This window comes from Dromaius novaehollandiae, chromosome 4 (genome assembly GCF_036370855.1).
Source record: "Dromaius novaehollandiae isolate bDroNov1 chromosome 4, bDroNov1.hap1, whole genome shotgun sequence".
Classification (NCBI taxonomy): domain Eukaryota; kingdom Metazoa; phylum Chordata; class Aves; order Casuariiformes; family Dromaiidae; genus Dromaius; species Dromaius novaehollandiae.
Window position 1 is genome coordinate 74580578 of NC_088101.1, and position 249158 is coordinate 74829735.

The following is a 249158-nucleotide window of genomic DNA, read 5'->3' on the forward strand; positions in this document are numbered from 1 at the left end:
CTTCCTCAGAACGGAGACTTTCAGGTTGGTGCCCAGGGACACAGTCTCTCTCGACTGCGTAGGGAAGTCTGGGTATCTAAGGCTGGTGCCACATATGGCCTTGCTAGTACCAGACTGCTAGTTTTCAAAGAACACAACTCTTAAATTAAGGACCCACAGTAAGTAGCCTGAATCCTGCCTCTTGACATTACACCAATGTATTTTGAGCTAAAATTAGATCCACTCATGTAAAACCAGCTTACGTTTTGCAAAATCCTGTGACATTTGCTGTGATATTTCACCCCTGTGTTTCACTTTACATCACAACACATAAAGACAAGCACACCTCATGCTCTGCATTTGTTCCCAAATGTACAAATGCATCACCTTTCATATAATTCCCCAATTAATTTAAGTTGTATTTACAATTATATTTTAGAATCTCCACCACCATTTTAGCATTAAAAATAATTAAAATTATAAAGTTTTTAATTTAAAATATGCATACATTTAATATACAAAATTATACAAATTATACATTTAACTAACATAGAAAAATACATCTTGTTAACAAGATAAAATGTCAACTTATCTTACATAATTTAAGTGAGAGTTACAAATCTGTGGTAATCATCAAGTAGACTTTTGTGACTGCATTACAGTTCTGTATCCTCCCTAGTTACACTGAAAATTAATACATATGTACATTTGATATCTGTGACAAATGTCTTAAAGTGAAAGTCACTGCTGAAAAGTTAACCATCAGGTTTTAATGGAATAGATCAAAACCAGACTGGCATCTTTCATATTACTGAAACATTATCAGTTAGCTTCTCTACCTTGACACCCGGCTGCAGGGCAGTCATGAGTAATAGTTTAAATTTTTGTACTTATTTACAAAAAAGGAACCAAACCAAAACAAAAAAAACCCAGCTGGTTCATTTGGTTAATAAGTATCAAACCATAAACCCCAAGCTTTTAACGCATTCTTTGGCACTTCTTCAAATGGATCCCAATTTGTGTCCCTAACAACTGCTGTTCATGACTTCTGGCTAGCATCGCTGTTGGCTGTGCAAAAGAGTTAAACAGCTGCATGGCACTAGAGCTCAAAAGCCAAACCCTGCATATATTATGCATCCCAGATTTTTCATTAATACCAAAGGAGGTGGGGAAATATCTTTTTTTCCAGTCAAACAAATGAGTGTAGTAAGTCTTATTTACATGATTACTTTTTCAAAGTTCCAAACAAAAGACAGAAGCTTAATTTGCAAACAAGTCATAAAAATTTGTTCCATGCTGAGTCTTGTCTTGCATACTGTGAGCCATGGTCATGGAATGATTTTCTTTTAACTATTTACATAATTCTTTAAAACTCGTTTCTTATCACAGGGAGCAAAATAGAAAACCACCAGCACACTCACTTCCAAACCCTCACTTTTTTTTTCTTTTTTCAGCTCTATACCAATAAATTGCTCTAAATTACTAAAAGGTAAAACTCATCCGTGAGCCAAGGGCCTATTCAGCTTCACCTAAGATCTGCTTAGGATCCTAAATGAGTGCATGAATTGCCTCACACAGGCTTTTTGCACAGGAATGGTTTTCACCTGCTAACTACATTTTCCTTCTTTTTAAAAAAAAAGACAAAACCACAATTCAGAGAGCAGAGAAATGCGGTTGTTCAGAATCCGCTAGTGCACACTGCGCGGTAACCTCTCATGCTGGAATTCACATTTGCATATTCATATTCCCACAGCAAGAGTCTATGTTACACAGAGAAACAATAGTGAAGAGAGATTTATACCACAGATCCCAACTCCAAATCAAAGCAGGCTTCCACAACTACTAATCTCTGTTTTCCTCTCTCTTATGTGCATAGAAAACATTAAAGAGAGCATGATGCTTAGGTATCATACGTGAGCATTTTGTAAGCCAAGTAGGAGAAAGCATGAAATCTTGGTCCCAGGGAAGCCAGTGGAAATTTGCCAGTCATTTCAGTGGTACAAGTATTTCATCCAGTACATTTAAACTTCATCTTTTTCTTGGTTTTACCTCGAACTTGCAACATTCCTAGTTGTCAAAAAATGATTTACACATGGATTCCAGTGGTTGAACCTCAGTTATCTATATTTTTAATTCATGTTCTATATAAGAAACATTATACTCTCTTTCCTAAGATTAGTGCAGGGACAAAAATTCCTGTCCATAATCCCATGGCTACTGATTTCTAATGCAAATATGTTTGGAGCCAAAGGCACAATATATTTTAAAGGAATTCTGCTGAAGCAGGAAAGAGGTTTGAACAAGTTTCTGTAATCCTAAGGTCTGTTCCTCCTCTGCCTCCTTAAGGCACTAAAGGATTTCCAAAGGATTAGTGGCAAAACCCAGCATGCACATGTCCCTCCTCCCTCCACCCACAACCATGCTAAATTCAAATACTAAAATCCTTCATCTACAAGCTACAAATACAGATAGATTTATGAAATACAGATCAGGGTTTCCACTTTTTAAAAGGCCACAAGGACAAACATCAACCGTGCCTCAGCAGGAGGTTTATCTTGGGAACTCTACCGTGTGTGTGAAATATTTCCCAGCCAATTGTATTACTCTGAATGTAACACGATTATCATGCAGTGACTCAATCTCCATACTTCCAGCGTCTGCCATCCATGGTGGTGTGAACAAGAGATTTTGGGCTTTCCAGGTTGTGTAAGGAGCTGTGGAAACACTGTAAGCTATATTTTCAATATCCTGCCATGCTTTATACAGTGGAGTATATGGAAATAAGTGAACTGAGAAAGAAATCATATTTCACATGTAGCACTGCCTGTTTCGTCCATTTGGGGTGACAGGAGAAGGTTGTATTTACATAAGCAGAATTTATAGCAGCATCTTAATGTTGACTGCAATGAATTTGGTCAAAGTAATACTGTGCATATAAAGCAATTGAAACAAAGTGCCCAATTTTGCATTCTGAGAAACAGTTTAACATGAAAAAATGATACAAGTAAAACAGTCCCTGAAAATCAGCACCTTTACCATATATAGATAACATATCCGAACAAGTTAACTCTGCTTAATGAAAGAAAATTGAACAGACTATAACAACTAGGCAAGACTTTTCTCCTCACCATAAGGCAACTAGAAAATAATAGCTAGGCTCTCTGTCTCAGCTAAGAACAATCTCACATTAAAAGCTTTACTGCTTTATTACAGTGATTTGAGGTAAAGCTGGGATTTTAATTCCCCATCCTCAGCCACATGAAATGTATCCACTGCTCTATCAATTTAATTAATAAACAGAATTTTCCAATATTGGTAAAACAATTTTCATACTAGGAGGTGGCTAATTTTAGGGGAGATGAATGTTGTATGAACCACAAAGAGAATGAAGGACATTTTATGTTCCTTGTGTTAATCATTTTAAAATGGAACCAAATGGCAGAAAGCCTAAGACGTTACAAAATGGACAGGTTCATTACCAACATTTATAATTCATGGTAGGAGATTATGCATAAATACTAGAAAAGAGGCACGATATTTTCATTGAACACTTGAAAGTAAGAAATAGGGTTTAATTGCATGTGTGTTGTGGAAACGATATGTTTTCAGGTGGATAGTATGCAAATGGAGAGAAACCCACACATATGTTGTTGCTTTATTTTAAGAACTTGTAGATAAGCTTCAAGTGTTACCATGCCAACATGTCATCTTGTTACTAATCATAATCTAGAAATGCACTTTACATTAATCTGACTTGGGATTCCACAATTTATTATCCTTCTGCTTCCTTTCAAAGGATATCTGGAATTACTGGGAGACTAAGCACTGTAAAGAGCAGCACATTCTAGCAAATAGCTAATTTAAAAAAAAATTAAGAGTAAATGCAAGTTGCAAAATGGTTATCAAAACTGGAAGTGCATTACACTGTAAGGGATGGTTTGGAAAAGTAGTTGTTCCCATTCAAAGCAGCAGGAGTAATGCCATTGACTTCAACAGGGCTGTGTGCAAGCTTTTAGTTAGAGGAGGACTGTGCATATCTGTATGATCCCTTATGCTCAAGTCTTGTGCCTGTGTCTGCATCTCCCTGCATTCACAAATAGGTACTCAGGTAGGAATAGCAGGGGTTATGGGTTCATAAATCTGTGTTGCACATTGTGGTTGCATATGTGTGTGCACTGCATGAATTGTTACCAGCCTGTGTGTACAAAAGCACCTCTTTCAGAAAAAGCACATATGCATGTGAATGCCTTATCTGAAAGTTAAATTCAGCGTGGACTATTCATGTGATTGAAATAAACGATCTAGAGCATTAGGACACAGTCCTTTGATGTTCCAAGTGCTTCTCAGTGCACATTAAGTGCATCCTCAACTCCTACTTACCCTTGTAAAGTGCAGTTCTGTCTCATTTCCTTGGGATAGTTTGTACCTTCAAGTACCCCATCCTCAGAAACACCGAACATCTGAACTCAGATCAAAGCCAGCACCTCTTTCAGGAATGCTCAAAGCTGTGTAAGGCTATAGCTATGACATACCCACATAAGCAAAGACTGAGATTTGTGCTAAACATGACAATTCCTTTAAAATGCAAATGCTGAGATTCTAAGGAAACAAAACGGAAAAAACTCTCAAACCATACACTTGCTTTGCTTGTGTCACCAACTTCCATGACAAGATGCAGCTAACTCATTGCAGTTGGTAAGTTGGTGCAGCTTTTCATAACAATGAAATTTTCCCATAATGAAGCAGCTGTGGTAACCACGAAACCAAAAGCACCTTTCATCATTCCTTCAGAGCAGTATTGCTTCTTCTGTGTGCCTGATACATTCTTCCCTGGAAAAGAGGAAGGGAAAAATACAAAGCGGCTAAAACATACAATAAGTATCTGGATTTCCACAATTTAAAGAATTGCTTTTCATTCAAGGCCAAAATAAAGCACTTGAAAAGTAGTGTACCTTAGTGCTCCCTTTTGAACATTAACATAATGTCCATGTTGAGAGAACACAGCATGGAAACTGAATTGTTATCCTGTGATTGGATGTTCTCCTGTGATTTACTAATTCTAAGAAGAAGAACACAACCCATACTTTCCCACTTTGCTCTTCCTACTTCTAAACCATTTCCTCTCGTCCATTTATCAGTATGAGAATGAACACTCACTGCATTTTCCTAACACCATTTCATGATCCCCTTGGCAGCGATCACAGTAGACTCATGGTATGTTGATGATTCTTGGATAAAGTTCATCCCAAGGATGACAGCCATCACAAATCCAACCTTCCAAGTAACTCCTATTCCTATGCCTCTTCCCAGAGCAATATTCATCTTCTGAATTCTTTTTCAGATATTAAGTTTCAAAGCCTGCAAAACATTATATCTGGCTTTGAAATTTCCACTGGCTGTCATTATAATTATTATTGTTGCTAAACACCATCAGTGATGCACTGCCTACATATTAACCCTGGCTAAAACTTGATGTCTATTAGAGAAATATACATCTTAGTACATCAGGAGTATAGAAAATGATAACGTAAGGATTTCTTTTAACTACTATATCTTAATTATTATTAGAATAACAGGCTGGTAATAGTAATTAACTGTCACTATTAAAACATGTCCCATCCACTGACATTCCCCCTGAAAAGAGAAAAAATTAAAAAATGAGAAAGACAAGAGCCTCTGTGGCTTGTACTTTCAGATGGGCAACTTTTTCCAAGCGTGAAGAACAGAACTGAAAAAATCCTGCAGAGTGAAGCAGAGTAATAAAGGGGAGACCACTATTTTTTGGAGAAGCAGCTAGACAGGATACTGTAGGAAACAAAACCAGCGAGGTATGCAAGAGCCAGTAACTTAGCCAGGAGACAGTTGTGCAAGAGCATGTTTATAAGCCCAGTGATGAGAGGCATTTGGAGCCCTTCCACACTCTCTAGTTCCAGTTTCCAGCTTGGATTAGAAGGTGGCAAAAGTTCAGAGTTGCTTCTGATTCAAAACAACACCAGGAGCTTTTTGCGGCCTTCTTAAGTTGTTATACCTTCTCTCTGCATCCTTTGGAGGTGGATCCAAACAAGACAGGTTTGGAAATCCCTTTTCTCTTCAAGGTCAGACAGAGTCCAGGCAATATTGTAAACAAGCAGAGTCCACGGTAGTTCATTCTCATCCCCAGACAATAAAGGGAAGGCTACTGGTGTGCCCATATGAAAACACAGTCTCCATGGACTATCTTCTTGGTGTACTTAAGTCCTTCTAGGCTAACTGCAATTGGAACAGGAGCCAACAGCACACATTTATAGCACTTGCTATCCACAGTTTCCAAGAATCGTTTGCAGGACACCAGGCACTTAACCCTTTATAATTAATATTACAAAGAAAAACATGATGTGGTAACAGCAGAGCTAGTCTTGCGTTTTGGGATGATCTGAAATACATTCCTGTCTCTACCTTTCCACTCATACACAAATTCTGCCTGCTGCGATCCCATCACTGTTAGGGAGGATCAGAGGGATGAGATTTCTCTGACCTCTCTCGCTCTAGGACCTCCTAAAACTTAGCATTACTTTAGAAGATAGAGAGTTTACACTTTTTGTCCTCCTATTGCTCACAGAGGAGCCATCTGTTGTTGCCAATATTTACTGACTCTTTCAAAGGGAAAGCAGTCCCTAAAGTAGTGGGTCTGAAAGCTGGTGTGGCCAGAATAGCGGAGCCAGATTCAAACTTCATTCTTTCAAGGATCACGTATCTTTTGCACATTAGTGACCACATCTTTTGCCATCCACCAATTTAAATTTAAACCAAGTTCCCAATCCTTTTTCCCAAACAAGGATAAAGGATATTTGCTAAATGTACTGTGAAACACAGGAGGATTCAAAAATTTAAAAGTCATCCTTCTGCATATTTTTTCCTTCCATTTTTATGCTTTTTCTTAATATATTCACCAATTACATATCTTCTCTCATTTTTGTCTGACTCTTTGCCTTCCCCTTCACACTCTTTCTAGCTAAGTCTGTCCTTGTTCCCTCCTAAGTGACTGTATTTATCTATCCCTTTTTTCTGCTCTCCAGGTGTTTCTGAACCCTTTTGCTCCTTACAGTCTTATTTTGCTGATATCTTTATCATTCATCCTTATTTTTTTTCTTCACACCACTTTTCTAACTCTAAGTAACACAGCAACATAAGCCACTACTGAACTCTCTTGTAATTACCTATAATCCCTCTCCTCTTGTCAGGAAGGAAGTCTTTTTTGTGAAATGCTTGATGCAAATAAAAAAGGTCTTCACAATGTCATTTTACCAGAGAAAAATACTGACCAAACATTTATAGTGCTTAAGCACAAAGGTGAAGTTTCCAACTGTGCATCACTGAAAACCAGCTGAGTCTTTATCAACAGTCCTGCTATCCAAGACCTTTAGCCTGGGTATTTCTGGTGCTCAGAAATCTGCTAGCTTCCTTTTCTTTGTTAGGGCTAAAGCACATGCTTGAGCAATGATGCAGAGACTGGGCTCAGGCTCCTTCACATCACAAGATGAGCAAAATCAATTTTAGTCACTAATGCAAAGAACTGCTAATGCAGAAGGCCATTAAACAAAAGTGGTTTCTCCTTAACATTGGAGTCTTAAAGGGAACCTTAGGAAATAAAACTGATAAGGTTGCGCCATCTGAGCCCTGAACCCCGTCAGAATCTTGGGACATTGCAAGGCAGATGCAAGGGAAGTTAAATCAACAGCGAGAACTGTCACACTGGGCACAACAAAACTGCTTATCTTACAGGTGTAACAGGTAGGTAAGGATAGCTGATGCTAAAGGGAAGCTAGAGAACATCTTGTAAGCTGTAGACAATTTCCAGAGGAACATAACCTTAAAATACTAGTCAGGACTGAATCATTTCCAACACAACAAAAATCAGTGATCCACTTTCACATTCTCACTTGACATTCTCCAAATCTTCTGTGACCTCTGTGAATTGCCTGCATTTATTTGATCTGGCTGTTCCCAGCCTTCCTCATCTATCCCTGTTCATTGTGTACTAAGTCTCAGGAAACTATAGGATCATAGGAAGGGACATCAGAACATCATTTAGTCCAACATCCTACTCAAAGCAGGGTCAGTTATGAGATCAGACCAGGTTGCTCAGGGCTTTATCCAGTCAAGTCTTGAAAATCTGCAAGGACAGAGAATGCACAACATTTATGGACAGCCTGTTCCAGTGTCTGACTGTCCTCATGGGGAAAACGGCTTTTTCATATCCACTCTGAACCTTGCTCCTTTCAACTTACACCTGTTGTGTCTTATCTTCCCACCATGTGCTGTGTGAAGAGCCTGGATCTGTCTTCTCAAAGACCTCCTCGTAGGCACTGGCAAGCTGCTATTAGGTCCCCCTGAGTCTCTCCGCCAGGTTGAACATGCCCAGCTCCCTCCACGTCTCCTCACAAGACATGCGCTCCAGCCCCCAACCATCCTGGTGGCTCTCCATGGAGCTCAGTCCAGTTTGTCAACATTTTTGTTATACTGGGATGCATTTTTCTAGGTGTGAGCTAATGAGCGCTGAGTAGAGAGAGATAATCACTTCCCTCAATATATTGGCTGTGCTCCTGCTCATACAGCCCAGGATACTGTGCAAAAATTAGTAACATTTTGACAATTTGTTCCCTTCTTATATTTCAAACAAATCTTCTTTTGTCTCAAACAAGACAAGTTTGCCCCATATGTTGACAGGTAAAATAAGTGATATAGTGATATTCACCAGGTTTCCAATTTCTCTTTTTTACATGCATTCACATAAGGTGATGAGAGGAATGAAGCAGATTAGAATACACTTATTCTGCAGTGGGATAGTGCTATGAAGTCTGTATCTGAACTAACATTTTTACAGAATCTCAGAGAACACCAGTACTGCCAGCCGAAGGTGTTATCACCTGACCAGTTCAGCTTGTTCAGAGACAGATGATCTAAAGAAGACAATGATAGAAATGGTACTGACCAGCCCATACAAGCACTTCCATCTCCACTCATAATGATGAAGCAGAGACAGTGCTCACCAACAGCATCTTCTTCTAAACACATTTCTCCTATCTAACTCCTCCATCCCTTTCAGTCCTCCATGAATCACAGCACCATTTTCACTACCAGGGTCAATGGTGACTGTCCCTTGCAAGGCACATGGTATAAGCCACCCTGCTCCCTCGCTCAAATAGGTACAGCAGTAAAAGCTCTGCAAAAATGTTTGAGTGTGCATCAAGGTCAGAAGGAAACAAACCAATACAGAGAAGTGTAAGATAAACAGCAGGGTTGTAAGAAGAAAAAAACCGCAGCAGGACTGTACACACATTTCTGTCCGTGCAGAACCTGCAGCAGCAAAGCAACCATTCCTAGAGTCTCCACATCATGTTCAAAGAGTCCCTGTTCTGGGGGGGATTTGTTTGTTTGTTTGTTTGTTTTTTCAAATTAATGAATACACTCACAAGATTTCCAGCTAAAGAGGTCTTTCCATTGGAAAGATAAGGATGGAAAAAGAGAGGCATTACTTTCTTCTGATTCTCTCGAAGAGTGCATGAAATAAGGTGAAACCTCTAAGAAAGCCCATCAAAATGATGTCTGCTAAATTTTCCAAGTATCTCCGGTGGGTTTAAGCAGTGAACCAGCTGCTTCACTCTTGCCTCTACTCTCAGTCAAAATGTACTGGGAACATTTTCTGATAATATATACAGAATATGACATTGAAGATCTGAAGTCACAAGTCCATAGCAAGTGCTTTATGCCTCTCCCCTGCTCTACAGGATGGTTACACCATATTACCATTGCTTTGTATCATTAGAGGTACTTAAAGGGAAGAAAGTGCAACAGTCAACATATTAATAAATCTCTTTATACCCAACAAGAATGTACATATATTTTGCTATCGTGAACAAACATTTGAAGAAGATGCTATACAACAGCTGAAAAGGGTTCTTGCTGCAAAACGTAAGAGAATTACTCTGCTCTATCCCTGCCCTACCAAGCACTGCATATTATCCTCACTTTGGTATCACTGAAGCTCAGCTGGCTCCTAACAGTGTTCCTGAGCTACAGAAGAACAAATGACAGAAAAATGTCAGGAATTAAGACTTACACTATTCTTCAATATTTGATAATGAGGGAACACATATTTTGCTTAGTCTAACCAACACATTCATTAACATTCAATAATCTTACCATTTATATTAATTACAGAAAGTAAAATGTGTGTGGCATACATACCTTAATAGAAAATTATCTGTTATACTATTTCATATATATTTTATAGTACATCTTTATTTCATAATATAAACATCTTTAGAAAAAAATATGATGGCCTGCATATTGAAAAAATGTAAAAAAAAAAGAAAATGACTGCAGAAAGGAAATATTGCAAAGCTGTGTTTTTCATAATACACATGGGATCCCTCAGCATTTCTGTGAAGAAATGTTGCGTAACAAAGACCATACTGATCCTTATGAAAACTTAATTTCCAGATTTCCATGTTTGAAAAAAAAAAAATCAAATAGCAGTTAGTGTACTCTTCTCACGAACAACTTGCTATTCATAAAGTTCATATCTAATTGATAGATTCATATCGTGAGATGTGAGAATCTCATTAAATTCTGAATGAAGATGTATTGATCCCAATTACCACGAAAGGCCAGAGCTTCCCTATATCTCACAGTAAAGCAAAAGCTTTGTCAGCTGCATCCCAGGAAACTGCATCCCCACCCCAAAAAAACAAAACAAAACAAAAAGCAGCTAAAAAACCTGGCTGTTGAAAACCATGAAAAAAGTATATTCTCTTCTGTTAGAAAATTAAATTATATTATTCTGAATTTTTGTGCTTAAAAAAAGGTATTATATAGTAAATAGTATAACATAGTAAGTGGTATTTACTTGTACAGCATGTACAGATCTGACTGAACATTGTTCCTTTAGCTTTATACTAGTTTCTTTCTTATGAAACTAATATAGTAATTCTGGTAAAATGAATTCATGCAGGGTGGAACGAGGCTTGTTTTAATCATGCTGTGTGCAAAATACATTAATTTCATAAACAGTTGAATCCACAGTGTGATCAATATGCACCCTATGACTAGTGCTGCTATTTACTGTTATGGAACTCTTCAGCAAAATGTCACACTGCTTGGAGAACAACAATTTTATAGTCTTAAGTAGGTTTGGGTAAACCCAGTGAGCAAGAACTGAAAATACAGAATCTCACAGACATGTGACAGATGAAGTCACCGCTGTGCTGAGGGCCATTCTGAAGTTTACCTGTTTTATTCATGGCCTATAAAAATACTTAAAAACAATATATTTGCTTTCAAAAATATGTTCTAATATAACATCCTTGAAAATGTTTCTTGTTCTTGTGAAAGGCACCCAGCTTGGAGAGGCAAATGCTTACAGGGGAATCCTGATGTCTAACCTCTTGCTCATCAAATTTTCCAAAACTTTGCAGGCAGGCAGCAGTAACATTTAAACTGAAGAGATCAGTCACCAACTCAAAATCGCGAAAATACAGACAAAGCAAGCCAGCTTGCCAATAAGCTTAGGGTGAAACACACTGATATAAAGCAGTCCAACACTTTAAAATGGCAAATGAGGAAACATCAAAGTCTGGTCACAGATTGTTCAGAACACACAAAAAATGAAAACCCCACCTGGAACCAACTTCATTTTTTAATGATAAAGAGGTTTGCCCAGTGCTATTCCTAATTAAAGAATGGCCCTATTCCAACTTTAAATAGGAAACAATTAAGACACCCTTATATTCAAAGTATCTTTCACAGGACCCCCTTTACTTTACTGCTTCAATTTTCATGTACAGTCATCACTCCATTTATATACCCCAGAGCTTTTCCTAGCCTTGAAAATCTAATGGCACTTGTTAAGTATGGACTTTTTTTTTTTTTTTTTTTTGTGCTAAGGTAAATTGAGGACATGAACCCAGTGTTATTTACATCTCTCCCGCTAAGACAGTTATAATGGATTTAAGGGCTAATGCAAATGAGTTAACTTCATACTGTAGAGACAATAACAGCATGATACCTCCAAATACGATATTAGTATGTCACCTTCTCTATAGTAGGCATATTGGTTTCAAGAAACATCTCAAAATAATAACATATCCCAGTACAATGAAACAGCATATTTTAAAAGGATTGTCTTTTAAAGTCAAGAATGGAGACAATCCCCATCATATGCATATTTCACTGAGGTTAATGAAAGAAGTGAGCATTATCAAAAAATTACCAAGAGTAACAGACAGTAGCAACAACCACAACAAATACTTCACATCTAACACATTTCGCTGCAAAGCCCCTGTGTGCTTCAGCACCACGATACATCCAGTTGCAACAGGAATGTGTGCTGTTTCTTCCAGTGCTGAAAATGCAACACCCAGGTTGACATACAACAGCCCCAAAACAATTTGCAGTAATGATAAGGTTCTGTTGGCAATGTTTAATACAGTTTCACAGACCAGCTGTAAATCACCAACGGAACAGATGTAATTGCAACATGTAACAGCTACAAAGCTTGTAAAAATGTGCTTCATTTGCTGGACTTGATTGAATCTCCTTACAGCAAGGCATTGCAAACTGGACTGACAGACTATGAGGGAAAACCCTGTGCCTCAGAATAACACCCTGGCCTGAGGGTGATGCTAGAGAAGCAGAGAAGATTAAGGGCAACCATGAAAATCTGAAAGATCTGCCAGGACAGAAAGAGTACAAGTTGCGAGCAGGACAAAATAAGGTCCTTGGAAGCAGAGATCATTTGAGACCTTCAGTCCCTGGGACATGCTAATTTTTTTACCAGATGATCTTCCAGCCAGTCGTGTCCACATTTGCATGGGGAAAGGCTGCCCAGAAGAGCAAGGGTTGCATTCCTCCAACCCACAGCAACATTTGCTCCACAGGAGCTTTGTCCTGGGGAGAGCAGCAGCACCTCCCAATGTGGGCCTGTTTGTCCTTCAGGTCTTTTGATAATCTGAAAAGCACTATAAATGTCCAACATAAAACCATTTATATAAATTATCTGATTTAGGGGGAGTCTGTTCACAGGCATTTCCTTTAAAAGTCAAGGTTATTAAGAATGGCTTGCTCAGTACGAGACAAGACTTTTATGACTTACAGCAGACTGGAAAAAGTCATCAGCAACACTGCATATTTGGAGTATAATGTTTAGTCACCAAAGACAGTTTCAGAGTTATTGCCACCTCCTTAGACACATTTTTTTTAATTGCTGTAATGGAGCTGCAGCAGTTACAAAGAAATATCTTCCCCTTAAATGCACAGTCATGTGAGTAACTCCTCAGCAGCTTTGCCTTGCTGCTGTCAGCCTAAGAAAAATGTTCAGGTAAAATCGCATTTCAGCAAAGCATTTCCATAGCCCACTCCAGCCATGCAGGGAGAAATGATGTATGGTCACCCAGAACAGATGAGGTAGAGGATTTCTAGATGCACTGCACAACATTGCAAAAGCATAGGAAGACAGGAGCACAAAGATTTGAGCTTTTTTTTTTCCCCCTTTCACCTGATCTTTACAAATGCCTGTTGAAAGCCAGAATAACTGCTGGAGTAGCTTGGATTTTTTCTTTTCCTTTTAAAGTAGCAGTCAAAACAATATCACCAGAAATCGGGGAGCTTATTAATAGCAAATGGCTTTCTGTGGTTCCTTGCTCACCCTGTTGCCAGATCAACCTACAGGAGATTTCTGTACCAGCCAGCACGGCCCTGTCTGCCAGTCACAGAGGATACCTGGCCATGGCCTCAGGGGTGCCATGGGGTAATACCCTGGGACATCAGCTGGTAGCCCAGGTATCATCTGGAAAATCTCCAAATTAACAGTGAATTTCATTCAGATGCAGCAATCTAAAGACTGCTGAGTTTAGTAACTGCAACACAATGTCACTACAACATATTTTAATGCCTCACCAACGGTAAAAATCTAAGTAATTGTACCCCAATTCTAACTGCTTGAAAATTATTAACAAAAAAAAAAAGCATTTGCTATTTCCATCAATATTTACAGAGGCAGAGCAAGCTTCTATGGTCAAGTTTTACACCCTGTAGTGAAGGATTCAGCATACAGCAAATGACCTACATAGCAGGAAGTCAACTTTGTTACAATCCTGTCCCCCAGAGCACCGAAAAATTCAGAAATCAGACAAGATGAACGCAGTGGCCCAGATTCTCTCCTTCATTCGGGCAGCTCTGCATTGCATCAGTAGTCATAATTCACCCTACAGGGGCCACAGTCACAACTGCTGTCCACAGAGCTTGTGGTACTATCATCTTCCTGATCATGCTCACTACCAGTGACCGCTGACTGCTGACACATCACTCTGTAGTCGTGGATTATAAGCATAAATTAGAGTAGCCTTCAGGGTGCTATAACTGACATGGGGAATGTCTGCATTAAATTTTAAGTGCGTGCTTGGGACACACGTGCCCAGACAAGTCTCCTGTTCACATTGTTTGGACCAATATCTCTACTCAGACATGGGCTGTAAGGTCAGCCATAAGGCAGGCAAAGGAAAAAGCTCAGAGTGCCAACATGTATTTCATCTGTCATCGCAGTACCATCATATCAGCCAGACAGGCCAGTCAAGAGACTTTCTGAACAACCATGTCCTCATATGCCATGAGGGCAATTGGGATTTGGAGGTCATCTGATTACAGGCGACTTAGCACTACATGAAGAGCTGCAGCTGACTTGCATTCCTGCTACGGAGCTGCGTAAGGGGGGCAAGGGAGTGAGCTGGTTTCTAGCCTGGCCCAGCCAGAGTTATGTATGGACATAACAAATAAATCCCAGAACAGTGCAGAGACAATCCAGAACTAGCAGAACGGCTAGGGCGGTGCAGAGATCTCTTCCTGTTCTCTTCCTCCTCACTGGGCTTTGAAACAATATATCTATAGCAAGAGGTTGCAGGACCTCCAGAATCAGGCACTAAAAGTAGTCACAAACATTTTACACAGAACATTTAATTTTGATGAGGCTGCAGGAATCATGCCTGATTTCCTGCCAGGTCCCTGACCCTGTTCTTCAGCAGTACTCCTGGCAGGTTGACAGAGAGTAGGAGTTTGAAAGAAGTTATTGCTCCAGGATTGTCTCAGAGATCTCAGAGCTTCTGAGCTGCTGGCTCCGCTACAGATCTCATTAGGCAGGTTGCCAAGAAACTCGGAGTGGAGGATCCCTGCCCATAAACTCCGAGGCTGCCAGCTCCCTGTTAGCCCACCAGGCAGAGACAAGAAGCAAGTTTGGAAGCTTGTGCAACTCCTTGGCAGTCCAGGCAGCCAGAGTACCCAGACAGCCTTGAGCTGGGGAACCCAAGGTTTCTGATGCCTCCAGTTCCAGGTGTCATTAACTTAAATAAAACAAACAAGCAAACAAAACCCCCTCATTTTCAGTTCAAATCAGAATAAATCCAAACTAAATAAATCTATCAAAATCCTCTGCAAAATGGAATGATATTTTTATCACACTGCTCCTCTTAGAGAATGTAATTCTGGATGGTGTGCAGCACATCTTGTGGTCCAGACCCATATACCTACAGACTGTCCCACCACTCAGCTGACTGCACTTTCATAGCCTTCATAACCTCCTTGCCCTTCCTCCTTACCCAAAGTATTCATCCCCTCCCAGTTTTATTTTCAAATGCAAGCCCTTCAGGGAATAACAAGTTTTGTATTTTTTTTCCCCTTAAACACATCCTGTATAGCCATTTAACTCCAGAGAAAGCAAACAGAAAGCAACAATAAAACTTAAAAAGACACTATTTTCACATCTGCACGTTAACTGAGTTGAAAATGATTTATTCTTCTCAAATTCCTATTAGCACAAAGCTCTATATACAGGTCAGCAGGCTTATGTAACAGTGATGCATCTGGCACTCTGTCCCAAATAAGCAAGGCAGAATATGGCGTGACTGCTACATAACCTTGTGCTCTACTCAAAGGCTCGTATCTCTCTCCCCCCCCACCCCGTTAAAGGAGACCCACTGAAATCTCAACCTTCCATTTTCCAGACACATGTAGCCATTATATGTTCACACCCTGGTGCTTACAGAGACACCAAATTATTTCCATGAGACTTTTTTTTCCCACTACTGCCCATCAGTCCAACTATGACTTTGTTTCTAGAGAGAAATTAGATTTTGAGTTATTTCATGTTAGTTATATTTTAACAGACTCTTTTAAACTCAATTGTTAACTTGCAAGCTCACTCCATCACATTTTCTTATTGCTGCTCCTTGCACTGCCTTTTTCTTTAACCTCTCAAATTTTGTCGCCCATCCACCAGTCATCCCTGCGAAATGGTCATGGCAATGGTCAGGGACTTTATAGGTCTGCCCAGAATCCAGCACTAAGAAGAGTCTATCTGAACTCAGATGTTGTCAAAAACTTCTCTCCATTGTGAAGTGGGGAAGATTTGCTTAGCATTACTCCTGAGTTTGAGGCTTTATGGGAATCCATTCTGTAGATATCACGTCATTCTGCAGATATGATCCATTCTGTAAATATGGCTTCAACACCTCTTTTTGCATTTGTTTCCATTTTTCATCATCAATTAAAATACTGACAATGGAACAGGACAATAATTCAATACCAACTTCATAAAAAACCAGTGGCTTTATCTGCAGGGATATAGCTCTAAGACTTCCTAAATTTGCACCTGTAATAACTTCCATAGCATGGCCTGTTAAGTCCATCAATGCTTCATGCGTTGTCAGTCATGCATTTCCTCAGGACTAACAACAATTCCCTGCTAAGGTAACATATGCAGTGCTATACTAAGCCCAGTTAATCAACACTATCTCTGCTGAAAGCAGGAAAAAAATGTCTCTGTGTCTATCATGCTCTATCAGCTTTCCCCACCCATTTTAATCGATTAGTTCCAAAGACTTTCTGACTAAATTTACATAAAATTCATCCTTCCCTCCTTCATCTTCTTAATGCTTTAGACCATAATTTTATAGGGAGTTCTTGGAGATTACCAGTGGCAGACAGGTATCAGAGATCACACTATGCCTTGACCCAGGAGTTTATAAGGGCAGCACGTTCCTGGATCCCCTAGTCACCTTCAGGACAGTTAAACTCCTGTGGAGCAAGGATGCTATTTATTATCAGAGATCCTCTAGGTCTGTCTGCAGAGAGAAGGCTACAGATGCAGATAATATCTGCATTTTTAGGCTCTGCTTTGAATAGGTAGATGAGAAAACAAAAATTGTCAACAGATATAAAGCTGCAGGTAAGAGATAGCAAGACTTGCTGAAAAATCTCTGAAAGTGGGAACTTGAGCCATTTGCAAGGGTAAAGAAGATGTGAGAGAGAAGCAGGTGGAACAATCTGTCTGGATAGGATTTGAGAAGTGCATTTCTTTGGCCAAAACGTTTGATTACTAGGTGCTCCCAGCCACAACTTCAGCTGGCATAACTTCATGAGCTAGCTCAGTTCTAGACTGCTTAAGCAGGTGACAACATATTTGTAGCTTTCTATTAAGGGGCTTGGTCTTGCAAACCCTCCTCACACAGATCTTCTGTTCAGGAGTATTGGAATGGGAAAAGTGCATTCAGAAGGCTCGTAGCATTACGAAGTATGAGGAAACAGCAGTTCTGTTGGCAATAAACTACTGCAAACAGTTGCATCAGCTAGAGAAAAGCAAGAGCAATAGTTCCAAGCGTCTGCTTTTAGCATTATATTTGCAGCCTTTCCCTGACTGTGCATATATTAAGCAGATTGCAAACTTGTAGTGAGTGGAGGGAACAATCTGGCTATTTATAAAGCAGTTAACCTTTAGGAATGACCTCTGTATTAACATTAAAACCAGTCATCTTCATGTTTAAAGGACCAGCATTTTCATCATTTGGAAAATGAGAAAATACTCCATAAATATGTGTGAAGATAGCCAGAAAGGAGTTTTCAGCCTTACCATCTGAAAAATCTTGGCTGACACAGACTGCATAAGATGGAAACAATGCAATCTTGAGATGGTGACAAAGCACAGTCAGATGGTGGCAGAGCAAAGCTACTCAAGATTGCATGCCAGGATGGGGAAAAAATATTCTTTTTATGTTTTTAATGACACAGTGACTCTTCGTTACAAAGTATTCATGTTGACTTTCTTCTAATTAAAACAAACATACCATACTCGTCTTTATACATAAGTTATTACCTACCAATATCTGCTAACAGTTGGACTTGGCAGCATCATTTATCCAATATTAAGCTGAGATTAAGAAACCAGAAACAATGGTTGGCATGATGCCATTTCTCTGACCTTATTTCAATGTTTTCTTGTTTCCAGGGAAACTCACAAAACTCATGTAATAAAATTCTAAGCAAAAATGAAGATTTTTTTTTATATTTAGTTAACTCACCCATGAAGAAAAGGAAACAAAAATCAAATGTAATTGAGAGCTGCAATAACATTGACATAGGATAAACACAATGCTGTCATTGACTACATGTGTAGAAATAACTAAATGGAAGTGTAAGACACTGTCATTTACAGAGGTTACAGACAGATTTACTAAGGTTACTTTCTACCTTAGCAAGCTATTTCATAAAAATATTTCAAACAGACATTGGGAATACTGTACCTTCACTACACCTTCTTTCATTTTTGTGGCTGATCCAAAATCAACTTCTGGATGAAAGACCATGGGAGCCAAACCTTGCCTTCCATTCACCTTCGAAGACACAAAAACAGTGAAGCAAGCTTTGGTTGTCTCCAGAAAGAAAACACAATGGTCCCAAATGGCATACTAATACCATGAATTGTTCAAAATCACAGCAGGTAACACAAACATTTTGTTAGGTCTAACGATACAGCTACAATATTAAAAATCATAAAAGGAATATAATTAACAACTAGAAAGGCAGAGTTCAGTTAAACAGCAATACCAGTGATCTTATACATTTTGCAGGTGGATGGTTTGTGCTACTAAGCCCAGTTTTCAGCAGTACCTAACTATTCTATCCCCAGGAGCCACCAGCCCTCAAAGACCACCTCCTTTTCCATGGCAAGATAAATCCAGAGGCCCATAAAGGAGGCCAGCTACATCTCCTCCTCACAACCAGTCCGGCTTCAGTTCAGCAAGCAGGAGACAAGAGACAAGGCTCTGTCCCTTTCCAGTTTGTTTGCTTTCACTGGGAAACATTTGGGGAGGAATTTGAGGCAGGTGATACTCCTCTCCAGTACAATCTTGCCCCAGCTAACTAGGTTTCACTACGTTATAAACTATTATGGTCAATAACATTAGCCCTATTTTATTGATGTGAAAAATGAAGTGCAGAGTTTAAGAAACATGCCCACTGTCACTCCGCACAGCAAAAGGGATACTTTTCAGGATGAATTAATACCTCTTCTACACTGTTGGATGACTCAGCTTAACATAAGATATGTTTCAGCAATGTATCTGGAAGAAAAAAAAAAGTTTTAATTCCACCATAGGAACGTGGATTATGGGAAGTGTGGCTTAATCTAAGCGTGGTCTCCACTTTTCACACAGTAATTACACAGAGAGGAGATTGTTCAGAAAAGAAACTAAAAGGAAAAAAATCACAAGACTCTGAAAAACTGGTGAAGATCTTTCAGCATGGAAGCACAGATTCTCTCCTTTCTCTACTTATGAAACATAAATTATATCACAAGATAATACAATTTAGGAAGTTTAACATGAAGTCACAGCACATATCTCCTCAGAAAAGTGTTGCAAGGATGATGTGGAGAAAATCCAACTCAGAAAAGAATGAAATGGTGCAGTGCTCTTTAACAATAACAGATGACTTTCTCTTTTGACTGAAGGCCTCAGAGTAGAGATAATACAGATAATGTATCACCAGCTCTGCCACATTCATTTCCAGTTTACATGTTGTATATCCCCAGGTAATCATTATTAAGCAATACAGATAAGACAATTCAAATCTTTCTGATACCCAGAAGTCATTTTATTCTAAGTGATATGAATTAAAGGATGTTGGCAAGCTCACAGGGAAAAACAGACCTTCACTGAAAGCATGAACTAAATTTCAATAAAATGGTTCATTCACCCTTATTTCCTTCCGCCCCTCCTCAATCCTATATATAAACAGAAACTCATGTGATGCCTTCACAGGACTCATCGAGAGTGCTGCGATGCAACCGGCTGAGCTGGCAGGCTGCTCCGATGGAGGAGAGCCCCATGAGCTGCAGCCTCCTCCATGTCTCACGTCTCCGTGCTGGCAGTGATGCTGAGGAAGATGACTAGGCATTCGCTCCATTCAGATCCACAGCCAACATTTGAACTTGAAGTACCAGACGGCAGAGACAAAGGTCAATTCTTTCAGTCATTTTAGCCAAAAAAGCTGGAAGGAGATTACTAGGACTAATTACCCAGACATTCTGCATCCTATACCTTGGCATGAACATATAAAATTGCTGAGGATTACATGGCTCTTTACCTTGAAAATTCATAGCCTTGAACTTGAGAAAGGGCACAGAGCTTATAAAGAAAGAAATTAGACAGCCTTCCAGATACAATCAATACTTTAAGATTTCTTATAGAGTCATTAAGTTTTCTTTCTTTGCTTCAAAGTACGTAAACCATCGTCTTCTGTGGCAGCAAAAGAAAAGGAAATATATGAAGACTTTCCTCCTAACTTCCTCGACTGTTGCACAGAGGATTTAAGCACAGATCTGGGCCTTCAAAATCAATTACCCATTGATTTTGGTGCCTGAGCCCCCCAGGGTACACAGGCCATGCCTACCTCCTTCTCACTGTAAATGAAACCTTGAAATGTGCTCAACAGTGCTTTGCGTTGGGCTATCTTTTCATAAGACTAAATACGCAAAACACTCCCTTGTACTCAAGATACCCACCTCATGTCTGAGAGGAAGAAGAAGAAAGAAGCAGATACTTCTCTAGTTCTGCAAATCCTTGATTACCCAAGGAACAAGTAGTTAAAGTAACACCTATGTGAATAAGAGGTTTTAAGGATCAGAACCTACTTTATCAACAGAGATTACATACCAATGGGACCACTGGGATATTTTTTGTTTTAAATATGTCTAATGTTATTCATTCTGCTCAAGTAATGATCGTCTCTCTATAGGGTTAACTATTCCACCTCTCTCTCATCCTTCTGACAGCACCTAAAATTCGGAACCGAAGCAAATATCAATGTAAGCAAAATACAAATACCCTGCCATTTCTTATATCCCACAAATGAGAGGAAAGTACCTTTTCTGTTCTTTCAAGTCCTCTCCTATCTAATCATATCACAAGATTATTTTTGTCAAGAACTCAGAAGAAAACAACTGCTGTCTTACTAGCCGCTCTGCAGCTGTGTGGCACAATACAATAACCAGCTAACGCTAAAGCCATTTTTAGTGTGAGAACCGGCGGAGGGGGTGGGTAGGAGTTTGTCTCCAGCAGCCACAAGCCATGTGCTCTACCCCTTCCCTCTTTTCCAGAGGAGGGCTCATTTCACAGCCAAACTTTTTTAGTAGGATCTTGAGCACAAACAAACCAACCTTTGTACTGGGAAGGAGGGAAGGAAAGCAATACAAATTGAATTGCTGATGCAGAATCGTTCTTTTCCTTTTCCCCGTGGAAAGCTGTCACTACCGTGCTAGGCTCTCTCAGGGAGCAGGCTGACAGTCTCAACAAAGCAAGTCACAAAACTGATCTGGCTTTTCAGGGCAAGACAAAAAGAAAAGAGCTGGGACCCTTCTAAAGGAATGAGAGGTTTTCTTCGTAGAACAGAAGACTGAAAGAAGGCTCACAAGAGACTACAACTTTAACTCTTTTTTTTATTTCGATGGCTTAGACTCGAGTGTTATTTCACAGGCTTAGCCTGAAACTTCAATTGGTAGCACAGCTGAGCTGTGGCCACACGAGTACTTTTTAGGCTTGGTTTCCAATGGAAACAGAGCACTCGTAACTACTGGATCCATCTGTACCGGCCTCCCTCCGTTTTGAAACCAGTGGCCACATTTAACTAAAACCAGCTTTGGCAAAAAGCCTCAAAGGTCCTACAAGTTTCACAGAATGAGGAGGCCCAGTAAAAGAAACTCACTCCTATAGTGAGTTTCCTCACTATGGGAAAAACTACAACATAAATTATAGCTTTTTCCCTGAAGAGTTCACACAGGTCCTCTGTGTACCCAAATACCTGGGGTTCACACCACCAGAGTAACTGTCAGAAACCCTCAGCTCGGTTTCAGAGGCAATCCGATTCCAAAATCTTCTACTTCTTCCCACTTAAAATTTCTCATTCTTTTACCATCAGTACATGTCCCTGTGATAGATCAGCATCACCATCAAATTATTGCTGTTATCTAACCACTGTGAAATGCAGTCTTTTCTCTGAAAGAAGTTGCCTAGTCTCTGCTAGTATTGGGCTGTGTACTTAACAATTGTATTTAACAACTTAGACTTACTTCAGCTTCACAGAAACCGTCCTTCCTTGGTTTTCCAAATACCCAAACCACATCTCCTTCCCTGAGGGCAAGTTCACACATGGGGTCAATACTGGCACTGCCTTCTGATGGTGTAGTTGTAGACTGCAAGAAACAAAAATAATATGCCATACTGTAAGGGCGTTTGCAGTGAATAGCACCTTTGTAACTACTAACTTGTTCCACATGAAATTGGCTTCCAGCGTCAGCCTTTTCTCATACTCCACAAGCCAAGGGCCTAATCCACAAGGGACTAGGTACTCATTCAGTGAACCTAAGCCTTACATTAATCAAGTCATTGGTTGCAAACACCCCTTGATTATTTTATTTATATAGATAGCCAGACTCCTCACTGTCACTAAAGCAAGGTTACTATAGCAACCTCTGTGTGACCTGCATAATCAAGATAGCAGCAAAGAGCTGATCGCTGAATTTATGTATTTGTAGCCTCAAATAGGAAATTGTAAAGATTAATGGTCTACGAAATTATTATCTACTATACTCACGATGTCACATTTATCCCATTTCATCCCTTCTTTGAAACATGTTTACTTTTAAATGTTAATCTCCAGTCAGTGATACAAAATATTAAGACAATCTTATTCAAATATGCTGTTTCTTCTTTATTTTCAGTTTAGCATGCAGTTAAACTACTTCACAAAGTCCACAGACTAATGCATATTTTACAATATGGCTGACCAAATTATTAGCACCTTGTTAGGAGCTAGAGTTCTAAACCAGATTTGCAGATTACGTACATTTCCACAATATTTGAAATAAGAAAATTCAGAACTAGTTATCTAGCTCACAGAATATTAAGCACAGAGATCATTTTTTTCACTTTAATTTGCATTTGATTTTAATCTACTTAGTTTTTTTTTTTTTTAAGTCACTGACATGCATTCAATTAATGACTTGCCTGCCAGCAGTATACTACAAGTTCGTAACACATCAAAATAAAATTTAAGTTTGCTTGACAGTTCTTCAGCACACAAACAGATGATGTTGCTCCTCAACCCAGGACTGGACAAACGCTACTCACACAACCAGGACAGTGACTCGAAGGAAACGCACTTTGGAGGGAGATAGCAGGGAAGTGAAATTATTATTGTTTTTTCTTTCCTTTGCTGGAGTGTCATTACAGTACACATTCAACTGCTATAAGAATGACAGACTGCCTGCATAGTTTTTGTCTGCTATTCCTTCATTACCACTGTACAAAGTGCTTGAGTGTACACACATGATCTTAGATCAGAAAGGCATGGCTAACTCTCTCTGGCTATTATTTAACTGTGTCAGTGCCAGGACACGCAAGAAACTCTTGTTCGTAGTAACCGTACAAGCAAAACACACACGAGTGGGGTTTCAAGTTAACTCTCAAGTGAAGTAGCATGAGTCACATGGTGACCTTCCATACAGACATGAGGCTCTGTCTCCATGAGACAAGAAATCAGATGTTCATTGTCCTCTCTCACACCAGTTCCTTTTTCTTATATATGTTATGCTAATATAATTCTTCTCTGAGCCAACTCCTTTTCCCAAAGGCAGTAGGATTATTTTTCTATCTGCAGGAAGGAGGGAAACTGAGCTTCAAAGTGCTGTGCCTCAAAGCAATATACTGTAAAAAAGCCACCAATATCAATGGAGTAACTGCCGGGGATGAACTAAATCCACTGTAGGAATATTCTATCACTGCAGTCTTGACACAAAACACAGAAGCTTTTTGCCCCTGGAGTCTCATAAGGCAGACATGGGCTTAAGGGATTCTTGGACTGAATAGCTCTGTCATCCAATGGACAGGTGGGATACTTTCAGGGTTGAGGCGAGGGGGTGTTTTGGTTTTGGTTTTTGCTTTATTAGATTTCTTACTGTGGGTGATCTAGCTAACTAAGAGCTTGTATATGTTGTGTATTTGACCATTTTAGTTTTACTGCTTCTATAGCCAGGTGTAAACAGTATAGGAAAGATAGGCCTTCACAAGCTCGGTAATAAATTTACCTTTACTAGTCCACAGCCATTTTGCAGAAAAAAAACACCAGTTTCAAAGATATTTAGGTAAGGCTGGGGAGGGAAGAGCTCAGAACTGGTTAAATTGGTTCCATCCACTTGCTTTCCCAGTATTAATAGAGTTCTACCTAATTGCCTCAACTTGCATAATTGGCACCAATCCAAACACCATCACGCCATGTGCCTAACTTCACACTTGTAACATTTAGACTTATTTCTCTTTGATATTTTAAGGCTTTTAGGTACAATTTGTAAAACTTGCCTTCCTCAGCCTATCAGCTATATTTAAATGGCCTTGTTTAAAAAGTGTTGAGTATGTCACACTGTCACAAAGGACAGAATGGTGCTTAGCTTTTCCTGGTTGCAATGTCATGTCAAGAGTTAATGTACAGAAAAGTCTAAGGCTCCACTTTTTGCAACACCCATATCAACTACCAAGGAAAAAAAAATCTGCCTTCACTCCTAGAGCAACAGAAAAATGAGGTTTTCTGGGCCTATTACCATTGCATTTCCTCGTGCTTTTGGAAGAGAATATTACATCTCCTTAGCTAATATGACCATACATCAGTTCTCTTCACCTCTTTGCACCTTCCTGCTTTCTAAACCTTTCCTTTTAACTGACTCAAAAAAAGGTTTCATTAAAGAGGACAGCATGGAAGTTATCACTTAAACTATATCAACATCATTTCTGCAACCTTCCTTGGAATCCTTTCCTGTCTCTCTCACTTTCTGCAGAAAAGAGTCAAATAGTCCTTAAACAACACCACAAAGAATAAGGAAAAATATCCACAGCAGATGTATCAAAGTTCAGCCTAACCCTTTCATAAACTATTTTTGTGCCAAAGGATTCAGTCACTTTTGTTGACAAAACTAGTCCAGAAGAATATAAAATTTGAGATATATCTATCTAAAAACATGTCCAATGAAAGCCTCTAGTGTTGCAAACACTGGGTCTTTTTCCAACTCACCAACACTTGTGTTGACAAATAATGACGCTAAGATGCCGTCTGCATTGGAAGAATGACTTTGCAGATCATTCTTGCATCTAATCTAGTGTTTAAAGCACTGGGAAACTGGCTTCAGCTTCTTTCTCCTCCACAGACTTCTTGTGAAATGTTGGGGAAGTCACCTGGCCTCCCTACGTCTCAGTTGTCTCCTTGTAAAAATAATGAAATCTCTCACTCTTGGGCTGTACTGCTCCTGTTTGGATCAGAGGTTTCTTCAGGACCAGTCCGTTACACATATGCACGGGGCTGAACACTATGGGTTGAAGCTCTCTCAGGGCTTCAGGGCACTGCAGACATCAAACCACGACCATGAGAGCTGCAGCGCTCAGTCACCATGTCACGGATCACCAGGTGAGCGTGCCTGATGATAGGACCAGACTGTGTCCAGCTCAGACACTTTCAAACAATCCTTTAAACTTACATTTTCAAGAGATTTTTAAAATGTACATTTAAATCTAACTACTACTAGTACTATATTTAAAATGCTTCTTCCTTCTTTAATCTCTCTCCTTTGTAGGGTATGAACTCCTGTATCTTTTTGCTCATTCCTTCTACTACAAAGTTTTATAACATTACTTCTATTTTGTACAATGGCTAGTTCAAAACCTTCTCTAGCTAAAGGGAGGTGGTAGACTTGGAGTCCATCAGTCAAATCACTTAACATTAAATAGATGTAAAAACTACTCTAATGTTTAAACACCTGCTTAAGTCATCAGTTTACCTATAACTTTAATTATGTGCATACATTTTTTGCTATTGCAGTTCACGAAATTTCATCTTATGCTTAAAGTTAATCATATATTTAAGCAGTTTTGCTGATATGGGACTACATTGTACTAGCATATTCCTATCTCTATGGTGATATTAAAAATATCTTAAGGTAAATAAGAATGCATTTTAAGATCATGAACCAAGTCAGTATTTTCTTTCTTAATTCCAAAGTAATCATGTCCTTTCTATCTTTGCTAAAGAATGAATGTGGCACTTGGCTGAATGTGTCCAAATTGAAGCCATTAATCTCTCCTGTTTGTGACCTCCAGATTAAAGTGGTTTTGCAACCAGAGATACTGTGGAGTGCTCCTGCTGTTAAAGCTGCAGGTCTCTCAGGAGTCTCTACTTATGTGCAAAGGATAAAAGTCGAATGTTTTATGAATAGTACCTCAAGTAAGAAGGAAATTGTGTGTGTATTCATTCTGCCAAACTGAAGTGAACTATAGCTATTGACTTTAGCAGGAGCTATTTTATTGCTATTAACAGCATGCAAGTAAGTATTTAATAAACCATTAACAGAAAATAACCTTTTGGTGCAAAGTTACCACAGCTTTTCTAGATTGCATGTTCATGAGAACAAAGACCATGTGTTTACAACCATCTGAAAGGTACCTGATTACACTGTTTATTATTTTAATATTTTTTTAGCAGATACCTGTTTTTAAAGGTATTTTCTATTTTGTGAAACATATTTAGAAGCAAGGAAATACATTTTTGTTTAGTAATTTTTTTTATATTTTGGTAAAGAGCACTGAAAATGAGTTTTTTGTGATAAAGCCTGACCTACTGAGGTGTTCAAAGGTACCTTAGGTGATTTACAGAAACATGCAAAAGTCAGTTAAAGCATTGAATTCCCTTGCATTTCAGTAATGGCTATGTTTACATTAGCAAGTAATGAAATGCAATAGGAGCAGATTAACAGAACAACACAGCTGGTGTTGAGGACCCAGTAGCCACACTGTATGGGTCTGGGGGGATGACTTCAGGGTACCTTTGGTCTGGTCCCATGGACTGAAAGCCATTAGCAGCTGGAGACTGTTTTCCAGTTTAGATTCAGTCTAACAGGAATCTATTTTGCCCTCCCCCTGCACAACAGTAACCAAGGCATAGCAAGGAGAGGATGACCAGGAATTTCATTTCAGGGCAACTCATCCAGTTTGAATGCAAATTAAGGACTTCCAGCATGCAGAAACTTTTATATACCAGCTGGCCATCTACCTACATACCTTTGTAAATTTGGCACTGCAGACCTTTCCCCTCGCAACCTGGTTCTGAAAACCTGGGAACAGGGGAATCATTAGTAAGCTGCACTGTGTACACAGTGTCATATGCACTTGTATACATTTTAAGGACACACCCTGACAAAAAAAAATACATTTCCACCAGAAAAATATTCAATCTACTATAGCTAAAAGCAAAACCCATGTTGCTACAATTAATGTAAATATATATTTCTTAGCTTCTCTTTCCAAGACAGTGGTCAGTATGATCTGACATAGCTCAGATGAGACCTCTGCTAAAAAAGGGTCTCAAACTACTATCTTTTTTTAATCTTAAAACTGCTTCTGTTGAATAAACTATTGAATATAATCAGAGACTTTAAAGATCTTGTGTGACGAGTTTTGATTAAAGCATTACAAACGTTAATTACAAAGCAAAATTAAACCTAACAAACTTGCAGAATCCATTGTGTGGAAATAAACACCCAAGATTCACTGTGTGCTTACGGTTAGCTGAGTAAGACTATCTCGCTTTGACTATTGTACAGCATAAGCAAGTAAAACATCCCTCTCATTTGTTTTGATCAAAGTTATCTCCTTTTATTTCGTCAGATTTGTCACTAAGGGTAATATGATGCCTGCAACTGTGTGAAATGAACAGTTTTCCTGTTCTGATTTCGAAGATTAAAAGCAAAACCAAACCAAGGTTGTGTTTCAAAGGAGTAAATACATGTTGCATTTTTAATCAAAAAGCATGATTGATTTCATTTACGCGGAGACTTACAGCCCAGCCAGCACAACCCCAGGACTCTGCACCCAGGACACAGGCTTTGCAGAGATACTTAACATGGGGAGGCATGTCTAGGAGTGATAAATTGGAGGATCTCCTCTCTGTAGAGAGGACAACAGCAAGAAGGGAACATGATAAAGGGTGTTCACAGCTGAACACTTAATCTCTGATCTGGGTAAAAATCACCTTTAGACCCCAATATCTATTTATAGATAAAAGTTACAGTGCTGTATGTATTTTTTAAGCTAAAGGGAACTTCCATAGCTCCCTCCTGCTGAAGGGCTGGCTTTATGGCATTTCAAAAGCACAAGAGGTGCACTACAGACAATTTCAAAAACAAATCCAATAAGAACATTTAAACGACCATTGTTAGTTATTGATGTCAGCCTATGCACACAGGGACATGTAACAGCAGGCACTTATTGCTTCCTTTTGCATTCCAGGACGTCTATAATGCATAATTTTCAGGTAAGGGAGACATCTCTGGGTGGCCAGTGCTGCATAAGAGTGCTGCAGCAAAACCCACAGTCAAACTCAGATGCCGTATCTCACAGACCAGATTTCCTTGGTGAGAAAATCTCATCTTTTAACTCTCTTCCTTCATGCCCTGCAGGAACCTGATGACTTTTCCAGATCCAGCGTCGAAGGTCCTGACTCAAATCTCCATTTGAAAGACATTCTCTACCCAGCCTGTGTTTCTCTCCACTCTTCACTGATACGTAATGTTCTGCCTCTTACTTTCCTCCCTAACAGAAGTTGTACTTTCTTAACAAAGTTTCAGAAGATCCTCCAAACTTTTAACTCCCTGTGTTTCCAACCCACAAGTCTTTAGATATCAGTTTTCCTAATTTCTCAAAGTGAATGTCTCCACACCTGAGCACACTTCTATCGTGCCATTACTAACAGTCTTTCCATGTTACAGTGAATAAAATCAGGTCCTAATCAGGTGATCTGAGGTTGTTCTTTATCTCCCCACTCTGGTAATCTCCTTATCAATCTGTATCAAATCTCCAAATATCTCAGCATTAACCAGGGCAGGAGATTCGATCCTTAATATTGAAACCAAACACCCTTGGCTCTCACTTTCCTTACAATTAATCCTAGCTCCAACTCCATCTGCTGTTGACTGTAACTTGCCTTTAACCAGATACTGAAACTCTCTTCACCCAGATATATGATATCTAGTCATGAACCACAAACAGATGCTTCAGTAAAAAAGGTAGCAGTAACATGCTTTGCATTTCTGCAGTTACTTTAATGTACTATTGACCCTTTATAGGTTCTTTCGTATAAGAGTGTCTCCCTATTAGAACATGCATATATTTAAGTTAAAGATGTTTTTGAAACAATAGCAAGGATTCAAGCAGAGACACTCAGAGGATAAATACCAATATTCACTTTCACGTGAAGAGAGCAGTGCTTCTGGTTGCTACTGCCTTACAGGAGCTGGCAACAGGTCGTCACTTTTCAGAGCAAAAGTGAGTTGCAAGCAATGGCACTTCTTTCCAACAACTGAATTGAACACACATCTTCTGAGAATGCAAGCCAGAAACACTGATTTGAAATGGTACAGAGAGATCAGGATTTTCTAAGATGGTCTGCAAAGAGAGGAAACATTAGTTACAAAATGATTTAATATTTCATACAACCTTTTTAGCAATATTATTCACTATGCACTGTTTACTGATACATCAGTAGACCAAGCTTTCTGCTGGAATAAATGTACACGTCTCCTTTGACTTGAAAGGAGTTTTACCTGTTTGCAGCAGCAGAGGATGCAGTACTTTGTGTATAGTGTATGCATGATATGGGACGTAGAGGAGAAATAGCATAGGGTTTTAATCATTGATTTTGGAATAGTTACGTTACTCAGGAGTGTAAGACCACTTGTGAGGTCTTCCTAAATTCTTACCAATTAAATCTCTTATTCTCTATTTGTCATTCTTTAGAAGTGTTCAAAATATATTTTTGCCAAAGCACTTCATAGCATCACCGTTCTAGGATTTGCATCTGGACTTCTGCTGCCAGGAACTCACAAAAGTCATGAAATTCTTTAAAACTTAAATTAGTTCTTTCATGCTAAAAATTATTATGATTTCAAGTCTATCATCTCTGTCTTTTAGGAAACAAAGTGTTAAATCACACTGAAAAACATCTCCCTTTCCATTGCAGACAATGCAATATTCTGGACTTTAACAATTATCCCAGACACAAAAATGTTTATATTTAATGACTCTTGAGAGAATCTTGCCCTCTTTATAGGACCCGCAAAGGAACAATTTGTATCTGTGAGGAGAATTTCACATGAAATAAGTAAACATTTATCTTGCACATTGTATTTTTTAATGGCAGGTCTTTGCTCAGTGGCACAGAGTGCTGGAAAAACCACATGGAACAGAGATCAGCTGGAGTGACCAAAGGTGCAAGACGAACTAATTTATCATATGGCTGTATGGTTTATGGCATTTCCACATTCTTTATCATGTTCCTATCACCTCCACATATGGTCGACACATAGGCTGGAAGACAGAGAAAGGAACAAATATCTCCAGTAGGAGAATTACCCCACTGAATTTTTAAGGACAGGTACAAGGCACTCACAGGAAGAAACAATAGGTCAAATAAGCTAATGCATTTTGAGACCATGGACTGAATCAAGTAATGACAGATAGTTAAAACATCTGGAAAAAGGGACTTACAGGTCAAGCTACATGGATGACTGTTTCACATAATTTGCTTTGAATAATATTCAGGGTGAACTTCTCTTAGTAGGTCAGAGAAACAAATACAATCTTGATGTACTTGTAATAGCAACTGGAAACTGCTATTAAAGAGCTGCCACAACAGACTCGGAAGCTGCCTCAGCATTCAGATCAAACAAGGAGCATGGAAAAACCTAACCAGGAAAAACACCACCACGAGCAAACTGATCTAGTCTCACCCCACCAGTTACGAAGACTTGGTGTCTGCTAGCATTTTTGGAAGGAGTTGCTGGGAGGAGACACACAAATCCCAGGAGAAGCTAGTGTGTGTCCAGGAAGGCACATCACACACCAGGAAGCATGAGAGCATTGGAAGTATTCAGCGAACAGCACACCCATCTCTATCAAATTATGCAGTTCAACAGTTCCTCCGCATTAAACATTTATAGAATAAATAATGTCTTTCAACAAAGACTTGGGTTACCTCAGTACTTGCTGAACTCGCAGCAGACATGCAATTCCTTGTCTGTGTATAACTGTGGCACAATAGAAAAACAGGTAAAATGTTGATGAAAGAAACACAACTTGCTTAAATGATTTAATATAGGAGAGATATTTGCCTTTTATGGTAGTGAAGTCTGAGGTGCTTATTAAAGGCTGATCTACGTTTCATAATATTTTGTTTATCATGACTTGATTAAACAGATTCAGATGATAAGCAGATTTTCTGACAGGCTTAGAAAGGAACCACATAAAAGTGTCTCTGACCAGAACATAATTATGGTATTCACATGCGTGACTAGAAATTTCCTATCAGGGATTTCTAATACCTAGTTCCAAACTCATCTTCAGATTCAGACTCACCAATGAGTGCACAAAGGCAACCAGAGATAGTAACTTATATCTCAAAATTTAAAGTCCAGGCTTACTATATTAGGCTAAATCCTGCAGTCACTGCTCTTTCTCCCATCCTTCCTCCATCCATATTTAGGTAACCGACTAGATCAAGCATCTTTAAATAATTTAACGCCTTTGACATTCAGGCAACTTCCATTCTATGTTTAAGCAAAAGGTACATTTCCGTCTTCCATAGGAAGACGGAAGCAAGCTTGGTCTGCCTGTGCCCTGCATTACGGAAAGCTGCAGGAATGCCTCTGAGTTGACCTAAAGCTTCCTGAGTAAAGGAAGTGGTACATGGTCCTGACGGTTCCCCTCTGCATGGGGCTATGCAGATATATCCAAATTCTCTTTTAAGTTGGTATCTACATCTACAATCTAGTCAATTCAATTCAGTCTATTCGGATTCAATTACACCTTTTTATGGCAAGCTGCAACTTGATCCTCCAAAAGCAACGGATGTCAAGGGGACTGCTCAAAGAATCAGCCCTTAGGATAATGCTGAGCAAGCGCTTCAGCTACAAAACTATAATTTTTACTTGCAGAAAATTCTCCTGAGTACCACAGTGTAAACACTGACCATAAAAAAGATAAAAACACAGAGTAACAATGAGCAATAATAATTCTTAAACTAGTATCTTAACACAATGAGGCACAAAGAACAATTTAAATAAAATAATATAAATAATTTAAATTTAAGAATGGCTCCTAAATGTGCATGTAGATACAGGGACACTTACCTTAAACTGCAAGTTATGGAATTTATTGCATTATGGAAACTGTTCTGAATAAAGAAAACAGGTCTACTATTGTCTTTAATAAGCCAGGATCAAGCCTCAGATAAGAAGGTAAATACAATATCCCTTTAAAAGTTTGTAAGTCAGTTCAGATAATACATGCATAAATCCAAATGACAAAATGACTAGAAGTAGTGATGTTACACTCACTGGGACTATGTTTAGAGAACTGGAAAAGGAAATGATGGCATATCTTTAAAATTAATTATGTATAGAAAGATGTGGAAGCACTGCTAAGAGCACTCCCTTTTAACTGCAGATAGCAGTAGCAGAATAGTCTGTGTGTCCTTAACATTGCATCTTTCAAATTCATATAAAGATAATTAATGTATGGAGAGTTTATATATGGATGACGGAAAAAGTTTTCAATGATTAATTGGTAAGGGATTTCATTTTTCAGTAAGAGAAAAAGAGGCAAACGATCCTATATGAGTAAAACACTTTGATAATTAGTTATTTATTCCTGAAAGTAACAGCTCAGAACTACTACTACTGCTATCAAACAATAGCAAATTAATTTTCTTCATAAACTTACAGCTTCCTCTTATCCTGAATGGTTTATTTATGTGACATGCTCCTAGTGAAGTAAACTAATTTTGTAAGAGATCGTTACAAACTTATTCACCAACAACATCCACTGTGTTTTATCGATGACTGTGATAAACAAAATATGTCTCCCTCTTAATTTTTTTTTTTATACCTGGTTTCTTTAGGAAATGAAACTGGTGGTATTGGGCTACTTGTCTGCCTTTCCCAGTAACTGCAGAACCACAAAAGCTAGGCAGAAAAGAGCACTCAGACACGCGCACCCATAAAGAAAATGCAGCGCACAAGTCCAGCAGTTACCATTTGATCTTTTAGCGAGCTAGTCAGCACATACGTGCTAATTAAAATAAGCACATACCTATACCCAAATGAGCTACAGCAGGTGCCGTCTCTTGCCCAACCAGTTGTTAGGGGATAGGAGGGAAGACCAGGAATGTTGCAGGGTCCCTGGAGGAATCGAAATGGGGAGAGGGGCATAATGGGAGGGACCCGAGGGGACACTGATAGGGAAAAGTGAAGCAGCAGGTGGGCAAGAAATACTCATAATCTTAATCTCCGATAACCATAATCTCCCATAGTGAATGGAATAGCATGTGTCCCCCATTAACAGTAATGCAAACACTCAGACAAAATGCAAATCATCATATCTATTGTATTTATCAGTATAGGAATTCTTCATCTTCAGGGCAATCAGTCTGGCACCTTTCACAAGAATTTAATCTGTTTAATATAAATACACCAGTTTTCCATTAATACTACATGACAGCCTTCACTATATTTTTCTGCATTGGATAGCACTTCATTTCTCAACTGTCCCTCCCTGACATAAGAAAGTCAAGTGATTAGTGAACTAGCCCTGGATTTAGGAGACCAGATTGATACTCTGGTTTGCTACAGACTATGCGAGACCTTAGGCAATTTATTTAATCCCTCTGTACCTTAGTAAAAGATTAAATTGCTGTACCTTAAAAGCATGCTGAAAGGAGAACCACCTTTAAGAGCATGAGGGTTGTGAATGTGATCAAAGGAAGCACTGTGGAGTTCGTAAGAGGCAGACAGATAAATACTGGAAAAAAACTGGATGACTCAGCAACAAAACGTACAACCCAGAATAAGAATAGTAGATTCAGGGTCTCTGTAATGATTTTATTAACTACTCTGTCTAAGCCCAAGTTTTGGACCAGAACCAATCAAGAATTAGAAATCTAACCTTCTAGTGTGAATAGGAAATATAATTAAATTTGGTATTTCAACTAAAAACATAATATTCTTAAGACGATACTTAAAGAGCTGATTTTAAAACTATCCTGATGACATAAATTTTCTACTTAGTTTGTTGAATTTTGGGGGGAAGGCAACACAATAGATTATATGTCAGTGAACATTGTGCAAAAAATGTCAGATGTGCCTTTGTCATCAGAAATGGTTATATTGACTTTATTGAGTGTTTTAAGATCGATGAGCTGTATTTGAAAATTAACATATCTAAAAATTAACATACAATCTTTTTCCATTCAAAGGAAAATACCCATATATGAAAAAGCAACATGACAATGATATAAAAGTTATTTAATGTCTTTTGAGATATGACATTAAATTTTAATTTGTATTAAACCTACCCTTTATCCTGTAATGAAAGTTACATTGCTATGTCCTAATTCAGCATCAGGTCTCTCCAAACTAACCAGCAGGCTGCCTTTCCTCACTGTTTTAATAATGTAGAACAAACCAACTGGCAAAGCAGTCCCTGAAGATAGAACAAAAAACATACAGCAAGAATACTTTGTTCATTATCTTTTCAAATCACTGACATAGCACAAATGCAGATGCTGGAGCTTTTCTCCAATTTAGTGAGGAGCCAATTTAACATTGTGTCCCCAGTTCAGCGCAACATTTCAACTGAATTCTTACTAGTAAGTCAATTGTTAAGCCCCTGGCAAATACAGCATTCAAGTTACAATGCAATTTCAGCATATGCTTAAATGTTTTGGTTGAACAGGGGCATATCTTTCTAGTATCAACACTTCTTTATTAATACTGTGATTTTCCCTATTATTTCTATATTTTGGGAATCGAAAAAACTTTAAAAGTTACTCATCTTAGTGACCATCTTCTGCATTAGCTACACAGGATGTAAATCATTTTCATCAAAATGTTGAGTCACACCTGGTAGTAGATTACTTCAATGAAAGGGGACTTTCATTTAACAGACAAAATTGTAAATAAAAAGAAGCAGGTGTAATGGTAGAGCACAGAAAAAAAGATCAAGTTTGAAAAAAAAGCTGCTACATTCACCGGACAGCAATTTGAGAAAAACAACACTTCACCAGGAAAGTCTGACTGCCTGCCGTAACATTCAATAGCGGAACTATGATTTCCCCACATAGGAGTAGAAATAGGACTTAAAGACCTAATGACATTGGCTTTAAAAGTTCATTGCAGAGCTGGTAACAGCCAAAAAAGCAGGAGGAATCACACGAGATACTAACTGTGCACACACAGCTTTAGCGAGCTGACAGGAAGAGATTCTCATTCTGTTTTTCCCATAACCCCAAAATTCACTTTGTCACTGGCTTGCATTAAAATGAAACAATAACTTTTGAGGCTGAGGATTTCCAGAGCACAAAAGTACTCCAAAGTTGTACAAAGGAGACAGAAACATGATAAATTTCAAATGGAAGAATTTATCTGGACTAGAAAACAAGCTGTACCCCCTTATTTCCTGTGTTAGTCCACCTTCCGCACTACCTATCATTGTCTGATTTATCTAACAACTCCAGATAAGTAACATAGCTTATGCTATTAGTCATACCTCCAAAAGCTTTTGCTGTGCTCTGGAATTGGCCCACTGTGTATTTTCTTATCTAAAAAGAGAGAGAGAAAGAAAGAAAAAGTAGTGAGTGGCCATCTACATTACAGCCAGCAGTTTTGAACAGGAAAGGTTTTAGGACTTTTAAAATGCTGAAAAATGTTCACTCTGTGTTATATGACCCAAAAAGGCTTTGGAAATTTGGCTCCAAAAGCCAACAGCTAACAATGCCACTGTTCGCTAGGTAAATTCTGGTGTAAATCGTACGCTCTACAATGAAGACTCTTATTTTGGGTAAAAATAAATCTAAGTGGAGTGGGAAAGCAGTAATTGCAAGAGACAGGGTGTGGTAACAGGTTCTTAACAAAGTGTTTCTCAACATGTAGTTAAGCTGTGGGCCTCCTTTCCATGGCATAGTGCAAATACAAAAAGTTTATGTGGGTTCGGAGAGAGACTTGACAACCTAATGGATGAGAAATCCATTAAGGGTTACTGAATGAATAGATGCCACCTTTGCTTTGGTCTTGAGCTGCAAATGATTAAAGCCTTGGAGAGTATCAATTTGCCCTATTCTTTTTCCCAATGTATCTGCTCTCAGCTGCTGTCTCATTTTTTATGGATCATCCTTTTCTATCCAAAAGTACATTTCCATTTTCTAAGCACAAGAAACAAGCATAAAAAAATGGCTTTTTGCCTTCCCTAGGTGTGTCCTAGTATACACCTGCAGAATACTTCATGGACATTACCTCTTCTGTAAGCATAAATCCAATTTTTAGGAAGTTACTCCTATAACAACTGCATCAATAATCTGAAAGCTGTAACTCACTTGCTGAAAGGATGTGACTTTGCTTCTATACTGGTCTATTGACAGAGCTCAGCTCCTCAGCCTGTTGCCCTGCCTCAGCCTGATGTCTTTTCTGCGTTTCAGCTCTTCCTGATCTTTTTCCTGTTTTGCACGTGCTTATGTGAATGATGATCCTAGAGTAGTGGCAAAGGTACTAGAAACCAGGACCTCCCCACAGCTGGCTACTGACTGATCCATTCACCAGTCAGTCCAATGGCATCCGAAGGAGCAAGATCAGAGTATTTGTCCCCCTTGCTCCATCCCCTCATTTGTATCAGCAGCAACAGCCACGTAGATAAAACTGTTACAGTTCTGAACGCATATGGAAGAAATAGACAACAAAATTGCTCCAAATCGCCTCTGAACCACTTAATAGTGATGTTAGCTGCTCCACAGGTGACTTCAGTCTGTACTGAGTTGCCCTGTCCCTCACCCCATTGCTCCTGTGTTCTGCAGCCAGGCAGAGTCCCTGCCCACCGCAAGCCACCGACCTGGGAGCCGCAGCACTGCAGCAGCAGTTGGCACCAAGCCCCGTTTGCCAGCAGAAGCCTCTGTCGTCTCAAAGCAAAAAAGGCCTTAAAGACATGAAATAAGTTCTTAATGGTGATGTCCACTTTAATAACTCATTAAGGTCTTAGATATTAGCCAGATGAAACTGCCGCACGCAACCAGGATTGAAACAGCCAAGATCTGTCTGGATAAAACCTTAGAGAGCACAGAAAGAGCTCTAAGGGCTGTTTAATCTATGTTAGCCAACCAGATATTATTTCTGTCTCACTGAAAGCTACTATCAGAAAAAGAGAAGAGGAAAATCCCCAACCATCACTGAAGTGACACAGCAGTAACAAACATCAGCGCTCTCCATGGAAAACAAAGTATAATGTTTGTCATAGCTAAATCTTATAAAAAGACTGTCAGCCAAAAACATATGTTCTTTTTCAAAGGGTTTCCTTGATAGCTAGGTGAGTAAACAAAATGAATGCAAATTCCTGCCTAGACAACATCTGTTCCTTCATTTTGACCCATTTCCTCTCTCCCTCCCCACGATGCCCTCCAGCACCTGGGCTCCAGGCAGCCGTGCACACGTGCTTCCCCGCGCCCCGAGTACCCAGCACACATCACTGGCTCATCCTACCAGCTCTGAGTCTACCTACTTGAAGCCTCCTTTTTTTTTTTTTTTTAAATCATGGCTGTGTACAGTGGAGAGACAAAGGCCTCCAAGCATTATGAGACTGAATTTCACGTGAAAAATGTGTGCATTAACTAGCTCAGCCATGAATTCTTGAAACTCTGGGGAACAGAAAGCAACACTACGCATCCTCCTCTTTCCGTCTTTTAAAATATAGCCTAATGCATCTTATGACATTGCCTTTCTAAACTGCACCCAAAAGACATCTAATCAAAAACATCTCCCCTGCCCCTTTATAATCACTACGTGAGCAGCATACACAAGGTGATCCACAGTATTTCTGGTGCTAAAGCGCTATACTCTTTCAACAAACTGAAAGCATTTCTTGGAAATAGTAACACCAAGAAAGACAAGCAATTACAGTACTTACAGTATTTGTTTCTGAGGTGTGTCATTTAACAGTATAAAAAGCCCTTCCTTGCTGAAAGAAGCTGTTCAAATCCTCACCACAAATTGCAATACCTCTGGCTTTAGCTATGCTTCACTGGAGAACTAAATACATGCTAAAGAGTTAAGAATATGTACAGATTTATAAAACAATATCATCAGAACTGAAACTGGGATTCAAGTGCAGACGAAACAAACACAGTTAGTCCCCTCAGCCTGCTAGGCCTAAATCCCTAGCATTTTTCATTATGGCTTAACAACCTCAAGAATAATGAAATTTCACATCACCAGCACCCCACCAGACTCTTTTCAGTCATCCTTCTGCCACCACAAGAGCTTGGGAGCACCCCTGAGGGAGACGGCAGGTCAAGCCAGCATGGAATTTAGGCTAAATCCTTTATTTCCAGCCACAAGGAAGCTCAAAACTTCTCAGCAGAGAGAGACTGATCTGGTTCCACTGTACCAGCAAAACCTTGTCTTCGGGGACCTGGAGCCAAGCTCTGGCGGGAGCCCCAATTCCCGTGTAGGAAGTGGATCAGAGGCAGGCTGTGAAAGAGCTGAGTGCTTTCTACTACCTGCCCGGGACACAGCTCTGTTTCTTGGTGCATATTGGTAAAGGACAGAACAACAACAACAACAAAAGCCTTTCTGGAAGTTAAAAATTTTGCCTGTGGGGTCTTTTGGATTGCGTATCCTAAACAGGAGTGTCATGGCCTGGACTTGCTTTAAGCCCACAAGGTAAACAGTCAGAGCTTGGCCCCTCTCACATCACTTGTGTCCCATCTGATCATAGCCAACAAGTAGCAGATATAATAAAAATAAAATACAGGCATTGAAATCCAAGTGAACTATCCTAAAAATTCATGCCTCATTGGTGAGATAGGTGAATGTAAGTGCACTAAGATCCCCTGAGAACCAGGCCATAACTCTGATATTTATCTGAATCTATATAAGCCTCCACATAAACTGGATTGCAATCATCTTTCACACACTTCTTTAGAGTATGTAAGTATTTGCAAGCTAGAGGGTTTACCTTACAGCTGTTTGATAAAGATTAAAATTAATAGCACTTCCAGATGCAAAATGGTATGGAGCGGTTGCTGCTAAAATCGCAGCTGTGATGCTGAATTAGCACAACTGGAAGCCGTCCATGCTGTCATGGATCTGATGTTGGGGTGCGAACTTTTGCTGACAGAGCAAATAATTATCAACAACAAAAAAGCTATTTTAACTTAAAAGCACTCTGTGGATAAACCTCTGTATGAGCTGCCTGGGCACATCTAGAACAGCAGTATCCACTACGGATGCTGTCTGCGATATAGGAAAATCCAAACTCACTGCTGAAAGAGCCCAGTAAGTTGAACTAAACTGAAAAAGACAAAATGAACACTATGTAGAAACTACTAGCAAGATGATGATGAAGAAGGTGTGGCCCTAAAACATAAAGCTATGGCCAGGGATGACTCTGCTTGTTTTCTTAATTTTCTTCATTTCTGACCATTTCCTTCGTTAGGCCCCATTCAATCACACCCTACTCTGTTTCTGCAGGATGGTATCACGTGGGTTTTCTAAAAGAAGAAGTTTTCCAGCTTGTTTTTCCACCTCCAAGAAAATAGGCCTGTCTTCTCAAAATACAACCAGCAGAACAGCAATTCCTACTGCTCCTTCCTGCTCTTATACACTGGAATATTAAGAGGAGGTCTGAGTAGTTTTTGCAAAGGGTTTAGACACCAGCAATACTTCCTAAACCATTACGATACAGAGAATCACTCTCCAAATAAATCACTCTCCAAATAAAACTATTCCAAGGATAAAACATTGGTGCCTAAGGGCTGGCTGTCATGCTATTTTGTTCAGTGCAGACTGCGGGCTTTACTGTCTACCCAGAGCACCAGAGTGAAGCAGCTCTGATCTTTCTCCTCTGATCTCCAAGTCTTCTTAAAACAAACGAATCAAAGGACCCCTGCTGCCTCAGACAAAAAAGAAAAATAGGAAAAGACTGCTGAAAACTCACAAGAGCCAGTAGTTCCACTGCAGTGGCAAAAAAGCAGTATTAACCAATGTTACCTCATCGTATTAAGAAGATAATAGTTTCCCTTTGGTCAGCCAAGATGAGGTTATGATTATAATGATTCACTTGACATTCAGAATATTTCTCTGTTCTGCAGGAGAGGGAAGCCTGAGAGAGAGCTTGCTGAATTCATGACAGAGACTGTAAGACTCAGATCGCGTGATGGCAGGGAGCTAGACTTGAAGACCTATATTTCCACAGCACTGTCAGGCCCAGAGAAATGACTATACTGCTATGCTCATAGCGATCTTGTTTTCCCTGCCCTCAAGTAAAGCTGCTCTTATCTTACAAAGTTAACTATCACCTGTATATACAAAACAACATGGGCCTTTCCCCTCCCCTTATTGATTTCTGGAAGAAAAAAAAAAAAAAAAGATATTCAAGCCCCATTCCAACCCACCCAGGAATTAAGACTACTTAGAAGGTCTGAATAAAATGAAAGATGAACAACATGTTTGTTAGATGTAATAATGTATGCCCATATGGAAGGATTTGCTAAACTGTCCTCTCATGCAAAAGAAACTGAACAGATTGTCTAGAAATAGGCAGCTCCCCTTCTCTTCAGCGAGGGAAGCAAATGCCATCCAGATGGAAATTATCAAATGGATCAAACAGCTACATTTTATTCCCAAATGATCTTTGTTCTACTTATCACTCACTATACCAGAAAAACTCTTTTGCCTATATCCCAAGCGTAGGCAAGAGAATACTATTCGTCGTATGCTCATTCAAAATATTCTATATCGAAAGGGTTCCCCAGTGAGATATTGATCTTGTCACACAAAAAGGGTGAGAAGAAAAAGCATCCTTCCTAAAGAGCACATTCATTTAAGATCCCTGGATTCTGCTGTTTCCTATTAAGTCCAACATTTGACGGAGGATTACACTGACTTTGTGATACAGCGGTCCCCTTCCTGATGGCCAGCGTGACCAAAAGCCTTTCAACAATCCTATTGCTTGCTGAATTTTACAAAGATGAATTTTACTAAGTCCCAGTGAAGCAATCCTGAGGTTCTTCATCTACTTTTATTTTATACTCAGCAATCATTAAATATTTTAATGGAAGTTTGAATAAAAACAGAATTAAAAAATCACCAAGAATCCTCATGTTTGGCCCAATGTGATTATATAATCACATTCAACAACCTAGGGGAAATTTTCGAAGGCGTAAGTTAGTTACCAACTAAAATGGAAAGCCATCGCAATTTCTGTATCAAACCCTTACTTATGTCCTTGAAAAATCTCCATAACATTTTACACAGTAAAATCATATTTCTTTAAACATATCCTCCTATAAATTTCTAATTAATTTTATGGATGCTTAGCTGCTGTCCTACTGAGTTCTATATACTTTGGCTACATGATTTTGTTATAACATGATTTTCTTTAGCCTGGAAACCTACTATACAGCACAGGTACAATCTTTAAACAAGGACTGTCTTATGTGTACAGCTGTGGCTGCATGACAGGATTAGATCAAGCGCATCCAAACTAGCTGGCCATGTAACACTACTTTTTATCCCATTAATCTTTGAACACACATTCAACTTGTGTCGTAGCTCTTTCAGGTGGGCCTAGATCAATAAATCAGAAACCGTTTTTTAATGGTGTGGTCATCAGCAGATAACACTGAGTTCAGCTGCAGCAATCCAAAAATATCAAGGATCCCACCACTTCAGAAATCAGGAGGACAAAGCCAGGAAGATTTAAGTGAAGATGGCAGCAGCACACCTGCGAGAGTCTCACATCTGTGACTGATGTTTTACTCTCTTTCAGTGTCGATGGATGGATGTCAGCTATGCAAGAACGAGGAACAGAGTGGCATCACTGCCAAGGGAAAGGCGCGCAAGGCACCCTGACTGCAATAGTAGTATCAACTCTCTCCTAAGAGACGGAGGGGAGACTAATGTGCATAGGACACCCAATGTAAAGTGCACAGATGGAAAAGCGGTAATCAAAGAACAGACTGACAAGCAGATTCAGAAAATTTGTACAATACCATGACTTGGTAGTCAGTCCCATAACAATCATTTTGGAGCAGAAAAGAGCCAGGAAATATTAAGTTTCCAGAATATCCAGGTGAGACACAAAACAATATATTACTACAACCTGAGAGCAAGCACCTGAGAGCATATAAGTCTTAGGGACAAGACAGCCTCTTCTGAGGGAAAAGCTAGCTTAGGGAATAAAATATGAATGTTTATACATTCAAAAAGAGTCAGATTTACCCACAACACAAATTATTACTCCTAATCATACTGATTTCAAGGACTATTATTAAGCCAAGGCAGAACTTTCTACTCAAAATGGTATATGAAGCTGAAGGATGTCTTGACAATCACAATACTCTTTCCCCAGCAGCCTGTCTGCCACTGCAAAGAGCAGCGATCATTCTTAGCAGATATGGCATCTTCTGGAGACTTGCAGCAATTTGAGCAATTTCTTTTAATTTAGAAACAGCAGAGACTACTTCCCTCCTCTACTATTTGTAAAGCTCCCAAGGAGGTATACCAACAAAATTTGCTCTAATATCACCTTACTTAGGACACAGGACTTAAGGAGAGGAAACACCGGCCTTTTGCTGCCTCCCAGAAGAACGACAGTGACTGCAGGTACTAAACCACTGAAGGAAATTCAGAACAGTTCAGGCTTAATCCATGCATCTGAATATGCTATTTTATAAATTGTTTCCCTCTCTTCTGCAGTATCCTATTTCACACTAGTGAAGGGGAAGCACGCACAAGTAAAGAGCAGTGCACAGCTCACAGATGAATAACAGTGACTTCAGCTTATTTTTACGCAGAAGCTCCTGAGTATTAGCACTAGACCTGGCATATGTTCAATGCCTCACTTGATGAATGCAGTCTCTGATCTTCCATGGCCCCAAGCAAATTTATCTCAGGTCAACAAGGCTTGGAACTACAGACACATTTCACATTTTATTTCCTGTTTAATGCATTTATAAACTGGTACCTAAATGCCTCACAGAGGCAGAGCTGGTGAAAATACATAAACATAAAACTACATAGTTAATCCAAACTATAAGTACAAAGGGAAATGTCCTCAGGCAGAATTTTCAAAAAAGACAGAACAGCACAAAAGAGAGGGTTCCTGAGTGTTGCTGTCAGTTATCTCTTAAGACAAAGGCTAGTCCAGTGTTTAGAGCAGTTGCCTAGGACACAAGAGAAGGAGGATTTCAACTCCTTGTCCTGCTAGGCACTACCAGGATTACCGGCAGTCAAGACACACAGGGTTAGGCTCACATTAACTACTAAAGCAGGAGGCTTGATGTCCAAGCTAGTTCCTCTTGGCTCATCTTTATAGCCAGAGAGACAAAAGCCCCTCTTGAGCGCAAATCATCTGACCTGCTTTAGAAGTTTATGTTAGGATGAGACGAATTCTGCCCTGTAGATAAAGTACTGATTTCTCTTTATGACCATCAGGGACCCTAGGACTTATATTTGGTCTACAGAATCTGACTCCCCAGAGAGGGAAATAAGCAGAATTCAAGCTCAGTTCTTGGCAGGCGATCAACAAATTTCTTGTCTAGAGGACACTTGTCTAACATTCACCTGCCGTGAAGGCCCACAGCCTTGGCTGAGCTGTGCTAAACTGGTTTGGGATTCACAGTGAGACCTCTGTGATCAAGCCTCCTGGGACTCAAAGGAGTGAGCTTGTCCAGTCAAGGAACTATTTCACTGTAAAAGCAGAGCTCATGGAAGAGGAAGTGCCTTTAAATAAAAATCCGTTTTAAGTTGCACAATTGCTTACATGGTGCTTTTCACCCCTTTTAAGCCTAAAGGGGGTCAAGCCCACAAAGCTCTTGGCTCCCAAGGAAAGTAACTTAATTACAAGCTAGCTTTGCACTAGGGGGGACACAATTTATCCCCTCCCCTTTCCAAGCTCTGTCATGTTTTCAGAAGATGTATAAGTTTCATGGGAAGAAAGTAAGAATAACCAACAAAGAGCTTAACTCTGTAGCCTAGCAAAGATGTCATTTCACCCGAGAAACACCATGAAGTGTTGAGTCAGTTATCTATCCACATCCAAAGGTAAGTGCAAATCCTAAACTCGCAGAGGCATTTGAACAGGGACTGCAGGAACGTGCTGTTCTGGGACAGATGCACGTGTCAGATGTAACAAGTAGCTTTTTTTTTTTTTTTTTTTTTTTTGGCCCTCCTAAGCATCAGGACACTAAGTGATGCCTGGTCTCTCTGAACCCAGCTCAGCACACCTAACACACTGGGATACTTGCTCTAGCCAGCTGCAGCTTTATTTCTTAGGTTTTAGAAAACTGAAGAGATTATTGCCTCCTTCACCCTCTCCAAGACCCACTTAGGGCCACTCCCCTGCCAGATGTTACCAACCCCACAGATCTTCTTGCAGAGCTCCTTCTGTGGTCAGTTGTTCTTAAGCTGGTTCATTTTGACAGAACGGTTTTAGAGATTTATCACTTCAGCAGACAAGCAGACAAGCTTGAGAAGGGGCAAATTTTTATTGATGGATAGGAGACACTGGGGCAGCGATGAAGTATCTAAATTAGGGGATGAAAACCTCTGCAGCTATCATAAGAAATGTGTGATCAAGATCTCAGCCTCCCAACTCAGGTTTAGGAATTGTCCTCCATGAGACAGTGCCTAAATTTAGTGGTGGTAACACTCACTGTGGTTTTAACTAAAGCTCTTTGATCGGCCTTGGCTTCTCTAAACTTTTGCTCACAAGCTGTAGGACGCTGGTAGCGGTATACTTCTGTCCTACAAAATGATGAGGTATTCAGACTCTGTATGAACCGTATAAAATAGATTTATTAATTATTTCCACCATAGCTTATTTCAGCCTGGATTGCCCATCCATAAACCATTTTTTGTAAAAGATCCATCATCCATAAAGGAGCTCTAATTTATTGTTAATTCAGAAGCCACATCCTTTTGGTGATCACATCCAGAACAGAAGAGGCACCTAAAATTGTAAAGGTGGCAGGGATGAGCAGGTCCCAGCCCCTCACTGTCCACAAAGCAGCCACATACTGCACTGCAATTCCTCCTAAAAATCCAGTCCTGTGAGAGGCAAAACCAGCCTTGTGCCCCTCAAGCAAAGCTCCAAGCGCAAGCAGTCATAAAGCGCCGGTACCCTCCAGCTACTGCCAAAGGCAGCCTCGCCCCTCGAATTTAAAGCCCACTCACCAGCAGGGCCTGTCTGCAGCCAGCTGGGAACAGAGACGTGGCTGCGGAGAGACAGAGCCCCCCACCCGCAGATGGGAAAGCAGGGAGGCGGCACGCAGCAGATGGCGAGGGCAACGGAGAGCAACGGAAGATGGCCCCGTTGTTCCTTCCTAGCTGTTTCTCTTGCTAAAAGCGAGAGAGAACCTCTCGCAGCTTTCAGGTTCGGAGCTGCGTTACAAAAAATGACAACGTGTTCCAGTAGCTTCCCACTGAAACTGCCTGGCAGCCATAACCTGAGAGACTTCAGCACTTCCAAGCACCTCGCTCTTGTCCAAGTACAACTAAGGCAAGCACGACCCAAGTGGACTTCAAGGAATCCTGTATCGAAATTCGCTTATTTTCTGATCCATATACTCATGCCATGACCAATACTACAGTAACTAGGCAGTTATTTCCATTTCACAAGGACAAGGAATTCTAAAGCATCTCTATATGCTCCTCCAGCCCAGTGATGTCAAAGTGGGAGCTGACTGTCCCAAAGAAAGGAGTTTGATGAATAGAGGATATCTTGATTTCTGACTAATTTAGATTAAGTGTTCCCAGTAACCCACAAAAAAAGAACTCTTTCCATCCTTAGATGATTGACCTGATTCACTAATGGCTTGAACATAAACACAATTTAACTGCCTGAGAAGCCAGGCGTGCAGCTGCTCCAGGTCACCAGAGTGAACCGGAGCTCATGAGGCACACAGATGAACCTGACCCCATCATCTGTGAAGCGATCCCCTAGCAACCTCCTTTTTGAGCTGCTTACTTCACAGGTTGTAACTTTCTCTCTCAAGAACTTGCCACACTACCCTGAGCTTCATTTGCGTGAAATATGACAGTGACTAGAGTTCAGAAGAGCTTTAATAAGGGTGCAAGTCAGTGTAGCTTGTAGTTCCGGAACTTGGCATTTTCCCTAGTGGTGCCACTCCTACCTAGTGCAAGTACAATAGATTATGCTTATTTTTATAAGCAAAGCAAAAATTGCTGAGAACATTTTATACAACCACTGATTTTTTTTTCCTACCCCTCTTACAGCAGACATGAGGCCAAAAGAGGGAATGGGGAACTAAAACTAAACTACAGGGCAAGTCTCACCTGTTGGCCTGGTCACATAATCACCTGGACTTGGGCTGACATGCTGGAGCAAGCAAATGAGTTTCCTTCCCATGGAAACTGGAGTATTTGAAGAAGGGAAGACAGACTGATACACACCTGAATTTTAACCTGCAGTGAAGTCAAGGTACAGCCAGAACGTCCACTGAGTAGCCTAAGTGCCCTCCTAACGTTTAAATTCAGCCTTTAAAAGACAAAAAAGTCTCTTCTCTTGTCTTCACTTCTATTACCAACTCCCAAGGAGAAGAGTAAAAAAGAAAAAAGGACAAAGATCTGCTGAAAGCAACTTCTTCCTATTTTTTTATACCACCTTCATTTATGCCAGCCCCCTGACATTTATACATTTGTAAATGTACACATTATCCTACAGCTCATACCATTATCCTGACTGATAGGATCACGGTCACAGACTGGGGAAAGATGATATTCCTAGCTAAGTGTTCTGGGCCAAGTCTTCCAAAATATTCCATTTTCTCTTCTAGCCCCTCCTGTTTTTTTTTTTTTCCCAAGAAAAAGCTGCTGCAAGAAAGATGGACTTAAGTCAAAGCTACCAGCTGTCCGACCTGCTGAAAATGTAGTTGTACAAGCAGATGTGGGAATTTCTTGATTTAATCAAGCCTTAAGAGAAAGGTCTGCACTGTAAAAATCTTTCATGCCTTATCTGGTTTTAGTAAGTAGCTTTAATATTCATCAGCTTAAGGACTAAATGAAGAGGCTGTTTCTAAGACAAAAATATATAGTGCTTTTCCACATCAGAATTGCTACCCAAAAGATACAAGCATGATTTATTCAAGGAGCACAGAAAATTTAAAACATGGGCAACTCATTTTTGTTCTGAGTTATAGCAATGTCAGTCCTGAGCATGCGGCTGACTTACTATCAGCTGAGAAACAGATGTGATTCCCATGTCTCCTATGCACATATTTTTCAGAGCGCAAGATAAGCAATATATGAGGAGTGCGAGACTTCCAGAGGAACCACTCTCCATTTCCCACAAATGCTTAATCTCCAAGTGAACCTAGAATTGATGTTCGTGTCATTTATACAGAATAAAACGGATGTTGTTATCTTCCCTAGTTTCCAGTACCTTTCAGGTCTTCTGTGCACTGATTCTCCAAGGGGAACACAGACCAGGTTTCTTCCATGTCCTGGAGTTACTGATTCTGACCAAATTGTGTCTGTTTTAGAGATTCCTAAAATGTAACTGGCAATTAGCTTTACCTTTTGAACTTACATAGTGAATTCTTGGTAGTTAAAGGAGACTAGAGGCACAGGTGAATCAGACAAAATACAGAGCAATTTATTATTTTTAAAATACTATGAATGGGATTTTTTTTGAAAAATAAGGGGAACAGAATTAATTTCTAGTTGTCTGATACAAGAAGCATATTGACTTTTATTTAAGAGAATTTTCTTAACATACACATGATCTGTCATGGTTAGTGTTCACTTTCTTTATGTCTGACCACAAAACCAGGCTTAACATTCCTTGTTTAGTCTTTCCTATGAGGAAAGAGCAAAACATAAAGGAAAAAGCATGATTGCAACTTCAGGGGAAGAGTAAGTTTTCTTTGATAACATAAAACTCCTCCCGCAGTGTTGGAAGAAAGTTTTGTGTTTGTTGTTTCTTACCGCTGTCTTAAGAGAATGACTATTACTACCAGTGGTTTTTGACTTTCAGATTGCAATTTTTCCCCCCCAGTGGAGGCACAAACAGTGCTTTAGCCTTGTGTACACCATGATTTTCTTTTTTAAATTTACCTTTCACTTCACAGAGCCTCTGAAAAGCACTACTTAACATGCACCATTCTATTTCTAAATTATGCTTTTGTTAAACTACAGAGAGAAAAGAAAGGACTTTCTCACTAAAATGAGCTTTAGTGGCTTTAGTACTGGGGAGTTCAAGTGTAGAAAAGAGAACTGGGCAAATATTGCCAAAAATACGTTAACAGACGTTTGTTTGATCCTAGCTGTTTCTGTTCTGTGCTGTTTCTAACAAGTTCTTTGCAAGTGGAAGAATTTGAATAGGAAACAAAGGTTTTGTGAATGTCTGTTGGTAGGAAACTTACTGACCTCCAACTTCCTTCTAAGCGCCCTGATCATCTAGTCAAGAGGCACATATAACACCATTTGACTGGGATGGTCCATGGAGAGCAAACAGAAGAGAGCAGGTGATTCAACACAAGTCTACTGTTCAAATGTGTTCTGAAGGCATATTGCTACAGATCACCCTCAATTTCAAAAAACCCCAAATCATTCACAGAATCAGGGGCAATATTCATTATTTTCCATTAGGCATTCACCAAGCTCAGACTCTGAAAGGATATCAGCTTGGCAGGACACCAATATGCAAGCCATCTAGCTTGCCTCTGCACATCTTGGAGCTGGCTTCTATAAAAGATCGCATTTAAAGAATTTGAAAGCCCTTGTTTGCTGGTGTGCATCATCTAATCTTCTTGTACATCAATTAGTACATAATTATTTAGCACAATCTGACTATCACTTCTCACCTCCACATTCAGTAGTAAGACAAAAATGGAGTACAATGGAACTTTAAGACAGAAAATCTTGAGCTGACCCACCTTTTCTGATGCTGTTGCATGCAGCACTCCAAACTGACTGTTATTAAAACATTAGCATTTCTCCACTGCAGTCTTTAAGACTTTAAGATCTTGCGTTTTTACTTAAGAGAGAGAAAAAGCAAAAAAAAAAAAAAAAAAAAAAAAAAAAGGCCAAATGACAACTGTGGTATCTGCACATATTTAAACAACCCTTTGTAGTAGGAAGAAAGGATTTCTTAAGGAATTAAAAACACAAGGAGCTATGGGATTTTAATTGAAATCTACTGCTTGCAGAGCAATGCTATGAAGTGCCAGGAAAGAATCCATTTGCCTGAGGAAACGAAACGTTTGAGTCTCTCTTGCATTACAGTGGCTCCATTCAGGTGAAATGCTTGTTTCCCTACCTAGACCTGTGTGTGTCCGCAGCCTTTATTCAGGGAATTATTAATTCCAGCAGAAGAAAGAATTGGGCCAAATAACCTAATTAACTTTAAGCTGAAGCTTGATAGTTTATAAGTTACATGAACCTTTGATAGAAAGAAACAGGACTCTGGAAGGCTTAACATCATAGTGAATTACTATGGTCCAAATCACAAAGTGGATAATTATGTTATTATAACAAAGACTGTGTGATTATCACATCAACACACTTCATGTATTACAATCTGACCTCCAGCCTCGGCTATCAGGTCTTGTAATCTACTGTCAGGAAGACAAACCTCCAATAAAAGTTTTCATAAGTACTGATTCTTAGAGCATCATTAATTTACCAGCACAGAAGTTACAAATATTTACAAGTGCTTTCCCACACCAGAATATCTTAGCATTAAACAAGACAGCTGGGTATCAGGTATATTCATCTTCAGAACTGCTTGCTGGGCATTAAGAAAAGCAGAAAGAAATTCAATAGCACTGTTTCCCAAGAAGCAGCAGAAGCCTGAAGTTTGGGACCTCGCAGGCATCTTCTCTGCTTAGACAGTGCTCCAAAACACCTGCTCCAGGGCCTAGTCCCCTTGGCATCTGGTGCGTATTTTCTAAAGAGGCGTTGGATGAAGACCAATTCAGCTACTGCTGTAAGCGACTGCACTGCTATCTTAACTGAATAAATGAAGATGGGTTTCCCACAGTAAAGTGTAGCCTCTGGAAATGTGTGCGTTAATATGACTTCAGATCCAGTCAGCGCCCATTCTGTCCCTGGCTTCTCAAGAGCAGCATCAAACGTAAAGTAGTAACATACCACATGGGGGTGAAGGCAGAGAAAGCACACGTGAATAGTGCCACATACTACTTACTGTATGTAAAAATTGCCCTTTTTTAGTAAAATGGATTAAAAAAAGATATCTGGTAGATTTGAATAATAGAGGATCTCCAAAAATGTTAACTCTGGAGGGATCCCAATATAAAAAAAACATTTCAGTGCTTCTGGCAATTTACAACCATGCTCAGTTGTTAAACTTCCCAAACAGAGTCAACTGGTGTTAGTGTACACACACGCTCGCACGCTGTTCCCTCTTCCCTTTCATAACCAGGATCCATCAAAGGTTTATGTAGGCCAGACCACATCTATTTTTCAGTCAGATGAGGAAGGAAATACTGTCAAAGCTGTCCTACTGCAGGTGGCCTGACACAGCACTCACTTTAATGCAGCTCTGGGGGTGGCCGCACAGGATGACATGCAGTCTGCATTATCCGTCTCTTAGCTCAGATGTTCCTGCACTCATGAGGCCCAAGCAGTCACCTAAAGAAAGTGGTCTGAAAAAAGTCCAGTAAGACCACTCAAGTGAAACTGCTATTTGAAAAAGGGCTTACAAGTCACAGCTGAAGGATGATATTTTATAGATACTACCACCTACAGGAATACATTGAGTATCCTGTTGTATGTCAGCTTATGAAAAACAAACAAACAAATAAAAAAAATCCCCAAGGCACTGAAGGTATGACTAAGAATAGCAAAACTACCCCTGAATTTCTGTACAAATGAGTTTTTAGGAAGCCCATGATATTACACTTCCTTAAGTTCCAGAGGAAACTGTCACTAAAGTCAGACGTTCTTTCAAACTTGCCACTGTACACTGAAGTTATACATAAAAGTAAAAGTGATTTAATAGATATTTCAGTCTCAGTTAAAGGAAAAAGAAATCATAAACAAACGGTAAAAGGAACACTGGAAGGCAGTCTCGCTATTGAAAACTCCATAGGTTTCAGTGCCCTTAAATGCTCTAAGAAAATTTGATCATAAAAAGTGTTACAAATTTTTCTCATGTAAATTTTCCAGTCATCTCAAATGCTTATGAGAATAATTGCTAGGTCATGCTAACTGATAAAATCCTTTTGCTTTAAAAAAAAAATTAGTACTTTTATAACAATGAGGAAATCACGTTGCTAAGATGTTTTACCTTGTTTTATTTCTGAGGTTTCTAGTCTTTCCAGTGCAGCTGATTTCTCCCCACAGGATTTCGACCTTTATTACTTGCTGACAACACGTCTGACAAATAGCTTTTTGCTGTGGTAGCTGAGGTTGAGCCATCTGGTTTTTCTCTAGAGATCCATGTGTTATTCATAATGACATTTTTCTGTTTCATTCCCTGGGGAATAGCCCCTGCATGCTGATTTCCTATTTGACCCAAAAATACATCATCACATTTCGACAACTGATCCCTCCCCTTTACGGCATAGAAAGCACTACTCTCGGGAAGTTTCAGTGCATCATTCATCTTTGATGGTATGGGCCAGGAGGCTTCCTCTCGGATCCCGGGCAGATTGCAGTCAGCCTTCAGATTTGAATTGGAGGAGACAAGCGAAGGTATCTGAGGAGGAAAGAAAAGAAGAATACGTAACTTTGGGTGTCCCAGTATGCTTCCTAAGACATGGAAACATGCCATTCTGTGCACTGCGGCTAATTCCAGCTGTAGCTTTCCATTTAACTGTACAATAGGTCTGTGTCATGCTCTCACTGGAATTAAATTAAAGCACACATGGTGTATATAAAAAAAATCCCTGAGCTTGCAAAATCAGATCAATCAAAGAGATATTTGTGCTCTGCCCTTCCTAATAATACTTTTTAATGACAATATTTTCATTGATCCTTTTTATACATGACTGTGATAAAGACAATGACCAGAAAACCAGAGTTGAACTGTCACAAGCATCCTCTGGATTAAATATCTTAAGGATTTCATATGTTATCAGAGTTCTATTTGAGTTATCCTTTCATTGTATCATGGATTTCTTGTTTAGAAAGAGACATTTGTATCTTGCATGATTTTTTCAATTATTAACGTAAAAAACAGAAACATTGCTTTAACTTGTTTTCTTCCATTTATTTTAATCCAAGATTATAAAGAAAATTCAGTAGAATAATGCTTATAACTACTATAAGTAAGTGGCTCCAATAATTGGATATTTTAATTTTTTTTCTGAACAGTTAAGGAGAGGTTATATTGTTTCAAAGAGGATGAAATCTCCTGCGTGTTTAGTTTAGCAGCAGACTGTCACAAATGCAATTGCAATTGATCAGCTCTGTTCTTAACAGGATTCCTGCAGTTAATGGAAATTACTATAAAGAGCTTCAGGGTACAGGAATAATTGGATCACTAAAAAAAGGAAAAAAAAAAAGGAATTGGAGGAAAAAAGGTAGGACAGGATCCACATGTTGATGACTTTTCTTTAAACATCAAACAATTTTCAAAGATGGTCTTGCCAGAATATATCATCATGAAAACAAAAACTTGAACTGTTTTTACATGCCCCAAGCCATTCTTAAGCAATGAGGAAGAAAATGCATAATGAAAAACACTAAATGTCCCTTGTCCTCAGATTGTTTAAACTAAAGAAGTGTGCATTTCTGGAAATGATCATTTAAATATTTATATGATCTATAAAATGACTACCCAGAATAATAGATTTCACCAAATTAAAAACTACAAAAACAGTTTTACTGACCTGGCAACTACTGTAATGGTTTTGTCTTAGTTCCCGATGCAAGGCTATGATCCTCTCCGGACTATTTAATTTTATAGCAGAACTAGCATACATGTTTGGAGTGAGGCAAGAACTGTGGAGGCCATCCCTGTTTTGTAGGGGGTCTGTAGGCATTGGCCCAGTCATCTCATTCACTTTAACATGTGTCTCATGATCCTTTGAGTCTCCATTGGCCTGTGAAATATCTGCAGAAGGCGGCAACATCTGCAAGACAAAACACCATTTTAAGGAATTCAGCTTAGATTAAGTTTTCCAATACTGTTTATTTTGGAGCCTCTTGGATTAATTTATGGCAACAACATTCACTGAAATAAAACACAACAAAGCAATATTTACAGAAATTTTAAAAAGGATGATACACCAATTATACTAAGAGTATTTCTTAATCCCCTGGAAGCATTCCCACATCTGTCTAAAATGGAAAACAACATTCATCAACTCTGCCACAAAACAAAACAAAACCCTCTAAGATTTAACTATATCCAAAATTTAGATCTAGATACTAAGGAAAAACTGGAATAAAGCAGAAAAAATACTAATTTTAAGAACTGCATAACATTGAGTCTCCTCTTGAAGGATCTCAAAATTTATAACGTGTTTTTCTCACACCTTCTCTCACCCCACATTACATAAGAAATTCAGGCTTGTCGACCCATGAATGCTCAAGGAAGTTAAGCTAAATAGACTACATAGATATAATTGTTCAGCTGCACAAACTCTTATGCAAACCCTCTTATTCTGAATTAAAATACCTTAAATCGATTTATCTTATTTTGCCTCCAAATCAACTTTAACGTGACAACAAAGCTTTCAGATAATTTTCCCTGAATATCCTCTTCACCAAAATGAAGCCATCTTTAGAGAGAAATGTGTCAGTTGTTTGATTATGCGGCTTTTTAGAGCAGCTGCAAGAAGGAAGAAAGGATCTCCCCAAAAGTAAGTGACTATCATAGGGCAAGAGCACTTCATAATCCAAACATAAATGCACTAAGGCAACAGAATTAATGCCACATTTTTTCTTGTAATTACACACAAAAACTAATTTAAGATTGTCCACAACAGTTTGACCTCTGGAGTTCTTTTTAATTATCTACAAAATTAATAATCTGATTATCATTTATTCCCTCATTATCATTAGTCCTCTTGCAAAAGCTCAAGAAATGCAAACACTTCTAATATTCCAGGTCAGTAATGGTTATTTAAGATAAAATGCATTTTAACTAAAAACACATATTGTTTTTCCTCTGTACATCTTTAATGAGCATTAGCTAGGTCAGTTGTGTCCACTCAAAGTCAGCAGATTCTGAAATGTCATGGTGGCATAAGATTGCTCTTAAGTGACACCAGTAAAGGAAGAGCATTTGCTGACAAGCTCATGCATCAAAATCTAATGCTGTCATGGCATGAAAGAGAATGTATGGTGTGTAAGCTGCTGCCATTGCCAAGAAAAAGAAGTTTTACTCTCTTGCAGGAACGATCAGCCTGGGGCTTTATAAGAAACGTATGGCTTGCATGCAGCTCAAGAGCAGCTCCAATGCCAGCGTTACATCACATAGATGTCAGTGGCACTGAACTGGTCCATAGCCTTGGTGACGACCCTGCATCCCAGCTGCTGAGGTGCACAAGCTAACCAGACATGAAAAAGCTCCTTTTTGCTTTATACCCTACCCACTCTCCACCCAAAACAGAGAACCAGACACCACTGTGATCTCCTGCTGGCAAAGTGACTCCCAGAGCGCTTGGGCTCCTGAAGCGTATGTCTTACGACTTTTAACTACACAAACACATGGGGAAGGGTCAGGAAGGTGGGCCATGCCTGCTGATCTCTATACCCTGTGCATTACAGGACACGACTTTCCCAAGGGTGCACTGTATGAGAGAAAGTGAATGACAAACATGAGCAACGAACACTGACTTTGATCCCATTTCATCTTCTGTTCTTGGCTACCCACCATAAGGGGAGGAAACTAATGTTGCTGAATTCTGGCCATTGCTTCCATTTAAGTACCCAACACAAGCCAACTGAGGCACCTACCACTCCTCAGTAGTAGCTACCACCTGGCTCATTTACTTCAGGCTGAGCAGCAGGCTACGGAACAAGATAATGACATCCAGTAACTGAAGAAGCACTCGTATCACCCAACTTTAGGCACATGACTGAGATTACTGCTCTTCACTAAAGGAGTTTCTTTCTCTACACTGACTGTAGAGGGAGTCTGGCACACTATCTGGATACAGACAGTTTATTTAGGTAGCATGGCACGAATACCCAATCATATCCTAGCATCACAGGCACAAACCAGTTGCAAAGTGAATGCTATATATTTGGATGGTCCTGCTATAAACGCTGAAGCCAAGGAAGGCCTCAGAAATCCTTGTTTTCTAGGCAGGCTTATGAGCATGGTATCTTCTCCCAGCACTCACAAAGAATGTCATCTGGCTGAAGGGGACAGAGGATTTGCGAAGGAGAGCTCAGAAATCTTCTGAGGCATGAAAAGATTGGTTGTAAAATTATTTGATGAGAATTTGCTCTCTACAGGAAGCACACTAGGCATCCCTAGTAATAGAGGAAAGTCAGCAGGAACAGTACAAGTTCTACAGTCCGATGACCTGCACCAAGGCAAATCACTGTCCTCCTCAGGCAGCAGGAGAGCTGGTGAAGCTACCAGAAAAAAAAAATCAGCACGAAAGCAAAGCTGTGACACTGGTACATTTCATTTCTAGAAAAATAACTTCCTTGAAGGGTCTTTCCTTTCCTTCTATTATAAGACCTTTGACCTATAGATTATTTTGCGTGTCAGGATTACTGAATTCTGGAATAAAGTATTGAAACTCAGTAGAAAGGTGGGTTCATGAGAACCCTTACGAATGAAGCTGCCACAAGAGTGATAAAAGTTTTCAGAGACAGCCCTGGGTTATATTAGAAACTTGATATGACTTTCTAGGAAAAGCTCTTCTTCAGGGTATTTTAAGACCCTGTAAGACAGTAAAGAGCATATTTTCTGTAAGACTATGGACATAGCTGAGCATTTAATTCATGAAACCAAAAATCATGCATTTTGACTTATGATATATACTTTTTCCTTAAAATGCTATATCTTAATTTCTTCCATTAGTTAATTACTTATGATATTGATCTATTTTCTTTTTATATTTTTTGTTTTCCTCTGAAGTTTTCAAAGGTTACCCCCCCTCCCCCCAGGAAGAGAAAAAAAGTATTGCAATATTACATTGAACCTGAAAAAGTATAAATTTGAACACTAGCAAGTTCGAGAAAGCAGGCACACAACAATAATAAAAATCACCTTCCACCAAATTAAAAAAAAAAAAAGACAGTGGTTTCATAGATATGAATAAAAAGTTTTAATTCCTCTGAAGAACTTTAATTGCATGTTTTGTCTTAATCTAAGATTTAACATCTATCAGAAAAAAAGGAAGGTTAATTTTTAAAGCTCTGTTCTAATCATGGCTTTTGCTCTAGTTGCATTTACTGTTCTAGACCAACTCCTCCTGCTGCCCATGTATTTGAGCAAAAACCACTGCTAAAATATCTGTATTATGTACACTGTCAGGAAACAGTTCTAAATATTTCTCATCCCAAACCAATTTTACTTTAAAATAGCAGTAACCTTAAATAGGTACCATCTCCTCAGCCACTATAAATTCTTGAGATTTCATCTGTAAGAAAAGACATCTACAGAATTATTGAACAGCTGAATCAGTTATTTCACTGCACAGGACAGGGTGCCCTAAACAGTTTTTAATCCATATTTTCTATCCTTCAGTATTTATAATAATCTTTCTGAAGGCCAAGAATAACATATTCTCTCAGTAATGGATCTCCTTCATCAAAAAAATGACTAAATAACAACCACCTCCTCATTTCTTCCTCTCTCCTTCATCTCATTCGAATTCCAACCGAATAACATTTTCTATGTCAGAAAAAAAGAAGCCTCTTCCTGTGAAAAACTTCCTTGAAAGGCCCTTTGGTCTTGGTTAGCATTTCTCAAAAAAGACTGAAATCCCAGAGTTAAACCCTTTCTCCACTCTAAGGGTGGAACTCATCCGACTGAAGCATATCTCCTCCAGGGCCTCTTCACAATCAGTGGATAGAAACAGTGACTTCTGGGACTCTCCTTGTCTCCCCTAAAGGAGATATATAAATGGGCAGGATACCCCCTAGTAAACATCTCTCTGTTTCTGATAATCATGAAAATAAATAGAGAAAATACTCCAGACGTAATTGCCTGAAGTACAGCCACCAAACACGAAATGCAACTAACCCTCAATATCAGAAAAGCTTTTAATCTCATCAGCCACGCACAAAACTTTTCAAGGGGAGCAGAGAATGTTATCTCAGGGCTGTTTCTTTCAAATACGATTCACAGGAAAAGCAGAAAGCAGTTTCTTGCAAAAATGTGTAGAAATAGAAAAAAAATTCATTGTTCTACCCAAAAGTGTCTCAGAAGAAATTCCCTGAAGCAAAGAAGGATTAGCCTATACTGCTCTGTACATTTATCCCCCATTCTATAAAACAAAGAATTCACTACTCTGACACAGTCTTTGCCTGGAGCTTTCTATCCATCAGGTTTAAGATGACCGTGAAGAGCAACAAAATGCACTACCATTTATATAAACTGCTTACACAATTCCCCCTTCACCCTGAGAAATGGGAGCAAATAGCCACAACTGCCTCAGATCCATTCTGGAAATAATATATAAAATTTATCAAAGTCAAAGGTTCTCAGTGTAGGAGAAAACGAAGGGAATGGGTACAGCAAGACTATCCAGTACCACGTATCAGTCACCAGCCACTGGACAGACACTGTTGACATAAAGCCAGGACTCGCTGGCTCACTCATCTGAGGAAAAGAATTAACACACTCCTGTTTCCCTACACACACCCCAAAAGAGGGAGAAAAGGCCCAAATAGATGCTGCAGAGCTGCATAGGCTGGGATGAGCTGATGTGAAGGGCAGGTCACACTCTCTCGCTCCTCCTCTGTGTGGTTCTCTTAACTTATCAAAAGCAGCATGGACACAGACTCACATTCCAGCAAGTAAAACTGGGTACAGACTCTTTCTCAAGCTGCAAGCAAACTCCTAAGTTCAGGAAAAAAGTGAAGTCTCCCCTTTCACATTTCCTATTAGTTATCTGAAGTTATCTTTTCCTTCCCACTCCAAATGAACTGGCTGTTGCAAACCCCAGTCCCAGTTCTTTCTGTCAGCTGCTTAATGAATATAATGAGTTTATGAATGCAGCACTGTGTACTTTGAATTGGAACAGGAGGAGAAACAATAGCTGTTAATAATGTTCATGAATTAATTCTACAACTGCAAAGTATTGCAAGAATGGAAAGATGAGGCCAAGGCCTTTCCAACTGAAAAACATCAGTGTTTAAAAAGTTAAAAAAAATCAAGAAAATGTGACATGACAAAGGCACTAAAATTGAGTTTGGCCACACACACTGTGCTGGCAGAGCTGTCCGACCTCCAGGCAGGCCTGTGAAGCCCAGGCACGGCACTGTGCTGAGGGCCACGTGCACAGGCTGGAAGGCAGCCCTTGTCCCCAGGAGCTCACAGAGGGCTCTCTGGACACATGCTTTTTATTTTCCAAACACAAGACAAGGTTCTAATTACTTCAGTTTTCCAAATTTATTATCAGTCCACTAAAAGTGGCTCCAACGGTTTTTCATTCTAGACCTTTTAAAAGTAAAGTAAATAACAAAGTCTAGAAATCTACTGCCTGTTATCTTGTTTTTGCCTCCTAAATTCTCAAGTCCATATTAGAGACACATTGTCATTCTTACGGCTTCCCAAAATGTTTTTGCCTTCTTTTTTTTTCCCCAAAATCAAGAGGCAGAAGTGTAGAAGCTTTTCTTCACCATCTTGCACACAACCTTTGCTTTTACTAGACTGACACGTGTTTCCTGTGGATGAACAAGAGTTGAAATAAAACCTTCTGTGTAGTTGTAGTATGTAGCTTCATGGGGTATAGCGTCATAGTTTGAAAAGTCATTTAGAATCTGGTCCTCTTTACAGGGAATTGAACAAAAAATCAGTGGAAGAAAAAAAAAAACTTTTCTTTTCCAGATAGATCAGTCCAATCTATAGTTGGCCGCAGAGAAAAGTATACTGCTTGAACAAAACTTTGCGATACTACTTCATGATCCAAGTCAATTTGCTTTATCCCTCAAAAACATTTGAATGCAAGACCAGACTATGAAAACAACAACATTCAAAATGAGTGCTGCTCAACTGACCTGATCTGAAATTTTCAGTTAGTGCAAATAGCAAAATTAAGCCATTGGGACAACGATTTATAATGACTGAGAATACAGCCTAGAATGCTGAAAATGAAAAGAAGATGCCAGGATCCTTGGTTTTGTATCACATTGCCTTATTGCTTTAGCATGTTAATTGGGATGGCCATTAGCAAGAAAATACTTCTGGCAAACAGGTTCAATAAAGTCCTTCTATATTGAATATAATCTCTGGAAAGAATGGCCGTCTATTCTGCCCTGAACGAGAAAAGAATGGAAGTTCACTTTTTTCTTTAAGCATGAGTAACTTCTTGTTCACAAGCCCTCCTCTGAGCTTCCTAGCACAGAGCTAGTGCAGATCTATCCAAACTACCTATAATTCCAACACAGTGAAAATTAAAATACAGTTCTTTAAAGAATTTTAAAGTATATATTTTTTCTGAGACCAGAGCACAGTTTTTTTCACTGAACTACAAAAGGCCAGGGACTGAATTTAATAGAGTCCTTTTCCTTTCAAAGGGCTCTGGATCAGCCCTTCATGCATCACTGCAAAGCTTGGGTTGAAATTCATCAGTAAGCTAAAGCAGCCAGGTCCCCTGCCAATGAGTAACAGACTTCAGTTTGTCATCAGGTCCATAAATGAATAAAGCCAATCGCCAATCTTTATTTTAAGGGGGAAAAAAGATACACATCTGTCCACTGTGTTTTCTCTAGAAGTATTAAAACATTAGGAATGATTTAGAAGTAAAATCTGAGGGGAAGGAAGAGAAAGGGCTTTCCAAGATGTTTTACGTAAATAAAAGCTGGGCATAGTTTGGGAATTTCAGATGTGAACTCCACTGAGAATAATAGCTGAAATGCATACAAAGAATCCTCAAAGCTGAAAAGTCAGTTTGGTTTACCATATGTCTACGGAATTCAGCACAGGATTTGGAAAACCAAAGGCATGTATCACATGCATACAAAACATTCTCTCTTCTTTGTGATTGCAACTATTATTTGTTAAATTAGGAGTAGTGTCACTTGGAAATTTTTCTCACTAAAATGCTTTCCATTGGAAACCTAAACTTTTCCTGGGGACATACAGATCCGCTTTGGCCAGAAAGGTTCCCCCTGCTACACATGGGATCACTGATCACAGCCCGATAAAGCGGTCTGCTCCGGCGTGGCCAGGAGGTCAGGGTGGCAGTGCCCAGCAAGAGCAAGTCGACCCAGAAGACAGGCTCGAATGTCAGCGTCCCAGAGCACAAGTGGACCTCTGACCAGCGGACACTGTGGGGGGCAGGGGGAGTCCGTGCTCCACTTAGTGTGAATAATTAAATATTTGTTGAAGCAGGGAACTGAAATGGGGGCTCCCGCATCCCAGATGAACCCACTGGCCACCAGGATACAGACTCAATCTTTCTCCCTCATTTGCTCCTGTTAGAGCTGTTCAATTTTATAATAAATAGACATTCAGGGAGGCAGTGTAAATGTGCACAGTAGTTTGATATTTATTGATGAGCTTTCCTGTAATGCTCATTTATTACAGCAATGTCTGAGAAACCTGTCTGAATATCTTCAGAGCAGCTATGGGAGGCAGTGAAGTATTATCTCCATTTTTGACAGATGAGTTATTAACTTCTCTCACATAAAACATCCTTTCTCAGTGTAAGCTTGGGCCACGCAGTGGTGGAACTAGACTTGACCTACTCAGAGGAGACACAGCCAGACACAGCACCCAGTCCCATCCTGCAACCACATCACCTTTTCCTTTCACCTTAACAGTATTGCTTGTGATAAGAAGATGACATCTAAAGGACAGACGGATCCAAACAGATTAAATGGCCTAAGTTCATTCCAAACAAAATTCGTACAAAATTTTAATTAAAAATTACAATATATAGATGTGAGTGCATAAGAAAATAGAACTCCTCACTACAAAACATGGGTAGAAGACAAGCAAAAAAATATCCCTAAGTTTATGAAAGTAGTAAACTTATTTTCTTAATTACTACCGTGAAACCGAAAGCCTTTTACCACTTACCTTGAAGAATCAATCTACCTTTTCCTTAACATAAAGTTAATTGACTTCTTGATACAAGCCACAGAAACAAGTATAACTGATAGCTTACAACATGTAATAACACTAGAGGAATAAGCTCCTTCAGAGTGGCACAGAATATGGTGGCTTGTGTGTAAAATAATCAGCAAAATAATCCTGTGATTTTACTATATTACATGCCCATTTTGAGCCATCGCTACTTCTGCTCACGAAGAACAAACAGATGTCAACGTAATTTAAAAATAAATTGTTTTTCATGAACCCATTTTGCAGTGCATTACGATAGCTGAAGTACAAAAAAATAAAAAGAACACATGCACCCACCTTCTCAATATTCTACAAACGTGTAAGGCAAAATATATTTTTTCCTTCTTCCAGCAACAGAACTAGATTCTGCTTGAGTATACTTGACCAAAACTTTACCAAAAATAGTTTGTTTTTTTCTACAGGCATGGTCTAAATGAACAATAGAGAGAAAATGAAAGAAAAAGTAGAGCTTGCTCAAAGGTTACCAGAGTATTAGAAGGGAATTCCTGTTTCTCCACATTGCCAAGTTCAGATTCACATCCTGAAGAATGTCTGCAAGTAGTTTCTACACAAAAAATATGAATATTCCCATCACCCAAGCTATTAATAATAAAGTTGAACAGAACCAGTTATAAGGCAGAGCCCTGTTGTATCCTACTGAACCACTTTTACCTTGCCAGTGAAACACATATAACACTCTTTTGAATATGAATATGCACTGAGTTGACCTAAACCTTAAAATGATTCATTCTAGAACAGTTTTTTCTTAGATTGATTAATCTGAGACAATGCATCCTGCAGGACAAAAGTTCAAAAGTCTTATTTAAAGTCAACTTGTATCATATAAGCTCTTTGCCCATTATCCACTAGGCCAGCTGCCCTGGTCAAACTACTGGGCATGTGTTTTTTGCACAAAGAACAGACATACTTTGTGAGAAGCTCCAAAAGATTATATCCTGACAAAACTGAAGTTAAGTGGATAACTGCACTGACATGCCTGAAGCAACATTTATAAGTGCCCAGGCATATTTTATGTTGTCTATACACTGAGTCCCACTAAACACTTAAAAAATATATATACTGACTTCAGACAATAATGGAAACTGGAGGATCCTACAAGGAAATACAAATGTTTACCTCTTGATTACACTCTGGTGTAAAAGTGGTTGTGTACTCTGCCAGTGCCACATCATTGACTAACTTCTTCACCTCTTCATCAAAAGTTGAGTTAACAATTCCTTGCCTGCGAAATTCGCCATGCATCCTGGTAATTAAGTTGTTCCTTTGCTGGCATTTTCGGACGAGGCAAGCAAGCTTAGCCTACACAGCACAAACACATACAGGTTGAATTTCATTCCCTGTTGAGACTTCAAGATTACACGTTGCGTCTGATGTAATTCTGCACATTTTGACCCAAAGCTAAGCATTGCATTGCTATGTTTCTAGGCCATTCAGCACCTCTGCACCCTGCTACAGCAATACATGATAAGCTGGAAAGAGCTTTTCACTTTCCCATGTGTGAGGTCCCCCATTGACAAGCTGAGGAGTACTCACGGACAAATACTGCTTGTTAGCCCACCCATGCCTAAAGCCTAACAAGCAGCCTAAGTCAGTGGCATTTCCAGAAAGCAGGCACATATACCACACACAGAAGGGTTATGATACACTTAAAAAATAAACAATCCTGTAACCAAAGGGATAAACCAGAATTTTTCAGCAAAATACACTACCTTCAGAGGAGCTAGTGTCAACTTTACTTCACTCTTTCTCTTCTGAAGTTCTTTCACCTGAAAGAATGATAAAACATGCCACTTTAATTTATTCAAGAGTCACTTTAAAGTACTATTATAGTTCTTTGCTATTTATTTTAGACCTGACTTTCAAGGCATACACTTTGAATATTTGTGTGAGCCTTTATCAAAGAGCATAACATGAAGCAGCCTAAGACACTGTTTGTACACCAATAGGCCCTTACACTCAAACATTGTCCTAGCATTATCATTGGCATTATGTATTACCAAATGCTTTGGGACATATTTAGATGGAGGCTAACACCACTGATGTTATTTCATCAAAGCAAGCACCACATTAAAGACCTGGTATCCTTCATTATGCATTCATATTCTCATTTATTCTGTGAATCTTCCAAACTACTCCTCTGGGTAGCAGTTTTCCATTTTCTCATCTATATTATGTTGCAGAATGCAAGAAACAAGGAGGAATTTTCTCCACATATACTCCGTGTCAGGCTTTGAAAAGTATACATTGACAGCTTCCTACTCCTCTACCAGGGCCAATGCATGTCCTCTGCTATGAAATGAGCCAGATGGCCTGAACCGTACCTTAATATTAAAATGTTTATTGCTCACGAGCAACCTACTTTCCGATTATGCAGGAAAAAAACGTAATCTGGTAGATAAAATCTATCTGAGCTATGATTCAATGCAGTATTATTTGGCAATAAAGTAGAGATTCATTTATATTCATTTTATTTGACAATTTGTATTTCTACAAAGCCTTCAGTAAATATATTACATGTCTGAAACATAAGATTCCCTTCATAAGAACCCAGTTATGCTGAAAGAGGTCTCCCAGTCCTCAGCTAATAAATCATGGCCTTAGGAAGAAATGTAGTAGATAGGAGAGGAGAGAGATGTCTTTACCTCGTGCTAGCACTGAGGGAACAAAGCGGAAGCTGGCCATAGGTCCCTTCGCTGGAGACATTATAGTCTTGACTAGGCATGGAGCAAAACACTTGGCTGATGCAACTAGGAGTTGCCCATTTATGTGGATAGCACGTCTCACCCTTTATTCACCTGCCATCTGATACGCACCATCCATCAATAGAGACACCAGCACTGCAAAACACTCCCATGTTACCGCCACCACTCTGTTCAGAGGCATCCTAATCAATTCCTGAGAGCAGCCACTAACCCTCTGCACAGGACTGGCTAAAAGTAAATCACTGTACATGACAAGGCTGGAAATAAAAAACTGTAGAACTGTAGAAATAAAAAACTGGATTTATTGTGGAGGATGTAGGATGAAACTTGTGCTCAATAGGCAGAAGAAAACTGTCTTTTGCACTTGAGAAAAGAGACAAAGAAGGAGCATGTTCTACATGTTGTATCAGAAGATGAAGAAAACTACTTAAAAATCTATTTAGTTTGCAGTTGTTTCAGAGGATGATCAGCAGTTCCCATTTGGTTCACATTGTAACAATCACCCACGTCCCAAAAATAGTTTCCAAAAAAATAAAACAGGGAAAAAAAGAATGCTTTTCTAAAGGGAAAAAAGTCCTAGCAGGAATTTGCCTCCACCTGACAGTTCAGCAGCTATAGTTTAACTGACAGTTAAGGCAGCAACTCTGTATATGTTCATGAGTCTACCTGCTCTCGTCTGGCAGGTGAAATACAAGGCACAAGGGTAAAAACTGCTTGTGTAAGTATATTTGTGTATACACAGAGGCTCTCCCCAGAACAACTATGTCATTAAAAACATATATACTGATATATATACAAAAAGATATATATATATATAAAGCACATACCTAACTGAATATGTTACAAAATTCTTAACGTGTAACCCTAACAGCTAGATCAAAAAATATGTTTTCCAAAATTCTATCACTAGCACACTCTCCTAATCTTACATAGTGTGTCAAGAGCATTGGGAATGTTAAAAATCCTGACAACCAAGTGAAGGAGATTGCTCAGCTAAGAACTTCAGCACCACTTTGCTAGCATTAGGCTTTGGGGATTATAGCAGACCCTGGCAGTGACTTTCATTATTAAGAGACTATCATTTTCTGACATGTTGACCACCCAAGCATTTTACATCTTTACCTTATTTCTCTGAAGACAGGGTAAATTTATAGGCCTGCTTACCATTTAATTATCCCCAGACCCATCTCCCAGGGAAGGAGAGTATTTTGGGACTCTCATTTGAGAAGAATGAAGTAGAATCTGAAGTCTAAGTGCACATCAATCTACACAGTTAAGCACATAGAAAACGACTTTATTGTACCTTTTCACATAGCTGAGCCTGAAGGAGTTCCACTTCATTTTGCAAATCTTGGAACTGATTTTGTAATGCAGCCTGGTCCCTGAGTTGGGCTTTCAAAGTCAGCACTTGCTGCTCTAATCTCTTACAGGCTATTTTATTCTCTTCCATTTCTTGGGCTTCTTTCACAGCGTACACAGGCTAGAGACAAAATACATAAATTTTCAAATTAGATGTACAAAATAATAAAAATATTCTCAATCATGTTTTTGGGTGCTAAATTTCTCAACATACATACCTTGTATATCACAAATATTTTTAATCTGGTATACAACTGTATGACTTCAAAGATTCATAAAATATTAGCACTAATGTCTCGCACTAATCTTAAAACTGTTTATGAGCAAGGAGTTCTTGATCCCCTGTGAGGGTAGGTATAGGACTGGGATTTCACAATGCCCCTTCAAGGTAAGTATTGTATTATAATCATTTCATACCTGAGGAAACTGGGGCACAGACAGATTAACTGACTAACCTAAGGTCACATAGTGAGCAAGAATAGAATTCAGAAAGTCCCTAGTCTCCTGCTCCAACTTCTATATAATATGTCCCTTGGTTTTCCACATATATTTATCTCAGAGAGCAAATTCCACCCTCACAGTTATATTTTTGTTTTGGAAGACTACTAATATTAATCAGACTTTAAGTACAGATTTCATATTTAATATTAAAAAACAAAATATTAATTACATGATATGTAGTATTAGAGGTAGAGAACAAGAGAAAGGAGGATCTTCTGAATTTAACTCCTGCTCCTCCACTCTGTTTTTTTCAATTTCAAGCACTTGGATTGAAAGGATTAGTGAGAGCTTTAGATTCATGGCCAGCGTCACTAGGTCAGCTCCTAGAAGTGATACTATCAGGTTAGATGTGTAGTCTAAGAATGAGGAAAATCTAAGGGCGACAAAAGTCTTGTGAAAAACATTTCTGCTGTTTTGACTTTATATTAAAAAAACACTGAATTGAAACACACAGCTGTTCAAGCTTTGCTATAACACGCTATATATCTAAGTCTAAAGAGTTCATAGCATTTCAGTGATTAAGCTAAAAATTCTAGTCAGACCTACGATACACTGTGGTAAAACCATGTAACATTCTCACAAAAGATGCTTTGATTCTAATGGACAACAACATTGATAGAGCTGGGAGAAGAGCTACTGTTCAGCCATGATGCATAGCCAACTGTTTAATTTTCCCTAGTTTTGTGAAAAATCTTTCCAAGTTTGACACCCTTGGTGACTACAATATACTAAAGGTACCAATACCCAGTTTCACAGGAAACAGCAAACTGGTTGTAACACATCATTGCAACATAGATAAAAACAGAAATATGATATTTCCACACTGCTTTTCCTAATGAAACAAGTCCTCTATGCATAGTATTCTAATCAGCCAGAGCATGCTTTGTATCAAAATTTTGGCTCCCTCTTGTGTTAAGAGGAAAGAACAATAACAACTGTTGGATACATATAGATCAGGGTTGTACTGACAAAGCCTGAATAGCAGTCTGAGATAGGCTGTTTTTCTGACCCTTTTCATTCCTACACAAGATCAAAATCAAAAAAAAAGTTCAGTCAAAAATGGAAAAGCTCCCTGACTGAAGAGACTTAATGAAAAAAGAGGTGGAAAAATATTTTGCTTGAAGTTTAAAGACAGATTCCCTATTCCCTTTTGCTGACCTGCCAACATCTTTTTGTAGTTAAAAAAAAAAAAAAAAAAAAAATTAATTTATGATCACTCTGCCAGATGTCCCAATGAACAAAAGCCATTCGTTGTATAGCCAAGCTCCGGAAGAGGGAAGGACAGAAGCTGGGTTTAGTAAATACATCAAAGGATAACTAAACCCAAAACTTATCACTTAACACACTGAGTTCTTATAAAAACAGCAAGATCTCTAGCCTTTAATGTTGGTGCCGAAACATTAAAAACATCTTCCTCTTCTTGTGCATACCGAACTCATTTGCAAACTCAAAGAGAAAATGAGACTGAATCCGATTTTGTGGCTACAGGCCAGGCCAGGAGTCTGGGGCTCGCGGGGGAGGCCTGGCAACTGATTTATTGTGCGCATTTGAGCCAAAATTCTTGGACTGATTTTCAAAGCTGTAAAACAATAACTTGCTCCCTCCCTGCTCACCCACATGTATTTCTCCTCAACTCCTACTACAACACTACAGTTCGGAAAGCCACCTTAGCATCCCAGAAAATTTTCCCCAAATATTCCTATGCTAAATGGTGCTTCCTCTGCGAGCAACACCATTGAAACAAAGAGTCCTAGAAGTAAGTCTGGATTATATTATCTCAATTCTCTTTTACTTGCAATGTGTAATATCAGCGTTTTGGAGTTTCAGACAAGAACTAGGATCCCTTGGTGTCAGGGGCTACAGAACATAAAATATGTTCAAAGTCCTAAAAGACTTGAAACATGTCTCAAAGACCTCGCAACCTAGGTTCTGGATCTAGAAAAACACATCTTCACTTCTTTCAAGCACTGGGGACAGAAAAAGTAGTTTAGAACAGGAGAAAGAATAAATGACCGTGATTTACTGTATCCTATTTTATTAATATGTTTGTAGGATGAAAAGAACTTTTTGGATCAGGTGACAACTAACTGAAAATAAGAGCATGATTATTAGTCCACACAGCTGCCCTCAGGAAGAAAAATTAAGCTAGCAAAGTAGTTCATGGCAGTCATTGTGTCAAAAATCATATTTATTTTTTATCTAGAAAAATTTAGATCACATCTTAAGGATTTCACATCAACCCACGACTGACAGTTTGATGTTTATTAATAGGATTATTTTAAAAGACAAATACTGAAACAAAGTCACACTGTTTGCTCCAGTATACCCACTCTATTTCCTATCTGTACTGCAATTTGCTTAATTTTGCTGATCATCAACATCCTTTAGTCAAGATATCATGAATTCATGTCATGCAAATAACTAACTGTAGCATCAAATATTGTAACTGAAGGACAAACCCAGTTCTCTGACGTACACATACCACATCTTTAACATGAGAAGGAGATGTGTGTGTCTTTAAGGGCGGAATTTGGTGTCAGCCTACAATAAAGACTAAATTAGACAAAGAATTGAGATCTATACCAGTCAATGTAGAAATACTGCATAAATATATAATAGTGATTTAAAAAACAATATAATGAAAAATTTAGTTGCTGAAGTGATTTAAAAGTGACTTTTCAGAAGAAAGGCTGACCTGTACTTTTCCCAGTATACAAATGCTCTATGAAGATTAATGAATGAGTCATAAATAATTAATACCTCAATTTTGTCATCATAAAATAAGTAATAATTGCCCCAGATTGTCCCCAAACAAGGGGTTTATCTCCATAGTCCAAAAAAGCTCTGAAAAGCTTACATGTTTGATTAACCAAAAGAACATGATACATTTAGGTTTGTTTTAAAACAGTCTGGGGTTTCTTCTTCTTACATGAAATAAATTTCAGTAAGTTTTGAGATACTACATCCCAATACATCATCTTGAGATTAAGAAGTCTGTGTTTCATTTTCAGGTAGCGGTCAGAATTCAATTGCCTAAACATCAGTACCTAGTGCCATTTAAGGTGCACAGGATAATCTGAGACAAGTGCATGCAACTTGCAGATGGCCTACAGAAGACTGTGCCCTCAGCAAGGACGACTAATGAACTGAAATGGTATAAACAGTGATATTTAAACAGCTGAACTGACCCAGAATATTAACTTTTTCCATAATTTGTTCTTACTTTCTTCTAAAGCCTTATCTAACATGTTCAAACCAAACCTGTAAATATTCTAGTTTGTTTCAAAACTGTATTTCCATCTGAAAAATGTTACGTATTTCCTCTTTGCAGTTCTCCTGTCAAGAACGATTGAAATATTTTGGGGGTTAGCTGAAAAGTTTTTAAGAAAACTTCTTCCAGGAGTTATTGGACTATTCAATAACTAAAAATCTTTTTGTAATACACTTCCTTCTGTCAGAAAACATCAAACTTTTACCGAGACTGAAGCACAAGACAAGTGCCTCTTATATAGCATGGAGGTGTCTATGATGCCCACACAGAGCCTGTGATTTTCAGCTCTCATCCTGTAAACCTGTGGCCTACCTTGCATTCCTGCTCACTTTCAAGTTTATAGCTCCAGTGACTGTAGGTGCTCCATATTTCCTTCATATCTACTGCCAATAACAATAACGTGCATCTCTGTAGCCCAAATATCCTCTCCAAAGGAATGCTTTCCTCCATGCCATTTACATACATACCATTAATTTGCAGTGCTGCTTTCCAAGTATTTGGTCCCCAGTTTCTTGTTTAACATGCTCTAATTCTGAAAGAACCTGTGTCAAATGTGTTTTTATTTCTTCATATCTTGTTTCTGCAAAGCCAAGCTCTCTGTACCACTTCTGAGCCTGATAGGAGGAATAAAAAAGCAAAATTACTGAAAGTAGTTGGTGTCATTTCTCAATACCAGTTTACAACTTTGGGACTGAGCCTGATTTCAATGTCACAAGTTTTAAATTGTTGTAAATTGATTGAAGAAAATGAAATTACACCATACACAGTCATCTTCTAAGAAATAAGTAAGATCCTTAAAGTAAGTGCTATAGAAACATGTCTAACTAGAGCTATGCTAAAAGTAGATTACTTTTTAAATTGGTTTCTAAATTTGAAGCTATCTTGAGTACTCTGAGTAAAGCTAAGTAATCGAAGGTGAACACACTCTCAATTTCAAAGATTCAGTCTTTGAAAGCAATCAGAGAAAAAGCAAAGTAAGATTTTATCAGGTAGGATGAAAAAGTGCATCCTGCAAAATACCAAAAATGAGAAATACACTGGAGAAAAAAGCTCATACACTGCTTTTGTATTACTTCTAAAATGCATTATCCCTGCTTTTTATGCACATTAACTGTGGTTTTGAAAAAAATAAATAAATCACTCAATAGATCAGCTAACTGCTTGACAGCAAGCTCCTTCTGTCATATGTAAGATACTATTCCTTCTCCTTTCCAAAAGGAAAGGCTTTACATTCTTCTAAGTAAACTGGGGAAGTCGTTGTTTTCTTTATAACAAAAGAAAGCATTAGGAGGATGCAAGATACTATTTTCCTCAGTGAGTTACAGCACTGATGGTTATTGCTTGAAACATCCCCATACATACAATCTTGCCATTAAAGTAGTACATTCTGCTCAGATAAGCAGGTAGAGGAGACTGATAAAAGCAGGAGCGTGAAAGCCAAGGTATTAGGAAAGGCACAACCCAGAAAGATTCCTTGATTGGTATTAAAATGGCAGACTTGCTTTGTGCAGGCAGAGAACTAGCCATCCAAACAAGAGTTTCCACACAGATGGTGTGAGCCTTCATCTTTACTACACAACTGTCAAGAGAAGAAAGGGCAATGCGTGTGCCTTGAGCTATCACTGGATATTGCAAAATCTCTTGATAGTGTCAGATTTTACATCATTTTGCCTCTCATTCAAAAACTACTTCAAATTCAGGTTTGCCATAATCCTCAGTGCTTCTACTCTTCTCAGAAATTCATTCCTAATGAAGGGGAGGGGAACGGTCTACCCAGAGATGGCTACGACAGATATTTTGTGCAAAGTGTCTTCATTAAGCACTCCGCTTCTGTTACGAGTGTGCTGAAGGAATGCAAGTTCACCTAAAATTCTGGCCAGTGACTGACTGTGCAATTCCTCACTTAACTGAAAGATCAAAGAGATACATTTTGGGTCTGCAGATCAGAGACTTCCCCCTTAGTAACAGTGTTAAATCCTGGCAGAAAGAAAAATGGCTGTGTAAGAAAACAAGGGAAAAAAGCAGATTTGCTTCTCAGAAATACATCAGAGTAGAAGGTTACCTCCTTTTTAGATTTTTCTAATTCCTTCTGTTGCATTTTTAGTTCCTCTTTTGCTCTTTCCAGTTGCTCTTTCATCACACTGTAGCTTTTGAATGTGCTGCCCTGGTTACATGACAGAAAAAGACATGACTCCTCTCAGACTTTTACAGAACAATATACATGTGAATTAGGGCTTATCTTGAAATTTCTACTGATTACTCTTTGGTAATTTGCCTTCTATTTCAAAGCTAACTTAAGCACCTCAGATCCCCAGAACATGGGAGGTTACAACATTTTCTATATTCCAAAGTTAATTTAGCTTTGTTGTCCAAATGGCATTTAGATCTCTTCCTTTCTTAAAAGATACTTGATAACATTACTATTTACCTCTTTTCTGGTGAAATAGTTTGAAGGATCTACAAGCAGAATTCCTTTCTCTTCAGTCTGAGTTACACTACATGCTGTTTCAACTTTCCTTGGCTTAACGTCATGTTGTTGACTGGTATTTTCTTCTTTTAGTTCTACTATCTTTTCCTTTGCTTCCGTATTTTTATCTTTTCTCAGATCTTCACAGGTGAAACCCAAAGAAGACATTAATTCTTTCAATTTGTTATTTTCTAAAATGAAATTCACATTTGCTTTCTGAAGTTCCAGAAGCTGTTCTGAAGTTTCTCTCTTGATTCTGTCTATATCTCTTCTCAGTACACATTTTTCCTCTTGTAAACCAGAAATTCTTTGGTAACAGTTGGTTTTGCACTCCTGAAGCTCTGAAACCAAGGTCCTGCATTTGTCTTGTTCTCCCTTTATTTCTGCCAAACTTCCCAATAAAGCTTCTTTTTCACCTTCTAGAAGAGAGATTCTTTGTAAATTTCTCTCTCTTTCTTGTGCTAATTCATTGGTTTTTGCTACACAGTTCTCCTTGTCTTGCAGTAGTTTAGCTATGTCTTTGAAACATCTATTTCTTTCTTCTTTCAGGTCAGAAAGCAGCTGGAAATATCTCCTTTTCCTTCCATCCAGGGATAAAACACTCTTGGGAAGTTTATTTGATTCCATCAGCAACAATTCTACTCCAGAATTCCTATTTTTCTCTTCAACCCATGAGAGGTTCTTAGAAAAGGTTTCAGCACAAATTGTTTCTGGGTTCATGGTGTTTTCTTCTGAACTAGTATGAAAACATTCACCAGCAATTTCTTTCTCATTAAGTAAGTTTTGGAAAGAAATATTAGCTTCATCTACTGCTAAAACGTATTGAAAATACGCATCCATCTCCTCTGCCAGTGCACATATCTTCTGAGCATATCTCTCATTCTCCTCTTGTAACATACAGACTTTTTCTGAATATTTTTCATTCTCTTGCATCAGTAGAAATATCCTCTGAGAACACACAGCCACCACTTTCTCTAGTTCACGTATTTTCACATTACATTCATCATCAGCTTCCAGTGACGATACATGACAGAAATACTCATAAAAATTGCTCTCTAGCAATAACACTTTCTTTAAGAACACTTTCTCTTGCATAGGGGAGGAAATGTTCAGTGGATACTTCTCTTCCTCCAAGCGAGAAGCTTTCTGAGGGTATGCACGTTGCATTCTTTCAGCAGCCATTTTTTGACAGGAGGAATTCTCCTCTTTTGGGCCACATAGCCTTAGGGCCTGTTCCTTCTTTTCTTCCAGTCCATTTCTGGAGGGGTTTATTTGTTCACTTGGTTTCTGAGGTTGTTCTCCTTTCTCTTCTGTTCTGATTATATCTCCTCCACTGTACACCCTACTCACTTCATCAGGGATGCAGATTTCTGAGAGGTTTCCTTGGTTCTCCATTAACTCAGAACTCCCTTCAGAATGCTTCTTTAGGTCTTTAAAACCAGCACCTGTGTTTTGGACACCTTGTGGGCCACCTAGATTGGCTTTGGAATTCATTCCTTGTTTGCCGGGCCTGATCAGTTCAGTTTTATTTAAAACTTTGCTTATTTCCTCAAGAGCACAGGCCATCTTTTGTGGCCGGGCTTTCTCATTCTTCATTTCTTCTTCTTTAGCTCTCCCTCTACAGATTTTTTGTTGATACTTTCCATCATTAACATCTTTACCCAGATTTTTATTTTCACTTCTGCTTTTTGGCGGAATTTGCTTATTTTGCTGATGCCTTTCCACATCATCTTTTTCCAGCAGGAATGTGAAAGCAGTGCAAGGCGTCTTTCCACAAAGAACTGCAGAAGCCTTATCAGAAAAGCCTCTTTCTGAAACATGGAAAAGGCCATCAGGGCAAAAAGTGGTATTTGCCTCACTGAAATTCAGGCTCATCACTTTCTTCATTGTTGTGACAGTTGGTATGTGGTTGTTCCTCATCAAAGCTTCCACCACGGAAACAGGCAAAGCCGCTGCTGGTAGACTTATAGCTTTTTCCTTAAAGAGAGAGGAGTGTTCTTCATCTCTGGTGTCCTTACTTGTCTCATCATTAGTTAGCTTCTCAGAGCAAGGAGGAGGCAGTCTGTCTGTAGGGTAGCTTGGGATATGTCTAAACAGAATGAAGGTATCTTCCAGAGCACCTGCCCTTTTATCTCTAAGGCTGATCTGGTAACAACAAGAGAGAAAGGTCTCAGGCTGAGACATATAAGCCACAAAATATTGTTCTTTCTATATTGCTAACCATAATTTATTTTTCCTTCATCCATAAAATATTTGATTACACATAAGTTTTATTTAATGAGAAAAAATATTGCCATATAAATAACTTTCAAATAATTGAAAGATTTGTCAAGCAATTTAAAGATTTATAACAAGGGTAATAGCAGAAAGTACAAATAAAACAACCTTTTTTTTTTAGTGTACATCTATCTTCCTCTTGAATAACATCTTTAATAGATATGATTTCAAGCTATTTTGATATTCACCTGTAAGTCTACCAGCTCTGCATTTTATCTCACAATCCATAGACTCACTGTTCTCACAAAGATAACAAGAATAACAGTAACTTTTCTTCTCACCTGCTCAGTCTCAGTTAGACTCAGTTCTTCAGTAATATCTGCAGAGGCACTGAAATTGCATTCCAAAACTGGTCGAAGTTCTTTCGATAGCTTCTCCATGTGCTCAAGCCAATCACAACCACATCCTGATGTTTCTGTTACAGTAAAGCACTAAAGTGAAATGCTACTGACAGAAAGTTACATGAAAAACAAAAACAAAACCATCTGGCCTGAAGTCTTAGAACAGGACATATTTTAATCATAGTATGCCCACAACTACCATTTCTAGCAGAAGAAAAGAATTGCTTTCTCTAGTATCACTAATGATGTGAAGATAAGCACTATATGTATGATTAGATAAGAAAACACAATTTATAAGAAAACATAAGCTCTAAATAAAAGTTATACTTGTCTTTTTGGTTGTATCCACAGTTATCAAAGCACTTTACAAATGGAAAATAAATCTCATTACAGAGGGTATAGGAAAACTTTTGGGTTAAACTTACAGAGTTAAAAAATATTCAGTGCTGGTCTGCATTTGTATCCACTGAAATCTACTATAAAATTTCCATTAATTTCAGGGGGAAGAATTAGACTGATAGAATTTTTTGAGATCAGAGCTTTCATGTTATGTTTGCTCTGAAAGACCCAAGGTGCACAGTATTTCCAAACACTGTACTACAGCATTGTTTCAGTCAGGACACAGAAGATGCGTCCGCTACTTATGCATCTCTATAGCTTCTTGGAAGTCCCAGAATTTCTTGAGAGTGCTCATATCTAAATACCAATGTCATACTGGTGAATAGTAATTCTTTCACCTTCTCAAGCTCTAGGTTCCAGATTGGAAGGTTTTCAGAAGGTCTTTTACCTTGTTAGTAATGTGCATCACATGAATGAAAATATCTTCACTTTTACTGCACAGCAACTAAATCAAAATTCCAGCTTGTTTTCATACCAGACTCTTTAGCATGTAGTAGCACAGTTGGACTTGGAGTAGCTTTGCTTCTAAGTGGATCCAAGACTGGTCCCCATCTCAGGTTCTGAAGGTCAGCCTGGACTAGCTCTCCATTCTTAATAGGAAAAGGAGGAGGAAAAGAAAAAAACAGCTTACAAATGTACAGTGTTTGTGGTACCACAAACAGGCACATAAATGTCCTTTGCTATTTTATACTCAAAACATCCATTATTTTGTTATAATTACTATTAGTTCATAGAATTTTCCCATTCCAACTTTTTTTAAAATAAGTGTCTTGGTTTTAGACTTCACCCTAATGTTTTCTTCTCGATTCACAAATACTTGGGGAAGAAAATCTCAGTAATATATATGTATTATGTTACAGATGGAACACTAGCAGGGCAGAGACTAAATGATATGACCACGAGCAGAGAGAAAAAAAGCAAGTCTAATCAAGTACGAGTGAGACTTTGATTGTGCAGTGCCCAGCACTGTGAAGGTCAAAAACATGACTGTTCCTAGAGAGCAAAAGCACTATGTAAAAAGTAGAATAATCCTTCAGAATAAAATTTTCTTTTCAATCCCTAACTTAACTATAAATTTCATACTGTGTTTCTAGACATCTTTCTTTGCTCACTGTTTGAATTTGGATACATTTAGAAACTGCCCGATAAATTAAGACACAGACAAGTGCTACCAGTTCCTTTTGCTTGTATTTTTTATTCAGGCATAGGCTGCAAATGGAATACTGCAGATCTGGCCCTGCTGCCAATTTTGGAAACTAATTTCCAATAAAATTTATGTGACTAAACCCCTCCATGAGATGCAGTTCACCTCTGCAGGACCAGAGCATGACATCTAATTGGATCTAGTAATAATGCATGAAAACACAATAATGAAAAAGGGTAGTTTCAAGGATAACTGATGTGCTTGTCATTTGAATGACATGGTATTTCCTCAGGAATTTCATACCATTTATATTCACAGAGTTCTAATAATCCTGCATTCACGAATTACTTTTTTCCTGGCTGCGGAATAGACAAATGATCCCATTCACTCTTTTAGTGAAAACTGATATACCAGCAGCTATCCAGCTATCCAAAATTATCTTCATGAAAATCCTTCTTAGACTACATACTATTCCTCATTTTCATAGCTGATGGTGGAGTATGGTGAGCTTAAATAGGATGCTTTGGTTTGAATACTACAAGACCAACGTAATGATATTATAGGTGTTACTAAAAAACAGGACAAGGGGGAAAAAACTCTTCAGTTTTACCATACAACACCAGAGGTCTCCCTCCTCCTTTTATTATGGATACCGAATTTTTTCTTATGCTCTCAAACCACTGTTTTTTGCTAGAATAATCCAAGTGAATCATAGCAGTAGCAAAAGAGGAGAAAAATACAACCAGCAATGCAGAAAACAACAAGGTCTGCTGCTGGTGATGTTATGCACAGTATTTAAGGAACAAAACTGACTGTGCATCAGAACAAAATATACTGGCTTAACAAGAATTATGGCACGCTCACTCATACCGAAAGCTGGGTAATTCAGATCCAGTATGCTCCTATGGTGATAGATCCATAGATTAATACTTGAACAAAGAAATGGTTAAAAAAGCTTTGGGGAGAGGAAAAAATAACCTTTCATTATTGTTCAAGATAGAAAGAAAGTGATTTGGTCTCCACTGCTTCTGTTTCCTGAAGACTTTCGGGGTTAGTCTTCAGCAGCGTCAGGTGATATATCTTGGTTTCACACCTTCAGATAACTCAATACTTACTTTCCCCCCTTCTCAATTTTCCCAAACCTACAAGAATTCTCCACTGCCTGTTCTCCCGCTCTGAGACTGAAAGCCCTCGTACTCCTCTATTTCAGTTGGGCAGTCCCCTCGTAGTGCAGCTGGTCATTGTTCCCATGTACAATTCAAGTCGCTCTAAATATATGTTGAGCTTGTGCTATTTTCAAACCATTTTTTTTATACCCCCAAAAAAACAAACTTACTAGGTAAAGTAATCATAGCAATGGCTCGGGCTAAGTTTAAGAAGTGGCAACTGCAGTCAGTCCCTCTGCTATCTCAGAGCAGTTATGGAGAAACACATGGTGAGGCACACTTCCTGAGATTTCTGCGAAGGTCCACTATGCACCTATGTGCTACAGGTTACTGCAGGAGGATCTTATCATTCTTCCTCTCACACACAAAGATAACCTCACAGAGCTCACTTCTTTGGCACTATAGAGCCACAAGTAGTACGGAATCACTTTGTCTGTAAAGCTGACTTCAAGTGCCAGGTTAAAAACTTTGTCTTGATTTCTTCTAGGCTTTTATGGACAAAGGATGCGCTCCCAGTTCTGGGGAAGAACTCATGGCGTGACTGAGCTCCTATACTAAAGGGTTTTTGTACATGCTCATCATCTCCCAGTTAGCTGCAGTTAAAAACCGGAGAGACCTTGGGATATCAGGTCACAATCTGAGTAGGGTAGCTAAGAATGAGGCTTAGCTGATTTCACTTTATTTAACAAATCTTCAGAAGAAAAATAACCTCCTACTCTACTGCATAAAGAATAAAACTTTGTTTGAGTCCTCTCTGTGAAATGAATTGTTCTTTGTCAGCAAAATGTATTGGCAGAAGCTGAATGCCACGTTAGAGCCTATGCAGAGCTCTCCCATGCCATGCTGAAGTGAAGCGTGTGAAGCAAACAAGTTCTATTCAACATATTCAGAGCACATCACAATGGTATGGAGCCATGAACCACTGAATATTTCAATACACTCCCAGTCATGAATACTGTATCCATTTTCTCTTCTCTTCCACTACCCAGAAAATCTCATAGACAAGATTTATTGTCAGTTATCCTTTTTTCTTCAGCGTCCATGCATGAATAAGATGTGAAAACTCACCCAACCAAACATGCACTCCTGCACTGAACGGTGTCCTTGACACAGAGGTCTCAGACGTCCTGGGTTCTACTTCTGGTGCTAGCCCAGATCTATGGCCTTGGGCACATCATTTAAAATCTTAAGGAACCAAGATTTGTCAAGTGCCCTCAGTGTGCACCTAATCAAAAGCATTGATGTCAATGAAATCCTACCACTGACTTCAATGATTTTTCAGTGAATCAGACTATATTAAGATATATATATCAAGATATCAATATCAAGATAAATATAGGAAACAAATACAGTAATAAACACACACTTGCATTTCCATTGCATACATAGTAACTGTAATCCAGGATGATGTAAAGATAAAAGTTAATTATGCTTTGCCTTAACTTTTACTTACCAGGTCTACACTGACTGCAATGTTGTCTCCATTTTCCAGTCTTGTAAGGCATGACTCTTCTTCATCTTCCTTTTTTAACTTCATGTCCCCTTGGTCCTTTAAAGCCCTATTTTCATCCAAAAGCTCTTCGACTTGTTCCTGTAGTTTGATTTCAGATAGTTTCAGATTACAAACATGTTGGCAAGATTCCTCCAATTTCCTTCTGAGAAAGTCTTCAGAGTCCTGGGAGCACTGGAGTTGAGTCAGCAAGTCTGCCTGTTCTCTTCTACAGTCTTCCTCTTTTTCCCTTAAGAGCTTCACATTATGCTGCAATGTCTCAAGGTGGCTTTTCACGTCATGCTCCACAATTTCAATGAGAGTTTTCAATTTCATTACCTCCCTGTCAGAGTAAGTCCCAGGGAAAGCTGATTCCAGCTTCTGTTGGAGATCCTGTACCATTCCCTCTTCTGACTTGGATGTCAGAAGAGCAATATGAGCGCTGAGATCTAGGACTTGCTTTTCCAGCCTAGACACCTTACCCCGGAGACAACATTCCTTTTCTCTCAGCATTGCTGTCTGTTGCTTCTGCCTCTGTTTGTAGTGCTCAAAATACTCTGACTGGCTTTTTACTTCATCTTCTTTTGTCTTCAGCCGCTCCTGAAGCCAATGTAATTTTTGCTTTTGCTTCTTCTCTGCCTTTTCTTGGATTTCAACCTACAATTTCAGTGATTTGTACAGTTAATAATTCAATTTATTAGTCTGAATCTCTTCCATCTTTGTCTTTCTTAATTTTGCTCAATTCTGCTAACATAAGTAGTTTTTAAAAGACAGTAAAACCATGCATTCAGAGCAAAACTAACCTGCTATTTTGGCATTTCAGACATCACTGAAACATCTCAGTAGAAAGAAAAAAAACCATATCTGCTACTAGATAAAATGCAAAAGGAAGTATTTTAAAACTTACTGTATGTTCTACAGTGCTTACTAATTCAAAAGAAATTTTGGGCTGAAATTCATACAACCAGCTGCCAACTACACAGTAACATATCCCTAACACTGTTATTTCTGTAGCACCTTGAAATCCAAGGCAGGATCTGAAAACCCCTGTGTTAAACAATTTTCATCATGCAGAAGAAACAGTTCATAAAAAAGTACATACTCTAAAAGTGAGATATTGCAGACAGGAAAACTGGCCAATTATATAACACAATTCATATCTTTAAAGGACCAAGTTTCTGCCCTCTGCACTTCACCATACCTGTCATCCATTAGCTCATTTTATGAGTGTCCTGGAAGAGGAGAAAGGAGCAGCTGTGTTCTCAACAAGTTTGAGAAAGTCTTTAGTATTTTCATTTGCACCAAAGCATGCTTGAACGCTGAGAGACATGCAAAGGTGAAAGATGTCAAAGAAAGACAAGAGAAGACTCTCATGATTCACATCCTGCCCTTGTTTTGAGCAAATCATTAGCTACCAGTATCGTAGCGTAACTGTGGCAACTTTTAAGCAAGACTGAAGCACAGAGACATTTCTGTATCTCTCTGAGCACTTCTTCAAAACAATCCTTTTGACCTCAGTATTTTCCTATCAGAGGTGTTCACCAGCAAGGACAGAAGGAAAACTAGGCTTAAATGTAATGCAATGTCAGGCAAGCAGGGGTTAACAGTTCAGTTTGTTTAACTGTTAATTGGAAGTGGATTACTAAGCTTCTTGTACTGAAAAACTACATTTCACTTTTTAATTACAAAAAACAAAGCCTATTGCTTGTACTCATGAGTCATACCACCCGGGACTACAGTGTCCTGTCAGATTATTCAACTGTGACATACAATGCTGAGAAAATGAAAGTGTATCTTATGATGAACAGAATCAAAAAACGTTGTTTAACTGTAGACTGATGGACAAAAGCCCTATACCTGAAGAACTTTCATTCCTTTCCATTTTAAGGGATCCATCCATTGAGCTTTACAAGCCAGGTAATGTCTGCATTATTTATTACAAGGGGCAACAACTTACTCTCCTAATACAAAACATTTATTTCTGCACTTAGGCACTCCAGAGAGCTGGAAGCTTTCCAATGCAGAGCTGACAAATTTAAAACAGACACCGGGGAGAGGGAGTTGAGAGGGATTGAAAACAGTGGTGTGACATTCTTCAGAAGGCAGCAGCAGGTCAGCTTGTTTCAGTGAAGGCTGCTCCTCAGGAGGAGGACTTGGAGGAAGAGCTTTGCAGAGAGGTGGCCCACATGGTAACACCTCACACAGGGGGTCACACGAAAGAAGGCAAGACTTAAACCAACCCAGGAAAGCTGGGAGAGGGCAGATGGACACAAAGCTAAGTAGGAAGCTTAAACTGGATGCAATAGCTGGTGGGGCCCAGCTTGAAAATGTGCGAGTAATTCAAGAGTCGGACGACAGGTTGAGCAGCTGCATTTTGTATAGAAAACAGGCTGCAGTAGCTGTGTTCTGCTGTTGTGTTACGTATGGTAGGGAACCAAACAGGTGCTTTACTGGGGGGCTAGAAAGATGAAGTCTGACTTAGGGAGAAGGAATACACTGGCTGGGATTAGGGGGAAAGAGGGAAGTGGGAGCATATAATCCCAAAGTTCAAAGGCCTAGAAGAGGGGTATAATAGCAGCACTGTCAAAATCATTAGAGAAATACAAAGTGGGGCAACAAAGACAAGAGGTTCTTCTGATTCCTCTGGTTTTACAAAAAAAGAAAGGCCTGAGATGATTTATTGCCTAAAAACAGTCTGGTTACTGGAGATGAGATTGATTTATAAGTTGTTACCATAAAGAGAAGCTAAACTAGGTCATTTGAAACAATATCCTTCTTACCAAGTTCACCAGCTCCTCCTGAATGTCTTGCAGTCTCCCTTTAACCCGCACATTTGCATTTTCAGCCTGGTGCACCTTCGCATTTAATTGGTCAGTCGTCGCCAGAAGTGTTTTGTTTGACAGTTCCAGCTCTTTCACCCTGTGATATCAAGAATGAAGATCTTTGCTGAGTTAACGCTGCTGATTCCAGATAGATAAGCAGTCATCAGCGATGTACTGATTTATTTTTATTTTTTCATTTTTCTCCCAACAATAAAATAGTAACAAATCATAGATCACTGATAATGAACATATTATTATTAATAAGAGTCTACTGGATTTTGCAAATTACACTGGAGACTCCCAAAGTTTTTAAAGACAAAGTCTATACTCATTCTCTCTCTGATACAGGGATGAATATAGAAAAGGAGCTTAATATGAAAACCATAAGATTAGGGGTCACTGAAGCTTGGCATATTATATGAAGTAACAACTTACCATAAGATAACCACATCTCTTTGTTCTCTAAATATATCTGATTATAGGATTTTGCTACGTTCATGGTGAGCAAATTTTAGCAAAATTTTACAATGACAGCAAATGCTTCCCACCAAAACTAACCTTATAGGTTAACCACTATGTGTTTTGCTGACCTAAGAGGAGATATCATACTTGTAGTATACCTCACAGTGGATATGGAAAACTATAATGCACATCTGTACTGACTTCGTCCATAAAGTTGGAATTTGACAAAATATAGGTTCTCTTTGTTTGTTGCTATTAAAACAGTAGCCAAAGATGATGTGATGCGATGTGGTTCCTCTCCATACAAGGAATATCTCAGACAATCTCATGGGACTCACGGTTTTCTTCCTCTTTTCACCCTACACATTGAAAACTTCTCAACGGTTTAACAGTTCTGAATTCCCAAACATCCTCCTCTTATTAGGGGAAAATTGCTTTCCAGTCTTTTACCTCCTGTTGCAGGTACTACAGCCTCCTCTTTTCTCATCTGAGAGAGAAACACATTCCCCCCTGTGCACTCTAAGGTTGTGTGCTACCATATCTTGTTCCTTGTATTTCTTCATTCAGTCTTCAATAATCTCCCAACGGTCTCCTCATCTTATTTCCATCTTATTTGCCTCACTGCCCCTACCTGCCAAACTCTCCCGCTACCTCCGCCCCAGCAGCCAGCAAGGCACCACTCCCTTCATTCTAAATCTCACATAAAAACAATTATTTGTGAATGACACTTATATTCCCCATACTTTTATCTATTTAACTTTGTTTAGAATAGTGCTATCCATAAGCATCAAACACCTGGTCTTGCTATTCTATTAAACTGTATAATTAATGCCTAATGGTACCTTTAGGTTTTGTAATGTTTAGCATCAACATACTAAACTATAAGCAGCTTTCTGAAACGAAGACGTCTTTTGCAATACAGAACTCCAAATTTAAGAGGAATTGTATCTTATTCCAAAATAATGCTTAACTTAAAAAAAAAAAAAAAAAAAAAAAAGCGATCTATTTTACAAGCAGAGTTTACACGTTATGACATTCTGAGAAGGCTGTCTGGTTGTGCTACTAGATTTTAGTCGATGCTGTAAAGCTCATTTAAATAACAAAAACAAAGATTGGAGTATTGTATTTCTGTTCTGACAGCTACACAGAACATGTATGAGTATTTTACTGATCACCCTAAAAATCCATAGAATCTTTCTTTTTGCTGGTTCTGCATGGGTCACTCAATACTTTGACATCCAGTACAGAGGGAAAGGGAAGAGTACATTTGCCATATTGCAGAAATTTTGAACACAAAAAAACCTATATTTACCTATTTCTTAGTGTAGAATCTGATTCCACGTAGTCCTCTAACACATTTTTCAGTTTTAACTCTGACTCTTCCAGCTCTCTTATTCTGAGGCTCAAATTCTCTACTTCAGCACTGTTTACCTCTCCATCAGGTACACTTGCATCTTCTAATTCCTGGAAAATCCAAGAAGCATCAATTTTAACATTAAAATTCAGAATATCAAATCCTTCATTACTGGACATTTTAACAGAGTAGCAAAATTCTTTTTCTCTCTCAGATGAAGGATCCATCATGATAAAACAAAATTAAGTTCTCAATGTACTGCAGTCTAAGCATGTTATCTTAGCCTCTCCGATGATCAAATGAACAACCTTTCTTGATACCAAACACATTTATTATTCATGAAAGAGTCTCATTCCATTAGCTGAAAAGTAATTTAGCATGTATGAAAGGAGTCTAAGTTTACAACCTGAGATCCTGCAAAAAGGATACAATTAGACAAGTTCATAGAGGAACCAGGTATCAAAGTTCTGAAACGGGGATAATTTTCTACTGAAGAGAAGAGTTAATGAAACTGTACTATCACAAAAAAATTCTACTCTTTTGGATAAATTATATCATATTTTTTATTGTTTTGAGACATAAAAACAAAAAGGGGATGTTTCCTAGTTCAAAAGACAATGTATGACTATTTTTAAACACAGAATGGTATGATGAAGTGATTCATACTTCATCATACATGCTAGTAAACAACTTAAGATGTAGATCTCAACCCCTGAGATCTAGTAAGCCTCTAAGCTTCTGAGGCTTCATCTTGAAAAGTACTGAGTACTTCAGCATAAAACCAGGACAGCACCTACACAACATTTTAAACACATGGAGGGTCCTAGCATCTTTCATGGGATTCTTCCTGTGCTCAAATAAATCTGACTATATATTTTGTTGGCTGTAGACCAATGTTTAACACTTTGGAAAATCAAGTCCATCTCTGTAATATGCAATATAACTAGTGAATATAAGCTAGTTTTGGATCAGAATTCTGACATATAGCTAGCATATGAGACACGCTGATCACAAAAAACAAACAGTGCCATCATAAAATTGGAAAAATTAATTCAGATATAATACCTAGTTGTTTTTTTTTCTTTTTAAGTATTACAAAATTTGTAGAAGGATCTGACAGAGAAAAGGCTTCCCTTAGATAAGGAAGATTAATCTAAAATGGTATTCTAAAATTACTGGTTAGCAGGTCCTGGTCCACTGCCACAATTAACGTATTTACAAGGAAACAATTTACATGGATGCTATATATTCAAACAAAACCAAGGCTGTTGTTGTCCTCACTAGTGGTTCAGTACATCAGAAGTTAGATCATTCAATCTTCTGCAGTTCAAGACAAGAAAAATAAATGTTTGGCAGGTAACTGTTACAACTGATCTCAGAAATCAGAATCTTACTTTTTCCATCTTTGCTTATACAGCCGGGAGGGATAATTTAAAACCTGTGTCACAGAAAGTGAAAACCAGGCCCAAGATCTTGCACAGACTGAATATAGTCGTTTAATATGTGATAACTGGTCTTAGTTCTATAATAAAAACCAGCATGCAATGGTTAATAAGACTGGAGTGAAATACCCAGTTTTCAAAAACTGCAAATGTTGCTGTCCCAGCACAGAACAAAAACATCATGAAACTCATAGAAATTTCACCAGATTCAGCCTGTTTCTTGAAGAAAACCATCATGTGTGAACTACAGTGCAACTAAAGACATGAAACATAAGAGAACAAAACTATACATACCTTTGTAACAAGACCAACTCCCGTCTTTGCATGGCGCTTACCATTGCAGCTACTTGCTGAACGATCATTGTGGGTTTGTGCTTAAAGTTTCATTTCCAATGATAAACAAAACTACATCTATGAGAAGCAAGAGCATCTGTTTCTTTGTCATGCAAAACACATTTTTCCCATTTCTGTTCCTTCATCAGCACCTGGTTTGGTTATCCAAAACTCTACTTATGGTCCTTCTTTTCAGATGAATGCCAAAGCTCTTCTTTTTGCAGTGAAGACCTGATTTTTCCACATTCTGTCATCACACTGCTAAAAGCTTTAACTAAAACAGGAAAAAATCTCTATTTAAGAACACATTCTCCAAACGCTCATTCCTTTTGAAGACACTGTGAGCATCACATTCTTTTGGGGATACATTTTCCAAACTTTTGCATGATCCTTGTGACTTGCTTGATAGTTTCTAATTTAAATTGTGCTTTGTGTCAGGAAACAGGGTTATTCAGACACACAGGAGCCACAGTTTTCTGCCTATGACTGAATTAGTCTTGTGGTCTGCCCCAGCTCCTTCAGCAGATAAATGATCTTGCCCGGTGATTCTTCATGAAGAGTACATCTCTGATCATACTTTGCAGCCTAAAAATTATTTGAGAGAACCAGCTTCTTTTGAGACTGATTTCTGCACCTTCAACAGTGAGATATCCAGTTGCTATGATAAATCTTTTCTGTAGCTTGCTTTGTGCTGCCTTGATTGTTCTTGGCCTATATTATTTTTTCAATTTTATTTTCCACTTTATCTGATGTATTATCACGACTTTCTTATTCCACTCTATATTCAAGTTCATTGTTTCCAAAGGATCAGACTTGTGTCTCTGTAGTTTTCTACATAGCCCTTTTAACACAAAAATGATTTTCAAGAAAACTCTAGGGAGGAGAAAGTTATCTTTAAATACTGTGCTATTATTATGTTCATCATTCCCCTACATGCTAGAAATGATAAAAAAAATACCTATTTCTTCATATTGTCTTTCCAGCTCTGAAACAATAACTTATTTTTCCCTCTTTGGAAGAAAAAAAGCCTCATTGTTGATTTTACTAACCATTCTCCATCTTAAACAACTCTTTTCGACCTTCATTTTTTCAATCTGTGCTTCACCCAAAATTTGCCTTGTAATTCAGGTGGTCAATGTCCATGACTGTGCTTATCTACCTCTGCTTGGTGAGGTTGTGTCAGGTTTACTTCTTGATGGCTAATGTCGGCATTCTTTTATTTCACTTGGGAGGATACCATCTTTTCCACAGTACTCCTTTTCAAATATATCTCTGCTCATCACATTTTTCTACACAGCAGTTTCTGTATCTTCTAGCCCCTCTTTCTTCTTGAAGAGATAACTGACCATAGCGCATCACGCATTCTGTTTTCCTGACCTTTCGGTTCACCTCAAGATCTTTCATTCTCCCAATGACACCTTTACAAGTTATTGCCTTAATTTTCAAAAGACATTCAGAATGCCATTCTCCAGTGCAGCTCCTACCTGCTTGAAAGCAATCTATCATCTTCCCTTGCTATGTAGCCAAAACCTCTCTCTTCTTTGTCTGTGGATTTCCAACTTATGTATTTAATATGAATTTTATCACTGTGGGATTCTAAATCTCTATGTGTTCCAACTTTGAACAGTTTTTTTTTTCTTGTCAGCTATTTACTATAGAGAATTTATGGTCAAACACTTAGCTTTTTAAATAGATATTTAAAAGGAGGTTCTGTGTTTCCTGGGTGAAATGCAAACGACATTTGTTGAAAGCATGCAGTATGGAGACAAAGAACTCAGTACTGTAATAAAACCATTTGGTAGATAATAGTTCACACAGCAGCTAGTAATTGCACTTGACTTTTTTTTTCCAGTGTTTGATTGGTGTGCGAGTGTAAATTCCGTTTTGATTTTTTTCAGTGTTTATGAGGTGCTGGTCCTTATTTGATTATCAAATCATTCCAGCTTGAAGCTATATCTTTAAAAAAATCTAATTTTAAATTCAAATATCTCGCAGCTTGTAGTATTATGCAAACTGTTTTAAGAAAAAATGCACCAATTTAAAGCTGCTCAAATAAATATTTTCTATTTTTGCACGTGGACTCAGCTGTTCACTCCATAGGCTCTTTTAATATCCTGAAGAACAAAAAAAAATGTCTGCTCAGCTTTAGACTGATAACATTTATTTAGAAATAAGTGTTGGCATACAGCCCTAAGGACATAGACACCACAATCTCTTTCTAAACGCTTCATGCTGTCTTCAAAATAACAAGATCAAAGTTACCATCACTAACCCCCCAGTTAGCCTTTTAATAATCAACAACGTGCAAGAGTTCAATTAACAATATTTACGTCTTTTAACATAGGCTTTGTTATGTTACGTTAATCAGAGACAGATTTACCTGTGGCAAGATGAGTTAAGGGAACTTGCCCCCCATGTTAGCACCTCAGTATGATGTGCACTCCTGGAAACGTGAGAATCGAGTAGCCAATTCGTGTTGGGCTGTGGTACTTATAGGACTTTTTAAAAAACAGTATGAAAACCAAACCCGGTTAGCCACCTGGCCATCCTGCGGGTCTGAAGGTAGGGTCCTACAGCAATATCTGAACTTTCAGACCAAATGTACCTGCTCTGCAGAACTGAGAGGCACTCACGGCACTTAAGGCAGTCAGTATCCAAGAATGCAAAGTCATTTCTAGCTGGGAACCTGATGACCTTCTGCAGAAGCCTAGGAAGGTAACTTAAAGATCCAGGCTGAATTTTATAGTTGGTCTTCCTGTCTGTGTTAGCAAAAACACCATACCCTTCCCCATGGTTTCACGGCCTTATGAAGGCGATTCTCAAAGCATGACAAAATCCAAGAGTTAAAAATTGACTGCAAAGAAATATAAAGAATACCAACCACACTTCTTGGCTCAGTTGTGTCATCAAGGCCACAGAATGAATGCTAGTGAAAAAAACAAAAAAAGGAACAAAAACTATAAAATAAGATCAAAAGAAAATGAGGAAAAAAGAAAAGAAAAAAGATGTAAGATATGTAATATGAAATTCAATGACATTATTTTACAGCAGTTAGTCTTACATCAATATTAATTGAGTTGATCTGAAAGAGATACAGTATATCAATCTTTTTCTGAAAAGAAGTCACGCGATGCAAAATTCAGTATCTGAGGGCAGTTTTACAAATGGTAATATTTGAGGATTATGTAAATTCCAGAAACAATAGGCCTGGTTATGTGACTTAGTTAAGCACGTACTTGTAATTACATGCCTAAATGCTTTCCTTAACCAAGACTTACCAAGCCAAGGGCACAAACTAAATGGAACTTGAAGTGTAGAGAATCAATTATAAGAAAAGCATGACATGAGCTTAAACGGCACTTGTTCCTCATATATCAGCTGGTAGAACAAAACTGCCATTCTACATTATTGTTCTGTATAGCCTTTGGAAGCAGGATTGTTGGCTGAAGAATCTAAAAATGGGGAAAATACTGCCATTCTTATTTTCTGGCTTGACAGAATTTCACACAAAATGTAAAAATTGAATTCATTCATAAAGGAAAATAAAAAGCTCGTACTCATGACACAGTAAGAGTGATGCATTGCCCTTAGCTACACCCAGCAACAGGGCTTAGCTATAAAAACTTCCATTCCTTCAAAAGCGTATGTCTTCCTTCCTCAAGAAACTCATTGTGCTCAATGTCACCAGCACATAGGTATCAGTCTGCAGCCACGGACACGCTAAACCCTCAGGAGAACAATGAAGGAGAACCATGCCATTCATTGATCCTCTGGCAACACGCTGTTCCCTGGGGGGAAGTCAAATTCATAATGGGCCTTAACTCCAAGGAAAAAAAAATAAATGTAATACAGTGCATGTACAAATATACAGGCAAAGGCATTAGATACGCTAAGCAAGCAGTCACAGACACAGCATTCAGGGAGGTGACAGCTGATGAGAACCATAAGAACACAAAGTTGGCAAATTATTAACAAGAGCAACTTAGTTTTATACCAGATAGAAGGAAGCCCTCCACTCATCTAGGAGTAGAAGGATGTCAGAAAATGATGAAGCCTTGAGAAGTCTCCTGCTAATGTAACGTTAAGGAAAAGAGAACATTAACCATTTTAACTCAGTACCAGCTTTCTGCTGAGGCTGTGGTTAAGCTGTTTCTTTTCCAGTACTTTTCTCCATCCATTGCACAGACTAATCAGCACAGACCATTTGAACTTCCATTTTCAGCATTAGCACAATTTCACAACTGGGCTAATCCAATATTTACACTGTAAACTATTATGGCAGTGGATTGACAACACATTTTTGACAATAGCAACATTAGAGATGTTGATGGTGTAGAGTAGGTGGCACTTGGATTGGAGAGCAGATAAAAAACAGTGCTTGCCAGTAGCTAACATGTAGAGCTATCACCTGCACCTCAAGGTTTCTTTACCTTGAGCAGTTAACTGCAGTATCTTAGACATCACGAGCTGTTAGGCAGGAGCAACTTCAGGTACGGCAGTGGCCCAGGGCAGAAAGGGCAAGGGCAGCAAAAGAGCCCTCTGCGGGTGGACGCTGCCTGTGTTTCTGGAGAGCGGGAACATGGATCACTGCTCAGCTTTGCCGTCTGCCTCCCCAGTGGGATACAGACACACGAGCCACAGCCAGGGCGCAGAGGGCCCAGCCACTCAGGGCTGTCTGGCTTTTCCACAAGGCCAGGTAGATACCATGGTTCAAAAAGTGCAGGAAGGGTAGTGCAGAGGGGAGACAACTACAATGGGGGCAAGAGAGGCCAAGGAAGCTGCTGAGGGAACTAGGGTAGCTGCTGGATAAATGTGCAATACCCTCAGAGGGTCATGCAGGCAGGAGTGCCGCATCCTGAGAGTAGCTGAAGGAACAGCGAGAGGAAAGCCTTCCCCCATCCAGCGCACTGCTCCCCAAACGCTCTCACAGCTCTGCAAAACCTCACTGACCTCTTCCAGCTCTCGCCCACCTGGAGCCCTCCAAAAGCCTTCCTTTCGCTCGTTTATCTCATTCTAATCCCAAAAGGAAAAACCAAAGTGTGCAACCTCTGCTAAGCTCTACATTCAGCATCCCCACAGGTTTACCCCAGGAGTAGGCACCCATGTTCTACCTGAGATGACATGACTGACTTTGGCATCTAGTCACTGGTTTAGAGAAAGCAACTTAACTAAAACATCACTAAAGCATGGAGAAAGCCTCACTGTCAGTCTGTGCGTGCAGGACAGCCTAACCTCCACAGGCTTGGGAAACATTAAATTCCACAGTCAGGGAACTTGGTGACTTCTCTGGACTGGGGCCCCAGTGATTTAAACATTTTTGATGTCTTAAGGCTCAATCTGCACTTCTTCAAAACTGGAGAATATCTGTATTCAGGATATTAATTTGAAGCTTGTTTCTGTCTTAAAGCAAGAGACATTTTCAATTTGCAGTATTCATCATGTGCCTCATTAACTTTTTTTTTTTTTTTTGAGAGAGAGTTTTGCAAAGGACCATTATCCAAAGAACAAAGTTGAGTTAACCACTTCTGTCAAATACAGACAAATCTTTTTATGGTTTCTTGATCCACAACAATTCCTCCCTTTCTAGTCTAGTGTTTTTCCAGATCCCTTGTTTCCTTTGCATACTTGGTGAAAAACCCAGCTAGCAAATAATTTTGAGCAGATTAGAGACAAAGCTTCATTTAATGCAGAAATCATTTGAAATTAAATTTGATCTTTCTTGTATTGAAATAAATCTCTCAATATTAAAATAATTACTATTAGCTTTAAACTATCAGTGAAGAAATAAATTAGTATGGAAGAAAATCCATTAGCATTGCCCATTACTTTTATTTACCTTTTCCTCAATTTCTTTGAGTTGACGCTTTTGAAGTTCTATTTTATCTTCTAGCTCTCGAATCCGCTGGAACAAACAAGAAAAACAGAACTTATAATATCTTTTTTGAAAAGAATATGCACCTGAAAAGATCAGAAATAGATTAAAAATGAAGAGAAGAGAACATTTTATTTCAATAATAATACATAATAATAATTAATAGTAATCATTATTAAGGTATCACTTCCTTTACAGTTACACTAGGCATGTTCTTGGCAGTATTGCTCCAAGTTCCCATGAAACCATGACAACTTAAACAAGCCGTACATTTAGATGATCATGTTTACTACCAGGAAGTCTGATCATCATGACTGCTTAATCACAACCATAACATATGCACTAAGAGAAGGGCAAATAATACTAGAATTCTTGGAAGTACAACAAAACTACTTTTTCTGCAACAGCCAGAAATTTTTCACTTATATAGACAGCCAGCAGTTGATACTATGATATTTAATTTTAACTCTCTTACCTTCCTTTCCTATTAAACCTAACTATGTTTTGGGCATATTCATGCTTCCCCAGAAGAACAGAGCACACTTTGATTTTCAGATCATCACCAAGATGTCATCCTGACACTCACCTCCATCCTATTACCAGCACTACCTCCCACCACAGTCAGAGGGAATGCCTTCTTCAGTGTAGGTCTCCTTATTTTTAAGGATTTTCCTTTTTTGGTTCCATAAAGGATCTCTGAAAATACGACGTTTTTTGGGTCCACAAGCCCTACCTTATTTCCATCCCTTTGTTTCCCTTTAAGAAATTATACCTGTTTTTAATTTGCTGCGCTTCCACTTTAAGAAGATATAGTTTATCACATTTTTAGTATATCGTACTTGTTACAGATAAACTACAGTTATAAAAAATATTTTGGCAGGCAGAATCCTGCGATCTCCTACTGACATCCACCGGGAGTCAACGAATGTCTTTACAATCCACCAGCTTCTTCTGGAATTAACGTGCTGACCACAGCCTGGCCTACAAAAGTTCAGACTGTTAAGAGCTCCTGAACTTTGGGAAGGATAGTGCCAACCAGACATATTTCTTATCATAGGCCAATAAAATTAATGTAACAGTTGTTGCACCACTCCTAAAGTATTTTATCATTCCCAAACCATTTTGAGCAGTAGTATCTCCTTCAGAAAAACATCCAATCATTACTTAAGAATCTGTGCAAACAACTGATGATTTGACAGTTGACTACTTGCATTCAGTTCACCACTCAGACAGTGGGGAACACACCATACCCATGGCAGCCCATGACAGCCCCAGCTAGACAGCAGCTGACGCAACGAATGTTGGGCATTGCTTGGACAACCGCAGAGTTCAGCTTGAGCATTGCACATCTAGGCTGGAGCCACCCTAAAGATGAGGCGCATCCACGCTGCAACTCACCTGGCCTAGCGCGAGGTGCCAAACCCCCCCTTGCATCACGCTGCACTGCTCAGAGATTTCCCCGGATAACACAAAGGCACAAATCAGGTTACCCTCACGTGACAAGACTACACGCAGCTTTAATTTCACTTTTCCCCTGTTCTATTTGAATTGATACACACTTCATCTGCTCCCCACTCAAGGCATACCTCTCTCTCGAGTGATAATTTTCACATACTGTTATAGCAGGAATATTAGTATCATTTTAAGAAGCCATGCAATGGGAAACAGGCAGATGCAATCACAGCGGAGATTTCCATCAAGTTACACTCCTATTTCTCTTCCACTTCTTCAAGCTCTGCTGATTCCTACTTACAACCATATCCCAGGTCTGAGTGACAGACTAATTCTCTGGGTGGTCCTGCTACACTCTGTGATAAAATTGGACTATGGTGAGATAAGCAGAGAGACCTAATATTTTTACATACCATTTTCACCTTCAAGAATTATCATATGAGCTATTTTTTCCTTTAGTATGTGCTGAGAGCTTGCCTCTTACAGAGATTCCAGAAAAAGAGAAATAAAAAAGCTCCCAAACATCTGGTGGCTTTCTCACCTCAGGGTTTAGAGCAGGTGTTCTTTTAGAAAAGAACACTTTAATTAGGATTAGTCAGCATTTTTCAGATTTGGGAATTCTGTTAATTAGGAGAAAAATTACAATGTTATTATTCACTTATGAATTTTTAATCTTTTCAGAAGCCATCTCTGCAGCTCTTCAGAATAGTTCTAAAATAAGGGCTGCAGTTTCTATTTTCCACTTCTCACTCATAGCCTGTCGCAGCTCTTAAACTCTGTGTGACTGGTAGAGCAGAAAGACAATGATTAGACACAGAAAAAACAGTTTGGCTTGGACTTGGTTTCCGCAGAACTGAAATGGCAACAAGAGCAACAACATTAGCACAGTCTAAAACCCTCCAGACAGGCATGAGGTCCAAGCATGAATTTGATCTATTTTCCAGAATATCATTTTCATAAAGGAAAAAAGTTATTCTTCCTTTTCACAGCATAGAAAACAAACATCCCACGTAATCAGTAGCTTCCTAAAGCTACATGCAATAACTGAACAACAGAATTCAGGGTCAGACTTTTGGTTAGCAGTTCCCAGCTCTAACCAGTGAGTCTTCCCTATAGCAACAGAATATATGCTGCAGCAACTTTCCAAATAGTCCATCCATACATAAGCTGATATGCAGATATATTCTTCCTCTATATAAAAGTTAGCTTTTTAAAAGAGTAATTACCTAAATAGATCTTGTCTGTACTGCCTAAAAAACATCAGATCAGATTTTTTTTTTCAGCTGCAGTTTCCCCATTGTTATACTTGTCATTGCCAGTAGGTGTCTTACACTAATTTACTATTACTTAGAGCACAGAGGCATACCTCCATCAAGAAAGCATATCAGGTATCTGACACTGATGAAAAGAAGGATATCTAATATATTGTCATTCTGTAACAAAATCTAGGGTATAAAATAAAAAAAAAGTAGAAAAACCCTTTTTTGATTGAGTGTTGAAAAGGCTAAAGATAGAGAATAGTTTAAAGGTGACAAAATTTATGTTTTCCAAAAAATCAGTTTGAATACAATGACAATCTAGGAATTAAAAGGGAATACACATAGGGTTGAATTTCATAGCAGTGAAAATTTACAGAAAATCTTCAAAATTACTAAATTTATGTCAATAGGGCAGATATATACAGGGCAGCTATAGTCCATAGGGCAGATATATACTGTACACAAACACACATGCATATAGAGAGACATGTTCTATAAGAATGATTTGCCACCTAAGGATAACATGTTGAAGTCACGCAACTCATGTTTAAATAACTAGAACTCACCTTACATGAATGGAAATTACAGTGACACTGCTAGACCAGCAGAAGCCTTAAATTGCAAACGGATAAGATTTTGTAACCACCTTTTGCTCTACAAGAATTAGAGGTCAAACCTACAGACGTCAGAATTTGTTCTAAAATGCAACAGCAAGCTGGAATTTTCCACCGGGTATAATAGCTCAAGCATGTTTACTTCTAGGTGTTTACTTGCTTTCTTTCCCCTGGAGTATTGCAGGAGGATTATCCAGGAGGATGAAGTGGGCGTAACTAGTCCAGTCAATATCCTGTGATTGCGCAGGGTCAGAACTGGAAGATAACCAGCCTAGCTCAGCTATTTATATATCCTGAAAAATCTAATTTAACTCATGATTTAACTCCATTTAACCAGAGAGATGGCTTTAAATAAAATATATGCATATATTTGCAATATATTGACAGGAAAAAAAAACAAGTTTACACCTGTGCAGAGTGACTAACACATAAATATCATTATTTTTCCCCATTGTGCCTATATGCATTATAGCATTAACTTGATCATATGAGAAAGAAATTTCCAGAATACGATTTTAAAAAACAGATGTAAGCTAAATGCAGTAATTCTAGCTTTAACACAAAAATAGCTTCCAGAAGCAGCAAGAGATGCAGTCAAAGGTTATATTAAATTACTAAGAAGGAAATTACATAAAAATTACACATCCTAATTAAGACCAAAAGCAGGACTGCTTGACATTTAATATAAGCATTTACATCTCTGTCTACTGTTCCTTTATTTGCAAGAATTAGTAATCAAGAAGAATCATTCTTCAGCAGCTGATTAGAGGCTTTCAATGAATTCTGATTTGTTTACATTTTCAAAAGCCTAACTGTGACAACAAGCACGCACAACTGTTTCATTGTTATCAACAAATTCTATCTTCCCTCATGGTTGAGAGCATAAACTGATGATCAGTAAGTCAAGTTTTCCCTGCTATGCGATATAGAGATATAACAACCGTATGATAAAAGATCCGTTCAGGTCTGCCCCGAGCGAGGGTCCCGGGACACTAAAGCAGCAGACTAAACCCAGTGCATTGTCAACCGAACGAAAGACTATGTGAGGAAGCAACAAAATCTACAATACCCTGCTACCAAAACATTGAGAAACCTGGGCTAAGACACCCACACAAGAATTAAATTCTGGGCAGTTCTTTTGTTTCCAGTTTTTAAACAGGGAGGGACAGAAGGCATGGGTGCACAACCTAAAACCAGTGCAGTGGTTATTTCCTTTAAATCCCCTGGCGCTGGTCACAGCCAGAGAGAGGGCTACAGGCTGAGCAGAGGTGTGTTCTGCTCAGTTCCAGCAGTTCCCACGTTCCTACAGCTAATAGCTGCCCGTTAGGCACATGAGCGCACCTTTTGGGGACTGGAAGGATTCACGGGAATAAGACTGTGCTGCCAAGTCTTGGGCCCATACAAAGGAACTACAGTAGGCAAGCAAAGAGCCATAATCAGCCAAAAATAGTGCAATGAGAACATAACTGTGAAAGAGAAGCCTGCAAACATTAGGAATAGCCCTTACAACATGGCTTAACGCTGCCCACCTGCTTGCATTCAAAAATCACCTGCAAAAATCAGGAATGCCGATCTAGCAATTGATTTTATTGCAATAGCAAACCAAAACTCACAAAACGTAGGGTTGACAGATTTGTGAATACCTGCCCGTTACCCACTCTTGACACGTGCTGGTCCATCGGCCGCATGGAGCTCTCCTGAGTTTTGGAAGGATGGTTGGCTGAACATCCATTTCAGCATGAAAAGCACCTACTGGATGAATCATTTCTCCAGCAGCAACTTGGGGAAAAGCTTGCGAGTCACTAAAAGCAAGCGGGCTCCAAAGGGCCTGCTGCTGAACCGCCTCAGCCAGCAGGTGTCTCTGCTAGCCCAGCTGCGGCTGCCACCGCGAACGCGGCTGCATCCGGAGTAAGGCGCATCGGCGAAATCCGTTTGCAATCCCAGACAGCCACAGAACAAGACGCTAGAGACATAGAATACATGCCCTATTTATTACTTAGCTGCAGTCTGAACAGACTTTTAAGATCCATTAGGAAACATTTTAGTAGTTACATATATATCAGCAAAGGTAGGTGGCACTTGGCCACAACCCTCTTGGACAGTCCAGAAATGCTATCAAGTAGGTAAGAGGGAGATAAGACCCAGAAACTTAAGACAGCTAAAGCATAGATTTTCTTCAGGTATCTTTAATGTAAAGAGAGACCTACGAGTGAAAGTCTGTTAAAGCATGCCTAACACATACTGCAGTATTTATGACATTATTTCAATGAACAGAGCCGTAAAAGGGATACTTAGCATCAGTCATTTCCAATTTTATAAAGACAGCTCACTGACTGTAATGATCACATATTCCTCTCAATCTCATGTTTGTTTTGCAAACACAAAATGCCTGTCAAATTGCCCAAAAGCAGGATATTAAATATTTTTCTCAGCAGAAGATTCCTACTGTGTGCTCATGACCATCATTTCCTCTCACTTCAATGGGAAATTTATTTTCCAGGGAAATGGGATACACCTCTTGAAGTGCCATAATTCACTTAAGCAATTACTTTACTTTGGGATACTTGGATGGCAAGAGTCTTTACTGTGTATCTTCCAGTACTGGTAGGGAATCCAAGACAGTCCGCTCTTATTATCTCAGGTAAGAGAGGACTGAGCCAGAAAGATGGGGAATGTGATGGGACTACATAACATTACTATAGCTCGCTAGCTCCCGCAAAGCGTAACTGGTTCCGCAATGCCTTAATTCCACAGCCACAACATCTTGTGGAAACAAGTAGTCAGCACAGGTCTGAAAGCAGCATACAGGCGGGTTTCTGCAGCACCGTGCCAGGACGACCACGAGCTCCCGGCAGCAGGGCTGCTGGATGCAATGCCCAAATGCGCAGGGCACCTCCCAGGCATCTGGACCTCCCACCAGATAGCAGGTCACCATGTCCGCGCAGAGCTTCGCTTTCTAAATCGGACACTGCCTGAGCTGGCCTCTGCAGGACCGATTCAGGGGTCTCTGCACCCGCAGCTCAGTCTTCCTGGCAGACTGCTTTGCTAGAGATAATGGTTCTTTGCCAAATACATCCAAATTCAGCAAAAGGCTAGAAAACGCTGGATGCAATTTCATTGTTGTCATTAATCCCTTGTAAAAAGGTGTGAGAAAAGGGATACTACATCTTAAATAGTTGAATTAAAAGCAACAGGTTCATAGCAGACCACTCAGATCATGTGGTCAAGTTCCAATGGAGTGACGTTAATGCATTGCCAGTGGAGTACCAGGTAGATGTGCGAGGTACTGGATTCAAAAGGCAAATTTCTGTAATTTTTAGCATGGTATGGATCTCATGGCTATAATGCAACTTCAAGGAGATAAACATCTCTGCAGCCTCTGTGCAATCAAAATTTATACAAAATGCAATCGGCACTGAGATGGATGAATGCCTGGAATATTATTCTACTTTTGGTAACAGAGAATTTCCAGTAACACAGGCTTAGACAACTCAATTTGCATTATGAAGCAAAGGACTACAAATACTGAAGGTAGTAGTGGAAACAATAATATTGCACTTCAGTTACTTAATACCCTTGAATGGTTTAACCAAAATTGAAAATTTGCCCAATTAAAAAAAAAAAAGTTGATTGCTTTCCCATGAAGTACACATGAAGCGCATGTGCTCAACATATGTTAGAATAACAATAAATCTGCATTAGGTACTTTTTCCATGAATATAGTGCCAATTCCAAGGAGCAATGAAACAAATGAAAATCCTTCCACTGAACTCAGTGAGCAATGAATTGCAGTCACAGAGCCATCATTTTTCAACAGGAGGTAATAAATCAGTGCAGTAATGATTCATCATCATTTTGAGAGTTTGGCATGCAAGGAACTTCTGCATTACAAAGAAAATTGATATGAGATGTAAAGAAGTGCCATGCTACTCTAAGAAGCTAGGTTCAAATTACCTCACCAACCCACTAAAATGTGGGTTCTCCTCATTTTTTTTTTTTAAGTTTTCCTTTTACAACGCTTCAAATTCTGATGAGAAAAGGACCATGCCTTTCTCTACATTTACACAGCCCTTACATAGATTTTGGTTTTTTCCTCTATCTATCTGTTACCTTTTTGGTAGCAAACAGATTGTGAGAATCCTGGTGTTTTCTGTTGATTAGGTAGTGAGAACAGGCTTGTGATGGAGACACCTTCCTGTTGGCAGGTGCACACAGTTTGAAGAAGTGCGCTTCTTCAATCAAGCCTTTTGTCCTCTCAAATTCACTCATGGCATTAGCCAGTCATTCACAGTCCTGAACCAACATCTCAGATGGCTTCCAACCCTCAAGAATCCGTGCCAGACTGGGAAAATCCTGCCAGGAAAGGAAATTCTATGGCAAATTTCAGCTGCCAGACAACGATGACCACTTCGCCTCTTATGCAGGCATCAAGCAGCAGAACTGATGTGCTTGTTTCCTGGATAAGTGTCTAAGGAAAGAGCCTGTCTGAACAAAGGTATTGTTTTACTGACAGCAACATCAGGAAGATTCATTTCTCTATCTGCAAAATATTCTCTTTGCAATGCTAATATAGTTGTGGAAACACAAGAATGTACTAATCGGAGGTTTAGAAATCACCTCGACAGTTCCTGTGATTCACTTTTATTGGATTTACATTCATCAGCAAATCCAAGAAAACAATTTGATAATTTTAGCACAAAGCAGACAAAGAAGGATTTGCTAAGCTGCTTAGAGACACGGCTCTGAAATGTTTGAGAGGTTGAGGTCGATGTACACTTACAGGATAGGCACTATGGATGGGGTGTATCGAACATGAACTGTATTTTGATTCTTTGAAGCCAGCATATGATCAAGACTATATCTCACTCTGCAGCAGCATTTAGCAAGGGAAATATTTTACCAGTCCTCCAAAATGAAGAATCAATATTGTTTCATTATATCACACTTTTTAGCAGCTTCTCAACAATATTAAGACACAGGTATGTAAGATATTTAATAATGTGACTAGCGTAACTATGTTACATGTACAAAATTAAGCAAAAATGAGTATAACATGACTTGCCTTTAGCTATTATTCAAATGACTAAGCTGATGGATAAAATTCCTTAATTGAAATAAATATATATATTTTTTCATTTTTAAAAAGACTATACATTTTAACAGCTATGTAAAAACCTCTATTGTATTTACCAAGTAGCAAATAAAAAATATTTCCTTTGACATTTAAAGCAATTCAAGGATTTATATCAAACATTATTTGATTGCAATGAAATTTTCGAAAATTACCAGAAAATCTGTGCTGTAAGTATATTTGACTAGTTTGTATTGTACTTGGTCTGTTGTACTGCCTCTCCCCTTTCATGGGTAATTGCCATATGCATTTACTCAAGCTCTTAGATCTGCTATTGCAAAGGGTCTGGATTCAAGGATCCAAATATTCCCTTTAGTCCCATATTCCTAGAATCTGCACAATGAACATACGGAAACAAGCAAGCACACTGTAACAGCATTAGCTTAAGCTATTCTTGTTGCCTTCTTATTTTACTTAAGGAACTAAAATTTAATATAAATTTCAGCTGCTCCGATATGATAATAATACACCATTTTGACACGCTATACCTCTCTGAATCTCATCAAGGTCTTTATTTACACGTCAGGTAACAATTCCACTCCTTTCTGTGTTCTGCAGTCCTACAATGATAATCAAATTAATTGTTACGAAAGTAGAATTGCTTGTTAGTCTTTATTATGCATTTGCAGTTTCTTTATTTGCCCTCCTGAGGAGAATGAATCTTTTAGCAGCTCCACTGAGGCACCTCCTGGCACAAAAGTTAATAAATATTCAATCGCAGTGATCTTGGTAGTAAATCAGTAAAGTTTTTAATACAATTTAGCTTAAAATAACCATTTGTTAGAAACTGATAGTGGATGACTAGCTGTATGTGAAGATATGGTTCAATATTTACTAGTAAACTTGTTTTTTTATTAGCAGTGCTAGTCTTATGATGTAGAAAAACTACATTATACATTGATATAACACGAGATTATCAGCAGTCCTATTGTTTTTCATTAGGAGGAAACCATAATTAAAATCAATCTATACAGCATGAATCATTATTCTAAGTCTATGTGAGCTTAGAAGACAAAACAAGTTCAACATCTAAAAATTGACTCCTTGACAACATAGATTCATCATCTGGCAAAAAAGCATCATGAAATATTTATTTAGCATTAAATTTAGAATATTTTATGTTCTGGTATTTAAATGGCAAATTTTCATTTAAGTAATTCTTATGATACATGATCGGTGCATATGAAAACACATTTAATCTTCACTTCTGTAATAATCTTCACAACCTGCTTCCTTCTTAGAACTGCCTTTCTTCTGCAGCTCCCACTGACCTTCCTAGTAAACAGGACATTGAGCATTTCCTGAATTTCAGATGAGTTTTTTTCTGGATTCTAATATTACTTTTCAGGCATACAGTTGATCTTAACTTATCTGGAGTATAACCTGAATCACACCTCATTTAGGACAAAGGGAACAGACTTTTTAAATATACTTTGCAGGTGTTTCACCAGTCTTATCATCACTTGTACAGATGAATAGCATTACTAAGGCAGTTACAAAGCAGGCATGACTTGATCTGAAGTCTAAACATACATACACAGGGAAATATTGTAGAATAAACATACATAAATGATTAAAATTAATTCGCATCTGCCATGCATGTCATCTGTGTAAAATTATAGGAGTTTACTGTGATACTGCTAGCAGCAATGAGGGCTTGTAAGACTCAACATTTGCTCCTACAGGACAAATCAATATATAGGTCAATTATGATTAACCTAGTTATGATATGCTTGCTGGATATAAATTACAATTAGATAGCTATGATATCAGATGCCTTTAAGAGAAATCCATGAATATAATAAATGTATCAACAGTATGTATCAATCATACACTGAACAGCAAAGCACGGAACACTTCTGAAGTGAAAGCCTTAACGATTGCAAAGGAAATCGCTGGCTGCCCCGTGGATTCCTCTTCATCTACAGCTGTACACAAATAGCTGGAGAGGAACTTTGCTAGCACATTAACACTTCAGATTTTAAATAAAAGCATTAAAAACAGCTGGTCTCTATATGGGTTTAGATGTAAAATTATCGGAGACTTTTCCCAATAATTGCTGGGTAAGGAAATATGACTAGTAAGATTACAGCTACTTTCTCAATTCTGTCTCAAAGCTGTGAGTTTTTGACCAAGCCAGCCTCTCTGGGATACAAGGCCAGAGAGGACAAACTGAAGACAGTATCCTCCTCCCCATGCCCACTAACAAGGTACACTAAGCACAGCATCTTTTAATACACTATAGGTAAGCATTCATCTCTCTCTTCAGAGACACATTCAAACATTAAACCTTAATAATTTACCTTGTGTGAAAAACAGATGGTCTATCAACTGTAATAGATTACACAGCAAAGGGCAACAGCACAATCTCTGGAGTTATCCAGGCTCTACCTGAGCATTAGCAGTATATCAAGTGGTAAATCTCAGGTTTCTTATTCAGGCTGGCAATTAATGTTTCAGCAAGAAGCAGAAAACCTTCAAAGAACCCAAATACACACTCTGAATGGCTGAGCTGTTAGGATCTTACAGATACGGGGACATCTGAGCCTATAGTTTTCTGAACAAACAACTCCCCCATGCAGACAACATGAAAGCAGTGTAAAAAAAAAAACGTGCCCTACCTATGAGCAAACAGGAAAATTCAATGAGAAATCATGTCCGCTATAGCTTTGTTTGACCCATAACCTGTAGGAACTCAGCTCTTCAAGCCAGAAAAAAAGGAAGGAAGAAATTGAGTGAAGCAAATGAGTTCGGTGTTTCTCAGTTTCAAGCTACAGTTTTATATTCTGACATTTCTGGATTACAAAAAGTAACTTCGACTTCTGTCTTTTCCTCAGCACCCATGAAAACAAATTGCCTGAGAAATCACATTTGCAACGAATCCTTCTCTTTGCCAGTGATATACAGCTCAGTTTTGAGTTATTTCTATTTGTCCTAAAGGACTCTCCTATACCTTCTTCTAGTAAAACCTGTTGAGACAGCAGTAGTTTCTGCTTTTATTTCTGAAGAATAATCCAACCTGCTTGTAGGAGCAAAGGCCATAGTTTCAAGTAAACATAGTTAAAATATTTACAGCTGTATTCTGACTATTCAAAGCTGAAATATAGATGCTTTCAGCATTCCAATAGAGGTATTATGTTCAGGCCTAGAATTGAAGTGTTGGTTTGTCTTACCCTGTAAAACTGACCTCCACCCAAGAATAGCTGCTTGAGAATAAAACACTCCCATCTTAGTACAGTGACTACAGCCCAAGTCAATTAAAAAAAAAAAAGTCTAAAAAAGTCTTACACTTTGCAGTAATGACATAATGAACTAACACATCTTTTCTATTTCTTTTTCTTACAAATTTATATAAAAATAAGTGCTGTGGGAAATTATTTTGGGTGATCCAATATTGGATGAATTAATAAAATCTGTTTCTCATATACTCTCTGATTGGCAGCAACCATTTTTGGAACTGTGTGTCAATCTGCTGTCCTTCAAAGATCTTCTAGCTTCTCTTTGTATTTAAAATAAATTAAAACGAAATCAAAATAAGTTCTATTTTTATTATACATTTTTCTCATGTTTGAATACTGCTGACAGTGCAATTTGAATCATCTATCCTAATAAAAGCCAGATTCTGCCCACTTTCCATGGTTTGTTACTGCACAAGCAGCTATAGTCAAACCAACAGGAACATATTTCAAGTTAGGTCTCATTTGATATATATAAGGCATCATTTGACCTTTAAAAACATATTAATTTCACTGGAGACCTTGAGCACACAATTTTTATCAGGAGATCTAGCCATGATACTCTGATTTCTCTCTTTCTTTCTTATTAAATAAGTTTGCTTAAGTAAAACATTGAAATCACTACTTCAGAAACATATCTTATTACTCTGTTTGAAATACCTTTTCTAGAAAACAGTCTTTATAGTTACAGTCTCTACCAATGGCTTACTGTGAAGCATGTGTTATATATAAAATTACCCTTTTTAACAGAACCCACTAGTAACGATCCTCCATTTTGTCAAATGCACAGAAATAATGACGCACTGGCTAAGGCACAAATGTTACTCTTAAATGAAGTCCTGCCAAAATTAAACCAGAGGCTGGTTTATAAAAAGCTTATAAAAAGACAGTAACACAATGAGAAACTTCTATGGCAATATATGCACAAAAGGCAGTTGAACTGCACATACCCTATGGCTAGAAGCAAATATCACAAGCTGCTCATGACAGCTTTTTAATTAACATATATTGCCTCCCACCAATAGAAAGGATGGTGTAAATCAAAGCACCTTCCCTGAATTCAAGGGAGTATCGTCACTGTACTTCAGATGAGGACGTGTCCCCCAGATCTGCATGTTGCAGTCTGAGTTTAATAAAAGCTTTGTATGTCTTAGCAAGCAGATCTAATCACAGCCTCTAATTTGGCTCCACAGAGAGGCATGCTTTCTTTAATACACAGTGGATATACATGAATGATTCCATTTATATACTAATGAACAATAATAATGTGGGGCTACACATGCATAAGATGAACAGACCTACCAATGTGAAATAGGGCCTAATAGCCTAAAATATGTTTATTTCACTAGAATAAAGTCAGTACCCGGTGGCTAAGAACTAAGGCTTTATATCTGCACAAAGAAGCATGTAGAAAGCTGCAAAGGCTCACATTTGGACACCCGTTAATTCACTTTCTCATGCATGTCCTTGTCCTTTTCAGGCAATGTGTTCCCTGGAAAGAACATATGCCTGCTCTGTAAAACCAGCATCTTTCACAGCTGTATCCCCAAGGTCCTTGCACAAAGCAGTTCACCTATTATGAAACCCTACTTGCAATATTCATCACATATCTTGTCCCTTCGGCATGCTGCAGTATGGTCAAGGATAGTTAGATGCAGGACGAGGGAACAGCTTCTCCTCCTACACGGTCAGATCTTCTTGCACTCCCACTTTGCATGTCTTGCACATAAATACTTCTTGACTCAGAGAAGAGTGTAACCACTCTGCCAGGATAAGCAGAGTTGTTCTCTTGAAGCCCTCACATCAGACGCACCAGAAGGCAACAGAATCGAAGAAACAGGCCTTCTGGAAGTGATTAAACTTCCGGAGTTTCAGAGAATTCAGGGTCTTTAAATGATTATATATAGTTCCTGTTTCCGAGAAAGTTTAGAAGTGCTTGTAACAAGGCCGTTCTGTATCAAGTCCTGCAGTTCCGTTGTGCTGTCACATCATTCCACTTTAGCAGAGGTAAGAAGAATGGTGCATACTGCAAAGGCAGTGTAGAGTGCACAAACATGACCAGGTCCAGAGTATGCTTTTGCCAGAATAAGGTGTAAAAAAATTTTGCTAATACCACTATGTCAGCAAAACCTCTAGTAGCCATAAATACAATCAAGAAAATAGCAGGTTGACTTAACATAACATCTAGGGATGTGTTATATCTACAGCACCAAGAAAACCTCTATTGGAGCAGCTTCAGCCATACATTAGGGTTCTGCTGACACAGGTACACCCTCATTTTTAACATTAGTGTCTGTCATCTGGTAGTGTAGATGAGTATAATCCTATGAGGATTATCCCTGTGACATTATTGATTCATGCTAGGTTTTCTTCTGTTTTGTTTCGTTTTTAAGCAGTGTACATTTGCATACAACTACTAAGTTATTGGTGTTGACCAAGTCTTGCAAGGATCCACAAATACAACCTTCAAAAAGAAAAGAACTGAGAAGAAGGTATTAAGGAAAGGATTTCAACTGCAGTTTGTTCATTTCCTTTACCACAGGCAAATTAATTACCATCTTTGCCTTAGTTTTTCCTCCCTAATATAGCAGGTTAAAAATAGATGACTAAAATATTTAGCTGCTTCTTAGGCAGTAAAACTCAGTTTAAAGTATCCTGCAGGCCTGTAATATTAGCATGTCTAATGAGACAGGCACAACATAAAACTCGACACACACTATAAAATGCATCAGGAAATAGAAACATAAATATCTGTAGCTAATAAGGCTAGCTTTACATTAGCATTTTGGTTTAGAGCAGTAACTTGAAAGTTTTCTTCCACACTTTTCATATGTCACTTCCCGTTATGGAGCAATCTGTGAACATACGACCTGGATTCTAACCTAAACTGAAGATGTGCTCCAGATGTGCACAAGTGCTCCAATAGACAGCAATCCATGGGACCACACTGAACATAGTCCAAAGTAAACTCCTGAAATGCATGCAGTATTTGTGCTAGGTCTTCAGAAACAACTGTTTCACTCTACAAGTCCAACCCCTATTAGTCCACCCTATTTGTCAATGTTATATTAGCCAAAATCAGAAGCTCTGTCCTGGGTGTCCACCAAATGCACTCCAGCCCTCCCAACAGGGGAGTACAGAAAGGTCCTAGCCAAAAATGGTCCTTTTGACATCTTCAAACTACATGGTTGGTGGAAGCAAAGGACCAGACTATATCTAGTCTTATGTAAAAACCTCAGACTGCATATTGCTCAGATACAGAGGCCTTAGCATCAGGTGTTCAGGGAGCATGATCTGCTCCTCTCATGCCTTCTGCTGCAAATGTAGACGCAGAACTGTATCATCCATCAGAACCAGCAGAGACAGCAGTGGGCAAGCTTGAAAGAAGAGCTAAAAAAACTGTGAGTCTCTGCAGCACGTGTCTGCGTGGATCTGTGTTCCCAATGAGGAACATACAGGGTTTACACAACTAATAAAAATTAATATTCCTCAAATATATAAGCTATTTCTTCAGAGGTTCTGAGCAAATACAGACTTCGTTCCTTGGAGCCAAAAGGATTTTTTGGAACTTTCAGAGCTCTGACATAACCAAAAAAGTTTGGTGCTGTACTCCCTAGTCAGTGGCATCAGTCAACACATCTTCCGCACTCAGTGCATTAGAACAGCTTAGGGCTCTGAATAAAATACTAAAAGTTTGGCTAGGAAATTCGAGACCTAAGGAGACTGACAAATAACATCCATTCTCACTAATTTTCAGCTACTTTAATAATATTAAGCTTATAACCTCTGGCTTATCTCCCCTCTGGATGAACCATGAGAAGAATCACGTTCTCTGTATCTCACAGACAGCCAAGGTCTGATGCCACAGACTGTGCAAGGCTACAGACATGCAGTAGCTATCAAAGCAGATTAAAACACTAAAAGTAACTTATGATTCTATCTTTCTCATTTAACAAATCGTCTCATTTGCTTTTCTTTCTCCTTTTTTTACTTCACCTCTGGGAAGGAGAATAGGAAGGAAAACAGCTAAAACTGAAGACATGCTTGCATTTTATTTTTCTCTTTCATTAAGTAAATGGAAAGCTGAAGAAATCATTTTTTTCTTATAATCCCCAACATTTATATATAGTATATATTTTAATCTTTGATATTTTGATGATAATTTGATAATATTTTGATTTTGATGATATTTTAACACTGTTGAGACCAGTATCTGTGAGAAGTCTGAACTTGTTTCTATCACGCTTAAAAGTTGCTTGAAAAACTTCATCCTTATCTGACAAATTTCATATAGTTACCATACTCTCTTTTTTGGACACTTTTAGTACCAGCTGGTCCTACCTTCTCCAACTCTATGTACACACTGACCTGACAACCATTAAAAATTTCAAAAACTGTTTCTACTCTCCCAGTCTCGGAATTTCATATCCCAAGGCAAGGGAACAGTGAAGGAGTAAGAGAAAGGAGCCTTATAGCAAGTCAGAGCACAGCTCTAACACTGGCACCATAAGCACTTGGCAGCACTGTAGAATGAGAGCAGATGAACACAGCAGTGCCGGGTCAGTACATTACATCAGTCCTGCTCTCTGTTATTAGGCACAAGTCTTAGCATTAATCTGCAAGGCAAATCTGAACAGAGAGAAGCTTGAACTAAAATAAAGGCAGTCTCTGCCCCAGTACCAGCATCAGAGACAGCAACACTATCCTGAATACATCTGAAAAATAAAATCAGAAACTTAGAATATGTGATTCCAGACCTGTACAGAATACAGCTACAGCAGGATGGCAGTCTCCAAGATCTAAGACATCTGGCTGCACCTTACAGAGGTCACTAAAAGAAGAACCATATTCCTAAGGCTTCTGCTGGAAAAACTAACACCCTAAGACACATAGCTCTCTTCTTTCCCTGAATATTTGCACAGAAAAGCTAGCAATCCAACCAAATGATTCCCCAGCAAATGATGGTGTTTCCAAAGGCCAAGAAATTGCCTGAATTTAAGATGCCTACATTTGGCCTTCAGAAAGCACTTTAGACATGGAGGGTTTTCCTGAACTAATTAAAAGGCATGAAGACTTGTACATGGCCAGTTAAAAGACTTGCTATGACTCCCTCTTCCTTATTTTAAAAACTTCACTCTTACTATAAGAAAAAAAAAAAAAAAAAAAGAGGGGGGGGAAAAATCTTTGGGCTCCTGTAACTACTCCTTTGGCCTTTCTTCCTCCCATAGTGCTTACACTTACAACCTGCTGTTCCAGTTTATTCCTAACTCAAGCCTTAATCTTGCAACATATTCTTCAGAGAGTTGCCTGGAGGACTGTGTAGTTCTACACACATGAAATAGGTTGTGGATCAGGACCATGTACGGGGAGGGTGACTCATTTTACGTGTGTACCATGCCCAACACAACACTGCCGACCTCCTTGGCACGAGAGCAATACAAAGAATCGACGAGGCATAATTCAACAAAGCGAGGGGTGAAGTAGTGCTTGTCGTACGGGCAGTGGCAGCAACCACAGTGGTGACACTGACGTGGGGGAAGGAGAGAGAACAGGGATTACCTGCTGTGCCTGCTGCAGCAGCTCCATTCGCTCGTGCAAGATCTGGCTGTCGAACTCGCGGCTCTGCCTCAGGATCTGCCGCCGCACCTTCTCCACTGCAGCTCGCAGATCCTCCCGCTGGGCTTCAGTCAGCGACTCGCTCGCCCGCCTGCCTGGATCCTGCTGCAGGGCATTGTACAGCGTGGCTTCCAGCTCCTGGATTTTCTAGTGCAACCCAAATCACACACAGACAGGCTACCATTTGAATACAGCAAGCAAACAACCCAACGACAGCTACAGGACCAGGCTAGCAAGCGAAGCCTTGGGAAGGAGGGAAGGAAGGACACAACTAGACAGCAAGCAGCAGTCGTGTGAGCGTGAAGAGCATTCCATAGAGTGCACAGAGCCGCAGGGGAGCGAGGCCCACCGGGGCAACGCCTTCCCTTCCACTAAATAATTAATTTCTTTTATTTAACTGGAGCTCACCAAGAATGCTGAACAAGAGGGGAGGGGGGAAAAAAAAAAAAAGATTCAGATGTCAGATCTGCGTCCAACATAAGACAAGGCTCCAACCCCGATTGCTGAGTTACAAGATTCATGCAAACTAAAAGATTCCCTTCAACTGCAATTGAATTGTTAAGTCATTCCATAAAATAAAAAGCCCAGAGCATACCCAGGAAGAACGGTAAACAACAGAAATCATACTGCGCTTTCTCCCTCTCTCTCTGGCCCTCCTATCCTGCCAGCCCTTACTCCAAGTCTACTTCACTTGCATTGCTCCAAGTTGCCATAAGCAATTCAAGAGAGAAACACTTGTATACTTAAGGCCATGTTAATCACTTGTCAGTCTCTTGCTCTTTGTCAGAATCTCATGCACTAACCAAAACTGCAATATTTTGCAAAGCAGAGAGCACAGCAGAACTTTATACCCATACAGAGAACTCTACTCACAAAAATAAAGAGAGGAAGAAAGAAAACATGGCAGTATTTCTCTCACTACTGGGGTTAGTATGGTCCTATTAAAAACCACCATCAAGACTGACGATATTTGGATCAAGAGCATCTGACAACATTCCCTTAGCCCTCTTAACACCTTTGTGAGGTAGGTAATTCTATCCATATTAGCGATGCATAAACAGTAGCACAGAGAGGTTAAATGGCTTGCCCAAGGTCACAGCGCTAGGAATAGAGTCTGCTTGCTTTATCTCAGTTATCTGCTCGGAGCACTAGACCTTGCTTCTTCTCTGAAAACATTTTTGCCATATGAAATATTCATATTGCATAAACAATTCTTCATACTTTGATTTTCTGAAGTCTTATTATTAACGAAATGGAGTGTGCTGTTTTACTAATTCCTAGATAATTTCTAAGGCTCCCTTTGTTTTATTGCTCAGCCTGAGAAGAGGCAAACTTGCAGCTTTCCCTTTGAAAACTAGGAAAGGTAAGGTTGGATAGGACAGCACAGGAAGGAATAGCGTAAGAAGAACAGGCATTCCTAACCTGGGATAAGTTAGCAGCAGCAAGTATTTACAAATACTTAGGGAAAAACAACATAGGGAGAGCTCTGAAGTCGTTGTTGCTTTATTTTACCAGTGATAGTTTTGTACACACGTAGACTAGCTCTTCCCATTATAGATGTACTAACAAGATGTTCACATATTTAGAATGAAAATTGCAGTGCAAAAACATGACACTTCCAACTACTATAAAGCATTTCCTACCTCATCAGGTCTCCATTTAAGCAGTATTTGATTTCCTAGTCTGGCAGAATAATAAGTCAATTAAAAAAGAACCCTATTTATAATTAAAAGAAAAAAACCTGTATTTTATCAAATCTGTTCAAGCATGAAAATTTAATGACTGTTCTTTTCCTACCATGTAAGCCTGGTCCAGAGCTTGCTTCCTGTAGTCGAGTTCTTCCTCTAAATAACCCTTCTGTTTACTGAACAGGTCCTGAGCAATAATAAAAACAAGGGACGATTTGTTCTTTATCCTAATTCATGAAGAATCATAAATGCCATCATTTTTATGTGAGCTTTCCACTTGAAAGCAAAAGCAAATCCATAGCCAATGATCATATTCATCATAAGGCTGTACGGAATATTAAATTTACAGTATCAGCACTTAAAATACATGTATCATATTAACCAGTTGTACCTAGAAAGTACGGACCTCTAAAGCAGTGTACAAACCTGCCTTGACCTGACAGAGGCGCACACAGAGGCTGGAAGATGAATGTGCATGCATGCGATCCAATAGCCATTATCTGCACAGGGCAAGCCAAGGGTGGGAGAAGAGGCACGACACTGAGGCACTTCACTGCTTCTTTTGAAAATAATCAATATGCGCCCTTAAAGGAAGTCATGCTGCGAACTTTAATCTGTGTTGGCCAGCCTGTTCTTCTGGGCAGGACACTGTCACACCAAGGGGTGATTCCAGCTGGATTCTAGATCCTATCCCTGACAGTGAACTTCCCTGACGCACTTGCAAAGCGGAAGTAAAAATTCAGTTTTCAACTTGTAAAGGCAGGAAGCCAATTTGAAATGGGTAAAGTGATGCCCAGAGAGGTTAAGTGACTTTAGCTAAGGAGCTGAAGAAGCTTTCAACATACCCAGGATTTATATGGAATTTTAAAAATCACACTAGCTTTTAAAGAAGTAACACTTTACAGTATACACTTATAACACTGGGATTGCAATGGAACTAAGTGTCCAAAAGCAGGATGTTGATGCAGAACTGTGGACATATGAAAGTTGTCTGAGTAGTCAAGTTAGAACTGACTGGTGACAGTGCTCTTGCAAAACATGCCTTCAGAATATATTAATGATCATAAGCAGAACACAAAAAATTACTTGATTTTGTTAGCTTTTCTTTCAAGACAGTTGTCATGCTCAAAAAATAAGCAGTAGTTCAGAAAGCAGAAAGGTCATGTGATTGAATTTAATATTTCTCATTTTTCTTTCCTTCTTTCTTTTCAACAAACTTTCCCTCAATGTGTAGAGTAAACCTCCACCAAATCAGGAGCCCTGAGATGAATGTTTGTAGATTTTATTAACTGTAAAAAAAGCAAAAGTTGCTGGTCTGGTTAGTTTTAATGACTTATTTTAGTACTACAGCCAGTCCTAAATATAACAAGGAATGGTGTTCCTTGCAAATTGCATCAGCTATATCAACAGTACAAAAGAGATATTCAGGGTTGGCCTCAAGTCATTTATTTGGCTAAATTTTACCTCCAAATATATACATGCAACTCTGATTGTTTTTCAGTTAGTTGTATATGTAGCACTGGCATAGAATTTGCCTAACCACAAACTAGTTATGGATTCTCACTGCAAAAGTCTGGTTTAAAAAAAAATCTGCTCAGCTCAGCAATTTGATGGTGGAGAAGGGCTGTGAGCATAAAATGACTGCAAACACATTTATGCCTACAAATGATGATGTCCCACTTGTTTTTAACAAGTCCTAATTGGTGGCAACAGATGCATACAAGACTATTACTAGAGGACTAAATAAGCTGCTACTAGTTTTCTGCATAAGGACTATAATTGTTATTATTCACTGTTTCTTTTTTTAAACTTTTTTGTTCATGAAGTTCTTTAGTTACCTATGACTCGGTATTAAAAGCAGAACCTAAGTTCATGTCAGGCTTTGATCCTGGGGCTGGGATTCAGCTATGCAACTGTCTACTGCTATTCTAGCCATTTTAGGCTACTCCAGCAGCTGTTCCAGCAGGTCCTATATGTCATATTTCCCAGCCCCTTGTAGAAGTCTCCAGAACTCTGAAGAATGTAATATGGCATTAGACACCATGTTTAATCAACCAAATCCCACCCTGATGATCCACATGGTATTAAACAGCTATTTGCTTTTGTGGACTACAGCAACAGCTACGTGGCTGTTGTGCAAGATGCAGTTCTGCTGTGCACCATATAGCATGCAGAAAGGGACAGGTCTGGTCTTAACATGATTATATGTGGCTTGCACCATAGAAGTAGAGTGACCTGCCCAGGACTACAGAGCAGTCAGAGGCAGAGCTACCAAGGGATCCTAGAAGAGCAGTGTAGCTGCCCTGATCACATTACTTCTGCAAAAGCTATTGCAAAAGGTGGCCACAAAAAGCAAGAGAGAGGGAAATAGAAGAGCAGGACCTCAAACACTTCACATGGGTTCCAAGGACAACTAAATCAGTGCTCAGCCCTTCTGAAAGTGTCATGCTAGAGTATTACTTCTAAATTTATTTCATAATTGATTTTTGGGAGACACAATAATTGGCAGTGAAGACTGTCCGATTGCTACGCTAAACCAATAAATACAGGGCTATCCAGAGTAAGAGTTGAAAACATCACAGATAATAAGTTGGAAGATAATAAACTAAGTTAGAAAGCAACTGTTGTTTTCTGATTTCTTTTATAAAAGAATCTAGCACTTGTGGACTCTCCATTACTTTTACACTTTCATAACAAGAGTTAAAAATAAAGAAATGCTAAATGCGGAAAGGATCATACCTATGTTCAAGTACAACCAGTATGATAGGCTATACTCAACAGAGAACATATTCTGAGCACCAAGTACACTTGTTTGATTGGGGCCCAAATACATGCTTCTTCAGTGGCCCTGGGCAAATCACTTAACCTCTCTGCCTCAGTTTCCCATTCTCTAAGATGGGTGTAATGCTGCTTACTTATCTACCTGGAAAAGGTGTTTGTAAAGCCGTTTGCAGATCAGAAGCGCAGCATGCATGCTAAACCAATAAAACTGAACACTCATTCCAACTCTTTGTTCAACATATGGAAAAATCTGGTCAGCGCAGCACTGAGTTTGTTATGCAAGACAGAATTGCTTTTGAGAAAATGTTCCATATTTAAGCAGGAAGACCTTGAGGCAAGAAAGGTCATCTGGAGTTAGAAAAGATTTTTACAACCTGTCCAAGAACTGAACGCCAGAAAGCAAAGGAGTATCTTTGTTCAATTCTACTAACATGACCCCAAGATTAAAAAGATGCTGCTGTTGCCAGACAAATTAATACATAGAGAAAGCACAAAGACAATTTCATACTGCTTGGCTAATATGCTCTGTAAAGCTGTGCCTTCATGTGCTATTTTGTATGTTCATTCAACTGTACATGGCTTTGACAGTTCCCTCCCACCCCAAATTTCAAGAGCACGAGCAGTAAACCTCTAGAAACCTCTTGCCAATTTTACCATAAAGCAATCTCTGTTAAGCAAAGAAAGGCAGCAAATTAACCTGTGTTGAAGTTCATACACTTTCCCTTGAAATGACTTTTAGCTAAATGAATTATCGTTCCTTACCTTTTCATTCTCCAGGTCTAACATCTTCTGTGTCAGTGCAGCTTCTGTCCCCTCTATCTGTTTTAACCACTACAGGAACACAGCGGTAGTAAGACGAAAAATAAAAAATAAAGAAACAGAGCTGTTAAAAAATCTGCACTGAACATTTTGCAAGTTTGTTGCCAATATTCCCAGACATATGCTTCCCCCTTACTTTCAATTTACCTTGAAATTACAAGTGAATAAAAAGGCAGTGAAAGCATAGGCAGAAAGGAAGACAGTAGGAAGTACTAAAAACTAACAAGTGAAGGCTGTTTTTCTACAACATATTACAGGTTTTTCCCCATAAAAATCAAGGTACAAAGCAAACTTGGGTCAAGAATGCAAAATCAACCTAACTGTTTCCAGCTTGATATACCCAATGCTTGTCCTGAACTGCAAAAAACCATCATATAATTTCAGGGCACAGGTCCTCCATTTTTCCAGAAGGCCATTTAATCAAAAGACAAGGTGGAAAAATTATTTTATTTTGCAGAATTTACTATGCCTTTCCTGGGAAGGGACTTATTTCTAGAACATCGGCAATGTAGACAGAATAATAAAATGGGTAGACAGGAAGTTCATGCGGATGCTACCATGAATCCCTTACTGTTCTGGTAAGCAAGGCTTACTAATACTAGGTTGCTACTATTAATTTTACCTTAATGCTTTTGGTAAGTATTACACAATAACTTCCTTAATTCAGGGTTTTGGTGAGTTCATCCCTGCTCAGACCAAAAGCAATTAATGACATATACCTTTTTTTTTTTTTTTTTTCCAAAGATTTAGAAAGGAAATCGCCAAACATAAGGTTATAAAATAAGCCAAATGTGAATTCATCCTGTTGGACATTCCACTATCGAAGAGACTGGTGGATAAAAATGGAAGTTTGTTTTATCTGTTTAGGAGGTTTAGCTTTGAATACTCAGCTGAAAGAAATGAACAGGGATATCTTATTCCCCAGAGATTCTGTTCTCATAATCTTTGTTTTCATCATTTTAAAGGTGATAGACTGAAGATATTCCTCACGAAAGCCTCACTGCTGGTAAGGGATTCTGCAAGACAGTGAGCACTCTGAAACCTTGAAACCAATAGAAATGGGAAATCCTCACAGTTACACTCAGCATTTGCAAATGGAGGGTTATTTGCAAAAATTAGCTGTCTAATTTTTTTGAAGGGACAAATGATATATAAATGCTGATTCTGACCTTCCCATGCCTTCCCCTGGAAGCCTTTCTGGAGCCAAGGGGCATAGAAGAGACAAGCACGTATTTATGAGTCATAATCAGTTGTAGCACTGGAAATAAGCTGAGGGAATTATGCCAGCAAAACCCAGAAACTTTCCTTGCCTGGCAGCTTGGTTTCCAAAATATCACTTTTCAATGGCTGAGTAAAATAGATCTGACCTAAATAAATACTGAGTTCACACAATACTGAGCTCATGCTATACCTACTGTTTTAAGTAGAAATATCGTATGTGCATTGCATGTCACTTGATTAGCCTGTACCTGAAATGTCCACCAGTAAAAAGGGAAGAGGTTTCCTGCATCCTAGGCTACCTTCTTGATTCAACTTGTTATCAGACTGTATTTATTAGGTAACTGTGAGGCACTGCACTAAAATTACATAACATGGATAGAGTCCATAGATACATGGACTATTTTCATTTTATTCTTTAAATACCATCTATTTAAAACTAAAAACTCCAACTTTCTGATGGAGTGTTCAGTTTCCTGAGTAACCAGATTACATCATAAGATCACCATAGAATTTCTTTAATGCAAACTAGGCACAGGCAGAAATTCTGCCAAAAAACCCCCCAAAACATTTAATGTGAAATTAAAGGTTATAGAGGGGCTTTAGCATAAATACATAAGTCTCTCCTTCAAAATTTTATTTCTTTATTGCTATAAGGAATTATTTCTGTTGACAAAACTTCCAAATGCTAAGGGAAATAAGAAAGATAATATTATTTAGTGCATGTTCTATATTGCACCCCTCTGACTTAAACTAAACAAACTCAGTAATTCCAGTGGCACTTTTCATAGAAGTACTAATTTACTTGAGCAATAACAACCCAGTTAACCAGCCCTAAATTTTCTCAAGCTTTGCTCGCTATTTTATCCTTGTGTGCTAGGGTTCTTCCTCCTCCCACATTCCACTTTCCTCATTGGATTTAAATGGCTATGATCATCACCTCCTCTTTTTCTCACTATAAGGCAATTATAAGTATAGCGGTTTTAGTGCTCTTCTACGATTTTATTTTGCTTCTGGCAATTACTCAGTTAAATCGAAGATCATTAAACTACCTAATTTAGATTAGCTACATAACATTTAAATAAATAGATTATCTAAATTATATCAATTAAAGCAACGATTACCTCAATCATTACTTACCAACTAAAACACTGACATTTTAACTTTAAAGTTCTATTCTTGAAGTTTAGAAATGCATCTAGGAAAGATTTAAGTAGCAGTCTGTGTAAGGGGTAGGAAACCTCTTCAGAGAAAAGACCAACAAGTCTCTGCTAGTTAATTCTAAATGGCATCATGATTCATACACAGACTGCGTTCCCTCCTCAACCAGGGGCGTAGAGAACCAGCCATGTAGAACCGCGTGACTTGTCTCATTACCTGTCTAGTGGAAAGTACTGTTTAGTTATCCATGCCCGCTGACTTCTAGAGGAAGGGACCACAGTGCACTCAGGGTTTTTTTTGAGTCATCCATAGAAATGGGCCCAAAAGGGAACATGGCAGTATGACTTCCCGAGGACCTCCACGGGACCCTGGTTCTCACGGGGCTGAGGGCACGGCACTTCCTAGAATGAAGTCTCTGATTCAGTAACTTCTTCTTACCTTATTCTAAGGGAATATCTCCAAAAGAAGTTTTTATTTTTAATGGGGATTTATTTTAAATGATTGATTGTACCTCAACACATCACAGTCCCAACAAAGCCATGTAAGTAAGGATGAATACATACTCTAAGACAGATGAACTTAACAGAAAAGTCATGCTTTCCTAGCAAAGTTATGAGATATCTTAGAAGACATGGTCAGTCTTTAGGCAGACAAAAATCTTTACTGAATTCTACCTTTTCACAGAGGGAAAGCACAGTCCCAGCCTGGATTATTGCAACCTGTTCTTCGTTTCTCAAATTCTAAAATACAAAAAGGTGCAGTTGCATCTTACATTGGATTGGAAATCCATTCTTCAAACACAAGTGATAAATTTTAACTGTACTTTAAAAGCATCAAAGTGAATCAGCTATAACACTTAGCATTTTATAAACAAGACCAGAAAGGATCCCATGACTGAAAATAATAAAAGCTAAAATAAAGGTACTTAGCCTCTACTCTAGTTCAGTACACCACTCCCACAATGCTTGTGCAAAAGATCATAATTTAGTGAGAATTAAGTGGATTCTGAGAGGGATTTTTTTTTCTGGCTGGAAAAATGCCATTTCACTGGACTATAGCCCTGCAGCAAGCCAGTTTCCCACTGATGCCCAGAAAGCATTCCAGAGCTGGACTTCCTATTAATCAAAATAATACAAAGAAATACGAAGTACTGTAGAAATCTCCACAGATCTTGGAGCACGAAAATATATCTAGAGCTTAGAATTAGTATAAAGGTCTAAAACTGTTAAAGCTTCCTATAAATTGGATCCAGCTCCATGGACATTTGTGCCCCAACCACATGACAAAGAGCTTATGCTACATCTGGTGACTCTAACAGAGAAGGAAAGAAAGGGAACTAATTATCTTTGCCCTCTCTCCAGGTAAAGGCACTCCTGGCAGGGGCATCCTTCACTGCAGCATGTGCTATTATCACTACCCAAGAGAAACATATAGGAAAAATTTGGACTGGCTTTGACTCCCTTATTTTTCTCCCCCAACCTGTTTTATATCTTATCCCTGTGCCTACTGCAGTGTCTTTTTTTCTGTGTCATTGAGCGAAGACCAAATCCTATCTCAAAAAAATACACTTTTCACTAATACCAATTTAGCTGAAAAATTTTCTTTTATGTTTGTAAAAGTAGTACATAATCATTGATACTGCTCATGTAAATACAGGCATACAAAAATTACCTTGTGTAGTCTATGCTACGGGAACAAAATCTGCTTAAAAATAACCACGAAGTTAGAGTGATATTTGAAATTAAAATTGTTACCCCATTATCTCCAAGAATATCTAGCTTCTTCATAAGTTCAGATATATTCACATCCTGGAAAACATGTTTAACACTCATTTTTTTATATATATAAAGGAGGTGAGAAACAGTTTTATATGCCACATTTTATGTACCCTTTATTTACTTCTTCATGCAAAAAGACTTGAAATGTAAATCAGTTAAACATTAATTTTGCATTGTAATTGCAAAAGTGCTATTAATACTTTGAGAGCCAAAACTGAATGACACTCTTGGTTATAGCAAGCAACCTGGATATCCATGTATGAGGACAGAAGTAGTGGTCACATTTACCAACCTGCTGCTGTATGCAAATGAAAGATCAAAAAGGACAGGTTTTTTAGTGTTTGGAGCAGAGTGTAATGCTGTACAGTTTGATGGGACAGACACCATGAGCTGAAGCAAAAAATACTTGCTAAGAAGGTTCCTTTTTTTTTTCTCTCTCCTTTTTTAAACACAATAGTAGAGCTCCAAATCAACCTTTCAGTGGCATGAGGAAATGTGCACAGCATGCTGAACATGCTCCTCCAAACGTTATCAGCTGACAACCCTTGTGAGCAGAAAGCCACATTTCTCTGCCAGTCACCCCCTAGACCCACAGAAAACAACAAATAACCCATTCTTATTAAGGCCCAATTACATCCTCACTGATACCAAGAGAAGCACCGCAGACAAAAAAGAGGGGACGAGTAAATCCACAGACTATGCCTGTATTTTAAATGGAACAGTGCCAGGGCACATTCCGACGCCCCAGAACTCTATTTTCTATGTTAAAAAGTCATTAGAATGGTCCATGGAAGTGTTTAGCCTGGGCTAGTAGGACACTCCCAAACTATTCCCAAGTATGGTCCACAGGTTAATATGGACCAGGGATCACGCCCACTGACAGCTTGTGTGCAGCCACCCTGTTGTGGTAGATAGGAAGTCCTGACAGCATGGGCAAAGACCAGTCCTGGCCAGGTTACTTCAGTGCTAGCAAGCAGTCCAAGAACATTTAATTTACTAGTACAGGCATAGCTTTAAGGTTCAAAACAGCAAAGAGCTAAAAAAGCCACATCTAAAAAAACAACTTTGTTAAATGCTGACACCCTCTACATTCCTTAGGAGAGGCCAACATTTTGCAAGGCTGTCTTGGGTCACCAGTTTCATCAGTCACAGTATATAACATGCAGGTTTGAATCTACATAATGTGCAACAACATTAGATGAGTAGTGAGCATGACCTTTCTCTCATGTTTTTAAAGCCAAATTATTTATCTTTACAAATTACATAATGACATCAGAATATATTTTGCTCATAATTCTGTATCAAATAGACTCTAATGAGTAAGGCTTAAGAAGAAATGGAAAGATTTCCTAAAGATCAGACACAAGTGTGGGAGAGAATCAACAGCTGTTCTGTACGAATTAGGCTATCCTGGCTCCAAAACAGGAATAACACATTATGTTCAAGTCAGTCTATTTTGGGAAATCTCCTCGCTCTCTTCCTCCTCTCCCCAAAGACTTCAACAGTGTCTCCAAATGCTACATTATCTAATAAAGAGTGCATATCAGTAATTTCAGAACCATGCTGAGCTTAAAATACTCCTGTGTTTGGGTTGGTATTAAACTCAGAAATATTGGTCTTGATCAGCAGTGACAACAGTAAAAGGAAATGTCTTTTAACTAATCAGCTGCACTACTGAAGTATGAAATTCAGTAAGAAACACAAGATATTTAGCCTATTAAGCCAGAAGTACTCATTCTATTTAATTTATTTGCATCATGAAGCATAAAGGAACATTTAAAAATCAAATAAGATTTTGCATCATTATAATTCTTCATATGCTACCAATGGCTAACCATTTTCAAAGGCTCTCAAAACATATAAAAAGCCCGCCCTACCCACAATTAAATTTTCAAAATACCCAGGTGAGGTGTTACCATCCCTGCTTCCAGGTAAGTAAACTGAAAGGCAGGTTCAAAATCTCTTTATAAAAAAAAAATTCATGTGGGAAAAAAGAACTTGGGGGAGGGAGGGAGGGAGAGGGAGAACAGCAGTTCCAGATCCTGGGAAGTTGTATCTGCTGCAGCCAACATGCAAATTAGAATAACAAATAAGTTAAAAAGCAAATCTGGCATCCCATGGAGACTCCATTTGAAAGGTAATACATTAATTGATGACTCTTGGTGTTGCTTTGGGAAACGACTCCCCAATCAAATCTGCAGGTAGGAATCAGTTCGTTCTCTCTCTCTCTCTCCCTCTCTCTCCCTCTCTCTCTCTCTTTTTTTTTTTTTTTTTAAGAATACTCAGCTCTCCAAGAATATACAGCCTATAAATTCAGCTTATTTCCATTACTGATAGTATTGTGCTTATTAAGGCATTGAACAGTAACAAGCCTTTTAGAACAGAACTTGTAAAGACAAACATAAGCATAAATTACTAGCAAATGTTATAGAGCATAACACAAAGATACATTCCACTTCAGTCACTCACAGAAAAGTTACCCTGACCTGGTATGCAACATTACTAACAAAGCAAGTCTGAACTCAGTCCTAAGCGAAGCAGCACGCAAATCCATCTGCTCCCTGGAATGGACTGGCAGCACAGAACTGAGAAGGGCAAGCCTTTTTTTCCTCATAACAGAAGCAAACTGAGTGAGATACTGATGTTTATCTTGTGCTTGACCTAAAATGATGGGTAGGGTCTCGCCTATTTGAATGGGGTTTGGATCAGGCCTCTCATGCTTCAAGGCTCTGGCATAGGCCACAACTTAAGAACTTAAGCACATTAAGTCAAAAAACAAAATGCATAGGTGCTTTGCTAAAGGATAAAAAATAAGGATCAAGCTGACAATAGGTAAGTGTTATATTTCTGACATTAGGTGAGAACATTTAATACTGCAGCAAGCATGGCAGTGAACCACCTCAGCAACCTCTTTCCTCTCTGCAATGTTTTTTCCCTAAGTACCCTAGACTAAATGCTAATTATCTTAAATGACCAGCCTTGACCGGCATTGGATGAACCCCTGACAGACTACCAGACTGTATTCTTGTGAAACCCTTTCCCTCGTTACATATGTCTTTTCTCAGTCTGTTTATTTTTCAGCCTTTCTCCCCCTGCAGCAGAATGGTAGAAAAGGCAAAGAGTTCATTTGGCTGTTGGGTCATTCTGAAAAAGCTCCTAACCATCTAACTACTGCTAAGGCTCCACATATACCTTTATTCCTTCCTGTTGACAGAACAGCTGGAGCGCACTTCCATTGTTTTCAGGAAAGGTGGTTATATGAAGATTAAATGCCGGCGACCTTCGTTCTCTTTCCTGAGAAAAGATTTTGTTTAAAAACAATACATGTGATTACATGTAAACATCTTTTCCCCACCTTTACAAAACTTATATTTCTAGATCAAAAAGCATGCTTTAAGGACTTGGGGTTTAGCTGAGCATAAAAACGGTTCTAGCTTCCACAACTAACTCCATGCACACGCAGCTTCTGCAGGCTTAACAGACCCCCCCAGATGCCCGGATCTTTGTACTTTGGCCAAACAATTGGCTGGAGCCCTAAACAATTCTTTGCAATATTTTATTGAGAGACAGAACCCTACTTAACTATTGCTTTCTTTCTTGGAACAAGCAACTATTTAGGGAGAAGAAACCGGAGAACAAATTTCGTACTTCATCAAATCAGGTTTTGATCCAGAATATACACTTTCCACCATGAAATGGTATCACTACTTTCTTATTAAAATTAAATCTGTGTATTTATTCCCTGTTCATTCTACATTTAACCTTTATATTACAGCATGCAAAATCCCCAGTACTATTCACTGCACAGCCCAGGATTTTGGAAGGCTTTAAAGTTTATGTTTAATGTTTCAAAGGCAGCATTACTCTAGAGTTACAACGCTCTTTGTACTGAAAGTAAAAATTATAAATGTCCATTTATCTAAAACTATAGTATTTCTAAAACCTATCCAGCCTACTTGATTTTCAAGTGTTTCTTCAAAATACCAACCTATTATTTCTTCAGAAGGCAGGAATACATTAAAACAGTAAGTGAAAGATCTTGTTTAAATTAAATTCTAACATGCTTGTCAAAATTACTGGATAGGAGGCTCTGGAAACTTGGGTTTACTCTAAATTCACTGTGGTCGTGGGAACACAAGTGAGAAAAATCACATTTCCTCTCCAGATAGCAAGAGGAGGCACTGGCAAACAAGGGCTTCAGTTTCTGGCAGCACAACAAAAGAGCGCTACAGCAAATAGTTTAGTCCCTATGTCCATCTATTACCCAATTTCCTAAACCAGAAAATGAGGTGCTTGAATTGATAGGGCAGCTGGGCCACATTCATTCACTTAAGCAGGTCGCAGAGCACCGCAACTCTTGTTCATTAACTAGCCTAAACCTAATTTGAAACTACAAAAATCTCTGCTATGTTTTTTTCCCCCCTCATAGTCTCTCTTTTAAGTGATTTTCCTATGAACAGGAAATAAAAAAATAAAAATAGACTTAAGTGACCTAGCTAATATAATACAAAACAAGAAGCCTAATTCTTGACCAAATTCAGTTGCCATTTTAGATTTAAAAAATTATTTCCTATTGCATTACACTCACCTACATTTGCCTGTATTAAAGGATACACAACTGATTGTTTTCTCCTCTAGCCTAATTTTCATCTGAAATAATTTTTAACTGTTCTGAATAAGAACACTTCCCTATTTATTAGAAGCTTGCACAGCTTTCCTACAGCATTCACGTTATCAATCACATTTATGTTTATACGCTTGCCTACCAAAGAAGAAAAAAATCTTTCAGCGCAATCACATTAAAATGGTTCCATTGTTGATCTGTAAAACAAGGCCTTAAAAAAACAGGCACACAAAGCTAAACGCATCATACTGGGCTACTTTTTTCAGTTTTCATGTGACTCCTGTACGTGAAAAGAACTTTCATGAAGGACGTTTTGAACTGGGTTTTTTTGTTTAAAGAAATTTATCCAGTTGTTTTACTTCTAAGAAAAACTTATGCTTTAGGAAGCAGATGCTAGGGTAACTGTCAATTTGAATACTAAATTGTTCAGTATTTTACTTTACAGTTGGTTAATAAAATAATATATATTAGAATTCTTTCTTAATTTCCAGAATGTCTACTGAAATTTTTTAACTCAAATTCATAATTTTGAATATAATGTGCTATGACATCAAAACATATGGTTGATAAAATAAACAACAGAAAAAAAAACAGATTAGGAAGTGTCAAAGACAAAAAGCAGAATGTCCACATAACAGGATGACATGAGATCTTCATCTTTCCATAGAAGTTACACATGCCAAGATTTTTGGTGAAACGTGCTGGATGATGAAAATCATGGAGGAGCAACATTGACAGATTTTGGGGGGAGTTTGTTCTAAGTGGTGTTAAGAATGCTGATGATCTTTCAGATTGAACAATGTGATATCGGGCAATGCAACAGTGCAACACTGCATCACACACAAGTAGTTTAGTGTCGCTGGATTCTACACTGGCCCCATCCGGGATGAGGACTTTTGCTTTCTACTGTACTCTCCAGCTACATGTTCAAATTCTTATTCACACAGAAATAATTTCACTGTTAGTTCATTTACTCAAAGTATAGAATTTCTTAAAGACGCTTGCTATGGGCAACACATTGCTTTCACTTGCCCAAGTTATACTTGCGCCTCACCAGTTTAATTTTGAAGTTCTCAGAGGTTTTTTCATTTTGTCATTGACTGATACCAGTTAATTCCAATCCACCACCATTTCATACCATCAGAAAAAGGATTTTAGGGAAGAGAAATTCTTTCAAAACTGCTATTAATATGTGTCTTTTCCAGATCATTTTACTTCATATTAATGCTGTCAATCTTAAATCAGTGTAATTAAAAACAATTATACATTGATGTGATGGATGTGTCAGATCTCTAGGTTTCACTGCATGCAAGACGTGAGAAGGAGTGTTAATTGAAACAATGCCAACCAAGGCTGTAGTATACATACCAAGTGATTTTACATGCAGGGAAGGAGTAGTTATGGAAATGAAACAAATAAAAAAGGCAAAATATTGCAAAACAAAATATTTTATTAGATGAAAAACAAACTATATGCAATATATATTAGCTATATTACATCTTCATAAACATTAGTGAGCACTCTCTCCAAAACATATTAAGGCAGTGGTATCAATCTCATTATCCCAAGATACAGCATTTAAAAAATAGGTACCTAAGTGATTTCCCTTAAACATGCATGAAACATCAGTAAACTTTACAGGAATTTCAGCTTGGGTTCAAACATAATTTCCGCTCCATTTGAGAGTTTGCAACAGAGAGAATCTCTTACTTCAAGCTCTAGCACTCTGAATTCTAACAGCTCATTCTGGTCTTTTGCATCCTGCATCTCGTTCTTCAGCTGATGCTCTTCTTGTTCCATTTTGTAAATCTATGGGACAAATGCAACATCATAACACCCCATAAACAACGGCAAAGACATTATATTAAGTTAAGGGCCAGGGCTTTAAGCAAAATTATTTATTTCAGTTTCTTATCAGACATTTGACCTTGTCTTGGAAATAAGAAAGGAACATCCCATCAGAAAATAACTTTTTTGTTTCACAAGCTGGCAAAAACTGCTAAATGGGCAATGACTTCTTAGAATAATCATCTGAAAGCCAGTATGAAGAGTGATATGAATGCATCTAAACAAATTAAGAGATATAACTTTTCTTTTAAAAATCAGGTGAACAAAACTAGATGAGAATAACATTTTGGGTAGACTGTTCTCATTTATCCTTGCCCTCCCCTTTTTTTTTATTTTTAATAACACAGTTGCTAGCACTTAATGTTCCATACTTCTTGGAAGTGTCACTATGCTGACAAATCTGAACAGCGCTGTTTCAAGACTGTTGGGGAAGCATTACCTCCCTTCATTTTAAAAGATTAACCAGCTTGTTGAAAACCAAACAACAAACTCAAAGCCATGAATGCGATTTGTAAGCATTTTGCTCAATACAAAAAGAAGAACAAAGCAAAAAGCCATGTTTCTTTCCTAGGGTTTACTCTATTCTTGTAAAATGATGCCAGTTCCACACCCTTTTAGAGAACCTGGCATTTGCTCTTTGCAGTAAATGAAACAATGGAGTGTCGTTAAGGCCTACTTTTTCATTTTCCAGATTTGCATTTTGGGACCTTAAAAATGACAAAACAGAAGTTCAAAATCAGCTCTTTGTTATGCAAACTTTCCTCTATTGCGTAGGTTAACTGAGGGAACTTTATTTATATGACAGTAAACAGATGTGTAGCACCTGGCATGCTGTAGTATGGTGCTTATAAAACCCATGTATATGTCTACTAAAGTCCAGCTGTAGATATTTTTAGTAATGGATTTTTCTTTGGTTATCTTATTTCTATTGTATTAATATCAATTTACTAATTAACAAAGATAGTTCTTTGACATCCTGAGCACTTGCTAACTCTCTCATCAGCATCAGTGAAAAATGATGATGCTCAGTTCTATGAAGTCACCAAGCATCTTAGCAAGTAAATGATGTAACAGTCTTAAAATCAATCAGTATTACTTAATATGATGTAAAAATTTTGTAAAAATGGAAGGGTGAAGTGAGCAGGCAATCTTATTAGCTGACAATATTTATCTTTGCATAATTGGTAAAATACAAGGATTCTACATTACAGTAAGTATTTTAGACTGTATTTTGGCAAAAACATCAGCCAGCTTGTTTCCCCACAGTGGGCCACACATCATGCAATTCCACAGTAAAGAGTAGTTCCCACTCCCAAAAGATACAAGAGCATACTGGTACTTTAATCAGACACTATCAGAATTTGTTTCTGGAGAGAGATAAAGTGATTTGCATATTGATGTTCCAGTACTTAGCACATTCATTTCTTCTTGCCATTCCTTTTATGATAAAGGGCCACAACTGCGGAAGTATTCCCAGACTCTCAATACCTACCTTTTCTAGCAACTCCTGATTTGTTCTGATAAGCAGTTGCTTTTCTTCTACCCATTTTGAATCCTATCAGAGAAGAAGAGGATTAAAAAGATTACAGTTCTACATATTTTGATGAATAGAGGAAGAAACAATAACCATAATAATTAGAAGATTTCAGACATCATTGCACATTCAAATATAAAAAGTGTCACATATCAAAGCCATCATAAATATTTCAAGGATATATAGCATTTGAAACTAAGGAGAAAATAAAAAGTCTTTCTTTCCCTGGAACAGTGTCTCCCATTTCCTAAATCTTTACACCTACGCATTTACTTTAAAAATGTGTACATATAGCGACTGTGGATGAACATAATTATATTAACATTTCTATGATATTTTATTTTAATAACATTTATTTATTCAACTTAGCTTAATAGCTATTCAAAACTATTCCTTTTCCACTGCAAAGAGTTCGTAACTTTGTTGTAGGATCATCACATTTTGAGTTATATAACTCAATTCCCAAGGAGGAAAGGTAAGAAAAACATTTAATTACCTAAAGGGAGTGAAAATAGGCTTCGGTGATATGTAGTTTATTGCCCTCTGCTAAAAGGGCAAATCAGGCTGATACATCCACTTCAGGATATGGAATTCAAGGCCATGGAGGAAGGAAAGGGATATAAGAATATTCCTTTCCAATTGAAAACTCTGTATCTCCATTTGATCGCTTCCTCCAAAGCTGATCTTTCTTTATGGTCTTTCCATGGCTTCAAAAGCCTCATCAATTATCCTTCTAAAGACCCACGTTATAAAAACTCACTGCCAGCTGTTGCTGGACATTCAGATTTAAAGGATTATATTACCAAAACTCACTCTGCTTTGTCTGTACAGAAAAGTATTTTGCTCTAGTGAGTTTACTAAAATAGTATCATGCATTTGCATGAGACATAACTTTAAACAAAATGATTTATCTAGATAAACTAGAAAAAAAAATACTTGCAATCTAAACGTATTTAGTAGAGTATCAAGGGTGATGCCTTCTTTGTCAGCAATGGATTTGCATACTGATATCCCACCAGAAATTAATGAAATCTGGATATCAAAATCCCTTAACTTGCCTTGAAACCTCAATCAAAAAACCCAAAACATTCTGATATAATATTTATTCCAGTTAGCATTTTTTGAAAATTCCAAGTTCGAATTTCTACTGACTGTCCACTACGGTTATCATACTACTGTTCTTTCACTTTTTCCCAGTCATATAGAAGAATAGGCAAGTGCATTTTAACTTTCATGTAGTAAACAAGTTCTTTAGAGTTATGATACTAAAAATAAAGTACTAAAAAATAATGTACTAAAATGAGTAGTTAAAAAGACATGACATTTGTCAGGAGTTTTTGAAATAAACTGAAGAATGCTGATGATAAAATCCAACGTTTAGTTTAACAAAATTAATTAGCATTTTACTAAGTTCAAGGTGTGGACAAACAGTTACAGTCAAAGACTTCGGATGGATAGCGCAATAACTGCATGTAGGAGGCAGGTTCAACTGTTAAAGCAGACCTGCAGGTTTAACTACTGTAGTTCACACCTGTGGAAAAGATTGACTTAATTTGCCCGATTGAAAGTCAACTTTTATATCCTTTTCAACAAACAAAGTTGGTTCAAAGTTGACTTTCTGAGAAAAACCTTCATTTCAGTGGAATTAGATTTATATGCATACAGGGCCATGGAAAGTGCTGAGCTTTCCAAAAATCTATCTGGCAGATTATATACTCTAATATTCTGAGATTTATTATTGATTACTATTAATATTTTATAACAATTTCTTGATACAATGTTTGTCATGCAGGAACTACAAAGTACTTTGCAGAAGTTGACTGTTAGTCTTATTTTACATTTAGGGGAATTCTGACAGAGCTGATAGGAGATTAATGGGAGCAACTGACATTTATTTTGAAATTGTACATAAATTTTAGGAGCTAAACTTTAAATCATTTTTTAATAACAGGATTCTAATCTTCTGCTGTGAATTTGACTTCAGGAAAACTATGAAGATCTTTGCCACTTCTGTTGCCTAGCTGTAAAATGTGAATAAAAATTCCTGGGATAATGCACTAGAATCACGTAGTTCATTGTTTCCTTTTTTAAATTATTTTAGGGACTGACTCCCTGAATGATCATTTCACGAGTATTATTTAAGCATCACCACCACCACCATTAAAATGGCAGAGAATAAATAACAGTTAAAAAAAATCACATAGTGCACAAAGAAGTCAGTTTATCATCACAACCATTTATTTTGTTGAATGTAAGTACTAACAGGTTAGGAAAACTGAGCAGGTGCTAGAGCTCCCAGGAAGACACCTTTACCATTCCTATGAAAAACTAAGGCTCAGTGTACAAACTAGCTCATTAGAGACAATTATATTGTTCCCTGTCACATCTCTGCTTCCTTCTCAGGATTACTGAGAGATACAAAGTTGTAAATGTGATTAAGAATCTCATAAAGTAATAACTAATTAAATTCCTATTTCCAAGGATACCTTTGACATACCTTTCTGGAAACAAGTGTCACAGACAATTTCTTACATGTGTATCCATGTTCACTTATCTTATTTACCTACATAGTATTTACATTTTACACCCTTTTAGTCAATTATTTTGTTAATGTTTTCAACTACACAGCAATTGCCTACAGCACTTCTATCAACACACTACAATGTTACTAGTAGAACTCAGGTAGCCTTCAGTTCTACTACGTCTTCCAAAACCTCAGTGATCCATCATTTTCAGGTAACATGATATCTACACCTTTAGTAATATTTTGCTTACATATAATTTACTAAGCAAATTGAGGTTTGTGTGGTAGCTAGCATAAAAATTTTTTATCCTTAATTTGAATGTGGTCCAAAAAACTTTGCACCTATACAGAATCTTACAGAAAGTCTATCATACAAAGAATATATATAAACAATAAAAATGGTAATATCATTAACCTGGTATTATTCCTAAGTTGCTTTTATTTGGTGTTACAGGACCATTAGTCTTTCAAATGTGTATCTATGGACAGATATGCCTTATTTTATTACCACATACTAGCTGCAATGTTTGAATTGTTATTTGAAACAATAAAGCATATATAAAATAACAACTCCCCAATTTTCTCAGCATGTCCTTGCAATTATGCAACTGATCATCTTTTAAATGCACTCTCATAACTCTAAGCAGTCTTCCTGAAGATCCTAGACGTTATTAAATATGCCTCAGTGGCCACATTTTTGTTAAGCATTTACCAGATATACCAAAGCATAAGGCCTGATTTTACTCTATATGACAGTATGGAAATTTGAAAGCAGTTGGGTCCTCAGAGAATCTGAGCCCCAGAGGGCAACCCTGCAAGTGGTTTCCAGTAACCAGGCACAGTCAGTAGTTCACTTCTCCAGCTGAAAGTGTGTATGGAACAGGTTTTTTTTTTTTTTCCAATTTTTCTAGGCTTAGTACAAAAAATATTCTCCAGCGGAGATGTAGACTATTCATCTCATTGAAATTAATGCAAAGACAAACAAAACAGGAAATAAGAGAAATGCCTGGACTGAATGATAATGGGAGCAGTATTTAGAATGCACATATATGTGATTAGCGTATTACACTCTGCTGTATTGTATGTTAGCAAATTCATCTTTAATGGCATTTTTCTAGGCTACCTAATACATTCCTTTATTTGAGCACTCCACTGCTGGAGTAGTAACTAAGCTGCATCAGTCACACTAACACACCAGCAAGCAATGAAGATGGCAAGGGCACCACTGCATGCAAGGGAGAAAATGATGTGGTAGAGGACATTAAGAGAGCCTGTTACCTGCCCTTTCTCTATTAGAGCTTTCTCCAGGTCCTCAATTTTTGCCTGGCACCTGAGAAGATCAGCTTGCAGTTGTTCACGAGTCTGGAATAAAAAAAAAATTAAAAAGTGTGTGTATATGCATGCACATCTAGATAGAGAGGCAGATAAAACACACAAAATCAAAATAAGAATATTTTCTGACCACTCATGGGCCATCCAGTCACATTTTGATGCTCTTTATTAAAATAACTGCTAATGTATTTAAGACTCAGAATATTTAAATTCATCAGTTTAGCAGCATTTTTCTTCCTAGACTAAAAACATGTTATCATCACCACATATACAGTGACAAAGCTCTCCCCGGGGGGGAGAGGGGGGGTGCAGAGTTAGGAAAGAAGCTATTTGTAAACTTTAGTAACTCAAGGCAATTAAGGACAAAAGGGCAAGACAGAATTGCAATAACAACTGAATAAATTTTTACCATTTAAACTGTGATTTTTAAATAGGCCTATGTGCAAATAATAGATATTGACCCAAAATACTTCATTTATCCCAAAAACAGCATACGCCAACTCAGTTTCCCTCATTTTATATGATTCTTAACCTATCAAGTAGGTATTGCCTACTGGGTCCAGAGGTACCCCAAAAGGAGCTGGATCACACAAGGTACTAAACAAAAGGAGTACCAAACAAAGGATCTCTCTCTGGTGACCCGCAAATGCTGAGGCTGCTTGAGCTACAGCAAGTACTTTTTCACCCTACTTCAGGCACTCTTTCACCCAGGCAGTTCAGTAATTCCTACAGGCAGTTCCTTCCGCATTTTTGGCTTTTGTGGTTTACCCTAAACCTCATCGAAAAGTAACAGTAGATGTTCATTCCACCAGACCATTTGGCCCTACAAAGCTAACAACACAGAAATCTACCTACTGAAAACCTTCAGCCTCTGTCAAATGACGGATTTATATGAGCATAAAAAAAAAGACCAGAAAGGCTGTTAAAAAGAAAAAGCAATTATTCCAAAATCTACTAAAGGAAAATTCTGCAATTGCCTGCAAGATTAAAAAGAAAAATGATATTACCAAAAATATTCATACCAATGCCTCTCTTCCTATGAACACAAAGGAAATATAAGAGAGCTTCATATAACTGTCAAATACATGAGTGCCTGTGAAAACTTACTTTAATAGTAAATGCAATTATGTTTCCCACAGGTTTCTTTTCTTTTTTTTTTTTTTTAAAGACAAAATTTACTCTCTTCCTTGAGACTAAATGAAAAACAGCCGTGATTATATGATATTGTTAACATTATATCAGCCCTAAGGAATACTAGAAATGGCCACAGCAATGGCAAGGGAAAAAGTAATTCCTCCTATTTAAACCAAAAGACACTTAGTGGGGTACTGCCATAAATGTTCTTCAACCTTCCTATCTGTTATCATACATCACAGAGGGAAAGAAAAAAGTTTAAGCGTCATGACATGCTAACATGCGAAAGCAGTAACCTGTGCCATCAGAGCACCCACTTCTATCTCTAGGTCTGCAATGAGACTGAGAAATGATCTCCCCTTAGTCCTTTACCTGCCTCAGTTTCCCCATTTAGCAAGAGGGTCTTTAATACGATTAGACTTTTGTAAGACACCGAGAACTCTAGCAAAACTGTAGAGCAATAATTTGGCTATACAGGAAGTGCATTTCACAAAAAAAAAAAAAAAAAAAAAAAAAAAAAAAAAAAAAAATCTGTTGAGAACCACTTCAAACAACCTTGAAGAAACAAAACACGAACCATTTTAAATTAAACTCTGAATTTCCTAAATCCTGGAGCTAGGGATAATAGACTAACATTTTTAGCTCTAAATTACTCTAGATACTGTCAAGTACTCTGCATTCTTGCATAACTCTCCTCTGAAAGGCTTTGCTTACAAAGACACAAAAATTCTGCTCTCACAAATACACCCTTTCCATAAATTCATTTTAAAAGCTTGCCAGAGGAAATGATGTGGATGAAATAATAGTGAAGTGAGCAACGTGTGTTTAATAACCACCAGCAATCCAGCAATACACAATTTTTAAAATATTTTGTTAATCATTCTAAGCCAGCAGCATCTCTTACCTTGGCGATAAATAGGGTCCATTCCCACCAGTACTTTTTAAATCTCATTAAAATCTTGTTTTTCCTGTATTATTAGCAAAATGCTGTGGTGGCACAATACGATGAAGGTAACATGAAACAAGGCGGTAATATGTAACAAGTCACAACATGTAACAAGTTTCTACAGTTTGGGGGTTCAGGGGCATTCTTTTAGTGTGGGGGGGCAGGAAAAGGTGGTTGGCTTTACTAACTTTTAAATATGTTTCAGTGTCACAGAAAGGTTGAGGTCAGAAGGGACCTCTGGAGATCATCCAGCTCAACCCCGCTCCACAAAGCAGGGTCACATAGAGCATGTAGACCAGGACTTTGTCCAGTTGAATTTTGAATGTTTCCAAGAACAGAGACTCCACAACCTCTCTGGGCAACCTATTCCAGTATTTGATCACCCTCACACTAAAAAAAGAAAAAAGCTTTTTCTTATGTTTAAATGGAATTTCCTGTATTTCAGTTTGTGCCCATTGCCCTAGGCCTGTTGTCCTGTTACTGGATACCACTGAAAAGAGTCTACCTCCATCTTCTTTAATTTCCCCATCACGTAAATCCCTTTGTAAATCCATGCTGACTACTCCCAAACACCTTATTGTCCTTCATGTGTCTGGAAAAGGTTTCCAGGAGGATTTGCTCCATCGCCTTTCCATGGATCAAGGTGAAGCTGACCAGCCTGCAGTTTTCCAGATCCTCCTGCTTGCTGTTTTTGAAGACAGGAGTGACATTCGCTTCCTACCAGATCTCAGGAACCTTCCCCAATCACTGTGACCTTTCAAAAATAATTGAAAGTGGCCTCGCAGTGACATCGTGCAGGTCCTACAGCAATCATGGGTGCATTCCATCAGGTCGCATGGACTTGTGCATGTCCAGTTTGTTCAGATGTTCCCTAACCTGATCCTCCTCCACCAAGGGTAAGTCTTCCTTGTTCTCAACTTTCCCACTGGTGTCAGGGACCTAGGGTCCCTGAAGGCCAGTCTTCCCAGTAAAGACCAAGGTGGAGAAGGCATTGAGTACCTCAGCCTTTTCTGTGGCCTTTGTCACCAGGTCCTGGGCCATATTCAGTAGCAAGACCACTTTTTCCTTTGTCCTGCTTATTATACCTTCCTCTCTAGTTAATGTCTATTATAAAATTTTCTGTTTAGATTCCCATCAGCTAAATAGCATTAAAAACACCACTGCATTAAGCATTTCTAATTCTTTAAAATTTTAATCCCATCTATATAATAATTGTAAGAAATAAAATATATATTGTATGTCTAGTATAATATTTGCCTAGTGATATTACTCCATGACATATCAAACCCAACATGAACACTTGCTCTCTAGACTGATACAACTGGACAACTCTCAAGACATTTTTTGTTAGAGGGATAAAAGTCTGGAAAATATTAATCAAAACCTCTCAGCTAGAACAATGGTAGCTCAATTCTAGAAAGAAAGGATATGCAATACATATTCAACACAATGTCAATCTGGGGAGGAAAAAAAAAGCAGGGGCCAAACTCCTCAAAAGAAACTGAAATCTCTCAAGAAAACAAATAATCTGGATAATTCAGATGTACATGCAATTCCAGCAAAGTTGAGAGTGAAATGAAAAACATTTTAATAATATCATCTATAAATATTAAAAGCTCAAAGACAACAAGATTCAAGTAATCTTGCGTTACATGTGGTATATGGTGTCATCAAGTCCTGATGTGATCCAGCATCTGAAGCCATTTCAGAAGAGGAATATAGGTTCAAGCTGTACTTCACGCAGAATGAAGGACATGAGGCAAAGGTGACGAAGCTCCCAGTCCTATGGCTATCACTTGCCCATTTGGATGTTACACATGTTTTGATCTCTGATCACAGTAGCCATTATAATAGAGGGTGGCCCATACGCTACATTTCTGGACATTCCCCTACCTGCAAGAAGTTGTGATAGAGCAGAGAGATTTGGGGTTTAGTAATCTGAGCCCTTTTATCCACTGCTGTTCATCTGCTGTTCAGTAGATAGATCTGGAGACTGAAAATATTAGTCAGGGCTCACCAATTCATTATGGAGCGATTCCTCTCCTCACTAGCTTGTAAAACCAGAGTGGAAGATGGCATAACTTCTGCTAACCTCAACCCTGCACTAAACAGCGAGTGATTAGTAGAACAGTGGCAGAAGGGTTGAGAGGTAAATAAATGAAAACAGAATACGAGTCAGTCTCATATCTCAAATACCTGTAGTACAGACCTTGCTGTGAGGATAAAAATAAATTCTCTTCAGAGAGTATCAATCGCACATGCTGATCTAATAGGAACAAGAGTTGATTAAGTACTTTTTGCTGAAGAATACTTTTTTGATCTGAAATTTTTAAAACAAATTACGATTTGAAACACAGGAAATTCCATTTGAACATAAGAAAATGCTTCTTTACTGTGAGGGTGGTTGAACTCTGGAACAGGTTGCCCAGAGAGGTTGTGGAGTTTCCATTCTTGGAGATACTCCAAACCCAACTGGACATGGTCCTGGGCAACCTCCTGTAGGTGACCTTGCTTGAGCAGGGGGCTTGGACCAGATGATCTCCAGAGGTCTCTTCCAACCCCAACTACTTTGTGATTTCATACACTCTACAAAACACTTGAAGGGAAATTCTCCCCACATCAGATATGGATCAGATTTTTAATATACTCATATAATAGAAGTACTTGTTACAACCTATTCCCTGATTTATTTTAAATCCATCATGTTACTATCCAAACTGCAAATTTGCTGGGATATCTTTCTAAGAGTTTCTTACTTCTGAAATCTGTAACATATTGTGCTAGAATACAGTATAATATCTTTGTTCTGATCACACCAGCTGAATATAAGTAGTTGCCTTACTGATAACATTCTCTAATCCTCAGAAACATTGTAATGCGATTAGTGTTTTGCACTTTAGTGACCTGCAAAGACATCTTCTGCTATTCAGAATTTTTTCAGCTTTTTCAACTATTTCAGAACTAAAAATCAATTTCAGTCAAAAATTACCCTTGCTTCTCTCTCTGCATCCAGGGTTCCGCCAACTTGCTCTTGAAGCAACGCGTATGCTCTTTGCAAAGCTTGATACTCTCTTGTTAGCTGGCAAAACCTTAGTTCAGCTTCTTCTTTAGGTGTGTTCTTAATGAAGAGGAAAAAAAATGTTTTTGTGCGTAAAGAAAAATATATACATAATGTGCGTGTATGTACAGATAAAATACACACAGCATGTAAAAAAAACTACTGAGTTTCAAAGTTCAATAAAGGCTTAAAAAATAACAACACACAAGTAGAAGTGGAAGGAAAGATGACTTCAAGGTGAGACAGAAATGCACAGATTAGTAACTGTATCTATCTTATAATTTCAAGACAGTATAAATTTATATGTAAAGGTAGCAATAGATAGAAAGGGCAAGATACTGACTGGGAAAAGATGAGAGAGAACAGCTCTGTGTACCACTTTCCTCAGCACCTCCAGTGCTACAGTTCAGAAGGGGTCCTACTTGCCATGCAGTAGCAAGCACTTTACTCTTTGTGTTTACTGTGCCAGGATAAAATGATTTTACCAGCACCAAGCACACAAAGACAGAGGTTATATTTCAAAAGCCATAAAATGGCTTTTTTCTTTCTTTTTTTTAATATGAAGTCATTTTTATGTCTTAATTTGCTTCTGACTTTTGAACAACTGCCATCCACACTTTCGAGGTCTTCTTATAATCCTGAGGGCAAGAAATTTCCTTCCTTTAATTAATTTTTGCTCCAGGAACTCAAACTTCAAGGAAAAAGATTGTAACATTATTAGATATTAAACCTAGCAAAAGGGGAAGCCTTTATAAACAAGATAATTAGAAAAAAATTAAAAGGATATTTTTGGCCAAGAATATGGATGAAAAGTTCTGACTGAAGAGTAAAAGGCAAAAGTCGGTGAACAAGAAAGAAAAATGAAAAGATTGTCTAATTCATGTTTGTCCTCAGCACTGCAAGTAGGCCAGCTGCACTGTGTAATGCACAGTCCAGACAAAACATGTCAGTGGGTATTTACTACCTATGATCATTTAAGCCTTAATGATTTGCAAAAGCCTTTCTCCACATTAAGTACAGCAAAAAAAATCCTGGCTGTAGCAAAACAATCAAATAAATTATAAGGTTCTAAGACAAACTATTGTGTAGTAACTATTTACTCTTGGCAAAGCAACCTGCCTGTTCATTTTCTTCTTCTGACTACTAAGAAAAGGTTTGAGAAAAACAATTTTATTTCTCGGCCCAATATCCTACCAAGTCTGTCAGGCAGAATGTCGGCTTATTCATTAATGCTATTGCAATGACTGTATATATGTTATTGGGCTTGAAACAAAACCAAACTCCTCCCTGTCAAATCTTTTTGAGTTCCTGTGGCAAAATAGCTGAAAAATATTTGCATTTATACTCCCATGTTGGTTTTTGTAGAAGATAAGAACTACTACTCACATCATCCAAATCTTCTTCTGGTGTTGCAGGTGTCCTGTCTGTTTTATCTGTATTATATGAAGTTACAGATGATGTTTCTGAATCAATGGATTCTTCATCAAATCCAAAAAATGTCTCCACAACATGCCTCTGAAAAGTTAGTTTTTCTTAGTTACTAACAAAACAGAAAACCTCAACAACCTGGTTAGCAGCAGCCAGGGCCTCTCTGACCATTATTTTAGTTTTATTTCTAAAATACCTGAGTTCATAACCACAAGGATATGGGCTCTATCTGAGAAACCTTTCTAACTCCAATTATCTCATCGTACTCATTCATGCAAGAACTGTGGGATGCGTTCATAATCCCAGAACGAGGGTGGCTGGGAAGATAACCCTTTACAGAGTGGAAGAAAAGAAGGTTTTTTTGAAAGCCTTATTCTCTGAATCCCAGTAAATTAGTTACCTTTTCAAAATTGCTTGCCTAAGCACCTCCAAGAATTGAACTGCACATGGCACATAACTGCCAGTACAATAATGCTTTAGTACAAGTAGACAACACAGTTGCCAAAATCATATAGATGTTGCAAAATTCTTTCGAAAACAATGGAGGAGTGTAATAGCTATTAAGAAGGAAGTAATCCACTATGATGTAACATGTAAGATTTGGTACCAAAAGGGAAAAACATATTTTGAAGAGTCATGTGGAACAAAGTTTGTCATTCATACTAGTTTAAAAAAAAAGTCAAATTAATTTATAATATCTATTGTGCAAAATTCTACTTAAAAGTATGCACTGCTGCTTTCCATTTATTTCTCCAATACCATCATTTTCAACTTCTTTCAAAGTTTCTTCCACTATCAATATGACTAAGCAAAAAAATATATACATAAACTTAGGGGAAAGAGGCATTTCAATGCGGAGTTTAAAAACTGCCCATAAAATAATCCACTGAATGCATGTTTGCAGAAAATTAGTGAAAATAAGTAGACAATATGTGAACAGCACAATATTCATTGTGAAAAATACTGGTTTTTTAGTAAGTCACAACTACAGTAATCTTATCACCCTTCAAGATTTCCCCTTCTATCAGCTCGCTAATACATATTGAGAAAGCAGCAACTGTTTACAGAAAACTCTGTTGTTCAAAAAATAAATATATTGCTTAGACAGTTAACAGGGTAAACAGTTTCCCAAGTATTTTTCCTTCCAAAATAACATTAAAGTTAACTGTTATCAATTAATAGAAAACATTCCCATTACTTTTCACATGAAACAAGTGTTTCCACAGTTACCTTTATATAATGAAGTATAACCTGCACCTCTGATAGCCCACCCAAAGTCAGAGGAACAGGAAAATGAAGAAAAACATGGGTATTGTTGGAAGAAAGGAATAAAGTTATCAAACATCCTAGCCAGGGAGGCTAGTGGAGAGAGGTAGCTCTGGGAGTATGAAGGAAAACCCATCTATCTCTATACTTAAAGGCACCAATGATGCTGGATCACAGACCTTGATTCGCTGTTAGTTTTTTTTTTTTTTTTTTTTTTTTAACAAGTATGAAGCAGAGGTTGTACGTGAGAGGATAACAGCCCTGCTCATTAAGTTAGCCCAAACGGATGAAAAATTTGATCAGCTGTTATTAGTTCAGAACATCAGACATCTTACGTCTCACCAAAGCCAAAGTGGCTGAATGGTACCATTCAAGGTACTGAAAGGCTTTATTTTACTCATAAAGCCCAGTCCCACAATGGATCCAAATATTTCTCATTCACTGCTGACTTCTGGACTTATCTTTAACTTTATACATCTTCCAATAGATGGAAGAAGCATTGTCTTCACTTTCTCACTAAGCCCCCTAACACCTGAAATACACCTTTGGCTCAACAATACTCCCATCAGTAACCAAAAGTCTCTACCTTGTATGAAATGGCACTGTAAACTCAAGCTAGTTGGGATATGCTGCACTGCATTTATAGGCTGCAGCCCAGGTTACCACAGTCCACCAGGTCTCAGTCTTGTTACTGTGACTAACTAAACAACTCCACATTTGTTTCATGACAGGACAGCTAATCCCACTCAAGCTACAGAAGACAGCTTCAAGGCACTATCCTGAACCATCTAATTGATGCACTTAACATGAGCTCTTAAAATAATAATTTAAGAAATTTGTTCAGCTGCATCTTTAAATTAACTGCTTCTACAAGAAACTCCTTTTGAAAGGATGTTATATGCTCATACATTAGCAAGAGAGAAGAAAAAAAGTTGTGTCTTTTCCAAATAGACTATGATTCTACATATCCATACAGATAAATATGGTGCTACAAGGAAGAAAAAAGGCTTTTCAACAATTTTAGAAACCAACCTACCTTTTCGAGGCTACTGGATCACTAAAGTTACTAGTTAGTCTATTCACAAGTAAAGAAATGGAGGAGAATTATAGTACTAAAACCCTGTAAAGACATATCACTGTTATCTCCATTTTCTGGGAAGCACTACGATGCTTTGACTAGACAGAACTGTGTCCACAGCACCAGACACACTTCCTTGGCATCATGTAATTCTCCCCTCCAGCATTCACATTCTGCACCATTCTGTCCTGCTTGACCAATGGATGCTGAATACTGGTTGCAACCTACAATCATCTAACAGCAATACACCAAGTATATACTGGGAGTTGAAACTAGGGCTAACCAAACTGTGCTACCTTCAAGTTGCAAGGAAGGCTATAAGGCAAACAAATCTGCAATACTTTTGCCAGGTCATCTCATCAGGAAGAATTTCTTCTGATTCCAAACAGATGATCAGATACAGCTTCATAAAAATGAAGGTAAACTCCATGGAAGTAAAGAAGATGAGGGCAGCAAAACAAAAATGAAGAGACTTTCATGAAAGCTGCATCCTCATTCCACAGTGCAGAAACCTTTTAGTCAAAGACGCTAAGAGTAAACCCAAAACAAAGCTGCATACAGATTTTTGTATCAGTACTTTTGTATCCTGTTCTTCTGCCCATACTAGCTTGCCTGTGGATTGGGCACAAAACATTTATCCTGCATTTTGGAGGACCACAGGTGAGGACCAGCAGCTTAGAGGATTATGGAATGGTTGATTCTGTTTATTCCTCTCATTTCAAAGCTGTTTGGCCTCAAAAGGATGACAACCACGCTTGAGCAAAGCTCAACCACAGCCTGCAATAAAATATAGGCTTGGGTACTAATAAGGTGAATAGGAGTCATAGGGCATAATGCTAGTGTATTAACATAGATAGGACATAGAGGTTATAAACCCGTGAGGATCAACAGCAGATCAGATTAAATTGAGGATAAAATTCCTCATACTTATGCGGGGGTTTTTTTGCTATTCCTCAAGCTACAGCAACTTTCGTAGATAACTCAGCTTAAGTATATCTTCCTTTCAGTATGCATGCAGATACACCCCACACACTGTTTCAAGGAATGAAAAACAGTATAAAAGTTTTTGATTTTACATAAATGTATATAGATTTTGAAAGATATTGACTGCAATGCTGCCATTTTGACAAAAGATATACATTTAAACATTTCACCAGTAACAGTGCCTAAGGAAAATTAATGTACCTGTATTAATAAATAACATATGTAATTATTAGATGGGAGGGAATTGTCTAAGAAAATTAGTATTTCCCATAACATTGAAAAATTCCAAAGCTTCAAGGAGTGTCAAAAGTAAAAAACTGTTAAATGCTACAGCCTGGCTATAATGTTTGGGGTTAAAAGTGAACCATTTATTTGTTTGTTTATGACTTCTCCCTCTATAGAGAAGCTGCATATTTGTTGTTTTGTGCAGCAGATACTTTCCATAGCAGTAGGGATATGGTATTAAGCCATTGTATATTAAGCACACATGTATGAATTCCTTCATCAGATAATTACAAAATAGCTGTTTTTATTGTTGATCATCTAGTATTCGAAGCAATTAGCTACAAGTGATTCATAGCCAAACCACAACAAATTGACTGATAAGGGAACAGCTGTAGAGGAAAAAAATGGAGACATCTGACTCATACAAAGTTTGTTGATAAATGCTATAATAAATAATAAGGCATAAATAAATATAGTGACTTCTAGGAAGATTCCACATATAGCTCAAAAGCCAAATCAAATTAGCTTTTGAAAAGGACATATGAACATGTACAATACTTACTGGTGACTGGATTTTTGTAACTATGCATTATTTTCACTCAAGCTTTTCTTAAAACGTGGGAACATTCTAAATTAACAACTTAAATATTCTGTTATATTTATTTGCATATTGAATCATTACTTCTAAATGATGACTAAGAAAATAGTAATGTCAGCTGCTGAAAGGTATTGATTTAAATTCTAACTTGCACTGACTATTGCCATATACTTAATGGCAAGTGTTCTTCATGCAGACTTTTACCAATGCCTTGACGTAATTTTAAAGTAAGATTATGCATTATGTCTTTACAACTAAATATTAAGACTTCTATCGAAGTCTATTGCTCAATAAATATAGGTTTAGAATGTTATGAATAAATAGTGATACACAGATAATATAGGTAGAATTCAACAAACACTCATATTTTTAACAGTTTGAGTCGGATTTACCTTATTTTCAAGTAGTTAATCAAACATGAAACTGAACCAAGAAGAATTTCCCTGTAATGCAATCAAATGAACTAATCTGCAACTTCTTACCTTCATGCTTATATGTCATTTCTTGGCAGCCAGAAAAATACAGGCACACCAAAGCACAGAGACAGATAAAAAAAGAAAAATATAAAACAAGAAATATGAACTCCATCACACTGGTGTGCACACTTCCCACTATCACAAATACAGCTTATTAAATTTTACATAAAGAAACAAATCCTCAGAGTCCTGCAATTTCCAAACAAAATGGACAATTATGCTTATTTTTAAACGCATGTCTCCATCAATCACAGAATCATTGTAATTTCATTCTATGGGTGTAAAAAAAAAAAAAAAAAGTTTCCAGAGTTTCTTGATTATTTCACTATCAAAATTCACAAAAAACTGAGAAAGCATGCTGTGAGTAGCAAAACAAGATTCACCTCTGGTCTATCTTTCTTCCAACAAGTCCAATGACACATTAACGTAGAAAAAATCTCTGCTGGCTGAGGCAGCTTCATCTCAAAGGAAAAAAAAATCCTGCAGTACATGAATGGACACAGTCAATACATTACTCCTCTAAACACCTTGCAATCACAGCTATGGTGCTCCTTACCTCAGAGGGAGCTGAGCTGGTTGCCAGCGCTTTTCTAAGGAGCCAGATGTCCCTTGGTATTTAAGGGTGCTCTGTTAAACACTACACTAGCAACAGTAACCTAGCACACTTACCTTGCTACAGAAATAACATGGATACCTAACTGCAAAAAAAAAATTAAGTCCTCAGTATTTTCAAAAGCCTCTCAGCTGAACTAATGTTATTTAGACACAGCAGGAGTAAGAAGGCTAACCCAACTAGCCTAACAGATCGTTCATTCTGTAAGCTGTCTTAAAGACCATAAAAAGCAAGCTATCGATTCTATTCTAGCTAACAGGAACCACTGTTGGGAAAATATCAATATTGACAGAAAAACATGGGGAATGCCCAGTCACAGCACACTGAAGATTAAGGAAGCGGGAAAGTAAAAGTACCTGTTCAGGAAAAGCTACAACAGCACAGGAGTGCAATAGGAACAGGCTGCACAGGTGCAAGACTATTTATTGCCACAATAAAGGAATCTTTTTATGCCTTCAAGTCTGGGCTTATCTAACCACATTCATGAAACCTAATTCTCATCAATTATTTCCTTCTTCATTTTGTTAAGGAAAGTGGAACACAGTTGGAAATATATACAACTCCAGCAATCAGACTTGGACAATTCATTACGTTAATGATAATTTTACATTTAACAACTCTTGGAAAAGCAAAACAAAAGATTTGCATCAGTAATTTCTCCGTCTGAGAGGCTGGTTAAGACAAAGATATCCATAATTTCTACTATTATATACAGGTTATCAGCAATATGATATAAAAATCTTGCCTAGACCATAAACAGAAATACACTTTCGCTGTTTATTTCATGTATAATGCAACTCATTTCAGACCACCTTTATAGCCTACAGAGAGAAATTTTAGGACAAAACTCACATGGCTTATTTAGACATCTTTCAGAGGAGAGGACTCTCTTCTTCATGCTGCTAGTTTCTCTCCAGAGTGAGATTTCTGTATCTCACCTGAGCTAATATCACATATAGACATCAATATTTGATCAGATGAATCCTATCGTTTTCATCTGAATTCCTCAGAGAGGATAGAGAAAACAGAGAGGATAAAGACAGTACAATCCCAACGCCACATCTGGGTGAGCACTTATTTCTAAATATATTGATTAAATAAAAAACACCTGGAAAGTTTACATGGCTTCCTTTGATTATTTCAATTCAATGTTTCTAGATTTAGCATCTAACTAGTGTATCTGAAACAGCTTTGATTTCCTGTTCATGAAATGTAGGAGTCGAAGAGAAAAAGCCCAACTGACCTGAGACAACTGTTTGAAAGTCTCATTAAACTAACTTTTAAGTAGGAGCTAGGCACAAGTAAGACAAAGCATATCTGCATGAATGCACTTTCTTGGAAGTGAATTTGCAGCTTTTATACGACATATTATGTCTTCTCAACGTAGCTGCCAAGTGGATTTTGCATTTCATTCGAGCCACACCATTTGTATGTAACAGTGTAACAGCAACAATTGTAAATTAGTTTGGTTGTAGGAAGTATTAAAAAGAAAAACAAATGTATCAAAACTTAGGATGAACATATGTTAAAATACATCTATCACAATTATATGATTATTTGGTGGTGCCCTTACAGAACACGGGGAAAAAAGATGGTATGATGTTTCTTACTTCAGGGACTGAAAAATAACAATTAACTGTAAGACAAAAATCTGCAAACTTTAGTCACATGGTTTTATACCGGTATATAATAACAGAAGACTCTGCATAGTTTCCTTCAAACTACAACTTCTGCCTTCATCTCAAACTCTGATACTCATCATAACCCAAATCACACATAACACAAGCAACCTGGATTCTAGCAGTCAGTCTGTGACTATAAACAACAGTGGAAGAATATGATCCTCTACAATCAATAAAAACACAAAGTATGCTCAAGAAAGTCATTTTCTTTTGAAAGCATAATTTGACACTGAGCATGATACATTCAAAGAACCAGTCAGCCCTACTGCTTTCCATTAAGTATCTGTTCCAATATTCAAAACACCTCCCTATGCTGGACCTGCAGAGGAGACAAGAGGAAAGTGTCCTGTGTGTCCTAAGTGCTCTGTTTCACTGTCATGGCTTCCCTACTTCTTTAGTCTTGCTCTTTTTGACTTTCCTTCTGCCTCATCTGTAAAGAAGGCTGAGGTCCTGTCTCCACATTAGGGCCTAAAGGACGATACAGGACCACTTGGAAGGAAACCAGCCTGCACATCAACCGTCTTTTTTAAAAAAAAAAAAAAAAAAAAAAAAAAAAAAAAAAAAAAAGCCCCAAGACACTGACAGTGTTCAGTTCCAATCAACACTGCACATACACGAGAATCCCTACAGTTTTATACAGTAGTAGTTATTAGGACATTTGCACATTTATTATTGATGACTTGGGGGGGGGGAGTGGACCAGTTTGACTTAAGATTTCTCATCTGTGATGCTTCCTCACTTTATTTAGAAATACATTAAAAGGTTCTTCTCTCCCTCACAAGAGAAAACATTTTACCAAAAAGTGTGTGGGTGTGTGGGAGGGAGGATATTTAGAAAAGTTCCAAGAAATTACAAACATGAGTTACAAACCAAGGAGAAAAAAGGTGAAAACAAGAAAACAAGGGAAAAATATATTTCTCCTTCCTTAAAGAGTAAGAGTATTTAGGAATATATATGTGTATATATACACGTGTATGTGTGCGTATATATATACACACACATAAAATATATCTAATTTTCAACTAGTCCTGGCAATAAGAAACTTTTCTTCTTCTTCCCCAAATTCATCCCTTCTGTCTAGCTGTTCCTCCCTCTGCATTTTCTTCAGAAGTCCCTACCACTGCTCTTTTTGTACCAAGCACAAGGTGATCCGTATTTAAAAGTCAGAAGGCGAATTTTGTATTCCTACAACCCAGCTCCATCAGGAACCAGTCCAAATTACTGCAGCTTCTCATTTAACTAATGTTATGTTGATTATTTGCCCTCTGTCTGCCAGCAATATTAATTCACATTTCCCTGCTGTCTCTTTGACCAGGAAAATTACGGGATGCTCTCAAACTGCAAGTAAGCAGAGTCAAGCTCTACGGCAGGGCCAGCAAAAACTCAAGCTCTTGCTCAATAGGTAGCATGAATATAATCAGCTCCAGGCATGTGGATACTTGGAAGTGACTAAAAGCTGGTATAGATATATATACCATGAGACTAGTCACGCATCCAAGCATCAATGCACACAATGAAATGAGTTTTCCTAGGACTGTAATATATTACTTTTAGGCAAACAAAATCCAATCCACTCTCAACTTGCCCTCTTTTTTCCCTCACTTTTGTTTTATAGTCCTGCTTTGCCTTTGAGGAGATAGAACCAAATAAAATTTCCTATGGCCAATTGTCACTGATGGGCTAAGGGTCATGGGATGGAATAACTAGCAGGACTTATGTCCGTTACTCACTACTGTGCTTCTTCCTGACACATCTATCATACCATAAGAAGGAAACCCCTAGTAACTCAGCTGCTCATAAGCACATTTCTTGCAATATTCTCTGCAGAAGTCCCCCAACTGTAGCACTCTTGTCACATGGAAAATGGAAACTCCACAGAGTTTTCAGTGGAATCACAGGTATTTGCTAAAGCCCTCATGCTGTTCAATTCTTTTTTTGGTCAACAAGGAATGGAGGAAGGAGGAAGAAAATATCAGAAAAGCAGCACTTCCCTCAAGAAAAAGTAGGCAGAGGGGAAGGGCACAGAGTCTTGGCCAGCTCAAGCTCTATGGACACAGAAAATTTAAGGCATAAAGGAATAATTATGGCAATTTTCAACCTATGGAAATTAGCATCACTAGTTATCATACCCTATGAAAAATAAGATTAACTGGCTGCTTTTCATCAAGAACTTTCTAATTCAGCAAAACATCTTAAACAATTAATTTAAAATAGGATGAGGGCTAGTAATTAGAGATGACTTCTATAAAAATTATGGCATAGGATCAAACACATATACTTTATTAGTCCTGTTTTTAACTCCACCCACAATACAGAAAATTCCATGTACACTATACCAGAGAATGGTTCATATTTACTGTAAATAGATTTGACCTCTAAGTCTTCCATTATGCAAAAGAAAAATACATGCAAGATTCATTGTTACTTCAAAATTTTTATTTCCTCATACTACAAAGACATATCAGAAGCACCAGTTGAAGATATCACCACTGAATAAGAGAACGAAAAAGCATAAATCTTTCAGAATATAGATATTATGAAACACCAAGTAATAAAAAAGCACCACCTGGAGGTCATCAGGAGTATAGAAGGCAAAACACATTCACAGCAAGGGTCACTTCCATTCAGCACAGAATGTACCTTAAGCTACCATATACTTGATAATATTCTCTCCACTCTGAAACAAAACTGTTCCTTTTCTAACTTTTAAATTTTCTCTCGTACTTCACACTCTAAGAGCAAAACAGTTACTAGAGCAAAGTGGCTAGAATCCACTTTACTACATATATATCATATACAATGAATGTTTCAATACCCTAGTGTGAGTTCAAGTTTTCAGTTATGATTAAGCAGTAACTTTGTGCAAGTACTTTAAAGGACTGTTTCAAGTCATTATATCATTTAGGCCTCAAGTCACTTGAATATTTAAGCCACAATGGCTAAAAATGTAATTAGGTTTAAAAATAATAATGATAGTAAAAAAACCTTTTGTGTGCGGTACAAAACTTGCAGGTCCTAAATGTTAATAAACACTCAGTAGACACAACGGAAGACTGATAAGAAATGTTACCATTAATTTATGTACACTTCTAATTTCAGGCAATATTTGAAAAAGCCCTTTTCACAACAATCAAAATGCATGGAAACCAAAGACTGACTCACCTTTGGAGGTTTGAGGCTTTTCCTCTTCTGCTTTTTAGACCGTATCAACCGTTCCCTTTCCTAGAAGGAAAGGGAACATTTTGGTTTGGGTTTCTTTTAAAACATATATTTAGATATGCGTAACACAAAGAAATATCATTAAAGTTTTCTTAAAGCCTAAGGTAAAACTAATACAAATAGAACATTTTTATCCTTTGAAATAACACCATGTTGGCATAACACCATGGTATACTGCAGTATATCCCTTTAGCAAACAAACATTCAGACACATACTTTACAAACTTGTTGGAAGCTGGCAAGAACAGGCTTTGTTAAATATTGGGCACAGATTTCTGCCAGTTCTTTCGCTTCTTCTACTGAGAAGCTCACTATGGAAACAGAGTTAATGTTCCCACTCCAGTGGCCATCCAGTCTGAAGAAGCAGGCAGGTAGCCAAAACCATGTCCAGCTTCACTGATTGTAAGGCAATATATTGGGTATACTTTGATTATGCATATGCACATATGGTGTTACATGCGACTTATCCTTCCTTCTTGGGCAAAAGTCTCAAATCCGAAGTCACTTTCACATCCAGTGAACTCACGCTTATGTTTAAGTTAGTAGGTCAAGTGCAATGTAGACTGTTTGAGATCACACTTATCCAATTTAGTCTGTCTTTTCTAATGCAGCCTTAGAAAAAGATCACAATTATATCATAATACTAGAGTGTTATAACTGGAAAATGCAGGGTTTATGAACAATCAGCCCAAGAATACTGTCTTGAATTCCAACAGCGGAGAGGAGAGAAGTTTACAGATGGTAAGAAATGAAAAGGAAAAGAAAAGCAAGAAAAGACAGGTCATCTGTCTCCCTGTCTTTTTCCTGATTCTTTTGTTAGCTCTGCATCTTTGTTTGAAACACCTCTATTTTCAAAAGAACGATAGAAATTTTCTAGTTGCAACTGCTTCTCTGGCAGTTACTGCTCACTGCATGGTGTTATTCTTTACCCTGCTGGAATTTTCAGTTCAGAGCTATTTGTTATACATTCAGCTCAGAAACTCAGTAAATCAGGAGCTCCCCATGGAATTACAATAAAGCAATTCATCTCTATCAGCACGTTGTTCCAGAAAAGAGGTTTTTTGAAAATACAAAATAGCTCAGAAAAGCACAATAGTTTACATAGCAATCTTTAATACATGCCATTTTCAAAATAAGGTACTGACTACCAAGCTGGAATGGAGCAGACATTTCTTGTTGCACAAGAATAGAATGCAATAAGCTAAAGGTGATACAAAACAGTGGAATTTTAGACAGTGTAGCAAAATCCCTCCTCAGGGACCTAGTTAAAGCACAGTCCCTCCTTTAACCTAGCTCTCCTGCATCCTAAGCAAATGTCCAAATTGGGGAAACTAGCTAGTCTTCTCATTTGCTCTTTCCTTTCCTCTTCCTCCAATGTAGAATGCACAACACTTTCAAAATCTCCCATTCCTTCCTTTTCCTAACCTTGCTTGTAAGAAGACTTCTTAATTTATTATCTGCGTCAATAGAACATTAAGCTACTGGAACAATATTAATGTCAAGTAAAAACAAATTCCTGCATCATTAGCATCTTTTGCAAGCACCTGAGTTTATTTGGACAGTTTTTTCTTTCAAGAACTGACCAGGAAAGTGCTGTTGTGGGAGAACTGAAGTTGATACAGCCTCAACGGCACCAAGGATATCCTACAAACTAAAAAAATACAAATAAAAACCTAAAATTCAGACAAACCTATTGCCTAATGCTGATTCTTATTTCTGTGCATCACATTGGTCTCAGCTGTAGGTAAGCTGATGACTTCTGTATTAATAAGGTTTGTGACATGTAGGCATTATTTATTTATGATATATTTTTATTCTCTACAGATGTGATTTGAGTCAGAAGAGAGTTAAGAAGCACCACGGAAGTGCAAAGAGTCTCGCTGCATTCACATCAAAGGCCAAGCATTTAACATTTTAACCTTTTTCTGCCAATGAAAAAGTATCTTTACATAAGAAATAAAGCAAAAAAACAAAACCACATTTTAAAAAGCTTGTTTCTTTTAGTTTCAGATTAAACATGGCTATATACAAGTTGACCTAAGTTAGGACACAACATATTTCCTCAGATTACTGGCTGAGACAGTAAAAGAAAAGCCCTCAAAAGATTCCTTTCATACCACTGAAGTGAGGTTATATATGCCATATATTGGGAATTTAATGTTACGTCATAGTCCCTGTTTGTACGGTAGTACCTGGAAGGTAAAGCATTGTTCTGTGAATCAGACCTTATATGATAGTAGCTGAGTAATATCCTACTCCCTGTAATACCCTAACACTGGAAAGTGCACAGAGACATATATCTTTGGCACTGATTACAGAGAGAAATCCTGGGTCAAAATCTCAAAGTAACTGCCAAGAACAGAGACAATGCTCCAGAAAGAATGATAATACATTTTGGGTTTTTTGTATTTTTGTATCTTCCATTTTTATCTTCAGTGTTCTAACCAATAGCTTAATCTTTCGTTTGTTTGTTTTTTGACAGAATGATCTTAAAATAGTTTCATTGTTATGTAGCATTCAGTCTAAAAATTTGCACGCAGTGCCACTTGAAAACGCTCTAGAATAGTCTGCCTTAGTTTCAGATGCTGGTCCAGAAGGGCATGGCTCTCCCACAGATGCAATGTCATTTCTGCCAGCACCAGAAGGATGTACCCTACAGTGTCCAAAATGCCACTAGGCACCTCTTTGGCAACTACAGTGATTCCTGATCATCTGATCAACAGTGCAAACACTATGCCCATCATCTTAAGTAGTCTTCACAGTCAACAGAGGGAAGCAGCTGTGCAATTCTTCTAATCCTAAACCAGACTGCTACCATTGGTTAGATGAACCACACCACAAGAATGCATATTTCCCCCCATTTGCTATAAAGACAGTAGTGTTGCCAGCTAAGAGATGCTTACAATTAGATGAAATGAATTCCAATCTGCATGTTTTTTTTTCTTTGAGGAGAACTTCTAATCAGGGGAGTGGTTGGGTCTACATCCAACATGTTTCAGTCATCAAGATGGGGATTGTGTCTTTTCCTCCAAGCTTTTCAGTTGTGGACAGTCAATTTTGTAAGGGATATGGATAGATTGATGCGCCTCTTTTCACAAGCAGCATGCGATAGGGAAATATTTTACAATGCAGATATCCATACAGATGCCAAAGAAACTCATTCACTACAACTGAAACAACAAGAACCTTTCAATTGCTGAAGAATTATTTCTATATCACTACTACAACTTAAGTTAAATATTGCTCTCAAATCTTTAATTTGCCTATAGATGTGTGTGCACGCACTTGTTACCAGACATATGAAATATTACCACTGTGAGATCGTCAATAACATGCTGCTGTTCTTTGATTTGCAGCCTGAGGAATTCAATTTCTTGTTCTTCTCGTGTGCTGCTAAGATCATTCAAAGACGTGTGCCTCTTCAACACTGGTTGTGCAGATAACTTCTCTTTCTACAAAAAGTAAAATAAAATTATTAAACACAAATAATGCTTTAAAATGACTTGCCATAATACCAGTACATCTATGCAATATGCTAATCAAGAATTCTTCAGATTCATCAGTGCCACCACAACATTAGGCCTCTTTTCCACCAACCTAACATTATAAAATCTGTATGCATTCATGTCATTATCTCACAGAAGATATTTTAAAACAGAATTTGAGAACACAGTCTGGGACAATACTAAACTGGTGGACAAGTGAACTAAGTGATCTAATGTAGTAGGGCCTTTGGCACATGTATTCAAATTGAGTTTTGACTTATATTCAGAAAAGCAGCATTTAACTAAGGCTGGTTTTTAGTCCTATATTTTTATAACCCCCAAATACATTTTCTCTATCTGTGATCCTTTTCCTTAATCAGTGTGAACTGATACAACACAAAACACACAGAAGATAAGCCACTCTGAATTTAGAATATGATACAGTTGTATTTGTCTGAATTTGACAGTGATACCACCCCACAGCTCACACGCTGAAAAGTCTGTATCATCTATATTGAAATGTATGTATATAGTAAGAGCCTTGCAAGCACTTACAGCTCAATGGTACTGTGGGCAATGTGTTCTTATAAAGAGACCTCAGAGACAGTTACTTACCAATTCTACATTTTCCCTTGACAGATTTTTTATTTTTTCTTCCATTCTCTGGATACATTGCAACATATCATCATTTTTTTTGCTCATCCTCTTATTTTTTTCTACCAAAGGCTTCAGCTGACTTTCTGTCTCCCGAGAACGTTTCAGCTGCAAATGCAAGAAACAAATTTAGCTGTACTGTGGGTCATAGTGGCCTGAAAGAAGAAATACATGGGTTTTCCCTTGCCTTTTTCCATCATTCAGAAAGTTTACTTCTTCCATTAAATGGCATCTGATATAGACTACTGCTAAACTAATAACTACAGGAGTTCAAACCAGCAGACACAGGGTTTTTGTACAGTCTTCAAAAATACTCAAACTGGTCACTGGATTTTGCTCTTCAAAACACTTATAATGATCTATGAAAGTGTCCTCTTGATAAACTAATCTTGTTGTAGATATGCTTCCTGGGAACAGGATAGTCACCTTTCTTCCTTTTAGCTATCTCCTCGTAGAAGAACAGTGTTCTTCCAATACTTAAAAAAGAAAAAACAAAACACTAAACCTAATATGTAATTAGAACAATGAGAGAGTTAGCCAGAGGGCACAGATTCAATCTCAGCATTCTGCTGACATTTTCAAGCTGCTCAATTTTGTTCCTGTGGTTTTATGATGTTAGACAATTATGTGAAGCAAATCACTGCCCTTTCTCCCATTTGTGGGTATTCAATATTTCACTCTATCTCATTAATGCTTGAGCTATTTTGAATGAAAAAGAATAAAATAAAATAAACATGCTATTTTTTTCCCAAAAGATTTTCCAATTTACTGAGTTTTAACTGGAAATGAGAAGAGAGAATCTTCTTCCTGAGCTATTTTCACTCTGTAGATGGTTCTCTGTTTCATTCTCAGAAGAAAATCATTTTTCACAGCGCTTAATCACAGAAGCATACTGGTATTATTGGTTTTATCTACCTGTCTCCCAAAATGACAAAACTTCCTTCATATCTTTTCCAAAATATATTTTGATGCCTTCAAGTCAAGCATCCAGAACATCTGGCTGCCCTCCATTGGGAGGGACACTGAAGGATTGATGTTACAGTACTTTAGCATTCTTCAGGGATATACTGAATGACTTACGTCATAACCACAGAAAGGATTAGGAGGCTGAATTATCTTGTCTTTATACAAAGGAATCTTGAAAGAAAAGAAGATGTTCTTGAGAGTACAGAGTAGAGAAAAGCAACAGTACCAGTAAAAGTGAAAAAGACACTCAGTATCTATGTGAAGTAGTAAAAATAGCTAACTATATCCAAGCTAAAATGCATGTTCCTCTTACCCCAATAAACTTAAATAATTAATGAGGAATCAATTTTGTCATATAGAAGGCCAGTTAAGACAACAGGAAATTAAAGAGGAAAAGTTTAAAAAAAATAAATAAAAAATAAAATAAAAAAAATAAAAAAGACAGACAGACAGACATGATTTTGTTCTCAGATTGCCTGATTTGACTCTAGTACTGTCCAATCAACTTCACTAATCACAATTCAGACAATTTTTGGACAAAAAATTTCAAAAACTATCTCTTTTGATTATCAGCTCAAGATGTCACAACTAAATTAAGTCTTTGTACCATACAGCAAAGCCTTCCAATCTCAAAATGAAAGGCTAGATCTGACAAAGCAAGTAGGAAGATGTGAATGCTTCCATCAATCTATACAACTGAAATATTGCACCTATGCCTTCCCTTCTGCCTTCACCGTATCTAATAGCATTATTTTAGAATCAAATATATAGGTTGCATGATGGAAAAATTCCATCTAATTAGAATGAATAAGCCTTTGCAAAGTAGGGCATTATAAGAGGAGATGTTTAAAAAATTCTCATTGTTAGAACTCATCTCCCATTTCAGTCAATGGGAATTCTACCACTGACCTCAGTAGAAGCAATTAAGTAGCTATGCAGGCTAATAAAATTCATTCTTAAAATTCTTGTCATATCCTTCTTTCTGTAAGTTACTATCACTCTCCTAGGATAATTTCACCTACTTAAGAGATTCCCCTTGAGATAGGGGGTGGCAGATTTTTCATCTCCAGCACAAGAAAGCTTTTTAACTCCTAGTTAGCATAAGCATGTCACAAAACTAATGTCAAATTTCACTATTTCAAAGATTAATACAGTAAATTAAGTGCAGAGATTATGCATGTCTTATACAACATCATTACACTGTGCTGCAGGCAAGATACTAGTCAATTTGATATCTCTTTTGATGACCCCAGAACAAGTTTATACAGTTACATTTCTCTGGAACAAGAGAGATTCCATCCATGCTTCTTATGATCACAAAGTGAATTTCTATAGTAAAATTCTTTATCCTTAGGAGTAACTGATTGTGGCCCACCAGGACTAATTTGTAAATTATTTATAACACTGACTTTCCAACATTAAATCTTTTACCATAAAGATGCCCTTCCAGTCACCATCTGTTTTATTGCTAATTAATTTACCAGCTCATTTCTTTCATCTGCTAAAAGAGTATTTCTGTCTTCCAGCTTCCTTATTACAGCATTCAGTTCAGCGATTTTTAACTGAAATCTCCGCATATCTCGTTCATCCAAATGCTGCTCCTTTAAATCACAAACATACAAATACATAAAATTATCTTTAAAAACATTTTAATATTCAGAAATGTAATACCATGGTTTAGAAGGTGGATTGTGTGGATCTAAAATAGGTTCTTAAATCAAAGACTGGAAAACTTATCTTAATTAACTGAAACACTAAACAGAAATATCCTGTGAAAGAGCTACATGATGTCTTATATGAAAAGTGTCTCCTTGCCAAACATACATGAAGGTTTAACAACTTTAAAAAAAAAAAAGTTTGATATAAATAATATTTCACTTATTACTAGTAACTTTGCACCAGCTTTCTCACTCTCAACCAGAATGAATCTAGTGCATAGCACATAGATTAAAATCACATGGCACCATTTTTCTTGAAAAGTACAGTTTGGTACCAGTTCAAGCATGTGCCATTGTTTGAAATAATTCCTCAAGTTATAAAATAAATAACTGTATGGATGGCATTAATGTTCTTTTATAAATGACAAACAAGGAAAAGTCCTTTTTAATAATAAAAAAAAAAAGCAAGCTCAGGGCTGAATCTCACGATGTAAATTCTACAAGTCCTGTACGCAAACATTTTAAAACAGTCTTTAAAATTCCTGAAGTCCAAGGAGCTTCTAAATCATCAGCAAAACTGCACAACGCAGTACAGGGCCATTTATCATGAATTAGTCCTTCTAGTACTTGAAATGTAACCACAAAACCAAAGTGAATACACAGGCAGCAACGGCCACATGGCGAACACTTGAAGAAAAATTAGTTTTCTTACCGGGCTTCCCATCAGCTCAGAGATGTCCCCCACGCCTGCTGGCAGCTCCCTCTTCGGGCTGCTGTGGTACCGTTCTGCCTCCTTCACCTGGACCAGCTGCTCGTCCAAGGCCTCTTTCTGAAGCAGCAGCTTTTGTGTGTGGCCTGCCTGGACGCCAAGGTCTTTTTCCAGAGCCAGAATCACTCTGTCTTTGCCTTTTATCTCATCCATCTGGAAAGACATGAAGCAAGAAAGAAGTTGCTACAACATCTCCAAGTGTTTGCAGCATGCATACCCACAAATTTGCAGAAACAAAGTTGTGTTTCTCTCAGAAGTATATCAGCAGCCCAGCTGTGGTCGCTAAAAAGAAGTTAGAAGCCTCTGAAGCCTTTTCCCCTCCCCTTGGAAAAGTTTCAGCCTTCACCTGATCATTAGAGTTTGCTCAGCGACATCTCAATTCAAGACACAAACAAAAATAGATCTGAACATAGACTGAAACAGAATATATAGCAACTAAAATCATACCCTTATCTGAGGACGTACACGCTTCTGTGAGCAGAAGAAAAATCTCCCTTCACTATTTTGCAGAGGAGAAACACAACACAAGACAGATATATCATTTAAAACCCACCTAAGCTTTGTTTTGAGGCTTCGGCAGTACACATTAGCCCCATGCTGACTCCCTCTTTATCAGGGAATTTCACACATGGTGAATCTCTTCACAGACCTTTTTAACACACAGAGACATGTTTCAATTTAAATTCCTAAACATACCTAAGTATTTTACGTGTCTTTGCTATAAGATTCAAATGTGGACTAGTCTTTGTAAAACAGAAGGAAAAAAAGAAAATGCACCCAGAGACTTGGAATAAATGGTCAGAAGAAATAGTTCTTAAACACCAGCTGTGGTTACCAAACTGTGCTCTTCCTACATCTCAACACCAAATAAAGCATGCTGCTAGCAGTGATCTACCGCAGCGCTCTCCGAGTTTGTCCCTCACATCAGTGTTAAATTCCCTCGGGTACTATTCCAAATGCTAGAGGAGGTGACAATCTGCAGAAACACATTTCTTAACAAGAACGTTAACCATTAACAATATATTTATTGAAACTGTGCTGTAGCTCCTTCAGCTTACCGAATCATTTTCTCAACCAGCATAAACCCATGCAATCAGTCTTACTTGAAAAAAAAATTAACAAAATCATGAAGTTATTAAATCATATGCATATTGTAGATTTTTTTTAAAAAAAAAAACCCTGTTCCTGTAGAATTCCTGCTTTTTTACATCAAGGACTTAAAAAAGAAGGAAAAGTCAAAAGCCCACTTTTGACTTACAGTTAATCTGTGCAGTCCGATTTGACATGATGCTTAATCACATGATCAGAAACAGCTCGTTTCTTCGTAAACTTACTCTTTTCACAGCCTACAAAGCCTCTGAATTTAGCTCGTGTGAAGAATCTGAACGGTAGGAGATGGCCTGACTAAACCAAGTCAGTCATGATCCAAGCTAGAAATGACAGACTTGAAGGGAATAAACTGGTTTAGACTACTTTTAAGTTACAATTATTGGTTCTGATGCAGACTTCTTGCCTGATTTGGGGAGTTCTCTGGGTCTCAATTATTTATCCAGTAAATCGGTATATTAATTTCCAGTAGATTAATTCAGATTTGTGCGACTTTCAAGTATGCCAGAATGACTTCCAGGAGAAGAATGCAGCTTTCCTTAATGGAAGAATCTGCAGAGAGACTGTGCACTGAACAGCAATGACAAAAATTAAGCAGCTGTCTCATTCACTGCATGCTATCTGTCATGCACACTGATCTCTCAGGGATCCTTTGGGGGGAAAAAATATGGTCATGTAACTAAATACTGTGAGCAAAGTTTGGCTTTCAATTACACAGGTGTTCATACTGAAATAAATGGAACAGCACCCATGTAACTGAGAGCGGGATTTGGCCTTGCAATACATACACTTAACAAGGAAGAACTAGGGTTACATAGGTGGCCTTGATTTTAGATACCCAATTTGTACTAAATTTCATATTTTTCATATTCTTGCAGTTTAAACGTTCAACGGAATGGCATAGGGGTATAAGCTGGAAGGAAAAAGAAAGCCACAATTGCAGCCTGGACTGCTGCTTGTGGATCTGCAGCAGAAGACATCTTTTGAAATAGATGGGATCAGTGGAAACGTGCCTATGTCTCCCCAGTCATGTACACTTCCACAGATCAAAGCACACAAGCCCACCCCCCCCCCGCCCCAAAGAGCATGCCTTAGGGGGGCGGGGGGAAGGGGAGTGGTAGGAGAAGGCAAGAAAGAAGTCAGAATTCCCCTCTGCTTTTTACTACCTTTTTTCTACTTTAAAGACTACATATGGTGAAATTTTCAGGGGAAAAAAAATCGTGTTTCGGTTAAGTAGAAAAACTTTGGGACAGTGATAAGAATTGAAACAGCAATATAATAGCAATGAGCAGGCACTCTTGTTTTAAGGCTTATATTTCACATTACAGGCACACACTGGAGAATCTCTTACTCATAGAAAGACATGCGTGCACAAGCATACACACACACACACACAGAGCACTGCAATAACAGCTTGTTTCATTAGCAGCACAAAATAGCAGAAAGAGGAATTATTAAGTAATTTTGCTCAACTAATTTGATATAAATTAATAAAGGTGAATAGACTGGCAGCAATAATGTATCTACCTGAAATTCTGTTTTCAAAGCTGAGGGTCACAATACAATTCCCCTGTCCTCAAGGAGACAGTTTCATCTTCCATTTCTCCAATGTAACTAAATCAACTCAGTCAATGCCTCACTTTTCTTAAACTTTCTCCAACCCCTCACCCAAAGCTTTACTGTTTTTCTTCTGACTTGCACAGTATAAAGCAAACACATCCATCTTCGCCACCTGCTTTCTTGACAGAGACTACAAACTACACCAGAGAGGAAGAAATGGAAGAGAAAAATTTAACAGAGACACAGCATCCCTTGGTTCCACGTGGGTCGCATGTCAGATCAAGGGGCAGGCAGGCAAAGCAAGAGAAGGTGGAGACTAGGGGAAGGAGAGAGGTGACATATTTAAACTGAACATAAGCAAACAGAGCAGAGAAGAAAGGTCAACCACTCTCAAAAGACTTGAGCTTAACTCAGTGTACGTTCTGACTGCAGTATGGAGCGCGCGCACCACCACCATGCCACTGCTGCACCACTGGAGGACTACTCTTTTCTTGGAGATGTCTTGCCAGGTTTGGTCACGCAAAGCAAAAAGGTTGGCATCATAGAACAAAACGGCCTTATGCAATTAGACTGTGTACTATAGGATTTATTTTATTGAGGAGAAGAGTATCTTCCATTAGGGAAATGGAAATCAAAGTGGATTAACCTTAGTTCCCCGCTGGTTACTGTTTTGATCAAATACGTGTTGCAGCAGTAAGAGTGCCATAGCCATGACGGTCTATGGATCCCAGAGAAGCATGGTCTGAAACAGAAGCAATGTATTTCATTAGACTAAGTGACATAGCTTGAAGGAAAAAAAAAACAAAAACAAAAACAAAACAAAATAAAAAACCACCAAGCACCAAGCTTTCAGGTACAAAAGCCCTTCAGAAGATTAAGAAGTTGTATGTTTAAAAGCCGGTCAACTTTTCCCACATATATAAACTTGCTTTCCCATAACTGTTCTGGTCTAATAATATATATGTATACACATTGGTATTAAGTGAAGTAACAATTATTTCCCTTCCCCACATGACATCTCAAGTTTAAGTGTTTAACCCTTTATTCTATTACTGCAGTGTTCATTCACCAGAAAGGATGCAGAATTTGCCACATTAAAATGAATAGCATTACTTGCTTTATGTCTTTTTTTTTTTTTTTTTTTTTTTTTTTTTTTTTTGTTAATATCACCAGAGAACCATCCCCAAAGTGCTCATCACTTACAGATACAAAAAGGTTATCACCTTTAATTCTGTTCTCTCACAGGTCTGATTTCATTATGTATAAAAATGCTTTCTGCTATCACCTTTAAAACCCATACACACAGCTAGACTTTTCATCCATGTTCTTGCATCATGTTCCAGTCATTGGAACATTCTCCTTTCTGACCTTAACAAATGCAGTCCTGCCTGTTCGCATCCATTCAGAAGGCTGCTGTTAGTGATGCTCTTTTCAATCACAAAAATACTGTTTCTTCATTCTCTAAACTGATTTTCTTTTCATTACATTAAAGAAATAATTCATTCTCACTTTCAAGGATGTTCGCAGCCTAGCCACCATCCATTTATCCTTTATCTATTACTAGGGTTCCATTTCCAATCCTCATTACCAACTCATCATATTTTTGGTCAAGCATTTTCATGCTTTCTCTCATACTGCTCTTCTTGCTTGACAGAACTGTAAACAAATACCCATCTGGTTACCTGACCAACCTTCCTCAAACCCTTCTTAAATCTCTCCTTTTCCTTGACACCTCTAAAATGCAAAAGGAAACCATTAAAAAGACTGTCAATACTTAACAGTAATAAGCTGCTGAGATCATAGTCTATTCTTTGGTTATCTAACAGTATATCTAAGTTAACATATCCCTGAGAACCTAAAGCATGGGGAAGCACATGGCAGAGAGACAGGAATTTCTCTACATCAAGCAGTGCAGATACGGCAAGGGCAGCACTGACTTGAAGCTAGTAAACCCAGATGGATCAGTTCTCACCTGATTCATGATCTGATTCTGAGCAAGTAGGTGCCTTTCCACTATGTTCCTCAGCCCCTCATGGTGCACGCCGCAAGGTGCAGGACCTGCTGCACCAGGCGCCTAGAGGAGGTTTCTGCATCTGTGGCACAATTAATTCACAACTGAAATAAGCGACGCATTGTAACTGAAAGCTGACTGTACTGATCTTACACTAGTGCTTTCTTGTATTCCTCCATGTACCACTATTCATTTGTTACCTCTCACTGAGGTCCAAATGGTAGAGACAATCTTTTCATCCAAAATATTTAGTACAATGAGATCCTATTCCATGAATCCAGGTCTTGGGCTCACAGATGCTATGTTAAAACAAATATACCAACCTAGAAATTCCTTCCACCTGACTGTTTTGGTCTCAGACTTCTTCCCAGCTTAAAACAAATTTATCTCTTTTTTCAGCTACACAATGCTACAGGGTGACACAAACTATCTGACACTCATTTTTGCTTGTATTTAAAGCATTTTAGAATTCTTTATACAATCAAGCAAGGTACAATTCAATATAAAAGGTCTGTGATAGGAAGGCAGTGGAGCAAGGTAGGGTTAGAACTCGTTTTCAGTAAAGGTGCTTTTAGAAGACATGTAATATAAATATCCTCCAAAAGAGGATTGTAAAGAAAACAAGGTTATTCACCAGCAGCTGCAGAAGCAAGTCACTGAGAAATCACCTTGGATAGCATGAATAACTCCTGTGCAGTTGGTAAAAATTACAGCTTTCTAAAGTATCATTTCTTAGGTAATGGATTTTGTACCGTAAAATGTTAGATGCTGAACACAGCAATTACCTGTATTATATCAACGAAGAGTTAGCATTTCTGCCTGTGTTAAAATTACAGCTTCTTAAGAACAGGTATCTAACAGCCTTCTAACAGCCATGAGAAATGAGCAGAAATAGGTGTTTTAATAATATTTATCAAATATGAAAGAAAACCAAGCCAACCATCGGAAAAAGTATCCCCTTGCCAATTATCCCTCACTTCAATAGCTATAGCACAAGAAAGTCAGAGACCTGTAGGGGAACTTTAGCCTCTCACGAAGTTGAAAGAGAAATTCCCAGGGAATTAAAAGCTAGATGTATCAAGGCAATGACATACTCAGTTTACAAAGTGGAAAAAGCCAGCTGCTGCACTGCCAAGATCTTCCTCTTTACCCATTCATATCAAAGTTATCTCCTAGCCAACTGCAGAACAAAATTTTACAGTGCTCTTCTCCAGAAGAAAATGAATTCATCTTTATACTAAATGGTTGACACTGAAAATAGGGATATCTTGACAGGGGAATTGCTAGTTACTATGGGAAAAAAAAAATAAAAAGCAGAAAGGAGAGGCTAAAACAGTTAAAGAGGGAACTAAATGGAATTAACATGTTTTAAGCTTACAAAGGGACACTAACAGCCAAAAAAGTATTCCATACTGAAGGCCCACTCAAAGCAAGGAACCAAAATATTCCTGTGTTGTGCACAGCACTCTGCATGAGATTCACTCACCTCTTTATTTAAATGTTTGCTGCTTATTTAATCTAAAGTTTAGGAGGAAGAGGGGTAAAAGCTGCCTGCCTGCCAGCCAGCCCAGTGAAGAAACAAGGGTTATATATACACATACTTAATGTTTGAGCTAAGCTTTCTTCCTTCCATATGCAACATTTTCCTCCAATATCTTCCCCCCCCCCCTTTTTTTTTTTTTTTTAAGTGTGTCAAATCTCAAGGGTAAAGTATATTAGAAGTTTTGATCGATTATACAAGAAACACTACATGAAACACTACATGGGCAGACAATTCCACAACTCTGCAACAGAAGGTTTCACGCATCTTTCTCAAAAGCACCTTACATTGTTACAACTGACTACAACCTCTACTACTGCATTTCTCCTATTACCTATTATTCCAGCTTTAAATGGTCACTGACAGAGCTATAAGAAACAAGTACGCAAAAGGAGGAAAAGGTAGAAAGACTAAGTAATCCAAACATAAAGAGTTTTTTGTCCAGATGCCACACCATACACCATTTGCGTGGGGTTTTGAAACGGTATAAGGAATTACATATTTTTAAAGAGAGGTATAAAAAGTCAGATTTCTGACCTACATATTGTGACAGAGTCTTAAGAAAATAGTAAGAATAAATGCAAAATGCTGAACCTGTACAACAAAGAGCAATCACTAGTCCCGTCTGGTTCAGAAAAGGGAACGCCCTGGTGGAAGGCTGCTCTGCTGGCTCCTGCGAGGACAAACACAGATCTGCAGCATGCTCAGACGAGGTATTATTTGCAGTACTAAAATGCTGAAGACGGTAGAAGGGACTTTGCAGGAGATTAGCTCAGCCTCCAAACGGAACTGAAAGAGGCTTCTCAAACAGATGGCAAAATTCAGAGAAGCAGCCCACAATTCAGTATCAGCAGCTGTGTGTGAAAGACATACACATGTATTTAGGTGAGAAGTTCCTAAGCAGCAGTGCTGCAGCATTCTCTGCGCAACCACGCATGACTGCGCACACTGGGAAGATTCAAGACTCAGCTTTCCAGTCTCAAAATACAAGACTTTGGAGAGAAAGCAAAACTCATACATGTATGCCACTGCACAAGTGAAGTGAAAAAGTTCAAGCACCATCCTTCTTCTCAGGTCTCCGGACAGCAGAGGAACACATCACCCTATGAATGGCCAGCTCGCCTCTTGTATTACAGAGATCTTTTATCTCTGTAAAAGTTCTATCTCCCCGCCTTGAATATGAGCTAAAGATACAAATTAACAGTCTTAAAATGGTGAAACCCTGGTGATATGAAGGCAGGGGAAAGTAGATGTTATCAGAAAGTAGTTTGATGCAACCACTGCAAAGCATGTAACTGAGTTTTCATGAAGGGTTAAACTTTTGCTTCTACCATTTTGCATGTTTTATTAAAAGAAAATTGCTGAATCTCTCAGAAGGTAAAAGTTTTTATTTGACTATCCAAGTGTTACCCCTTAAAAATAGAAGACAATAATGCATTTATCAGCTTCATCAACTACCCATAGGAAGAAATGGCATGCAGTTTCCTCAAGTTTGCAGATTATATCAAATTTGGGGAAGCAGTTGATACACTGGAGGACAAGGCTGCCATTTGGAGGGACTTTGACAAGCTGAAGGAATGGGTCAAAAGGAACCTCATGAAGTTCAACTACGGTAGATACAAAGTGCTGCACCCAGGATGGTTTCACCTCCTGCAATAGAACAGGGTGGAAGCCAACTGACCGGGGAGCAGCTTTGCAGGAAAAAAAAAAAAAAAAAAAAAGAAAAAGAAAAAAAGACTTGCATCTCCTGGAGGCCAAGTTGACCACTGAATCAGTAGCAAGATTGCAGCATGAGTGTTAACTTGATACTGGGGCAAATCAGGAAGAGTGTACCGATAAAGTTGTGAGGAGTGATTTAGCCTTTCATTAAGCACTTGTGAAACCACATCTGGAGTGGAGTGGCCACTTTTGGGTCCTCAACACAAAAGAGATATTGCCAAACTGGAGCAAGTCCGACAAACGACCAGTAGGATCATTATGGGGCTGGGGCATGGGACATTCAAGGAAAGGGTGAGGGAACTCTGCTTTGTCTAGCTAGCCCAAGGGAAGGCTGGGGGACAGATCAGAATTGCAGATTCCGATTCAACCATCTGAATGGGGGATACAGGGATGACAAAGGCAGACCTTCCTCAGAGATCCACAGCAAAGGGCAAACAGTAACAGTCAAAAGTTACAGAAATTCCACTTAGATAAAAGGGAAAGAAATTTCATAGTGAAAGTTGTTAAGCACTGGGACAGGTTGCCACAGAGACTGTGGAATCTCCATCTTTGGAGATTTTCAAATTTGACTGGATGAGGCCCTGAGCAACCTGATCCAACTTTGAAGTCAGCCCTACTTCAAGCTGGAAGTTGGACCAGATGACCTCAAGAGGACCCTTTATTCCATGATATTCCAATTTACTCGTGCAATGACAATACAAAGTAATACACTCGGGAATTATAGATAGACAAACACAATGGGAGCTATGCAAGGCTCACAAATACTAATCTTGGAAGGCCGTGAGTTCAAATTTGATTTTGTTCTGAACTGGAACAATCTAAAGTCTCTGATAAAGCTTAACTCTCAAAATGCATTTCAGAAGTCTTCACTTACGATATGAAATAGTGTTATACACAAGTACAAAACTGAAATCAAAAATCACTTGAATATTAATGGTATATAAACATACTTCAGCAGATATTAAGATGAGTTTTTTCCCTTGAACAAAAGTTTCAGTGAAATTGCATTGATTTTTCCCCTACAGGAACTACACGATTTATTAGGTTGAATTATATTCTTTCAGGTACTCCATTACATATATTTGGAAAACCCTAAACAGAGAAAGGGTTCTAAAAAGAGCTTTTTATTTCAAACAGCGAGATCATTTGGACTGAGAAGACTGAAGACACTTAAAATTGTCTATATAAACTTCACAAATCACAGCTGATCAGGACTGCTCCTAAAAAGCAGTTATTTTTACTTTGATTCCATTAATAGCATGAAGATTGTTTCCTTAAGAGTATGAATCTGCAGTAACAGATTCACATCAGTCTTTAGAAAATTTTGTAAGGTTATTTGAGCGTACAATTGAAATAAGCAAATCTAATTCACTTATGCACAGAATGAGAGCAATGGAATCTTTTGCAGTGATTTTGGGGGGCATGAAACAACGTAATTCAATATACATTTAGTGATTCTTTCTTGCATTACTTTCCAAAGCAAGCACTGTAAAGAGTCCACTGTTCATACCTCTGCAAAAAGCATATCTAAAAAAATGCCAAGTAATGGCCTGTTAAAACCTCTATTCACACAGCCCTGTAATGAATGAAACTTCTAACTAATATGATATACTATTCATGCCCTCTTTCACGGGTATGCTGCTAACAGAATAAGGTTGGCTTGTGGCCTTCCATGTGAATACACCATGTTGGCTGATTCAAGGCAAAAGAGGCAAACTTTACTTTCCACTGGAAACTTTTAACTTTATACCTTATTTTACAGCTGAGTAAGTCAGCTAAACTACAATTTTAACATAGGCCCAAGAAAAATCGACCAAAATATACTGTTATTTTGTGTATTTTTAAATTCGAGTAAAACATTAAATGCCCTCATTATAGCACAGTTCTTCTCCTTAAGCTACTTAATAAACAAAACTTCTCTTCACATTAAATCAGACTGGATTAAATTTATCTTGCATCAGCCCAGACCTCAGAGGGGAACGAGACATACTACTTACAAGCATGCTATCAGAACAGAAGTCTGGTGATAAAGAGTGATTTACGTACATACACACTTGCCTATGCAGCTCTCAGCAAAGTGTATTGCTTTAGGGCAGTTTATACTGAGGTTCCCCAAATAAAAAAGTGCAATTATGATTTTGCATATGCTTGTTTGAAAACCTTGAAACAGCGAACCAGGCTTGAACCTTTTCCCTTGAAGCAGAGTATTTTCCACCACAATTTGTTATTTCTGGGGTTTTTTTCCCTTCTTTTTTCCTGTTTGCACTAATTTTTATTTCTACTTTTAAGTATCTGAACCTCTATCAGCATAGTTTTTCTACTAAGCTCACAGAGCAACAAAACTATGCAGAAAGCACTAAAAAAAAAAATCACTGGAAAAAATTGTTACTGCTTTCTTATTTTCAAGCTGTCTCTTTACTTTTAAATCATCTCTGTTTCCCTTTACTCTCCAGTTACTAGCTAGTTTTACTTTCAGTTTCTTAGTTGCCAGCACATTGCTCATGCATATATTTTTTAAGTTAATTTATACCACTGTTATATGAAGTCTGACAAATTGACAAATTCGCATGCAATTTCATACTACACACAGAAAAAGAGTTTTATACTCTGACAAACAGTTATATTACTTTCCCATATTAGGCACTAGCACTGTCATCATTCATCTTGTTTGTATGAAGAAGGCTCACAGGGTATTTTCTGTAGCTCAATTCAAAACTCTGAAGAAAACTTCAAAAGTGGCAGACCATAATTTTTAAACACTGCCATTTGTACAATATAAGTCTGGCTGCTTACATACATAATGTAATTGTATCCATTTATTCATAGACAATAAATTGTTTTTTTCCTTTTTCTTCTTTGTTTTTGTACTGAAAGCCAAGAAAAAGCAAGATTTGGCTCAAATTAGTCAAGGGTATTAAAATCAACATTAAAAAATACTAACTTTTTTTTTAAGCTGCAATATTATCTATATGAAAAAATAAACCTGGAAAACTAATCTGTGACCTAAAAATACAAGATAAAACTACCAAGTCTGACAAGACAATCAGAGACTGAATCCCAAAATACTCTGTCTGAATTTGAATTACAGTATGGCCTGTGCACTTAGGCCATTAAGACCAAATATACTTTTCTCTTAATACTGCCATAAAATACAACACATACACCCTTTAAAAGCACATTTACTGAAGCTCAGTTATAGAACTGCCCTAATATTAATGATAACACTTGCACAAGACTAGAAACTAAAGAAACCAAATACCCCAAACCTACAGCTGATTGCTGTATTCAAAATTGAAGGCAAACTCCCCTTTTCACTAATTAAAGTGGGGGAAGAGGGGAATATAGTGATTCCATAATCTAATCCGATTATATAATCCCAGATTTACAGAGGAAGACAGAGGCATCTAGGAATTGTGCATCATTTTTTACATCACCCTGATGTTAAAGGCTGTGATATGTGATAACAACTCTATGACAAAAACTGCCTATATTATTATGAATTCCTAGAAGAAACACTTGTCTTCCATAAAAACAATGCATACAATTTCATGACAAAATTGAAATTCATAAACTGGAAGGCAATAAAAAGGCAAAAGGCAGGCGTGTTTACTGAAGCAGCCTACGACGACAGAGCCCGGGGTGCACAGACACATGCCTCACCTCATTATTTCTCGAGCTTCAGAAAGTTAAATTTAACTATAGGCCATGCTCTAGAAAAACACAGGCCACAACGTAGCAACCGTTTCTCCTTTTTACCAGTTTTAAAGTTACCTTTACTTTACAGCCATGATTTTAAGATTATAAATTTGTAGTATGGAACAAAATACGAAAGAAATTACACTCTCAAAAAACTCTCATTGCTAATTTCTGCAGCTGTCTTTAATCAAGAAAGTGACGTCTTCTGAGAGTTGATCGATATCCAATTTATTTAAAGCACAAATATTAACTGTATTAAAAGCTTTCATTGCCTCAGACAGAAATCACCACCGCAAAACAGTTACTTGTTTGTAGCTTGCCCTCACCACCATTTTTCCTAAGGGATACTTAGACAACAAAATAGCTGCATGAACATGAACTGGTAAAATATTTTTGCTTAACAAAGCTGATATTTTAAAGTCCAGCCTTCTTGAGGTAAATATTTTATATATTATTATAATTTTAGATTGCATTTGCATACCTATCGTGCTGCTAGTTCAGCCAGTTTAACCACCACACCTTGGCATACACATGGAAGGCATCATGGTACCAAACAGGAATGTCCTTTGATGATAAACTGCTGTAATGTACTACCAAGTACAGTCCATCTTATAGATTCTTTACATTTTACAAAGCAGCAGAGTTTGAAATATTCACAGCATCTCTTGTTAGGAAATACTGTTTGTTCTTCTGTTTTATAGAAACAAAGCAGTTTGTCATCTGTGCTGAAGTCCTATGAGGCATGAAGAAGCCTGCTACCCTAGGCCCGAATTTTTCCACCCTTAAAAGGCACAATAGGCAAACAAATTCTATAAAAACAGAGGAAATAGCAACAATTCTTAAAACTGAACAACCTGGAGAATGTTTCAGAAGGAGCAGAGACATCGTCTGGGTTCAGTATGATTGGTTCCCCACATAAAAACATAAAATCTCTCTGAAAGCTTAGTTTCCCCATCTCACAAAGGTGTTTTTCCTTGCAAAACGAACAATGCCTGACTGCTCTGATCACGGGGACCTTGTAGGGAAATATAGTTCAGGCAAGTAGGAAAGGGAAGGTCAATTTATTTTTTATTTGAGAAAACTCACCATGGAAAGTTTTGGCTCATTCATATGCTATTTGATGGGGCATAAAGCTATGGATTAGGTCAGGCCAGTCGGGGAACCGTGGCGCATGGGTGCTCTAAGGAAGAGGAAATGGTGGAAATAGCAGCTATTGTACCAGCCAGCAGTGATGCAAGATGTTACTGCAAAACAGGTCTGATACTCGTTTGTGGGCAGATACAGTAATAAATTTATTGCTGCTGTAAACTGAAATATGGATTACTTAATGTAAACTTACCAGCCTGCGGATATCCCTCTCGCATTCACGTTTTATTCTGTTAATCTCCTCCTGATGGGACTGATAAGCTGTGCGCAGGTCAGCGGCCTTCATTTTATCCGCCTGCATAATGTTGTTCAAAGCTTCCTCAAGCTGCTTTTTGCCAGATTTCAGCTCCAAGATCTCCTGCTGCAGCTTCATTCGTTCGCTGTCGAAGGCTTTCCGAGCCTCCTCCTTCGCTTCGTTTAGCAGCGCTGTTTTCACCTTGTCGGCTGCCCCGTCCCGCAGAACGTTTACCGTTGACTGCAAACGCTGGATTTCACCGTCCTTAATTTTTGCCATCCGCGCGACCTCCTGCTCATGCTGCCGGATCAGGAGCTCCCGGACGCCCTGAAGCTCCTTCATTTTCTCCTCGTGGAGCTTGGCTTTCAGCTCGGAAACATAGGCGGTGTGCTTGTGCTGCTCCTGCTCCCTTTCCTGCTTCACCTCTTGGATTTTCTCTCTCAATTTGCCCACCTGGAACATCAATATAAAGAACTGATTAACAAATGTTATCACACCTTTAAAAGTCATCGGGGGAGCCTTTTCTAGAGTTTTTTTTAAAACTTTTTCTAAATACTCAAAAGCAAAGACTGTACACATGACATTTTCTCTCACTAGTAAACAACTAGAGAGCTTGGGCTAGAAACAGGCCTCGTGCGCGCGTATGAAAGTCTGCTATGGAGACGTGCTACTGGCACAGATTACTCCCTTCCCAGATTACTCTCACCCATAACCTGTCTACTCTGCCCTATAAGCTGATGGAAAAGGAATTGCCTGGGAGAGAAAAGTTTGTGTTTACACTGGGAAGGAAATGCTAGAAAACTTTCTAGTATTTGAAGGACCATGCTTCAAGGATGCTCGGGGGTCTTAGATCTTCACACATATTAATTCAATTTATTCCCACAACATCCTGGTGTAGCTAAGACGCGCTATCACCATTTCACAGACGGGATGCTCAGGCAGGCACTGACTGACTTCCCCAATGAGCACACGCTGCCTTTGCCAAAGCAGGGATTTGAATCCTGAATTCCTACGTGCCAAGCCACTCCTCCACCTCTGACGCTTCCTGCTAAGCGGGTAAGAAAGGATCTTGCCTTCAAGGAACAGGAGAAAAAAATCCCATCAACAAATACGGCTTCTTATCAGTAGGAACACAGGGAATAAAAGCTAAATTAAAAGGAAAAAAATGACACTGATTTTGATTTCTTAGCTACTTCAATGTGAAAGTCTTTATTGGATAAGCACCAGGATGGGCCTTCTCAAAGATGCAGTTACTCAAGAGGCCTCAGACTGGACATCCCAAACTGAGGCGTTCAAAATCCCCAGATACTTCCAAAAAATGTAGGCCAGTGATTCTACGGGCTGATGAAGGCGGGGGGAGGAGGAAGGGTCTTATAGCCTATTATAGCAATATCCACTGTGATGAAACCTCATTGTAAAGTGATGCTCAGCAGGCTGCATGAGGAGCAATGCTTTTTCCAAGTGGGATTAGACATTAATTTAGAAGAAAAAAAGCCCAGAGAAAGGCTTGCTTCTCTATTATATTTACTGGGAAAGCTATAATGTATTCCATTACATTTAGGATGAAGGCATAATTAACTGTTCTTTGCATGGTTCTGCATTCTACAGTCAAAACAAAAACAAAAGTTTGATTAAACACAATCATACTCATTTAGAAAAGGCTCAGAAAACTCCATTACTTTGTTTATTGAAAGCAGGTTGTATCTAAATAGGCACTTTTGCATGTCTGTTTTAGGGAAGACAGGGCATCTTAACCCAAAAGCTTCAGATACAAGTTGTCAATGAATCCAGGGTTAATACTTAACTTGAATTACCATAAAATGAGACCAACAAGTTATTCATCAAACCCACTGATGCTACAGCACTGACTGCAGGATTTCCGGAGTCCAAACTCCACCTCAAGCCTTGAGACAGCAACGAGAGCAGACTTTCACCATGCAGAGGGTGTTACAACATATTTTCAACAGTAACTTTGAGAATCAATCAATGTAAACTGACCATTGGTAAAGAAAAGGGGGGAAATATCTACATTTTTGTGAAGGTAGTCTTCTGTGGACTATTTACAGCTGTGGAAAAGGCAACTGTTCTGAATCAGACATGATCAGAACTGGATTCTACTTCACAGATACTGCTGCCCTATTCCAGGATGATCCAGATAATACCACTTCTCTATGAAGACAGTAAAAAAATTTTTTTCCCCAAAAATAATGCCTCATTACTGGAAGTTATCTTCAGGAGTTATCCACATTTTTATGACTTCTGGTGGGATGACACGTAGTCTCAAGCCCGCAGTGGACAACCCTGATTTTCAGTGCTTGCGTTAGAGTGCCTCATTCCACAGGAGAATCTAGGACAAAATTAAGCCATTTATTCACCTATTTACTAACATAAGTAGCTGAACTTGAAGACAAATTTGCAAATGAACTAACACTCATATTGCCTTAAATCTATTAGTTATTTCTTTATTGATGAGAAAATTGAAATGAAACTGAGAAACCTAGCAAAAACTACACAGGTAGGCAAACTGTATAATGGTATTTATAAACAAGGTTAATATTCCTCCAGATATACACTAACTTAAAATTAGTCATAGTGTACATAAAGTATGCAACCGAAAGGCAGTTTTCAATCTAACACAATATGGAATGCAACTTCCCAAAGGCATTTTTAGTATGTGAGGAATGGATTCTGAAAGAGTACTGAGTTATATAAAATGGTATGTTTGCCTTTTTTAATTCTTTCATGCAACACAAAAAAGTAAATGAGTATCATCACTGATCTAGTCATTCCATTTACAAAACTTCAGCAAAAGCAATGTAAATTAAAAGAAAAAAAAAAAACTTCTAAAAACCCTGGAGACAACACTGCATTTTAAATGCATATCACTCTTCATGACCTGGCAAACAAGATGCATGCTAGTTTTCAAGGTTTTGATATTGAAATTTTAAAGTGTCTTCTCTTGTTACTACTTCTTGTAAGGGAAGATGGAAAATCAGATCTGTTAGATCTTCCCTGAAGATTATAAGTTGTCCCTTTCTCTCTCCCCCTTTCCCCTCCCCCTCACAATACGCAGAGCTATATACTTCTGACTTCCCAAACAACTTACCGAATGAAAAAAATAGCATGGCATTTTCCCATATGCCCAAGTCCCAATCTCAAAAAGAACTTGAACTTTAAAGCAATTTGTCTATCTTTAATTTCAGGGTTTTTTGGTTTGGTGGGGCTTTTGATGAAGAAGGCTGTTTTGTTCACAGGCACAGTCTGAAGCATAACCAAAAAATGAAACCAATATTAAAAGAGAAAGTCAGCCAGGATATGATGGCATGCATAAAACAGGGATTTTCTGCCTTTCTATATTAAATCTTTAATAATCTCATCACACTGATATAACATTGCTGCCAAAGCAGCAGCTAGCTTCTTGGAAGAAGAATGCCAAGTGGCATTCTTCCTTGCCTCTCTTATGCATTCATGAATGTGATATGTTTAAGTCTGAACTGTGCCTTAAAGACACCAATTTTTTAAAAAACATTACAATTACACTATTGCAGAATGTTTGTATCCTGCTTTGTTTTCTTTGACAAGATACTTTTATATTTCTCTTTCAAGTATGCAGAGTTTATTTTATGAACTAGAGACATTGAAGTAATTTTAAAATTATTGATTTCCTAAAAGGCAGCAAACTATTAAAAAGGTTTCCAAATGTTACTGCACCCTCTCAAAAATGTTATGGTAAGGAGTTACTATGGAGTTACTAAACTACTTAGTTTTTTTCCCTCTCCGATTTAAATGTAGATAATGCTTCATTCATGGCACAATATTGCATCCCATTAAAAAAACAAAACATACTGCCCACATACTCTTTTGCCAGAACCTCAGTTTGTGGTAGACAGTTTATTGCCCACTGTTTGCAAAAATAGATTACTGGGCCTGATGCTAACAAGACAAGAAAGCATTACCATTTACTTTATAAATTAAATGCAACAGCAACTTTCCTTCAACAAGAACAAAACATGAAGTCTGTATGCTTTTTTATAAAAAATATGTAAAACCTACTTCTTTTTCAGCACTCTTACAGTCTAATCTAATGGTCAGCCAACAGTATCTTTTCCATTATAATTTCAACATGCACTGGATCACGTCATTAAAAACAATTCACTTAAGCAAGACTGCTATGGATACTATCAGTCAAAGATATCATTATGAAAGAGAGAGACCTAACACAGCCCTCATTTTTGGCAACACATTAGCCAAACACTAAAACAAACAAAACAAACCAAAAAAACCCAACAACAAAATATTCATCACAGCAATTCAAGATACTTCATACAATGCAATTCTGAACTAGACGAATGAATGCTTGAATATATGGCAGGTGGTATAGAAGAATGAAAACCACGTGCCTGAAAAAAAAAAAATCTTCTATCTTTCCATAATGACTTTGGAAGCTCTACTATCTAAACTATATTACAGAAATCTACCCTTTGAAATATTTGCAAGCATCACCAAAAAAAAAAAAAAAAAAAGAAAAAATTACACTTACTAGTCTTCCACATACTGTACTTCGTAACTTCTGCTTGGATTTAGGGAACGTAGAGTCATAAGATTTGAAGGCTGAGGTTCGATGTGACCTCTGGATCATCTAGTCCAACCCCACTCCTCAAAGGAGGGCCAATTAGAGCAGGTTGCTTGAGACCTTGTCCAGATGGGTTTTGAATGCCTCCAAAGACAGAGGCTCCACAACCTCTCAGGGCAACCTGTGCCAGTGTTTGACCTCACAGCAAGACCTCACAGTAAAAAAGTTTTTTCTTATGTTTAAATAGAATTTCCTGTATTTCAGTTTGTGCCCATTTGCCTCTTGTCCTATCACAAGATACCACTGAGAAGATTCTGGCTCCCCCTTCTTTACCTCCCTCATCTGGTATTTACATATATTGATATGATCCCCCTGACCCTTCTCTTTTCCAGGCTAAATGATCCCAGCTCTCTCAGCCTCTCCTCCCATGTCAGGTGCTCCAGCCCTTCAATATCTTCATGGACTTTCACTGGACTCACTCCAGTATGTCCATGTCTCTCTCGTACTGCAGAGGCCAGAGCTGGACACATCAGTGCTGAGCAGAGGGGAAGGATCACCTCCCTCAACCTGCTGGTGACGCTCCTCTTAATGCAGCCCAGGATGCTGGTGGTCTTCTTTGCTGCAAGGGTGCATTGATAGCTCACATTCAAATATGCCTTTTTGTCTCACCAGACACAGGACCATGGAGATCTGTACACTCCAGTTTATCTCTATAAGGATTCTACCATCACCAGAAAGATCCCCAATACATTTTTACTACTTTCAAAGGCAGGTTCATTTACATAGTCTGTTACCAGCTGATGTTTTAACAAGAAAGAATATACATTCAGCAGCAATTTATTCTTCTACTATAAAAAAATCTGAATTTTCCTTGTTTATTTAAAGAAGTGATCTAGCTGCAAGCAAAAGGACAAGAAATTTTTAAAAATGGATAATTATCTATCCTACTGTGTGACTAAATTTGGCCTCACTGAATTACAGCAACTTCTATTAAAAAAGACTTCTTCTCTGGAAAGATGTAAAGTAGTCGAAATGTCTCATTCTGGAAAGCATTTAGAAAAAATATTTTTTAATATGGAGCTCATTTCCAGTGTCATGACAAGGGGCAAAAAGCCAAAAGCACTAAAAGGAATACATTTTCTCTTGTTGGTACATCCCTGTACACATAAATCCAGGAGTAACCAACGCAATTTTAACCTCTTCCAACCAAGGCCATGTAAAGAATGGAAATGCGTTGCTCTGGGCCTGATCTTCAATATTCCCGAGTATCTTGTGCAAACTGCTCTGAAACATCACATCTCCATAATGCAGAACAGCACAAGGTTTCATTGCTCCATATGCAGAGCCAGCTCTGTCCACCCTAGGTTAAATGGGAAGACACTGATATTAGCAGGTTGTAACAGGACATACCAAGTTAACTTGCCATATACTTTATCCTGCACAATTCTTCCTTTTCTCCATCCCTTGAGGTTTTTCTGGGCAGCAAAGAAAAGCTGCTTTTGGAGTACCCCTTCCACTTTGCTGCTGACTAGAGAAAGGAACTATTGTTGCCTTTCTAAGCATCTTCCTACGCCAGTGTGAGGGTCAAGGTGTTCAGCTGAGTATCTGAACACTAATGAGCTGTTGCTAGGCCACTTAGAAAGCTCTTTATGAAAAGGTATTTTGCTCCACATTGAAACTATACATGTCACCATTCATTCAAGCAGCTTTGTTCATCTGATCTTTTCTGAGGGGGTTGGCTATAGGCAAAAAGAAAGAAAGAAAATAAAAAGGATCAGCTTCACAATCTCTGCATAAAAGTGGAGCCCACTCACATCAGGGATCTTTATAAGAGGGAACCCTAAAAGATTCATCTAGGACATCCATTTGGAACAACTATCTATACTGGTATGGAGCCCAAGGAGTGACAAGCAATCCCAAGAGCCAAGTCTCTGAGAGGCACCAAATACTGCTAACTCAGGGAAGCTGAGCAGAAACAGCAGCAGTACTCACTTCTTCCCCCCGCCCCTTTTTTTTCAACACAAACTCACCTTTTGGTCTCTATATTGGAGAACACTCAATCAGTCTTGAGGGACTGGATAAATTGCAACCTACTCTGCTGGAGACCTGAAGCTCCTATTTGGAAGTCACACAACATGCTTCATCTTATAGCAGAAGTAAGAGAAAAATACTGTTCAATAAGCTAGTGCCAGAATAAAAAGATGAAGAAAGTGCTCAGCAAGAAAGGTAAATAACTATTTGAGCTGATGCCATAGGATAAATTCTCCATCAACTGGATTGTAAGAACTCTGTGTTAAAATGCACAAAATTAAAACTATTTCAGGGGAAGGCATCCTAAGAATTCATACTTTTATCGTATGAAAACCTTTCTATGAAGTAAACTGGTAAGTGTAGATCCTTCAAGCCTGAGAAAGATAGTGAAAGCATTCTGGAGAATTTGGAGGCTTAATCTTTTTATTGGAGGTGACAACTGGTTGCTTCAGCCCACAGCCTAGGAATTCTCCCAACTTCTTTCCCAACTATACTATCATATTTCATCTTCTGAAAGCAACAGCTTTTATCACTTCCGATCGCCTAAATCTCCAACTCATTCAGCCTGGATCCTGCTTTTCATCAACCACTTCTCCAAACCTCCATCTCCTCTAATAACAGCCTACACATGGCAGAAGCAGCAGTCAGGGATGATCCCACCGTGCCAGACTCCATCGGTTCCTTTGATGGGATGTGCACTGGCTGCTCACTCACCAGCAGCCTGCTGACTCCTGCAGAGTAAACATTGCAGTACCTTGTTATCAGGAAAAAGATATCACCTCAAGCATTGGAAGAGTATCTGCTAATGTTTGTTAACCGCCTTAGTAAGAACGTGTACTTCATAGTATTTGGTTCTGAATGTTCATGGACCTCAGCACAGGCACTTACACAAGAAGTGAGCTGACTTCACGTTTTCCTGAATCTGCCAGACAACACCATGCCTCTATCCATGGCAGCTCCTCATGCTCACCACACAGCTCAGTTAGTCTGAGTCCTGCCTCCAGTCATGCTAAAGCAAGCACAATTTTTGTCTTTTAGTCAACCCATTTTGTTACTTGATACTCAAATGTTAGATGTCTTCCTACCAACTGTTTGCACTAGCAGAGGGTAGTGTGTGAGCAAGTGTCCGTTCAGGCATTTCTTTCTCCAGGATCTCCATAGGCAGCAGCAGACAGCTCCTTCACCTGCAGACCCAAGCAGACGGGACCAGCTACACGTCACAGCCCCAGCACATCAAACAGGCGGTCCCAACACAAGAAAGAGACAGTGAAAGGGAACTGAGGGAGGGACACAGCTTTTGCTCCACTCTTATTAAATCTGTGTGGGACATCAGGCAGCACAAGATTAATGAATCCAGGTGTTCATATGCCAGAGGCCAAAAACATCAAGAGCAAGACCCACAGCAACGCGTACCCAGAGGACGGCACGCACACCGGCTTTAGATCAGGCATCGCACAAAATCAAAGAGGAACAATGGCACAGGAGAAAGCTCTTAAAGTTGCTCAAAAACAAATGAAACAAAATGGTCTGGGAAAATATGCACAAAGTGTTGGATGTCTCTTGGGTAAAGTTTTATTTCAAAGCAGCTAGTATTTTAGCACACAGAAATACATTAAGATGTGGAAAAGAGGTTGAAGACTGCACTTTTGTCATCCTCCCCACAGTAATGCTTCCCCGAAATGCATTCCAACACGCTGCAAAATTTCCTATGGATTGCACTGTGTATCTAGCGGGATCAAACAAGCTCAGGGGCCTACAGATACGACTGGGGGGGAGCAAAGTGTAAAACCCAGTGCAGCATGGGGAGCAGCCTCACCTGACCAAGGGTTCCACCTGCATGATGAGACTGATGGATTTTAGAGCGCTCCAGCTTTAATTTCCTCACTCATATACCTACATTTCATGCATGCATGCCTGCTCATTTCTCTGCAGGTGTACGTGCACACACACAAACAGGTCTCCTACGACAACCTCAGCACTCCAGAAAACATAAAATTCTCAGACTGTAGAAACATGAACAGGGAACTAAACTGAAGCAACCCTTCCCAGGCTGGACAGAGGTAAACAAGCAGGCAAGTTACAGAAAAGCAGTGGCAGTGTTCCTATAGCAAGCATAGGTTTATAGCTACACTCCATTCTTGGCTGAGTCAGAGTTAAATCTGATGCTATTATAGTTGAAGTGTCACACTTCAAAGCATATTATGGCTAAATTGTTTTTAGGGATTGTTTAATCTTTCCTTTTTTTTTTTTTAAATCTGAGTAATTTGAATACTGAAATTTAATTCGTACCTTGGACAGAAGAATAATGTAACTTTTAAAATGTTTTCTTTCTAATACAATATGCAGAAGATAGAAATACAGACATACGAATCTTATTATGTAAGAAGTGATACAGAACACAAAAGAGGAAATGAGATAAAATAACTAAACAAAAAAAATTTAATCAAATATAGTGTCAGCTCATCATTCTTTTTTCCCAAACAGAAGCACTGAGGTACTAAAGAAAAACAAGACAGTTCTATAACACAATTTATCAGCTGATAAATTCAATTTTAGAGGGTCTCAGCCACTAGTAAATTTCTTGGTGTATGGTTTTTAAGGAGCAGAAATCGTTTGTGCTACTATTGTATCATAGATTATATCAAACAAGAGAAGAAGTTGGATGAGAAAGCTAACAGCAACAAAACTAGTGTTACTATTCGCTCTTCAGTACTGCTTATCCAGCAGAAGCAGGAAGAAAGGATCAGACAGATCATAGCACCTGCAGTCTGAAAGGGAGCCCAAGCAGTAATGGGCAATAAGGAAGTATAAAATATCATCAGGATTTTCAGTTTTCTGTTGTGCAAAATAGAGCATTCTATGACTTTTTGCTCTAATCTGGCATGAAGAAAAATTTCCAACACAAATAGAGTTGTCCATCCATTATATCTGAATCTATTATGTCAATCAAAGCAGAATTAAGGCTTTGTTGCTTGTTTTCTTTCTAAGAAAATAAATCCTGAAGACTGGTAATTTTTTCCTAATTAAAATATGAAAATAAGACCACCCAAAGCTGAGCATCACACAAGGCTGTTAAAGAAACTAGAACATACTGCAATATTACTGTTCAGGTGTTCCAAAGATTTTGTAAAGTGTCTCCACTTCCAAAGGGGAATTTTTACACTGATACAGAGATTCAAGTAAGGAACAAAGTTATGCTATATAAAGTGAATGCATATTTATTATGCACACTTGCTCTACTGATAAACCCTTGAGACTCTTCCAATGACAGCATCAACAAGCAAACACAGATTAATCCATCTCCAGCAGGTGGACTGTCTTGTGCAGAGTCAAATGCACTGACTGAGATTAATAAGCTATTAGAACAGAAATAAAGTTATTGAACTGTCTATATTTTAAAATGCTGCAGCAATATATAAAAATAAATGCTGCCATTTATAAATATACATATACTGTATGAATGAGCAACTTCTAGGTGTATCTTGATTATTCAAACACCTGCAGAACACATGCTAGGTAGATACCATTTACGGATCCGTTTCACATGCAAATCGCTACATCATTCAACAGCTCAGAGAAACAGCACTTGTAACCTAAGTAGATCAAATCAGGACTTCTACACAGCCAGTTCCCAGTCAGTTTACATCCTCCACATGCATTTAAGTGACATGCTTTGAATGTGGTGATGATGTTTGACTTTGCATACACTTATTTTTACAAAATACAGTTTTCAGTGCTCATATCTAATACAAAACTCCTTTTTTCCCTTTAAATCACATTAAGCTAGTGCCATCTGTATTGCTGTCACTGCAAATTTCAGTAACTGGAAGTTTGGGCATGTTTACTTCCTTTCACGTTATTTAAAATAGTTATCAAGAAAGCTGAATTTAACACTAAGTTCTTCTCATATTTCATATCACACCTTCCTTTAGTATGACACTATAATTTCAGTTTATCAATGGTTCTTCAGATGATTTCACTTCTTCGATTGTCATGTGCTTCTCTTCTAAAGCTACTGTATTTTAATAGCGAATTAGTTCAAGACTCTAGGTCTGCTGGTTTATAATGCTGCTACTGTTTAGAACAATCATTGAATGTGGAACACATACCTTGCTTTTTTCTTGCTGAAATTCTATCTGGATGTTGGTTAGTTTAGTCCGTAGTTCCTCATTAGCAGCTTGTAGTGCTTCAATCTCCATGTCGCACTTCTCCACCTTGGCACGACTTTTCTTTGACATAATTATTTTTGAAGTTTAAAATAAAAGTTTTTGCTCCACACTGAGCTACCAGCTAGTCGCCTTCTGCTTTTAGCGTTTAAGAGTCATGTAGCACTCAAAATCCTCCACGTAAACCTCTGCCATCATGGGCGCTGTCTCTCACATCCTGAAAGAAGCAAAATAGCCGGAACAGAATTATTAGACTACACCAATGAGCAGCATGAAATATCACACTTAATATAGAAGAAGTTGCAAAAACAATAATTAAGTTACTAAATCCAGTTTTACAGCACATTGAACTTCCTTGTAGTATTTACTATATTGTATAGTGTACTAGGCTTTGAAAGAAAATGATCAGAAAAGAAGTTTCGCAATATTTTATCAACTTATCCAAAAACATCCTATGCCCACAGGAATGAATTTCTTTGCTGTCATGATAAATACAGCATATTAGCATAAATCATATCTTATTCAGGACCTGACCATGCTTAGGATTCCCAAGAGGCACTGAGACAATCTTAAATTAATTGAGGGTAGTGGGGCTTCAATGGGAATAATTTAATTCCTGTAGTAAGGAGTAAGCACCTCTCACCTTAACCTATCAGTTTTAATATATTATCCAAAATTATCACGGAGTCTCATAACATTAGGAAGTATGGAAATGGTGTTACAAAACGTTGAAAAAAGATTTTTTTTAAACTTATTAAAGATATAAGAAAAACTGCATGTGTCCAGGATTGATCTTGTTTCAAATGCCCTAACCAAGATATTAAGGTACTTACCTTCATTTTCATTCCCAAGCCTCTGTCTAAGCTTAAAGTATTCAATTATTTAAATCAGCTTTATATAATATTCACGGAGAATATCAATAGCAGTCGAAGAACCCTAATTCCAATAACTATGAAATCCCAAGATTAGTTTGCTTCAGGTTATAGAAGTTTCATCTGATTTTTTTTTTCTCTGCTCACCTCTGAGAATAATTTGGTGCTCCAAAAGACAAACTGAGCAGCGAATGCTATCAGTGCTGAATTAGTTTCGAAATCCATTTCCTCTGCTCATTTTAAATATCTACCCAATTTTCATCACTAAATTCCTGACAAAGCAGAGAGGTTCCTACTTTACTAATTTTACATTTCTGAAGTATTAGACTTCCATGAAAATGGCTACCAATTTGTTTTCAAACAGGATGTTGCTCTTTCTCACATACGTCTACTGGGAGTTAGTTTACTGATTGTAGTAAAATGAAAACCACCAGCATTCTTTAATATGCAACACCTACAGGGTTATTCACTCTGCTGTTTTAGATGTCCACAGACAAATACTACTTGTTGAATTCAACTAACTATGTAAGTTTTATTCTCATTTTTAAAGACTGGTAAACTAAAATGGAAGATATTCACTCAATATATGCATTTATAGATAGTTAGATATAGGGTTTTTTATATAAATAACAGCTGAAAAGAGATAAACTATTTTCAAAGTAACTTAAATGAAGTATTTGTTTCGCTTTGCAATACTAGACATCTTTCCTTCAAAACTTTATCATCTAAATAATTTACTCTGTATCATAAAATTCAATTTGCTTCTTAAATTCATTATATTGAGCATTTGTAATATTTAATTTAGAAAAATCAGTGAAATTAAATTTTAGTTTTATTTCCAAATCAAAATTACCTTACAAAACAATGAAACACTGCTAGTACTGTGATTTTATACATAATTGCTAACTTTAGAGAAATAAAAAAGCAGTATTCTTAAAATAACTTGAAACAAGAACTCTTCATGAAGTAGCAGAAACCTGAGTATTTACTTTCTTATTAAAAGAACTGCTTGGCATTAGTTTACATAGTTCCTACAGTGCTATCTAAAAACAACATTTAACCAATATATTTCATCCAAAGCCCTTAATTTTGTGGAAAATTGGTATTCAAAAATCAGTTCCCAGTGTTATTTCTCTGGCCAATTAAAAAAAAAAAAAAGAGAAAATAATGCGGATATGCAGTTCTAATACCTAATAATTTCACTTCACTCAGAATGGTCTATGAGGAATAAATTGGTCCTTAGCTCAAAGCACATCTCCTGACATCCTTACTAAGCAAAATTCCTGCAAGTCCAAATTATATATAATTCAAATCAGTAGGTGATTATTTTAGTTAGGAAAATCAAAAATTTCCCTCACTGGCCTGGCTACATCCATTTTAACCTCATTTGATCCCTGTCCTCTCCCCCCCGCCCTGAAATCTCTATTACAGTTTGGGGTAAAGCATATGAGAGTGAATAGATATGTTTGCTTCTCTATCAGTAAAACAAGAAATTGAGACAACTGGGCTTGATGTAGATATACATGACATCCAGAGGGCAGGAAAAAAAAAAGAAGATTTGAAGTGTGTGGCCTTTTGGAATTACCATGGTTTGGTAACAGTAAGGTCCCTTGGCCTTACCATGTTCCCAAGCATGTTATGAAGATACTGTATCGTTCAATATGAACATCTAAACTTCCTTTATACACTTCAGTGGACAACCTAGCTCTGAAATCCTGCTCATGCATAACTGCCAATGACTTCAAAGTTCATATTTTGTCAAGGAGTCACCATCACTCCAGCCCATCACTCCGACAAATAAGGTCCTGCTATAAGATACCAGAATAATGCTGCTGGCCACCCTTGAAAATTTGGGGATCTAAATATAACATGCATTATTAGCTATCTGAATTACTTTTAACTCTTAAACTGACTTTAAAAATAAAGACTTTGGTGCTATTCTTTGAAGTACTCTTGAAAATTTAAAATGGGACTAATTGTTTCACTCAGTGCTGAAGTCTTTCAGTGACACAGTGGCACCACCTCAAGCAAAACGTGAGAACAAAATTGTGGCTGCAAAGGCTCCCCTACAGCTCCCAGTCAAAGTACAACCACTATTTAAAATAGCCCTTCATCCGATACAGAAATCGCCTCTTCTCTTCACCTGTTTCCATGCACACACACATACTCATCAGTCATCTGAGACATTTTGGGATGTGAAGTACTGCCTACCTCAAGCATTCAAAAAATCCAAAATAAAGTCGCAAGGAATGCTAAAATAGTTATATCTTGCTAAGTCAAAGTAATGACTTCTAGATTCTCCCTCTTTGCCCAGTGGTTTATGAACATTTGGGTTCTTTTCTCCAACCTTTTCTCCATAACTCAAGAGTTAAACATTTTACTTTAAGTAAAATAAAAGCTGAGTTTCAAAACCTGAAGAAAAAGTGTTGGTGGGCACAGAAACATTTCCATTTTTATTTTTCCCTAGATACATCTTCCAGATTATCTATTTCAAAAACAGGAACTATGGCAACACAAAGCCTCTCTTAACACTCACAGCAGGCACAAAATCCAGATAGGGTAAGAAGAGGATATATCTTCCTTCCCATACTAAAAGGTTAGCACAAGCAAGTGCCTGGATGCTGATCTATTTGAGTATCCACACTTGCCATTTGGATAAAGGTCATGATAAAACATATTAATCTTGTAACACAGTGAGAAAAAAGAAGGAAGAAATATACCACCCTGGCAAAAAATGTGGTTTTTTTAATCAACTCAGAAGCTTCAATCAACAACCCATTAATTAGCTCACAATATGCCGCTTGAGAGGCAAGAGCATAGAGCAGCCACGATATAGTCCTGCAGTCCCTGTGTGTCTAAAAACGGCCACTTCCTCCACTCTGAGTTATACAAATACATTGCAAGCCTCCAAAACATTTGAATATATTTTACATTTCCCAGAGAAAGGGAGGAAAGATTAATGGATTTTAAGTCACAAGTCAATCTTGCACCAGGCTCAGGAACATACCAAGCATCTTGCTTTACTTGGTAGATGCAGGGGCACTTGCAGTTCAAAATAATGAACAACAGCAAGAGAAATAAACTTCAAAGGATTTGTATCAGCTGGTCAACAGTTTGGGGGGTTCACATGTGAGAGAGCAAAATATTGGAACATGGTTAACAGATTACTACTCCATTTCTGTTATACCTTGTGGGAAATCCATTCAATTTCTAAAGTACCTGGAAAACCAATCACCTGAACAATGTAACAATAACTTTCAATTTCTCTTCCATTTATTTTATGGATGTCCTTTATCACTACCTCAATCCCTTCCCTGTTTCAGAACCAGACCTGGCTTTCAGAAGAAAGGCCTAGAACTAAGTCCTAAATTGCTATATGATGTTTTTAGAAGTTTAACATTGATAAAACACTTCGGTAACACAGAAAAAAGATCTGTTTTCTGCAAAGAACATGAGAAAGCGTGGTGTCTCACAATTCTGACTACTTAAGAGTTAGAAATGGAGGAACTTTATAGTGTCTGGTGGAAAATAACTCCCTTTAAAGAAATGTAGATCTTTGAACATGATTCCATGAATACATCAAAATAAGTGGAGGGTTATATCTTTAGAGAATTTGAGTCTCTCACAGTAATAAATGTAAGATAAAACAACATGGAAACAAGAAAAAGTTAAGTCAGTGTCTTTTCTTTGTTTTTATTTTTTACATTTTAAAACATATGACCTCCAGAAGATTTTTTTGATGTTGTCTGCATAAGCTTCTGTGCATGATGCCTGTTTCCCAGCTGTCTACTTAGGAAAAAATAAAATATTTAGGGCTGGTACATATTATCATACTGTATCTATTTTGCAGAGTACCTATACAGAATGTCATAGATTCAAATGATCTACAAAATAAACACTGTGTAAAATACTACCATGTTACAGCTCAATGAAACCTTACTCTCAGATTCATTGTTAAAACTGCACAACCACACAATGTTCATTAAGTATCTCATTTTTCAAAATTTTCTAATATTCTATTCACTACATTTTTGTTATTTAGAAATATTATATAGATAAATACATAGAGAGAAAATTACAAGATTTTATTTAGAAGCATTTATTCTATGTGACTGAAGACATAGTTCATATTTTGATTTGAAATAAGGAAATCAAGTAGTAACTTCTTTAAAAGTTTGGCATGACTGTAAGTGTACTTCAGTGTCTCAGTGAACCAAGAACTAAGTATGGCAGAACAGCAGTTGTAGAATGGTGCCTTGCTTAATTTTTTTCTTTCTAAACATACAGTACACTTGTGCTGTTCTTTCTCGATTTTCTTTTTTTGGGGGGGGGAGGGGGAAGGGGTGATTTTGCTATATCACTTCTGCTTTGTTTTCCCAATCCCAAACTTCTCTCTTCAGGCAAAATATAACGAGAAATATGCTGATCTCTTATTTTTTCCTCTTTGTAGTTTTTCTTTTGTTTCCTTCCCAGTATGCTCTTCTTCACGTTATAAGTAGATAAAAAGCATGGATTTTTAGCTAGCATCTTGTAAGAAGGTAACATTGCCTTCTGTACTCTGCCAGTTTCATTCATGAAGACAAACCCCACATTGTATTTTGTAAGCTATCTATCTTTATAATGGCAATGTTATACATATGAAAATATAAAAATATTACCAAGTTATTTGTCTCTAGTACCTAAAGTTAGTTTAGATAGTTCATTAACTAATTGAAACTCTGCCATCTTAAAGTTATTTTTATCTTCATCTCAAGCTCTTTCCTCTAAATTTGAAGCCAGTAATTGCACTGTGTATCAAATCAACTGGGAAACTCAGAGTAATGAAAGCCAGTATTTATGTGCTATAAGGGATTCTCAATCATAAAGATTCCATTTATTATTCCTCTAAGACCTCAAATGCAATATAGTGAGTTGATTATTACAGTTTTTTTTTTGAAGGGTGTAACTGAATTTACTTTAAATAATTGGAAGTGAAGAAGAAGACGAGGAATAAAGAAGAGAAGGAAGAGAAGAGAAAGAAGGAAGAAGAGACAACACGTTAAATACTAGAGCAAAAATTGCAGGAACGTGAATTAGGATTACTAAGTGAAGACATGTGGAAAAATATTCAATAGAGCATTATCACAAACTATTTTGAGGTTAGAGGGGTCTGGGTGCACACCACTCTTCATGAGCTATATAGTTCTGGAAAAGTGTCCCTTTAAAGAGCACTGAATACTTTTCTGGGATACGTTCTCCTCTCACTGAGTACATGGAATTGAATTATGACTACTTGCATCTAAACATACCTTAAAATTTTTATTTTACTGGTCTGTTCATACATTCTAGGGCAGCTATATCAAAGACAGTATTGTTTTTTCAGTATCTGTCCCAGACTAAAACCACTCAGTTTAATACATTATTTCACTTTCCAAGTGACTTCCAAAAGTTTCCCAGAAGGCCAACAGGTATTCATACAACTGTGTAAGGGGTAAAAGCTTCCTTGCCTAGACGCTTTTGCCTCCACTTGAGTAAAAGACGCTGCTTCATTTACTTCAGTGTTTCCTTTGCAAAACTACGCACCCTCACTAGGATTCCCTGGGCTACCCATAACCCTTGTTAGGCTTGTGAATGTCAGACTGAACTTCATCATTAGTACAGAACAATCCTGAATATTCAAGAAGTTTAAAGTAAGTTTTATTACCCTTCTATCCAACAGTACTAAATTCAGGGGATGCAGGTAGTGCATGTTATCTTCAGAAGTAACTGCCAGTTTACCTATGTTCTAATTTTAAGGAAGGCTGATAATCAGCCAAGGACTGTATGGAAAAGACGACATTCATAGTTCACAAAGCCCAAGGCGTATTTCTCACAAGGCTCAAATGACCTACATTTCCTGCTTCACTTCTCAGTTCAGTGCAATAAAACATGGCTGAATTGATAAAAGCAAAAGCAATCAGTATTCTACATGATGTTAAATAATACTTTTCCCGGCCAACAAATAAAAATCAAAGTTACTAAAATAATTTACTAAATATATTGTAGACTAGTAAAATTTTAAATAGCCATTTGTTAGCTACCTACAGAGACAGTTCTATTTCTGTAACAGCTGAGCTTTTGAAGGTTTTTTTAATCCTATCCCACTTAGGGAATTGCAAAATTTCCTTACAGTAGAATACTTCTGTAAGTGCCACTTGTATTTTTTTTTCCACAAGATAAAAACATGAAGATTTTTATTGTTAACTAACAGCCACACACTCATTATTGCAGTTTCACACTCTACCAGATAGAGCAACACTTTTTTCAATACCAATACATTTAAAGGTCTGAATTCTAAGGAAAGTAATCACAAAGAAGCTCTAAGCATTTTTAATTATTGTTTTGCCAGAAAAAGCTCACAGTATTATAATTCTGTTGAACATAATTAGAGAGAGGTAACTTATTGCTTTAAAGAGATTCCACTGTTATCATTTTATGATACCTCACCCAGAAGGTTTCATGACAGATGGTATGCTGCAGATGAACACAGTATTTAGAAGTCAGTAAACTCTTCTGTCGGGGTAGTAATTAATTAATCCCATTATTACTCTCAATGGCCTCTCAGCAAAAGTGATCTGCTGAGTTCCCATATCTCCAGTCTTTCAAAAAATCCCAATGCCCCCAAGAATCAGTATCTGCATTTTGACATTCCATCACAAATCACTGCCTTCCACATGAATTTCACCAATATATTCATTTTCACTCCAGTTAATTGGGTGCCTGTGTCATGTGTGCATCTGTTAAAACACATGCAACTAAAATATGCTTCTAGGTCACTGCATGCTACAAAAGTCCAAAGTACACTTTGGTATATCAAATTCATTTAAAGCCTACACACGCACTCAAACATATGTGTATCTGGTACTGACAATCACACAACAATTAATCATTATTTTTGATTGGTAGTACTGCAGGACATTGCATAGCACCAGAACATTAACGGCCTCATTCTAATTCAAAGGACACAAACAATGCAAAAAAGCTAGCTGCGAATTTACAGGAAACCATCACAAGTAAACATTCAGTAAAAGGGAAGGTTTGAGCAGAAGAGGACAAGGCAGGGGGAGGGAAGAAATCACAAATGTGTTTAATCACAGGATTATTTTGAACTTGTTATGCATATAGTTTTAAAACCTGCTTTTAAAACTATTTATGGAACAGACAATATCATCAGCAATCCTTGCAAGCCTTACAACAGGAACCACAGAATATTTATACCATAAAAAAAGGATTTAAAGGGATGACAAGTCTCTGGTTTTACAGATTACTTTGGAAGGCAACTGAAGGATCAGTTCAGAAATGTAACTTAGAACAAACTATTTACTGTGACTCTACAGACATCTGTCACTGCCATTCCACTGCAAAGGAACACTAGAAATGCAATCTTTTGGGTGCAAAAATGTTAACCTCTGACACGAGAAGCCTGTTTGATATTCTGAAACTGATAATCTCCTCAAGCCACTACAGCTACTACAATCAAAGCCACTAGATTAGCAGAGAACAATCGACAGCTACACAAATTTAGATTCACGGGATGGGAACAAAGAGAGAGGAGACACAAATACACAGCAAACGTGTCTGCATGAGAACACCATCGCTGCAGAGACATCTAGGTAGCACTCAATGAGCAGGGTAGCTGCCTTATAATACAATATTGCATAGTCCTGATGTTGAAAAGCAGTGAAAAACAGAGTTCATTGGCTCCACTACAGCCCCGCAAGGGGAAGTGAAGCGGTTATCGTCCATACTGCTCTCGCCACACACCTCCTCTGGCTCCGCTCGCCTCTTCAGGAGCCTGAGCACATGTACTCTGCAGCTCCTTTTCTACACTACACAACACTTTAATACACTAGAATTTGAAACTTGAGCTGAATCTCTTCTTAACAAGAGCTTGATCCAAGGCCTCTGAAGTAAATAAAAGATATTCATTGGCTTCAATGAATTGATTCAGAAATTCAGAATTTATTCATATTTACTCAATTTCACTTGTAATACTGTTTTGTGGATTAATCATTGAAACCACCCAGCTGACCATATAAAAAGACAACACGTGACAAGCAGCAGCCCTATGACAGATGTAAAACCCAGAAAGACTAACGCACAAAAAGGTGGAGTTCCAGCCCAACCAACCAGAGGACAAAGCCCTCCCTGCACAACCTTTCCAACTCAGCTCTGGAGCTGGTCCCCTTTTAGGGCGCTGGGTTAACCGCAGCTCAAGATAAGCCGCTCCATGCAGAGATATCCCCTCTCATCTATCTCCATGCCAACCCCCTTTTTCCGAGCGCACACAGCTGACCTGATGATTCCCTGCCCTCTGGAGCAACCTACATCCAGCTTTCTGTCCTTCCGACTGTAGCCTAGGTGTGATTCAGAGAGATCCCTGGGATTTCCCTCATCAGCAACTTTCCCTTTAAACCACAGTTTAAGAACAAAAATAGGTGTGGTAAGAAAGGTCAAGTTGTAGCACTTCCCAGTTAGGGCTAAAGAAATGGCAAATACAGGGACAGATGCCAATATATTTATTCACTGTCACTAGCACCCCACAGCTTAATCCTCCTGTAAAGTTCAGGCTTTTGGAGTAGGCTGTTTTTTTTGTTTGTTTTATTATTCATCTGAATTTTGCAGGAAGGTTCCTTTGGATTGCTTGTTTTTTATTATGGAGGGATAAGATAATTAAAACCTGAAACTGGAAAGATGGGAAACTCAAGGATGACAGCTGTGTAGGAAATGCGCAAGACAACTGTCAGCAGCATTTGGGGAGAGAGGATCAGATTCCCCATTCACTGACACAAAAGACAGAAAAATGGAACCTGAGTGGGAGAATATTTATTATTTTCTAAATATTTCTTCTAAATACTTAGTATTGTCTAAATCAGTAGAATAGGCTCAAGAGTTTAAGACAGTCAAGTAAGTACAAGGAGGAGAAAAGCCACATCCGGATGTGATACAGTTACCAGCTGAATAAAGAAGCAACCTGAGGCTGCATGATTTGGTTTCACCATCTCCGGTTTCAAAAATTACTGCGTGTGCAGTTAATCATGATTGCCAAACGTGTAAGCCACCTTGTATACTGGCAGCCAGACCACATACCCGTCCTACTGCTTCCTCACTGCAAGAGAGTTGCACAGCTATGGGCAGGGCAGCAGGAGCATACGAGTCAGCCCAAGGAAAAGCAGAAAAAGTTATTGCTCGGCAGTTTAATGATAGAACTTCTCCACCTACAAAGGGAGAGCTCTATTTTGACAAGTCTTCTCATTAAAAACAAGCTGTTTTAGCCAAAATAAAGATGTTGACATATGAATTCAGTAATACAGGACCCCTGATAAAAGAATATGCTTTGTTTTCCTCCAAGAGGCCATCATGCTCCACATTTAAAGCCAAACTCCTTGATCCACAATATAAAAATAAATATATGCACTGCAGAGCTGGCAGTTATTTAAATTTTGAAGAGCCACAAAATCCCCAAAAGGTACCCACATACCTCAGGAGCTTAGGACCTCAAAACCTACGGTTGACCATTATTATCAAGAATTTCTGCTAAATTACAGTGTTCATGAAGTAAGATACATCACTCACTCCCCAAACTAACTCGGAACATTTCCAAAAATTTTGAATCTAACTGGAGTTTAAAAAAAAAATTAAAAAAAGATTATTTTATGGGAAAGGCATGGGGCCAAGGCTTGATGGATTTTGGTTCCATCTACAGTTCTGTCACAAATTCCTTGTATGACCTTGAACAAATCACTTAATCTCTCAGTAAAACAGGGATTATGCTTGCCTACCTCAAAGGTATTCTGAGGACAAAATTAAAATACAAGGCACTGAGCCACCACAGAAATGGGGATTATGAGAACCTAGCAAGAGACTACAGCAATTGTTAGTTAACATGAACCATCAGATTAAGCGCCCTACGAAACTGCAATTCCCTCACAAGATCCATTTAGAAATTCCTAACATATCTGCTCCCCCCAAAAGTGCTTCACTGAACAAATGAGCCCATAAACAGGAGAACAAAGTATTTTGGACACAGATCTACAAGACTACTTGGGCACCCTATGGGGGACTAGAGAAAATTGACTATCCAAGATCCAATCCTCTAAAGCTCTCCTTATTCCTATAAGCATCTTACATAAAATAAAAAAACTTCATATATCATATTCAATTATTTCTTCTCTCTAAAGAATTTATATATTTCCCACACACACACACAGAGGAAGCACTAACCACTGTGACACAGGCTAAGTCACCCAAGCCTGAGCAAGCGGTGAGACCTGACACCACCTTGTTCATCTTTTCTAGTGGGTGGCTCAGATAATCCTCACACTAGTGCTGTAAATCCTGCCCTGCAGGTACACAACAGGCCATGTACATCATCTGGGGAGCGAGCACTGTATTCTTGTCCAAAGATTTCAGAGATTTGCGTGTTCTCGACTGGGGAGAGGAAGTTTTTGCATTCCCCCGCGTGCACACCTGCCAGCGGGGGCAAAATGAGCCGATTCGGGTAACTTTCTCACTTTAACCGTGCTCTACCAATCAGCCAGCTAACGCTGGCATTTCAAGCATTGATATTTGAGTTCACCTTCATTGGAGTGAACGTGGTACTCTGGTTCTGCAGTACAGGCTGGTGGCACTGCATCACCAAGCCAAAAATGTTTAAACTGGATATTTCAGCCAGAGATTAGCTCCTGTCCCTTCTCCTTCCCCTCCCCTCATTCTCCTAAGGGAACAGGGCAGCAGCTTAAAACTGCAGGCAGTAAGGACACGGCTAGGACCAGCGCAGCCTTAAGACGAAGTCCCATCTCTTACTCAGCTTACACAGGACAGCAACAAGCATGACAGAGCACAAAAAAAAGCAGAGAAGACAAAAATTCTTTCAGCTAAAGCCTTTCCTTGCATAAACCTCCTCCAGCATCGACAAACTGAAAACACTTCACCACCATGGGAAGAATACCAATAAAACATCTTTCTGGTAACTGCCAGCAAATTTGATTTGAACTGTGCCAGGCTTGTTGGAACGGATGTTGGCAAGTAGGTCACCAGCAGCACAAATGTGCTTTCTGCGAATACTCAGTTGAACATGTTAACCATGAACACTTGCAGAGAATTTTTAATATCTTTATCCAAAGACATGTGCATTAAAATCATAATGCCAAGGATAACATTACTCTGAATGTTAAGATAAGAAACAAACAAAGTTCAGTCATAATTTGGCTCAAAAGAGAGAAACGCACAATTCAATTAAGAAAATACAAAAACCCACACCTACTCTGCAACAAGCTAATACAGAATACAGGACAGACTGCAGCCCAGATTAGACAGCCCCAAAGTATTCTGAAGTTCTCGCACATTTAATCAATGCACAGAAATATGTACAACAAAATAAGCCTCATAAATCTGGAAGAATGCTTAGACACAGAACAGAAATTATTGCATATGCAATTTTAGGTTTTCCTGTAAGGCAGCTGGATGCTCAGCTTTAAGTTAGGCAGTAACATCGCCAACGCATCTCAAACACTGCTGAACGCTGTCATAGCTAGGCTATTCTGGCCATTTAGAGGAATTAAAAATGATTTATTGCTCACTCTACGGAAAACATTCTTATCCCTTTTACCTAAGAGTTTTTCCTTTATTGGGAAATGAACCTTTGATTTCAATATACTATCTCAGAAAGCAGACCACAAAGAAAGTGCAGCGTTTTACCTAAAGCCAATGCCTAAACATGCCAACTACAGCTTGCAGGAGTCGGCCCCTGTGGGTGAATGAAAGATATTTGTGTGTCTGGATCCCTTACAAACACAACCTCCTTCTTCCCCTGGTGCCTGCAAAGAAGGCTGTTCTCTGTAACATCTAAATGCTTCTGTAAGTCGTCTTTGACCACAGAGCAAATCTATATTCAAATTTCATTATCACATAAATAGGATACAGTAGTCATTCTAACTTTGTGCCCAATTGTGTAAGAGTATTTTTATATACTTTTATATACTACATACCCAAATGTTGTGAGGGATTAGCAATAGGAAATCAATAAATATTTTCATTCAGATATGTGGGTCTTTACCAGTAAATAGCTAGGCAATGGATTGCCTTTCATTGTCCCAACTAGAAGGTCCAGTTTTAAATCTTTGATTGACGGTAGGAAATAACTAAAACACCCAAAGACTCTCTACCTCCTTTAATTTGCTCTTTTTTCTTGGTTTGTAACAATGTCCAGCACACCTGTAAGTTACTCTTTTGCAGGTGGAAACCTCCAGCATAAACCCCCTTTACCTTCTCCTCCTCTACCACTGGCATTCATTTACTTTAGGGGGGGGAAAAAAAAAAAAAAAAAAAAAAAAAAGACACTCATTTAGATGAGTTCTTCACACTTTTCTAAGTGTGAAGGCAAAGGAATTATAAAATGATGCTGATGCAGAGAATTGCTACAACTACCCTCCTGTAAGCAGTTTAAAGCAAGTTCCTCTACTTAAAAGGGTAGGAAATCAGCTTTCCACAGTTTCCTGATAAGTACTGAAATCTTAAACTGCTGCTGTTGAACAGATGGAAAAAAGAGCAACTGATCCCAAAAGCAAAGCAATAACATGCTAAGTCTTAGAAGCACAGTAAGACACTATAAATTTTTATACACCTTTCCACCTTCTTATTGCTTGAAATAACCCAAAGTAAATAAAGTATTTCCTCAATAAAAGAAATACAAGCTCCTCAAGGAAGCAGTAGCTGCATCTCTGCTATAGGTTGGATGCTTGTCATTTACATCTCAGCATACTCCCTCCCCCCAGTTCTCCTTCACATATCCTATTTTTAGCTAGATTTAACACAACCAAAACAGAATTTATTTCCCTATCTAAAACTTTTACTATGGTTTTAATAGCAATGAGTAGCGCATAGGCTAGCAGGGTTGAGGGAAAGACATTTATCACGGCTGCACAGTGCTACGTCCACGGGTTGCTGACTAGCCCGATGCAAGCTTGCAGCGCCGGAAGCTCCCTGGCTGCTGTCCCAGCCACAACCACCTTCCTCCCTCCTTCCCCACCTCCACAGCCTGCATGCAGCTATCAAGCCACCTCATCTGAGCATCACATTTGAACAGTGACCGAACGCTGCTGCTGCTTCCTTTTTGCCTTCAACAACAGATTTTTTTTAGAAATCCTTACAATGAAGGCAAACGTTATCAGCAGCAGCACACGCTTGTCTGACTACTGCAATATCTCCCTCTCTAGCCTTTCAAAGTTGGAAGTCATTCATTGCCAATCCACGCACATGCTTGTCGATTTACTCTTCTTCTAAACTGATACTGTTCTTTTCAGAGTGGTCATCAGTCAGGGCATCAAATTTAAGCTTTTTTCAAATTTAAATTATTTAATTCTGATTCCCTCCACCCCTCAACATTTTCCAAATTGCTCATCTTCCAGGCTAAATACAGATTTGCATCCTTGATGGCACTGACTTGATGGCACAGCTACAAAACTAATCATTCTGCCTACACAGGAAGACACTATTCTGCCATATTCTATATCAGATTTGCGCTGTCAGCTTCTATTATCCCCTTTCCTAAACTCCAAATAGAGAGAATTCTTCCTAAAGTATGAACACTCCTGTCCCTAGAAAAAAAATATTATATGATTATCATAACGATAAACATATAATAAACTTGCAGTAGCCTGATTTCAGTAATACAGTGTTTTTTCCAAACAATGAATGTTTATGACATCTGTTTGTCAGTCTGGATACAACTTATAAACAGTGCCTCAACTTCTAAAAAGAGTTCAGGTAAAAAGGTTCATAAAGATCCAATCAGTGAAATAACTTCAGACTTCACAGCTGACAATCAATTTCTTCAAGATCTAGTCATTTATATAAAGTAGATAAAACAGAACTTCAGAGAATATCCGCAAATGATACTATCTAGTATCATATGTTAATACTATGTCTGAATTAAGATCTTTGATGAGCAAGCAATTTTTCAGCACATCTCAAAACTCTGTTGGTTGATTCTGCAAATTTGAAGTACATCTATGCTATTCAGTTCCATCCAGGCCCAAAAAAAAGTATTCTCTAAAAAAGGGGGTTTCTCCTTCATGTGGTGGTTTGTGTTTGCCAGCTAGCGTTGCCAGTGAATGCTCTGTTTTATTCAATTCTGTTTCCGTATTCACATGTATGGTCCTATGAAGTGTTCTTCATATTCTTCTCCATATTTTGTGTTCCTCATTTCTGCCTCCTGCTATAACTGAAACACGAAAGAACTACTAATACATTTTTGAAGTGTTGATAAATGTATTTATAACAAACATGTTCAAGTGTCTGAACACACTTTTTAAACAAAGTTAAGACAGTCTAGTTTGTGCTAACGTATAGTTTTCAACACAAACACAGTCCACATTAAATGGAAAGTACACTTAGCTGGGAGATGGGAATGTTTTAGAAGGTAACATTTCTCAGGCACACGGACTTCACTTTTAACACAGGATGTGCAAAAAGATCACACAGCATAGAAAAGGACCAGAAATGTCTCCAAGATATAAACAAAAATTTAATAGAAAGCAGCTTCCTCATAACAATACATTATGTCACCCTACAGTATTTAATTGCAGAACCGCAGGACTGAGCTGATGAGGAACAACCTGAAAATGAACTTAGATTCTTATTGTCCAAGCTAATTATAAGATGGAAACACATAAAGGAACATTTCAAAATATGTTTTTACTTATGATTTGCCATATAGAGTTCCTTGTAACATTTATATTAAATATTTATATTTATCAATATATAACTATTTATATTAACATGTGTTACAAATACAGTATGTGTGTAGTATGCTCACAGGATGGGTTTTCTTCAGAAAGGATAAGTTTTAGGTGGCGAGATCATTAGGGCCCTCAAAGCCATTCTCCCAGAAATCATCACTTATATAATTGCTATGCATAAAACACGTGCAATTTTCTACATACACTGCCATAGCCAGACCATACCATCAAAGCTGTTTAATATTCATAATGCACAATTCAGAGTTACTGACGTTTTCAACCGATCAGTTGAAGGAAAGAGTGGAGAAAACAAACAAATCAAGAACTAGAAAGCCAACCATAACTAAGACATACCAAGAGAAGCACTGGATTTACAAAGACAGTTATCTTAAAGCAACATTAAATCTCCCAGCTTCAGGATCCCTCACTACTATTTATTGAACATGTACCATGTAGGCTAAAGTTTTCCAACGGTTCATACCTTTTTTTGCCCATTCATACTTGTTTATTAATAGACAAGGAGCTTCACAATAGACTGAAGATCTGTTATGCTTAATATCAGACAGCAAGCCTTAAACATGCAGAAGACTTTTCATGGCTCAGAAACAGCTTGTTTTGCTTCCTTTTTAGTGCCTCGTGTGAACATTCAAAATGCAGATGAGCATTTTTAAATGACCAAGTAAAATAGTACCTATCTTATCTCAGCAAGAGCATTACCCGCCATATACTTATCTAACTGTAAAATGCACACAGGAACTCTGCCAGCAGCTGTACAGCTATCAGCTACCCAATTGCCCTGCCTTTTTAGCAAAGCTCAATATTTGCAAGTAAGAGAAACTACCAGACACAAGCATGTTATTCTAGTGCTTTGCTGTGTTTGATGAGTAATAGATCTGTAATCTCATGGTAGGGAAAATAGATAATTGTACCAAGGATTAGTCAACCAAGACAGATTGTTCAAAGAATGGTAAAGAAAAAAAAATAGAAATGTATGGGTAATGCCAAAGTTTATCTAGATTTAAGTTGCAATCATTTAAAGAGAGGAGGAAAAAAAAGAAAAAAATTAAACAATTGTGGCAAATTTCAAGTTCTGTCAATCAGCTAAGCAGAGAGACAATAAGAAAAAGGGTGTCTGACCCTCCATCCAGTATGTAAAAGCAATCTGAATTTTTCACAGAAACAGGAGTGTTTCTCTAAAGCAAAATGCCCACAAGCAGCTGCATGAGGTAGCAGTGTCCACGCAAATCAGCACTGTCCCCTGACGAATACACGTGTTTACACAGCCATTCTGAGGAGATAGTTTGGAAGTATCAGAGACAGTCTAATCAAACAAGACAACAATATAAAGAAACATAACTAATCAAATAAGGCGAACAGCAAAATCACAGATGGGAAGGTTTGGGCTCCCCCCTGCCCCGCAGCATTGGGCAGATGTGCATAAGCAACCCAGAGGATGAAAGCCCTCTGGTCACATTTTCATAAACTAGTTCCACGTAAAATGAAGCCTACTTATAGAGACTTTGCACATGAGGAAAACACTTTGTTGCAAACTCGCTCACATCTTGAGCATTTCATTTTCATTATGCAGAGTCAGCCAAATAAAATATTCAGTCTAAATCAATTTGCTAATCTATGTTAAACTGTTTTGATATACCTGAACTGAATGAACTCAAGGATAATAGGAAAAAAATCTTCAAATAGCATTGTGTCTGATATTTTTAAAAAAATCAAAATGCTTTCACCTCAACAGAAAGCCAAGTTATAGAATTTAAGTTAGTTTTGGAATGCAGCACTTTTATTCTTCTTAAAATGAGCATCAACTACTTTGTATTATTATTGTTAAGTAGATGTGAAGATGAAATTTTTAGATACATCTGTCACTGAAGCTTGCTCTTTATGCGGTGTACCATAAAGAGTTAAGCTTGGCCAGAAGCAAATGTTGAAATGTTCTTCCAAGTAAAAAGTAAGAGAGAATTTACAGTCACATTAGTTTATCTGTTGCCTCAAAAACAAATTTAGTTACAATACTTTGTCTCTATATTATAAGTTAATTACACTGATGAGCACAAAATTATTTTAGACCTTTTTTCCCCCCACTTTTTATATATTGCTTTATAATGACTTATCTATAATGAATTTCTCTCAACCATCAAAATAGAGGATACTAATGAACTAACTATCAGCTGTACTTGAGTGTCATAAAAGACAATCAAATAGGACGCAGAGGGGCCCTAAGGCATGTTCTGTACTTTACATTTTTTATTTTACTCATTTTCATGAGGAAGAGGATTTCAGTTATCACAATTGTGGATTGTACAGCCATCATTTCTCGTAGCACTCACCTCCCGGTTCTGATGGAAGGGTAAAGTATAACCCTAAGCAGGGTAAGTGTTGTCCACTATGCACTAACTTCAGTGTAATACAGCAATTGCAATATGCAAACTATAAAACATCCACCAGGATAGGATGTCACTGACACTTCCTTCCTTCCTCTACATCATAGCTTTCTGACAAACCTTGATGATACTCATGACTCCTCTTCCACAGAATGTCATTTTGAGGAGCAGCTACTCACTGTTCTGCCAACGGCATTTTGCTGCAATAGGGACAGTTACATGGAGAAGGGGATGTCCAGCCCTAACATGTCTAATTCCAGTAAGTGCATTATCTCTGCAGTTCTACTGTGGGAATACTACAGCACAATGAAGGCAGGAATTAGGCACTGTGTGAAACTGTTATCCTTGCCATAGCCCTCCAAAAGGAGAAAACTGCTACATTTTCCCCGTATAAGCAGCTGCTCCCTTAAAGCATCCAAACAGTTTCCCAAACATGCACAGTATATATGACTCCTTTCTGAAAGCCTGGACTTGTGCCTACTATAACCATAAAAGTCAACAGAAGGTTGGGAAAGTCTGACAAGGGAGCTTAGCACCTGACTGAGACCAAACTGCTACAAGCCTTTCGTCTTTATTAACAGTGACAGGTTGAGATGAAGACAGACCATGGTCCAGTTGGCAAACAATATGATAAGCTAAGACACCAGGCAACATTCTGTCCCATACAATTTAAACCTTACGAACTTTCCCCTCCCCCCATATTAAATAACAAAAATTGAACAACAAACAAAACACAGGCATTTAAAAACTGGGTTTCTAAGTTCTTAGCCACCAATGCAGTTTGGCAGGTTGGCCTTTACCAAAAACAAACAAAAACAAAAAAACCAAAAAAAACACAAAAAACACAACAACAACAACAAACCCCACAATATCAGGCAGTTTATTAACTATCTGTTTTATTTAAGTTTGGTTAGAAAATTTAAGTTTGGTTAGAAAATAGAATAAAATCAAAAGGAAAAATGACAAAAAAATCCTGAGTAGGAAAACATTCATTTCATTGAAAAAGGTTATTTACTGAACAGAGAAAGGTCCTATCTAAAGAGAACCATATCAAAGCAAAGAAAAAAAAAACTTAGTATAGATTTGGTTTATTTTACTGATTGAAAAATCTGGTTGGGTTTAAAATCTAGCTCATCGCAAAAAAAATTAAAAACTTGAACTTTCAAGTGATATTGTCCTTCAACATCGTATCTGTAGTTTATATTTATTCTTTTCCCCCCCAACCAATACTCTGGCAATACACAGTACCTTTCTCTTGTTCACAGGTTTCCAAGGCAGTTGTGTTCAATTTTAAGTTAAAGAGGGGAAGGCTGAGCAGCACCAGTAGCTGAGTCTGAGTATGTTTGTAGTGGACTTTCCACACCGTGAATCCTACTCCTGTTGGCACATCCTCTTTTTCAACAGCAAGGAGGGATTTCTGAGCAATATTAGTGACATCATCTGTTAAACAAAAGAGCAGAGGTTTAATGCACGTCAGATTTGATTAACAGCTTTGATGATAGTAATGCAATGAAAAGTTATTTACACAGGCTAACAAAACGCAGCAAAATAAGATAGTGTGCAAAACTACAGGATGTCATCTCCTCTCCATTAACAGCAGACATGCAAAAATCTAGTCCTTGGTTGTCTTTGGTAACTACTTGATGGTCCTCAGTGAAAGCAGGATGAAAGCTACTGAGCTACTTCACACATCGAACAGGGCACTGCAGGCCGTTCGCTCAGAGCAGGTACCGCCAAATCTGTATTCCAGCTGAACCACAATAACTTGCTTGTGGACTACACACTTAGATTGTCACGGTAACAGTCCGTAAATCATCACAAGTATTTCTGTAGTCTTCAGAGTATTCAGTTTCCAGGTAAACAGACTGGCCACTATCACGGATCTTTATGAATACAAAAAGTAACCCTAAGGAAGTTATCATGTGTCCTACTGAACACAGGACTAGACTGAGTTCCAGAAAACATCACTTCCATTCTTCTGCCTGGGTCTACCTCTCCTCCTGTACAGTGAAGGTAATAACGCTTTCCTTTCTAGATTTCCTTTCTGGGAGGAGGGGGGAGGGAAAAAAAAAAAAAAAAAGAAAAAAAGAAAAAAAACCTTAGTATTGCTTCCCTTCGCATTTCTTGACAGTATTTCAAAGTATTTTGATCATACAGAGAGGCAATAGAAGCATTCAACTTACTGCTGATATACAGTACATGTTCATTTGGATTGTTATTTCCCATCTGCGGAAAAAAATCTATTTACAGAGATAAAATTATCTTTATGGAGATACCTTTATGGAAAATACCACTCTAAACCTTAATGGTAAAAGGTCAAGTTACTTAATGAGTGCTATGCTTTCTTCCTCAAGCATCTAAACAGCTATGACTCCATCCTTAAATAAACAGTGGAGTAAAGAAAAGAGAGCAAAGTCTCCTAAACATCAAATTCTTCCCGTAATATGCCTTTTGTGTTAAAGCATAAGTCAGTGATGGAGTAAAAGCGACCCAGAGAAGGCAAACAAATTTGAGCAATGTCCAACGCAGGCACAGCTACCCCGGGGTCTCCAAGGAAGCTGCGAGAGCCCCAGGCCTTGCTGGCAAGGCAGCTGGTGGCCAGACACGGTATTGTATCTGAATGGCATGGAAACACGGCAGAAACATGAACTACCAGGGACATGGTTCAGGCCTTCACAAAACGCTGTACTTCACACATAGACTACGTCAGGCTTGCATCCAATGGCATCAGTCCCAAAAATGCAACTCCTAAATGATTTCGTTTGCTTGGAAGTATTTCCACTCACTGGTACGTTACAGGTTACACAGTTGGTTCTGTTGTGAGCGGGTTAAAAATCAAATCCTCAGGGAATAACCTTCCAGCTTATCTGTTCAATATAGACAGTGATCTAGGCAGTACTTAATGGAGAAAGAAAGAAAGAAAGAGGAAAAAAAAAAAAAGAAAGAAGCCCACCATACTCATTTCCTTAGGGCCAAATTCTCTGCTGCTAGAGAATACTTTTGAAGAGGATGAAAGTACAACTAAGACCAGATCATGCAAGAGATCAAAGTGCTTAAACAGCTTAATCAGCATCTTTAAATAGCGGAGAAGGCTGGAAAAGAGGAAGTAGATTCGTTTATATAGCACCAAGCCTCCTTAGGGAGAGAGGGAGGCCAATAACCTGCATTTTTATGACATCACATACATCCAACTTTACCCTATAGCTTCACTACCCTTCTCTGAGTTGTCCTATTCACAAATATTCCTATTGTTATTCCACAGAAGCCATTTAAAATATATACATGCATTTAGTTACAAACTTGGCATAAATTCATGTTTCTCACATTTTGTTGTTTGCTTCTAGCTTTTAGGAGACTAATTTAAATGCATTGGAATGAAAAGGAAAGAGGAGTTTTTGCAATGTAAATAGGTAAATGAAGAAACAGCTAAAAGACAGCAAGAACTGCTTGTTAGAGATACCAGAAGTCTGCAGTCAGGCCAGCCAGAAGACAACAAAACAGAGTTAAACACAGTTTTCACTAAATAACTGCAGTATAAATTATAAGACATTAAAACAATTTTTTCAAGACTTTTCCAAAAAAAAAAAAAAAAAAAAAAAATCAAGAATTTTACAAAATATAGCTTTGACAAATTAAAAACTTACCCAGGTAAGTTTTCTACATTTAAAAATGTATTTAAGTTTTCACCAATCTATTCATTCCACAATACCAATTCTTTCAAATGACAAGTTCTTAGATCCTAGAAAGCTCGTCTTTAACAATAGTTGTAGTTAAATTCTTTAGTAAATTTGTCAATAAAAAGTATCTTAACAACATTCTTGGCCAGGAGGCCTCCCTGTAAAAAGAGAATAGCGTTTACAGAAGTTTTGACGGAAGGGTAAACTTCAACCTTGAAAAGAAAACCCTGCAATTTCAAGCTGCAGTAATAACATATAATAAAAACAGTATAACAATGGAACAATATAGTATTTTCAAAGTGGTTGTTTCAGTGGTATATCACACAAGTGAGATTAAAAAAGAAAGACTAGGAGGAATAAGTCTTGCAGAAACCATGGCGAAAGTGAAACATATTTAATTGTGCCAGTCAGTAGGTATTCAGAACACTTTTCATTACAAATTACCAGCAACCACTAGAAACTTATAACCCAAAAACCCTTCAGTAATCTTCCTACAGCTTCTTAAAAGACACAATCATACAAAAATAAATTATTGGAGGCTTAATTTCCAATTTCTAGTAACTGCTAAGCTAAATCTACTTCTAATGAAGGGGAAAAAATAAGGATAAAGAGGAGAAGCTGTTGCTGTGGAAATGTATCTATTAATCTACAAGCAAACAGGAGACAAACCATACTTGTGCAACCTCACTGAGAACTCAAAATACATGATGTGTATGCCAAAAAAACCCAAAACCCAAAACTATTGTAGAAATAATTTGACAGATGGGCTGATATTTGATAAATTAGTAATTTCACTCAATTTAAAGTCACCAGTGCATTCACATCCTGTAGTTACAGCAGTGCAGGCTACATAGAGAAAGTTGATTCAGTTTTTGCTTCATTATATAAGTGTTCTCCAAAAGTTTGGTGTTATAGTAATGAAGATTTTCTTGTCTGTTTACATGGCACTAATTTGCAAACCTGTTAACACCTCCCAAATAGTTAGGGGAAAGAAAAAAAAAAGGCAGAAAGTACCCAAAATATATATTTTCTCTAATTACAAACTGAAACACACCCAGACTTTGGTGAAAAATCTGTTTCTGTCACATCAAGCCGTCGCGTCAGACAGCATCTTATCCCAAGGATGACGCAACTCCAAGGTGAGAGCGAGCAGACCCAGCTCTCCCGAGGCTGCAACGCACGCAGTTGCACACGTTTTACCCTAGACAGTCACAAGAACGACCCAAATAAAAGGCTACATGGGAATACAGCGTTGAGCCCGTCTCCAAGCTCGCTGCAGTACTTGCTAGAAATTTTGCTTGGGAAATGCTTTTTGGGAGAAGTCACTCGCATCCGCAGTCGGGGGCAGCGCGGTAGGGTGTTCCTCCTCATCACCAAATGTTTCCGTGTTAGCAAAGCACACTTATTTCCAAGACCCCTGATATTTTACTGCAGCAGCTTGTTTGCTAGCCTAGAGCCTTCTATCTGCAATATTCACTTGAGTCATAATTTGTCAGTAAGACGTGTATTTGCCAGGCACACACACTATATGTGAGAAGACTGCGCCTTCTTATTCTTGCCTCCAGGCCTTGATTTCTAAGAACATGACGTCTACTTTGGCACAAGACTCCACGGGATTGCTAGCAGAGCAAAGGATTTATTTTCACCTAAGTGGCACAGATGCAGCCCCTTGTGAATGGACTTGACACGTCGACAGCCCCAGACGCTCGTGCCCAGTCACGCAGCGGCTGCGCTCTCCTTTACCCATTCAGTCTCCACCTCGTACACCATATTGCAACCAGAACGTGCGAAAGCTGCTCTGGCTGCGCCAAAACCAGATAGAAAAGTGGGACTGAAAGGGAGCCCCACAAGGAGAAGAAAATTAAGCAGAAGCATCAGTGCAAAACACCGTGAATGCACTGCGACCCAAGGCAGAAAAAGCACAGATCAGCCATGCCACAGAGACATCCTCTCTCAACATAAAAACCGACCTCTCAACACGGAAATACTGTGACTTCACATCTAGAGAGCACTCTAGACATCCCCAGCCCTGTGCGCGTTAGCAAAATGCACCACCACCAAGGTTTAAATACTGAACAGACTTAGACTTTGCGGGGAGAGGGCAGAAGGACTTTGCAAACTTCTTCCCCACTTTTACTTCTTATTATTTTTATAATATATATAAAATCTAATATATCTATATAAAATATATAATATAATATATTATATAACAGAAGTCAAAGACAAATAAGCAGCAGCTCCTTGCCTCCAAACACTTCTTCAGTGACTCTGCCAGGAACACCAACCAAAACACCCCTGATCTGTTTTAATTTGTTATTTTTATTGCAAAATATGTCTTTGGAGGACAAAAACATGGAATCTTTGTTTGGATACTAGAAGCAGTGGCAGATGTACAAGTAGTTTCTGCTCACTTTCCTGCTTACTCTATATTTAAGCTTTCTGTTTTGGCACCCCCATACCAAGTCACTCACTGTGATTCAATAAACTTCTGCCAGCTACGATGGACTACCAAAAATAGGTCAACAATTGAAATTTGTTTCCGTCTTGTTTTGTATTACCTTACTGAAGATTACTACAACACAATTCCCAAAAGCAGGATCTCATAAAGGCGTACAACAGCACATTTTCATAGGAATTGATATCAGTCCTGCCACCTTGTTGCTGTAACTGGATTGTCAACGCAAAGAAAAAGAAAAACTTATATTTTCCTCTTTTTCTGAAGTCAGAAGAAAGAGGAATTGTTGAGTGAGTGTTTCTGAAGACTGAGTGTGATACTTGCTCACGTAATGTTGGTTTAATGTCATAAAACACACCTGAAAAATGGGCTAATGACACCATTTACTGGATTTTGTGACAAATGTCATGGTCTGCAAACTGTAGGATACAGTTGCCTGTGTGTGCAAAAGTAGGCGCACATTTTCAGATATATATTACATAGCATGTATGTGTAATAAATGCATACAAAAGCCTTCCTAGTAATTAAGATGACCCGGGTTAAGACGACAAGATGAAAAGTTATGGAGGGGGGGAGGAGTCTCTTATGTGCAACTGTTTCATTAAAGTCTATCAATAATTAACTACTAATCACCACACTAATTAATGAATGCAGGACATCATTCACAAATTTTAAGCGCATTATGCCTCATCTATTTTTCTAAAACAGACAGATTCAATGAGCTTTTAGTGAGCACAGCCAGAGATTATGCAGTCTCATTCACTTTAAATATCAGTCTTTTTATAGATAACAAAAATAACGAAGCATTCAACCTAAAATGTTTTCCTTCCCTCAAATTTCTTTGCTAGATTCTGCGACTGGTGGCACCTCTCAACCACTTGGGTAAACAAGTTTTTGAGCTCTTTTTGTTCCACACTCTGCCAAAGGAGCCAACTTACCTCCTGCAGACTCTCCCCTCCGCAACCCCCTTCTCCCACACCAAATTAGCTTTTAGATAGGTTCCATCAAACCAACAGGTCTTAGGCTTCTTGGACCTTAGAAAAAACTTTTTACATGTATAAAATTAAAGTTTATGTTATCAAAGGGTTTGTATAAATACAAGAGAGGCAGGAAAGTCAAAGTAATATACAACTATCTATACTACATCGCCTACAGTAAGGGATAAAGTCACTGTTTTTAGCACTTAAATTGGAGCAGTGTTGAGTGAGTTAAGAGTCTTCTGTAATATTTTCTTTATTCAGTATTAAAGTACATAAGACACCAGTGAATTTACTTAAGAACTTTAAAGCACAAATTAACGCATTTTGACAAACTTTATAGAGAGTCTTTTCAGCCCATTAAACGGATCCAGGGGGAGTTTCCAGCCACGCACAAACTTCAGAAATGATCGGTGCAATTTTCTTCCCTTGGCTTGATCACTATCGCTCTGCCTGCTCGGTGCTGTACCCGCACGGAGCTTGGCCCGCACAGAAGCGAGGGGCTCACCCCTTGGATGGGGTGGGAATCAAGGGACACATAGTGTCATTGCTCTCTATTCAAAACTTGCTTCCAGATCTGTTTCAAGCTGCTGAATATGATTTTTTGTGTCCTGAACTGACCCAGCAGTTCAAGCTATTTCGTCTTGCTATTTTACAACTTACGCACAAAGGCACAGTCCAGAGCAAGGACGGTATACTAGACTATTCTCCCTCCCACTCCCACGCACAGCATTCAGCACTGCATTATCAAAGGGATGGCGACTGCCAATTAGAATGGCCCACAAAGGGAACAAAAACTTTCCCCTGTACTAACTTACTTGCTCACTATTTCAGACGGTAGAGATTTGCAGATTTAAAGCCCGAACAAGTGTTCATACATGCCTCACTGATAAGGCAGTTGTGCTGTTTGCATGCCTGAAGTCCTCTGCAGAATTGAAGAGCAATGGTTTGGGCTTGCGAACAGAACTCTCAGTTTCTCACTGGTGCTCTTCAGAGCCCAGCATTTACTAAACTTAAATATAATGCATGATTTATTAGGCTATTCAGACCTTTAAGATTGTCTCATATATGGCTTATTTGCCCTTTTGCCTTGGCAGTTCACACAGTACAAAAATATGTATGACATTCATTTAGCATTTATATGACTACGAATAAACAGGTATGGGTGGTCCTTAACAGAAACAATTGAATTTCTAAGCCTGAACAACCTGAATGCTGCTCTATCTTAACCCTGAAAGTTCCTTAGACAAAGGCTAGAATTTACTCAATTAGCTTAATTGACTTTGATTTGGTTAATTAAGAAGCAAGAATTTTTCACATCAATAAGCATTTAGCATGAGTTTGGAAACAGCCACATTTGACTAATGCTACAAATGATAGCATTCACTTTAAAGCAACTCCACTATGTACTCATAAGAAATCTGCACTGTACCACAACAGTGATATTTCATGGCATGAATCTTATATTTAGAGTTTCTGACAAACTATTTAAAAACTTTTCTTGCAGCTTTATGGCAATCCTTCCTTTTTAAAGGCAGATCCTTACAGGTAACCAGCAGACTTCTAATGTGATGTTCAGTAAGAGAAAAATTGAAGCCAACACATTTAAAACCAAACCAAAACGAAAGTGAAGTACTAGGTCCAGGATCTCTGCCAGGCTGGGGGCCAGTATCACGTGCCCAACTGGAAAAGTACAAACTCCTGCTTTACAGTGGTACAAAGATCTTGAAGGATCATGTAGTCTCTCTCCAACTTTTTCACTAATTTAGGACTAAAATTCCTGGGTTTAGGTGTGGCTTTTATTGCAAGTCCTTGTAAATCAATAACTTGGCGTACAGTTAATTCACAAAGGAAGAACGTAGCGATCTGAAAGAGGTGAAAGACTTGGAAAGCTAGAATATGGTCCGTCTGCACAGGGAAGAGTTATCTGTCAATAGGAGGCAGACAAGGCATCAAAGATGCATTGTAGACACAGTCCACCACAGTGCTACTATCTCCTAATTCCATAAGTTATCTATTCCTAAGTGAACATGTACCCATACAAAAAGCCATATCTAGTCAAATTAGAAATAACATTATACTGAAAAAAAAAAATGTTGACTACTGTAAATTTGACCACTATCCCCCTCCCCCCTCCTTTTTTTTTAAACATAACCTTCTGATTAACTTCAAATTAATGCTGCAGGACCAACTAGCACATAATCTAAAAATCAAGGAAGTCAAAGACAGAGTCATTCAATACTCCATCAGTTTATCAGCCCTCAGTCTAGTTCTCTTTTTTCTGTCACTTAATGCATATCCCCATCTTCCTCTTCACTCCTGACACTCAGTGCCTGATGCAAGGCTACTAAAACATGTAACAGAACAAATCATTTTCATCAAATCTGCAGATACACAGAACTAATCATCCAGGAATACCTAAACCAGTATTTAAAAATATTTCTTCTTGGCAGATACTATATGCCAAAGAAAAAGATTTAGACAAGGTCACACAATGAGGCAACACATTGTGAAATCAGGGCACCTGAATCTCATGTACTTGGAACTGCAGCTGAGCACATAACCCTGCCCTGGAAGAAAACCTGCACTTTCTATGCCTAAATACATCAACCAGCTGTATGTTAAAACACACTACTTTTAAATTGAGCAACTTCTTTGATGCTTAGTTTGTTGTTTAGTATATTATTACTAAATGCTTCAATTCTATAGCAAAAATACAGATCGAGGCATTTCTTAGAGTTGCATAAAACCTATTAAGTGCACAGACTCTGCATGCTCAGTAAAGACTTTATAGTGATCATAAAAATCATGCATGTATGTGCATATGTAAATTCTGAGCTTGCCAAAACCCTCTTCTGGGTTTCTACAAAGACTTAAAATATAATAAATACAAGAATCCAATTAGCATATTTTTCCAGCTACCCATAAAACAGGTATTTTTCTATTAGAGACAGCAATGTTAAAGCCATTCCCACTAGAATAGGAGAGAAGTTTCAGCCTTCCAGAAGCCTTGCCCAGTCCAATTAGACAATGACAAGCGTAACAATCTGAAACAGGCACTGTTTGATACAAAGACATTACTATCTTTCTATAAAGGACTTCACGCTAGTTTTACAAGAACAAAGAGCTCCTTCCAATTAAAACCATAGTAACGGGGGGATGGGAGAAGAAATCAATCCAAATGATCTTCACATATTTGTATTTACACAAACAGTTACCCAGTGATCTGGTCACATCCTCCTTCGGCCGTTTCACGAAGGGCACAGTAAGGAAGAATTACATGCAGTAATGTGCAAGCATAGTGGATATTAAATCCCAGTTCTCTGTTACTTCCAGCCCAGTTATTTACTGAACTGAATTCTTCAGATGTCTCTGCCATGAGGATTTCACATCTGACAGTGGCATACTTCACGATAGACCATATGAAATTTTACAGCTATTATTGAAAATGCATATACCAGTCAAAAGATAGTTAGACATCAAGAGATGCAAAGAGCTAGCGATGTTTTTTAAAATATCCAATCAATATATGTTGATAACTACTTATTATGCACAGGAGTTTTCAGTCTCTAAGGCTGAACTGTTTCATTTACTACTGCAGACAAAAAGAGCCAAGGCTTTGACATTTTTGGCTGTTCTTTAATTCCACAGCAGCAGCAAAGCCAGACTTCACAGGGTATAAAGGAAAGCCTAAGACTACTGGATACCAAAAATACAAATTTGATATAGATGCTGTTTTTACAGTACATTATAGTATAATGTACTCTTCCCCATTTATTCTCTCTTTCCCAGAGGAGAGAAATACCTCATCAACCCTTTCCAGCTTCCTCCTCCCTTTCCAGCGTCCTCCTCACATTAATATCCTTTCTATGCTATGGGTACTAGATAGTTTTTCTTCTAGAGGCATTAGCTGATACATACCTAATTAAAGCCTGAAAAAGTCTTCTTAGCTCTGCCTCTAAAGATTGTTGCTTGTATTTCAGACCTGATTCAGACCTGTGTTTCAGACTGTGCCCAAGACCTTGTCTAATTCCTCCATTAACATCAGCTGGATTTGACAAAAGCCAGGTGAGCATCCCCACCTGCAAGTATTGCCTTGTCAGTTTAAAGAGTCACTGTCCTTTCTTGAGGAGTAAACATCTGCATATAGGGAAAGAGAAAAAAGCATTGGAGCAGTGTTGGTCATTACAGAACAGAATGGTAGGAATCCACTGAGTTATATTTCAGTAGAGCTTCACTTTCACATCATGAAGTTCAGCTTCTAGCCTTCTTGGCAGGAGCTGCAATTACCAGCTGCAAAAACCCAAGTGTCCTGAAACTATGGCTGTCACAGCCTCCTCAAGCTCCACTTGAGAAACTAACCATGCTCCACTAAGGAAAGGGATTAAAAGCAGAAACATTCCTCCCAAAACCTGATGTCTGAAACCTTTTTCTTCCTCTCTGTGTACAGATATATGCACAGTATGCTGTACACATGTACATACACATATATGCTATATACCAAAGCAGGATGCTATCATTAAAAGCTTTTCAAAAGTGGCTACAGATGTGGAAGGAAAAGTCAGCTTCTGGATGCCTAACATGCTGACCTCTTATCCCCAGAAACGTTGACCCTTTCAAAGCATTAAGTCTGCGTCCCACCAAAGCGGGCAGGAGTTGCAGCTGGGATGTGCAACCTCACCGTGGAAAGCGTCGTGGCACGTCCCAGCTGCATTGCGTACCGGGGGAGAGAGCAGTCAGCCCGAGAGGCACGGTGCCTGCAAACCACACCCAGCGTGGACTGCTTCTGGATTTGTTACACTCCCTTTGGCATTTCAGAGATCTGTTTATCCAAACGTGCAAAATATCTACCTTTCAAGAATGTGAGTGTGAGGATCGAGCACAGACACAAACTCGCTCCTAACATTTCCCCGAAGGAGCTCCTCACAAAGGGACATATGCTGAGCTCAAAATCCCTGCTGGCCTGTCAGCACTAACCTAGCTCAGCTCGTTTTACCTTTCCAGGTCACAAAGTTCAGGCTCAGCAGCCCTAACTGCAACTCAGGGCTGTTCTCTCATTCCTACACCTGCGTGCAGCGAGCAAGCCCCCAGCTTTTGCTGCTCACTCGCACCTTTTTAACACATGTCCTACTGCCCTATAATTTTGGCAAAAATGGTATACCGCTTCCAGGAGAAGTGTAAACTTGCTTCAAATTTGTTCACTCCATGATTAGTTAATTTGGACATTAATATACTTTTAACATTATGTCAGGAAACATCATGTCAAATTATTTACAGTAACATTTGGACATGTTATAACAAATATATTTATTCAACACTGAAATAAAATAATCTGCAGTGCTGTTAACTTGATCTGATGCTTCCTGACAAAGTTAAAAGTATTAGTTTATTTTTCCCTTTCTTTATAACATTATCTTTAATACAAAGGAAAAAATTGTGACCAGTTTTGATTTTTGGTTTTGGTGGTTTGGGGTTTTTTTATTTTGTTTTGTTTTTAATCTGCATTGGTTTCCCAACATTTGATAAATTACTTGATTTTATGCCACACTTTCCTTACTGAACATTTATATAATCATCTCCTAGTAAATAAAGTTTCAGGTGAAATAGACTGCTGCTCGAGTCAGCAAAGATATATTAAGAAAAGAAACACTAACATATGCAATTGTGCTACTGCATCAGAGTATCCATATTTATTAGGGCCGATGGAACAATAAAGTCAAGGAAAAAGCAACTGTCAGCAGAAGTGCACATGTTGCTAGTAAAATGTAATTTCAGAAGCCACAAAGTGGAAGGGATACAGTCCTCAGATATATTTCAGCTGCCTTATTATATTTAGTCCTTTTTTTGCACAACACAACAGTGGTTATATATACACACATGGAACTAAAAGTCGGGGGTTTTTTGTTTTTGTTTGTTTGTTTTACTAACATGGCAGTTCTTACATATCTTCTCTCCAAACCAAGCAAACAAAGTTTTTTTTGTTCAGCACTGCCCAAATAGCTTTTCAGTAAGCTGTTCACAAGGCTGCACATATCCATTTCCTGAACAGCAATAATTTAAAATCTAGCTGTCATCGCAGTTGCTCCTTCCCACATACATCACCTTGAGCATGCCTGCACTGAATTTCTTCTGTCATCATGCTGCCAGCTCAGCGAGCAGCTCTTTAAAATCCTTGCGGGATTCTTCAAAACGTTCTCTAGCTGTAGCAATTTCTTTGCTGTAAGCACAATAGCTGTAGCTAAAGCAAATAACAAAAAATAAAAGTATAAAATATTCAGCATAAAATACTATATTATAGTATTTTTATAAATGCTCATCTCCAAAATGGTGCCAGGTTTAAAACATCATGAAGAAATAACTTAGTTTTGACCAAAAAAAAAAAAAAAAAAAAGAGAGAGAGAAAGAGTGAGAGACAGACAGACAGACTCCTGAACCTTTATCCAACACTCGGATCTTGTCTAAACTGCGAAGGCAGGGTAACAAGTTAAAAAAACTAGGGGAGCCATGTCGCCTGACCTGGCTCCTGCTAATTACCACTTGTGCTGTTACTGGATTTTCACCTAATTAGAAAATTTAATTAAAGTCCAATCTACCCTACAAGTGATGACTGTATTACAGCACGGCAGCTTGCCGGCTTTGTTGGATCATTAGTGCCTCTCAGTGAATGACATCTGCGGGACACGGCTCCCTTGTTTAAACACATGCTTGCGAGCCTCAGCTGCGTAGCCAGAAAGGCACCATCCAGCTAAGCAAACTCTCCTTAATACCTTCCAGCAAAATCCGAAACCCAAACCCAGAGCCCAGCACTCAGAACATCACACACATTAGCAGAATTTCTTAGAGGATTCATGTATCTACAAAGCAACAAAAGGGCTTAACAAAGGCATATAAATGTAAAACGTAACATCACCTTTCACATTCCCTAGCTGATTGCCAGTAGGACATAGAAAAGATATCAGACTGGAATTCCCTTTACAGAAGGTTGCAATAAAACCATGCAAGTACGTAAACTAATCTATTCAATCTAAAAACATGCTCTATGATGTGTAATAAAAGAGTCTTTATCCCCAAAACATTTTCAGTAGTAAAAAACAAAACAAAACCAAAAACTAGGAACATAGAGTTCCTAGATAACCTAGAGAGTTCCTAGAGAAACCTAGATAAGTTTACCACCCGAGCTCCAAGAAGGTATTTTTACATTGCCATCCTATTAATAACAAAAAGACATATACAATCAAGAAGAAAATTTGACAGGGACAAATAAGAGAATAAACAATGCAGATAGTTTATCACTTGCAACATCTTAACCAGACTACCTAGAGGGTCCCAAGTAGCACATATTCAGAAATGCCTTTAATAGTCTAACATGCTGTGCATCTCTCTCAAAAAGCACACTTGCATCCAAAATATATCCACCTCTCCAGTATCTCTGAGATGGTAACACATAACATTGAAATTAAGTGGCAATAAGCAAGTTGGATACAGCATCTTGTCTCCAAAACTGTCATCTGCAGTATTATCATTAACTATCCGCACAACTACAAGTCAACACTGTCATACTGTTGCAAACAACTCAAATTCATCTCATATGTACAAGTAGAAGCATCAAATGCGAGGTAATCCCTTTATTCTCCTCAGTCTAGAGTTTTGCACAGAAATAGGCCACTTGAAGAATCTAGATGACAGCCACAAGAAACAGCCTAGAACACACGGCTGAGAAGAACTGGGATCGTTAACCTTGAATAAGGGAAGATAATGAGGTGAAGAGCATCTTTATATCTACAAAAAGTTGCTGCCAAGAGAAAGAGGAATAAACTCACTGGGTTAACTGGGAAACAGATGGGAAGGAATATGACTTAGTGAGACAGCGCGAGGGACGGGGATCCAGTAAGACTGGCAAAGCCTTGATACAGGTAACCTAGAAAGAGGTTATCTATCCAAACTTTTTGAGAAGTCATTTCCATCAGACAGGCATTTAAGAACAAGTTGGACAAATATATGGCAGAATTACTCTCTATATACATGCTACTCTTAAGAGGAAAGATGGACCAAATGGTGCCCAATTACATTTTCTATGATTTGTTTAGCTATTTTCTGCTAGATTTCCTCTTTCAGATTTCTACAGAAGTGCATGAATAGATAAATGTATTTTTACATTGCATTTCAGTTCTGTAAGAGTATTTCACAAATGCCTCCTTACTAATTTAAGGGTCATTTAAATACCAAGCCAAGATAACTTTGGTGTTTATAGGACTCTCGAGGCATTTTCAAAGGGCAATAATCTAATGGTCACTGCGCTTGCATTATCAGTCACCACACCGGCAGTATTTTCTGGGTATGCTGCACACACAGCACTGCATATAAGAGGTTGGTCTATTTAAAAAGAGAAATCATCCAGGACTCCTCACATAGAAATCTTTGAGGAGACAAACAGACTAGTTTACAGACGAATGGCTTTAATCACCTGTTTTCATACAAGCAAAATATCACTTAGGCTCATACATTTATACAGGAAATAAAATCTTGGCTCTATACAAAACGGATATCTTCTAGATTTCTTATAATTCAGAGCATTAAGAATCTCAGAAAAAAAGAAAGGAAAAAAGAGAGAGAGACACCCCAACCAACCAAAAATCTTTATTTTTTCACGGGCTTTTTAAAATAAATTCCTGATTAAAACCTTATATTTGTCAAGGATTACGAAGGACATGAAGAAGGTGATTATGTTTATCAGATCTATGAAACACTGAATTTGAAGTCATAATTTAAATTTGACCCTTGAAACAATATGTAAATGAAGGGGGAAAAGACACTGCTTTTCTATCCTTGCATATGCTCTTGTAAAGTATATTAACAAATAAATGACAGAACTTCAGAAAAATCAAGAACTGGTTATTTATGGTTTGAGGAGCCGCAGATAAAGTGGCAAGCAGCATGGACAGAGAGGGACAGCACAAAGTACTAGGAAACTCAGTACGTTCTGAAAGCAGCTGTCCATGACACACCAAACCCAAATCACATGCAAATGGCTACGGCACATTTCTGGTTTTAAGGAATCACTGAGCAAGTTGCCAGACAAACAAACCAGCCCCAGATCGCTTTGGCACATTTTCTGACTCCTTTTTCTGGCAGGATGCCTGGCTCTAATACAATGGCACCAGCAGGTGCTAGGATCAGTGCAGACGCTTCTTCTGGGGGGACTCTGGCGAGACTCAGCCTTCCTAAGGTGACAGATAATCAACTCAAAATTCGTAACTGGTGTCCAAGAGGCCAGTGTTAACTACCAGTAGTCAGAAGTTACTACATGGAACCAACATGTTGACCAAACTGACTTAACAAATGCACTTTTTCTTCTTAAGCCACTGCTCTTCACTTTCCCTTCACAGGCGCATCCATCCAACATACTGTTTTTCCACTGAATTTAACAATATAGTGTACATTATCCCAATATTCTTAGTCAGCTTTTCAGTATGTTCTTGTTTAGTTACTCCCACTCCTATCATGCCAAGACACCCAAGTGGACAGATCTGGAAAAATACTCCTGGGGTAAACTCTGGATTCTGATATTCCCTTATTGGCTTGGTCTGAGTGAACCAGGTTTTAGTCAACTGGGTATTTCAGTGTGAGGATCTGGGTAGGAAAGAAGACAGAAGAGTCTTAAAATACTTATTATGGTACTAGCATAACAGCAAAAATGAAAAACTTTTTTTTTTTTTTAATAGTACCAGTGTTCAAGGGCTTGAGCAGCACAGTGACTGCTCCACTGTGCGACACTGTTGGAGAGGGTTCCTGTTTATCCAGGACTACTGAATAATTCAGGCTGGAAGGGACCTCAGAGGTCTCTATTCAACCTCCTGCTCAAGCAGGGGGAGGTCAGACCAGGTTGCTCAGGGCCTTATTCTGCCTTGGAAACCTCCGGGGATGGAGGCGGCACAACCCCAGCAGGCAACTCATTCTCTTGCTAACAGGCAGAACTGCTCCGTGCAGTGTATTCTGGGCTGCTCAAGTTTGCCTTGATATTTATCACAAAATGTTCTGCTTATAAAGGTTTCTTCATGAAGAAGAAACATTTCTGGTGTACAGAAATACTGCCAAGTTTAACTGAGGCTCCTCTGAGAGGAGAATTACATTTTTGCCTCAAAACCTGCATATCCACTCTTTCCTTTTAAAACCTGTAAGAGCTCTGTTACCCCTACTGATTTTCTACAACATATCCCCCAGGATGATGAACACATCATATTTTTCCTTACCTGTTCACCCTATTAATCTACTACACACTGCATCCTGCCATTTTCAAGGACTTACAGCTTAGTCCAGATTGTCCATGTTCCAAGTAAAAATCATTTTATTTCAGCGACATTTTTCATAATCATATTTGAGCTCATTCTCCTTCCATTTTAGGTCACTATAAGTCATTTCAGTCATTTATAAGGAATCAAATAAGAATCAGGAGAGGAAGAAAAAACAAAAAACAAAACAAAAAAAAAACTTCTTGCACACATAGGTAGCCAAACAAATGTTTTCACACACTTCCGAAATACACTGTAAACATTTTAACAAAATCAAATGTAGCAGATTTTCTACAGCTTTATGACTGCAAAAGCACTGGCTATAGGTCTTTGGCCAGAGCGGGGCAGGAAGGTTTGCCCCATCCTCCATTTGAGCAGGACACGGCTAAACACCAATGAAGCAGGAAATGAAATACTTGGTCCTTGCTCCAGTAAAGCTCCTGCGAGAAAAAGGGAACAGGACGAGTTCTTCTAAAAACTCTTGCAGATTAGTGCATATAATACAGCTCATGAACACTGCACATTTGGGAATACTAGCCACACAGAGACAATGCAATGGGAAGGAGATAATACCCGATTGAAATGACTGCTCCAAATTTGTTCCATCTCAATATGCAGTTCAAGCCCCAAAACATCTGCCTTATCAACTAAAATCTGAAACAATGGTAGACCTCTTTGCACAAGTACCAGCAGTGATTTTTCTCCATGTGCTCAAGGACAATACGGACAGTCTCCTTTCAAGCATCAGTTCATTACACAATAAATAATTGATCAGTATTCTACTGACTCCTCTGCAATTATTCAAGCTTGTCAGAGGCATAGCTTCTCAGAAAAAAACAAAAACAAGAGAAATACACACACACATCTTCACTATCAACACAAAATCTAAAATAAATAGCAGAAATAAAAAACAAACAATACACAGTTAATCTTAAGGATTTTTTTTCTAATAGGAATGACTCATAATTTTTCTTGTTTGTATATAGCCCATCCAGAGCTGAGTGGAAGTCCTATTGTGTTACTTACGCTTACTTGTAAACAAAAGGTAAAGGACAGAAAGACATGACCAACGTTCACTGAAAGTACACAAGTAATAGCCCCTAGATTTCTCTGCCTTAACAGATGAGCCAGATGAATTCAAGACATCTATCAAGACTCACCTATTCAAGAATCTATCTAAACAAAACTAGCAAAACCAGTGAAACATCCAAGTAGCAGCCTGGTCAATCCAACTGTTGGCCCAGACATGAGCATAAAATGAGCATGTGAAGAATTCTTATTAAATATAAGCCTTGGTAAACTTCACTGTAGGTGGGAGAATCAGACCTTTCTTCTGTGTGTATTTTTCTAAATCGCTCCACAGAGTGAGGCGAAAAGTACGATTAGAAGTATGGGACAGCTCTTGTGCAAAGAACAATCAAGGCATGTATAAACCTTCCATTTAGATGAGAAAAGTTCAGAGAAGAGCTACCACATCACAAACAACACCAAGAAGGTGGTAGGGAATCAACCGTTCACTCTCTTCTAGTACAGCAGCATAGTAGGATGCAGATCTAGAACAAACCAAAAGAGGCAGCTCTTCCAGCTACAGGGAGTAAAGCAATGGAAATCCTTACCGAAAGGACCTGTGGACTCCAGAAACTTGGATGGGTTGACAGGGGAGAAGGGTCATGTTTATGGGAAAAACATGCAGTGGCAGTTGCTAAACATACAGAAACTACGTTCAGCACAGAAAATCTGTGCTTAGCTGCAAATAGCTGGAGGATGGGAGAGCAAGTGGGAAGCATGACATACTCTTGCCCTAGTTTTACTCTTGCCCAGGCTTCTGCTTACAGATGCTTTTGGAGACTAAAAACTGTGTTAGATAAAACGGTAGTTTGACACAGTAGGACTCCTCCTTAAACGTTATGAGAACATGTAAAAACTGGTCAGCCCTAGGTTCGGATGGGACGTGTACTTAAGGCATGGATTATCCTATATTTGCTATACAGAGGTTTCTTCACTCTTTCTCTGAAACATTACAGTGCTGGCCAGTATCTGAGACAGAGTATTCGGCTATGGAACCACATGTTAGAGCCAATATTACAAGAACAGACTACTAGCTGTTTAGCTACTGACATCCCGGTGCTTGACTTACAAAAACAAACAAAAAACTATTTTCATGTCATGTTTACCATAAACCCTGATCATTTGAATTAGCTATAAATTACTGAAGGACACACTGAAATTAGCTGCAGGCCATATGATTTTTTTATTTAGAACTACATCTCTTAAAAATATGGGTTTTTTTAACCAAGTTAAATTGTCATAATTATCCTCTTAAAAGTGAGTATTACTTGAAAAAGACTATGCTGATGTGCTTCTCCGCAGCCCTTATTCATGTTTTTCATTGGATGAGAATAGAGAACAAGCTTATTCCCAGTTTCAGAAATAAATAATGGACATTAAAGCACAGTTTGGGAAGAAGGGGGATGAAATAACTGCCTAAAGACTGGTTACAGTCTTCACCCTATATTATCACGTCAAGCTGTCAGGTTGAAACGCATATAAAAAACACAACAGAAGAGAAAAGAAAAAGCAGTATGACAGTAATTTATACAGCAGATTTCCTAAAGCTGTAGGAAAAACAAGTCCTGTTGGATACACCTTGTTTTTTTCACTCATAACCTGAGGGCTTTTCCTCAGCATCACCCGAACTACTTCTTACTGAAGGCTTAGGAAAATTCATAACTAAGACATGGCACAACTCCTCTCACGCCGTGACGTTTATCATGTGCTGTGCTCTCTGAAGAGCTGTTGTTCAGCTTTCTGAGTATTCCTCAAGGTTTAAAACTGATGTTGCCAGAGCTGATGGGAAAAAACAATGCAAACAGATAAGCACCGATTCTCACACCGTAATAATTAGAACCATGAAAATTGTCATTGATCCCATCACCTTTCATCCAAAAGCATATGGTTTTGTATAGACAATTCTTGTACTACCCTACAGTAAGCACAAATTCATAAAGGGACACTGACAAAAAAGATTATAAAACAGAGACGTTTCACTTTCATCAGCAATTCTGCCTTACAAGCTACTGAAGTGGGCTCCCTAGTTTCGACTCCCCCCTCCCCACCAGACTATACAAGCTTTTTCCACGTAATCAGAAACTGACCTGTCCTTTCTGTTCGTTCACCAGCATCTTGGATTCCAGTTCAGCTGGCACCCTATATACCTCCGCTTGGCAGTACGGTTGACTGGTGAAGTCTTGTTTTTCTATTTGGTTGCAGTAGCAAGCACACGGCACAGAGACTTGCCACACGCACAGGCTCACGCACACCACTTGAAGCCACAACACACAGCTCACACAGCACCGAGTATTACAGAAAATACACAGCCGGTATTCTGCACAGCAAAAACTATAAGCACTTTTGCTTATTTTCAAGACGCAACAAACTATGGGATGTGGAAATGATATATGAATGACAGACACGCTCCAGAGCTTCCATTATTTCAGCAGTGCTCCACGAAAGATAATCATAGTTCCGTATCCTTGTACCGTTATCGACTGACGAGGTAACGTCTGTCTGGCAAACAATATCACACAACTGCTTCACAGTTGTAACTATTAGCAGAAATTCTGTTTTAAATAGCAGCAAACATACACAAAGTTATTAGGCTAACAAAATAAAATACAAGACCTAGGGAAGTCTGTGTTTTAGATGCTAATCATATGTAGACATCTTTAAGGAAAAAGAGAAGAGACCTAGTAGAAATATTTCTAAACATCCTTCTTCAGATAATATGAAGCATAACCTGGTGAATCAAAATATTAAGATACACTTTAGTGCAAAACATAACTTTATGAAACAGAAGACATCATTCTGTCACTGGATGGGTTAGTGGTATTCAAAGCAATGGATGACCTGCAGTCTCTCTCCTTTCAACACAAACAAGAAGTTTTAGAAGACATGTCAAAATACCTTCTGCGTGACACGGTGACACTGTCTCAATCTTCTGTCCTGTGCTGCTGTCTTGGAGGCTTTCTTCCCCGCTCAGCTGGTCTCTCACCTCTTGACTCTGGCTGCTAGAAAATGTCTGTAGTGTTAATGTGAACTCCAGTTGACAACATGCACTCAGATTTATCAAAAGAACAGCTAACTGACAACCTAGGCCCCATTCTCTTTCCTCCCAAACTTACTGAACTATTACCAATCACATCAAATCCATAGTTAGAAAACAGCCTACAGGTTCTATTCTGTGCATGTTTACTTCACATAAAAGCCAATTCTCCATGCTCAAAAAGGAAACACCAAAGTCTGTATTTCGGTAGGGTATGTCCAACCGTTTGCATTCTTGTGATCTATACAAGAACACATAGGTCCTTTATCCACAGAAGAAAGTGCCAGTACGGTGGCACATACCAGCCCATATCAACCACACGACAATTTCACAGGAAGAAGAGTTAAAAGGGAAAAGGTCAAAGCTGGATTTACCCTGACAAAGCTGAAGTTAAAAACAAAAGCAAAGAAAAAAACAATATAAAAAAGCACACACACACACGCGCGCGTATACACACACACACACACACACACACACTCCCTTTTGACTTTACTCCTTAGCAAGACCAGGAGGAAGTCTGGCAGCACCTTCTATTCAAAACAGCTCCCAACAAGCAATTGCATGTGTACATACGCTGCACAACAAAAAGGAAGAGACTTATGTATTTAGGCTAACAGTAAAATGTGCTGGAATTTTTCCCTTAAAACAAATGAATCAATCCTGCAGAACATAACTGCTTCATAGGTTCAGTTCCTCTATTCCCCTTGAAATCCTGAGCCCTAACAGCTCAAAGTTTCCCTAGAAGAAGAAAGGAAGAGAAAAAAGCTCCGAGAAGGCTTTTCCTATCTTCTCCCAAAAGGTTTTTACAAAAACCAAAGATGAAAGAAGAAGTTCTTCATATTCTCTAAGTGGGGAACCAAAGCAAAAAGATTAAAAGACCTGCCCAACATTGCACAAGCAGTCTGGGGCAGAAATAAACTAGGACAATCCTTTTAAATCTTATCATCAACGACTGTTAGTAATCTTGTTATGAAAGTCTTACTTTTGCTTGAGGTAGGGCACCAGTTTCTTCATTGCCTCAACTTTTCTCAGTATTCCACTGGACTTCATGGCAAGCACCACATAAGGGTGAAAAGGTACTCAGTGTCTTTTTCAGAAGACACTGTGTTGACTTTTTTTTTTAAATCAATGTATTGCATTCCAACTATTTTTTCATATTATGGGTGAACTTATCCAATAACTATACACTCTGTCTTTGGGACCAAAAGAAAATCTTAAGACATAGGTTGGAATGAAGTAGTATAATTCTTCCTCAAAAGTACACAGGCACTGTAGCTCACAAACTGCTTTTACAGCAAAATAATCCTAAACTCAGAGCTCTTCTTAGGCTTAGTCCCTTCCATCTCCTTCAATTTATTTCAATTAATAATAAAGGTTTTCTTCTGTTTACAGAGCAGAACTGTAGGATACAGACCACAATACAAATTACTTGGATTTTCAGCTCATCTGCTGGCATACCATTAGATCATATTTTTTGTAAAACAGTGTAGCTACATCTTCACTGGCATCACTGATTCTTGTTTACTTTTTTTTTTTTTGCAGTGTTGCTTAAAAAAAAAAAAATAGTCCTAGTCTATTCTTATTCATGCATAACTTCCAATAACTGCCATTAACATTAAATAGGCCTGGAAACAGAACAGATATACAGCATCTCTACTCTCTGTTTAAGCTGTACCTTAAGTTCAGGATACAGTAATGTGCAGGGCTTATATCTCCCACTATTTAAAAGACTCCTGAACACACAGTGGTACTCGAGGGAACAACCTCCCAAGCTGTCACAGGCCTATCGACGGTACTTCTCCAGACCGTACCTAGCAGCAGCCTCCCTCCTCAACTCCCGACAAGTGGAAACCCTGCGGCAAGAGCTTCCAGACCCAGCAGTTACCTCCGGCTGGCCAGCAGCTCCCAGGGCTGCTCCGCATGCTACACTGATGGGCTACATCAGCCGAGCAAGTGCACGAGGAGCTGGCGAAAGAGCAAAGAGCAAGGAGCACACAAGATGGGCTACATCAGCCGAGCAAGTGCACGAGGAGCTGGCGAAAGAGCAAAGAGCAAGGAGCACACAAGAGATGGAGCAGAGCTGGATTCCAGCATGGGAGAGAGGGAAGGCAGGAGCACAGAAGTCTCTACTAGAAGGGTGAGGAAGGAGAAGGGGACACATGCCTCTTCCTGGCAATCCTGTCAGAGCTGCCACACTCCCAGCCCGTGTTTGATAGTACCCATGGTCTCCAGGCAAGTTGATGCATCAGCATACATTCCCTGCAGCATATTGAAGTTACAGGTTTCATCCAGATGTGCAGCAGTACACTAAGCTTTCCTCCTCATGTCCAGCAAAATTTAAAAGTGTGGCTGATTTATCTATTTTAGTGGCAAATCAATTTAACTGGCTGCAGAAAGAGGGGGTTAGATTACAATATTCCCCACAGGGCCACAGGTAGGACATAAAATAGTCATAACATTGCTAAGTAGCAGGGCAAAGCAATAGTATCTTCCATTTTCAAAGGAGTTTTAGATGGATAAATCTTCCCCTAAACAAGAGGAATATGCACACCGCCTCATTTGCAGGAGAACGAATGACTGTATCTGCAGTTCTGTGCAAACAGGTGGGAGTTTTTATTGTAGGATGTGCCATTTACAGCACTAGGATTGCATGGCTGAAGGATAACACAGGTCATAAGCACTCTAGAGAACAAAGTATTTGGTACTTTCACTTCACTTGCACTTCATACAGTGCAAATAAAAATAATAATCCTAGCCTTTGACAAAAAAAGCCCATAGATCTGTGTATCACAATAGCACATATTCCTGTATACCTAACCCAACCGCAAACTCAAAGTTCCTGTAGAAATATTAAAGTTACACTATTTATTAAATACTACAACTTCCCTTTCCATTAGAAGCCAGTAACAAAACCTGAAATTTTTTGCTGAGTAGTTTCTTTGATATATCTTCTTTTATACATACAACACACAACTCTGCCTCCTGCTCTCCCTAGCTTGCTGCCAACCATAACAACTAACCTTCATCCCATTTAGAGACGGAACAGAGGCAAATTATTATCTATTCTCATTCTCTCTCTCTCTCTCTCTCTCTCTGTGAGTGAGTGCATGTGTGTGAAAAAAATATTCTCTAGATGTAGAAAGTCTTATGTAAAATAACTGTGGACCTGATCTATAGAAGTAACAGCAAGCTATTTATTGATGTTTCAAACACACAGATAGTATCTGGAGATCCATCCCACAGTTTGAGAAATTATTTACTGATGCTGAGGACATTACCTACTGAGCAAGCGGTTTTTCTTCAATTCAAAATGCACTTGGATTTCCACACTATTCCCAATAGGGTTCCCTTTGAGAAATGAAGGGGGAAGGGAAGAGTTGTTTTGGGGTGGGTTATTTATTTATTGGCAGGGGGCAGGTGTTTTGTTTTTGCAGACAGCACTGGTGAAGCTAAGGATCTTCCTAACTGAGGAGAGACTGATAACCTCAAGAAAAAGAAACCACAAAAACCAAAGGGGTTGATTCTTTGCTTAAAATTAATAATAATAATAAAAAAAACCACTCACGGTGTGGCAGGACAGTTGCTGATGATTTTGGTTAATGAGATAATTTGCAGCCTGTTTTCACACTGGCAGGCTGCCCCTTACATGGTGGATTCAGTTTTAACTAGCTTTGACTGTTTATTTAATAGAATCACAGTAAAATCAACTCATACTTTTAAGACCTTCCCCTGTAGTCCCTTGCAGTCTGTGCTCACATTCGTATCACAACTCTACAAGAGCTCCACTTTACACCAGAAGCCAATCTTCAGCAAAATTTTTGCACTACTGATCCATAAAAGTGGATTCTGTTTAAATATATCAGAATACTTTCATTTATTATCCTCCCCTTTTTATTAACTGTGTAGACCTGTTCTTACTTTGCCAGTATCCATCTATATGTTGAGTCATTGAGTTATGGGTGCTGTTACTGACAAAATGTTTTATGACTGTTTTTTGCATGTAAAGTACCTCTGTCACTAGGGATAAATAACTAACTTATTTAGGGAGACAAAGTTTTAGCCTTTTGATTCCTAGTCACTTCTGACTACTTAATTTTGCTTGATTCAGTAGAGCATCTCTTTTTTTCTTCTTTTACTTTCCAACCCTCTGAAGATGTTATTTCTTCATGATACTAGGTCTCGGCAGCCAAACTATAGCAAATGTCTCTACATGTTAATGAGTAAAAAGGCTTTTCTAAATCTTTCTCAACATCCATAGAGATCTAGGGAGTAGTCTCAGTTCTGAAAATAGTAAGAATAATATTTATTCAACACTTAGAAATGTTCTGGTACTGAACACTTACATTTGCTGATGGGGCAGGGGGCACCACTGTTACCATCACCATGTCCATCTAGCCTTTCCTGACCCTCTCAGAGATCAACTATGATACTGCAAGTGTAAAATTACATCGATATCTTAGTTAGTATTACAAAAACAATATATACATTTTTCTGGTAACTCATTCCTGAACAACACCACACACAAGTTTTCAGAGGCACAGAGTAGACTACTGCCACACCCCAAAAACTTACACACAACTCCCCAAAAAGTCTTCAGCAGTATTCCAATACGATATCATCCACAATAATGTTTTAAAGTGCAGAAGGAGAAAAAGGTAAGTGTTCCTGAGAAATATCTTGACTGTTATAAATAAAACATGTAAACGGTATTATGGTTATAAAAGCGTAATTATAATGGAGCATTTCTGTTTAAAAAAAAGAAAAGTAAGAAAATCACTTTACAGAAATACTTTGTAACTAGGTTTTTAAAGGAAGCAAAAACCAGTCCTTTGTCACACAAAATGCTAGTGATAACTACAGAAAGTAACCAATTCCTATAGAAAATTATATTAAAAAAGCAGACACTTGATTCACAACAGTTCTTTTATTTTAACTTGCAATTTTACTACAGACACATGCCATCAGGATAGTGGAAAGGGACTACTGAAGACACTTTTTTTCAGGTAAGTTGCTGCCTTTGGACAGTATATAGATCACTCTTTGAATAATTGTGAGCACCTATATGTGTCTGGCACTTAGCGACTCAGGAGCGTGAGGGTAAAAAAGGAAAAACGCGTGGGTGGGGGGAAGCGCAAGAAGACATTCCCTCCAGGTATTTCCAATATGAGTGAAAGCACAGGGAAATGTGGTTATGGAAGAAAGAAGGCAAGGAACAAAACCACAAAGCTAACCCCATGGTCCCATTGAGAGCACCAAGAGCTTTGCTGTCGATTTCTGCAATGGCATTTTGCCCTGTAAGTAACAAAATCAGTGTTATTGTAGAGCCCTAGTGATTCACCAAGGAAATGCCGAGCATCTGGGATTTGCTGTTTTTAAACAGTAGTCTTTCCTTCATCTGTAGCACTATTTAAGAAAGAGATCGCAAGCCCTTCCACACTTCTAGAAATTATCAACTTCAGATTTGAACATCTGATCTACAAGGTGACAAACAAGCTTAGAAATTTGCCAGCAAAACACTATGATGACAGTAAGATGATCAATATGAGAAATGTCAAAGTTTCTCTTGTTTGTATCTGAAATATTAGGACACTTCAAGGATGATATTTAGCAAAAAGCTATATCCCCTGGACATATGTGGAACAGGTGCTTTTTGCTCTGAAATACCTTTAAAACCAAAACGGAGAACTTTGTGGCAGAACAGTGAATTGCACTCCATTCACTTACGGAACGGCCTCAGTTTCGCTCTCGGCGAGCGATGGTCAAGGGTCTGCACATAAACCCATTACCACAAACTGAAACGCTATTGCATCTCAGAGCCCTCAGTGAAGAGGGATGCTGAACTACTCAGGGTTAGAAGAGAGACACACCAGCATTACGTTGCAAAGATACATGACGCTTTTCAAGACGAGCAAAGGTTTCTTTTGAAAAGCTTTTTTTAAAGAAAATAAGGACTCAAAGACAATAGATCCAATCCAGTAGCAGTATATATTCCTGGAATCAATCTCTGTTTGGGAGAAACTTTCCTGTTACACTATGCAAGACAGACAGTGCCATTACTATGGGACTCCAGGTATTACGCAGAAGCATCTACAGCCAAAATTAAGAACTACTTTGAATGTTTGACTTGTTTAAGATTTATTGTAAGAATGAGTTGATTTCTTTAAAAACTGAAGAGGTCTGAAAAGATCTAATAGAAGTAATGACACTGGACAGTTAATTGGGACACTTAAAAACATTAAGAGAAGACAATGCACTCCTATGAACAAGATACTGTTTTCTTTCTTTCATTTCTGGTTATTGCAGCTACTGCTGGGCACACAGACATGAGTAGGTATGAGGGGGACCAACACTGGGAATCATGTCTTGAAATGAAACAGCTTAAGAAATCCAAATACATATTTATTTCCCATAATCACAAAATGAAGAAAAGATTTCCTTGGCCTTCTGTAGTCACCTTCTAAATGTGACTATGAAATTTTCATTCTATGAAATAAAAGTACTATATCTATCTATGCTTCATTACCATAAAATGTACTGGGCAATGGCAAGTTCCTGTATTAATCGGTATATCTCTACAAATTGTCCTTCAGACTCAAATAAACTGCAGAATACATGAAGCCATTGTCTTCCTACTTCTTCCTTATAAACTTCAATGTTCAATTTAAAACAAGAAAAAAGAAAAGAAGTTTCACAAGAGCTAATCCGAGTATGGCGTTCTTCAGTTATCAAAAAAAGCTAAAATATGCATCTGTTCATAAGGCCTGAGAATTTACGACTCTGATAGAGCATTGTCACAACAGCAGAAGACACTTCCTCTTGCATGTAGACATGAAAGATGCTAAAATTTACTACAAAGGCATGAATGTTAATAGTTTCATGACCTGCAGCCAAGAACTTTATCCTCTGGCCAATGCTTTGAATCAAAATAGTAATGTTCTAAACAGATGAACAAACAGCATAAGAAGTTACACAATTTAACCTTTCATGCCTAAGTGAAGTCCTGTTACATGATAATGTGCTTTAAAAACCAAAGAAATCATTATTTTCACTCCTTGAGCAACAGACTTCCTTGAGCAACAGACTTTATGCAGCTGTGTCAAATAGCATTAAAAATACACTGTTTATCGTCCCACAGAAAGCTTGCTGTGCTGTGGTATATTGACAAGAACAGAATATTTTTTGCCCTCCTGACAACATGAAATATCAGGAGAGCCTTGTGTAACTAGAGGTGATAGTTTATGAGGGATGCCCTGATTTTGTAGGGCACTCCCAACTGCATGTGTTTACTTGCAGTTTTTGCCTTTGCTTTCAGACAGACCCTTGGGATGCCCTGTTGCCTGCACCAGCCCAGGAGAGCCGCATCACAGCATCGCTTCTGTCTGCCGCCCAGCTGCTCTGCACACTGTCTGCCTACTGCAAGACTTATCCAGGAGGGGGAAGGAGGACAGCTATTCTAATAACAGTCACTAAATAATGCAATTTAGTTTTATATTACTTAAATCAGAGTAAAACAGTGACATCATGCCAAATAATTCAGTGTTTGATGACACAAAATAAAAATATTTTTGAAGTTCAAACTAAGAAGTACAATAGCGATGCACTTACTCTACAAGAACAGTTATTTAGGAATCCATTTATACTGATCCTGCTTACAGCTGAGGACAAAGTTTAACGAGAAAAAAAAGCCCTCCAAAACAATCCTAAAATAGATTTTGTCTCACGCACAAACAGATAATATCTGATACTTCATTCATTTGAAATGAGGTACAAAATAAAAAAAAAAATTATTTGCTTCACTACTCAGGGTAATAAGAAAACTTTACAATACATGATGCCATCAATGACATCTCTCTTAATGACAGCCAGCGTTAGTTACGCTGCTTTATTTTACTTGCTGTGGCTCCAAGTTATACAACCTGGGAAGCTGCAGTCCTTAGCAAAGACATTTTACTATCAGGATCAACAAACTATTTACCTAAAATAGTGATAGTGGGTTCACACTCATGGGAGTGAGCTATCCAACATTGGGGCTTAGTTGGGTCTCATTTTTGCCATATGTAGATGCTACAGTTCTTTGTACGTTCATTTTGTTGGTTTTGCTTTACCCTCATGATATTTTAACCCAACCCAAGCCAATATCAAGTCATTTTTTACTGTAGCCACGAGCCATCACCAAATGCCATTTAGTAATATTGTCTTTTTAAATATGCTTGATATGAAGCACTTCCTTTGGAATAAGGCATTAGTGAATGAATTAGGCACACTTCACGAAAAAGCTGCCATTAAATATCTCACTGTTCTTTGATATTATTCATGCTGTTTTGCTGTAATTGCGACTCTGCTAATCCAGTTGCCCAGAGCATTAAAATCAGCTAGCAGTGAATGAACAGCGCAGGCCATCAGCATTCCCAGCATTCAAGTCACTGTCATTTAAGCTACTTTCAGAGAGGAAATAAGAAGCCTTTCCAGCTCTGCCCAGAAGCTGCCACTGAGAGAGAAGAAAGGAGATATGGCTACTAAGTTTCAAGGTTATTCTGAATATTTGAGACTGTAGCACGTGAAACTGCAGGGAGCTGCACCATGTGTTAATAGCTATTGTGTTACACTATTTTTAGCTAAGGATTTGGGGCTAGATCCACAGAAGGACTTGGCAATTGCAGCACCACAAAATGCACAGCTCTGATGCTGACCCAGGGGGAGCAGAATATATGGCCTTTTATCAGGCCCTTAAGTTCCCGCTACAATAAACCAGAAAGTTTAAGCACCTTACTATACCATCCTCAGACAAAAACATGATGAGCAACTGTTCATCTCATCTGGGCAATAAGATGCATCTCTAATATTAAGATTTCCTAAGACAGGTATCGACACTTAATGCAGCCCTACATTCTCCTGTGACTTTTGATTTCCTCAAAAATGAAGCAGGCGTTTTACTTTCAAGATGCAGTTGGAAGAGTGCATTGTAACAGCCCTTCACACAAACCTAACGATTGTGATATTTGCCCAGAACACGCGTGATTCATTAGTTCCCACTGAATGCCCCAAACATTAGCCTGGAGATCCAGGTCCTTCTCTAAGGACTGATAAATATTTAATTATTTTAAACAAAGTGACCTAGTTTCAACAGGACACTGGCATCCCATAGTATTTTTTTTTCTTTTTTTTTTTAAGGATTGCTTCCGATTCAAACACAAGACTTCTACATCCATAGAGGAGGACTGTAGCTCTTCCTCCAATTATATTTCTGAACAAAAATTCCATTAACCATGTTTTTAGGGCTTATCAGTGTGTTGGCACGCACACCTACCAACTTAGTCCATTTGAGGGACACAGTTCAGGTTAAACACAGACACACGGCGACTAGCTTAGCAACAAAAAACCTGGATGAACTTGGAAAAACACAAAAGCTGAGCTACAGGTACACGAGAAACTTGCAGTCAGGAACTCGGGCACATACAGACTGTAAGCCTGGAAGTCGCTATCAGACATTTTGAGAATCAAAGAAAGTATCATCCTGGGAGAAGTTTCCATTCAGTGATAGTAGAGGCAATCCCTAGAAGGACATAGAGCAAATGAGCACACTCATCCTCTCCCTGCAGCACACTGCGATGAAGGCCAGAGTTTCATGAACGCTATAAGCCAGTATAAACCTGTGAAAGTCGCTACCTTGCGCCAGCACAGCTGTGGCTGACTGAAAGAGGGAAGCAATCCAACTTAATGGTAAGCTATTTTCCCTTCTTGATATCTTTAACCTTGATCGCTTCCCTGAGCCAATTCATCTCCAGCGGAGAACTGCTTGTGCCAGCGCAGAGCAGCGGCTGGCAGAGGAAAAAGCAGCTGGACATGGGAGAGGTTGGGAACACCTCTCAACGGCAGCGTCGGCTTCGAAAACTTTCATGAAATTATGGCCTAAACGGTACGCTGAGCCCACTCGCAGCTTTTTTTATCCACTTCTGCCTAGTAAACAGCTAACAAGATTTTAATGTCCTGCAGCTCACTTGCTTTTTTAAATTTAAAAACGTAGTTGATCATTTCTTCAGCTGTCTATAAATTAAATACACACACTGATCTAATTGGCTATACAAAATTAGACATAGCTGTAAAAAAGAAGAGAAATCCAACGAGTTGTACTTTGTGACTTGCTGCAAACAGACCCGAGGACTGTTGATGAAATTGTTTTATAAAGGGTTTCTGGCTAAAACTTAGTAGTATTTTCTAGTCAACATTTTTATTCAAAGAAAGGAATTAAGCTCATTCAACCTACTCCATTTCAAAACACTAGTAACCTCTGCATGCTTCTCCCTTTATATTTGCAGTAAATGGGTGCATTCAGTAAATAATGGGTCTTTAAAACCATTTAAAGCAAGAACTCTCATTGCTATCAGTCTTTCAGCCCATTATGAGAATTGCTGCAGAGATTCCTAGAAATATGAGAGGTTAAAGGAAGAGGAACAACCTAATTTGCCTGAACACTAGACGGTATGTAAAAGCATATAGTGTTGGATTTTCCAGTATCTGAAAGATCTTTTACAGAATATTAGAAAACTAAAGTGATATTTATTTTATCATATCATATCTTTTTTTAAAGACAGAAATTGACAGATGTCAGGGCTAAGATAGACAGACTAGGGACAAGTACTGCTCTGTTATAGCTGCCCCCCCCCCCCAAAAAAAAACTTGATTGATTTAATATCCTTCAAAAAAGAAACCAAAGAAGATTTTAATGAGAGGTTTGCTATCAGATTGTTTCCTTTTTTTGTGAACAATTAACAAACAGGAAGCTCATTTGATAACTTGGGACAGGAAAAAAAAGCTGGTATTTTAACACATGAGATATTAAATATAGTTCAAGAGCAAATTTTTAGTACTCTGTAGGAAGAAGAAATTGTTTTACTTACAAAAAGATATAAGAACTGCCTTATAATAGTGCATATACAGTCATATACAAAGTAAAATTTCTTGTGAATCAGGCTTTTGTAGACCTGACTCTTACTGGGAGCTACCAGGGAAAATGCCAGTCCTCTTTTTCAAGCAAGAGCACATTATGAAAATAATGCAGCAGTTGTTCCTAAAAAGTGAACATTTATCTTGGTATTCTTACTAGGAAGTTTAACATAGTCTTATTCAAAGAAATATTGCTTCCATACAATATTCTTTACTAAGCACATCTCCTTAAATTAGAAGCATTCAAAGGTAAAGGACTATTACAAACATCTCTCCACTCTCACTTTCTCTGCCTTAAGCAGTTTCCAAAGTTTTATTCTGAAGCAAGCAACATTTATAGCCATAAAGCTGAGAGAGCTAGATGTCAGATGCAAACTCTGCCAGGTAGCAAAAACACCTCAGTCTTCACAATTAAGCTAATATTTCACAGTAAAAAATAGCTTAGTAAACAAAAAGCAAAGCCAAATTATCTGCCAGTAGCTGGACTCCAGATAGTAACATGAGGCTGTGTACAAGATTAGGAGAAGGCAAAATCATAAAGTGAAAATTATAATTTTGTTTAAAATCACAAAGTGTAAGCCTTCAGGTTCAGCTGTTTTGAAGTTACAGCACCAGGCTATCATTCCTTGCATTTGTTCTGGTTAATTCAACGAAAATGCAATCAGCTGCTTATGCTGGCCCGGATAAATTAGTACTGCCAAGTGACTGTGACACGCAGACAGACTATATTGCCTTGCTCATTTAAGTGGATCTAATTCAGTCATCTTTATGCGTATAGAAACAAAAGTCTTTTATAAGGAAGTGGTCATACTCAATGAGATTAAAAAGACCTAGTTATTTTAAGGAAAAAGACCTGAAGGTAGGTAGAGCAGAAAAGACTGGTTCTGTTTTAGCACAGCTTGTTCTTTGCCTTTCCATTATAACTGCATTTTAATTTCTTTCAGTTATTCCTGTATGACTCTGCTAAATCAGCTATGAGTTTGGGTAACAACTATGTCCAAGATCTACAGATGCCATCTCCTAAGCACCACGTCAAGATCGCAGAATCCTGTACCGATACGAACCACTTCTGCCCCTCTGGACTGAAACAGTCACCGCGAACTGGGAGCCTTCAAACGAGAGCAGCCTGTTCGGCGTCAGTCAGGAGGTGCAGGAAGCGGGAGAAACCGATACTCAGGCCACGACGCAACCACGCCTGCTGCTGGATGCACACTGACCCAGGAGAAGAGGTACATTAAAAACACAACCAGATTTCAGAAATTTAAATGCAGCAACACCTTGAGATTTTCTGGGTAGCCTTTTTAGCAAAAACCGTCATATGCAGGTGCTACTTAAACTTAGATGATCTTGAGAGACGGATAAATAAATAAATAAATAGATAAATAAAACTGATTTCACACTAAAAAAAAAGTGCTGCCATCAGTTTGCCAGTGCTTCCTCCAATCCATCATAATTATAGCTGTGGAGTGATCGCCATCAGAATTATAACTGTGGAGTTAGCATCAAGAGCAAAACACCTATGTGAATAGTCTGCGTGAAGCATAAGAGAAGGGCTGTCTCGCAGCAAGGACCATACAGAACTAGAAATATAAAACGTGACGTAAGGCACTGTGAACCTGGGTTTCACCTACGCGTTTCATTTTTCTTGCCTAGAAAGAATCTGTATACTTGCCAAGAAAATTAAGAAAAAGGACACACCCGCAATAGATAGGCAAGGCACAGAGAGCAAGCCAAGACCCCTAACGCTGAAGTCACTGCACACGAACACTGAACCTGATGCATTTGTGAACCACCTAGCACATGCAATAGCAATTCCACACATTACATCTGCACATTCATCTGCCAGGGAAACCCCAGACAGCAACACAGCTGCTGCCCTGTCGCTGCTGGATGCACAAACCTCTCCCTTGCAGCTCCTCTTCGCATTTCCTAACTTCAACATGAAGTCTGTGACTTCATATTCCTATTACTAATCAGAGCATCACATTTCTGGCAAGTCTTGCACTGTAAATAATTTAAAGTATAAAACTGATAAAGTGACTTCTGATAGAAGTTATTTTACAGTGACACTTGCAAAATGCCATTAGCAAGAAAGGAGTTGACCTCCTTACAGACTATAGAGCGCAATCTGAGTCCATTCACACACTCCTAAGATTAAAATTTGTCTGAAAATAACTTTGTTACTACAGTTCTTAAAGCACTTATTTCTAGAACATCTATTAAAGCATTAAACATAAATCCAAATACACTTCAGGGAGTACATATATAATTATATAAACTGAAAAGCAAACAATTACAAAGTTACCTTGGACAAAGAAGTTTGTTAATAGCAATAACTATTATTTGGAATTTCACTAATGCTTAGAGAACCTAGCTGAAAATTGAACTGCTCTTCCTATAAATGTGCTGGCTTTATCTAGGGATAAATACTAAACTGCTAGAATACAGTAAGAGTCTAGCCCAGCTGGGAAAAAAAAGTCTTTACGATCACCTAAGCTAAAACAGATAAAGAGCTCAAGGATAGACGGACTCAAACTAGCAAAGCTGCATCTTGTTAAGGCATACGCTGCCTGTCTACAACACTTTTAACACATGCTAGAACATACTGGATACATTATCACATTTATTGCCGTGACAACAAAGCTAGAATCGGTAGTACAGGATAGTCCAAAGAACTTTAATTAAAGAGGAAGCAAAGGAAGTATTAGCTGTATTTCCAGACAGGACCAGATAAGATCTTTGTCTTACTGAGATAAAGCAAAGAAAAGCCAAGATATTTCAAAACTGACTAGTCAGCCAGGGAAGTATGAGATTTTTCATAAGTACTTCCACAATGCTGCTGTTTGCCTGACAATAAAATTTAAAAAAGAAAAATTAAGGAAAGATATTTTGAATAAAAGGTGCTTCTTTTTTAATTTCAAAAAGAAAACCTTTCCACTTTACAGGTTCATTTTGCTTTTTGCTGTACAGGTAAAGTTTGGAGAAAGTCTAAAGTGAATGGAAATAGAATACATTGCAATTACCAAGTCTACATTTTTCCCTGGAAGTTTTAAAAGAAACATTTTCTCCAGTTCTGATCTTGTATACTATCTTTAGAAAAGGTCTACTGAAAACACCTTAAAAATTAAGATGTACTTCGTTTCAAGTGTTAAAATATCACCATTATTTAACAAAAAAAAATATATATTTTTTTTTTAAAAGGGATCTCTGCTTCCTTCCATCACATAAAACCTTTAGTATCATGATAACTTTTATCACCTGAAAGCTTGTCCCACTTGACTTGTGCAGGTTTATCTATGATGCTTATAGCAGAGACAGTAACTGAAGTACCATTATTGCGGTATACAAAATTATCAAGCACCTACAGAATACTGACTGAAAGAATTTAAGAATTACAAAAGGCAGGATTTGATTTTTAGAAACGCAGAAAAAACGCTAACTACTGTACTGTTAACAAATACATTTAATCATAAATATGTATTATAAATCTTAAATATTAGGGGAAAATATGTTCTCTGGAGTATATTTCATACTATATATCATGTATATTATATATTATACATATATTCTATATATTCATATGTATATACATATAATTCATATGCATATTTTGTGTGTGTGTATACATATATATTCCATCCTATCTATATCATGCTGTTTTATATACATTTAATAGTTAAAAAAGTGATATGCAATCAATAACACAATAACCACAATAACAGGGGAGAGAGCAATAAAAAGAAAAAAAAGAAACACAACACTGACCAACTTACAAACTATGTTTAAGTTAATATACAGCCGCATGGTATCAACCATGCCATTCACTGATTCAATTCAACAGCCAAACGATCAATTATATGTTAAAAAACATTTACAAAACCTCAAATGGAATGAAGTAACTTCTCTAGAAAGAAGCAGGTCTTGCTCTGTCTTAATTTTGGCTTTTAGTCATTTTACTTAAATTTTCAGGAACTGAGTCCTTGCTCTGGAACCTGCACATCTTATTTCTTCTTCTGTCTTTTTGTATTTCTGATGTATAAGCTAAGAACAACTCTATTTTTGTCTCTAGAAAGCCTGTCATAAAATGACGGGTATTTCTAATGGGTATTTCTAATCCAGCGACAATTGTTTTTGTTCTGCATATACTAAATGGGATTTCCACAGCTCCTACTCTCTAAAACATTAAGATTTAAGGTCAATAAATAATTTCCTTTTCGTTAGTAAATTTAAGAGTGTGCAGCTGATTATTTTTCATCTCATCAGCTTGGTGCGTAGATCGTGTTCTCTGTTTAGAATCAACCTACCTACGAAAACAGCAGCAACCTTACTGTGTGCAGCGTATTGAGAGAGGCACTGAGAGTCCCAGCTACTCACAGGTTTCTGCAAAAACAAGCTGATTACTACAACTTGAAGCCATAACTTGACTGTGCTTGGTGGACAATGGCATCATCTCATCAGACTTGTGCACGCTTATCTGAAAAAAAATATTTGGCCGGGCCTTATGAATATCAATTACATTATTCAAGCCTTCAGCTACGGCTTTTGGGCATGCCAAAACGTGCTCTGCTCCAGATGTGCATACGCCTCTCCATCAGCCTGTTGCAGCACTGGCTTCGTACTGGAAATTGAACATAGCTTCACCTCTGGTGTTGCATCCCCACGTGTCCCCAGGTGGGAAGCGATGCTACACTAAGCACACGCGAGCTGCGGTACAGCAGAGAAGGGGAAGATGTTGGCACTGCCAAACGAGGCGCCGCTCACTCCGCAGCTAATGGGCACGGCCACCAGAGGCAGCTCGCCCTGCTGCTCCCGCGCTGCTCTGTGTGTACAGCTCCACATATCCGCACACACACACACTATTACATTTGCTGCCATTATATGAAGAATTTCACCAGCTTTGGCTAGAGGCCAAGGTGAGGCACTGGGGGAGGAAATCGATAAATAAACCTCTTTAAAACCTACTTGAACTACCTGCTGTGTCAGTCTCCTGCATTAGGAAAAGGGCTGGTTGGTTTGTTTAACTTCTGAATGGCAACCAAAGCTGATGAATAACATGCCCAGAAAGCAGTGCTTGTAAATAACAACAAAAGTAGTTAAGTATTGATAGGTCAGTAGCATAAAACAAAGCAACATTCAACATCTTACCTAGGGAATGCTGCTTCTGGAAGTCCATTACTGGCTTCATAATTTTAATGGGAATCTAGCAGTGCTCAAAAATAGGCCAAAGGAATTTATAAATTCCTTTATCTTGAATGCCTTTCCTCTTTCTTCTTTGTTATTAATGTACGATGCAAAAATCATATGTTTTAACTGATAGATTTGTATAGCTAGTCTTATACTTTTGCTCCTGTACTCTTCAAGACTATAGCCTAAAATATAAAAAGAAAGAATAGTTCTTTTTTTAACTTCATTAAAGGAAAAATAGATTTAGATGTGTGTGCATATACATATACACACACATATACATACACACATATACCATATATATAATGTTTATTCCAATCTGACTAGTTAATTAGTAATTTGATTCTAAAAAAATAAATAAAAGCCAACAAAACCAGCAGCAGGAAACTCTGAATGAATGTCATGAAAGATTCACCTGTGCATTTTATTTATGTTTTCTTTGTTGTTTTGTTTTTAATCATAGCACTGAAAAGGTGAACAAATTAGACCACTCCTATCAGTCACAATAGGGTGACTTTATGGTAACCACATATTAAACTGCAGAACGATATTGAACCTGACAAGATAAGGTCCCATTTATACAATTCTGCTTTTTAGAAGCTTCTAATGAGTTACTGCAGCCTAACCCAGATATGCCTGCCAGCAATGTCCTTGCTTTTTTATGTCTGCGCGATGATGAGAGGACAATTTCATTGTTAAAATTGCTGTGCAGTACAAAGAACAGCCTTGTTAAACATTTTGATCATCAATAAAATGATAAACCTAAAAAAATCTTCTGCCTAATTATATCGTATTTATAATGCAAACGGTTTACTTTTATTTGCATTAAATTTGCTATATAGCTAGTCACAATGTTATTGAGAAGACTCCTGAGGCAGGGGAATAATGGAATTAGATAAATAAAGAAAATGTAGATTCTTTGACACTGGAGTCTTCATACTGACAGCAGAACCCTTCATCTGCAAGATAATGAACTGCATGCAGAAATCACTGAAAAGTGCTTTAGGTCTCAAGTTGTATTTTGAGTGAGCTGTTATCACAGTGGCCTGTTATTACAGGCAAGCAGCGGTCATTCGGCAACATCTGATCAAAAGTGGCATTAACGAAATTCTGAGAGTTCAGTTCACTCCCTCACGCTAGGAGACAGCTGTAGTGACAAACGGTGGACACAGGCAGCAGCACGCTAAGATGCTAGGTGGTAAAACGGAGCAGGGAAAAGGATGACGCTTTTCCAGACGTGTTTTTTGACCCAGGACAGCTGCAGTAAACACCTTGCAAAATGCAATGACAGTACTGTTTGAGATGAAATGTAAAACTGCAACACAAGAAATAAGGGTAGGAATCACAAGAGATCCAGCTACAAACAGAACAGAGAGATTAACAATTTGCCATTGTGACTTGTCATCATATCATATGTTTTAGTACTTGTTCTTTCTGCATTTGGCTATATTTAAAGGGTTGTTAGTTTTAAGATAGTCTCAATCAGCACTTTATTTCTTTTGATACGCTTGATCAGTGATCATAATGCAAAAGTGATGTGGGTGACAGCAGCCTGGATTTTCAGCATCAGCAGATGTTTTCTCTATACTGTGTCTACTAATACTGTATATGCACAAAAAGCACTAAAAATGCAGTTCAGAGTGCGGCAATTTCAAATCAGCACATCTTCTCCCAGGCACTTGGATGCCTGTCTCTGTTGCTATATCAAGCCAAAAGATTTCAAGAATCAGAGAACATCAGCTGCAAGAGGATGAAGCAGGGACATGGCATCCAAAAGCCAAACACGGCCAATCAACCATAAACATACTATCTTGGCTTCCAACGGTAATTATTTCCCTGCAAAGCTAAGGCTATAGTTCAGTGGAAAGTTCTTCCACTAGTTTAACTCTTCACAAAGAAAACAAAGAGATGCCTTAAAGGACAATGGTTTACATTTATTTTACTTTAGTATTTTAAACAGAAAGCATGGTGACAAGAAAACAAAACAAATAATGGCCTCTTTTTAGCAAAAGAAAAAGAATAAAAATCTTATGGGAAGGGGGCAAATCCCATTATCTTTTCCACCACCTGATCTATCAATTAAGGCACTGCTTCTACACCACCAGAATGAAATATAAACACCTCTTGTTCTATAAGCCATCGAATGCGCAAGCTTCCCTTGAATACTGATTCTGATAAAAATCACTACCTTCTGAAACGCAGAAAGCTGCTCAAGGGAAAAGGGAAAAAAGCAACATGAAAAACTAAAGGAAGATCAATTCTAAAGCACTTTTGTTGTCCTCCATATTCAACAATTCACTTCTTACTTTCAATCATCCAAATTAAAGACAGAAAAAATACTAGTTAAATAGGACAGTGATCGAGTGTGTCAAAAAAAAAAAAAGTTGAAGATCATCTCTATCAGTAATTTTCGTATTAGGCTGGTAGCGAAACATTGATTTTAATGCAACTCAACCTGAGAGAGGGGGAGATGAGGGCCAGATCCTCCAGCAAGAACTGTTCACTTCAGGCTTTGTGTATATCATATATTGTACAATGAGGTGAAAGACAGGAGGAAAGTCCACACAATTTATATTGCATTTTGAATTAGAAATGTAAAAGTGTTACACTCACTCAAAATAAAACAAAATGAGAGAGAAGTGAGCCCTGATGCTAAGAATGTAACCAAAAGCAAAAATCAGAAAAATCTGTAGCTTGTTATTAACAAGAAAGAAAACAAAACATAGTAGATTGCTTTAAAGGTCACTTTTCTTAGTGTAAATGCAATTCAGAAAAGTTCTATAAAATAATTGTACATTCTCTGTAAATTTAAAGTCATCCAACATCACATGACCTTCAAGCAGAAAGGCGATATTGAATTCAGAAAGACAAAATCCAGTGTTCAGCAGCAGTTAAAACTCATTAAAAAATGGGTTTCTTTGGCTTTGTACAGGTAGAATCTGATATGAACGTTTATCATTAAAATTGCATAATACAAAGTCTTAAAGTACATTATCGATAAAATGCACTAAAATCTTATGAATATTAATAAAAGTGTATTACAAAAATGTAGATACATTTCAGGCTGCACATATTCTCTGTATTCTCCATCCTGCCGAGACAGATAATCTCAATGGAAGAGAAGCAGCCATAGCGTCCATTATGTGAAAAGGAAACCTGGCAAGCAACAGATACCAGAAAAAGCTTAAACGCAAGTTAACTGGAAGGCTTATGCGCTTCATGAATAAGGAGAAAGAAAACTGAAATGACTGAAAAATCATGCTATGGAGGAAGAAGAGGAGGAGGAGTTACTACAGGAATTGAGTGAAAAATAAAATGCAGATTACTGTATGGAGACAGGAAACATCTGAATAAATTCTACTCATCAAAAACAGAATGAGTTTTAGCAGGATCGGATATGAAATGCAAAGCTAAGTACCCCAACCTACATACAGTTCAGTTACATACGCTCAGTGTCTCATGGAGAAGGCTGACAACGAACGCCTTTTCCACTGCCGTGCGGACAGGCAGAAGGGTAACTAAACAACTCCGGCTTCGGGAGCTGGGCTTTCCGCGTTATCAGGAACGGAACGACAGCCTTGTCGCCTTGACGCACTTCCACGGAGCACTCCAAACACACAGGTAGCAGATCAAACTCCTCTGACATTAAAGAAGGAAATAAATCTCTGTTCAGAGTCTATTATTCCCCTCTCACAGACTCAGAAACAGAAGCAGAGCCAAATCCTGATCCAGGGGGCAGATTGTTTTTTTAATTGCAGTGGTGCATGCATCAATCCTGTAACATATTGCATAGCTTCACTGCAGGCATACCCAATGCAAGAGTAGAAATCTGGCTGCACCTTGCAGGTTAAGGCCCCCATGCAACCCAGTGTTATTAGAAAGGCTATCAAAATTTTCCTTTCTTGAAATGGAAAACATTAGTTGTTTACATTTCTCTGAATGCATACACCACAGCATTTGCCAGTCTACTGCAACATTACAAAGCCTGAGAAAGAAGTGCAAAAATTAAACAAACAGTTTAAGTAAGGAAGCTTTGATTTTTAATTCATTTGCTTGAAACTGTAAGTTGTTAAATACAAAACATTATTTTAACCTGACAATTCACTGAGAGCAGTATTCCTTACACTGCAAGCTTATTCTTAGCTGTTTATTAGCACAAATAATACTAACAGCCTCCAGAATAAGATCTCAGACCTAGAGCTGGCTTTAAACCTAAGCTTGCTAGCCCAGCTGGGGTTATAGGTGAAACCTTCATTTTAGCATCTGTATAAGTACTACCCAATCCAGTTTAAAACCAAGGGAACAGAACGAAGTGCTGATAGTCCTTCAATGCCTTCTACAGCTCTATAAGCCTGTATTTCCTCTAGCTCATTTCCCATGTTCTTCTCGGGCTTCGGGAGCCCACGCAGCCTGCACCATTTCTCCAGCACCCTGCTCATCTCCATTAAAACACTCTAGGTATTGCCACGGCAGAACGATCCTGGCTGTAGGTTTTAGAATGGATTCAGAGGGGATAGAAATGGCCCTGGAAGAGACCTCACCGGCAAGGAGAGCAGAGGAGCAGGACCAAATCCCAGTCCCTCCCTGCAGCCAGCAGTGCGAGTAGGTGCAACCAGAGTTACTGCAGGGCCTTGCTCCAAAGCGAACCACTTTTGCTGTCAAGGAGCCATAATATCTCAGCTGAGCACACTGAAAATATGCACCTGACAAAAGAGAGGGGGGAAAAAAAAACAGGCACTACTTGATAGTTTTCCATATAGGGGAAATTATTAATAGTCACTGAAGACATATCTAGGAATTTCAGCACATAGGTTACAAGCATCTCTCAGCTCTTGACAATTTGCTTAATACACAGGCAATGAAAGTACACGTGTGCTATCCTGGAAAAGCCATAGCCTCCCTTCCTCTAACAGCAAACCAGCAGATCTCTAAGCTGGTATCAAGTTAAAGCCCACACTGCAAACGGGCCTGCAGTTTGCTTCAGGGGGCTTAGAACACAATCCCTCCACCCCAAACTTCATGTATCAGAGCTGAAGTCTTTATCGTCACTGCAACCGTGGCTTGTACAAAGGAAAAAAAAAGTAAGAATTTTCTTCTGAAACGGTACATTTGCTGTGCGTAGCAAGCCGCAATGAGGACAGCAATGGCTGTGATCGCACTCCAGTGGTTTTTATAGGCAGCACCTTCCGCCAGCCAAATGCACGTGCCACACAGCGTTTCCACCAAACATCCTGGGGCCAGGCACAGTTCCACAAGCTGCAACAAAAATGAATGAGAAAGGTCTCAAAATATGAAAAAAGGCAATCCAGTGTTATTTGGAGTGAGTAACATCCTATTTGTCCAAAACAGATAAGAAAGACCTCAGCATCCAATACGCAACATCTTATCAGGATTTCCACACTGGTATTCTTGAAGACGACTCTGTGGTCAGCTGAGACCTCCAAAACAGACCACCATTACTCTAACAGGTAAACTGTAGGTATATGCATGTTCCTGACACAGTATCATTCAGGAAGACCCCAGTCTCAAAGCCTACTTTTTCCCATTGGTGCAGTAACCACAACTGATTGTAGCCTTGCACCAAGGAGCACTGGTTTGCCGGTACTGGACTGGCAGCTCACAAACCCAGTAAGGCAGCACTCACATGACCGTAGCAACTGTCCACTGCCAGAGCCATCTCACTGGCATACCCCAGCACTGAGGAAAGTTTTCCATGCGTACACCATACGAATTCTTCTGCCCCAAATGCACAGCCATTTCTTGTCACCCACCATAGATAATGTGATATACTGAGTATACACTGCCTGTCCTGCACCCAACATGCCAGGCTGTCTATGGTGGACCTGCAGCAAACGTCACGTAGTCAGTGACTCCACTCTGCCGTGTCAGCATACAGAGTTCCCCCCGCGACCTGTCAACACCTGTGAGATCTGGAAACTAATGCAGCACTGCTGTGCGTCACCAGGGCCTTCCACACACATCGCTCACCTCCTGGCCATTGCAGGCCCAGAGTCTGCCACCAAGCAGAGGAGGCTCGAGCAGATAGCATGTGCAGCTGGAAGTAAAATGCATGAGTGGATCAGAGAAACCCCAAAACAAACCCAGGATGTACAAGTTTATCCACAAAACATTGAGAAATAAGTTCTAGAGCAGTGCAGATTAGAAAGACCCAGCTCTTGAACTCACTGCAAACTGACCACAAAATCAAGCACTTCCAGTGAAGGCCTAGCTGCACAGGCACAGATCACACGACACATGGGGACGGGGATGCTCACAGGCAGGTTTAACGGGTCCAAGAACTACAACCCAAGAACCACCCTGTTAGAAGCTGTCCACAGTCACTAACCTACTGTATTAATTTTATACCAGGAGGAAGGCCTGTGCACTTCTTCAATCTCTTAAGCTTTGGACTGTGGCCCCCAGGTCACATTTGCCTGTTAAAAAAATCTTAACATCCACAAGCACCCACTTGCAGGCCCTCTTTTCAGAGCAGGTTTCATCAGGCAGAAACTACTTCCAGCATAAGCCATGATAAATGCTGGAAAAAATTCCAATTTTTAGAGTTTGTCCACATTAAGACTTCATTGTAGATCAAAGGGTATTTTTCATAGGGACACCCTCAGAGCTGTAGTAGCTGTTCCTGTGCACAGGAGTAAGACTGTCAGTCACACTCGTGACGAGTGTAAGTACCACTGCAGTCAACTTCTCTGTCTAGACGAGAGCTTATTTACATGCAGTGTAAATCCAAAATGCACATGATAAAACTGATTGATGGCTGTATGGATGATGGGTCCATTTCACACAGACTGTAACTGGGATCATAATCAAACCAGTCAGTACCAAGAGGGTTCTTAGCTTGCTATTTAAAAAGCCACAGCTCTTGCAAGAGAGAACCCATGACAACGCCTATATTATCCATGGGGTGCATCTCATGCATATAAGTTAGAAGAAAAAAGGTTTGTGTAATTCCAAAACGTTCAAAAGATGAGTTTTACATTGTATAGTATAGTTTCATTACTAAAGAAGAGATCAAAGACTTAAATTAATAATACCAGTGTAAAAAAATGTTATAGAGAAAAAGAGAATGGCAGGGCTTCAACTGTGCAGAACAGTCATTCCTCCATCATGGAAAAGTGCACAGCAAAATAAGAACATGTAGCATTTTGCCTTCAACAAAGCAGCCTACATAGACACCCACTCTTTCCTATTTTCTCTGTTGCACTGTCTTTTAACCCAATCATCTCCTTCTGCATTTCTCTCACATTCATGGACTAACGTGCTTTCCACAGAGCTTCTTCAGCCTTATTTATGCAAGAAAAATAACCAAGAAAAGTTATTCTTCTACAGTCAGTTCAGAATAAACCACCTCTTAATTTTTCCTCTCTCCTAGCATATTTATATGCCAGTGAAAGTTATTTCCTTGAGACTCGTATGCACATAACCCTTTGGGTTATCCAGGGTATCCAAAATCTGGAATAACTAGAGCAGGACAGTTACTCAGCAGATCCAGATTTCATGCTGCAATAGGTTCATGCGTTTGGTCCCACCTCCCAGGAAGGAGTTGGCAATTCCTGCGCTGCAGTGCAGGACCAAGGGATTTTATCCAGCTCCCTGACTCCATGTGCCACTTACAGCTGAGTGGGACAGCTGGACCACTAAGGCATTTTTGATGAGATGCAAAAAAGGCTAGATATACCATACATGGAAGAGCAAACCTACACTGTATTTTGCTGATTTTGCTCCTTCTACAGAAGGGAATACAATGAAATATTTTGTCAACAGAACACCAGTAATTAATAGTGGAGGAGGACAGGTGGAAAGTTTTAAGATGAAATACAAGTGGTAATTAATTACAAACAATTGTGATGCAGTGAAAAATGGCTTGAAAACCTTAGATCTCCAGAGTTTCCAATATGCCTGAGGGAGAAAGAGATGGTATTATTCAGACTTTTTCTGAGATAAGTATAGAAACTTTGAATGTGCAAGACTTGAACAAAACACTTCCATAGAACCTTTTTTAAATTCAGGAACGTATTAGCAACTTGACTTCTAGATCTTTAGTACTGGACTTTGACTAAATACTTTTCCCTTGCGAGCAAAACTAGAAAATAGGATAAAAGAGGCTTTTGGACTTGCTTTCCATGACAACATTTCAGCTTATTTAATTCATGACTTGTCCCATCGTTACAATGCACAAAAACCAGCAGACCATAATCTCTTTATCATTATTGCATCATCTATGATTGTTACACACAAGCGAGAACACAAAATGCCTTTAAATAAATAAAAAAATAGTACAAATTGTATTTGTTCTTATCCTGCACTAAAGTTATAAAGATACACTGCAGCTGACTAACTCTAGACCCTATAAAGCAAGACAACATTAGGGCATTATTTTTCTTGACAAAAGTGGTATTTAAGGCTCAGTGCCTTTCTGACATTGAACAGGATTTTAGATTTACAGATCTAAATCTGTAATAAAAGCACAAAATTTATTATTCCCTTACAGTGAAATTGGGATACCTTTTCTTAGAAAGTCATCAGCCTTGAGTGATCTAAAACTATTTTCTAAGTTGGAAAAAGCAAATAACTACAATCCTGTGCTGCTTTTGCTATCTTTTAAGGATTAACCTTGCCCAGTTCCCTGACAATATATGCATTAAGTACTCTAATTAGACCTTAAAGTAGACACACCTCCAATACGTTCCCTCTTAAGGCATAATCTGGCATTATTATCAAATTATTTGTATCCTGCTACGGTCTCCACATATCAGTTTATTTGTATGTTAATTTATGAAGTACTTTCTGACTGCACATACATGCACACAAAAACTCTCTGCATTTACGGTTGTTGCTCCTCACCTTAGAACCACCACTTTTTTACCCTATCTATAGCTATTTACCTAATAGCTATCTAACTAATTATCTAGCTCAGATGTACCTAAACATGGCCGTAGTCATCGTTCCTCACTGCGGTGAGGAAGTGGTAACCATGAAGCCATCTAGGAAAGGCAAAGCTGGAAAGACTGAAATATCTAATAGAGAAAGAAAAAAACAAAATGCTTCAGGTCTTCTGACACAAGAGACAACAGCAACAACAAAAATCCACAAAAAAGACAGATAAATAGAATCTGTGCTATTAACAAGAAGGAAGATTTGGCTGCAAATAGCACACAGCTGAGTACAGGAAATCTTAGGATTTTACTGCAACAGGTAGTAACAGCCCTGGCCACCTGGTTCCTCGAATGCAGAGCCCAGTAAGTCTTGAGACATGGTAACATATGATGGCAATTCATTAAAAACAAACAAACAAACCAGAAAACATTAATGATGGAACATAATGAAGAATTAGAAAATGAGTAAAAGCTATTCAAAAATATTCACTCTTCAAGGAAACTCGCTGCAGAGAATACAAGTTAATGCCATTCAAAAGTGAGACTGTCTGGGGGGAAAAAAAATGAAGAGACTTATCTAACCTTTCCAGTCCAGTATAGACATCTTGAATTCTGCAACAGAAACATCGTCTTTGAGACTTCAACCCTCCTTAAAAAGTGAAGTTGAAATTGGCCAACAAATTCAAAAACTAGTCAAAGGGACAGAGACAGTAGAATTATTCAAGCCTCATTTCTGCAGGAAGCCAGGCTACAACAAATGTAATTAAAGTTTCCAATAAGAGTTTCCCACTTTATTAAAAGACTCCAAATAGCCAAAAGACACATGAAATGTCTGGGACACAGCAACCTCTTCCCCCCCCCCCCCCCCCCCATGCTACATGATAGAAGCCAAAGCCTCATGCAAAAGCTAATAGGATGATTAGCTTCCAGAAGGATTACGCTGCACGGAGAAGCTGGAGGCTGCCTTGGGGAGAATTAAGTCCATCATTGGTCAACGGAATTATTTTGTGCTACCATAGTGCTTTTCACTCTGATCTTTCTTAAAGTGAGCAAACCTCACAAGACGACAATAGGAGAAGCTAGGTTAGCAAGCATTTACAGATCACTCTTCTGGTTTAGGAAATAGAGACAAGGGCAGGAAAAATTGCTGGATTCTTCTTTAAGAAATAAAGATCTGCTATACTAAATTAACAAGAGCACACTTATTATAAAGCCTTTTTCTAACCAGTTTCACACTAATAGTAATGAAAGATGAAGAGACGATCTGTTCTAAGGGAAAGGCCAAGATATGACTCAAATTAGAAAAAAATAATCTGAAACTACTGCAAAAGTGGTGTTTTCCACCTGTAGAGGGGAAACAAATAGGTGAATTCTTGGAGTCCCACCTCCCATTTCTAAGCTAACGCTTCAGAGTGGCAACACGTCCTAGCACACTCCCGGCATCCCGAGAGCGACTGCAGCGGGTTTACACCCAGACAGCGCAGAAAGGACAAAAGGGAGAAAGTGCTCCAAAATCACAGCCCTCCTTGCAGCTCGAAGACTCAAACGAGAGTGGAACAAGAAGGCTTGTACCTTTGCTCAGCAGTTCAAAGGCAGCTTAGCGAGAAGAGATGCAAAAATATTTGTCAACATTCTTAGCATCAACAGAAGCTTTATGGTGCAGTAAATAAACAGTTATCATTTGCTAGGTACTGGCAATAGAAGTCTAGATAAAAAAATAAAAAACAGAAAAACAACATAAATCCTCAGCCTCATGATCACTGACATTTTGGAAAGTCTTACGAAAATAGGCTAGAAGATAAAGTATTCTTCATTCTGATCACAAAAGAGAAGAAATAAGGCAACTGTGGAACAAGCCAAAGAAGACTGCACTGCATACAAATAATTATTATAATTATTATAATAATAGTTTTAAAAATACTTCAGTTTCAATTACATCAACATGCCACCTGGCTCACTTTGTCTTAAAACAAATAGATAACAGAACACTAGGATTAAACTTGAGTACACTATACTCATGAGTTAAAAAAAAAAAGAAAAGAAAAGAAAAGAAAGCATGTCCTCACCTGCATGGTGAAGTCAAAGCAACCAGACAGTGCCCCAAATGAAGGTAAGCAACTGCACTTACTTTAACAAAAGAGACACCATTTATTGAGGGTATTCCCAGGAAACCACGCATTTTTTTCTGCAGCACATGCTTGAGTACTAAACCAAAAGTGAAACTGCGAAACACAGCAGAGTGACACTAATGACACTTCCGTACTGAATGAAAAGGTAACAGATACCTTAAGGACAACTAAAAGTGTTCAGTACCTAATGTCTTGTCCAAGACAAATCAGATGGAGGACAACTGTCATTTATCTGAAAAGACTACAGTTAAGGTAAAATGGCACTGAGAAATATGAAAATCATGTACTTTCTGAAAAAGTTCACATTTTCCTTACTTTCAAGGTAGCACAAAAAGAGGAGGCAAAAATACTTTTAAGGTAGATTGAAAACAAGAAAAAATAGAGCAGAAAACCTCAAAGAATAATGTCAAGAGTCATGAGAGATATCTAGTTCCTCCTACGGTCATGGCTATCTATGTCCAGAGTTATACTAATAAGCAATGCATGAAGAAATACACGTTGAGTTGATTGTAATCAGTACAAAAATAAGATGGGAGCTATGTATACAGAGAACCAGCTCACAGAATGAGTACATAGGCTTTTTAAAAACACCTTCAAAGAAGAAATCAAATAATATTAACATGAATGGGGGTTTTTGACATCAAAAATAAAATAAAGATAAGGCATGATCTTCAACCATCTTCCACTAAAAATAAAAACAAAGTAAAACAAACACTTGTGGACTGTGCTCTTCAAGAAAAAAAAACTGATATCAATATATAAGGTTTCTTTGCCATTTCCACAATATCTCATTATTTAAGTGATTTTTTGCTCAGTTTTCAGACTTTCACCTCCAAAAACTAGTTTCAATTCAGCAGTGTATTCACCAGGTTACTAGCAGAGCATTAGAACAACTATGTGTATATACATATACACACACACATATATATAAAAGTAAATATATCTCTATATAATTTATATTAGATGCATCCCTCAAAACCATAGGATAGAAAGATACATTAGAAATTGCCAGTAGCTCTGTACCTTTCCTGTTATTGACATATAACATATTCCCTCTTTACCAGTCACTTTCACAATTTTGGAGGCATTGTGAACTGTTAACAAGAGGTACAGTGACTACAAGTTTTTGTGTCTAAAAACAACAACAAAAATAAAAAAACAGGAAATACAACCTTTGACATTCTGTTCTTCATTATATCAAGACCTTGTCTACTCCTAATCTAGTTTAAGACAAAGGATGTCAAATTTATTTGCAGGTGGGAGCTTCCCAAATATTTTTGGCTCTTTGCTTATATTGTGCATGTGTTTGAAAGGACATATAGTAAAAAAAAAAGTTTAAATTTAAAGAAAGCTATGGAAAGAAACACCAGATCTATGACTATAGTGTGGAGGTGAAGGAAAAAGGGGAAGAGCTCACTTACTGCAACACATACCATTAGCTTCTCCTTCAGCACATAGCATAAGTTTCTCTTAAACCATCTTTCTTACTAGATGAACGCAGGTAAGGAAGAAACCAACTTAAAACTTCAGAGAGCTCAAAGAAAGGCCTGCTAAAGCACTCTATATGCTGAAAGTGTTCTAGAATTCATCATAATGTATGAAGTCTGCGTTATGTACAAGTATTCCTGGAAAAGAGCAAGTTAAAGTGAGTTCAAAATACGTCTCCATTTTGCCACACTGCAAATGAATCCTTTCATTCAATTTTTACTGAACTACTGTAGATATTTTCCATATTACTGAAGCTAACTCTTGATAAAGTTTTAAGATTTTTAAAATCTTGTCAAAAGTTAAAAAAAATTTGGTCATAAAATTTGCATATGGGGGAAGCCTTCCCAAGAAGGAAAAAACAGTATTCTATTAAAATTCAAATTGTCTTTTTCTATACTGCTAAAGTTTAGACCATGAGTTGTCCAAGATGTTTTATTGTAATGCGTGAATAAACTATGAAACGATGACTGTGAAACTATTTTCCTGAATAGCACAGAGTAACACTGAAATAAATACTATACATCAGCAACCGTTGTAAATTTGATACTAATTTTTAAATGAAAAACAAAAGAGTTGAAATGTGTTTGTGCATATCGGTATGCTACTTGCAAAGCTGCAACTAAGGCTGCATATTAGCTCTTCAAGATGAAGTAGAGCTAATGAAATTTGAAAGGAAAAAAGTCAGAAGGATTACAGACAAGAAACATGAGGAAGAACTTGGCAGTTGGTTTCCTTGATGGCAGAGCAACCTTTGTTCAAAGTTAAATAGATAAATTGAGACTGATCAGTAGTCACACAGTAATTAGTGGTACATGTCCATATACCGTCATAGATGGTGGCAACCTCTATTCCTACGTTATCCAACCTCACCATCTTCAAAATATTCTATTTTCTGCCATGTATTTATGCCAGCTCCAGTTGTCCTTATGCTGTCCAGAAACATGTTCCAGTTGCATTTATTTCCTCAATACAGTTGTTACTCCTCTGTCTCCTATTTGCCTACCACATTCTATTTAAAATGTTGAATAAAAAAGAAAAAGACATCTCTACCTGAAAATAACCATAAACATTTAAATACCAACAAATAATATTTAAAAGCACAAACTGATAGGAGAGCTGGGGTAAGCTGTAACAAAGATAGTGCTGGAGGGAAACCAGAATGCACACTAGCAGGGAGACAAGTATACCATCTATAGGGAGGAGGGGGGGAAAAAAAAAAAAAAAAAAAAAAAGGATTGAACAAGATGGACTTCCATGAGAAAAGCAGTGATAGGTTGGAGGTTTCTCATCACATGTGCCAAAATTAACATTTTAACAGAGCACATCTCTTCCCATTCAAGGCTCATTTCTGCCTCAGGTTCAACCCATAGCCTCTCTTAAGGGTATTTCTACTCTTATGCTCCCAAAAGAGCAATCTAAAAAACCAAACAAACATACATTTAATTGGACTGTGGGCATTGATTAGAGCATTTCTAGGCAGAAAAGATTTATCTGCATGCAGGAAGACCAGAACACGTTGGGCAAATCTCTATGCCAATGACCTCTTATGGTCCTCAAATCCCAAAACATGGTGGAGTTAAGCACCAACATGTCAGCAAAGGAGCCCTAGGGGCTGTCCTCCTTCTCAAAGTTGTAGAGCATTTCTCCAAACACCTGGTCTCTCCACTGCTAAGGAGAATCACCTCTCTGAGAAGTAACAGTACCCACTGCACCCACCCCAAAAAAAAAAAAAAAAAAAAAAAAAAGAAATCCCTCATACTATTATGCTAGGTGCAAGTAACAAAATCAGCCCAGTAGACTGAGAAATACAAGCAACTGAAAGCAGGGATTAAAAGAAAGTGATCTAAACCCTAGGTTAAACCAAAGCTCCTGTATTGCCATAGCTAATTTTAGCATTATTAAATAGTAAGGCATATATATTTTCAACGCACAACAAAAGCACCATCTCAAAAGATACTTAAGCAGAATTTAAAAGTCTTCATAAAACCTTCCTGCCTAAGTGCACCATGAATTAGTGCATCTTACAGCCAGAAAACATTTATTTTCAGCAGGCTTGGGAAAAGCAGCACAAAGCATATTCACCCCTAGCCATATGGACCTTGAAACAGAAACAGGCGCCGTGCACACACGAAACACGGCAGACCCTAATAAGCATTACATGACCCCATTCCTGCATAAATACGTATGCACATCACGCTTGCTATCAGAGAAAGCAATCATGTAAGAAAAGACATGAATGTGTATAAATGATAGGTCCTAAGTATGTTGCAGGGATCTCGGGGAGCAAAAGGGATCTTTAAATGAAGTGGGACTCATTTTCTTCCCTATTATGAAACTCACTATGATTTCCTTCTAACAATGCTATGCTTTCAAAAAAAAAAAAAAATCAGTAAAATCTGCTTAAGCTAACATCTTTTCGGATTTTTTTTATTTAGTTACAGTCAGCATGGTACATGTAAATCATCAGTCAGGCTAGTAACATTTGACTCGTAATTGGTAAATACCTAACAAAAATAGGTCTTGCTTGTTTGTTAAACCTGCGTTTGCTCCATCCTCCCTCTAAACAGACATCCTACAAATCTGCAGTGACTCACAGGCCCAACGGCTGCTTTAAGGGCTGAGGCAGAGAACTTTTCTCAAAATCTCAACCAGTTATTAAGACAACCCGGCCTTAACAGGCAACCAATAAACCAAAATTGCATGAAAAACTACATCCAGATATTCCTGTCATCCAAACCCCCGGAGTGATTTGTTCTGTAGTGTTGCCATAGAAAATGGAAAGGAAGCCTCCAATTGGAGACGAGGTCACTCTTAAGCAGAGATATTATGTAAATAACAGCCAGCCAGCCAGCACCCCGCACAAAAAGATGAGATAAATAAAATGAAATAAAATAAAATATTCATCCTGCAAGCCCTCCTGAGCGCAGGCCTCGGAGGTGCTCCGGAAAACCCACCTCGGCAGCGCTTGGCTGGCCAGAGCGGGTCTCACGCCCCGCTTTCCTCCCCCGCCGAGGCGCGGCACCAGCTGCGCCCCAGGTAAAGGGGCCCCTCGGGGGGGGGGGGGGGGGGGGAACGAGGGTCGCCCCCTGCCCTGCCGCGGCAGCGCCGGCCCCGCCCGAGGCGCCCCGGCGGGCGGCGGGGGCGGGCGGGCAGGTGCGGCCGGGCGCGGCCGCGCAGCCCCCCGGTCTTCCCGCGGCGGCTCGGCGGGGCGTAGGGGGCGAGCGGAGCCGGGCGCCGCCTCGCCCGACGCCGGGCTGCACCTCTCGCCTCC

At 38.3% G+C, this 249158-nt stretch overlaps 2 protein-coding genes across 2 annotated transcripts; both read right to left on the bottom strand.

Moving 5' to 3' along the window:
- Window positions 1-450: 450 nt before the first annotated feature.
- On the bottom strand, window positions 451-86615 carry C4H4orf50 (chromosome 4 C4orf50 homolog). Its single transcript, XM_064511754.1, has 23 exons — window positions 86558-86615; window positions 85173-85252; window positions 83395-83546; window positions 81579-81717; window positions 78763-79455; window positions 75475-75589; window positions 74541-74674; window positions 71944-74127; window positions 71578-71679; window positions 69983-70129; window positions 65688-65864; window positions 63392-63448; window positions 62799-62981; window positions 53290-53532; window positions 51744-52154; window positions 35976-36027; window positions 34783-34910; window positions 31408-31459; window positions 29610-29819; window positions 27438-27490; window positions 22409-22531; window positions 18585-18674; window positions 451-4809 (listed from the first exon to the last, which is right to left on the bottom strand). The coding sequence occupies exons 1-15, from the start codon at window positions 86613-86615 to the stop codon at window positions 51765-51767; spliced, it is 4854 nt and encodes a 1617-aa protein (XP_064367824.1). The 3' UTR covers window positions 451-4809; window positions 18585-18674; window positions 22409-22531; window positions 27438-27490; window positions 29610-29819; window positions 31408-31459; window positions 34783-34910; window positions 35976-36027; window positions 51744-51764.
- JAKMIP1 (janus kinase and microtubule interacting protein 1) lies at window positions 85247-217208 on the bottom strand. Its single transcript, XM_026122004.2, has 23 exons — window positions 217110-217208; window positions 196997-197188; window positions 177665-177938; window positions 166910-167404; window positions 153881-154090; window positions 152992-153111; window positions 150506-150652; window positions 149717-149857; window positions 146349-146408; window positions 136223-136351; window positions 134768-134896; window positions 129645-129728; window positions 125801-125863; window positions 124171-124269; window positions 121029-121130; window positions 117813-117866; window positions 116733-116798; window positions 113623-113691; window positions 110189-110266; window positions 108335-108538; window positions 91048-91113; window positions 88093-88137; window positions 85247-87325 (listed from the first exon to the last, which is right to left on the bottom strand). The coding sequence occupies exons 3-23, from the start codon at window positions 177791-177793 to the stop codon at window positions 87293-87295; spliced, it is 2523 nt and encodes an 840-aa protein (XP_025977789.1). The 5' UTR covers window positions 177794-177938; window positions 196997-197188; window positions 217110-217208; the 3' UTR covers window positions 85247-87292.
- Between the last annotated feature and the right edge of the window lie 31950 nt (window positions 217209-249158).

Bases quoted from the DNA above. Each gene is read 5' to 3' on its own strand.
- JAKMIP1 (XM_026122004.2), bottom strand. From the start codon at position 177,793: ATGTCAAAGAAAAGTCGTGCCAAGGTGGAGAAGTGCGACATGGAGATT. The intron at 116,799-117,812 runs GTAACAATTTTA...TTTGTATTTTAG, and splicing joins ATATTCTTGGAGATAATGGG to AATTTGAGAAACGAAGAACA. The intron at 110,267-113,622 runs GTAAGGAACGAT...ATTATTGCTCAG, and splicing joins TAGACCTGGAGAATGAAAAG to GACCTGTTCAGTAAACAGAA.
- C4H4orf50 (XM_064511754.1), bottom strand. From the start codon at position 86,615: ATGAAAGATCTTGAGGTGAACCGAAAGGTCAGGAAAACAGAATGCGTG. The intron at 85,253-86,557 runs GTCAGTTATCTC...TGAAACTTTAAG, and splicing joins AGAATGCGTGATGCGCTATG to CACAAACCCACAATGATCGT. The intron at 83,547-85,172 runs GTATGTATAGTT...TGGATTTTCCAG, and splicing joins GAGTTGGTCTTGTTACAAAG to GAATTAGAAGATGCAAGTGT.